Below are 288,358 nucleotides of genomic sequence, written 5' to 3'. Positions count from 1 at the left end.
TCTGGCCCCGTGTAGCTGCTGTCCATTCACACCAAATCTTAGGGCATTACCTGGAGCGGCTGGCTGAGAGTTGGCACTTGGCAGTCCATCCCATCACACTCAGCATTCTGCTTAGTTCAGGAGGCAATGCACCTGTGTGCATGGACGTATCCCCAGCATTCAGCAGCATGGCAGACGTGCCCTGCATTGCTGCACCAGGGTCTGCACCCATGACACGCAGCAAATAAGTGCCTTGCTTTGTGATAATGGCACAGAGGAGCCACAGATGGGAAAAAGAAATCCCCAAGTTTCTGCAGAACATTAGTGTTAGGGGTCCCACAGGGTGGGGAGCATGCATAATTCTCACCCTGCCAAGGCCCAAATGTGTGACACATTATGAGACAAAGACCCAAAAAACGATATATGCAGGAAGCTTAAAATGCTGTGGGATTCCTCCCACCCTTTAGTGTCAGTAGCTCAGGTACCTTGGCTTTGTTGTGCTGTATTTCTGATGAAAATCACTTTCAATAACAACCGTGAGGGGACACCAAATTTGCATGGAATGTAGGGACTTCTGGAGCTAAAATGAGTGACACCCCTTGAAATGAGGAGCATTGGAGAGGCCTCAGCACAGTCACAACCCCTTTCCCTCTTACCTAGTTGTCCCATCTTCCAGACCCCCTCTCTAGAGAAGAGTAGTGGTACACAGGGCTGGATCATGCAGGGGCCTTCTTGGTGCCTATCACTGTGACTGATGAATTCCACCCTAGACAGTTGCCTCCTCCCACCCCTTACCCCCAGCCCCCTCTGACCTCAGACCACTTCTTGCTCTCCGCTTCTCATCCACAGTCCTTACTCTCTGCCTTCACCCTATTTCTCTCTCAGACCCTGCTGTCTTTCCAGCCCCATTCCCACTCCTCATCCCCCTCAGACACTGCCCTCACCCTCAGCCCAGACCCCGTTCCCTGCCCTCGGTTCCCCTCCTCTGTGTTCACTCTGGTGTTTCTCAGGCTCTGGATGGCAGCATGCTGCCCTTTCATGTCACTCCAGACACAGCCCCTCCCACTAGGCCAGCAGCTTGCCTTTTGTTTACACAGTCAGCCCTTCCTTTCTGAGCTCTGCTTCCAGATTTACCATGTTTAGGAAGCGAACATGACCTACTTAGGCTCCCTGACCTAGTTATAGCCGAAACTCTGACTCCAAACACACACAAGAAAAAAGGACAAAGGGAGTGTGGTGAGGAGGGAAATATTATCTTTGTTGTTTTCAAATGAAAACAAAGCCAGCAAGGCTGAGCTGCCTGCTGCTGCCTTCATCCAGCACTGCCCAGGCCCTGAGGGATGCATGAAGTTCAGCTGTTCACATGATTCTGCGACTGAAAAGGGCAGATACCACTCAGGAGAGCAATCTTTCCCAAAGTGTGGGGTATGTCGCAGCAGGTCATGAAGGACTAGCTACAAGGGTATTGATGGACTTTTTAACGGCTTTCATATAAAAAGTAGTAAATCTCTAGCTGTTATGGCTACAAAGCAAACCTTCAAAAGGTGAAGCAAATGCGACCAATACAGACACCTGCCTGAGTTTGCAGAGAACCTGAACACCTGTTCTGAGGGGTAAACTTCTCCACTTGTTTTAATGCACACTAAATAGAGCTGGTAAGGAACTGTTTGACAAAAAAAATTTCATCAAAAAATGCCAACTTTTTGCAGGAAAGGATCGATTTCAACAAATTTCTTGATTTGTAGGGTTTTTTTGCAAAATGTTGGAACTGTTGAAACATGACATTCTGACATTTCCGAAACAAAAAAAAAAAATCTGGTTTTCTAGATCAAAATGAATTTCCTGTTGACATTTTAAGCAAATTAGAGTAACAATTTCCTTAAAAATTTAAACCTGGTCAAAATGTAAATGAAAAAAGGTCTGAAAATTATTGAAAGAAAAATGTGATTGACCCAAATCAATTGTTTTCCACAGACTTTTGATTCATGAAAATGTTCAAGATTTCAACTTTTCATCTCAATTCAGGACAGGGAAAATTTTCATGAGACAGGACAACCATTTCCCACACCGCTCTCGTGCTCCTCCGGTGCCAGTGAAGTTGCTCTAAAGGTCAGCATGGTCAGATATTTCACCGCTTCTCAAAGCACGCAAGCAAGGAGAGGAAAAATGCTGGGAAGAACTACACCCGCATTTCCCACAGCGTGTGCGCGGTGGGGGAAGATGTGAAAGGCTAGACAGTGTGGAGTACAGCAGATAATTCAGTGAGACATATACTAACAACACACGATGGGACTTTGGGAGGGGTGGGCCATGTATTATTGGTTTCATTTCCCCGAAGGGACGGTTCATCCCTCGAACATTTCGTAAAGTCTGAAATAGTGCCACTGGAAATCCAGTGCATGCTTGCGTTGCAGAGCAGTCCTGCACATGCAGATGGTCGGACAGGGATGTAAGAGGGGCACAGAACAGGAAGGATGCCAAAGATCATTGTGAGGAATTTGATTTGATTTAATGGACAGGAGTTCAGTAGCACATCATTAACACCACCAAAAATGCATGCACCATAGAGAGTCCTATTAGCACTGAGGACTAAAGTAAAAGATGCCCTCAGATGATAAAATTGGATTTCATAGAGCAAACTCAGCCATCCCCTGACAGCGGTCAGTTTCCATTTACTCCAGTGGCTGCTGTTACAGCACACACACAGGGCAGGGTGACGTGGGCTGGGTGGTGGGTAACAAAGATAGATTTGAATAGAACTGAAGAGAGTGGGGAAGTTGGGGAGGCCAGAGAGAAGACGGATGCAATTTGCCCTGGGTTTGGGCAATAGGGGAAATAAAAGGAAAACAGAGGCAGTATAGAAGGGTAACCAGAAACTATTTTCTAGGTAGCTTCTAAAGTTGACTGGCCCATGACGGTACTGCCAAGAACTCCCTTTCTGCATCAGCATCCAAGTTGTGCCTTCAAGCTGCGTGTTTATGAATATAGTTTGTTGCAACTTGTGCTCCTGATCTTTCCTTGTTGAACACGTGACCTCCCATACTTACCCCTCACCCTTTGTTTTATTGTCACCCCCCACTATGTTCAGTCTAATTTAGGGCATGGTCCTGCAGGGGCACCCCCCACTCCCACTGACTTTAGGGCACTTCATTATGGACTAGCAGCACTACCTGATATTCCACTCCTGGCTCTCCATGCAGCTTCCCCAAGGCCCCCCAGTCCTGACCTGCATCACCCCCTGCTATTCTAGTCCTGGGTTGCCACATAGCTCTGCTGATACCCTCAATCCTGACCTGCAGCACCCCACATATCAAATACATACTTTTCAGGGGCTCCTGATCAATGGTGCTGTGAATGATTCCTATACCCCACATACAGCTCACTGGCAGAGATGTAGTAAAGGGACATACTTGGAGGCATACTCAGTTACACACCTTGCCTTAACACCAGAACTTAGCTATACCTGTAAAGAACCTCATGGGGTCAAATGATTGGGAAAGGACTCACCAGTGAACAAATGTGCTATGCAAACATGGTGAAGATTCTTCCTGATTCCCAGCAGATATAAAACAAATGAATGAAACAAAACTTCCAGACACACTGATTGCATTTTCTGCTGCAATTTCTGATCGAATTTTCAGATGTCTGAGCATTCCATAGCCCAGTGTATGTCAGCCACACTTCACTGCTGGTTTTATGTTATTAGTATTGACAGCCACTCAATTTAAACGGAGGTTAGGATTGAAATCCTGTCTTGTCGCTTATCTCTGCCTTTTTATCTTGTTTGTTTCCTCTCATTACAGAGAAATCCTCCCTTTCATAAAGCCAGTCTGAAGACCTCAGCAAACATGCAAACAGGATGGTAAATGGATTAGCCAGGGAGGTACTCCAGGCTGAAGCCGCCTGAATAGACACTTATGGATCAATCAGCTTTGCCTTCCAAAGCTAATGGTATGAGTTTCTCTGTCTGATTCTTGCTCAGGTGATCTTGGGGCACTCTCAATAGTGTATCTGATAGAATTATATCCCCTTAGGAAATAGGGATGACAAAAGAGGGCCAGTACGTTGAAGGTGGGGAGAGAGCTAACTATATAGTAATACTATGCTCTTCTGCAGGATTTTAACACTTGGCAAAGGCTAGGGAATGGGTGTGTCATAACTGCTGTTTATTACACCAATTATGATCATGTCACTGTTACCTTGTCCTAACCCCTGTTTGTTGGTTTATCTCACCTGTTGTGTCTCATCATCTGTTTCTGCTGCAAGCTCTTTGGAGCGGGGATTGTCACTTTCTTATGTGTGTACTAGGCTTAGCCATCAGGGACCAGACCAGCCGCTGCTCTGCTCCCTGACTTACTTCTGGGCTAGGTCAACTTGGTGTGCAGGTAACAGAGTCCCCCTCAGTGCACCAGAGGTTGGTCCTAGAAGGAATCACCAGAATCGGACACCTCCTGGACTACGACTGGGAGGGACTGGGTGGATTCCCTTGTGCTTGGTCCGCACCTGGGGCTCTCCATCTCTTATATGCCCCAACGCAAAATCCAGGAGGTGTCAGCAGCTTTACTGCCCTACTCTTGGGCCTTTATTGAGCGGGTTCTGCTTGCCACTACAGAAAGGATGTCAACAAATTGGAGGGAGTCTAGAGGAGGGCAACAAAAATTATTAGGGGGTTGGGGCACATGGCTTATGGGGAGAGCCTGAGGGAACTGGGTTTATTTAGTCTGCAGAAGAGAAGAATGAGGGGGGATTTGACAGCAGCCTTCAACTACCTGAAGGGGGATTCCAAAGAGGATGGAGCTCTAGGCTGTTCTCAGTGGTGGCAGATGACAGAACAAGAAGCAATGGTCTCAAGTTGCAATGGGGAAGGACTAGGTTGGATATTAGGAAAAACTATTTCACTAGGAGGGTGGTAAAGCACTGGAATAGGTTACCTAGGGAGGTGGTGGAATCTCCATCCTTAGAGGTTTTTAAGGCCCGGCTTGACAAAACCCTGGCTGGGATGATTTAGTTGAGGTTGGTCCTGCTTTGAGCAGGGGGTTGGACTAGATGATCTCCTGAGGTCTCTTCCAACCCTAATCTTCTATGATTCTATGAGGGTGCTCCCTGCCTGTCCCTCATCCCTGGCCCTTTGAACTTTCTCATTGGGCCCCTGCCCCGTGAGCCCCCACAGCTGCCCACTCTGCACACCCTGAGCCAGCTACATGACTTGCAGCTGGTTCATTTCTGAACGGCGCCCCAGGCACATCTGTACACGCAAGTGCCATGCAATGACAGCAGCAGAGCCATTTGCTAAAATAAAAGCACTTGAGATGTTAAAGCAACAGAGATGAGAGAGAGATTAGCAGTGGTGGCAAGATTTGTATATTTTAACTCCAAGGGGGTGGTATCTTGACCCACAGCTGGAGTCTCCTACTTCAAGCCTTCACAAGCCATGCAAGTGGGACCCAAGTGAGTGGCTGCTGTGGGAGCCATTAGGAAAGACAAGCAGCCTCTCTCTGTACTAGTGATGGGAATGGAAAGGAGGATTTTAGGGAGGTGAGGAAAGAGCAGCAGAGATCAGTGTCCATGGTTTGCTTAGCACCTGGCTGCTAGAAAACACAGATGCTCTTCCCAACTAACCACATGCTTTCAGCCCAAGCAGGCAGGGGAAGATATCGCAGCTACAAAGGAGTGAACATTTGGCTGAGCTAGTTTCAAAGTCCTGCTATGAAAAGCTGATCACATAGTACCCCCGGAGCCAGATTCTGCTCTGTGATGACAGTGTAAATCTGAAAGAACCAAACTGATGTCCAGCTTTGGATTTATTTCAGGAAAACAACGGAGATCAGAGTCTGGCCCATAGTAATACTAAATATGATGTGAAGTTACCATTAGAGGGAGGGGACTTCGTCCTTCTGTCATCACCACTTTCACTGTCCTCCTCCATCCAAGGAGGGCTGGGTTAAGCCCACAGACCAGGGCCTACGCTCCTGCCAGTGGGAGGCACTGCAGAGTATTGCTAGGTGCTCCCCCTGCACTTAGCAATGTAAGTAACCTCTGCATCATACCCAGGCCTTGCCCACTGAGGGTATTAACTCCAATACACTGCATGGCAAAATAATTAACTAGGGCCAATTGAATTCCGCTTGGAATTATGCCCCATACCTGGTGTCACCATCCTCTACACCTGCACAAAGTGAGCATCAAACACACCAGGATCCAAATGATAGCATTTGACACTCCTTTTGCACTCCTCTTGTGCAGGTGTCAGTGACGACCCAGGGAAAAAGGCAGGTGAGAATCAGGACGGGGGGCAGTGACTGTTGATTTCAATGGCAGCTAGAGGATATCCCTTCCACAACTTCTTTTGGTGTTTTACTTTTAAAATCTCACCCTGACTCCTTCACACCCCCATCCCTTTCTTCATTCTTGAGATTCTCTCTCTTTCTCTCTCATATTGCTAAGGTAAGTTATTGCTGATGAAAGGAGCTGGGCTGGCAGCTCTGGAGAAAGAAGCCCCCTATTTAACCCCCCAAAAAAGGTACAGCAATGGCAGAGGGGGAACAAGCTGCCCCCCACACTGCCTATTTTACTTAGCTTTAGGGGTGAGAGGCTGAGGCTCCATGATCTACCCACTCTTTGGCCTCCGCCGTGTCTCCTGCAAGGTGGCTAGTTACTGCCAATCATAAGAGGAGCACTGGTGACTTAGACTCTTGTCCGCTAGGAACTGCTCGGAGACCAACCACCACTTTTCACGCAGAAGCTACCAAACAACTGTCATGCGGTAGCTGCTTCTAGTCAGTACTGACCTGGCTGAGATCTGAACCACGCACCAAGAGCTGATAGGCTCAATATCACACAACAGCTCCCCAAGGTGGTGTCTCTCCCCACTTGCCACCATTTTTCAAACCAATATCCTCAGCCATGTGCAGCTGTTGTTCATTTGGCCTTGGAAATGGTTCTAAATGGAGATTACCATGTGCCTGAAGCTCCCCCACACTAAAGCATGTGCCGTGCCGAAATGGTGCCAAAGCTTTCCACAAACCCAGAGCTACATCTTGTAGATATCCCAATGGCGGAAGCCTCCCCACACCTAGGACATCACAGGAAAATAGCCTGAGTCCAGAGCACTAAAATACAGCTACACCACGGTTTTGTCTTGAGTCGGCAAAGTGGTTAAGTTTAGCTCAAGCTTAGTCAGCCCATTAGCTAACCCATATCACTCTTCCGAGTCATGCAAGAGCGAGAGCTGAGAATGATGGAATGGGGGAGTCACCAGCTGGATGAAGGAACGTGAGCTCTGACCTACATGTTCACAGCCCACCCTTCCTGCCATCCTACACTACACAGTGACAGCAATGCCACTCCTGTGCCTGGGGCAACAGAAAGGACAAGTTCTTTCTTCTGTGATTACTTAAAAACGTTAGTGAGGGAGGACACATGCAGGAAGCTAAGTGGGACCTGGGTATGAAATTAATAAGTGATATTGCTTCCTTTCCTGGGGCATAGGGTAGATGCCGTGCAGGACTTGTTATCCCGTGTGGAGTGGCATGGCACCATTATCTGTAACCACAGTCTTGCTCCAGCACACAGAGGCTCTGTTTAGCTTTCCTGGCCCAGCTGTGAGCCAGAAGTGGGGTCAGTTGCCACAGGAAGCCTTTATCAGGCTGTCTGTCTTAGGGCTTTACACTGATGCTCATCACCACAGTATCTATGACTTTTCCACAGGCTCATTCGTGTGTGAGACATTTTCTGAGACACTCTTCCATTCCTTCCTCCTCGGGGGCATGGATCAGTGTTCTTGTCGCACACCCCATCAATACCCAGCCTGGGAAGCTAATGATCCAACCAGTGGACCAAATTTGGTGACGAATCCTGGTCACGTGCCCCCTGAGGCACATTGCACATAGGCAAAGAAGAAGATTCCTTCCTCCCTGTAATATTGTTCACAGGTGGGATCCAGGAGCCTCCTTGCTGCCACTACTCTCGACACACTGGCCCCTCAGAAATTCATAGCAACAGCAGTGATGGGGTTTTGGTTTTTGAAGTGGGGCACTTTAACATGTAAACCTAGAGGAGAATCTCCATTAGCCGTTAGTATAGGGTCTATGGCACACATTTGAGCAGTTTGGCTTCTGTCCAACACAGAGCAAACACACTCCCATGCTACAATCTTTAGCACTTAAACAGCACCATCCATCTGAGGGTCTCAGAAGTACACCTGGCCATTCCAGGAGAGAAAGGAATTTGCAGCAGCTCGTTTTACTCCTAATTGAAAAACCAGGAAGCCAGGCAGAATGTGCAAAGCTACAATGGGACTCTGAGGAGACGAAGCATCTCCCAGTCCCAGCGTTTATACCACTGAGAGTCACCACCACCGTGTGTACAAAGAATTTCACCTCCCCCAGCTCCTGGCAAGGTTCTGTCTGGGCCCAGCGGGAGAGAGAAATCACAGAATCCAGAGGTGCTGTTGTTTAAGTTGAAAGCAAAGCTGCTAGTGCTTGGCTGGGACACAGTGGACCAAATTCAGTGATAAATTCTGGTCCTGTGCCACCTCAGGCATGTTGCATATATGCTAAGAAGAAGCTGGAACATTTTCAATAACTAAATGTTGTGGTAAGAATGAATCTCCATTTTGTTAGTTGGGGTGGGAGCTAGTCTCCCTTTGCTGTCCCTGCCACACTCCTCAGCTGCCCACTAACTCTCAGAGACAAATATTGTAGCATTATCCTTCCAGCTGAATAGAACTACTACCATCCATACACCAGCCTTGATCCCCCCCAGCGCAGTGCTGAGCATGTTGCTTCTGAAGCCCCACTGTCCCCTGAAGCTGTCTGTAATAATAACTCTCAGTGGTTTTTAGAAGCAGCCCTTTGGGTAAGCGGCCACTCCTGTTTTGACTGATCCATACACTTTCTATCTATTACATGTGTATATTGGTTTGCAGTAGGGAAAGCAATTATTGCTTTTAGCACACTTATGAGTTTAAATAAAAACAAATATATCTATATTGACTGTAGTTATTATGCTTGGTTTCATACAGCATAAGTGCTTCAAATAAAAATAGATTGGTTAGAGGGAATGTGCATCAGTTCCAATAATAACACAGACAGCTTCAAGAAGCCTATGAGTTTCATTTAACGTGCACTGGATTTACAAAGAAGGGGGAAGACACACTGGTTTAGAGGAGCTTTTAGTCTAAATGTTTCTGCCAGGTGAGGTTTACTGGATTTGTCAAACAGCCCTGAATGAGAGTCTCTGTGAAGAGGAGGAGAGAGGGGGAATCCATTAGGGAGGTCTATGGTGATATCACTGGAGGGAAAGTAATAAAAGGAAAATGTAAGAGGTCATAAAATACCTCCTAATTATTATGCATATTAGAGCATAGAATTATCTCCCTTAGGGAAGAGCTGGGAGCCCCAGTCTAGACACTTCATACTAGACTGGGTGAAGTCCAGCAGAACAGAGCAGGTTCTGGTGTCTCTGCTGGTGTAGCTCTAGGTGGCGATGTGAGCCCAGTGGTCTCTCTGTAGATAAACTGATGGGGTAAGGGAAAGGTACCCCCACCTCGAGATGTTGTGTTTGAGTTTCTATGGAGGGTGGCTAGGAAATGGTCTCATAGGAGTGTATGCTTCCATTCCAGGACTGGCTGCTGCTGAGGGTGGCAGCAGTACCATCCTGTGGCCCTGTCCCCAGGATCACAGATTGGAGGAAGGTGGCAGCAAAGCCGGGACTATGCCTAAGGAAGAAATGTGTAGATTTAAAGGGGCCTAGTTTAGCTTCACAAAGACTAATAACGAATCCTTAGGATGCATCTACAAAGCAAAAATAGCTGCGCAATCATGACTCTCAGAACCCAGGTCCATTGATTTGGACTCATGCAATGGGGCTAAAAATAGCAGTGTAGACATACAGATTCTGGCTGAAGCCTGGCTTCAAGATCCTCCCCACAAGTCTCAGAGCCTGGGCTTCAGACCAGGCCCCACCATCTACACTGCTATTTTTAGCCCTGTAATGCGAGCCTAAGTCAGTTGACCAGGGCTCTGAGATTCACTGCCATGGTGCATTGGGGTTGTGTTTTTTTGTTGTTGTTTTTTGCAGCATAGGTGTACCCTTAGATCCCTTAGTTGCTGGCCTTGCATAGCTAGGAACACCTCTGGCCATGAATCACCAGACCCATGGTGTGGATTTGCTGTAACTTTATATTGGATAGATGTGGGGGGAAGATTTGGGTGCAGGGTACCCCTTTTAGGGAACAGGAAGAAAAAGCCCCTATTTCAAGGTCTTCAGATTGCTCCACTCTCCCTTATGTTGCATTTCTGCTGCCATAAAAACCCAGGCAGCTGAAAGGAAGATTGTACTTGTCCATCTGAGCACATTGCTTTGACACTGAAATCCAGGAATACATGCTCACACCTTGTGGCCCTGAAGAGGGGTGTTTCCTGTGGCTAGAAGAGAGTTGTAAAGGGTACCCCTCTTCTGTCTCCACCATGGGATCCTGATGTTCAGGCTGGGGTCTGATCCCCCACCAAAGCCCTTGGAAGCTCCCTACGCATGGGTCATCAGGAGACCAGCTGTTCCCAGCAAGCAGCATTTACAGGAGACGTTTACGGGGACTTGTAGATTGAAGCACAGCAGGAGCGGCGAGAAAGCAATGGGAGGCCGTTCAATGGGGCATTTCTATTTGCAGTGTGTGAAGCATGGACATGGGGTTTTCCCTCACCTATCCATTCCCCACTGGGAAAATTATTTAAATAGAGGACCCCAAACAGAAAAGCTGCATGACTTGCAGCCATACTGCCTTGAGCTATACTCTTCCTGGAAATCTCAAGCTAAGAGCAGTGGATTCGATCCAGGCATAGACTGAAACAGTAGGATATGCTGCTAGTGTCTCAGTAAGGAGTGTTATTCCCTCCGAGTCAGTATGGACTCCATCATGCTGCTGGCCATTTTGTGTCTCAGATAAGAAATTGTCTTGCACTCTACTGTTCAAACCTTCGGTTCTGATTAGAGCTGTCAATCACAGTTAACTCAAGCGATTAACTCAAAACTAAATAATCTGATTAAAAGTGTGACTAATCACAATTTTAATGGCACTGTTAAATAATAGAATACCAATTTATAAATATTTTTCTACATTTTCAAATATATTGATTTCCATTACAACTCAGAATAAAGTGCTCACTTTATTATTTTTTATTACAAATACTTGCACTGTAAAAAAGATAAGACATAGTATTTTTTAGTTCACCTCATACAAGTACCTTAGCGCAATCTCTTTGTGAAAATGCCACTTACAAATGTAGCTTTGTTTTTGTTACATAACTGCACTCAAAAACAAAGCAATGTAAAACTTTAGTCTACTCAGTCCTACTTCTTGTTCAGCCAATCGCTAAGACAAACAAGTTTGTTTACATTTACCGGAGATAATGCTGCCTGCTTCTTGTTTACAATATCACCTGAAAGTGAAAACAGGTGTTTGCATGACACTTTTGTAGCTGGTGTTGCAAGGTATTTATGTGCCAGATGTGCTAAACATCCGTATGCCCCTTCATGCTTCAGCCACTGTTCCAGAGGACATGCTTCCATGCTGATGATGCTTTTTTTTTTTTTTTTAAAAACCGAGTGTTTAATTAATTTGTGACTGAACTCCATAGGGGAAAATTGTACGACTCCTGCTCCATGGTGTCACCCACATTCTGCCATATATTGTGTTATGACAGTCTTGAATGACAACCAAGCACATGTCCAATTTAAGAACACTTTCACAGCAGATTTGACAAAATGCAAAGAAGGTACCAATGTGAGATTTCTAAAGATAGCTACAGCACTCCACCCAAGGTTTAAGAAGCTCTTCCAAAATCTGAGAGGGATGAGGTGTGGAGTATGCTTTCAGAAGTCTTAAGAGCAACACTGTGCTGCAAGAACTACAGAACCCAAACCACCAAAAAAGAAAAATCAGCCTTCTGTTGGTGGCATCTGACACAGATGATGAAAATAAATGTGCATCAGTCCGCACTACTTTGGATAATTATCAAGCAGAACTCATCATCAGCATGGAAGCATGTCCTCTGGAATGGTGGCTACCTGTTTGGCTATGTGAGTGATGCAGTGGTCAAAGCATTGAGGGGGTGCTGATAGTCTCCTCACCGGCCAGACTTCCCATCTATTGGGATATTCCATTTGATGGCAGATGCTACTATCAATGCAAAGCTTTCTGAAGATTGTAAAGAAGTTTTAAAACAAGTTTATGAGCTCTCCTATTGCATATGTAGGACAAAGAAGAAATGGAAATAAAGTGGAATACTCAAACAACCACTCTACATCCCTTGAGGCGTGCTCATTGGGACAAGGCAAGGGACAGAGGTAAAGTTATTTGGGGCAATCTTAACTCTGAATTTCTAGACTTTCCATTGTTGTTTTGTTTTTAACATAATTAATCTTCACTTAGAATTTCCTGGCTTTCCAGCATTTGGGTATTTTTATCTATCGCCTATCTATAATGTGTAGGGGGAAAAGCTGTGTAATCCGGAGGGAGTTCAATTTGAGTGACATATGCTGGAGGCTTCTGCTACTGGTACTCAAACATCCTTGGAATTTCTTAGCATTATAGCTGACAATTTCCTAACAAAGAGTTTTGCATCCAACACCAGGAAATTGTATATTAGCCCTCATCTTGACAGACAGAGGAATTGGTCACAGACATAAAAATTAGTAGTAGTTTAGGTATAAAGAGATCATCACCTGATCACATTTGTAATGTGCAAACTGAATAATGTACTTGGTGCTTTAAAGGGGACCAATTTTACAAAGTTGTGAACAGCTGAAAACATTTATGAACCAAATCAGCTGGGAGGAAAAATGTAAACAGAAAAATGTGAATGATAATAGGGAATTGTTAAAAAACCCTTTACTTGGTGCTCAAAGAGCCACAATCCCAAAAATCCAGGGGAAAGGCTGTATTGTCTTAAACTGATCTGGCTTAGAGGGAAATTGAGGGCAGCTACAGAAAACAAAACAAAACAGAAAAAGGGAAATTGATAATGAATCTAAATCAGAAGCTAGGGATTGTAGTATGTTAATAAAAGAAGCAAAGGGACGCCAGGAGAAATCTATGGCCAGCAGAGTTAAGGACAGTAGGAGGGTTGTGTTTTGTTTCGGTTTGTTTTTTTTTATAAAAACAAAAAGAATCCTAACAATGGTATTGTTCCATTTCTAGGTGGAAATGGTAGATTCAATATAATGCAGAGAAGGCGAAAGAGTTCAATAAATATTCCTGTTGCTATTTTGGAAGACGTCAGCGGATATAGTCATATAGTATGATGACGACGACAACAACATTTAAATTAGCAGGTCCAGAGAACTTGCATCCAAGAGTGATAGAGCTGGGCAAGGAGCTCACTGACTGTGAATGCTGAATTTCAGTAAGACTTGGAACACTGGGAATGTTCCAGAAAACTGGAAGAAAACTAATGTTGTGCCAATATTTAAAAAGGGTAAATGGGATGTCCCAGCTAATTATAGGCCTTTCAATCTGACATCAATCCCAAGCCAGACCCCATTAATAAAGAATTAAGGTAGGGTAATATAGTTATGTCAACCAACAGGGGCTTGTAGAAAAAAAAAATAGATCCTATCAAACTAACTCCATTTTTATGAGATTACAATAGCGTTGATGTAATATATTTAGGGCTTGTCTAAACGAACGCTTAATTCACAGCGAGCTGAGGTATAAATCTACCCCACACAAGCCTGCTGCACACTGAGCAGTCACATGGACCCTGCTGCCATGCACTAGAAGTTTACTCCTGTTTCAAAGCAAGGTAGATCAAAGTGCACTATGGAACTTTTAGAGCACTGCAGTAGAGTCTACATGGACACTTAGTATGCAGTACACTAATGTAGGGCAGATTTACACTCCAGCTTGCCACAAACTAATTGTTAATTCAGACAAGACTTTAGACTTCTGTATGGCATTTAACTTGGTATCAGATGACATTTTGGGTAAACAAAACACCCCTCGAACAATACAAAATTAACATGTCAGAAATTAAGTGGATTAAAAACTGGCTAACTGATAATTCTCAAAATGGAATTGTAAATAGGGAATCGTCATGGAGTGGATGTGTTTCTAGTGGGATCCAACAGGAATCAGTTCTTAGCTCTACACTATTTAACATTTTTATCAATGACCTGGTAGAAAACAAAATAGTCACTGATAAAGCGTGAAGATCATGCAAATGTTGGGGGGAATGGTAAATGTGGAATGAAGAGGACTGGTCACTGATACAGAGGGATATGGATCGCTCGGTAAACTGGGCGCAAATAGGGTGGGTTTTATCACACTAAATGCATACATCCAGGACCAAAGAATGTAGGCCAAGCTTACAGGATGGGAGACTATCCTTGGAAGCTGTGACTCTAAAAGAGATGGGTGGGGGGACACGCGGGTCATGATAATCAACTGAACATGAGCTCCCAATGCAGTGCTATGGCCAAAAGTGCTAATGTGATCCTGGGATGCATAAACTAAGGAATCTCAAGCAGGATTAGAGACGTTATTTTGTACCTTTGGATTTGGCATTGATGCGACCACTGCTGGAATACTGGGTCCAGTTCTGGTGACCACAATTCAAGAAGTATGTTGATAAACTGGAGACTGTTCAGAGAAAAGCCACCCACATGATTAAAACATTAGAAAACATGTGTTCTCATGATTGGGCTCCTTGAGTCTATTTAGACTAACAAAGAGAAGGTTAAGGAGTGACTGGATTACAGTCTGCAAGTAGCTACATGGGGAACAAATATTTAACAATGGGCTCTTCAATCTAGCAGAGAAAAAGTACAATGGCTGGATGTTGAAGCTAGACAAATTCAGATGGGGAAGAAGGTGTAAATTTTTTAACATTGGAACAATTGAATCAAGGGTCATTCTCCACTACTAACAATTTTTAAATCAAGACTGGATGTTTAAGATAATTCTCATTTGACGTAGATCTTATTTGGGGGAAGTTCCATGGCCGGTGTTATACAGGAGGTCAGACTAGATGACCACAGTGGTCCCTTCTGGCCTTGGAATCTATTAGAGTATTGTAGTAATAAAGTTTTCAGCAGACTATATTAATATGTCTTTGCCCTAGACTTTACAAGGCTGTGTGCCTTGGAATATCCATAAAATGTGAATACACTTCAGCAGTTAACTAGTATTTACAGAAGAGCCAGATTTTATAAGTGGCAAATGTTCATTGTCTCTTAGCCAGGTGTTTGATCATGGGATTTCAGGGCAGAAATTGCCTCTGATAAGGAGACAGTGTTCTGTGTCATGATTAGAGCTCGATGAAGATTTTGTCAAAACATTTTTCTGTCATAAAATGGTTTATCTGACAAAGCCAACATTTGTGAAAACAGTGTCCATTTTTGTCCAAATAAAAATAAATAAATCAATCAATCAGGTTTGGGGTTTTTCAAATTGCCAAAACAATTTTTTTTGAAGGAAAAAAAATCCACAACACCACCTTTCGTAGGGGAAAAAGGTCCTTTCCGGACTAGTGCCCCCCATGATATTTGCATTGCAGACTGCGCACACTACGTGTGCTCTATATTTGTATCATACAATATAGATCCATTGTATGTTACAAATATAAAATGCAGGCATAGTGTATGTACGCTCATGTCTCCCTCTACTGGCTAGCCCTGTGACTAAAACAGCCTGCAACTTACAGCTAAGGAAGTTTACAGTTCAAGCAGCAGAGGCTTGTCCCAATTTGGATCCCTGATGAGGATCATGGTGTCTGTATGCATGCAGCCCTCCTCTATTACACAAACTTTCATCTCCCTTGACTTGATTAGGCAGAGCACTTCTATGCCTTTTCAGTAGGAGGCAGAGCTGCATTCTGGTCTGCTTTTCATCAAAGGGGGTTTGCTGTAAGTTGGTGATGGGCCCCAAGCGGTCACCACCAGATTTGGATCAGCATCTAAGCTACCCACAAACTGTTTGCGTCTGGGGTTGGGGCCAGACCCATTTCTACCGTGATGAAAGGCTATAGTGAAGGAGTCCTCAAAGGCCTAGTTAAATGTGTCTCTTGAGAAGTGAGCTACCCTACTGAAATAGGGTTGCCTTGTTCAGGGTCTCAAAGCAAAAGGTATTAGCCCTTTGGAGTCAAGCCCAGTGTCTGCCACCTGGCTTTCCACCACTACCCAACTCCACCCGACCCCAGGGGGATGGGTTCCAGGCCAGAAAGGCTGGAGCAAAATTGGCCTAGAGGAACCCACAGGCACGGCTGGAGGTCAGCTCCTTTGTCGCTGTAGTCACATCATTTGCATAGCGACCCACACTGCTTTGCTTCCACAGTATGATGTGTCAACACTGGTGCGTGTGCAAACATCCCATTTTTATTTGCCACGCCAAGCCTTGGCTGGATTCCTGGTAGCTGACTGCCACAGCGTGGCCCAAAGAACGGCCTGAGCAGCCGTCACAGGCACTCTACAGTGACACCGTGTGGTGAATTAGTGAACGCAGAATGGAAGTGCAGGCGCTGTGTATCTCTTGGAGCAGATATTCTGCTCACGCATCGGAGGGTTTTCTTCTCAGCAGTGACGAAGCATCATGGACCAGTGGAGATGGGCAGCTGTACAGTGCAGAGAGGGGGAGTGGCCATTCTCTCTTTCTTTCCCCATGGCCAGCCAAAACATTGCTCCCTTCATTTGCCACCTTGCACTGCTCGCTGCTTCCCAGCCCAGCTCACAGGATCTGCTTCCCATTTGCACACAGAAAATGAGCAACTCCATAGCTGGCTCTCCATAGCACTCAGCACCACCATCTCAGTGTGCTCTTTAGGCCTGATACATGGAGTGACTAAGTCATAAATTTGGCTGATAGCATGTCATGGAGCCAGGCACAGTGGGCAAGTGCTGAGCAAACTACAGATCCACACACCTCAATCAATGCCCCTCAGTCCTGAGCTGCAAACCTTCCCCCCCCCACACACACACACACACGCACAGCAGCTGAGACTTCTGGGAACCCTTCTTTCAGGTGGTCTCACCCATTAGCCTGATTGAAGATGCAAAGCACACTTCTAAGGTCTTTACCCCAGCAAGGGCTGTTAGTATCATTATCCCCATTTTACAGAGGGAGAAACTGAGACCAAAGTCAGAAGTGGATGCTAATTTCAGGGTGCCCGCTTTGAGACAGGTTGGGCTTGATTGACAGAGGTGCTGAATCGCAATCAAGCCAGCCAACTTCAGAGAGAGGGTAACAGGGGCACAACCTGAGTTTTCCTGAGGATGGGACCAGAACTCTCCCTTCCCTATATCCCACCCCATACTCTCTCCCACATACTCTCCCTCTGCCTCCAGAGCTACACAATCCCCCTGAACCCAGCTCTATGTGCATTCCCCTCCTCCTGCCCCACACCCAGTTCTGAACTCTCCCCTCTGTACCCAGCCCCACGGTCTCCCCACCCCACACCCAGCCCTGAACTCTCACCAGAGAGGCAGTCAGGTGGAAGAGCACCACTCCCACCAGGAGTCAGGCAGTTCTGGGAGCCCCAGGTCCCACTCTCCTGCAACATCTCCACTTCCTGAGAAAGCACCACAAGCCTGGATCCAAATTCTCCCACCCTCCTGGGCACCAGAAGACTTGCCCAGTGCCCATGAGCATCCAAATGACTGCAAAGATGGAGACCCAAGCAGGCACATGCTCCATGCAAATTTGGCTCAGCCACATTTCCATCATGACAGAGAGGTGTCCAGGCCAAATTTCCAACCCCAGTCAGGGGCTGTCAAGGTTCCTCCCCCACTCTGAACTCTAGGGTACAGATGTGGGGACCTGCATGAAAACCTCCTAAGCTTATCTTTACCAGCTTAGGTCAAAACTTCCCCAAGGTACAAAATATTCCACCCGTTGTCCTTGGACTGGCCGCTACCACCACCAAACTAATACTGGTTACTGGGGAAGAGCTGTTTGGACGCGTCCTTCCCCCCAAAATACTTCCCAAAACCTTGCACCCCACTTCCTGGACAAGGTTTGGTAAAAAGCCTCACCAATTTGCCTAGGTGACTACAGACCCAGACCCTTGGATCTTAAGAACAATGAACAATCCTCCCAACACTTGCACCCCCCCTTTCCTGGGAAATGTTGGATAAAAAGCCTCACCAATTTGTATAGGTGACCACAGACCCAAACCCTTGGATCTGAGAACAATGAAAAAGCATTCAGTGTTTTACAAGAAGACTTTTAATAAAAAATAGAAGTAAATAGAAATAAAGAAATCCCCCCTGTAAAATCAGGATGGTAGATATCTTACAGGGTAATTGGATTCAAAACATAGAGAACCCCTCTAGGCAAAACCTTAAGTTACAAAAAAGATACACAGACAGAAATAGTTATTCTATTCAGCACAATTCTTTTCTCAGCCATTTAAAGAAATCATAATCTAACACATACCTAGCTAGATTAGCTTACTAAAAGTTCTAAGACTCCATTCCTGGTCTATCCCCGGTAAAGACCGGCATATAGACAGACACAGACCCTTTGTTTCTCTCCCTCCTCCCAGCTTTTGAAAGTATCTTGTCTCCTCATTGGTCATTTTGGTCAGGTGCCAGCGAGGTTACCTTTAGCTTCTTAACCCTTTACAGGTGAGAGGAGCTTTCCCCTGGCCAGGAGGGATTTCAAAGGGGTTTACCCTTCCCTTTATATTTATGACAGGGGCCAAGGGAGGGCCTGGGCCTGCTCACTCCCTCACATACCCCTGGTGTGTAAACAATTGCACTCACCGTCAGAGCATTCCAGATCATCAGGGCATGGCATAACAGGGGACTGCAGCTCTAATGCTGTCCATTGATCACGTCTTCAGCCCTATGTTGGCCTGTCTCTGTCTGGACTTCCATGGCCCAGCCCTCCAGCCAGGTCACCTCTTAAGTTCAATCCCTTTCCAGGGTAAGAAAAGTCCAACTGTAAATCCAAGTAAATGTCCAAACCAAAAATTCTTCTACCCCTCTTGAGCTACATCAGAGGGCTCTGCTCTTTGCCCTTACTCCTGGACCCTACAGAGTTCTTCTGTACTGCTTCATCCTGGCAGGTTACCTCACTGCATCCCTTCCCCAGGGACTCCACCAGCTTCTCTCAGGAATATCCCTCCTTCTTTCAGGGTCCTGCACAGGAGCCTGACCTGCTCCCTGTGGTTCTCTCCAGCCTGACTTCACCCAGCCTTCCCCAAGGTGGGGTCTCCCATTATTTCTGTCTCCTAGGTCTGCTCTATGACTGAGTTCTTGTCCTTCTCTATGTAGTTCTCCCTGACCCTTCCACAGCTGAGATCACTAATTGTAATTGAGTCCTCATGGGGGGATGGAAGGGATCAGTGCTAGATCATAGGCAAGAATGAGCCTCACTCTCTTAAAGGGCCAGCCAATCTATGACATGATGCGCCGCACCTGAGAGCTCACTAGTGCAGCATCCAAAGTTAGTGGACAATTTTGAAAACTTTAGTCTAAGGGCATGTATACATGCAGGGTAATGCGCCCGACAGGGCAGTGATTTCTAAAGCACACTGATGTGTTGCACTTTAATTGGTCCATGTAGATGCTGTTGGTGCAGGTTAAGTGTTCCCTAGGGCACTTTAACACAGGACTGTTTCAAGCAGCTCTACCTTAAAGCACAGGAGAGACCATTAGACATACATCCACAGGATCCACTTGGACCAATTAACATGCAACATGTTAGCGAGCTTTAGAAATCACACCCCCGTAGCGTGCATCCGTGGCACCTGCAGCCTTATGTACATTATGCTCAGATCAGACCATGGCTGCCCAGAGGAGGTGTGAGGGTCAGTTTGCCCCAGGCCCTGTTTGATCAGACCCCTAACTGCATGGCGCTGCAAACTGGAGCACCAGATTGCAACAGCATTCCCTGAAATTTGACCTGGCGGCCCCCCTGTTACAACCTGAGTGGTGCCACAAAAAAGTAAAGTGAGCGATGCAGCTGTGTGTATTGTACCATGTCAAACATTTCTGGGGGCACCCCAGTGCGCATTATCCCACCCTGTAAATAAGCCCTACATGACATTCCTGAGGACACAATGTGAGTCCCTGGCACAGCTGGGACTAGAACCCAGGAGTCCAGTGTCTGGTCCCCTACTCTAATCACTAGGCACACTCTCTCCCTCTCTCTGACTGGAGACCCAGGGATGTTTTTATTCCCCTTTGGTTCTCTGTCAGTGTAGTTCTGAGCAGATGGGTTTAAAGGACACTTGTCCATACTGCTTTGTATTTTTTAAATTATTCTTTCCTACGTTCCTCCTGTTACATTTTATCTCCAGCACGATCTAAAGCAACAGCTATTGAGCCTGCCTCTAAATCTGATCAAACTCGTGCTCTCCCTGTGGCGATAGGGGAAAATCTTTACTGCCAGTCTCTCTGCTGCCTTACCTCCTGACACAATATTATTTCATCGTAACCTGTCCAGTGAGCAGTTTGCCTCCTTGGCCACAGCACAGTCTCTGTACGAAGCCTGCTCTATTGATTCTGACACTGCGCTGGTGCGCACAGGGCGATTCCAGGAGATGAGGGATCGATGAGAGCATAATTGCTCCCTTGCGGCCAGAACCAGGGAAGGGATGGGGAAAGGGCATGGGCATACGAGCGCGGCTGAGGGAAGCGGATGCTGTTACTGGAGCTTCTCTCCGGCACACAGGGTGCCCTGCTGCAGGACAGGGTGAACACAAGAACTCCTAGGCTCAGCTGCCTTAGGCAGCGATCGTGGGTCATTCCAGCAGCATTGAGTCTGCACGGACTTTGGGACTAGCAAAAAACAGCCAAAAGGGAATGGGAACAGATAGGGGTTTGGTTCCAGGAAAGGAGTACTGAGGGCAGGGATGACTGGGGAGAACTAGACTGCAGAGCAAATATTCCTCCAAAGAGCTGGTGCAAACTAGTGCCTAAATCAGCACCGCTCAAATATTCTTCAGACAGACAACGGGCTGCAGGGACTACTTGCCAGTACTTGCCCTCAGGCTGCACCTAATGCCATACAATGGAGCCAGCTACAGGTGTTCACATCTTTAATATGGAGCCTGCAGTGACTACAGTTCCCAGAATACAATGCTTCAGGGCATGCTAGGACCAGCAGTCTCTGTAGTCTACACCTCTGTATTAATGATAAACATAGGTCTCTTCAGTCCCAATCAGGCCATCCAGCCCAACATCTCATCTCTGAAGACTGCCAATATTCTATGTTTTAGAGGAAGCTGTAAATCCCACATTGTGAACCATTATGTAACAAGCCACCCATGGAAAAATATCCCAAGCATGATTAGCTAATGTTCTATGCTTGTTAAAACTTCTCTATGGTAACTGCCAATATTATTCCTGACCATATAAATGGATAATCCTGTCTGGAATCCTATTAATCTCTACAACAAATCACAGATTGGTAACATATTCTTTCTATTCTCTTTAAACTTGTTTCACTCAATGCTGCCATTGTTCTCGTATTATGACTTTTGGTAAATAAGCAACCCTGATTTCCCTTCTTTCTCCCATCATTATTTTATATAATTCGATCGTGTCCCTCCCCACAAATCTAACAGTCCTTATCTTTTCCATCTCTCTTGATATGCAAGCCTTTCTGGGCTTCTTATCATTTCTATTGCCCTGAAAGACTGCAGGCTACATTGGCCACACTTGGACCTAAACAATTTTTTTCTGTAATGTTTTCATTCTCAGTGCTGCCTGTCGGATTAGAAATCAACTGTATCGTTTAACTTCAAATCTCAGTCACTAAACTTCTCAATTCATCCACACACAGGAATCGATTCCACATGTTCAGATCATATATGGCCTGTCTCTTGTAAGCATCTAACAACGATATAATGGACCCAGCAGCATCAGGCCTTGATGTTATTGGGTTACCCAAGTATTTTTCCCTTTTGTGAGTCCTCTGTGTTGGTTTTATCATATTACTGAGTTTTCTTTCAGAAGAGGGATTCAGCCCCTGCATGGGATTGAAAATGTTAAAGGGGCATTGTCCAGTGGTGTGAGACAAATTCTTGCTCTGACACTGACTCGCTGTGTGGTCTTGGGTAACTCAGTTCCCTGCTCTGTGCCTCAGTTTCTCCACCAGTAAAACAAATCTCATGATATACATATTACCATAGTTAATCATGTTGGGTAAAAAGGAAAGGTCCCTATTCCTTGCAATCTCAATTAAACTGAACGCAGTAGATTTGTCAGGAGGGTTCGGGGAGCAAGACGTCAATACGTACAAGGGAACAACTTCATCCCTGGTGTAACTGAAAGTACACAAGGAAGAACTCTGACTCAGGGACGAGAGAATAGCTGTTGGAGGAGGGTAGCTATTCCTTACACAGCAGATCTTTTGAGCTGATCAGTTCCACATGTTGGCTGGGTTTTATTTGTTCTCATTTAACTTCATATTTATTATTTGAATTTTCTCTCTTGGATTATCGCCCAAGTGATCATACCCACAAGAGATGCTTTATTATGTAAATCTCATTATCCCCATTTGACAGATGGGAAAACATGTGTAAAGAGCGAGAGAGGGAGAGTAACTTGCACAAGATCAGACAGTCAGTCTGTGGCAGAGCCAGGAGCAGAACCCAAGTCTCTAGGGTCCCAAGCATGCCCAGTTCACTGGACTGCACTGCTTCTCTACTTCTTCCAGGGAGGATTATTTGGATGAAGTTTGTACAGTGCTTTGAAGATGAAAAGCACAAAGTATTATTATCTCTTAGTAGCAGTATGGCGCCTAGCTCATAGTCTAGAATATCAGAAGCTCCAGGTAAGGCAGGATCTCAAAAATGCATAAACATGGCATTGCTTGGGCCATTAAAACATCTATTGATCCTTCCAAGAGTGGATGCATCCAAACACCTTGAACTACAGAAAAGTTCAGATCCAGGATAGGCTGGAGTTTCAGTGCAGAAGGAGCTCCTTCCCCAAGGCAGAGAAGAAGAGGCTCAACAGGCAGGTACAGGAATAAACAGAGAGAGTCTATAGCTTTCCATGCTAAGACTCCAGAACATTTTTACTACAGCAATGACTAAAGGAGAATTAATGCCTGACATGGTGCTCTTGTTGTGTCTGTGTTCGTGGGTGATGCTCCATCACTGACACAGCCTGTTTACACTTCCAGCTTTAGAGAGTCATATGGGGAGTAAATCCAAGTGATTTATTGTCTAAACACCTGGTGACAGCTGGGTGCTTTCCTGTGCTCACACAGGTAGGGCTGGAGCATTTAATCTCACCTCCAATCAATCACCAAGAGCCACAAATGCATACTCATGCCAGCAATGCCCTGGCAGGGGAGGTGGTGATAGTCCAGTGGGGTGCAGAGGGCGAGGGGCTGGGATAAATTGGAAAGTGATCGTTTCAGCGTGTTCACTTTGCAGCAGGGAATAATCTGAGCTACAAAGTTTGGATCCAAATACAAACTTCTCCAGAGCTAGTCGCAAAACAGAAACAGATCGAGATTCAGACTTTCCCTGACTGTGTGGGATTTGGAATTGAAGTTCTCACCTAAGACCACCTCTGCTTAGCAGCTTAACTCAATGGACTTTTGCCCCCAACTACCGGGACATTTCCAAGAGCGAGGATGCCTAGCTCAACATCTGCATGGAGTGCTGCTATCGTGGGCTAATTTTCAACCCTTGCTCCAGAGGTGGATGCTGCCTGCAGACCACCTGTGGGCTCAGGTGGAATCTTCCCTGGGACAATGTGGGAACCTGCTTGCTGGAGAAGTATGGACACCTTTGTACGTTAGGCCTACTGGACAAATACATTGTACATCGTCATCTTGTTGCATCACAATGTCAGAAATGACCCTTTGTCCCACTGATGATGCAGAGTCCTGACATCGCCACTAAATGTTTTGATGTGATGACATCCCAGCAGTCCTCACATATTTTCAAGCACTTCCATGTCCTGAAAGCTCAGCTTGCAGGATGCTGGCTGGCCTCCCTTCAAAACCAAGTGCTGACCGACGCCCCAATTGGTGGGCACCCAACCAGCTGTGTACCTGTGGTCACTGGCCTTTTCACTTCCTAGATACCTAGAAGCTAGGCAGCAGTGTACCAAAGTAAGAATTGTGAATGGCCTGTCAGTGCTGCCACTCACTCCACAGATCTCAGGGTCTCTCTGCCAATATCACTATGTAGGGGATGACTGGCTCAGAAAAGTCCCATGAACCTGCCAGACCTTCATCCATCGCTAGAGCCAATCCTCCTTGTAAGTGCTGCTTCTCACTTCCTGGTTCTGACAGTGACAGGAAATGGAGGAACCAAAATTCCATCACCATCTTTCAGAGTAGCAGCCGTGTTAGTCTGTATTCGCAAAAAGAAAAGGAGGACTTGTGGCACCTTAGAGACTAACCAATTTATCTGAGCATAAGCTTTCGTGAGCTACAGCTCACTTCATCGGATGCAGTCAGTGGAAAATACAGTGGGGAGATTTATATACACAGAGAACATGAAACAATGGTGTTATCATACACACTGTAAGGAGAGTGATCAGGTAAGGCGAGCTAATACCAGCAGGAGAGCGAGGGGGTGGGCAGAGAAAACTTTTTGTAGTGATAATCAGTGGGCCATTTCCAGCAGTTGACAAGAACGTCTGAGGAACAATGGGGGGGGGGGAAATAAACATGGGGAAATAGTTTTATTTTGTGTAATGACCCATCCACTCCCAGTCTCTATTCAAGCCTAAGTTAATTGTATCCAGTTTGCAAATTAATTCCAGTTCAGCAGTCTCTCCTGGGAGTCTGTTTTTGAAGTCTTTTTGTTGTAATAATGCGACTTTTAGGTCTGTAATTGAGTGACCAAAGAGATTGAAGTGTTCTCCGACTGGTTTATGAATGTTATAATTCTTGATGTCTGATTTGTGTCCATTTATTCTTTTACGTAGAGATTGTCCAGTTTGACCAATGTACATGGCAGAGGGGCACTGCTGGCACATGATGGCATATATCACATTGGTAGATGTGCAGGTGAACGAGCCTCTGATAGTGTGGCTGATGTGAGTAGGCCCTGTGATGGTGTCCCCTGAATAGATATGTGGGCACAGTTGGCAATGGGCTTTGTTGCAAGGATAGGTTCCTGGGTTAGTGGTTCTGTTGTGTGGTGTGTGGTTGCTGGTGAGTATTAGCCCCTCTACCTGAAGCAATCTGTAAGCAAGGACTGGCCTGTTTCCCAAGATCTGTGAGAGTGATGGGTCGTCCTTCTGGATAAGTTGTAGATCCTTGATGATGCGTTGGAGAAGTTTTAGTTGGGGGCTGAAGGTGATGGCTAGTGGCGTTCTGTTATTTTCTTTGTTGGGCCTGTCCTGTAGTAGGGGACTTCTGGGTACTCCTCTGGCTCTGTCAATCTGTTTCTTCACTTCAGCAGGTGGGTATTATAGTTGTAACAATGCTTGATAGAGATCTTGTAGGTGTTTGTCTCTGAGACAAAGGAGGTGCTGTCGTCATCACGAATAGGTTGGAATATGAACAAGAGGCTGCTCGGCAGCTCTCCAACACCACTTTCTACAAGCCATTACCCTCTGATCCCACTGAGGGTTACCAAAAGAAACTACAGCATTTGCTCAAGAAACTCCCTGAAAAAGCACAAGAACAAATCCGCACAGACACACCCCTGGAACCCCGACGTGGGGTATTCTATCTGCTACCCAAGATCCACAAACCTGGAAATCCTGGGCGCCCCATCATCTCAGACATTGGCACCCTGACAGCAGGATTGTCTGGCTATGTAGACTTCCTCCTCAGGCCCTATGCTCTCCTGCTGGTATTAGCTCATCTTAAGTGATCACTCTCCTTACAGCGTGTATGGTAACACCCATTGTTTCATGTTCTCTGTGTATATAAATCTCCGCACTGTATTTTCCACTGAATGTATCCGATGAAGTGAGCTGTAGCTCACGAAAGCTTATGCTCAAATAAATGTGTTAGTCTCTAAGGTGCCACAAGTCCTCCTTTACTTATCACTATCTTTATGGTCCAAGCTGGAAGCACCACGAATCCTGCCAAAGAGAATCTGGTTTGGGGAAATTCCCAGTTTGAGGGAATATAGCAGCTTCCAGCCATTGCTTACAGTGTAGGCTGGGGCCTAGAGATGGATTGCATGTTGGTGGATACTCCCAGAGGCACTTGACCAAAGGCAAGCACACGACCTCCTGTGGCCCTTGCTATCCCATTACATGGGATGCAGCATGCTCTGCCACCTAGCTCCACTGGTGGGTGGAGAGAGGGATATGTCCCCGCCCTTGCTTTGCCCTTCCTACTTTGGGGAACCTGTCACTCTGTCTGCACTAGATCCCCACCCCCCACATATTGGGGGCAGAAGGACATGAATTGTGCCCAGCCCCTACACAAGAGGGCAAATGGCTTCTTCTCCCTATTCACCTCCCCCACTACACTGTGGGTTAGGCTGGCACAATCCAGCCCATGTGTGGAGATAGTTTGGATAAGCAGAGACACCTGACAAAGCAAAATGTTTTACAATTACATTTCCAACTTTTCCAAGCTTCAGGCAAGTCGGGAGAGGACAGGAATTGGGAGACAGTGTCACTTCATGTTCTGGGCGAAGGTCAGGTTTGTTATTATTTTATCCAAGCTCATTCACCCGTCCTGAATTCTTCCCAGAGTCACAGACAGTCTCGCTACACTGCAGTCACGAGGTGTGATTGCAGCGCGTGCAGATGTACCCGAGCTGGCTTTAATGTAGCATGCTCGGGTAGCAGAGCAGTGAAGTCACAGAAGGACAGGCTGCATCACAAGTTACACAAGCTGCCCCCCACTGCCCCATAATGACTAGAATGGCTACCCCATGCTGAAGCCTGAGCTGCCATGTCGTCACTGCTCCGATAACTAAATCAAAGCTAGCTCAGGTATGTCTACGTGAGTTGCAATCAAACCCCGCGATTGCAGTGTGGATGTGCCCCGAGTCACTCTTTCTGATGCTTAAAACATCAAGCCAAAGAATTCCCTCATCAAACCTCTGGGTTGTGAAAAAGCACAGGCAATGGAGTGCTCTGTGAAACTCACAGCATTTTCCATCATACGCTCACCTCCTGCCTCCAGGCTGAGCTCACAGCAAAGAGAAACTGCCATCATCTGTAACTGAGATGCACTTTTGCGGACATCATGGAGGGGGAACAAAGGCAAAACGCAATGGTCGTCCACAGAGTCCCTTTTCTGAAGCTCCTGACAATACATAGCACTTATACGGTGCTTTCCATCCTTAGATCTCAAAGCAACTAACTTCGCTGCCAAGCTGAGCTTGGAAAGGACGTTTCCATGTACCTCAGTCCCAGAAAGATATTGACACATCAGAGGGACTTCAGAGAAAAGCAACATAAATGATGAAGAAAGTCTGGATCTGATTTACAAGATAAAATTAAAAGAGTTCAAGTTATATATACAGCATGGCTGGAGTGGGCACCTTAGAAACATACCTGATAGTAACTAATAGTGATTGATAGCAATTATTTAAATCATAATAAAAAGACAAGTGAGTGAGAGACATGGCAGTTGTCTAGAAGCCCTGGAAGGGAGTACACACCAAAGAGAGGGTTGTATAAAGGGGCATAACTGGGAGTAATGGGATGAACATAAAACAGTGAAAATCTAGGCTGGATATCAGAGTGCATATTACATGACTCACCATCCTAAAACAACCCCTCACAGAAAGACCCAGCATTGCACCCGCTCTGCCTCAGTTTCCCCACAACAATCTCCACCCTACTCCCACTGTAAAGGTGATTTGTCAGTGACTTGACCCTTCAGCAAAGTCATGAACAAAAGGGCAGCCTTCCCAGGGAACCCAAGTCTGAAAACAACACCCAAAGACAAGCAACTCTGGCCCCACTAGGCTCAGCTGGCAGTCCCCTTTCTTATAGCAATGGCCTGGCTCAAGTCCCAAAACATCAAAGCACAAAATCTTTGTCCCAGTCCCAAACTGTGCCCCTTCTCTCCTTCCCATGGAGTCTGTCTTCTCTCCTCTAATTCAGGCATTCCTCTGCCCACCCTCTGGGCTCAGCTTCCACCCTGCCTGGGCTCCTTACCATCTCCTCTCAGCCATTCCTGTGCTCTTTCACATCATTCCCTGCTCTTTCCCAAACAGCCAGTCCCAGGCATTCCTGCTTAAGAGTCTTTTACAGACCTCTGCCTGCCTTTTGCACTTATCTAGCTCCTCACAACCTTCCACTCTCCAGCCAGCTCACTACTGCGGGGCTTCCTTCCTCTTAAGTCCAAGTCCAGCACAGGTGCAGCAGGACAGGGCTAACGGAACAGAGCCAATTGTCCCGACGCCTTCTGGCCCTTAAAGGGGCAGGCCTCCCTGGTACAACTTCGTAACAGCAATCTATTAGGAATAGTAGAATTATCTCTTATGGCAGGGATTTGAACTGTAGGAGTAACTTCATTCACTAGCTGTAAGCAGCAAGCTGTTACAGTTCCTCGGGCCAGCTGATAGAGGGAGACAATCACCCACTAACCCAATGTATTACATGGGTATAAACGGGAGCACATGCGGCCCCTGTTAAAAGAGTGAGAGAGCTGCCACTGTATTCCAGACAAACTAGCTATACAGCCTTGTAGGGACTCAGCACTGAGTTCACACTCTTCATTACAGCATGTTAGAGAAATCCAAAAATAGATCTAGATTAATAGATTAGATGGGCAAACAGACTCCAGCTGCAGTGTCACCCTCCTGCTCCAAAGCCTCTTCCAGAATTAGCGGTAGCTTTGTTGCAATTCAGTCCTTCAAGCTTTTCTGAGACCTGGGGTGAGACTGCTGTGGTGGCTGTGAGAATGATTGCGTCCGTGGAGCAGGGAAGTGAGAATCCCTTCTCATGGCTTCCATCACTGTGAGGGGCACATTGTCAGATTGGGTCATGATTTGTTTCTGTGAAGCTGGGTGACCAGAACCACTTGCGTGTGCAATTTGTACACAGTGCACACTCAGGACTCACCCTACCACACCAACTTTAATTCAAGTACTATCAGCCTCAGTGCACACCTAAGGAACTGGAAATCAGACTACAATGCACAACCTTAAACTACCCTTCCCATGCTACATGATTTAATCATTTAATAACAATTATGGTCTGAAAATTACAGTTATACCGTATGGGAGCCAGGAAAAGAATGCAAAGCTGATTATGTACTCCAAATACCTTGGCTAGAGAGAAACACAGACAAGGGGGGAGGGATAGCTCAGTGGTTTGAGCATTGGCCTGCTAAACCCAGGGTTGTGAGTTCAATCCTTGAGGGGACCATTTAGGGGTCTGGGGCAAAAACTGGGGATTGGTGCTGCTTTGAGCAGGGGGTTGGACTAGATGACCTCCTGAGGTCCCTTCCAACCCTAACCTTCTATGTTAAGCATCTATTATAGATTGATATTAAGGGCTAGATCTTTAGCTGGTGTATATGGGCAAAGTGCCATTGAAGTCAATGGAGCCACATTGATTTACGCCAGCTAATGATGGGGCCTTGTGACTTTAAAATAATCTGCTCAACGACAGTATCCATATTCCTTAACAAAACCATATACCAGTGCATGGAGGATGTACATTCAAAGAAGGTTGCATAACAATCTAACAAATTAACAGATTGGAGTTAAGGTTGTGTATTGCACTGTGATGGTCAGTTCTTTGATATGTGCAGTGAGGATGATAGTATTGTTGATGTGAAAGTAAATGTGTTAGAGAGGGTACTGGTGTGTGGGTATGCTCGCAGATCGATACTGGATGTGAATGCTGCCTTAATTTATTATATCTTTGTTTTTGAGGGGTTGTGTTGTGGGGAAGTATACTCGAGCAGCCTTAATATAAGCTATCAGCATTTGTTGTGGGGGAATATACATGTCTGTATAAAATGGATCATGGCTCTGATTCTTAGGCAGGCTTCAACTCACTCTCCAATACTGCAAGTGCTGCCTTGCACCCATAATTAAATGCAGACACAGCATGCGTACAGCTATTTGTGCCCACAGCTACAGCCATTTACACACCCGTCTGCTTTGAGCATGCAATCAGGTAGCTATGTGCAATTGTGAGTACTGATAATTGTGGGTGCAGTTTTGCATTCACATCTAATTAGAAATGCAAAATTGTGCCCACATCGGAGGCTGTGTTTGAAAATTTAGGCCTAATGAGAAAAAATGTGACCTATTTCATAACACTCTCAATAGCATGCAATACTTTCCCTTTTTGCCCAGTGCATCTCTGGGAGTGCAGGAGACTAGGTCTCCAGCCTCTGTAGATAATGGGGATGTAAGAGCCCTCCAACCTTGACCCCCTTCCTCTCCCCCCCGTTCCAAGCAGTGCTTTTGTCACACTCAGCTCGTGCATTGTGGTTTCCAGGCAAATTTCCACTTGGTGCTCAGAGAGCTGAAACCTTTAGATTAATCCCAGATCTGTCAGCCGCCATCATTTTCAAGCAGGGCTCCGAGCTCTAGGAGACTCAGTTACTTTCTCCAGCACTGAGCAGCCATAAGCCTCTCGCTATCTCAGTGAGTGGACACCTCTATTCCTTTCCCACCCTTTCCCAAGATGACCCTGGATTTTTGGCTGTTCTGACTCCACCAGGATTCTCCTGGAACCGAGCTAGCATTCCTCTCCTCTCGCTCCATACATTTCAGCTTGGTCTTTGTGGCTAAGTAAGTCCAGCTATTAGCCAAATGCCTCCATCACCACCTTTTCACTCCCCCACATGCTGCCACCATCCCCATACAACCCTCATACCTCATTCCTGCAACTGCAGCCCACCTATCTGATGTAGGTGCGAAAATCAGCCCTGGGCCCAATTACCCCAGCTGGGAACTGCTCAGATGTTTCCCTGGTATATGAACACGCCTGGCAGGCTGAACTTGAGGCCTTGTGTAAGGGACTGTTGCCCCCTTATTAACATACAGTGCGGGTGTTTTGGTTGGCTCGCTCCCAGTATTAAAAGGGGGGGTCTACGGGAAATCAGGACCCGGAGACCGATAGTCCCCAGGAACAATGGCGAGAGGCCAATGCTCCAGGTCAGCCTGAATGAGAGGGCAGGCAGGCTAATCAGGGAATCAGGAGGCCAGGGAGGTCCTGTCCTGAATTGGAATTGAGCTGGAATTGCCTGAGTCAGACAGAGTGGGGCCGAGCTAAAGAGAAAGCAGGGGTGCAAGCTGAGCTGGGGAGCAGAGCCGTGCCAGATCCAGAGAGAGCAGACCCTGTCCTGGAAGCAGAGCTGCAGACCCAAAGCCAGAGGCCAGCCCAGAGAGAGCAGACTTGCCCTGGGAGGAGAGCTGCAGCAACCAGAGGCAGAGGGGCCAGAAAAGCCCCCCAGGAAGCAGGTCAGTGCTGGGAGCAGAGTCACAGAAGCAGTCTGCAGAGCGGACCTGTCCTGGGAGCAGAGCTGCAGCAACCAGAGGCAGAGGGGCCAAAGAAGCAGCCCAGGGAGCCGGAGGCAGAGCAGCAGCAGCACAGAGACAGGGTGGTGGAGCTGGGGCTGGAGCAGTCTGGAGCTGGGTGCGGTGAGCAGCTGAAGAGAGCGAGGGGGACCCTGGGCAGCAGGCCCAGCACAGGGACACACCTCAGCCAAGGGGCTCTGCAGGCCAGGCTTGGATCGTAACCCCGACAGGGCGGGGGCGACACTGGGAAGAAGGGTCCTACCACTTAGAGCCTGAGAGCATGTGGCCACCACCAGAGCAAGTGTCCAGCCCACAGCATCCCTGCAGCACAGCCAGGGCCTGAGAAGGCGGCCTGGGACTTACAAGGAACAGACTGTGAACTGCCCGGACATTCCAGAGACACTGTTTGTGATGTTCCCTGCCACAGAGCAGGTTGATGTATTTCCTTTAACCTTTCCCATTTTTCCTTATTCTTTTTAAAATTAATTGTTGATTAAATAACTGGCATTTGCTTTAACTTGTATGTAATGGTCAGTGTGTCAGAGAAGTGCCCAGTGCAGAGAGAGTACCCCCGAGTGGGGACACCCTAGCCCCTGTCCTAGGTGACCACAGCAAGGCTGGGAGTCGAGCCCCCCAGGAATCCTGGGCCCAGCCTTATTGGGGTTATGAGGACTCTGTCAGACAGGATAGTGGAAGGGGAGTCCTCAAGGGCAGGGAGGCCACTGGGTAAAGGAAGTGGGAGTGAGGACTCAGATCCTTTCGCTAGCCCACATCACCGGGGTAGTGCAGAAGCCAGGAAAGTTCCCCACAATAGCGGGACTATTCCCCCGCTTACACTTGCTCAAATGTGGCTTTGGTTAAACTGCACCTCAGTGACTATTTGTAGGGGACAGCAGCCCAAGAGACCCCACCACACACCAGTTATCTATCCCCTGGCACCAGAATGAGGCTGAATATGTCTCAGCCAGGGAATTCCCATCCCTCCCTACCGCTTTTCTCAGTATTTTTCAGGGGCTGGAGTCTAATCTGTTCTACGCACTGAAGGTTGCTATTTATGTGGGGCCACAGCTTTCTGCAGCTCCCCCATACATGCATGTTCCATGGGGATTTTGAGCACAGCTCTCTGCCAAGCCATATCTGCTGAGGACTCTGTGGAGCTATCCCAATGCCAGTCGGACCATTGTAGGCTGCAGATCTGACCCTCTGGCACAAGCAGAAAGGAAACAGGGCTTGGTTTACTTATCACTCATTAATCACCAGCTCCATGCTGTACAAAGCACAGGGCAAGACACAGTGGCTACTTAAATCACACTCATGACTTGGCACATGGGCCACTCCCTTGACCACAACTTGGTCTGAGTAACTGGTCTACTCCACATGATCCACAGTGGGGATGGTGCGGGAGGAGGATAAATTATCCTCCTTCATGCCAGGCCGCAGAATGGGAGTGGAACTACCCAGCAGGAAGCTGAAGCCCGCAGTACCCGCGGTGACTGGTTCTCTCCCCCTACACAGAGGGAATGGCTGGTGGAGCTACACACTCATAGCTCCACCAGGCCCACACTCACTCCCACAAAGAAACAAGCCTACGTGCTGGGTGCAGGTACAAGGACCTGGCATGCAGCACACTGAGTGTGGCACCCCGGCAGGGATCCCCTCTCCACCAGGGAACTTTTGCTGGGTCAGGGCCCTCCACGTCTGTGGCAGGCCTGGGTATAGATCCCATCTGTGTCAGTGGGATATTGCGTAGAGGGAAAATAATGCTGCTGAGAGCGCGTGGGATGGATAAGCAGAAATAAAGTAGAGCCACCTGCGGGAAGGTCTGTTGATCAGCAGAGAATCTTTAGGAGCGGAAAGCAAGCAGGGTAACATGCCCAAAGAGTCCCACACAGCCACTGCCTTGGAGCCCAGGCACTCTTCCAGAGCCCTTCCCTGTGCACATTTGTTCAGAGGACAGGAAAGGAAACCTGGATTAACCCCTTGTGCACAGGGGACAAGGTTGTGCCCCTGTGAACAGCTACAGATGAAATAGTGACTCCAGGGCGAGGGCACTGAGCGTCTGCGTTCAGTATCGACCAGCCCTTTGCATTCTCTCCAAGGAGTCTCCAGTATCCTCTCTCTTTCCCCGCATTTTCTGCCGCGTGCTTTTCACAGGCCAGTGTGTCAGATGTTCTCAGCAGGGCTAGAATAGGCGGGAGTGCGGCAGGTCAGGACGAAAGAAGCATTGGCTGATCTGGGCGAAGGGGGAGGAGAATGCAATAGCTGGGGGAAAGGGAGGGCAGGGCTGAGGTGCATTGGCACAAACCAGCTCATATTCTGCCCTGCTCTCAAAGATTCAGCCTCGTACTTTTGTGATCACCAGATATAAGTGCAGGACTTGAAAACAAAGAAAACCCACTGAAATAGAGTGTAGTTCTCTCAGTGGAGCCCCAGGTAAATGGCGTTGGGGTGTGTGTACGTACTGCAGCTGGGAGTGTCTGTCATTCTTAAGCCGTGTGTATTCACTGGGTGGGTGCTGGCGCTGTTTTCCTGCCCCACACACCCTGCTGTCATGAGGCTGCCCCTCATCTCAGAGCCACATCACAGCTGAATCGGCAGCACCCAGCTAGAACCTGCAGCCTGCCTTGATGTGAGAAGAGCTGCTCCTAAACTAGTGATCAGTAGAGGAAGAGATGAGGCATAGCCATTAATTAGGGAGCGCCACACAGGTCTGCAGGGGGAATGAGGCTGCAGGGAGGGATCTGACACACACATTTTCATCAAGAAACTAAAAAGAAGGGCCTGAGAACAGGAGCCAGAAACTCCCAGAATCCTTAGCCGTAGCTGTGATACTCCCTTCCTCTGTCACCTCAGGCAAATCCCTGCCCCTCTCTATTCTAGTCTCGTGGGATAACCATGCCTCAGTTTCCCCATCTATAGCATAGGGCTAATGACACTACATTACTGCTGTTGTTGGGGAGGGGAAGGACAAGGAGCAAAGAGGAAGAATTAATTTTCTGTACGGTTGCAAAGTGCTAAGTGTATTGCGTTTTATGAAGCACCCGTGAAGGTGAATCACCACACAGCCTGCAGGGCACAGCGTGACAATGGGCCTCGTGCTCTGAGGCACAGCTGTGGCTGCAGCTCAGCGTCCAAGAACATCCACGCTCCACCAGCCCCAGCCCTTCCGTTCTGTACTCTACATGTTCCCCAGCCCCTCGGAGCTCCTGTTCCTCCCCCCGGAGCGGCTCTGCTGCCAACGTGTGTATACGTGGTACACCCCTGCCTAGGAGCTGCCGGAGTCCCATTTTTCATGTCCCCCCTGCACAGCAACAGGAGAGCTCCTTGAGGTGCCACTTTTCTTGCTCAAACAATTATCCTTTCTATAAATACCTCCTCATCCTGCGTGTGGAAGGAGCACCCAACGCTGCAAAAAGAATTTAACCCTTCAGTGTGCAACCAATAAACCCCATTATCCCAGCTCCCTGACTGGCACTCCCTCCCGCTCACGCACCCTCCATCCCTTCCTAGAGGCAGCTGAATCAATGTTTGAGTTGTACAAACAGCCGCCTGACTGCAATTTGGAAGGGATTCAGGTGGGGATTACAGCGAGGCAGTGGATAAAAATCTATTACATGGCGGTATTTATTCTAGATCCCTGTGGCACTCAGCGTGAACTCCAGCCACATGCTCCAGCCTCATTCACAGGCAATGGGGGCATGGGACCAATTTGGGAGGGGGAGCTGGAGGGCGTGGCAGCAGGGTTTGAATCTAGTTCACATTTCCAAGGCAGAGACGTTAGTGAATTTGGAAGTGGTGAAGGTGCTGTTTTGACAGCTCTGAGACTGAGATCCAGTTTGTGGTCCTGATTATACTGGTGTCAATCCAGAGTAACTCCACTAACTTTGGTGGAGTTACTAACTTCCGTGGAGTCACTTTGGATTGATGCAGGTGTATTTGATATTGGAACCTAGACTTGGCTTTTTGGTTTACCACCGAACAGGTACAACCCAGGAAGCAGCAGTGGAAGCTCCCTTTCCCCACTATGGCTCCACTGTGGCCTGGAGGCCCCCTCCTCTGACAATGCAAGGGGAGGCTCAGTCACCAACACCCAGACGCTTGCTCTCTGTTCTGAGACTTCCTACCAGGGGACCAGTTTGCGCCAGCTGTGGTGATGGTGGCTTCTGAAGTGAGGTCACCTGTCTACTGGAATTGGACTGAGAACCACCAGCTCATTTCACACAGGAAGCACCAAGCAGCCATCAGGTAGGTTGTCATTACAGGCCCAGCCAGGCTGAAGGGGGTGGGAGCATTTTCCATCCTTCCTTGGGGATCTGGCTCAACTCCTGCCCCAGCCGCCTTTTACATTTATACACTGATGGTGAGAGCCATCCCATTTCCCTGGCACTAAGAAATCAGTTATGACTACACCAAACATTTGATTTGGAAGCAGAATCAGTAACCCAGAGCAAACAAACAGCCAACTTGGGGCTACTGAGAGCTAAATCGATCCTGGGACTTACTCCTTAACACCAGTGGTGGATTAATGCACATGCCCATGGGGCCCATGCCCAGGGGGCCTGGCCAATTTGGGAGACCCCGCTGGAGCGCTGGAACCTGTGTAGAAGTGGAGGAGCCACCGGTGCCAGAACTGTTGGTGTTGAGGCTGGGGGGTTCAAAAGCAGTCCCTGACACACGTCCCTGCCCCCTGCGGTGCGCCACGCAGGGCAGGTGGATAGTTCCAGGCTCCCCACAGCAGCCTGGGCTCCCTGGGCAGCTCTTACCACAGCCTGGCTTCAGCTTCTGGCCTGGCCAGGGGATGAGGCCTCAGGGAGGAGAGGAGCAGGGGGTGGGGCCCCATAGCAAATGGGGGCTAAGTCCACCTCAGCCCCACACCAGGAAGACACTAACATCGCTAGCTGGGGCTGCGCATCATGGCAGGGGAGCTGAGCACCTTATCAGCTTCCCCTCAGTGAAGCACAGCCCATGCCACCGCCGCTCCATGCCTGCCCGAGGTTACTACACTAGCGTCGTCAGGCATCCAGGCCTGGTCGAAAAGGGACCATGGCGGCAGCGGTGCTGACCAGAGACTGGACCATTAAAAGTCCGGTTGGTCCCAGGCATGCTGGGGCATGGGAGGGGGTTCAGGTTGTGGTCTCCAGGCGGCCAAGCTAAGACAGGGGGTTGGGGCATGGGAGGGGGTTCAGACTGTGGACGACGTTGATCTCGGGTGACTCCCAGGAAGCAGCAACGTGTGCCTCCACCTCCTAGGCAGAGGCGCAGCCAGGGAGGTTCCGTGCACTGCCACCATCCCGAGCACTGGCTCCACAGCTCCTATTGGCCAGGAACGTGGCCAGTGGCAGTTGTGGGAGCAGCACTTGTGGGCGAGGACAGTGCGCAGAGGCTCTCTGACCCCTTCTGCCTGTGAGCTGGAGGGACATGTCACCGCTTCCTGGAAGCTGCCTGAGGTCAGCGCTGCTTTGAGCCCACACCCCAAACCTCCTCCTGTGCCCCAACCCCCGCCTCAGCTCAGAACCCCCTCCTGCACCCAAACTCCCTCCTGGAGCCCACCCCCCATCCCACACCCCAACCTCCTGCCCCAGCCTGGAGCCCCCTCCTACACACCAAACCCCTCATCCCTGGCCCCACCCCAGAGCCTACACCCCCAGCCCGAGCCCTCACCCCCTCTTGCATCCAAACCCCCTGCCCCAGCCCGGAGCTCCCTCCCACACCCCAACCCCCTAGCCAGCCGGAAGAAAACGCATGAATGAGTGAGGATGGGGGAGAGTGAGCGACAGAGGAAGGAAGGATGGAGTGAGTGGGGGCAGGGCCTCAGAGAAGGGGCAGGGCCGGGGTGGGGGCCTCAGAGCTGGGGGTGGGGCAAGGGTGTTCGGTTTTCTACAAAAAGGAAGTTGGCAACCCTATACTACACCCATGTTAAAAAGTGGTCAGGCAGGGTCCTCTCACTTTTAAAAGTGGGGGAGCCATGGCCCCCCTGATTCCCCTAGTTCCAGTGCCGCTGGGCCACTGGGGTGTGGGAGGCCGAAATGGTCTTTGTGCCAAAGCCCCCAATAAATCTTAATCCACCTCTGCTTAACATTGAACATACTAGAATGATTGGCTGGTGTGTGCATCGCTGTCCTCTACTGGAGGGAATCAGAGCTGCTCTACTAATGTTGCCAACCCTCCAGGATTGGCCTGGAGTCTCCTGGAATCAGCATTGCTCTCCTGGTGACTGTTGAAAGCAATCCGAGAGATTTTAATAGGAAATTTTAAGAAAATGATATTATGTCATTTTAGGGGACAAAATCTCCCAGAATTGCTTCAGTCAGAGTTGGCAACCATATACTCTACTATGAGGCATAGACCCTGCAAAGTTAACAGAGATTTTCCTCTAGCTCCAATGGTAGAGGCTTGTGTTTTTTGGAACAGGAAGACCTGAGTTCTATCCTAGCTGCTACCATGAATTCTAAATGGCCATGGTGTGTAGCTTAGTGACAGCTGTGTTGCAGTCGTTATTCAAGGAACCCCAGTCTGTACCTTTCAGTCAGTGCAGAGGGGGAGGGATTTGTGTCACATGAGGACACAAATAAACAAACCGTTTCTCTGGCTGTGAAAGCCACTGCTCCTTCTCTGGCCTGGCGGAGGGTGAGGCAGGAGAGAGCCCCACTTTGTAGCAAACTGTGTTTCCCTGGCTCACCTCACAGACAGAGGGGGCGTGGGGAGTGGCAGGGACATGCTGCGAGACATGGCTGACTTAACATGGTGTGACAGCCCTATCCACCAGTGAAAAGAGTCAGAGAAGCCTCTGCTTTGAGGAAAGGAGTGAGGGTGGGAGAAAATTTACCATCCATGGCCTCACCTTTTTCCTCCTCACAGGACCAGATTTTCATCTACCAAGAGTATGTCAGATGTTAAATGTCATGACATCACTGCTCTGAGTTCCCCTTCTGAGGGGTGATAGCTCGGGGAGGGAAATCAGACCACAGCCGCAATGCCTTTCCATTGCCAGCAGGGCAGGTTTTGATGGCCAAGTGCTCTCAGGAAGTATGTGTTGAGGTAAATGATGCAGAGATGGCAGACAAACAAAAGGAGTAAAGAAGGGCTGGAAGGTTCTGACCAGGCCCAAACTTCACCAAAAATCTGGGATGATTGGCCTAAGTCCAGTGCCAAAACCTAGAGTAACCAAGTCCCCAAATGCTTAATGCCCTCACGGTATGACTTAGCTAGATGAACCTGTGACTCAGCAGGACAGGAGGCGCAATCCCGAGAATGAAAATGGCCCCAAATGCACCTGGATTGGTAAAAGATGGTAGTGTTCCCTAGCCATGGGGTCCAGACGCCTGGGTTCTAGTCTTGGCTCTGCCTCTGTCTTTGAGCAATCACTTCCCCTCTCTAATAGAGGTAACTACTTGGAAGGACAGTATTGTAGTTAATGCACGGGCCTGGGAGACTGGACTTCTGGGTCCTTTGCTTGGCTCTGCTGTGGGATCTTTGTGTCTTAGTTTCCACATCTATAAAACAAGAATAAGACCGATCTACATAGGGGGTTGAGAAGCTTAGTTAATGAAAAGTTTGTAAAGCACTTTGAGATCATCAGACAGAAGCACCCGGAGAAAGGCAAAGTATTGTTATTTTTCTATTACTATTACATTTCTTACCAAGACCCACAGAGCAATGATGAGCACTATTCTGAGAGAAAACGGGCACCACATCCTGCAAATGTACAGCACCTATTCTCTTCCCTTTCACCTTGGTGTCTGGTCCCAACTCTCCCCCTTTTCACCACAGTCCCTCATGCCCTGACTTTCACCCCATCCCCTGCCCCTGTGAGATTATGTTTTTTTAATGCAGAAGCAGGCAGAGGTCAGGTTGTTGCTGGACCCTTAACTGAAAATTCCCTGACTTTGTAAGTTTTGCAGTTCTCTGCTGCAATGGTGCACTAAATTTAGTCCTAAACTGGGCTAGGGGATAAAGTCTCAGACTCCACTCTGCCTTGTGTGATGAGCTTGTGGCCACACAGATTTCAGGGTCCTTGGAGGAATGGAGATCAGGAATCTCCAATCAAACAGCCCCCCCCCCCACCCCTTTGGGCTACAGGAAAATCTTCATTAGCTGTAATTGTATTTGGTTTTATCTCTCTCCCCTCTAGAGGTCCCCACACTTATCTAAGCAAGTCAGATTCTATCTTGCAGAGGCAGGAGCTCTATGCATGCACACACGCAGATTATATTACAACTAATGAAGTTGCTTTGTTTGTTCTATTGCTTAAAGGAATAAGTTAATGGCTCAGTATGGCCTTTAGCAATATTTGGTTTTATCAAATATTTATTTTGCAAGATAAATCCAAACAACAGGTGTCCACCAACGTTAAGGTTCTGAGGGGAGGGGTGATGCCCCACGGCACTAAATGGGCACAGATCGAGGCCAGGTTCTTCTCCTCCGGGCAGCACCCAGTGTTCATTCAATCCAGGTCGATGGTTTCCACCTCTTTATTCCAAAACAGTTTACCACAATGTTCTGGTGGGACATTCGTCATACCTTTCAAATGCCTAAGGCCGGACTGTCCCCTGCCCTGAACCTTGTGTTGTCATCTACACCTGGGCACAGTGGCTGTAAAATGCCACCAGCTCAGAATTCTCCCCTCACTTGGCACAAGTGTAAACAATGACACAAGATGCAAGGCAGGGGAGACCCAGGCCTTGTGCAATGCACATGGATGGGAGAGAACAGGAATCCTGGGGTGCAGGGTGACATGTGACCCAAATGGCTGTGTCTTGCTCTGACCTCCTATTCTGACAAAGGACCTGCCCTTTAGCAGGTGACAGTCCCTTCACTCTGCTCTTCAGTTTCATGACATAGGGTTTGGTCCAGTGCATATGGTGCATTGCCTTTGTGAAAGAGATCAAGGTTTCTCGCAGGGCTATCCTCTGACACTGCTCCATGTGGCCCATTTGAGCTCTCCCCAGACTCCTCACCATTAGCACCCAGACACCATAGTCAGCAAGAGATTCCTGGGCTATGTTTTCCTCCCAGGAAGCAGCTCTGCCTATCTGAGCCCCCTTTAGTTTGATAGGTTGAAGAGGCTATTTTGGGGAGCTCATAGGATCCTCTCTTCTTCCCCTACCCTTCACTTCCACACCAGCCTCCCTACCTCCGGCCCTGGCTGAGAACAGCTGAACTTCCCCTCAGCTGCCTACCCATGAGGCCTGGGTTTTGTACCCTAGGGATGTGCCATGCCCTGAGGAGCTCAATACTGAGACTGGGGTCATAGTCCCCTGTGACAGGGTCGTGCCAGATGGCTATAGGAGAGTAATAGAAGGCAGATATATTAGCCCCAGGCTAAGTAGGTCCCTTTTCCCTGAAAAGGTAACAGGGGCAGCTCCAGAACAATCAGGAACCTTCTGGAGACAATTAAGACAGGCTGATTAGAACACCTGCAGCCAATCAAGAAGCTGCTAGAATCAATTAAGGAAGGCTAATCTGGGCACCTGAGTTTTGAAAAGGAGCTCGCTTCAGCTTGTGGTGTGCGTGTGAGGAGCTGGGAGCAAGAGGCATTCGGAGCTGAGAGTGAGAACGCGGACTGTTGGAGGACTGAGGTGTACAAGCATTATCAGACACCAGGAGGAAGGTCCTATGGTGAGGATAAAGAAGGTGTTGGGAGGAGGCCACGGGGAAGTAGCCCAGGGAATTGTAGCTGTCGCACAGCTGTTCCAGGAGGCGCTCTAGACAGCTGCATTCCACAGGGCCCTAGGCTGGAACCTGGAGTGGAGGGCGGGCCCGGGTTCCCCCCAAATCCTCCCAACTCTTGGTCAGACACAGGAGGAGTCGACCCGGACTGTGGGTTCAGAAAAACGGCCAAGCTGAGAGCTGCCGTGAAGCTCCAAGGCGAGCTAATCCGCCAATAAACGCAAGACCCACCGAGGTAGAGCAGGAACTTTGTCACACCTCATATACAGCAACCTTGAAAAGTCTGTCCTTTCCTGCACAGTATCAGAGTGGATGCCACCCATGAAACAGAGGAGGGCCCACACCAGAGCCCTGGATTGCTGACACCACCAGCTGTGGAAAGTCCAGATCCAGGAAGAGCAGCAAGGCGAGGGAGCAATTGGATGGGAGGGGTGCAGGAGGCAGAAAAGATGATGGAGGTGCAATAAGCAGGCAGTAGGGGCCAAGAAGAGCAGATAGGCAATAAGGTCTTTGAGGCTGGGGCCATCTCTCTGTTATGTACACCTCTACCCCGATATAACGTGACCCGATATAACACGAATTCGGATAGAACGTGGTAAAGCAGTGCTCTGCGGGGCGGGGCTGTGCACTCCGGCAGATCAGCGCATCAGCGTGTCTGGCTCCGATACACTGCTCTGAGCGGTGTGTTAAGGGTGCTGGGCTGGGGCCGAGGGATTGGATAAGGGGCAGAGGGTCTCAGGGAGTGGTCAGGGGACAGGGAGCGGGGGGGGTTGGATGGTTCAGAGGTTCTGGGGGGGCAGGCGCTCAGGGGATGGGGAACAGGGGTCATTGGATAGGGTGTGGGAGTCCTGGGGAGCCTGTCAGGGGGCAGGGGTGTGGATAGGGGTCAGGGCAGTCAGGGGACAGGGAGCAGGGGGGTTGGGTAGGGGGTGGGGTCCTGGGGGTGCTTAGGGACGGGGGGGTCTCTGGAGGGGGTTGTCAGGGGACAAGGAGCAGGGGGGCTTAGATAGGGGGTGGGGTCTTGGGAGGCAGTCAGGGGGCCGGAAGTGACTATTAATAATGGAAATGCTCAAGGCCAAAGCAAGTTTGATATAACGCGGTTTCACCTATAACACAGTAAGATTTTTTTGGCTCCTGAGGACCACGTTATATCAGGGTAGAGGTGTATTTGTGTGCTGCCCAGAGGGGCCACTGTTCCATTACTGGGGACCCTAGGCACTTCCATAATACAAATGTAATCCTTCTGCAGAGTAGCGTTGACAGCGACAAGGACCAGATTCAATATCTAGGGTTTCCCTTTAACAATACAAAACAGACCCAGCTCAAACCCCCACCCCGTAATCTGGAAACATTAAACACCACCCCTGGGTGCTTCTAAGAGGCAATACTCGCAAGTACTCAGTCTGTGTATAGCAAAAAAAAATCTTTTAATAAAAAGGGAAAAGGTACCAAGCATTAATTTGGGAAAACACCACAGCCACGATTCGAAAGCATATGATCATGAGCAACCACCCACCCCAGAGTACATTGGGCAGTGTCCTTTACCTCAGGTTTTCAGCTTGCAGTGTGAAAGTCCAACAAACAAATGTTCCTTTAACACACCACCACCCCTCTCCCTCCACTGCACCCCACTCACAGTTATTGTCCTCCGTCAGTGAAGACTCAGAGTGCAGAGGTGTATTCACGTGAGTTCACCTCCCACCTTACGTGGGTGGGAAGGCATCAAGCAATGCCTCAGCTATGGCAGCCACCTCTGTGAGAGGCTCTCAGTTGCTGCTCTTCACTCTGCCGTTGCTGCCCACTGGTCCTGCTGTTGGCCACTACCACTCTCTGCTGCTGCTAGATGCCATCCCGCTGCCACCACCCCCTCCTCTGATGTCACATCTGAAGTTCCACCACTTAATCTAGCTCTCAGCAGGTAGTGGGGGACCTCACTGCTTATGCCAGTTCTTTCAATGTGATTACAGCTCTAGTGGTCACTGAACAAACCAAGGACATTCAACTGAGTCTATTCAGTCCTATCCTTAAACGGCAGAGAAGGATCAGTTAGTGCTTAGGACTCCTTAGGCTACTCCTGGGGGAATTCTGCACCACTGCGCATGGATAGAATTTATGTCCCCAGCAAATGTATTTGCTTCCCCACAGAAAAATGACTTTCTGACAGGGAAGCAAAGGGAAGCCACAAGAGGGGTCATGCGACCCTCCCCAGCAGTATGTTTCGGGTGCCCAGGGCAGCCAGCAGAGAGGTAAATCACTATGGGGCAAGGGGTGGGACTGGGGAAGACCCGGCTGGTGGCTCCTACTCCCTGCGCTGGGCTCAGCTGCTAGTCCTGGCAGGGCTTGGGAGGATGCAAGACTTCCTCTTCCCCTGCCCAGCATCCAGGGCTGGGTCACACCCACCCATAGATTTCTCCCCTGGCTGAGGGAAGCTCTACAAATTCCCCCCCTCCCCCGCCGCTTCCTGCACTCATCAATCACTCTTCAGTTGCAAAGGGAGGGATCCCTGTACAGGGAGCTGCTCCCCCATCCATCCAACCCCTGTGCATCCAGACCCCCTCATACCCAGACCCACCACCGAGCCTCGCCGCACTCAGAACCCACCCCCAATGAGCCCCACTCCCATTGCACCTGGACCACCCCGATGAGCCACCTGCATCCGGATCCCCACCCAACCAAGCCCCAACCAGCTGCACGTGGATCCCCATCCCACTGAGCCCCACTCCCCCAGCATCTGGACACCTCACTTAGCCCCCCACACCCAGACCCCTCGTCCCAGCTCTATCTGCCCCCACCCGACCCCCCCGCCGAGCCCCAACCACCTTCACCCGGAGCCCCGCACAGAGTCCCATTACTGTTGCACGCAGAACCCCCCCAACAAACCTCTATGCATCCAGATTCCAACACACCTGGATCCCCCACTGAGCCACACACACCCAGATTTCCCCACACAGAATCTTCTCAACCCACACCTGGATCCCCCCCGCACTAAGCCCCTCTACTGCCTTGCTGAGCCTTCCTGCCCACACCTAGTATACCTGGCATGGAGGGGAAGGGCCCTGGGGCATTTGTGAGGCAGGCCCAGTCCTTGCACTGAGTCAGGGTTGGGTGCAGCCTCACCACTGAGTCCATGTCATGCTGGGAGGTGGGGGAGGGGCTGCACAGTGATCTCCCCCCTCTGTGCAGAGCAGTGGCCTGTGCTCCCCAGTGCTATACTGCACCCTCCACATTTATTTGACAAATAAAATTTGCAGAATTTTAAAATGCTATGCACAGAATTTTTAGGCACAGAATGCCTGCAAGAATAATAGGCCAACACCCCCCAAAGATTCCCCACCCTTTCTCTCCTTCGCTGGGTGTTGGCATCCATACTCCCTGATTAATGAGTTAGGTTCTGTTTTGGGTGACCCCCCTCAATCAGGACAGGCTAAGCACAGTTCTGCTGCTCTTTACTCACGCAATAAGGATAACAACATTTCCTTACCCCTGCACTTGTAACCCAACACCTGCCAAAACAGATCACTTTGGCAAAACAGGTCCCTCTGCTAAATACCTAGGCAGAGTAGGTGTGTATATGCAAATACTGTCTGGTCCTGAAGCTGCTTCCTCCCAGCTCATCACTAGATGTCAGGGGAAAGCTCATTCAGACCTGGTTTACACAAATAATAATAATAATTAATAATAGGATGGGGGAGGTGCAAGAGTGGCAGGGTAGAGCAGGCAGGAAGAGCAGTGGGGAGATAAAACTCCCCTGGTTCTGTGGCCACCCCTGCTGTGCCTTTCTCTGGGCTGCTCATTAACTGAGGTGTAAGCAGCCATACAGAGAAGATCCTGATGAATGGAGCAGGCTGAGCAGTTTCAATTTGCGCTCAAGGCTGAGCATCTCTGTCAAGGTTCCTCCCCCACTCTGAACTCTAGGGTACAGATGTGGGGACCTGCATGAAAAACCTCCTAAGCTTATCTTTACCAGCTTAGGTCAAAACTTCCCCAAGGTACAAAATATTACACCCATTGTCCTTGGACTGGCCGCTACCACCACCAAACTAATACTGGTTACTGGGGAAGAGCTGTTTGGACGCATCCTTCCCCCCAAAATACTTCCCAAAACCTTGCACCCCACTTCCTGGACAAGGTTTGGTAAAAAGCCTCACCAATTTGCCTAGGTGACTACAGACCCAGACCCTTGGATCTTAAGAACAATGAACAATCCTCCCAACACTTGCACCCCCCCTTTCCTGGGAAATGTTGGATAAAAAGCCTCACCAATTTGCATAGGTGACCACATACCCAAACCCTTGGATCTGAGAACAATGAAAAAGCATTCAGTTTTTTACAAGAAGACTTTTAATAAAAAATAGAAGTAAATAGAAATAAAGAAATCCCCCCTGTAAAATCAGGATGGTAGATATCTTACAGGGTAATTAGATTCAAAACATAGAGAACCCCTCTAGGCAAAACCTTAAGTTACAAAAAAGATACACAGACAGAAATAGTTATTCTATTCAGCACAATTCTTTTCTCAGCCATTTAAAGAAATCATAATCTAACACATACCTAGCTAGATTACTTACTAAAAGTTCTAAGACTCCATTCCTGTTCTGTCCCTGGCAAAAGCAGCATACAGACAGACAGACCCTTTGTTTCTCTCCCTCCTCCCAGCTTTTGAAAGTATCTTGTCTCCTCATTGGTCATTTTGGTCAGGTGCCAGCGAGGTTACCTTTAGCTTCTTAACCCTTTACAGGTGAGAGGAGCTTTCCCCTGGCCAGGAGGGATTTCAAATGGGTTTACCCTTCCCTTTATATTTATGACAATCTCTATCAGTACCAGCACTTTACAGGAGAGTAAAAACCTTCAGATTCCTCCCCACCCTTGGGCCTGGCTTTGCCCAGCATCTGACTGGTTCCTCCCAGCACCAGTCAGTGTAGGACTCAGGAGATTTAAAAGAGACTGAGGTGGCTTGTCCCATGGCAACTGATCCATCCCCAGCTGTCCTGATCACCAAGGAGAGGAATAGTCGCTGGGTGCAGCTAGCTTACCTGGTGTACAAGTTACCCAGCTCCAGCAGGAGAGGGCACGCTCTCATCTCTACCTGCATTCTGTGGTCAGGACCTGGAGCTGGGCTCTTTGCCAGGGGACCCCTTCTGCTCCCACAGAAGGATTGTCCCCCAAAAGCCTGCCTGAGAAATGACTGCTCTGGCAGCCAGGAGCCTTAGCTGTTTTGTCAGCCAGGGTGGAAAACGTTTTCACACAATCTCCCACCCCAGCAGCAAGGGGAGACGGACGGACAGGGGACTTAAATAAATAAATTTAGAATGGAAAGGAGTCCAGGAGAGCTGGCTGTATTTCAAGGAATCCCTGTTGAGGTTACAGGGACAAAACATCCCGATGAGTCGAAAGAATAGTAAATATGGCAGGCGACCAGCTTGGCTTAATGGTGAAATCCTAGCGGATCTTAAACATAAAAAAGAAGCTTACAAGAAGTGGAAGGTTGGACATATGACCAGGGAAGAGTATAAAAATATTGCTCGGGCATGTAGGAATGAAATCAGGAGGGCCAAATCGCACCTGGAGCTACAGCTAGCGAGAGATGTCAAAAGTAACAAGAAGGGTTTCTTCAGGTATGTTGGCAACAAGAAGAAAGCCAAGGAAAGTGTGGGCCCCTTAATGAATGAGGGAGGCAACCTAGTGACAGAGGATGTGGAAAAAGCTAATGTACTCAATGCTTTTTTTGCCTCTGTCTTCACTAACAAGGTCAGCTCCCAGACTGCTGCGCTGGGCATCACAACATGGGGCAGCCCTCTGTGGAGAAAGAGGTGGTTAGGGACTATTTAGAAAAGCTGGACGTGCACAAGTCCATGGGGCCGGAGGAGTTGCATCCGAGGGTGCTAAAGGAATTGGCGGCTGTGATTGCAGAGCCATTGGCCATTATCTTTGAAAACTCGTGGCGAACGGGGTAAGTCCCGGATGACTGGAAAAAGGCTAATGTAATGCCAATCTTTAAAAAAGGGAAGAAGGAGGATCCTGGGAACTACAGGCCAGTCAGCCTCACCTCAGTCCCCGGAAAAATCATGGAGCAGGTCCTCAAAGAATCAATCCTGAAGCACTTACATGAGAGGAAAGTGATCAGGAACAGTCAGCATGGATTCACCAAGGGAAGGTCATGCCTGACTAATCTAATCACCTTCTATGATGAGATCACTGGTTCTGTGGATGAAGGGAAAGCAGTGGATGTATAGTTTCTTGACTTTAGCAAAGATTTGACACGGTCTCCCACAGTATTCTTGTCAGCAAGTTAAAGAAGTATGGGCTGGATGAATGCACTATAAGGTGGGTAGAAAGTTGGCTAGATTGTCGGGCTCAACGGGTAGTGATCAATGCCTCCATGTCTAGTTGGCAGCCGGTGTCAAGTGGAGTGCCCCAGGGGTCGGTCCTGGGGCCGGTTTTGTTCAATATCTTCATAAATGATCTGGAGGATGGTGTGGATTGCACTCTCAACAAATTTGCGGATGATACTAAACTGGGAGCAGTGGTAGATACGCTGGAGGACAGGGATAGGATACAGAGGGATCTAGACAAATTGGAGGATTGGGCCAAAAGAAATCTGATGAGGTTCAATAAGGATAAGTGCAGGGTCCTGCACTTAGGACAGAAGAATCCAATGCACAGCTATAGACTAGGGACCGAATGGCTAGGCAGCAGTTCTGCGGAAAAGGACCTAGGGGTGACAGTGGACGAGAAGCTGGATATGAGTCAGCAGTGTGCCCTTGTTGCCAAGAAGGCCAATGGCATTTTGGGATGTATAAGTAGGGGCATAGCGAGCAGATCGAGGGACGTGATCGTCCCCCTCTATTCGACATTGGTGAGGCCTCATCTGGAGTACTGTGTCCAGTTTTGGGCCCCACACTACAAGAAGGATGTGGATAAATTGGAGAGAGTCCAGCGAAGGGCAACAAAAATGATTAGGGGTCTGGAACACATGACTTATGAGGAGAGGCTGAGGGAACTGGGATTGTATAGTCTGCAGAAGAGAAGAATGAGGGGGGATTTGATAGCTGCTTTCAACTACCTGAGAGGTGGTTCCAGAGAGGATGGTTCTAGACTATTCTCAGTGGTAGAAGAGGACAGGACAAGGAGTAATGGTCTCAAGTTGCAGTGGGGGAGGTTTAGGTTGGATATTAGGAAAAACTTTTTCACTAGGAGGGTGGTGAAACACTGGAATGCATTACCTAGGGAGGTGGTAGAATCTCCTTCCTTAGAAGTTTTTAAGGTCAGGCTTGACAAAGCCCTGGCTGGGATGATTTAATTGGGGATTGGTGCTGCTTTGAGCAGGGGGTTGGACTAGATGACCTCCTGAGGTCTCTTCCAACCCTGATATTCTATGATTCTATGATTCTATGAAATAAAAACCCCAGTCAACCAATTGGAAAGGGAGCCAAAAAAAAAGGGTTGGGGGGGGGGAAGGGAGCAGTGCAGTGGGACAGTGCCCCCTGAAACTGGTGCCCAAGGCGACCAGCCTGCTCGCCCACCCCTAGAACCAGCCCTGCTGCTGGCAGCCCAGGGCTGGAGGCAGCTGTATGGGAGGGATATTCATTTCTTTCTGGCATGCCCAGCAGGAGAGCTGAGAGGGAGTGGTGTGGAACTAGCCTCCAACCACCTGCTGGATGAGAATAGGTAGAACATTAGCCAGAGAGCTTTGTAATTTTACTTTGAAAATTCTCCCCTATTGGCACCAGGTTTGAGAGCAGAGGGAGGAGGGAGAGGCTGGCTGCCCATGGGCTCTGACATGAAAGCATAGGACTCTCTGCTTCTCTCTGCAAAGGCTTCTCAGGAGAGGGAAGGAGTGACAGGAGAATGGAGAGAAGGAAAGAGGAACATGTGACTGTGGGAGGGAAGGAGAGAATTGTTATTAGTGCTGCTGCGTGTGTCTGTGTGTTGCACCTACGCTGTTCATGGAGGTCCGGTGTTAGTTGCACCAGCAGAGCATGCTGATTCAGCAGACCTCGATGTTAATCATAAGGACCACAGGCTCAGTTCAGTGGTGAAGGTTTATTGTCAACAAGGCACAGTATCAGTACCCCAGCTCAACCATTACACGTACACTAACCATGGGCAGCGGGTCGCATAGGCTGGGGAAGGCTTTGACACCCCAGGCTTTGACACCCCTCCCCCCGAAACAGCCAGGCGTGATCCAGTGTTTCTGGGAACAATTGTCTCAGTTGTGTCAGGACAATTCCACACCCCACAAACACTGTGGCTTATAGAATATTTATGGGGCCTGCAATCACTTTCCAAGAGAACCTACAAAACCCTTGCTTGCATTGCAAGCAGACATTTTTGAATGCAATTTGATGCATCACCCCATTGTGTTGCAAACTTACGACATCCCTTATTATGTATGGCCCTACTCCAGAAGTGTTCTAGGCCTTTTACAGGCATCTAGTTAGTCAGATTCCACCCCTGAAAACCTTGCAGCCTGAGGTCCCAGTTCTGTAATCAAGTTTGCCTGGGCTGAAGAATCCATCTCTGGGGATTTGAATGCGCGATTGAGGCTTAAGGAGAAAAAGAACAGCCAAGGGACAGGAGCAGGGTTGCAGAAACAGAATGAAATGACTGAGGTGAAGGTCATCATGTGGTTTGTTGGGGCCACACTTATTGTATGTTTTTCTTTTTGTCCATCCCCTGTTTTCCACCCAACCCTCACCTACTCATAAATGTCATGATATTTATTTATGACAGTCCTATTGGGGGGACACAAAGAAATGGTAAAAACCCTCGATTTAAATAAAAGAGCCTTTTCGGACATCACTTCAGCACCGCCCAGTGTGATGCTGGAATATAGCTGTGAATTAATGAAATCGAACCACTTTTTCTACCAAAAACGTATATATTGCTGTTGAGTTGCTCCATTTCCTTCCCAAATGCGTGGGGCAGAGTTCTTGCAGATGGAATTTAATGTGAAATAAAAAGCCAAACCTGCTATATTTAGCAGCTTCTGCATTTTGTCGAATTTACTTACTAAAAATACCTAAATGCACTTATTGTAGTACAGAAGAGGGGAAAAATCAGCATTTCTGCCTTTTATCATCCTGGTGATGAAAGAGAAAATTGCAATTTGAGATTCCTTGACAGTTGCCTGCAATGTGTAAAGCTCTTAAACTTCTGTCTGCAGAAGAAAGCAGGGAACCCAGTCAACCAGGCTGGATTATATTAATGGGAGGAAGTCTGGTCTAGCATCTAACCCAGGAGATATGAACTCGGACTTCCTGGGTTCTATTCATGGCTCTACTGCTGACTAATAGTAGACAAGCCATTATGCCTGTCTCTGATTTTGTTTGTCCATTGTAAAATGAGAATAGTAGCACTTCCCTACTTCACAGAGAGAAGTTTAATTCACTGATGTGAAGTGCCATGAGACCAGGGTTTAAAATGCTGAGCTGTACCCATCCAGCTGCTCCCTCAGACACAGCCTGAGTCTGAAGTTTGAGCCAGTCCCTTGTGATCAGTGGCGATAAGTCTAAAGAAAAGCTGTGCATATAAGTCTTAGCTCCACACACCCCTCCACATGCCTCCTTCATGCTCTTTCCGCAAACAGTGAGAATTTTGCCACTTTCAAATGTGACAAACGTAAGTGACAGTTCCATTCCTCTATAACACTTCAATTCCTAGATAAAACACACACAGATTCATGGATTCCTAGACTAAAAGGGACCATTGTGAGCATCTAGTCTGACCACCCTATAACACAGGCCACAGAACTTCCCCCCATATAATTCCAAGAGCATAACTTTTAGAAAAACATCCAATCTTGATTGCTGTCACCTGGGGAACACGAACTAGAGCTGTTGCCTTTCAGCTCCGAAAACAAAGGCCATTACCACTTAAGCTAAACAAGAAACTGCTTGCAGCACTTCTCTTACTCCTGTGGGCAGAGCCACTAGTGCTCAACAGTACATTACACAAGTGCTGTCCTGCAATCCCATCCCCACCCTTCCATTCTCACCCCAATCGCACCTGCTAGGAAAAATACGTGAATGCCAAACCTCGTTGGCCTGTGTAGGCTCAAGAGGGAAGAGAATAATAATTTCAAAAACAAAAATCTTGTCTCTGTGGGAGCCTCGTGAACACTCTTGTACTTTAAATCTAAAGCCTCTGTCTAATAAACTGTAAGCTCAAGCCTTAAAAGATAATAAAAAAACCAGGAGCCAATACCATTCTCAATGATTCAAAGCATTGGATCAATGGCAATTAACGTCCGTAACAGTTTTATTTTAAATCAATCCCCCTCTGGCTCTGTTTAGCAAGCAGAGGACGAGGGAACTCCCTGCACAAATAACTGGGATTGCCAAGCATTGGGTTGAGTGGGTGTGTGCAGGCAGAGAGCATGCTGGGAAAGTCTTACTCCACAGTGTTCTCAGCTGGGGGTTGCTGTGCTTCCAAAGTGCAAGACAGATTAGGTTGCGGGGGAGGCATGAATTTGAGACGTGTAAACTCCAAAGAGGGAGATGTACCCAAGGGGCGTAACTAGGAGAAATGGGAATGATATGTTGAATATGTAGAAACCCTTCCTATTGTTGAGATTAACATGGGGGCAGGGACACGCACTCACCCCAATGTGCTGCTGCCCAGACCTAGAGTGAGCCCCTTTAGGGTGCAAGGACAGTTTATGCTCCGTGGCCCATTCAGTCCACCAATAAGTGGGACAATTAGTGCCTATTCTGCAATTAGCCTGGCCCAGCTGCCAGCAGACAGGCTGTTAACTAGTTTGACAGTAAAAAGGCCTTCACGAGGAGCTGCCTGCTGGGCCCAATTTTCCCAGCTCTGTCCCGCGAGGGTGCTGATGCTCCAGAATTGTCTTCATATTCCTGAACAAAATCCCCACTGTCAGCACATGGCTGTCAACCCCTAGGACCATGATGTGGCTTCCCAGCCCCACCCCCAGGACAAGGGAGGAAAGGCAGTGCGGCTGCTCACTTCTCATGGGGCATTACAGCTGGGGTGGGATTGGGGAAGGGATTGTTTTAGGGTTGATTTAGCTTGGCTTTCCTCTGTCTTGCAGGAATCCAATCCTGCAAAGTGCTCAGCGCCCTCATCTCTTATTGGAGTCATTGGGAGTTGAAGGTGCTCACCACCTCACGGGTTCAGCTCCCCCATGAGGTGGGTGTGGAGAGTTATTTCTAGCTGGAGTTAGACACAAACAAAGCCCTCACAGCCAGGCTGCTGCCTAGCTCCTACTGCGTTTTGCTGCATGCTGTTTGGGAAGAGGTCATTCCTGATAGACCAGGCGATCCCTCCTTCGGAGCCCCCAGCCCAAGACCCATAGTCCTGGGAGCTGTTTCTCAGACTAGGCTCTTTCCTGAGAGAGGCTGCAACGTTGAGGGAGGCTCGTGGTGGCTAGACAAAGTCTACCTTTGTCTGTCGTGGCGTCCTGCGCCATCCCTTGCCCACGGCATCGTGCAGTGATGCACCCAACACTGGCTGTGCCCCTGCTGCTCAAGTTAATTACAGTAATTATACCTGAGCTTCTCCTCTCCAGCTCCTTTTTGTTGCCGTTTGCCTGCCCGCTCATTTGCAAATCTAATCATTCAGTGGAGTGTTTTAAAAGAGAGGGGGGAGGGGAAGGCAGGGAAAATGGGAAGAACATGTCGTTTTTGCAGCAGCAACTCAGCAGAAATCCAGGAGCATTTGAATGGCACCAGGTATTTTATCGATCACTCCTGAGAGAGAATCATAGAATATCAGGGTTGGAAGGGACCTCATGAGGTCATCTAGTCCAACCCCCTGCTCAAAGCAGGACCAATCCCCAATTTTTGCCCCAGATAGATCCCTAAATGCCCCCCTCAAGGATTGAACTCACAACCCTGAGTTTAGCAGGCTAATGCTCAAACCACTGAGCTATCCCGAGCAGGTTTGACTCCCCACTCAGAGGGAAGGACCCCTGATCCACCCCAGCCAGCCAGGTCAGGCAGGAAGGGAAGAAAATGTATGATCTGGTCAACTTGGGCATTTGCCAAAGGACTCTGGTGCTGAATCCACACTAGAGCCCGCAAGATGGCCAGTTCTTCAGTGTGCAGGCCAAAGAGCTCGTGCATGAAATGCCCATAGTGCATGAGTCAGGGCAGTGCATGCCCACAGATACATACAGTGAGAAACCACATGCACTTCTCAGTATTTGGGCCTTTATGTTTTTTGTGTGGATTTTCTATTGCATTGACAACCCTGGAGACTGACAGGGTATGTCTACACTGCAATCAGGAAGTGTGACTGCAGCACGTGTGGACATACCCAAGCTAGCTTTGATGTACAGTAAAACCAGAGAGTTACAAAAAACAGAGTTACGAACTGACCAGTCAACCACACCTCACTTGGAATTAGGGTGACCAGATGTCCCAATTTTAAAGGGACAGTCCCAATTTTGAGGGCTTTTTCTTATATAGACACCTATTATACCCCACCCGCTGTCCCGATTTTTTACACTTGCTATCTGGTCACCCTATTTAGAATCAGACGTACACAATCAGGCAGCAGCAGAGACAAAAAAATAGAAAAGAAAGTAAACACAGTACAGTGGTGTGTTAAATGTAAACTACTAAACAATAATGGGAAAGCAGTATTTTTCTTCTGCATAGTAAAGTTTCAAAGCTGTATTAAGTCAATGTCCAGCTGTAAACTTTTGAAAGAACAGCCATAACATTTTGTTCAGAGTTACGAACAACCTCCCTTCCTGAGGTGTTCAGAACTCTGAGGTTCTACTGTAGCTAGATCAAAGCTAGCATGAACTGAAGCTTTGGCTTCATTTCTATTGTTACTCAAGCTAGCTTTGATCTAGCTAAATCAACGCTAGCTCACATATGTCTGTGTTTGCTTCAGTCTCCCAGCTGTGAGGGGCCCTCATCTAGAGGTGAGAGAGCAGGTCAGTTTTTCTGTCTCACAAGGATGGATTTGAGTCAATCCTTTGGAGGGGGAGGGAGAGCCTAGAATAAAAAGGGGTAGATGAAATTTCATTAACTCTCTTCAGCCTTAGCCTTTCTGATGCCCCGACCTGAACAAGCCTTGCAAAGGTCCCAGGCCTTTGGAGTGATCTTCAGCTGTAGGAGAAGAGGGCACTGGCTCATCCTGAAATCTCTGGGGTCTTCCCCATGGTCATGGGTTCATCCTGCATCCCACAAGCCCGAATGAAGGACAGATGAAGAGCCCTCAGTTTATTTTGACCTGAAATGTTCCAGGGCAGCAAGTTGAAGCAGTGGGCTTTTGTTGTTACCTCAAGGTACATTTCAGGGCACAGAGAGCTGCAAATGGCAGAAATAAAGTGGTAACAGAATCCTGAGACCTAGAGAGAAGGAGACAGTGTGGCAAGAGATGGTGTCTGTGTGTGGGAAACAGCAGCACCTCCAGATCTGCAGTTATAGAAAATCGGAACCTATCTATGATCCCCCGTTTCTGAAACCAGCTCATTTAAGTCACTCATTTTTGCTGACCCATATAAAACCCATCCACTTGTGCCATGTGCAAGACAAGGGCATCAGCTAAGGGCTAAGCAGAATAATTTCACTCCTACGCTATCAGCCTCCCTGTGACAGATGTGAGTCCTGGGAAGTGTCAGGCGTTTAAAAAACTCTATTGAGATGTGCCAGACAGGCATGGACTTTGGGGACAATAAGTGTTAAGTGGGGGGGATCCCTAGGCAGTAGTTAATGCAAAATCCACAACTCAGCTTATGCACAAACCCAGCCTTTTGAAGCTACGTCCTGAGGAGAGGGTCACTGACTGGTGATTACCTGTTCCCAGAGACGGGAGACCACAGGCCAAGCTGTGTTAATAAACAGCTGAGCTGTCCAATCGGGGTTCTGGTTTCTGATCTAAAAACTGGAATGGACTTGTAACCCAGGGGGGCAAACCTGCTTATGGGCTTTGATAGACAGACACTTATAGAGCCCAGTGTTGGAGTTGGAGGCAGTGTCTGGTAAGCTTTTAGCAGTCGCATAGGTTCTGTTCTGTTTTCTCTGTAATGCTGTTACCCTAAGAATAAATGCCGTTTGCTTTGTGAAGGCTGGCTGGTAACTGCTGTACACTGTTATAGCCCCTGGAGAGAGGTTAACCCCAGGTGCTGGACCCCAGTCAGACATGCTGGGGAAACCACAGTGAGGTGCAGAGGGACGGTAAGCCTAAAGGGAGGGAGGGAGTGTGGCGGGAGAGAGGCAGGTCCCTGCCCAATAGAGGTAACAGCTGGAAGCCAGAAACCTTAAGAGTGTCCCCTCAAGGAAGACTGGGAATGGGGTCAAAAGTGCAGTTAACCCTGAAACTGTGACACTCCCAAACCACTGGCTTTTTTCAAGGGAACTTGTACTGGAGAATGGTGCTGCATTACCCCTGAAGGTTGATACCCTCTTTCTGGCCTCAGAACTGGTGTCGTCCAAGCAAGCTCCCCACCAGGATGCCCCGGGTTATGAGGGTACAAGGTTTATTTTAGGCAAAGAATGAGTTATTGGTGCAAACCGAAGTGCAGGAATCAATACACTGACCACAAGGGGCCCTTCAGGGTAGGAGTAATTCCAAACTTCAATGGGTAATACTCAGCCCATCACAAGATACTCTCTACCAGCACTGCAAGCGGGCAACCCTAAAATAAGCCAGTGCAGACAGGATGGAATTGTAAGGGAGAGAGTGTTAGTTACACATTAGCAAGTGGGTATGGGCCTAGCTCTCCCCTGCCTTGTGCCTGCTGGAGGCATTCACACCCGTGCGGACTGGGTGTAAAGTTGGAGTAAGCGAGGGTACAAGTCTGTAAAGATAAGGAGATGTTAGTACCGTTATACAAGGCACTGGTGAGACCTCATCTGGAATATTGTGTGCAGTTCTGGTCTCCCATCTTTAAGAAAGATGAATTCGAACTGGAACAGGTACAGAGAAGGACTACTAGGATGATCCGAGGAATGGAAAACCTGTCTTATGAAAGGAGACTCAAAGAGCTTGGCTTGTTTAGCCTAACCAAAAGAAGGCTGAGGCGAGATATGATTGCTCTCTATAAATATATCAGAGGGATAAATACCACAGAGGGAGAAGAATTATTTAAGCTCAGTACCAATGTGGACACAAGAACAAATGGATATAACCTGGCCATCAGGAAGTGTAGACTTTAAATTAGACGAAGGTTTCTAACCACCAGAGGAGTGAAGTTCTGGAACAGCCTTCCAAGGGAATCAGTGAGGGCAAAAGACGTATCTGGCTTCAAGACTAAGCTTGATAAGTTTATGTAAGGGATGATATGATGGGATAGCCTAATTTTGGCAATTAATTGATCTTTGACTATTAGCAGTAGATATACCCAATGGCCTGTGATGGGATGTTAGATGGGGTGGGATCTGATTTACTACAGAGAATTCTTTCCTGGGTGTCTGGCTGGTGAGTCTTGCCCACCTGCTCAGAGTTTAGCTGATCCCCATATTTGGGGTCGGGAAGGAATTTTCCTCCAGGGCAGATTGGCAGAGGCCCTGGGGGTTTTTCACCTTCCTCTGCAGCATGGGGCACAGGTCACTTGCTGGAGGATTCTCTGCACCTCAAAGTCTTTAAACCATGATTTGAGGACTTCAGTAGCTCAGACATAGATTTGTAATTTGTTACAGGAGTGGGTGGGTGAGAGTCTGTGGCCTGCATTGTGCAGGAGGTCAGACTAGACGATCATAATGGTCCCTTCTGACCTTAAAGTCTATGATTCTATGATTCTAAGTCTGATCTGGTAGCATTTTACACACAGCACAGGTTTGAATGACAACAAAAGGCGGGGAAGGATCAGGCCCTGTGAGCTTATGTGTGACATCCTTTGTGATTCCGGGTGCTACAGAGGGACACAGAAGATATTATCTGTAACTAATACTATTTGTATTGGGGTAGCACCGAGGCACCCCAGTCACAGACCAGGACCTCCTTGTGATAGGTGCTATAGAAACAGAATGAAAAGATGCTTTCAGGAGCAACGTTAGCAGCTCTGTTCATGAGGACAAAGAGTGAGTCTTCAGTGCCTAGTGACTGACATCTCCAGCGGTGTTGGGAGTAGTAGCCGTTGGGTACTGCAGACATGTATATCTAGCTGTCCTCCTAAGCATTGATTAGGCTAGTAGTCTGGCATATGGCATGCCAATATCTTAAAGAAAGCACGAATGGGTTCTCAAACCCAACCCCCCTTCCCTAGGCTTCAGAGCTGGAGCTCCAGCCCAAGCCACAACTTCAAAGCACTGTCTATACAGTTATTGCGAGAGAGCCCGCTCAAGCCCTGCTAACCCAAATCTGTCACCCCAGGCTGGGAGGCATGTTGCTGTGGGCTGTGTAGACACACCCATGGACCTACTGAGAATTCACGCAGGAGTGGGAAGCAGGAAAACAATGCCATGGGAAGTAGGCATTCCCCCAGCTACACCACAATCCCTCCTTTCTACAGACACAGCTACCAAGCCTCCTGTATAAGCTTCTTTCGGGGAGGGGAGAGAACTAGTTTACAATGGCCAGAGACAAAGCACTCTCCACTCTAGTGGCCTCCAGCAGAAATCCCCTGGGTTTTCTTCCTCATCCCTGGAGGCAGATGACAAGAGCCCAAGGGGGATCTTGAATTTAATTCTAATTGTCACTTTCTGGTTGTTTACAAACCCTTCTCGAATATCAGACATCTCCACACCCTGTTTATGCCTTTCCAATCTGGAAATCGTCATGTTAGGTTTTTGGTTGTTCCTTGCGGTTCTATAGGGCTTTGAAATTAACATCAAAAAATGCCATATTCACTTCTTTCTCAGTGAAGCAGCATCTCCAGCCCCAGCAGCACAGCTTGGGAACAGACATAGGTTAGTTAACAGAGGAACAAAAGCACAGCTGAGGGACAAAGATGATGTTTTTGGGTAGACCCTATATAAAGGTCTGGCTATTTTGCAGGTCCTATATGAATCAAAAGAATATTCTGCAAGAGACAGAGGGACAACAGGACACTGTGCTGCCTCCCCAGAATCAAGACACAAGGTGTCACTCTAAGATTGGTTAGGCTTCTGAAGTCGACAGGCAAGGATCCATTGGTGATGGCTCCTATAGGAACTAATGACATTGCAATGTGGGCTAGCTCACAGACCGTAGATAATTTCAGGGAACTTGAAAACATGCTGAAAGAAAGAATGTCCAAGCGATCTTCTCTGGGATACTTCCTGCCCACAAGTGAAAGAAGACAGAAGGCAGAAGATTCTGGAAGTGAACCGCTGGCTAGGTAAGTGGTGTCGGGTGGAAGGTTTTGATTTTATGGAACATTGGTCCACCTTCTGTGGGGAGAGGGGGCAGTATGGTTTGGATGGCTTCCATCTCAGTAGAAGGGGGACCACTCTCCTTGGGGCAGGCTGGCTAAGGTAGTCAGGAGAGGGTTAAACTAAAAGCAAAAGGGGAGGGTAAAAAGAAGGAAGACATGAGCACTGAGCATAAAATCATGGTGTTGGAAATAAAATTAATCAAGAAACCAAAGCACATGAAGAGAATAAATTCTAGAACTGCCTATAAAACAATGCTAGGAGTCTTGGTAACAAACAAGAGGAATTAGAATTGCTCATTTCTGAGCATAAATATGCTCTAGTTGGTATTACTGAAACCTGGTGGGATAATTTGCATGACTGGAATGTTAAAATCAATGGTTATAACCTATTTAGCAAGGATTGAGTGGGCAAAAAGGGGAGGGGGGTGGCATTTTATGTCAAAAATGGCATTACCTGTTTCCAAGTCACTGATAACTTGGAAGAAAATTATCTTGAATGTTTATGGATCAATGTCCTTCCAGATAAAGCACAAAATGAGGTATTAGTTAGCATGTGCCACAGACCACCAAAGCACACTAGGGAACAGGATGACCACCTCCTTAAGTACCTATCTATAATGTGTAGGGAAAAAATTGTGTGATCATAGGGATTTCAATTTGAGTGACATATGCTCCACGTCTCATGCTGCCAGTACTAAAACATCCTTGGAATTTCTAAACATTAGAGATGACAATTTCCTAACTCAAAAAGTCTTACAACCAACATGGTGAAATTCTTTATTTGTAAGAGGAATTGATCACAGAATTAAAAATAATGGTAACTTATGTGCAAACGACCATGACTTGATCACATTTGTAATGTGCAAGCACAATAAAGTCCAGACCAGTCTCAAAATGTAATCGTAAATGGGCAATCATCATCAAGTAAGTGTGTTCCCAGAAGGAGCTCGCAGGGCAAAGTTCTTGACCTTACGCTATTTAACTTTTTTATCAATCATCTGCAAGAAAGTGTAAAATCATCATCAATAAAGTTTGCAGATGACACAAAATTGGCAGAGTGGTAAATAATGAAGAGGACAGGTCACTGATTCACAGTGATCTGGATCATTTGGTAAATGGGCATAAGCAAACAATATTTTGCATTTTAATTTAGCTAAAAGTAAATGTATCTATTTAGGAACAAAGAATGCAGGCCATACTTACAGGATGGGGGACTCTGTCCTGGGAAGCAGCGACTCTGAAAATGATTTGGGGGTCATGGTGGACAATCAGCTGCATGTGAGTGCCCAATATGAGACTATGGCTAGAAGAGCGAATGCGATCCTGGGATGCATAAACAAGCGAATCTTGGGTAGGAGTAGAGAGATTATTTTACCTCGGTATTTGTGACTGTTGTGACTGCTGCTGGAATGTGTGTCCAGTTCCAGTGCCCACAATTCAGGAAGGATGTTGATAAACTGGAGACAGTTCAGAGAAGAGCCACAAGAATGATGAAAGGATTAGAAAACCTGCCTTACAGGGATAGACTCAAAGAACTCAATCTATTTAGATTAACCAAGAGAAGGTTAAGGGGGTGACTTGATTACAGGCTATAAGTACCTACATGGGAAACAAATATTTAGTAATGGGCTCTTCAGTCTAGCAGAGAAAGGAATAACAAGATCCAATGGCTGAAAGCTGAAGCTAGACAAATTCAGACTGGAAATAAGATGTACATTTTTGACAGTGAGGATAATTAACCATTGGAGCAATTTACTGAGGATCATGGTGGATTCTCCATCACTGGCAATTTTTAAATCAAGATTGAATGCTTTCTAAAATGCTATGACCTGGGGGAGTTATTTGTGGGGAATTCTATGGCCTGGGTTATATAGGAGGTCAGACTAGATGATCACAGTGATCCCTTCTGGGCTTGGAATCTATGAATCATAGAAGGGTTATTTAATTTCTTGATGACAAAGTGGGTGGTAAGTTTGGAAAAACGAGTTTATCCAGAGGCTGTTTTGCCACCAAGTGTCGGTCACTTCAGGGTCTGTCTCATCAAAGGCCTTTGCTTCCATCTTGATGGTGACCTTTGCAGCTGACATTGAAGGGAAGACGGCAATTGCCTCTGCAAGCAGATGCTTGTGCAGATCCACAGGAATCTCTGAGAGGTTACTGAGTGGATGACACAGAAGGATTAGCGAGGCCACAGGCTACCTCAGTGACAAATATAGCCTGCCATGGATCTCTTTGTTGAGCATTGCTTCTCTTGGTCAATATCAGCAGCTTATGGCAGGTCAGTACGGCCTGGTACTAATATCAGCACACATGTCCATTCTTGCTTATTGCAACATAGTTTGTGCTAAATAGTGGATTTGGATAATATTTTAAATCTGGCTGGGCCTTTTCTAGTGAGTGTTGTGCCTCATTCTGCCAAGACTCTAGGGAGAGGAAAAGGCTTTTGCGAGGAGAGAGGCAGTGGGGCTGGCGAGTCAGTAGGTGGCACTGTTCTGAGTCAGACTTAGGGTACGTCTACATGTCAAGCTGGGGGTGTAATTCCCAGCTCAAAGAGACATACCCACGCTAGCTCTTATCAAGTTAGTGCACTAAGAACTGAGTGTAGCAACAGCAGCCTGAAGGGCTAGTCACCCCAAGTATGTGCCTAGTGTCTTGGCGGGGGACGGGTATGTACTCAGGGAGACTACTCCCTCCTGCTGCTCACCCCACTATGCTACCCTCTATTTTTAGTGCATTGGCTCAGTCACAGCTAGTGTGGGTATGTCTCCTCCAGCTAGGAATTACACTCCCACTTGAAGTGTAGACGTACCCAGTCCTGGGCTAAAGGGAACTGTGCTGCAGGGAGTGGAGATGGCTCAGCAATTTCTCTCCAAGTCAATATGGCCCCCAAGAGAGAGCTGTGCTTCAGGGATTGTCATGGGTGACTCAGTAGTGGGGGGGTGCATTGGGTACAGTGCTACTAAAGGTGCTGAACAAGATTTAAGGGTGACTAGTGATTTTCATGTCTTAATGTTTGGATGTCCACCCTGAGACACCTTAAAGGGCACTAACTTTCAGGTAGTATTGGGCACCCGCTCTCTGAGAGTCAAAGCCTTTTAGGTGTCCTGAGCAGGGCACCCAAAATCAGAAGTCACTGTTACACTCTTGGCTGTTCTCTTGTGGGTAGATGTATGGTTGCAGCAGCTGCATCCAGCTCCATGGAGCTCACTGGCAACCTCCCTACCGTGCAGGAGAATCAGTTCCCACTGCTCAACTCCTGCCCCTTGGCAGGGCCCCTTCGCTGCTGCAGTCGCCTACTCACTGGTCCTCTGAGAGGTGCTGAAAGTCCTTTGCCTCCCAGCTCCTCCTGAATGGGACCTTTTCTCTAGTCCCCCTCCCATTCTGGGAAAAGACCAAGAACTCCAACTGCTGCTCCCTGTGTCTCCGTCCTAGGGTGACCAGATGTCCCAATTTTATAGGGACAGTCCCTATATTTAGGTCTTTTTCTTATATAGGCTCCTATTGCTCCCCCACCCCCGTCCTGATTTCTCACATTTGTTGTCTGGTCACCCTACTCCTTCCCCTTCTCTTAAAGGAGCAGTGTTCTGCTCCTCACTTTGGCTGCCACTCCCTCAACCCCACCCCCATCGGTCTGTTGCCTGTCCCTGCCCCTTCCCTCCTGAAAGCAACTATCCGTTCCTAAGCCTATGGATTCCTCACTCCGCCTCAACTCCTGCTGCAACTTCTAGGCCGTGCTGCTCCCTGCTGCCCCCTACTCTCACCTTCCCTGGGTGCTTGACTATTCTCTAGTCCAGCCTCCCTTCTGCTCTGTGGTTTTTCCAACTCAGCTGGAGCAAATCAGAAGAAGAAACCTACAGCCAGAGAGCACTGTAGAACACAGACCACTTGAAAGGGTCCATGCCAAATTGGGTTATTATATTCTGCCATCTTCAGTTCCTGCCCAAAACTGATGTGGGGCTGTTTGACAGCTGCCACGCTCCACCCCAGCATTGTCTACTGCATCCCATTGCCAAGGCTGGATGAAGTGATCCATGCGTAGCCATGTGTCAAGTCTGTGAAAAGCTATGGAGTGAGAGGTGCAGCTCAATGTATCATTATTCCCATTGCTGGCTGGGGCAATGTGTTCCCCCCAATTAGCCCTTTAACTGGCTTTTTTTGAGAGGGGCTGCCTCAATATCCCACTGTGTAAACATTGCAGGGGCCTTAGCTGGGGAAGCTGAGAAATGCCAGTGATGCTGCAGAAGGCACCAAAGGACGCACTCTCCCTGACTTCAAATTGCCTGTTAGCAACACTCACTCCTTCTGGTAGTCTGCCTGCTCCGACCCACCCCTTGATTGTCCCCCTTCCCACCCCCCCCCTTGCCTATTGCTCACATATCGTAACAAACGAGCTACCAAAGGCTCCAGCAAATGCATTTGTTATCTCTAGCAGGAGGAAAAGCAGCCATGACCCAGAGCTGTGACCTCCTTACAGTCTGTAATGAGCTGACGGGAAAATATTTCTGCCTGATTAGAATCCTTAACAAGTTGCTGATTATTATGTGTGTGTGCTAGCCAGCCTCCCATTTTGTCCCATCTGTAATGGCAGGGCAGCTTTTAACATCCCTTGCATCTCCCTCTGCCCAGCTCAAGGGGCACAGGCTCCCTCCCCGCACGTCTATCTCACCCCTGACAGCACCACAGAAGGGAAATGCCAAAGGCTAATCATCCCTTGCATTTCTTTGTTCAACTCTCCATTCTTTGCAAGAGGATTTGACTCCTCAGTGAGGTCACTACAGATCAACCAATGGGTTTATCTCTGGGTGTAGGTAGAAGTATCCTGGCGCATCCTACGCTACCAACCACATCCTGGGTAGCAGATGTGGGAACCTCATACATGGTACAGGCTGCTCTGAATATATTGAATAAGGAGATGTAAGAGTCTGTCTTAATTAGTCAGCTTGAAGGAGTTCTTGGCCTTTCAGAATTGCCTCGTTTGTCAGAAGGCATGAGGGCATCTAATAATCTAGCAAGTGAGAGCTGTGTTTTTGTGTAGGTCCTACCCAGGCAGTGGTTCTTATTTTTCTTTTTGATTTAATGGTGGATTTGTAATTAAACTCTGTAAACCAGGCATTAAGAACCTAGAGGATGTTCCCCACTGCATTCTATTCTAGTCAGTTTTTTGAAATCACTCTCAAGCAGTGGGTGCAGTGGTAAAGTTCTCAGTGTGGTAAGAGACAGCATATTTAGAAATAAAGCTCATAATCAGAAATGACGTGTGAAATGGGCTCATGAGTTTTAGTCCAGTTTCTAGTGGGCAGGAGTCCATATCACACACACCATCACTACAGCTGGAACAAATTATCCCTCATGCTGTCAGCCTCGGCAGACTGGACACAGACTGAATGGGACGCAGGAACAGAACGCTCCTTTCATCCCTAGAGGGAAATCCCTCCAGCCTAGGGTTGGGGCACAGAGTAGCCTGCGGAGACCTCGCCCTGCCATTGCCTGGGCTGTCCCTGTTCTGGGAGTAGTCAGAAATGGTCAGTGTCCAGTGCTGCTATGAGAGTATCTTTCACCAGCACAAAATTCATTGTAACAAGGAAGTGAGGGGGTAAGGGTCTGACTTTGGGGGGGGGGTATCAGAATGGATGTTGGAACCTCAGAAGTTCCATCACTAGTTAGACAATCAACAACGCTGCATTGTGGTTGAAGGCAGCAAGGGAAGGTGGGGTACAGGTGGAGGAAGAGCATTCACTCAAAGAAAGGGGAGTTGACTTAGTGGACTCGGCATGGGACAAGAAGCTCAGAACTCCTGGTTATATTCCTCCATTTGCCATTAGCTTGCTGTGTGAACTTGTCACAGGTCAAGTAAACACTCTGTGCCTCAGTGTCCCTATCTGTGACCTAGGGATAATCACATTACTCCAAGTCACTGGAGGAAATCTGGAGATAATTGTTGGACTTACTTTGTCAGCTGTGAGTTACAAACCCACAGGAGTTACAAACCCACCAGTAGGTAGCATTGTAGGGAAGCCCAGGGTCTCCCTCCGCTCCAGGCCTGGACCCTGGAACTCTGTACAATGGATCAGTTGCCCACCTTAAGCGCCAAACCACCTCACTTCACGATTCCCAGGACAACTTCCCATCTATCTGCATGTGGGCCTCTCTCTTGGCCTTCTCTAGCCAACCCCCTCACAGCCTCCTTCCCAGATCTCTCTCCATAGCGATCCCTGCCAGCCCTGGCCACAACCCCGTCTCTGGAGAATTACCTCAGCCAGCTGCTGCACTCACCAGGATGTATTTCCCTCGTTGATGGTAGGAAGTGCTTTCTATCCAACTTCCCAACAGGCCTTCCTATATCCAGGAGGAAAACCAGCCACAAATGGGATCTAGAGCTTGAGAACCTCGAAAAGGGCCTGCTCACCCTGTAACAATAATTCAGTATTTGTAAAGCACTATATAAATATGAATAAGAGACTTTCGGTTACATTAGACAGGATTTTTTTTAAAAAAATCAGAAGAGATAAACACCTGTTTCAGGGCTTATGCCAAGCACTGATTAGATAGAGGGGTAGGAATAAATTTCCCTTAAATGCAAGTCCACTATTGAGTTTCTTGTGCCTTCTTCTGAAGCACTGGTGCTGGCCCCTGTTAGAGTGGGGATACTAACCTAGATGGGCTGCTGGTCTGATCCCCTCTGGAAGTTCCTACTTTCAAAAGAGTGTTTTGAAAATTATACTAAGGTTAACTTTGCTCCTTCCAACACCAGTGTCCTTCTCTGGCTCTGGTGTTGCCCCTTGCCTCTGTCTTAGCAGATCTTCAGGGCCCTACAGGCCAGCTTCCCAGTGGAGGAGAAATAGTGATGTGGCATCTGGATTTATTCGGCGTGTAACTTGTTTTATTTACACATATAAACCAGTCCCAGAACAGAGGTGGTCAAATAGCCTGCAGGGTAAACCCTTCTTTCAGGGATCTTCTCAGCCCAATGGCCAGCAATTCCTCCTCAAGAATTAACTCAGATACCAAGGCAAAGAACAAACTCTCCAGCTGCTCACAAAACTCCCTGTCCCACACTGACCACCTCTACACGGAGACTTGCATAACCCAGACTAACACCACACAGCATGTCTTCCCAAAACTGAGCATTTGCTCACATGCTGATGTAAGCAGAGTCAGGATGAGCTCTACCCTGACATCTGGTGGTGAATTGTGACAAGTTGTGGAAAAGAACTTCAGGGGCTGATCTTGTTTGCATAGGCACACCCACCCCGCCTAGCATGAGCCCACAGCAGCCCAAATGGCCGCTGTGGGATCACCAGTTTCTCTATTACTGGGACAGGAAGAATAAAGTGTTATTACCCTGATTATGTGAATCAAGGACAGTGGAATTGTTTTATGATGGAGGGACTCGCCATCAACTAAGTAGCACTTGCTAGACAAAGGACATGGGTTCCAAAACCCAGTAAATTGAGAGAGGTGGCTTGGGTCTGCTTTGGTGGCCTGAAACACCAATTGCATCTTCTTCACTGGAATATTAGAGATAATTTTGATTCTATTAGGAGTCTAGTTACGGACTACTGAGCTGAATTCACTTTAGACCAATGGTGTACTAGCACTGAGGTTCCCCTACTATAAGCTGAAATCACAAAAGAGTTAAAATCACTAAGAGCTATGAAATCACTGAGTGCTGTGTTAAGTAGTGGGGGGCCTGAAGATATATTGCAGAGTGGCTGGTGGAGGAGAGCAGAGCAGTTCATGGGACGGCTAGTGGGGTAGAGTGGCTCACGGGATGGCTGGTGGAGCGGAGCAGCTGGCGGAGTGGCTTGTAGGACGGCTGGTGGAGCGGAGCGACTTGCGGTGAAGGCTGCAGCTGAACCCCATGGAGAGGCGAGGCAGTTGGCCTTAGGCCACATAAGATGCCCCTTAACACCCCCCCCCAATTTGGTGATTTTTGGGTTGCAGGACTCAAGAACCAAAGGGAAAGGACATGGCCCAATTTGCTGGGGTGGGTCTTTGCTCATGGTTTGGTTTATGAACCCTAGTTGTGGTCTTTTCTCAATTTGATGCTGATGTCGTTTACCTCTCGTTATTAAAGATCTTCTGCTACACCGAGACTCTGTGCTTGCAAGAGGGGAAGTATTGCCTCTCTGAGGTGCCCAGGGGTGTGTGTAAGATTGGGTGGGGGCTCAAGCTGGTTTTGCATTGCGTGGTTGAGAGGGAACTTCTATGTAGTGAACCCAGCCCTTGCTGCTATCAACTCGGCCTGGCAGAAGGGTTACACTAGGAAAAATAACTTGGGAGATTATTTGTCAGAGTGCTGCCTGCTGATGCCTGCCATGACAAGATAAAACAGACATTTTAACTGCCATTGTTGCTTCCCCAGTGGTTATTTATTTTGTATCTCAGGCACTGACACTTAGAAATTTCAATGCTTTTCATCCATAGATCTCAAAGCACTTGTATTACAAGGAGCTATGTGGAAGTGTCCCTCGGGTTAGTGGAAGCCTTAAATTAACATGTTAAGATTCAGTATAAGGTAGAGAACTAACAAGTTTCACTGGATATGGCTGACCAAGCTGAAGATGCATGCAGAATGATAAAACCCTCTGCCCCAGCGCGCAATGGGTCTGATGTAAAACCCAGGTTGAATTTTTTGGAGTAATGAAATGTGTCTACCCAAGAGTTGCTAGCCATCTCTATATATCATACTGTAGTCACTCAGCACGGCCTTTATAAGGCAGGCGAGAGCTCAAATTCTTTTTCAAAAGCAGAGTCCCCTCTACCACTTGAGCTAAAGGAAAATCTCTCTTAGCCAAACGGGGCATGTGACACATGATCAAATAGTTCTGATTCCATCCAGCAGAGGGCAGTAGTGATATATAGACACTAACTGCTACACTGAGCTCTGCACTTGTCCTGGTTCTGAACACAGTGCCCTCTATCTCCTGGCAGAGAGCTTGAAGTGGTCCCTTGGGATGGTGAGTTATGAGTTCCTTGCTGCTGGGATGGAGGGATCCCCTCCTGTCACTCACAGTGGGTCAAGGGTCCTTAACTTTTCTCTGTGTCTGTTTATTTTTGTTCCATTCCCCATCCCCTGTGCCTTCCCCTCCATATGGAGTGTTGTTTCTTAGACTCTTGCCTACTGTCTCCCGCCACAATGGCCGCCCTTGAACAGTGAGATTAACTCTGCCACCTCCTCCTAGTCTGTTCCTCTGAAGATTGTCTCCTCATTTTCTGAATGGATAATCTCATCAAGCAAAAGGCCCATCAACATGCAGGGGACTGACACAATCCTCTGGCACCCGTGCACTGGGAAGTCTCCCTGGCTCCTGCAGTTTGATTGGCCGAAGACACAGTGAGTGAGGGTGGATTTACTTATTTCCACTGTTAAATAGGGTTTTAAAACAACAATCAGACAAAAAAGCAAAAAAAAATCCCATCAGCAGATGGCTGGAAAAAAAGCCCTGCACGTGAACTGCATCATGCATGCTCATACTGTCGGCGGTATGTGAGCAGCAGTAATAGTTACCCCCTAGTGGCTGGGGCAGACAGCATTACTCTTGCTACTGGCTTGATAGTTTAACCGTGGCTAATAGAGCTTCTGCACTTGGACCCCAGGGAACATTCTCATCAAGTATGGGGCTGCTGCAGACTTGACCTGTCCCACAGTGTGTGATAGTTCTCGGCTGTGCCGGCGCTGGAAACCCAGTAATCTTATTTTCAGGAGTGACCTAAAACAGATGATGATCCCCTTCTATACCACAGACACAGCAGCACGTTAACCTTGAATCCCCAGCTGAGGCTAAGAACTAGTACATACCAGACAGGCCCTTATCCTGCCCAGCCACTCTGCTGCCCAATTCAAATGCCACTTTGTCCAGACTGCTGGTGGAAGGAACAGACTCCTCATCCCAACCTACCGTGGTAGGGGATTCATCCAGATCAGCTTCATAAAGTTAGGACAAGAAAGGAGAAAATATTGTCTAGTGGTGAAAGCACAGAACTAAGGAAGAGGGAGACTGAACTTAATTCCCAGCCTTGCTGTAAACACCGTCCTTGGGCAAGTCATTTGTCTGATCCGTGCCTCAGTTTCCCTATATGTACAATGGGGAGAATAATCTTTCCCAACTGCCAGGAATTGGTGAGGCTAAACTAATTTCCTGTTTGCTAAAGGCTTTCGGATCCTTGCACGGAAGGTGCTCGGGAATGGCAGAGCATCATGGAATTATGACATCACTACCCACTGAGCCTGAAGCAGAGTTGGATTGGCTGGCCACATGCAAAGCGGGAGAGGGGAGTCAGCCTGGGAGGGCTGTCCCCATGTGGGAAGAAGAGGGGATCTGGGCTGGGGGAGCAGCTAGAGGCAAGAAGGAGCGGGGCTGAGAAGGTCTATTGCAGATGGGATGAGAGGGAGAGAAACTGGGCTTTGTAAGCTGCCTGTGCATGGGGAGAGCAGACAGGCTGGATGAGGGCAGCCATGGGCTTGGGCTGGGCAGACCAGGCCAGTTGCACTCTGAGCAGGCAGCTGGGCCTTGCTCATTTAAACCATGGATGCTGCACAGGACATAGCCCTTGGAACGTCCAATCCTGTTTTTCTGCTACTTCTTTTTCCCTTGTAGCAGACTGCAGTTTGACACTGTGCACAGCATCAACAGGGAGAGCCACACAGGTGTGACCTTACCATAGCTAGTGACTTGCAGCTGATACTGCACTCACAGCCTTTGTGCAATCAATCTAAGTCCCTGTGCAAGTGGGGCCAAACCCCAACACAGGTAGGCGTACAAAGCCACATCAGCTATGTAAATAGAGCCACAGCTTCAAGCCCAAAGAGACCGCACCCTGTATGCTGCTTATGTCATTCCATATACAGCAACGAGGCCATGCCACTATACCACTCACGGCCCAATCAGCACACAGCTGCGGCCCATGTGACATCCTAAGGGCCATACAGACCGTATATATAGTGTGTGGATGCAGCCCACATAACACAGAGAGCTGCATAAGCAGCCCACCGTGGTAAATAGGTAGAGAACCTTCTAGGCACTGATAGACGAATGGGCCTGTACTCCAAGCAGATTATATTATACCTTCTATGCAAATGAGACCACGCATGCTAACATCCTGGCTCCTCCCTCTGGTTTGGCTGGCACTTGAGTCCCAGTCATCTCCTTTTAGAAGCTGTTAGCTCCTTCCACAATACAGAGTGGGGCTGAATCTTATTTGCATCCTACAGACTTTCTCTCCTCAGTGGGGGAAATCCTGCGTCCCTCCCTGGGAAAAACAAGGGCCGAAAGGAAGAACATTTCCCCTTCCATCAGCTACACAGCAATGACAGACAGCATGCAGGAAACAGAAGGAGTGTTATGCCTTTGCCTTTATATTTTTAAACATGGCAGAGAGCGTTTTCCAGGACCCAGAGGCAAAGTTAAGGCCACGTCTGGCAATTCAGAGACTGTTGCCAATTAACTTAATGAAATAAAAGTCTCCTCTTCAGTTGTGCCCTATGCATGCAGAAGAGGAGCCTGATTGTTTTCCAGCCCCAGTTCTGGATGGTAATTTTTGCTGCATTCACTCAGAGACATCTGTCTGTTTTCATGCCTGTAGTGTAGGCTGGTGTTGAAGTTGCATCTGTTAAGGAGCCTCTGTGTTTTCTTTCCTGGGGGCTATTTCAGGGCGAAAATATCCATTAACTGCATACGCTGAAGCACCCACTTGACAAAAGCGTGAGCAAAGAACATAATGATGCATAAAGCTCAGCATATAACTCATGTGGAGAGGCTGTGCCCAGGGAGAGGGAGCAAGAACCCATCCAGAACAGGCTAGCTGCTGCTGCTGCTACTAATGCATGGCACATGCCTCCTCTGGCTCTGCTCCTGAGAAGGGAGTATTCTAGCGATCCATGACCACGTACCACGCAGTCACATATGCTGGGGTGCTGTCTGCCAGAGCATGGAGCTCATGATCGGGGGGGATAGCTCAGTGGTTTGAACATTGGCCTGCTAAACCCAGGGTTGTACGTTCAATACTTGAGGGGGCCATTTAGGGATCTGGGGCAAAAATTGGGGATTGGTCCTTTGAGCAGGTGGTTGGACTAGATGACCTCCTGAGGTCCCTTCCAACCCTGATAGTCTATGATCTTTGCTTCTGAGAACAAAGGACTCACTCAGCAGGGCTGACAGAGAAGCTCTTTCAGGAAAGGGAACGTATTAGCCATTTGATTGTGTCTCTGGCAAATGTGCATGGGTTTCTTTCCATGGACTTATGGAACACATGCCCTGAACTAGACTTCAAGGCCACTAACCTACTACTGTGATGCCTATGAAAAATTAGCCAGTTAACAAGAGGCCAACAGAGGGCAAACTGGGAGAGTTGATCATAATTAATAAGTATTTCTGAAGTCCAGTAGGAGGCAGTGGTGTCTATGCATGCAAGCCAGAGAAGGAACAGCTACATTCCCAGACCTGCTCAGGTGTGTGTCTTCAAAGGACAGCAACAGTGGCCATGACTATTCACATGCACATAAGTCAGCATGTCGCAGCCTGTACCTCACACAAAGAACTGTGTTACACTATAGACCGCAGCTATTTCAGCACAAAGCTCCATGTGGCTCCAGGATAGCACGTTGCGATCCTGGAGACTGAGCACCCCATGTGCTGATTAGGCCATGAAAGGGTGGGGAGGGGGAACACTAGAGTTTTCAGACAACAATCTGAGGTGGAGAGAAGTAGAGGTACGTTGGTCCAAGGAAGTCTGCTATGAAGCTGAAACAAGCCTTGAATCTGAGAAATTGAGGGCCGTTTCCAGGACACCATACATGGTGACAGCTCCTGGACCTGACATTTGGCATGCAGTGGGGCACATTCTCTGCAGTTAGCAGCATCAGAAACTGAAGGCACCTCTGAGAAGGACCTCGATATTCCCCATGCAAGCTGCATTCTTGATATGGCCATAGATAACACTTGTAGCCAGGAGAGGTTCTACCATTCCACACCTGAAGTTTCTCAGTTTCTTGTGCTTGGCCAGCCTTGGACGTGGCCAAGATTCTTTCTCTGCTGACAGACTGTGAGACTTGTTCCTGCTCTGGGTTTTGGCAAAGATCAGCCGAGTTGCCCAGCAGGGACTCTGGGTGAGACACCAGTGCAGGAAGAGGCTCTGATTGGATTTTACTTGGCCCTGGAGGGAGAGTGAAACTCACCCAAATGCACAGGTTGGTCAGATGCATTGGAGGGTCAGAAGGGAAGTCAGTTCTTCCAGAAACCTGCCATCTCCTTGTGACAGGAGAGACCTTACAGGCTATGAATGTTTTTGGGGCACATGAAGTTGAGGGCCCAATAGTGCTGCCTACCATCAATTGTAGAGCAGACAGTAAAGTGAAAGCTCCCTGCACAGCTCTACTGATGCTCCTCATCTCTGACTTGAAACTCCCCCTGCTATTCCAGGTCTGAGCCCCCACACAGCTCTGCCAATACTCCTCAGCCGGGATCTGCAGCACTGCCAGCTTTTCCCATCCTGCGCCTGACAAAGCACAGCCTGCTATTCAGTTGAATTACATGATAATTTGGCAATATGGACAAATGTTCCCTGGGGGCTAGGCTGAGGGAACTAAATTCATTGCACATGTGATCTCAGTGGATTTGACTCCCACTCTCCAGAACTGAGCAGTGACTCTATTAACCCACTAGCCCCCCTGGGCCCTTGCAGCAGTTCTGCTCCTGCTTTATAACAGAACAGGAATATCACTAAATACTCTACGGTGTATTTAGATATTTACCAAATGGCACGGGGTGGGGTGGGGGGGGGAAGAGAACATGCCTACTGTGAAATATCACAGGCCTGGCTGTTCTCTCTTCGTCTCGAAAGAATGTACTGCACTCTTCCAGTATTGAGATTTGAATGGACCTCCTCTGCTATCACGGGCAGCCATTTCCCAGGTGCTCAGCATCTGTGAGGAGCTGGTCTCAATTTATAGATGCTAAATAAATATTAGCAAATTCCTAAATTCACTCTAAAGGGAAAGGGAGGGAGAGAGGTGCGGGGGAGGGGAGCAGGGCAGCGAATGACCGCTGGAAACAAAAATAAAATCCCTGAAAATTCAGAGCCAACAAGAATAAAAGGTGGGAGAAGCCCAGAAAAACAAGTGTGAAGTGGTGGAGAGAAGGGTCTGTATATTGATATTTGGAATAGGCTCTTTGAAATAGAAGATAATGACACCGAAAAATTTATTCTAAGCTTTACATAGGCATAAATGACCAAACTGCCTCCTGACTCCTGAATTACATTATCCAGAAAGAACTTAATAGCATGTTATTATCGCTTCTCCTCGCTGACAGGATTTCGGCACTGAAAAGACAAACAAGAAGTGCATTCATAATCACAATCGTATTCACCTCTGCAAAGTGCCGACCGCTGCTAATTTCAGGTAAGTGCTTCAGTGTGTGAGAGAGAGCCCAACAGTGCTAATTTAACTTGGCGGCTGGGTAATTGTCTTTGCAGTTCGCTGTCACTGTCTGAAGGGGACAGCTGGGATGGGGGCCAAATGATTGGTGGCACTGGGGGAAGTTTTGTGGAATAAGTTGGAAGTTCTCAGCTGCTGGCTGACCATTCACCTTGTCCAAATGGGGCCAGATCAGTGGGAGTGGATGGTGCTCATTAGTTGTCACCACAGGGCCTTTATACAGTTGTCCATATTTGCTCAACTGATGAGTGGCTAGCAGTCGACATTCTCTGCTGTCCCTCATGGGAGACCGCCACTCAAATCCTGGGCAGGTTGATTTACCATCTTTTCTTGATAAAATGCCCCAGAACCCTTAAATTACCAATTGTTCTCAGAACTTCTTGCCAAAGCTCCAGTCAGGTCTAGAGATGAAGCATTTGCCTCTGCTTTCCTATGACAGTTTATGGCAGTGGAAAGAGGGGAATGTGAGGATTGTCGGGAAATATCCTGGCCCACTTTTTCTGGGCTATTCCCCAAACTTCATCATGCTTTTCATTTTTTGTGAATGTTTCCAGCTGGCGAAGGGTGCCAGATACACAGTCCTGGGGGTGAGCAGACATTGGTCCTCTTTACACACACAGCAAGGACAGGCTGAGTAGCAGCAGTGCAAAATTCAAACACATGCTTGCACTATCCTGCACTAGTGCATGAATTTGGAAGTCAGAAGGCAGCTTGGTTATCTATGCCTTTGAATGACCAATGCTCCTTAGTCCTCCCTGGAAGAACCTTCCTCTAGATATGAGAGGGGAGTTGAGACTCCATAACCTACTCAATACTTGACCTTCCTGCTGAGACAGTCAGAGGGGGACCATTTCACACCAGTGCCACTGATGATTTTTCTGACATGGATGCTCATCCCTCTGGGACTTGGACTAAGATGAGGGTGGTCCTAATTTTGAGGGGACTGTAATGGGTTTCCACTCACCACAAGAGTGCCCCCTCCTGACTGGGTATGGCATAGCTTGTTTCTTCCCATATGGCACCCCCTGCCAATGGTCACTCCTTCGCTGTAGCAGTCACTCTTCTTGTAGTTCACAGTGCCCCCTCTTTGCGACTCATCCCTCCAGCTAGGTCAACATATGGTCTCCCCTTCTGGGGTATCAAAGTCTCACCAGACCAGCTGGCTGCATGGTGCCTCCAACAGTCCTGCACCACTTTCCAGTGATTAGTAGGGAAACCCAGGCCCTTCCTCTACACTGGGTTCCAGACCAGGGACCCTATAACCAGCAGCCACGGTCTGCACAGTCTCCCTCCTTGCTGCTGTTCCCCTGGGCTTCCTCAGACTTTCTTTATTCACATTTCACCTGGGATTGACGCTAGGGCTAGGGCTAGTTCTTCTTCTCTCCCCTCCGCTACTAGCAAGTGACTGCAGATCCTCCCCTTACAGCCCTCTGCTGCTATAAACTTCCTCTGTTTATATTCCTTACCCAGCTTCCCTCCCAGCTGGACATCAGCAGCAGTTAGTAATTTATACAGCCCTGTGCCTACCTCCAGGTGCAACTATGAAGGTTAATTGGCCTCTTCTGGGCCACCTTAACCCCTTCAGGGGTGGGGTGGCCTGAACACTCCATCACAGGGACCAATAAAGCATTCCTCAAACTTATTTTGGCTTGACACAATGCCATTGCTATAGCACTGAGCAGTGAGTGATGAGACAACATGATGCAGGAGTTTGACCTGGGCTGTCGCTTCAGCAATTCATATGTCACTAAAAAAATATTTATTTTACCAATGTGACAGACCCATGCCAGTCTTCTTCACCTCCCAGGAAGCACCCCTACTTCTCCTTAGACTGCCCCCTAATGGCGGGATATCTGGGCAGCTGTATAAACCAGGGGTGGGAAAACTACGGCCCAAGGGCCAGATCCGGACTGCCAGCCAGTTTAATCTGACCCTCAAGCTCCCATTCGGGAGCAGGGTCTGGGGCTTGCCCAGCTCCAACACTCCAGATGGGGAGCAGGGTCGTGGGCTGTGCCACACAGCTCCCAGAAGCAGCAGCATAGCCCCCACTCCAGCTCCTACGCCATAGGGGCAGCCAGGGGCCTCCACTCTGTCCCCTGCCCCCACCCCAAGCACTGCCCCTGCAGCTCCCATCGGCCAGGAACCAAAGCCAATGGGAACTGCAGGGGTGGTGCCCACAGACGGGGCAGCATGCAGAGCCGCCGGGCCATGCCTCACATAGAAGCCGGAGAAGGGACATGCCACTGCTTCCAGCAGCCACTTGAGATAAGTGCCACTTGGAGCTTGCACCCCTGAGCCTCTCTCCATGCCCCAACCCCCAGCCGTGATCCCCTTCCTGCCCTCTGAACCCCTCAATCCCAGCCCAGAGCCCCCTCCTGCACCCCAATCCCATAATTCCCAGCCCCACCCGAGCCCGCACCCCGAGTCGGAGCCCTCAGCCCCCCAACACACACACACCCCACTCCCCCGCCCGGAGCCCCCTCCCACACCCTAAACTCCTCATTTCTGGTCCCACCCCAGAGCCCACACCCCCAACCAGAGCCCTCCCCCCTCCCGCACCGCAACCCCAATTTTTGTGAGCATTCATGGTCCACCATACAATTTCTATTCCCAGATGTGGCCCTCGGGCCAAAAAGTTTGCCCACCCCTGGTATAGACCATGGAGATTTCGACCATGGAGGCTGTTCTGTTAGAGAGGCAGAGAACCACGTTGGGGTCTCTATGTTCAGAGGCCTCTGCAGCTGCTATACAATTTATTTGTAAGGAACCATCTGGGACATATAACATGACTTAGTGTTGTGAGGTCCTTGGGTAGAAGACCAGCCTTGCTACAGTGCCTACATAATGAGGCTGAGTTAAAACCCGAGTGGCAGCCTTCACTCAGCATGCCAATGCTTGAGTGGGATTTATGTTTCCTGTTTAACAATATTTCATTTGGATGCTTGAGTTTCAGGGTCCGGAGCCTCTTTAACGTTTGAAGAGGGTAAATGCCAACAATAGTATTCAGCAACTGTGATCTTCCATCAGCTTTGCACACATATAATAATGAACTCTCACATCACCCAGGATATGTCACTATGGTAAAAAAATGATTATCCCCTTTTTACAGACAGTGAAGCTGAGGAAGAGAGGTTGAGGGACTCACCCAAGGCCACACTAATTGTTGGGGTAGGTCCAGGATTAGAATTTAGGAATTCCTGGCTCCGTGTCTGATGCCTAGTCGACTTCAACAGAAAAAGAGGAGCTGTGTGGGAGTGGGGGTGGATTTGCCAGGGGCAGGAATGAGAAGACACTGAACAAAACTGACTGTAAGCTGAATACCAGGAATATTATTCCTAACAGCGAGGCAGTGGAATAGTCTCCTCACGAAAGTGATGGAAATCTCTTTGCATGAATCATGTAAACTGGACTGGCCATAGGCCTGGAGAATGCACTGTGGGGAACAAAGCTACAAGGCAGAGGCTTGGAGTAGCTGACCTAAGAACATCTTGCCAGTCTTTATTTCGTATTATTCTATACTTATTAATGCTCATCAACTGAGAACATAATTGAAAAATAGTAAGTTAAGCAACATACCATTTCTTCAGAGTAAAATTCTACGACTGTAATACTGTCAACATCTTGTGCAAAGCTACCAGTGGCAAGATGCTTTCAATGGACTTTCCTCCACTCAAGGCTCAACTGAGACAGGCTACCACCCTATATGGCTGACTGCAGTGTATTTTAGATATGTGGAGACATCAAAATAAATCCCCAGCCCATGTTGCCTTCTTGCTGTCCTACTCAGGGTTCCATTCATTCTGATGAAGGATGATTATTTCCCTGTGGGTGGCTGCACTGGTGGGATCTTTCTGCTTCAGTACTGTTGATTTATCCAACACCCATAGGAGGCAGCAAAGTGAAAAAGTTTCCGGCACAGAATGGATGCGGAAAAGGCAGCTGCATATATGCTGTGACCGACTGCGTTGTAAAATATGCATCTTGTATTGCTAAACGCTGGTTATTTCTTTCAGCCTTATCAGTGTGATGGATAGTTTAGGCACATTGAAGGACAAGATAGTAATAACAATGGCCATGATTACTATTTTTCATATTTCCTTTAAGAGCAATATTATATTACTAGGCTCCCTGCGCGTCACTTTATTTATTAGCCGCCATTTAGCAATCTCTTCCATCTTCGTTTTATTAAAGTTAGAGGCGCTATTAAGGAGTCAGCTGACAGGAGGCTCGCGACTTCCTGGAGCCGAGTGCCTCGCAGCAGTTAGCTCTGCTGGGCAGCCACCCTCCAAATAAACCCATTTCTTTCTTTCTTTAGATTGATGTTGAGCTCAAAACTCCAGACACATAAGTAAGCAACATTTAAAATGTGTTTCCTAAATAAATCTGCCCTGCCACACTGGGCCTGATTCTCTTTTGCCACTTTACCTTCAGTGCCTGTCATGGTGGCAACCCTAGGACCCGCTAGTGGACACCAGTGGTGAGGGGAACTGTCAAGGCGAAGAAGGAGGCCTTCCAAGAAATGCTCGTGAAATGGACTCCTGATACAGCTGAGAGGTACCAGCTGGCAAAGAAGGCTGTGGCTGTCACTGAAGTGAAAACCTGGGCTTAGGAGGAGTTTGGAAAGACCATGGAGAATGACTACCGGACAGCCTCAAACCATTTGTCGCCTTAGGAGGGATCGGCGGGACATTGCCCAAGCTGTTCTCAGCAAGGGTGGTGAAACACTGACCTCGACTGAGGGGATTGTTGAGAGGTAGAAGAAGCACTTTGAAGAACTCCTCAACCCGATGGATACGCCCTCCCTTCAGGAGGCAGTACTGGAAACCTCCGGTGAGATCGGCTCTATTTCTGTTGTTGAGGTCCTTACGGTGGTAAAGTGCCTTTGCAGTGGTAACGCAGCAGGGGTGGATGTGATTCGTCCAGAGACGTTGAAATCACTGGACAATGTTGGGGTGTCGTGGTTAACGTGCCTCTTCAAAGTTGTGTAGAAGGTGGGTGCAGTACCTCTGGCCTGGCAAACCGCGGTGGGGGGGTTGTTCCAATCTTAATGTCTAACTACCTTTGAGGAGCTGGACCACCGCCTCTCTGTGCTTCAGTTTCCCCATTGGCAAATGGTGACAGTGACATTTTGCAGTGGGAAAGTAGTGAGATTTAATTAAATAATATTTGTGCTTGCTTTGAAAGGGCCAAGTATTGTTATTTTCACAGGAAGTTCATGAGATCCCTTTCCCCATGTATCTTCCTGGGTGTTTGCATTAAGGAGAGAGCGGGCTGAATGGTGCCCTGTAGGGGGCGCTGTTAAGAGTTGTCTATTTAAACGGAATGCCTTGTGTGGGATTCTACCTTGGAACTGCACCGCTTGCCTTGGTGAAGTGGAATCCGATGAGATAGGAGCACAGCTCGGAGGAGCCCAACACAAGTTGTGACAAACAGCCATGCAGAGTATGTTGCACGCCTACTTGTACATCTGCATATGACCCATTTAGTCACCTCCCATTAAAGAGAACAGCTCAAGAGAGGAGCCCAGCACCAACAGCAGACACACTGCACACAAGTGGGTTATCATTATCCTATGCACACCTTAGCCTTCCGCACCCCAGACATATACACGTGCTAAAGAGGAGTGAGTTGGAAAACGGCAGTCTCCTTGACCTTGATTATACATGGCCTGGCAGATGAGCAGTGCATCCCAGCAGCACCAGGATTACCTCAGCCCTGGAAGATTTTCCTCTTTCAGAGGAGCTGGGAAGCCGAGTCAGACATGGTTATTCCTCTCCACTTCTCTAGCTTGTGTAACCAGGTGTCAAGGTTCCTCCCCCACTCTGAACTCTAGGGTACAGATGTGGGGACCTGCATGAAAAACCTCCTAAGCTTATCTTTACCAGCTTAGGTCAAAACTTCCCCAAGGTACAAAATATTACACCTTGGACAGGCCGCTACCACCACCAAACTAATACTGGTTACTGGGGAAGAGCTGTTTGGACGCGTCCTTCCCCCCAAAATACTTCCCAAAACCTTGCACCCCACTTCCTGGACAAGGTTTGGTAAAAAGCCTCACCAATTTGTCTAGGTGACTACAGACCCAGACCCTTGGATCTTAAGAACAATGAACAATCCTCCCAACACTTGCACCCCCCCTTTCCTGGGAAATGTTGGATAAAAAGCCTCACCAATTTGCATAGGTGACCACAAACCCAAACCCTTGGATCTGAGAACAATGAAAAAGCATTCAGTGTTTTACAAGAAGACTTTTCATAAAAAATAGAAGTAAATAGAAATAAAGAAATCCCCCCTGTAAAATCAGGATGGTATATATCTTACAGGGTAATTAGATTCAAAAACATAGAGAACCCCTCTAGGCAAAACCTTAAGTTACAAAAAAGATACACAGACAGAAATAGTTATTCTATTCAGCACAATTCTTTTCTCAGCCATTTAAAGAAATCATAATCTAACACATACCTAGCTAGATTACTTACTAAAAGTTCTAAGACTCCATTCCTGTTCTGTCCCCGGCCAAGACGACTACAGACAGACACAGACCCTTTGTTTCTCTCCCTCCTCCCAGCTTTTGAAAGTATCTTGTCTCCTCATTGGTCATTTTGGTCAGGTGCCAGCGAGGTTACCTTTAGCTTCTTAACCCTTTACAGGTGAGAGGAGCTTTCCCCTGGCCAGGAGGGATTTCAAAGGGGTTTACCCTTCCCTTTATATTTATGACACCAGGTCACTCTGTAGTTGACAGCTCATCATTCTGGGTAGAGTGGCAGCTGCTGCTGACTGGTTAAAAAAATTGAAAGACCTACGACTACTCACACAGAAGGGGGGATGGGAGAGCAGCCACATGAAAGCTCCAGAAAAAAAAACAGCAAAGAGGCTTTGAAATTCCTGAGCAGCGAAGAGCCTCAGAAAATAACACGCAAAGGCACAACTATGTTCATAAGGCACATTAGCTACAAGGGCAACCCTTTTCATGGTCCCCCCAGCTGTCGTCTTGTCTGATACAAGATCTAGGTTTGCCTCTTTCACAGCCAGACAAAGAGCAGTCAGATAAATCCAGAAGCGGAAACGTTTTAACATGTGTAAATCAATTTAGTGGCATGCTGTTTGGTATTTACTCCTTGGAAGGGCTGTTCTTTTCCAGCGCTGCCCTCCCTCCCTGCCCCCGTGGCCCCTTGTTGGAAAATTAATATCAGCCAAAGCGTAGAGCCTGCAAGTCCTCGTGCTGCTTTTCAAATAGATTTCGCTTCATGTTTGGAATGTCAACAAAGTTATTATTGGTTCGGACAGTATAACACTGCAGCAAATCAGCCAAGGCTAATTCCCCTTGCCACGGACAGGGGCAGAATGGTAATTACCACCTTGAACAGCTAATGCAAAAGGATTAGGGATTAGATGGAGCAAAAAGCATTTGGCCCTTTCAGGTTTACTTCATCTAGCACAATGCAAGACAATTCATGTGGACTGGCTGCAGGACCCTGCATACAAAGGAGTGCAGAAGGCAAGCTGGCTTGTAAAGCATCATCATTGAATTGTTTCCCAGCGGTCACTGGGGAAGCTCAGGGTGTGGCAGCGAGATGACAGAGTCTTTCATCTCTAGGTTGTTGCTTTGAATCCAGACGAGGTCACTGCAGACTGATTTTATCATCTGCTCAATTACTTGTTTGAGGTAAGCGGTAGGTTCTTATAAGAATGGCCATACTGGGTCAGAGCAATGGCCCTCTAGCCCAGTAGCTTGTCTCTGACAGTAACCAGTGCCAGATGCTTCAGAGTGAATCAGCAAAACAAGATAATTTAAAGTGATCCATCCGCTGCCATCCAGTCCCAGCTTCTGGCATTTGGAGGCTTGGGGACATCCAGATCATGGGGTTGCATCCCTGGCCATCTTGGCCAATAGCCATTGATAGACCTAGCCTCCATGGACTTATCTAACTCTTTTTTTAACCAAGTTGTACTTTTGGCCTTCACAACATCCCATGGCAATGAGGTCCACAAGTTGACTGTGCATTGTATGAAGAAATACTTCCTTTTGTTTGTTTTAAACCTGCTGGTTATTAATTTTATTGGGTGACGCCCTGGTTCTTGTGTTATGTGAAGGGGTAAATAACACTTCCCTATTCACTTTTTCCACATCATTCACGATTATATAGACCTCTATCATATGCCCCCTTCGTCATCTCTTTTTCAAGCTGAACAATCCATCTTTTTAATCTTTCCTCATATGGAAGCGGTTCCATATCCCTAATCATTTTCATTGTCCTTCTCTGCACCTTTTCCTATTCTAGTATGTCTTTTATGAGCTTGGGTGACCAAAAGTGCATGCAATACTCAAAATGCAGGCGTACCATGAATTTATATAATGGCTTTATGATATTTTCTGTTTTATCTATCCCTTTCCTAATAGTTCCTAACATTCTGCTAGCTTTCTTGACTGTTGCTGTGCATTGTATGGATGTTTTCAAAGAACATGACTACAAGATCGCTTTCTTGAGTGGTAACAGCTAATTTAGACCCCCATCATTTTGTATGTACAATTGGAATTATGTTCTTCAATGTACATTACTTTGCATTTATCAACATTGAATTTCATCTGTCATTTTGTCACCCACTCATCCACTATTGTGATATTCCTTTGTATCTTTTCGCAGTCTGCTTTGGACTTCACTATCTTGAGTAATTTTGTATCCCCTGCAAATTTTGCCACCTCACTGTTTACCCCCCTTTTGCAGATCATTTATAAATATGTTGCACAGCATGGGTCCCAGTACACATCCTTGGGGGACCCTGCTATTTACCTCTCTCCATTATGAAAACTGACCATTTATTTCTATCCTTTGTTTTCTATCTTTTAATCAGTTACTGATCCACTAGACCTTCCCTCTTATCCCATGGCCGCTTACCTTGCTTAAGAGCCTTTGGTGTGGGAACTTGTCAAAGGCTTTTTGAAAGCCCAAGTATGCTATAGCCACTGAATCAACCTTGTCCACATGCTTGTCAACAGCCTCAAAGAATCCTAATAGATTGGCTAGGCAAAATTTCCCTTTACAAAAGATGTGTTGACTTTTCCCCAATGTAACATGTTCATCTGTGTGTCTGATAATTCTGTTCTTTTACTATATTTTCAACCAATTTGCCTGACACTGAAGTTAGGCCTACCAGCATGTAATTGCCACGATCGCCGCTGAAGCCTTTAAAAAAAATAAATAAATAAGTGTTACATTAGCCGTCTGGTTCAGAGGCAGATTTAAGCAGTAGTTTACACACCACAGTCAGTAGCTCTGCAACTTCATATCCGAGTTCCTTCAGAACTCTTGGGTGAATACCATCGGGCATTGGTGACTTATTACTGTTTAAATGATCACTTTGTTCCAAAACCCCCTCTATTGACACCTCAGTCTGGGACAGTTCCTCCAATTTGTCACCTAAAAGCAATATGCGAGGATCTCTCCCCTGTCCTCTGCAGAGAAGACAGATGCAAAGAATTCATTCAGCTTCTCTGCAACGGCCTTGTCTTTCTGGTGTGCTCCTTTAACACCTCGATCATTCAGTGGCCCCATTGCCTGGCAGGTTTCCTGCTTCTGATGTACTTTTAAAAAGTTCTGCTGTCAGTTTTTGTCTCCTAAGCTAGTTACTCTTCAAATTCTGTTTTTGGCCAGCCTAGTTATATTTTTACACTTGACTTGACAGAGGTTATGCTCCTTTCTGTTTTCCGCAGTAGGCTTTGACTTCCAATTTTGAAAGGATGCCTTTTTGTCACTAACCATCTCTTTTATTCTGTTGTTTAGTCATATTGGCATTTTTTTGGTCCTTGTTACTTTTTTTTTTTTATTATTTTGAGGGTATACATTTAGTTTGAGCCTCTATTATGGCTTTTTAAAATAGTCTCCATGCAGTTTCCAGGCATTTCACCCTTGTGACTGTTCCTTTTAATTTCTTAGGCCACGTGACAAGAGGCACCAATTAGCTCTTCTGTTAAACGTGTTAACAGAGAGACTAAAGGCATAGTGGAGGGAAAATGTGGAAGGAGCTTTCCCCATTGCTGCCTGAACTGTTCCTGTCCACCGCAGCACACTTCACCAGAGCCACTTCCATCACCCCACCCATGTTCACTCACACAGAGTATGACAGGGTAGTATGTCCCATAAGGATAGTGACACCTAGGGTTCAGCCCATGCTGGTCATGGGGTGCAGCCCTTTAAGATTTTGAAAGGTCTGATGTTTTCATACAAGGACCTTGGTGATACTGACAGAGAGGAAGTGGTCCTGGGATGGTTAGGGAAGAAATCCCATCACTGATTCTTTAAGGGCTCTGGGCCAGGAGACTTGGGCAGGGCAAGGCTCTTCTCTCACCCAGCCACGTAGAATGAGCTGTAAAGAGGGGGACCTCGTAGCAGGGGAGACACCAGTAGGCGAAGGCTGCCCGCTGAACTCACTGAGCTGGAGAATGAATTGGGGAAAAGGGGCCAGCTGAGGGAGAAGCTGGCTAAGGCCCTACAGCAGGCTAAATTACAACCCAGCTCCATGGAGGGGAGTAATAACTGCCTGAATTACACAGCTCCAGAAGGAGGGCTGGGCACCTACCTTAAGGAGAGAGCAGGTGACTGTTTCGCTGAAGTATTATCTGTTCCAGGATAGCTGAGGACTCCTGTTTTGAGAGGGTGACCATTTGAAGTACAGTCCCAGCTCCAGGAAGGGGACCAGGACAAGAAAGCTGCCTAGGACTCTTATGCGGCCCAAGATGGGGGTGAATGAGATGACTAACAAAGCGAGTTACGTATTACAGACAAGACACACATCAGACACCATGACGAGAGTACCTGTTTTGAACCGGATAAGTTGGAGTAAGGGACTGGAAGAACTGGGGGAGGGAGCGGGGGGTTTCTGGGTGCAATGCACCCACAGGGCTACAAGACGGTGTGCTGGAAGGCAGCACCCCATGACAAGGACCAAATCCCCTTCTGAACTGTGCTGAAGCACTAATATCCAGCTCTGACAGAGACGTTGCAGTTTCTTTAAGACACTGGGCTGTCTGATGACGATCTGCAGGATAACGCCGGGCTTGGGATACAATTGCAAGCATTGCCTAGAGGATGCTGAAAGTACATTGCAGAGCTTTCAGAAAGGCAGCATGAGGGATTTTGCAGGACTCCTGGAGAAGCGCCTCTGTGCTCCTAAAGCAATAGTGCCCTGAGGCTAGGCCTGCGGGAGTCAGGGGAGGACCTGGCTCTTTGGGGTGGATCTGAGACCATCAGCACTGCTTTCCTGTTTAGAGATCTAAAGCCAGCCTGTTGCCCATACTCAAGAGTCCTGTACTGGCTGCTGGGGGTGTAGCCAGCTCTGCCTGCTCAGATTACGGCCCCTCTGCCTGCTCTTACTTCCCATCACCACTTGATTAGGTCAGGATGCTGCAGGCTCTGGAGTCCCCATTAGACACAGATTTGCCCAGGAGAGTGACTCAGACTTGGTGCCCACATTGTGGCTCAGAGGGCTGGGTACAGCTTGCAGTTGAGGCAGAACAGTGCTGCCACCGGCGTGGTATGTCCAGCAGGACAAAGTAATCCCCTCAGTACAGCGCATCCTCACCCCCACCCCCACTATACTCACACATTCATGTGCATCGCTGCTGTGCCATTTGCGTGTGTTGTGTCTTTGCCTTTGGACACGGAGACAATTAGCTGGGCTTCCCTCCATCGCCCCATGCAAACATTTACCAGGCCCAGAACTGGTCCTAGGGCTGGGCAGGTGTGATTGCACTTGGTGTCCCTAGTCAGTCCCCGGCTGGTGGGCTGACCCAGGGAAGGCCCCCTTTCATGTTTGCAGCAGCCCTACACAGTCCCTGCTAGCTGGCGGCAGCAAGGAGCTGGAGCAGAGTTGGGGGTGCCCTCCATCCAGGGAGCAAAGGGAGGAGGAGGTGGCTGCCCTGGTGGGAGCTCTGGTCTGAGCCCACCTGGCTCTCACTCTCCCTGGTGCAGCCTCACCATGGAGAATGAGGGGAGCCCAGTCAGTGTGGCTGAGCCTCTCTGCTTTGGCCCAGGTCTGAACCCCTCTCCCATTTACCTCCTGGAGCCCTGCAGCCCTGCCCACTGCCCCTTCCAGGGCTGGCAAAGGCACAGGTGCTGCAGCAGAAGAGCCCTCCCAAGAGACGGGAAGGGAGATGGCAATCATTGATTTGGGGGGGTGATGATGGGGGTGCACTGATATTGCGGGTTCAGCTTGATGTTGGGGGGTTGGTGCTACTCCGGGAGATGGATGGGACTGGGTGGTTCCATTGCTGGGGGTGGCCTGAGGTGGTGATGGTGCTGAGGAAGTTGTGCTACAGGGAGCAGTTGGTTAAAAACCTGGCTAAATTCTCTCTCCGTAAATGTTTTTCTTCCTTCCTGGATTCTCTGTGCTATTTCAGCTGGATATGGGATTCTGTTTCACTTCATGTCCTCTACTCTCAGGCTGTGTGGTGGAGTTGTTAAACAGCTGCCTCGCTCCATCCCAGAGGTGGCTGGATTTGGATGAAATGATTCCTGTCGCTACAGCATGCAGTTTGTAAAGGGCTTTGATAATCACTAGGATGGGAGGTCCTTTAAAATATAGGATGGCATTTAATATTATAAGAGGTGGGACAGACCCATCACAGTTGCGCTGCTCCAGTTTGGCTCCGGATCAAACTTCAGTGCCCCAGTAAGCACGCCCATAAAGTAGCATCAGACTCTGGAGTCCACTTCCAGGCGTAGGTTAGTCCCTGTGGCACACAGGACCCTGGCTGGGTGCATACATTGCCTCTGGCCTTGGTTTGTGTTGTGCTGCCATAGAGCCAGCAGAGGGAGCTAGGGCAGAAATAAGGAACTAAGGATCAAAAAGAAATTTCGGTTCCCTTGAAATATAACCCAGGGAGGGAAACTGCATGGAGGCCTGTGAGCGGGCGAGGTGTTTGGTTTTTTTTTTTTTTGGGGGGGGGGGGGGGGGAGAATGAGAGATCATTCCAGACCACAGAAAGGGGAGGCAGAGCTGCCACCATCCAACAGCCACAAACCAAGACAACAAGGACGCCCCTTTGAAAGCCATTGTTTTTAGGTGTGAGAGCTTTAAGCAGAGACATAGACAGCAGAGGAACACCACAGGGCTGGCCCCTGAGCACTCAGTTCACACCCTCCTCTGGCAAAGCTCGCCTTCACTTTGAGGAGAAGGGCTGGATGAAAACCACACTGCTCAAGCCCTGCCCTACAACCCTTGCTAAAAATCAGCTACTCTCCCTGTTCAGTAGGGATGGGTGGCAATAGGCAAAGCTCTGTGAAACAGAACCTGCTCTTTACTCACCACAACCTGTCAGTAACAACACCTGAAAGGGCTGCTGGTTCTCTTTGGCCTGTACAGCAGGGGCTGCTTGGGATTGCCATTAGCAGCTGAGAGGATGGATGCTGGTGTGGTGAAGGCACAGGGTTGGGTATAAGTAGAGCATGGGGTGTGGTCCCATCTTCTGCTACAAACATCAGCTATGCCTTTGGGGAAGTTGCACCATCTCACAGAATCTGCTCACTGTCTGGAAAATGGGGGAATGAAGAGGACCTGCCCCTCACAGGTGGAGCCCAGACACTACTGTGATGGGTGTGTTTAGAATGGTTAGTGTGAAGGAGCTGCAGGAGCTGCGAGAACATGCCCTGTTCAATAGGTGACCATGAGCACAGGATTCACTGGACTTCACTGTGTGATTTTCAGTTCCTTACAAGGGAGTAAGACAGCTATTTCTTCATAACCCAGTTCCTCTAGCCAACAAACTGCAATCACATAAGTAATTGCATGGACCTCAGTGAGACTATTTGCGTGAGCAAGACTCTCTCATGTAAGGGCTGCAGGATCGATCGCCAGGGGCTTCCATAGCTCCTTGCTAACTCAGGCTCCCATCACTAAAATTATCACAGGTCAGTTTGCAGGAGAATTCAAGCAACAGTGAAACTCAGACCTTTCAGAGGTTTGGCCTGGATGCATCTCTGAACTGGGCTAGAATGCTGGGGAAAGGTTTGACAGGGCTTCTTGCTCTAACTGGTTCTCCTTACACACGTAGGGAGACCTCAGCTCCTTGTTCCTGCTCCTCCTGTCAGCTAAGACCCTAGGCAACCTGGTTACCAGCTGACAGGCTAATGAGAACAGGCAGGGGGGTTGGCCTGGATGTGAGGGACGGGTTGAGGTTTAGACTGCAGTTGGTAGGAAACACACACACTTCAGACACTGTGGCTAACACACTTCTTTGTAGTAACCAGCCAGATGCACATGCACACACCTGCTTCAACATATTCAGAGATACTTTCGCATCACGGACACATTCACGTGCACTCACAGGGTATGCTTCCGACCTGCACACGTTCTCTCCCCCACTCAGTGACAGATTTCCACACGTCCTGTGTCACAGGTCGACACTCCCCAGCAGTCATACACGCATTCCCTCTCACGTGAACAAACATGCTCCGTGGTTTGGCTTTCAGAATCATGCCAACAAGGAAGCCAGTCTCTTTCACAAGCAGCCCCTCCCCAGGCCTCATTCTCCCGTGCTGACAAGCACCTCACTCAGTCAAACCTGTTGACAGGGCAAGCTGCTCAAACAGCCACTTTGTGCCCAACAGGGGAGGCGCCCCTTGCAGAGATGGTCCATGCGGCAGCCTGAAAAGCCCCTCCCTTCCCCTGACCCCATGTGCAGTTTGTTTCCCAGCATCCCCTTCTCAGCCGTCCCTGGCAGTGTGGGGAGGACCCCACAAGTCTGACCACACTGAGCCTGTGTCCATCACTTCTGTTTGCAGGACGTTCCAGAGAGAGCGGGCATGTGGGAGGAGAACCTGGTGACACGTGGCAGAAGTGAGGCCTCTGCGCAAGGCATTCTGGGACTTGTGTCCTGGTTGTGGGCTCAGAGCGATGAGGCCCGTACTCCGAGAAGTGGCAGGTTTCCGTCTGAGCCAGGAGCTGCACAACGTCGCAAGCAGTTCTGAGCAGAGCCGCTCCATGCGTAACACTACGGCAGTGCTGGCTCTGGCAGCACGTTCCTGTGGCCGGGGGAGGGTGGTGAGGTAAGGGTGGTGAGTTACCCGGGCAGGCTCCATCACCCCCACAGGAACGCATGCCTGACTCAGCAGCAGCTGACCTTGAGCTGGACCACGTCCATCAGACGGGGGGAGGTGGTGGAGCGAACAGAGCAGCGGTTGATTGGGCTTGTAAGGGACTAACAGCACCGAGTGACAGGTTACGCTCAGGGAAGGGGAAACCTAAAAATGGGGCTGGGGTGAAAGGGGTGGGTAGCCACACACTTCTCCCCTTGCAGGACTCTAACATGACACCCTATTTATTTTCCTGTGCGACAGTACAGTACAATGCACATACATCACCAGGCACAAGATGTGAGTTCTCAGATGAGATTCCATGGCACCTGCTCCCTGAGGAGTTCAGAGGAGAGTTTGTAGCATTACCTCCATGTTACATGTGGGGAAACTGAGGCAAGGAAAGCACTTGCCCAAAATGACACAGTGACTCCATAGCAGAGCTGGGAATAGAATCCAGAAAAATCCTGGCTTCCAGACCCTTGCTCTCACCATTAGTTCCCATTCCCTCTCAGAGTTGGGAATAGTACCTAGGAGTCCTGGCTCACAGTCCCCTGCTCTAACCACTAGATCATTCTCCCCTTAGAGAAAATTCCTGTAGATGTCACAGGCATTAAACCAATAGGATTCGGTACAAACTACTGAAAACGCTATTGGATTCCATAAGGAATTATTTCCTCTCTAGGGGGTTTGAACTATCTTGGAGAATTCTAGGGCAGGGATGCATTTCTCTTAAATGCTATAGGATGGTTTAAAAGGGGAAGGGGCTAGAAAAAGTTCTCCTTTCCTATTCAAGTCTACAGGATGTTTCCATAATGGTACTTCCCAGAGCTGGGAACAGAGAGACTCCCAGGCCCCCTGCCCTGCCCACTATATCATACTCCCACCTCTCTCATTGCTAGAATAGAACCGAGGAGTCCTGACTCCCAGAGCCCCTGCTCTCCCATCCCTCTCTGCTATAGAGAAGCTTATGCTCTGACAGCCACGGCCAGCACCATGCGTTACAAGAAAAGAGTCTCAATAGCCTTTGTGGAGTACGGACAGGAATGGTCAGGAAGGCAAGTGTGCTGCGGAGAATGGAGGCGAGCAATAATTGCCCAGGCTTCTCCCACCAGTTCCTGTCAGTACGGAGAATGGTGCATCCGGCTCAGGAAAGCAATGACCCAGTTACCCAGCCGGGACCCCTTCAGCCGCAGGAAGAGTTCATATAAGTTGATCTGCCACAGGCTCAGAGCTTCTAAGAGAGAGATCTTGGCCTTTCTGTACAGGGAGTGAGACTTGCTCCTCTGATACCTGGGCAAGGGAGAGAAACAGCTGCATTAATCTCCCAGGACACAGCCCAGCAGCAGGATAGATCTTGGATCTTGAACACCAGGAGCACCTTCCCCTACCCCCTTCCCCCGCCCCTGGGTGCCAGTTGTCTGCGAGGATCCCAGCCTTTGAGTAGCCCTACCTCTGTGGGATCCCAATTGGCTGGTAGGTCAGGGTTTCCCGGGTTAAATGTTCCCCAGGAGAGGAACGGTGCCTCCCAGCAAAAATGGGAGAGAGGAGAAAGGCTGCACAAGTGCAAGGAGCTTGAGATCAGGAGTTACGAACTCCTGGGTTCTGTTTCCACAGCTGGTGCTGACTTGTCTTTGCCTTCCCTGTTCTATGCCTCCATCTACCCATCTTTAGTGGGGTGGTGGGGTGATAGCACCTTCCTTCCCCCATCCCAGGGACATTATTCCATTAGTCAAAGTGTTTGACATTGCAGGGGGCTATCCAAGTGCTAACTATCATTATCAATAATAATAGTTAATGATAAGCACTCACCACATGGTTTGTGTTTATGTAATCAGATCCCTGAACAACACAACATTCGACTGGTCCTTATAGAGAACCATCACTGCTAACACTGCTCCAGGACCTCTCGCCTAAGGCTCTCAACAGTGCTGGGAAACATGCACTCTCCTGACTCTTGTAAACACAGTACTGGGCCCCTCTCCAGTAACTCAAGTTAACAGAGCATCACGACACCCTTGTGAGGCAGACACGTAATTGTTATCCCTACTGTGCAGATGAGGAAACTGTGGCACAGAGAAATTAGATCATGTTATCTGGCTGGTGAATCTTGCCCATATGCTCAGGGTTCAGCTGATCGCCATATTTGGGGTCGGGAAGGAATTTCCAATCTGCCCTGGAGGAAAGAGGTCCTGGAGGTTTTTTGCCTTCCTCTGTAGCATGGGGCACGGGTCACTTGCTGGAGGATTCTCTGCTCCTTGAAGTCTTTAAACCATGATTTGAGGACTTCAATAGCTCAGACATAGGTGAGAGGTTTATCGCAGGAGTGGGTGGATGAGATTTTGTGGTCTGCATTGTGCAGGAGGTCAGACTAGATGATCATAATGGTCCCTTCTGACCTTAATATCTAATATCTAGATGACTGACTTACTCTTTGATTGGCAGCCAATGTCAGAATCAGGGATAGAACCCAGGAGCCGCACCCCCTAACCACAAGGCCATGCTGTGAGACAGGCAGCTGTGAAGTTTGGGTTCTTTTTCCATCAGCCATTTCCGGTGGGGACATTAATCAGATCTGGGAGGAATTATGATTCCACAATAAAAAATTTAGTAAGAAATCCCCAATATTTCCAGCTTCCCCTGCTTTCCCCCCATTTCTATCTGGCTCCAAGTTCCTGCTGAGAGGTCCTTCCCTATGGAGACCCGGGTGAGGGGTAGGACAGGGGAGAAAGAAGATGAGATTGAGAAAGAAAAAAGGGGGTGGGGCCTTGACAGACATGCTAATGAGGGGAAGGTTCAGGTAAGACAGGGCTGTTTTAGAAGTTCCAGAGCCGCCATCTCTGCAGAATCTAACTAGGGGACAAGAGGCAGGAAGGGCCCAGTGGAAGCCAGAGCTCCTGTCTCAGAGACTCACGTGGAGACGGCTCTAATGCAGCAGCGAGACATATTGAGGAAGGAGCTGGCACTGGCCCGTGTGTGTAGGGCTGACTCAATCCCCCTTAGCAAATCATTGGTCTTTAGCAGCAGCAGCATCTGGCGGGGCACATTGTTGAGGAGCTGGTTGATCTGAGGTAGGTAAGCGGCAGCATTGGTCCGGATCTCCACATCCTGAGCACCGTCACAGCAGAGGGGAATGGGGAAGAAAGAGAGGAGAGAGATGTTAACAAAGCCATCGGAGTCTACTGCTGCTTCTGCAGGGCAGACTGGAAGAAGCATCTGCTGAGGAGATTGCATCTGTATTCCAGCAGCTAACGGGCTCCAGCCTCCACCTGCTGCCTCTCTGCAGAGGCCTGTCTGCACAGGAGACTGGGGCAGAGCAAACAGAGCAGGTGGAGAGAGCCAACCTCACCCATGAGAGCCTGATTGAGTCTGTCTTGACCGACTTCGCAATTCGCTCCCATTTGCTGCCTTCAAGTGGCTTCCTGGCCTGCAGCTGGCTGCAGCTCCCGGGTCAGCCACAGCGGGTTGCTCAGTGACTCTGTGCCCCAGCAGCTGGGCAAGTTACCTCTGCAGGGTTCTCAATGCTTTATTCCCCACCCTCACTCTCACCTGCATAGCAAGTCACATCGTGATACGGAGACTTCCCCATACGGGGTTAAGAGCCTTTCAGAGTCAAAGGGACTTGCTACCATCAGAAGTGTCTCTCCTCTCGGACCCTAGGTCAGAAGCACCCAGGCCTGTATATAGCTCGTCATGGCCCCTGCTGCCTTCAACCCAAGCTTCACCACACCCGCCCCCAGCCGGAAACACTGCCTGCAGTGGGAGAGTGCTGCAGGCACCAAGCAGGACTTAACTGGGCGTTTAGGGAGGATTCCCCACACCAGCAAAACATATCAGATGGCCGCCCAGCCCAGGCACTTTACCTTTCTGCTCTAGCTAGTAGTTTGTGGTAGCTAAGCAATAGCTAAGCAATAACAGGGTACTGAATTGCGCTGGTCAGGAATTTTTCAGTGGACCTTTTTCTTTTTTTTCCCACAGGAAAGGGCCAATTTCCACTAACTTGAGTCCAGAAGGGTTCTCATGTGTGGGAGGGACTCTCTGGGCAGAGAGAGAGACAACCCCACCCCAGGACAGCCACATGCCTAGGGCTTAGAGCACTCACCTTGGGGGCAGGAGAGCTGGGTTCCAGTCAGAAAGAGCAGGAACTGGAAGTTGGGTTTCCCACATCCCCAGTGAGGGCCCTAACCACTGGGCAATTGGCTGCTGTTCTCTGCGAGTGCCTTTTTCATGTAAGGGCTCTGTCTCAGTGCGGAACAGGAAGAAGTTTTGAATTCTTTTTGCAGTACAGGAAAACTGAGTCCTGTCCAGCTCTAGTACTGAACAGATTGTGCCCAACGCCTGGCATGTGAGAAGGGCTCCCAGTGTCCCTGACTCCAGCCCCAAACACCCTGCCCAAGAGGCAACTGTCCCTCATGTCGGTCTCCCTGACAACCATACGAGGAACATCCTGGGAAAGAGAAGCCTTGCGATGAATCCTGGTGTTGGCCTACAGCCAAACTCTTTGGGGGGACTCTGAGCTACCAGAGATGGGCTCTCCCTCCAAAACCAAACCAACCCCGTAACAGGGATCAACCCCATCTCAATATTCCCTCCTTGGCAAAGCGGGGCCTGGACCGAGATAGCAGGGTGAGCCTAGAGGTGCACTAGCAGAGCTGCATGTGTGGGAGCCTAGGACTGGAGTTGCAGGAGGTGCTGCAGATCAGGAATGAGATGCATGGCTGAGCCGTTGTGGGGAAGCTTGTCCATTTCCTGCTTACACACTCCTGGCTCTTGCTAGAGCTGTCAGTCCTACTCAACAAGAATCCCAATGAACCTAGGGCAGTGTAATGGATCTTCACACACATGGGCTTTCCCTGCATCCTCCAGCAGCTGTGGCATGAACCAGAAAATCCAGAAAAAGGTCACTGGAGCATTTGAAGGGTTCAGAACCCAGCACGTCACACGCAGAATGCAGCAGAAATAGATTCTTACATAGAATCAGGGTTATCAGGGCCGTCCCTAGCTATTCTGGAGCCCTATGCAGCGCCCCCGCAAGGTGGGATGTGAGGCCCAAGGTCTCCACGGGGTGCTGGCTTGGGGGGCAGGGAGGAACCGAGCCCCAGCACTCACCAGTGGCACGGCAGGAGCTGGGTTGCTGCACTTCCCGCCACAGGTGAGTGCAGGCCCTGCCCTGCTGCAGTCCTCAGGGGAGTGGGGGCGGGGCTGGGGCAGGGGCCATGGGGAAGAGATGAGGCAGGGGCTGAAGCAGCACGCAGCTGCGCAGGGCACCCTACACAGCTGCATACTTTGCGTATGGGTAGGGACGGCCCTGAGGGTTATGGTTGGAGGGGGAAGGGACAGTTATAAAATAATTTCTCTTCCACAGTGGGTTTGACTGGGGCTGTACTTTTCCCCCATACTGGTTTTGAGACCCTTCTATCATGTACACAAGACTTGCAGAACCATAACAAGTCTCATAAGTCTGGTGCGTACCTCCACCAGGTCAGACCAGTTGTTCACTTCGTCCAGTACCCTATCTGCTGCTGCTTTCTTCAGACAATGATCCATCTCATCTAGTGTCCTGTCTCTGACAGTGACCAATGCCAATTACTTCAGAAGGCAGCTTAATAACTCTCAGTATACCTAAATGTTTAACATTATCCCTTATGGTGAAATTCCTTCCTGACTCCAGCTTATGCCCTGAAACATGAGGATCCTCATCAATTTATCCTAGTGGTTCTCAAACTTTTGTACTGGAGACCCCTTTCACACAGCAAGCCTCTGAGTGCGACCCCCCGCCCCTTATAAATTAAAAACACTTTTTATATATTTAACACCATTATAAATGTCATAGGCAATGCAGGGTTTGGGGTGGAGGCTGACAGCTCACGACCCCCCATGTAATAACCTCGCGCCCCCTGAGGAGTCCCAACCCCCAGTTTGAAAATCCCTGATTTATCCCAACTACCATCACTGCAGAGGATATTCCCTTTTATACAAAATATCTAATCCTTTTTTTGTTGTTGTTATCCGTAACATCTTTATCTCATTAATATCATGTGGCAAGTAGTTCCACAGGTTAACTATACTAAAAAAAAACCCCTTCCTTTTAGGCTAAATGTTACTGGGTAATCTGAAACATATTCAATAAGGGCATGTGCTTATGCCAGTTGACAATCTATAGGACTCAACAACTCATGAGACGGCAGTTCCAGAGAGAGCAGAAATTTAAAGATCAAAAAATTGTGTGTTTGAGATTATCACAGTTGTATTTTTACCCTTTGCTTCCACGAAAATCTGGGAATTTGAGCAAGGGCCTGGATATTCATTGAGTTTCCTAGCAACAAGTTAAAACGGCAAGTGGAATCTTGAACCTCGTAATGGGGTAATGTCAGCCCTTCAGAGCCTGGATAGAAACATGGGTGTTTTGGGGGATGGTGATGAGCAATTCCCATACTTGATTTGGGCACAGGTGCTGTCTTCATGGGTGCTCCAGGGCTGGAGCACCCATGGAAAAAAATTAGTGGGTGCTTAGCACTCACCAGCAGCCAGCTCCCCACTTTTCCCCCAGCGCCTCCCACCTGCCAGTGGCCCCGCCGATCAACTCCTCCCTCTCCCTGCCAGCACCTCCCACGCGCCACGATCAGATGTTCCGTGGTGTGCAAGAGGAGCTGGGGGAGAGGGGGACGGGGCATGCTTGGGGGAGGGGGTGGAACTGGACCAGAAGATGAGGGGTGGGAGCAGAGCAGGGTGGGAAGAGGCGGGACAGGGGTGGGGCCTTCGGGGAAGGGGTGGAGTGTGGTGGGGCCTGGGGCTGAACAGGGGTTGATCACCCCTGGGGAAAGGAAGAAGCTGGCGCTATGGGCACGGGCACACATTTCACGGGATAAGTACTATTCATTCCCCCTTCCCCCAGCATGCTTACTACATTACCATTCCCCCTGGATGTGGATCCCACACAGATCACAATTAAATAAGTCTGGTACATCTCAGTCTAGTGCTAAATAAGGGTATTTGTCCCCATCACAAAACAACCACATTATGTCATCATAGCTGGTGTTTTCTGAAAAGGACAAAGTCTGGAATAGCAGATGGTACACAAGATAAGGCCTCCGGTGTGCCAGCAGATCTGGAGAAGCAGAGGGTGCTGCAAGACAGCATTTAAGAGCATCATCAGAGCTGTGTGTTACATGGTACCTACCTCCATAATGTCTGGTTCTCGCTGCTGCTATTAACCTCTCTGTTTCACCCCAAAACCGAAAGAAAGGAGCTGCCTTCCCTTTAAACGTAAACTCACCTCCTGGTGTCATAGGGGAGCAGTATGGTATTTGTGACCCACCAGAGCAAACCTTAACTCTGACCACAAAAATCAAGCACGAACCCACAAAGAGCGAGGAATTTCCACCACATAATTTCACAACAGCCAATTTTAACCCTTCTTTATGAATTCTTACCTGCATATTACATCTTCACAGACACCGCTTACCAAGCAATTCAAAGCCAGCTCATTCTGTCCTCTACCCCTGCCCTCCTGCCGAACTTTGCCACTACAATAACGAAAGCTTCTTACACCCAAATTAAAATAAGCCATGGGACACAACATGCTTCCCCCCACAAACACTGGCCCACCTATTACTGCCATACGCCTGCCTGATTTCTTCTACAAACAACATGGTTGCCAATTTGTTCATTAGTGTGATGAAGGTGGGTGCTGTGAGTTGTAGACAGATGTACATAAGTATAGAAGGACTCGTGACACGTGGACAGAAGGAAGAGGAAGAACTTAACTGGTGATTTTCCAGATTTTTCATGATTGGGTTGATGGGATTTGCACTTAAGCAACCTTGACTTACCTTCCGTACCAAACAACCTCTGTCATTTCCAAAGATTTTTGATAAGCATGCATCAGCGCTGACAGTCATTCACATGACTAGCAATTAACACTAATATATATTATGCTCCCGCGCCGAGCCCCGATGTCTCCTCTGCCCCATACCCAGCTTGGTGTGCTCCCTGCACAGCTGCACTCAGGAAAATTTTCAGAGAAGGGCTAATTTACAAAGGTTTCCTCTACCAGAGCTGGTAATTTATTTAATCAAGAAAATCTTATGGGAAATTTAACTGACCTGTGACGAGTGTGTGTGAGAGACTAGGGGACTAAATTCAGCCATTCAAGTGCATAGCAAAGGGATTCCAGGCCACCTTTAGTCCAGCTCTCCATGCAGCCTCTCAATAGGCCTGCTAGGGCAGCCATTAATATTAATGTCAATTAACTAGGTGGTTATAATGGAGAAAGACACCACAGGAACACAGAACGCAACCAGGACTTACCTCATTGGCTGTGACTGGAGACCGGTCAATGCCCCTGTTGACAGAGTCCCAGGACCTGGCGGTGAGCATGCATGCGAAGAGTGGATACAGGTCACCTGCCCCTAGCCGTCGGCTGTACTTCTGCACCCTCTTCATATCAGTCTTGATCAGGGACTGCCAGAGCCGGCAATAGTCCAAGCGGAACTTCTCTGTCAGGACCTGGGGCGGGAGGGCCATGTTCCCCAGTGGAAATCAATCAACAGCACCAGGGCACAGAGGGGAAAACCTATCCCAACTAGTGGGCGCCTTTAATCACCTCCATGTCTGATATTTCAAGCTTCCAGGCATAAAATCCCATTAAAGGGTGGTAGGAGCTATAGGAAAAATCCACAAGGAGGATCGGCACACCTGGGGTGCCTCTTTAATTCACCAGGGCAATGACTGGCTGGGTGACATAGGAGGCTCTCAGCTCTATTCTGGCCTGAAGCACACAGGCATGAGTGACAGCTCCCCAAAGACAGTGCATAGCATCAGCCTGCTGGCTCCCAACACTCTCCACGCTCACATACCTGGTAGAGCCCATGGTCCAGCAGTATAATGTGGGCCTTGCCGGTTGCTGGGCACTTCCTCACAAGCACATTGCCCGGGTGCGGGTCACAGTGTATGAATCCGTTCACAAAGATCATTTCACTGTACAGCTTCCCCAGATTGCGAGAGATCTGAAAAGAGACAGTAGGCAGTCACGGCACGGGATGGGGCTGCCAGCTACTCTACGGTCTAACAACTACGGGGAGGGGAGAGTCTGCCTGCAGCATGTATGCCAGGGACTGATGACTACAGGGAGCGGTGAGGAGCCAGCTCCTGGCACATACCCTGGGGTCTGATGGCTTGGGGCATTCAGAAATATGGGGGTATCCATCCATGGGACAAACATGGAGGGGTTTGTGGGGACAAGTGTAAAGTGATTGTCTATGGCATAACTGGAAGGAATTGGCACAAAGGCTGGCTCCATCTGGGTAGAAACAGGGGCACCCATTAGTGGAGAGGAAAGACACAGGGGCAGATGAGGAGGTATATGTTGGAGCAGCCATGGTGGAAGGTGTCTGACTGGGGCATCTGTCAAGGCAGAACTGGGCATCAAGGGACAGACACAGGGGAGGAGCATCTGTCTGGGGATGGATGGGGCAGTCTTGTCCCAGGGTGCACATCTGAGACAGACAGGGAGGCATCTTTCTCTCTGGGTGGGGTCTGCCTGGGAGAGACTATGGCTGGTTTCTATAAAGGGAGTGTCTCCCTCCCTACATTGCTCAGTCCTCCTCCCACCCCCTCCTCAGTCCAGTGCTAATCTGATTTATGATGTCTGGGAAGATGAAGCGACAGAAAGAGGCTGTTTAAATCATCCTGTCACGGCCATGTCCCCCCCATACTCTGGCCACCTTATCAGCGGGTGATTTTATCACAGTTAAAAGCCTCCTGGGAGTAAGTAAATAGCCCCTAAGCCCAGTGTCTCGCTGGGGCAGGAGCAGCGCCAGGCCCCCCAGTGCACTCGCGCAACCCCTCAGTAACACATACCCGAGCCCCAACCTCACAGCTGTCCCCCACCCCGAAAGTTCCAAAGAGCCCCCCGCAGGACACCAAACGGGCAATTAAAAGGCAATCACTATAAACGATTCCTACCGCTCCCCATGCTGAATACAGTGTAACCAGCATGCTAAACCCTTCACCGCAGGCAGCCCCCCTGGAAGGAGAAAGGGATCCCAAAAAAAAAAAAGGGGCAACAGGGATTCAAATGCCAAACACCTGTGCACAAATAAACATCACATAGTGCTTTTCAGGGATCACTTTGCCAGCCACTGAAATGCATCCGCCTCTGGGGTGGGATGAGGCAGCTGTTTGCCAGCCACAGAGCTACAGTGCGCAGTGTCGCATTAGGACAAGAAACGAAGATCCTCATATTTTGTTGACTCTGCAGGATGACTATGGAGGATCAGAATGCCACCCAAACTGGAATTTGGAATTAAGACCCCAATTTCTATGGAAAGTTCCTGAATGACTCCCACTGGTGAGGAATCAACAACATCTTCAGCAGCACAGCTCCCCTATCACCATGCTAACGAAGTGGGGCCAGTACTGACCCCTAACATCACATGGGGGCATTATTACCAGTATTGATTGAAGGGAGAGAGCACCACCTGAATCACCAACACAACCCACTGCAACAACTAGGTGATACTTAGAGTGATCCAAGCACTGACCCCGATCAAACCTGTTTAGTTTATGAAAGCTGGTGGGATCAAAGTACAACATGCTGTGGTATGTTAAAAGAGCCAGCTAATAACTGCACAAAAATCAGGGAAAGGCAGCACAAAAGGTCCTTCTTAATCTGTTAATTCATTTAGATGATGGGACAGAACCTACGCTGGGTTCACAGACCAGTTGGAATGGATCCGGCTTCACCTCAGATTACAGCATCAGCTTTTCAATTCAGGACAGCTGGGTTCAAATTCTGTCTTGGGTCCAAAGTGAACTAAATTTCGCTGTCTCAGATTAAACTTTGTAGATTTTGGAGGCTTGGAATAGCCAGGGTTACTGCAAGTCAGGATTGATGGGCATCGGCAAAGCTGTGTGTGAGGGCCCAGAGCTGGAATAGTTGGGTAGCCCTTTAAGTCAGGGCCCAGATTCCCACCTAAGTGCTAGTACAATGCAGGGAGTGAGACAGAAAAAGGGTGTAAGTGAGAAGGACAGGAGCCCCAACCCAGTGACTGCTACCCACAAGTGAATTCCTATCCCAAACACCCATGTCCTATACCCTGCCTTCCTCTTCAAGTGCTGTGAGGACCTACAATGTGAGCAGACTAGGATTCCATCAGGAGATCCCCTGCCCGTCCTCCTGTCCCTCTACCTTCTCCCCTCAGTGCAGCCCTGAGCAGCCAATGTGGCACATCGGAGCCTTTCCCTGAGCCTGCTCTAGAGAAGCCTTTGCCCTGACAGAATGTCCAGCTGAAGTGTGAGACCAGCTGAGCTGGCAGCTGCATAGCACATCACCCCTCTTCCTGCCCTACACACTCAGGGAAGCAGGCACCTGGGACTCAGGCCACCCAGCTAGCTGCATGGAGGCCTTGCTGCAGCTAGACCCTAGAACTGGAATCTCCATGGGCTTTAGAGCAAGTGATAGGAGGGTGTATGTAATGTGTCTGTGTGGGTGCACATGTGTGTCACGGGGAGCATGCGCTGCATGTCCGTGTGTGTGTTGTTCAGTAAGCATACGCACGTGACTGTGAGTCTGTGCCTATTAATACAAACTCCTTCCAGTGAATGTGGCTGGAATTTCAAAGGGAATTCGCTGGTTTGGCCACAGTTGCCTCTTTTGTGCTCACTTTCCACCAACATCCCCATGACCAAGCTTTAGTGGCATGATCAATGGTTCACAGAAAGGGAGTCCCAGAGCGTCACAGTCTGTGCCGGGAGTGCTTGAATGCTCATCCACTTAGGGAACACAAATAACAGCATAGGATTTTACCTGACCAATCACCACAATGCAACCCATTTTGATTCTGGAATATTCACGATCAATTCACTGCATATAATTCTTTAAAAATAAAACAAAAAAACACCACTTGGAAAATCAATTGGAGGAAACTGCAATCTACCCCCTCAAGACACTCCAGTGCTGCCGGTCCTGGATAAGGTGTCCCACCCTTATCACTGCTGACCTTATCCCTCCCACACTGACCCAGCAGCAAGGTAAAAAACAGGGAATAAAATGAGATTCAACTTGGAAGAAGGCAGCTAACAGATATAGGAAAATAGCCCCTGAGAACCAGCTACTCACTGGGAGGGAGAAATCTGGCAAATTGCGAGGCTGAGAGAGCCCAACCATAGGGGTGATGGTCGACAACGAATTAGATAGCAGTTTGCAGTGATCTATGGAAGCACAGCCCAGGCATGGCATCATGGCACAGAGAGGTCACAGCATCCAGCACAGTGAGGCCCCAGTCAGCACCAGGGTCTTTAGATGTTGCTGTGATACAATAATACAATAATAAATAATAATAACGTGGGCATGCCTGGAATCCTGCCTTCACTTCTGGGCACCTTATTAACAGAAAGATGTAGACAAACTGGAAGGAGCTCAGAGAACAACACGGTAAATGATTAGGGGGGAGGAGGAATACACTTAGGAGGAAAGATTAACAGAGCTAACGATGTCTAGATTGGCTAAGGAATGAAAGGGAAGGGACACAAGAACAGTCTACAAACATCTGATGGGTGTGAACACTGAGGAGGGAAAAGAGCTACTGAGGCCAGGTCTACCATAGTGAGCTTACAGTGGCACAGCTGTACCGATGCAGCTGCGCTGCTGTAAGATCTCTCGTGTAGCCGCTCTATGCCGACGGGAGAGAGCTCTCCCATTGACATACTTAAACCACCCCCAACGAGTGGCAGTAGCTATTGTAGTAAGATGAGGCCCTGAAACATAAACCCTTATATCAGAGACCTGGTATGAGGCCTAAGGCCTGAACTAAAGTAATGGTCAAGACTTTGCTAACATAAAGCACAGTTAAGCTGTGAGCCAGAGGCAAGGCAAGGCAGCTGGCAAGGAAAGGACTGATGCAGCAAATATCTGTATATATATATAAGTAAATAAATAAATAAGGTACTGGACGCTAGAGATACCAGAACACTCTGATACTTGCACATTCCACACACTTAACAAGGAACAAGCTGACCTACCCCAAAGACAGGGGCAAAAGGGTAAGATGAAGGATAGAGTTGTTTTGTTCAAACCAACATGTACAAGGTGAGAGGCGGCACCTTACTGTGTAGAGCGGTTGTACCTTGCTACGTAGCGGGGTTGCACCTCAGTACGTCAGGAGTGATGTGTAACTTGTTTGTACCTGTGTATAAGAATACATCCCTGGGGCGGTGTCTTTGTCCGGCCTAGGGAGCAGTGGAGTGTCCCGCCGCTGACTGAGCTGTGTCCATTGTCAGGTAGCACATATGTACTAGCAGAACTGTAGACATCTGATCCGGGGAGCTAGAGACTGTGTTTCATTTGACATTAAACCTGGCCGGGTGCCTTTGTACCTTATCAGAGTCTGTGGTCATTGGGGGTTCTCTCGGGGTCTGCTGTGTCAGCTATCTGCGCAGAGCCGGGGCAGCACACAGAGGAAACACACGCACGCAGCTGACTGTTATCAACACTGGATAGAGCAGAGCATCACACTGGTGGCGTCTGACAACACTGGTGACCCCGACCGCTGATCTGGTGAGTAAGCAAGCTGTAGGAATCACAATCTAACATGACAAAAAACCATGAGCTAGGGAACCCCCTTAACTCCTCCCTGCAAATCCCCACAGAGTTTAAAAAATAGAATGGAGAAGAAACATGTAATTTGTAAGGCTAGGGCAGAGACTGTAGCCTTAAAATGTAAAATATTGCAAACTATAACCATTGCTGTTAAATGGTTAAGACAACATGCCACAAAATTGGCGGGGCAAGTAACAGTAACAAAGAAAGAGTTAAAAGAATCAAAGGACGCTACAAAGCCCTGAACTCATTGCCTGTCACAGAAGAATCCCGGGGGTGCTGGCTGATAGGACAGTGTCCTTTCCTGTCTCTCCTGCATTTGTTCCTGTCTCTTTAGATCAGGAGCAGATACTAGCTGTTTGCCCTAATTCATCTGTAATATTTGCTAATTATTTTAAGAGATGGCGACACTAACTTCTATTGATCTCATTAAAAGTAAAGGTCGTTGTGCAGCTCATTTCTCAGGGCTCAATATTACCTCCTCAGGCCAAAAGAATAGCATCGATTCTGGAACCTTAATCGAAGGTTAATTGGATTTGTGAGTGTGTTGCTTTTTTTGGTCATTTAAAAAAAAAAAATCCTGCCATTGCAGAGACCCAGTTAAACTGGTGTGAAATTAGGAAAGGGCATTGGAGACGTAAAGCCCTGATCTGGAGCTGCTCAGCATCATGGCTCTGAAATGGTCCTCAGTGAGGGTTTGGGATGAGAGACCATAGGTCTTGAGCTTTCCTCTCCAACACTGAGTAGTTAAAATCAAGATACAGCATCTTTGTGTAGTACAACCTTATCATTGCACACTGACACAGTGTCACGTTGAGATAACATTTGAGGAAGAAGGATGAAGTTAAGATGTAGATGTATTCAAGACTCCTGGGTTCTATTCCCAGCTCTGCCTCACTCTGTGCTTGTGAGAAAATCATTTCCCCTCTCGGTGCCTCAGTTTCCCCATCAGAATAATGGGGAGAATGATACTAATCACCTCCCTGAGCAGTTGCAAGATTAAACTCATTAGAATTTGCAAAGTGCTATGGAGCGGGGTAGGGAAGGGCATAGAGGTGTTATTTATTTATTGTATACATTTGTGCTTTAACTTTGTGACATCTGAAATGGAGTCAGGGCTCACTTTCCCCTAGCTTTATATGGAGTATAGTTCTTTGAATTTAATGTAAAGTGCATCTCCAAGACTCCTTGGGAACTGATTGATGTTGATGCTTGAGATTGACTTACAGTCTGAACAGCCCTCGTCTCTGTTTTAACCATTTGCTGGGTGTCTTTGTACTGCTCAGGAGCCTGTATTGCCAGTAGCAGCTCTCGCGCTCGCTCTCTCCCCTTTCTAGTGGCTGGCACTTTTTGCACTAAGATTTAGCAGGGGCAAATTAAAATGATTTTTAAGGAAACTGCTCCCCAAACTGAAGGGTGAGGTATAAGCAGCAAAAGCAGCTGACCGCTTCAGCATTCTTTTCTGTGCTCCCTTTCTGCAAACACTCCAGCATTATGAACACACATGCTCAAGAAATGAGAGGGTCCAGCTTTGGTATACACAACGGAGGACTCCACCTCTGTGCAGGGGGCTAGCCAAGTGCACCACGGAAATCCCACTTGCGTATAAGTGACACATAGGTCTTACATTGGTACTGGGTACAGTGAGGAATCCCACCTTAAGAGAACATTTCACATTGTGTATTTTTCAGCACTCAGAAGAGTGCCAGACACTTTACAAAACAAAGAGGAAGAACCGGTCCCACCCCTGAAGAGCTTACTATTTCAGATTATTCAATGTGTGGAGACAGCAAACAGCAAGAAAGAGATGCGGTGTCGAAGAACAAAGATTATAGCAACAGGTGCATGCAGTTACTCAGCTTAGGTTTCTTAGTGGTTTGCTTTTACTTTTGATGAATATAAAATATATCATTGACTGAATGTTATTTGTAACATTCACAATCTACAGGCAGGTGGCTAGCGACAGGAGGCACACGGTACCATATGTGTTCCCCGACTGGATGGCTTGTGTAACTAATCGTCACAGCACAAACTACAAGTTGTGAATCTCTCAGTGGAATCTACAATTGGACAGTTGAGCTGTGCTAGTTAGTTACACCAGCTACAGCTCAACCCGTGAGCTGTATGTTCATTTACAACACCTGCAACTTGCACAATCTGCTGACCAAGAGCTCTCTGGGTAAGACAGGTAACAGAACCTCCATTGGGATAAACAGGAGAAGCCCAAACAGAAAGGTTCGGATAAGAAGGACTGCAAGTTTTATGGGGACAAGTCTCTTTAAGTGAGTCGATTAACATTTGAGTGCGTGCAGCGTGGGGGCACCTGCTCCATCAGGGAGGGGGTTCTTTAGAAGGACGTATTCTAAACAGCCTCATTCTTCTTTACTTTCCTGCAGCAAACATGCCATAAGTTCCTGGATCCCTGTTTGCTCTCCCCTGTCCTGGCCCACAAATGCTCTGATCTCCTGAAACAGAGACAGTCCATTTCCAAATAGATCCCGGTCTTATCCCCACACACCCTTCCTTGCCTCTTGATTACAGCAAGCTAATTTCTCTGAGACCCATGCTCCCCTCCCACCGTCAATATCCCAGCTGTGTTCTCCTCCTCAGCTGTGCTTGCACATGAATAGGTAACTGTTCCACAGGCAGATATTTCAGTGTTTGCACTTGTCTTTAGAAATCAAAGCCTTCTCTGATTAAATGCCATTACAGTCCAGCGCTTGGACAGCTCCAGAGAGATTAATGTGCTTTTGGGCAGCTTTAATGATAATCCCGCTACAGACAGCATTAAGTAAATGTCAGTAACCTGGTTTGAAGGGAGCTTTCACCTCAGGGATCCTTTCCATTTAGAGGAGAGAGGCTCAGCTTGCTCTTCAAGGCTGCGTTACTGCATGAGAGAAATCCTGCTTGCTAAGGTCTCCTCTCCTCCCCACCCAGTTAAAAACGCTATGGAAGAAGAGTGCCCGAGAGAAAGATTTTACCCGCAGCTCCATACTATTGTTTTGTTGATAATAAAAGAGTTAATTGTTTATTTAAAACTGCACGTGTGTAAGTGAGCAGCTAAGTGGTGTCTACAGGAATCGAGATGGCCTGCGTAAATACTCCGTCCAAGCACAGAGCTGCAGTAACTGCACCGACTGACCAGGCCAACAATAGCCCATGGGTTTTTGCACCCCACAGAGGCAGACCTTTTTTAAAACCAACCACGGGAAACATCACGACAATATCTTTGAGGCTGACACAAAGCCAGCATACTGGGAGGTTTCATCTCAACATGGCACCAACATGCTGAGATGTGGTAATGTGGCCTTCCCAACAGTGTAAATACGGATAGTTGGAATAAGAGCCAGCTCAAATTTCCAACAAGGCTCCAAATAAACCCCTCCCATCCTCCACGCCACCAAAAGCTTTTGTGAATTGGAAAATGTGCAGTTAGCTTAGTCTTTATATTATTCTGTTACATCCGGGCACCAAATTGCCCCAGGGAAAGGCAATGCTTGTGGAGATTCCAGTCTGATCGGGAGCAGGAAACCCTGAAAAGCTGACAAGAATGCCTGCCCCACTCCCCCACCCGGGCTTTCCCAGACAAATTTGCAACCCCAAGCTGTTAGGATAGGAGTCAGATAAGCAGCTGGATTTTAGGAGGCTCAACTTGCACTGACTCTCCAGGTTTACAGAGCTGAGGTGGACCCACCACCCTAGAACTTGGAGAAGCTCACTTCCAAATGTGGATCCAAATGTTGCTCTGGGACCTATTTCTAATGGGCCAAAACCAAACCCCAGATCCAAACTCCTCAAGACTTGGGGAATGTTACAATCTGGATCAGAATGTTGTGGATCAGACTCATCTCTGCTTCTGACATTCTCCTATCATCAGGCTTTGTGCAAGGACTTTATCTCAGGGTGAAGAGAGCTGCATAAGACACATCTCCCCAAAGGAAGGGAGAAGGCACATCTGAATGGCTGACTAGGCCTTTTCTGGGAGCAGGCCAAAATCAAGCTAGTAGGTGGTCACATCTTTCTAAAGGCTATCCCTACTTATAGCATGACAATCTCCATCTCCAAAATATCAATGGAGCTCCTTGTTGATTTGCTCTTTTGCAGCAGGAGCTCTTCTATGCTGGCCGGACCCTGACAATACAAGATATGGGGGCTCCAGCAGCAAGCAGGGAGGGAGAGGGTTGACCCCAGTCTTTAAGAAAAGTCACCAAGTGGCTGGCTCAGGGGGTTGGGCATGAAATATAGACCCTTGTTCTTCTAGGTTACCAATTCCAGTGCAGCCTCAGGGCAGAAGCAAGGAGCAGGGTGGATCAGAGGGCTCAAGAGATAATGGGATATGGAGCTGTCCGCTCTCTCTCTCTCTCTCGGTCTATGGTGTTTTTAAAGTACCTTTCACTATGGATTTTAAGTGCCAGACCTCTAGATTGCCAGTTCAAGTCAGGCATTGGCACTCTACGTTACCAGCCCCAGCAGTGAGGCCAAACACTGAACAGGTCATGGAACGTGAACTCCCCGCTCCTCCCTAGAAGGAGTTGCTTCAGAGCAGTGGAAGGCAGAGAGGCCTTCAGTCTTCAGGCTGTCAATTTGGCACCACTCACCAGCATCGAGTTCACTCTGAAAGGAGTTTCTCTCACAGAGCAGCTTGAGTGCTGAGGAACAGGCACCCACCACAGAGATCAGTCCAACAGGAAAGGCTGGATCTCAGGGCTAACCATGCTGAGATGTTTCCTAATTATGTTTCCATGACTAGAGCTGGCTGCTCCTGTCTGGAACAAATTGGTGGCCAAGCCTGATTATGTGATTGATCAAAGCAAGGCTGCGAAGTCCCCACTGGGTTAAGGTGAACGGAGGAGGGTGAAGGATCTGCTGGGGACCAGGCTCTTTTAGTCTCCCTGGCTTGCAAAGTCAATGAACCATCAGCGCCTTGTGAGTCACACTGGGACAGCTCTTCACAGACCAGACATTTCACAGCGCTAGTCACAGATGCATTTATCTTGGTAAACACAAGGCAACTTCCCTATAGCAAAGCCTACACAAGGAAGGCAATGTGTGTGCTGTGCACACTGCTGATGAGACACATCCCCAATGCTGTGGGGTTCGGATGCAGACCTCAACCAACCTGTGATGGGGCACGTACCCCACACAGGCCCAGAAGGGGTTACCGTGGGCATGAGAGGCCAATTAACATACCCGGCAGCACCTGCAAGAGAGAGGGACAGAGAAAGCTAGGCTGAACTGATCATGAAGACCAGCTGGGGAGGGGCTGGGTGGTGATTATAAAGCTGGGAAGTTTGTAATAGAAAGGGGCTGCCAGGAGAGAGTCTGCACTCACTCTTGGGGAAACAGAAGAAGTAAGAAGCCATCCAGGGAGGCAGCAAGGAGTAAACCTTGCTGTCAAACTACCGAGTTTCTGGGCAGGAACCAAGAGTAGACGGAATCCCCAAGACAGTAAGGACCACAGAGCCCAGAGACAGAGGGAAGACATGCTGTAAGGTCTTTGGACTATAGCTTGGCTGGACTCTGTTATCCTGGAAGGGGTGGACTAAAGCACTACCTGACTGGAGGGCCAAGCTGCAGGAAGAGAGACCACCACAGCGACGGCACAACCGTTGGCAGTGGGTGCCACTGGGGAGACAGCCGCTACACCATGCCTGGCCACAAGGAGGTGCACCTGCAGTGAGTGAACCCCGTGACACAGCCTAGGGATGCAAACGTGCATGGCAAGGCTAAGGGCCTGAACTGCAGCTCCCAGACGGGAGCCCTGCACTTGGGTGCAAGTGCTATTAGAGAGGTTCCACTGTCTCAGCCAGCTGCATGTGCCATGCAAAGAACGTGTGTGCAAGTGAGTGAGGGACTACGCTGTCAGCTGCCAGGGGGAGCTGGGTGAGGAAGCTCTCTGAATAAAAATGGGGGCCTGACCAGCCATTTTGCAAGGAAAATACAAAGTATTCTGCACTTGCCCTTGTCTTGTCCGACATGACAAGAAGCCTATGGCTGGGAAGGGCGTGCCTCCTCTCAAATTCAGCATCAATGTTTGCCTTGCTTTGTTCCTCACACTTTCCCAACTGAACTCCCCAGCAGACATATTTCAGAAAGCAGCTGCCTCCCTTTATTGGGAAAGGGACAGTTGCCTCTCATTGGCTCACCTCACTACAACATAAAGGAACAGGTGAAATGCAGATCAGCTGGGAAGGGTAGGAAGACACTAGTCCTGGTCCCCACCTGCCCAATGCTGCCCTGACAACTCTGTGTGCCTCGGTAGTCAGGGAGGTGTCTGATGCCTTCTGGGAACAGTTGAGGGGATACAGACAACTTCCTAGCCTAGAAGGGGCTAACACACACATAGTTCCCTTCCCCCAGCTGTTCTGTGGAACATCCTTAATTGACGGTGAGTGAACTCTGCCACGGATAAAAAGGGAGGGGAGGGACGAGGCGTCCAGACTTCAGAGACGAGCGGAGGGACAGATTAAGTACAATTGATTTTATGCTGTAGCTCTTTGATAGCTAGTCAACCAAGTGGTGCTTTGAGGCTCATCAATAGTGCACAGGGGAAAAGGCTGGCAGCACAGACTCAATCAACACTCACAGATTGGGAAGGGAGGGTTGACACATCATTCAATGGCTCAAAAACCTTCCCCCCGGCCTGTTCTCAGCCCTTTCAGGTGGTAATATCTTGCTTTCCTCCAGTCCCTTTCATGTCAAGGAACCCAAAATGCTTTATCAACTTCCATACATAGAAAACACTTCACCCTTCACTGAAATGCTGCCACCTCTGGGATGAAACATGGCAGCTGTTTAATAGTGTGTAGCAACATTATACAACTGTTTAGGACAGGAAGTGATGAGGAAAACTGTTCTCAGTTTCAACGACAGAGGGGACTAGATTTAGGGAAGGAGATTTAGGGAAGCAGAATATAATGACGCAATTGGAATCTGAGAAGCACACCAAGGTTAACACTGTGACTCTTGCAAACTCTTTAATAACCATGATCTGCTATGACCTCTGTTCTATGGCTCTTTCAAAAGATGCTATCCAAAGCCATGCAGAGACCCCTAAAACTTGTTAGGGACTGTCAAGGTTCCTTCCCCACTCTGAACTCTACGGTACAGATGTGGGGACCTTCATGAAAATCTCCTAAGCTTACTTTTACCGGCTTAGGTTTAAACTTCCCCAAGGTACAAACTATTTTACCTTTTGCCCTTGGACTTTCGCTGCCACCACCGAATGTCTAACACCGGTTACTGGGAACAAGTCCGTTTGGAAACATCTTTCCTGCCAAAATCCTCCCAAATCTTACACCCCCTTTCCTGGGGAAGATTTGATAAAAATCCTCACCAATTTGCATAGGTGAACACAGACCCAAACCCTTGGATCTTAAGAACAATGAAAAAAACATTCAGTTTCTTAAAAGAAGAATTTTAATAGGAGTAAAAAGAATCACCTTTGTAAAATCAGGATGGTAAATACATCTATCTCAAAACATAGAGAATCCCTCTAGGCAAAACCTTAAGTTACAAAAAGACACAAAAACAGGAATATCCATTCCATTCAGCACAGCTTATTTTCTCAGCCATTTAAAAAAAACAGAATCTAACGCACATCTAGCTAGATTACTTACTAAGTTCTAACACGCCATTCCTGTTCTGTCCCCAGCGAAAGCATCACACACAGAGAGAGAGAGGCTTTGTTTCTCCCTCCCCCCAGCTTTTGAAAGTATCTTGTCTCCTCATTGGTCATTTTGGTCAGGTGCCAGCGAGGTTATCCTAGCTTCTTAACCCTTTACAGGTGAAAGGGTTTTTCCTCTGGCCAGGAGGGATTTTAAAGATGTTTACCCTTCCCTTTATATTTATGACAGGGACGTAAGCTAAATTCCAACAATGTTTCAACTTAAAGGCAAAAGTCCCACCAGCACCCCCACTTTAGAGAAGGTTAAAGTCCTGCCAAAATGCAGAAGAGAGAAGAGGAAGGATGCTGTGTTAGAAGGTGACTCTGTTTCCTAGGATAACATGAATTGCCATCATGGAACAAACCAACAGTCCGCCTATTATTTGAGCAAGATACTCACCCAGTGTCCTGTCTCCTACAACGAACCACAGCACAGACTGCAGAGAAAGATGTGAACTCCCTTTAGTCAATCCATACTACTCTGCAATCCTACAGGGTAGATGGGTTGGGGGGAACCTTTCTGATCCCAGCAAGTGGTCATCTCTTATGCCCTGAAGCACAAGAATTGAGAGTTCTCTCTCAGATGTGCCACCGCAGATGCTGTTCTATTTATGTGCGTGTCATCCCTTTTTGGTTCTTCATGGACGATCAGCCTCAGCGATACCACGTCTAATAACATCACCATTTCCATCTCTATGCAACACCCTCAGCATCTGACCTCAGAGATGGGTGACAATTTACCTCATTGACGTCGATGCTGTTCCTCTCCATATAGGCCCTGTCATTCACCTGCCCACCTTCCACAAACTCCATGAGAAGGACGCGCCTGGTAGACAGCTCCCAGTAGATCCTAGGGACCTGGAATGGGACAATGGAACGTTCGGCCAAATCATGGGACAGCAACAGCAAGGGAATCAAAAGAGGAAGGAAGAAAGGAACTTTATAGTGGAGGTGAAAAGGGACCCATGTTCTCTCCCTACATGCAACAAGGGATGCCAACACATCCACCCACATGGGTGCTTTTCCTTGGTTACTTTAACTGCATTTAATGCTGATGAAAAGCACTGGAGACCACAGGCCTCTCCCCTCAGCACAGTGAGTGTGGGCAGAGACAACGCACCTAGACATAATACCAGGCACTTTAAAACCACAACGGTCTCAGCAACTCCATCTCCTGTCCACATATAAGGCCTGACTCTCCAAGGCACTGAGCACTTGCGACATCCACTGTTGTTCGTCGGTGTTGTTCGACGATCAGCCCTTCTAAGGGTCAGACATTTAACTATTACCTGTTGCATGCGTCTGAATCACACTGTCAGTTCCTCCAGGCAAGAACCCCAGTTCTTATTTGTTGTGCACAGTGCATACTTACACAGCTCTATAAATGATAAGTAATCATCATTAGTATCTCGACGGTGCCCTTTGGAACATCAATGGGCCCAGGCAGACAAGCGCCATACACTTCAGGCTGTCAGCAATTGAAACGGGAGAAAAATTAAGCCTCACAAATAAGGGGTTTGTCACGGAAACCCTGGGAGACCCGTAGGCATCTCATTGCACATGTGACATTGTCACACAACCGCAAAAAACGCCACAGTGCTTTCTGCTCAAGCTGCAGTAAATTGGGCTGAGTGAAGTAACTGGCCCCAGTGTTACACGGAGACTCGGCATAACTGGAGTCCTAAACCAGCTTGGCTCCTTTTCCATAAGCACCAGCTTGCATCTCCTACCACGTTTTGTGCAGGCTGAGATTCCTGCTGTCGCCGAGCGAGCCAGATTGCCAATGCTCCCACTGGAAAGAGCTTCACCTCATGGCACCCTCCAGTAGCAGGGCTAAGTGGGAGCCACCTTAGCTGAATGGATACTCTACACTACGGAGTGGGCCCACTACCGTCCACAGCAAGGGTCCATGACCCTGAGGCAAGCCTGGGAGAGGGAAGCAGTGCTGCCCACCTAGTATGACTGAGGCCAGGGGAACCAGCCATGCCATTGTAGCTCATCACAACCCCTAAGCTGACTGCATTTGTTTTATAACTTCAGTTCTGAGGGGCAGTGGTAAGTGAAAGTGCCTCCAACCTCATCTGCTGCCCTCTAGAACTCCAGTTCTTGTTCTCCTCACAGGTCCATGAATACTCGTCACTCCTGACCTGCAGCCTTCCCTGCTATTCCAGTCCTATGCCCACCACACCTCAATCCTGTCCCCTAGCAGCCCCTGCTATTCTGTCCCGGGTCCCTTTCAGCCAGCTCTTCCAGGGCCCCTCAGTCCTGCTGTGCAATGCTCCCTACAGCCATCATGTGTTGGCTGCCTGGGATTTGAAGCCATATGTCCAACATGAAAGACAAGGGCACTTACACTCAGTCTCCCCTAGATCCATCCCATCTGGACTTTGATTATTTTGAAACTTGTCAGGAAGTTAAAAGCCCCACAGCCACTGGACACGGACTCCAAAATTAACAGGTTCCCAAGCTCCTGCAGTTACCTGCAGCACTAGCTCCTAAACACACTGATCCCAATGGCCTTAGAGGATTTCAATTCCAAGCTGACACTCATCCCCATCTTGAGATTTACAGTGGAGGGTTATAAGGGTTACTAAGCCCCATACAAGCATTTGGAGATGTGAGACAAACATTTTGGTGATTCTTGAATTACTCACAGATGTTTGGCTATAATGCCAGTGCATGGAAACAATTTATCTCTGGCTTTAAAAGCTCAACTGGGTTCACAGCAAAAATCCACTCCCTAGCTTAGTTGTGTGTTAAGGAAAATTAATGATACAGGAGCCCAAATCTCCTGTTGCCTACGTGTTGATGAACACATCTCAGAAACAGCAGGTCAGATGGGAGAATCCATTATTTAGCCATCTTGCCATCTGTTATTGTTACCTGTATAAATATCCTGACAGTTCTTTAAACCATGAGGACCTGATTGGCCATGTCCATGGGGATTTACTCCATAATATCCTACTTACACAGCGATGGACACAGCTCTCCAAGATGCATCACTTTTGATAAGCATCTCCTCAGCAGAATTGTTGGTCCTTGGTCTCCTGCCACCCCAATGTCCTACTGGGTTGTAACTGTGTCTAGGGAAAAGCAGTCACATGATGCCACTGAGCTCCAAAAGGATCGTCTCATGTCCACAGCCAGGATATGAGGAATGGCAGGACAGGCAGGAGGGACGAGGGAAGCAACACCCTGCAAAATCTGATGAAAACTCACATGGTCTTGGGCATCTGTCACTTCCACCAGGAAGTGAAAGGCAAAGGGAGAGAATTGTGCTGATGCATGCGTGCATATGTGCTTGTGTCATGTGAGTGCATTTGTTCGTACGTGTGTGTGTGTGCGCAAATGCATTTGCATGCCAGTGTCTGAGTGTGCATATGAAAAGGTGTGTTTGTATGCACATGTGGAAGCATGAGGATGGGCGTTGTGCATGCGCATTTCAGTGTGCGTATGTGGGGTGAATTTGTGCACACCCTGAACATTTCAGTGGGGAACCTGTGGGCGTACGCACATACACACATGGCTGTCTATATGGTGATGAGCATGAGAGGACTACGTAAGTGTGCATGTGGGCAGATAAGTGTGGTGGTTTTTGAGGAGACAGATGTGTGTGTTGCTGTAGCTGTGCATCAGTACATAGGGTGGACACAGTGTGTGCATAAGGGACTTGTGTGTTTGGCTATGGATGTGCACACCTGGAGAGGGGTTCTGTACGTACACTGGGTGATGAGGGTGTCTGTGTGCAGCGGGGGTGGACTCAAGGGGAAGTGTCCTTCCTCCCACTGCAATATGCATGGGCTCTCTCGCTCAGCATACCTGTCCCAACCTGACTTCATTAGTTACAGCCCAGCTCTTCTGTTTGAACTCCATTTCTAGCCCTTGCTTCAGAGGAAACCCAGGAAAGATGCCATCAGATGGCCCAGCAGCTAATGGCAAATTCACAGCACTCATGACGAGGCGAAGAATTGATGGAACTAATCTCCCTGGCCCAGGAGGTGACAATCTAACCCAGATGTGAGCAGGGCTGGCTGGCTCAGAGACGATGAGTCACAGGGTACAGGGACTTTCATCCCTAAATCCAAAGTTTGAACCAGCCCAGCGTGGTAGTGACAGAAAGCTGTTACCATCTGCCAGGTCTTCAGTGGCCTGCAGTATGAAAACGAGTTGGCGAGTCTCAACTCAGTTCCTAGCTGGTCTCAGCAGAGAAGCCCAGCACCGACTGGGCCATGGGAACTGAACTCCCCTCTCACTCCACCTCATTCCTCCAGGTCACGGATGAGGCACATTGATGGGCCTGATCGGGCCGTCAGTCTCCAGCACTGGTGATCCAGCACTATCACCAGCATTACATTCACTTCAAAACAGAAGATTGTTGCTATACATCATTGTCCTCCCGCAGTGAGCTGATGTGCCATCCCTGACTCCTGCCTGCGCATGCACATAAATTAGCACATACACGTGTGACATGCACGCGCTCTCCTACCTTCAGGAAATCAAAGTCCTTGAGCATGTGGGCCACCTTTTCAGCATTCCTCCCCTCATTGAGGAAATCCAACTCCAGGGGCAAATTCTTCTTAGCTTCATCCACCAGCCACATGAACTCAAAGTCTGGGAAGATCTGCTTCACGGTCAGCAGGAGAATCTGAAATCAAGAAAGTGACGGACCAGCTGCACCACTGCTCCCGAGCTGCTCAGCAGGCAGCATTACAGGACCCGGCAGCAATACACAGCTCCCAGCACCCAGAGCTGCACCTGGCTGCTTTCCTCTCCAGTCAGGAGCCCCTTGCTCTTAACTGAGGCTGAGTACAGCTCCCACCTTCAGTGCTCCGAACCTGGCAAGGGAGAGAACGAGTCACAGGAAGTGCTTGTCCCCTACCTACCCCTGTTGTCACAGGGCAAACCTGCTTTGTCCCACATTGCCTGAGGACCAAAAAACCAAACCGCTCCAAATACCTCTGGGGCTAATGCACTGTCATGGTGCAACAGGGCAATGCAATGGCCTTCTCCTGGAAGACAAGGTCTGGACTGCTGCACCCGCACTAGCTGTGACCAACATGCCTGCTGAGCTGTTAAAAGTCACCCAAGGGAAGCAGTAGGAGCCCCACTGCATGGTGCGTTTAAAACTAGACAAGGCAAAGCCCTGGAGGATAGGCTGTATGGTGTGATCACTCTGGTCCCTGAAGGGGTCAGACTAAGTGACCCATAAGGTCTTTTTTGAATGTCTGATTCCTGTGATTTGATGAATCACTGTTCAGTTTCATTTAATGGCCTTCAGCTAATGTGAAATAGGAACATCTAAAATAAGGCCTGTCACCTTTACGTTACTCCTTACGCTGCTAAGCAAGAACTTCGCGGACACAGGAAAATGCCACTGGGCAGTTCAGAAATGAAGGCCAATTTTCTTTACAGATAGAAGGCTGCAGCCCTTGCAAAAACACTCCCTTCGAGGGTCAGAGCCCACCCTCAGCTGTCCTGGGGTTTTGACTTATTAACCTGTCAGACTGAAATTGGCAATGCTGCCTAAGGGATCTGGATACCCAGTTCCCATTAAAATGAATAGTTACTGGGCAGTCAGACTCCTTAGGCGACTTTGCAAATCTTAACTTAAATGTTTAATGGACATTTCTGTTTACACAAATACTTAATAAAGTACAAGACCAGAAAGAGGAAATCTAGGGGGGCAAGTGATGGACAGTCCTTCCTAGAGGAAATAGAGGATGGCCCAGCAAGATGGTTCTTCAAATACAAGAGACTGCATTTGGTGGCATAATCCTAGTTATAAAATGTTCTAGCAAAAAATTCCTGTGTTCAGTTAAGGGACACAGTCAGCATAAAACTCAAGTAAAGCTGTGTAAATTGCTGCAGCTCTACTGATTTCAGTAGCCAACTGACAGCAGCTGAGGATCTGGACCCATATCTTTAAAAAAAAAAAATTCAGTTTGTTATTAAAGCCACCTGAGAGTCCTAAAATGAAAAGACTTTATAAAAAGTAATTCACTTTGCATGGTTTATACCATCTGTTTTGTTCTTCACTAAGCCAGGAAAATGAAAATAGACCCGTCTGTGTGTGAATCTAGACTGTTTCACTTCCTGGCTCAACACTGTGAGTTAGGGTTTCCTGCACTGCAGTGGGAATGTTTGCAACACACAGAAAAGCAGATACCATTGAAATGTAAAACAAAAATAAATTAATGAACCATTTCTGCTCCTGTTCAGCTGTGTGAAACCATTTATTCACACCCCCCTCCAACTTCTCTTATCTAAATGTCAGTCCTAAACTCAGTCTACGGTGTCCTTTTAAAAATGTAATCACTGGGTTTCAGATCTTATTGAATGATTTTCTCCCATTATGTCTGGGGGCATAAATTCTCTCAAAGTTATGTCACCCAAATGAAATGTAACCAGTGATCTCCGTGTACATCTGCACAAAAACTTTCCAGGGCTGCAGGATTACTGCACTAATGCTTGTGAGCCGAACATTTATACGCTGTTTTCTGCTTTTTAAAATAATGATTCAAGTCGATTTAATGACTTTAAAATTAACAAGGACATACTTAATAACAATTTGTCTGGCCCTTTTCAAGAGCTGTCTAGAATACAGTCCTGGAATAAGGTGGATGTAGGGACAGTTGAGTGGGATCTCCCTCTGGATTTATCAGGTGCTGTCCTGATTTTTAAAGAGTCAGCAATAATGCTATGGAACCCGCAAATAAAGGCAGTGAAATTGTAAATTTTCCATCCAGCTTTTCTGATTCTCTCTCATCACTCTCTGTAGGAGACTGTATCAATCAGTATTTAAATGGTCCTAAATGCGACCTCCTATCTAGTTGCAAAGTATGTGTAATTCTTAAAGGGCCAGATCCTCAGATGATGTAAATCAGCATGAATCTAAACAGAGTCTGAAAAAACCCATGGCAAAGGCCAGGCACAGGCACACAACCCTACAATAACAGCAAGCCAACGTGTGCAGCTCAGCACTTACAAGAAACCTTTCAAAAACAAGACAATATATGCCGGGAGCATTCATGAGCAACTGTACAGTAACAAGCACTAGCATTCACAACAACCTAGCACTCACAAGTGACCCTACAGTAATGTGAGTGCATACGTAACAGACGCTTGCTGGCATCCCTACTGGGACAAACCAGAGTATGTGAACAGGAAGGAGAATAATACATTTCAGGAAGGAAATAGATTTTTTTAGTTTCAAGCTTTCCAAAACAGAGAAGAAAGAGTCGTAAATGTATTTATTTAAATACATAATAGTCCAACCGGCAAAAAGAAATCCAATCCAGCACGTCACAGCTACACACTGGGGAATGTGCTGGTAACTGCCTATGTTAATGGAGAGAATGTGCCGCTGGGTATATCTACACAGCCCGCTGGCCCAGACTTCACAGCCCGAGCCGCAACTTCAAAGCACTGTCTACACAGCTATTTTTAGGGCCCTAGCGTGAGTCCCACTAATCCAAGTCTGTCCACCCAAGCTGGGAGGCTCACTCCCATGGGCTGTGTAGACCTACTTGAGGGTCTGGACCCTAGATCCTTCACACACAATTTCCTCTTGTCCCGATCTCACACTTTGTCATCTTTCTTGTTCTTCCTCCTGCCCTGACTCTACTCAGCCTCTTCCATGTGGTCCTGGACTTAAGCGAAGCATGCCATGGTCATCCTGGTAGCCTCTATGTAACTCACACGCAAAGTGCAGAAGAGATCTCGTCAGAGTGACTGATGCAATCAGAAATATCAGTCAAAGGGAATAATTTTTTCATTGTAACTCTTACAGCCCCGACTGCAAGGAAACCTGCAGGCTGAGCAGGTCTGACCATGCCAGGGGCACATTCCTCCTCCTCTTCGCTATTGCAACTCTCTGCTCCTCAGCCTGCCCAGGTCCTGCTCTCTGGACTCCTGAATGTGCAGGATGCCACTGCCCACTTTCTCACAAGCACAGGAGAACACAACCTCTTCATCCCCATGATCAGACAACTCTAGTTACTCCCCATGCATTTCAGAATCCAGTCAGAAAATGCCCTCTTTGGGCCAGATCCCAAAGTTAACTGGAGTTGGGCCAGTGTAAGGATTTCAGGACTTGGCCTCTTGTTTCTGAAACCTCCATGGACTTACTCAGGTCTTTCTCACAGACCTTTTCACTCTCTTCTTTTCCCCCTCCCCCCAGCTCCCTTTCTCCCCATCTGCTCATCCAGCACTAGACTCCAATCCCTCCATCCACACAATCTCATCCCTGACAGTGCAGCCCTCACTGATTTTGTGTTTTATTTTTGTAAGGCTCTAACCATATAATTTATCTTTGTAGAGCGTTTTGGGATACAGGGCGCAGGTCATTATGCTCATACCCCCATAGAGATCAGTGGTATCTACCATCTGGGTGAATCTGGCCCATCAAGGGCCACCTAGAGTGAATTTGGCCCAGCATGTTTGCACGGAAGGTGCTCTGGCTTACCTCCATCAACAAAATGTCCTTGGCACTTTGAGCCTGAACTTTCGGGTGCTGGACTTTCACTGCCACTGTCCTCCCATCCTGCAGCACCGCCTTGTGGACCTGGGCCAGGGATGCTGCTCCCAGGGGAGTGTCCTCAAAACTCACAAAGAGCTCTTTGATCTGCCAGGAGAAGAGGAAGAGAAGTGAGCACACTTGCAAGGATTAACAGAGCCAGTCCCACAGGGAAACCTCCTAGAGACTGAAACCCTACATCCACAGACCAGGTACAGCATGGGTCGTGGCTCTGCCGCTTATCCCTTCCATTCCACCCCTGTTCCTCATCCCTGACCTGATGGGGCCCCTCTAGAGCCTAGTCAGTACTTGACACCATTGTGGTGACTGCCAACAAGAAAGTGGGGGCTCCGACTGTGATGCTGCCAATTGTGAGCAGAACACCTGTGTCACTAGGCACTGGACAGAGACCCAGCAGTTCCTTCACACAAGATATTTAACAGCCAGCAGGTGGCAACGACTTTCAGTCACTGCTGATGCTAGCCCCAAGCTGTTTGTGTGCAGAATGGGGTGATTACAGTGGGCACCGGGCAGGAGTTGCCTATGCTGGGTGAGGGGCCAAACTGTCTGTCCCTTTACACAGAATTCCATATTTTTATTTAACATTACACTACATGGCACATCATAAGATCCTGAATACCTTGGTGGCACTTACATTGTAGAAGGGATATCAGAAGACTATCATGTGCTTTGTTAACGCCAGCTATGTCACCATGCATTATTAATTTGTGGCTGGCGGCTAGCTTGGCTGTTGGGTTACTGAACTATTGTTTGCCCTTCCATAGATCTGGGTTTCAAATATTTTTAGGCCACAGGTAGCTCTCCAAGGGGCATTTTCTCAGTCCCAAAATTCAGATGATTGACAGTCTCAGGAAAGGCCCAGGACAGGATAGCAGGGCATGTGGTGGGGCAGACGAGATGTGTCTCAGCAGCACTATGCGTGAGAGGCCCAGCATTGGAATAGCCAGGTGGGTTGTGGGTCAGGAGTAAGCCTGATCAAGTCTGTGGGTATAGGGAACCCAGGTTTGGAGCAGCTCTGGGATGGTGTCTCAGTTCAGGACAGAGATGCATCAGCAGAGCTGGGTGGGGGGTGCTTGCCCAACCTCTTTTTCCACTGTGCTTGGCTCGCACTAATGTGAACAGTGGAGAAGCACATAATTTATGGGGAGTGAGGGGGGAAACTGAGTGCCCCTGCATTTTTATCCCCTGCTGTCATAAATATAAAGGGAAAGGTAAACCCCTTTAAAATCCCTCCTGGCCAGAGGAAAAATCCTCTCACCTGTAAAGGGTTAAGAAGCTAAAGGTAACCTCGCTGGCACCTGACCAAAATGACCAATGAGGAGACAAGATACTTTCAAAAGTTGGGAGGAGGGAGAAAAACAAAGGGTCTGTGTCCATCGGTATGCTGCTTTTGCCGGGGACAGAACAGGAATGGAGTCTTAGAACTTTTAGTAAGTAATCTAGTTAGGTATGTGTTAGATTACGGTTTCTTTAAATGGCTGAGAAAAGAGTTGTGCTGAATAGAATGACTATTCCTGTCTATGTGTCTTTTTTGTAACTTAAGGTTTTGCCTAGAGGGATTCTCTATGTTTTGAATCTAATTACCCTGTAAGGTATCTACCATCCTGATTTTACAGAGGTGATTCCTTTACTTCTATTAAAAGTCTTCTTGTAAGAAAACTGAATGTTTTTTCATTGTTCTAAGATCCAAGGGTTTGGGTCTGTGGTCACCTATGCAAATTGGTGAGGATTTTTACTAAACCTTCCCCAGGAAGTGGGGTGCAAGGGTTGGGAGGATTTTGGGGGGAAAGATGTGTCCAAACTACGTTTCCCAATAAACCCAGATAAAAGTTTGGTGGTGGCAGTAGAAATCCCAGGGCAAAGGGTAAAATTCATTTGTACCTTGGGGAAGTTTTAACCTAAGCTGGTAAAAGTTAGGAGGTTTTCATGCAGGTCCCCACATCTGTACCCTAGAGTTCAGAGTGGCGAAGGAACCTTGACATGGTGGCAGAGTGGTGGGATTAACCTGAAATCCTTTTGAGATCAATTTGAGATTTTTTGAACCAGAAAAACAGATTTTAAAAAGGACATATTTTTTTTTCCTTTGGAGCTGCTGGAAAGGAGGTCCAACTGAAAGCAGCTAGTTTTTTCTCTGCTTTGGGGCCAGAGCAGAGAGAAAAGGGGATTATCTTCGTGAATTGCAGGTTTTCTTTGCCTGGAGGCAGAGTAGTTAACCTCCTGCAGGGAAATTCACAGTCTTCGCAAACCAGAGGTTTTTTTTGTTTTTCCCTAAAAGTAAATAGGGGGGTGTTCTACCCATTTGCCTGGAGACAAAAGTGGCAGGGTTTTGGGTTTTTTTTACGATTTTGGGTTTTTTTTTACAAGGAGCACAGGTTTGAAAAGGATTTTTTTTTCCTTTGGGCTGCTGGTAAGCAGGTTTCCAAGTAGTTGGAGGTTTTTTGCTTTGATTTGGGGCCAGAGCAGAGACAAAGGGAATTGTCTTTTTCTGTAGGCTGAGAATCACTATCAGAGAATAGGTATCCTATTCCAGCACAGCAAAATTTTACAGCCAAGTTTTGTTTGTTTATTTCTAAACCTCGGGTGTAAAGTTAGTTAAAAACAGAGAGGTTAGGATGACAGAATCCACGGCTCAACAAAAGCTGGAATTAGCCAGATTTCAGGCTGAAGAAAAACAAATGGAACATGAAAGACAGATAGAACTCATGCGGCTGGAGAAGGAGGTACAGGAGGCTGCCCACAGGAGGGAAATGGAGGCAAGGAAGCATGTGTAGGAGAAGAAGGAAAAAGAGAGGAAGCATGTGAAGGAGGAGAAGGAAAAAGAGAGGAAGCATGAACTGGAGATGGAGAAGGTAAAGGCTCAGCAGAATATATCAACAAACCCTAGCAATCCTTCTCCAGGTACCACTTCCCATCCCGGAAAGTTCCCCACCTACAAGGCAGGCGATGATACGATGAGGCAGGCGATGATACTTAGAAAACTTCGAAAGGGCCTGCCTTGGGTACAGCATCTCTACCGACCAACACATGGTAGAGCAGTGGACCCTTAGCTGAGGTGGCGGCTGAAATGCCTAAAGAACACATGAACAAGTATGAACTGTTTAAATACAAGGCAAGAGTCAGAATGGGAATAACACCCGAGCATTCTCGTTGGAAGTTCAGAGCCCTAAGGTGGAAACCAGACGTGTCATTTACCCGACATGCCTACCACATTATGAAACATTGGGATGCCTGGATATCAGGAGCAAGTGTTGAATTTCCAGTAAATTTGCCCTTCCTAATGCAAATAAAACAATTCTTAGAGGGTGTTCCTGAGGAAATAGAAAGATACATCCTAGATGGGAAGCCCAAAACTGTAATCGAAGCAGGAGAGATTGGAGCCAGATGGGTGGAGGTGGCCGAGAAGAAGAAAACTGGTCGCAGTTGGAGCGGAGACCAGAAGGGACAACCCCAGACCACACCCTATTACCAGGGGCCGCCCAAGGCCCCACCTACCTCCCAAAGAACCCTCCAGACACCTTATCATCCCACCACCCCGTTCTCCAGCAAACCACCTCGCCCCAGTGACCCGTCAGCTGGACGATGTTTTAAATGTAACGAGCCGGGGCATGTAAAGGCCAATTGCCCCAAGAACCCCAACAGATTACAGTTCATTGCACCGGAATCACACGAAAGATCCGCAGGCCCAGATACCTCCCAGATACCCTTGGAGTGGAGGGAAACTGTGAGTGTGGGCAGGAAGAAGGTCACCGCGTGGAGGGACACCAGAGCACAAGTGTCAGCTATCCATGCTTCCTTAGTGGACCCCAATTTAATCAACCCAGAGATCCAAGTGACGATTCGACCCTTCAAGTTCAACTCTTTCAATTTGCCTACAGCCAAGTTGCCTGTCCAGTACCAGGGCTGGTCAGGAACGTGGACTTTTGCAGTCTATGATGATTATCCCATCCCCATGCTGTTGGAGGAAGACTTGGCCAATCATGTGAAGCTAGTCAAGAGGGTGGGAATGGTCAGCCGCAGCAAGGCTAAACAAGCCGTGAGGCCTAGCTCTGTTCCGGAAACTTCTATCAGGACCCGGTCAGAGGTGATGGACCCGGACGCCAGGCCAATGTCTGCAATAGCAGTAGTAGATCCAGTCCCAGAGACCCAGACGAAACCAGTCCCAGAACCAGAACCAGCGGAACAACCAGCACCAGACCCATTGCCAGCACTGAATCCAGTATTTGCAACCTCAACACCAGAGGGCCACACCGAACCTGAACCGGCAGCAGCCCATAACCCTACACAAGAGGCTCAGCCAGAGCCTGAACCCCAACATAGTGTCCCAGTGGAGAGCGTTTCACAGTCAACGAAAACAGCCCCATCCCCTACATCGCTTCCAGAGGGACCAAGCATAGGTCCACAATCCAATGAGGAACTGATGTCTCCAGCATCAAGGGAACAGTTCCAGACCGAACAGGAAGCAGATGAAAGCCTCCAGGGAGCTTGGACGGCGGCACGGAGCAACCCACCGCCTCTCAGCTCTTCTAATCGATCCAGGTTTGTTGTAGAAAGAGGACTTTTATACAAGGAAACTCTTTCTGGTGGACACCAGGAAGACTGGCATCCTCAGAGACAGTTGGTAGTTCCAACTAAACACCGGGCCAAGCTCTTGAGCTTAGCTCACGATCACCCTAGTGGCCATGCTGGGGTGAACAGGACCAAAGATCGTTTGGGGGGGGTCATTCCACTGGGAGGGAATGGGCAAGGATGTTTCTACCTATGTACGGTCTTGTGAAGTATGCCAAAGAGTGGGGAAAACCCCAAGACCAGGTCAAAGCCCCTCTCCAGCCACTCCCCATCATTGAAGTTCCATTTCAGTGAGTAGCTGTGGATATTCTGGGTCCTTTTCCGAAAAAGACACCCAGAGGGAAGCAGTATATACTGACTTTTGTGGATTTTGCCACCCGATGGCCGGAAGCAGTAGCTCTAAGCAACACCAGGGCTAAAAGTGTGTGCCAGGCACGAGCAGACATTTTTGCCAGGGTAGGTTGGCCCTCCGACATCCTCACAGATGCAGGGACTAATTTCCTGGCAGGAACTATGGAAAACCTCTGGGAAGCTCATGGGGTAAATCACTTAGTTGCCACTCCTTACCACCATCAAACAAATGGCATGGTGGAGTAGTTTAATGGAACTCTGGGGGCCATGATACGTAAATTCGTAAATGAGCACTCCAATGATTGGGACCTAGTGTTGCAGCAGTTGCTCTTTGCCTACAGAGTGGTACCACATCCCAGTTTAGGGTTTTCCCCATTTGAACTTGTATATGGCCGTGAGGTTAAGGGGCCATTATAGTTGGTGAAGCAGCAATGGGAGGAATTTACACCTTCTGCAGGAACTAACATTCTGGACTTTGTAACCAACCTACAAAACACCCTCCGAACCTCTTTAGCCCTTGCTAGAGAAAACTTACAGGATGCTCAAAAAGAGCAAAAAGCCTGGTATGATAAACATGCCAGAGAGCGTTCCTTCAAAGTAGGGGACCAGGTCATGGTCTTAAAGGCACTCCAGGCCAATAAAATGGAAGCATCATGGGAAGGGCCATTCACGGTCCAGGAGCGCCTGGGAGCTGTTAATTATCTCATAGCATTCCCCACCTCCAACCGAAAGCCTAAGGGGTACCATATTAATTCTCTAAAGCCCTTTTATTCCAGAGAATTAAAGTTTTGTCAGTTTACAGCACAGGGAGGAGACGACGCTGAGTGGCCTGAAGGTGTCTACTACGAAGGGAAAAGTGCTGGTGGTGTGGAAGAGGTGAACCTCTCCATGACCCTTGGGCGTATGCAGCAACAGCAGATCAAGGAGCTGTGCACTAGCTACGCGCCAACGTTCTCAGCCACCCCAGGACTGACTGAACGGGCATACCACTCCATTGACACAGGTAATGCTCAGCCAATTAAAGTCCAACCTTACCGGTTGTCTCCTCAAGCTAAAACTGCTATAGACCGGAAGATCCAGGATATGTTACAGATGGGTGTAATCCGCCCCTCTGGAAGTGCATGGGCATCTCCAGTGGTTCTAGTTCCCAAACCAGATGGGGAGATACGTTTTTGCGTGGACTACCGTAAGCTAAATGCTGTAACTCGCCCAGACAACTGTCCAATGCCACGCATAGATGAACTATTGGAGAAACTGGGACGGGCCCAGTTCATCTCTACCTTGGATTTAACCAAGGGGTACTGGCAGGTACCGCTAGATGAATCCGCCAAGGAAAGGTCAGCCTTCATCACACATCTCGGGCTGTATAAATTTAATATCCTCCCTTTCGGGCTGCGAAATGCACCCGCCACCTTCCAAAGATTTGTAGATGGTCTCCTAGCGGGATTAGGAGAATATGCAGTCGCCTACCTTGACGATGTGGCCATATTTTCGGATCCTGGGCAGAACACCTAGAACATCTACAAAAAGTCCTTGAGTGCATAAGGGAGGCAGGACTAACTGTTAAGGCTCAGAAGTGTCAAATAGGCCTAAACAGAGTGATTTACCTTGGACACCAGGTGGGTCAAGGAACTATCAGCCCCCTACAGGCCAAAGTGGATGCTATCCAAAAGTGGCCTGTCCCAAGGTCAAAGAAACAGGTTCAATCCTTCTTAGGCTTGGCCGGTTATTACAGATGATTTGTACCGCACTACAGCCAAATTGCCGCCCCACTGATAGACCTAACCAAAAAGAAACAGCCAAATGCTGTTCAGTGGACCGAAGAGTGTCAGAAGGCCTTTAACCACCTTAAAGCGACACTCATGTCTGACCCTGTACTAAGGGCCCCAGACTTTGACAAACCGTTCCTAGTAACCACAGATGTGTCCGAGCGTGGTGTGGGAGCAGTTTTAATGCAGAAAGGACCTGATCAAGAATTCCACCCTGTAGTGTTTCTCAGCAAAAAACTGTCTGAGAGGGAAAACAACTGGTCAGTCAGTGAAAAAGAATGTTACGCCATTGTCTATGCCCTGGAAAAGCTACGCCCATATGTTTGGGGACGGCGTTTCCACCTGCAAACCGACCATGATGTGCTACAGTGGCTTCATACTGACATGGGAAATAACAAAAAACTTATTCGGTGGAGTTTAGCTCTCCAAGATTTTGATTTCGACATCCAACACATCTCAGGAGCTTCTAACAAAGTGGCTGATGCACTCTCCCGTGAAAGTTTCCCAGAATCAACTGGTTAAAATCGTCCTTGAGATGTGGAAAATACTGTTAGTCTTTATAGTACTTTATAGTATAGTATAGGACTTGGTACTATATTTAGAGATGCATGTGTCTTATTAACTCTGTTTTTCCTAGAGCTCCAGGAAGAAATCCCAGCCAGCGTTTCACCCTAGCTGAGATTTGGGGGGCGTATCATAAATATAAAGGGAAGGGTAAACCCCTTTAAAATCCCTCCTGGCCAGAGGAAAAATCCTCTCACCTGTAAAGGGTTAAGAAGCTAAAGGTAACCTCGCTGGCACCTGACCAAAATGACCAATGAGGAGACAAGATACTTTCAAAAGCTGGGAGGAGGGAGAGAAACAAAGGGTCTGTGTCTGTCGGTATGCTGCTTTTGCCGGGGACAGAACAGGAATGGAGTCTTAGAACTTTTAGTAAGTAATCTAGTTAGGTATGTGTTAGATTACGATTTCTTTAAATGGCTGAGAAAAGAGCTGTGCTGAATAGAATGACTATTCCTGTCTGTGTGTCTTTTTTGTAACTTAAGGTTTTGCCTAGAGGGATTCTCTATGTTTTGAATCTAATTACCCTGTAAGGTATCTACCACCCTGATTTTACACAGGTGATTCCTTTACTTCTATTAAAAGTCTTCTTGTAAGAAAACTGAATGCTTTTCATTGTTCTAAGATCCAAGGGTTTGGGTCTGTGGTCACCTATGCAAATTGGTGAGGATTTTTACTAAACCTTCCCCAGGAAGTGGGGTGCAAGGGTTGGGAGGTGGCAGTGGAAATCCAAGGGGAAAGGTAAAATTCATTTGTACCTTGGGGAAGTTTTAACCTAAGCTGGTAAAAGTAAGCTTAGGAGGTTTTCATGCAGGTCCCCACATCTGTACCCTAGAGTTCAGAGTGGGGAAGGAACCTTGACACCTGCTTTTTAAAAGGTAATGAAAAATGGGAACTGCCACAAGATGGCAATTAAATATGAATAAAGCCCTTCTAAACGGGCCTTCATGCAATGCGTTAAACAGAAATTCTTTATGCTGATGGAGAATGGGGGAAACCACTGTCCCAGGAGCAGCTTGTTCCCTGATGCAGCTGCTGAGAACAGCAACCTCCCTCCCACTCCCTGCGGCATCTTCCACTAAAACTACGGGTTTCAATTGTATTCAAAGGGAGCTTCAGCCGCCTCACTGGGAAGGCACCTTTTTTTAATTTATTTTATTCCTTTTGGTCCTGGCGGCAAAACCAATTAAGTAAAACAACTGCATTTAAAAATAAGTAGTTATGTATTTAATTCCAGTGGGTCCACAATTCAAACTTATCAAAATTCCTCTCTCCAGATGAAAAAAATCAGGGTTCTTTCTTTCTTTTCCTTTCTTCCTTCCCAATAATTCACTGGATTTGGAGTTTCTGACTTCAGATTATTTTAGAAAACTAAGCCCTTGTGAGGGGGACTGGATGGTTCTGGGGAGCTCGGTGGTCCAGTATCATACTTCCAGCCACACCGGACAATATCACTGGTCCATCTATTATTGAAACAACATCGTCTAGTGATTAAAACACAGGAGTGCGGGTCAAGTGGCCTGAATGTGGTGTTGAGACACATTTGGGGGGACAGTATGTGGTATAAATTTGTATTGACCCTGCCCAGATGGTGCCTGCCCTGTGGTTTTAGAGGCCTTTAGTCCCCTGGGCTCTCAGCCCAGCCACTTTTGCCAGCATCGAATACACTCTGAAAATAAAAATACCAACATAGGCTCCTCCCAGCACTAATGGCTGGTGTGAGGCATATATCCCCTGCTGAGCCGGTGGTTTCCCACTAAATACGGTGCACAGACAGCTGCTCCCATGGAATCTCTCAGACAGAAGGGTCTCTTTTTATAAATAGCCTGAATTGCTATGACCACCCAGCACAGGGAGATCCAGGCTAGCCACAGTGGCCAGCTGAGCTTGTTCAGGCAGAAAACCACAGACATACACACACACATGCATGCGTGCACTCTCCATGCTAGGGCAGCACAGGGAAGAGCTCAGACGTAGCAAGAGAATTGATGGCCTCTCCAGGAGCTGCGGAGAGGGGAGATGTATTGGCAGCAGGGGCTTCACGTGAGCAGGTGTTAGGATGAGATAAAGTGGCAGCACAATTAGCTCTGGGCCACAGGCCCCCTGCTCAACAAACTTCCCTCATTCATCATGAAAACGTCCTTTCCCATTCCAGTCCTTTCACAGAGGGCAGCCGCTCTTGTCTCTGCTGCAGGCCACTCAGCTGCTGTATGCCCCAGAAGGTCCCAGGCAAGTGGGAGAGTGTGTGACCAGGTGCTGGCATTCCCTCTGACATCTCCCTCCCACTGCAGCCAATGAGAGTCCATAGCGTTTGGCTGGCTCAGAGACAAAGCGAGTCATGCTCCCAGCACTGGCAGGTGGGGAAGAGGAGGCCAGTCCCTACTTCCTCTCTCCCTCCGGCACAGGGTCTCAGCCACTCCACAAAGGCAAAAGGCTGTGGCTGTAGCTGTGGAGGCAGCATGCTCAGTAATATCCTCAGGGGATGGCAGGAGGGAGCACCTATGTCATGCACCCAGTCTCTCTGTCCTGCCCAGGCCAGCAGAATAGTGAGGGAAGGTCCTGGGGCACTCTTGCCTACCTCAGAGGCTATACCGTAGGATACCTAAAGGGTTCCCAGGTCTACCTCAGACTACACCAGGTCTCATGAAGACAAGACAAACTGGCTGATGCCATTTGTGACCCTGGCAGCAGGTGTGGAAACTGTGTAGAACGAGGTGGGAAAACAGTTTCCAAGCAGGTTTAACCTGAGAAGGGGAACTTCAGGGCCACATCTTCAAACAAGTCAGGTGCCCAACTGCATGCATAGTTACTTGCAGCCAGACAGGTGACCAGGATACCTGCATGTGCCGGGGTCTCTAATTAGCCAGCTGAATGTGCAGCTCCCCATTCAGCACATGCTCTCCTGGCAACTGCACGTGCCATTGCACTTAACTAGCTTGAAAATGTGGCACGGAATGTTTAATCCTTAAAAACTAGGCTTGTTTAATTTTAAACATGCAAGATCTTTTCATGATTAGTATTCAAGCTGCAGGGAGTTGCTTTAAAGGCTCTTCCACTATTATCTAGGTACTGATTAATTACAATTAGTATAGCTATTTATTATTATTATTTGTATTGTGGTAATGTCTAGAGGTCCCAAATAAGACTGGAGCCCCATTGTACTAGGTGCTGTACAAACACGTAGAAAAAAACAGTCCTGGTCCCAAAGAACTTATAATCAAAATAGACAGACAAGAAGTATCATTATCCCCATTTTACAGATGTGGAATAGAGGCAGAGAGAGATTAAAGGGAATGTTTTCAAAAGTGTATCAGTGATTTACGAGCCTAAGTCCCCTTTCCAAAAGTGACCAAAACACTTAGGCATCTAACTCTCATTGAAATGAAAACAATTTCAAAGCCTCAATTTCCCAGTGCAGAGGGCCTTTGAACCTCCTGCCCCCAAGGATTTCTATGCACTCTTCTCCCTCGCAGTTCATTAACTCAGCCTCACAACCCCTTTAGAAGTGGGGATTGGATATAAAGGATCACTTCACCAAACACTGGCCTAGGTCACAGCAGCTGCTTGGTAGGACCCGAAATAACGAATCCTGTCTTCACCTGAGAATGCAGAGGACACTGCATGAAACCACAGAGCTGGGACTTGGCCAGAGCACAAGCATGAGTAACTGAGTCATGCAACCAGGGCGACTGGAGCTTTATTGATCACTCATGGCTGGGATCAAAGGGTCGCTTTTGTTTTAAAAAAATGTGTAAATGCTTGAAAATAGGGGTTTGGAATGAAGGGGGAACTAGTGGGAGGCTCTGAGTGCCTAACATGGGACCTGGGGAACATTTCACTCCCTTGCCAGGCTTCAGGGAGCAGCAACGACTGAGAAGCAACAGCACATAGGGGCATGAGAGCTGTGCCATTTACTAACACTCTGCATGTTCCAGAGTCTCATGCCCTCACAGGAGCTCAAAACTTTAATAAAGGGGAAGCGAGGGTTCAGTGTTATTCCCATTTTACAGATCGCAAACCGACACGCACAGAGAAGTGACTCATGCAGAGCCCTACAGCGAGACAGCGGCAGGGCCAGGAATAAAACCCTGGAGTCTCTCAGACTTTAAAGGCCAGAAGGCACCATCATGATCATCTAGTCTGACCTCCTGCACATCGCAGGCCATGGAACCTCAACCACCCGCTCCTGTAATAGACCCATAACCTCTGGCTGAGTTACTGAAGTCCTCAAATCATGATTTAAAGACTTCAAGCTACAGAAATTCCACCATTTACACTACTTAGTTTAAAGCTGCAAGTAACCCATGCCCCATGCTGCAGAGGAAGGTGAAAACCCCCCACCGTCTCTGCCAATCTGACCCAGGGGAAAATTCCTCCCCAACCCCAAATATGGTGACCAGTTGGACCCTGAGCATTTCGGCAAGACCCAAACAGCCAGACACCTTGGAAAGAATTCTCTATAGTAACTTAGAGCTCTTCCCATCTAGTTTCCCATCACCAGCAATTGGAGACATTTGCTACTGGCAGTCGCAGATCAGCTATGTGCCATTATAGGCAGTCGCATCATTATAGGCAGTCGCATCCACTTCTGTCATCTGGTACCACTGAGAACAGTCTAGATCTATCCTCTTTGGAACCCCCTTTCAGGTAGTTAAAAGCAGCTACCAAATCCCCCCTCATTCTTCTCTTCTGCAGACTAAATAATCCCAGTCCCCTCAGCCTCTCCTCATAAATCATGTGCTCCAGCCCCATAATCATTTTTTAAAAAAGAAAAGGAGTACTTGTGGCACCTCAGAGACTAACAAATTTAATCGTTTTGTTGCCCTCCGCTGGACTCTTTCCAATTTTTCCACATCCTTCTTGTAATGTGGGGCCCAAAACTGGACACAGTATTCCAGAGGAGGCCTCACCAATGCTGAATAGAAGGAAATGATCATGTCCCTCGATCTGCTGGCAATGCTCCTACTTACACAGCCCAAAATGCTGTTAGCCTTCTTGGCAACAAGGGCACACTGTTGACTCATACCCAGCTTCTCATCCACTGTAACCCCTAGGTCCTTTTCTGCAGAACTACTGCCTAGCTGCTCGGTCCCTAGTCTGTAGCAATGCATGGGATTCTTCCGTCCTAAGTGCAGGCCTCTGCACTTGTGTCCTTGTTGAACCTCATCAGATTTCTTTTGGCCCAATCTTCTAATTTGTCTAGGTCCCTCTGAATCCTATCCCTACCTTCCAGCATATCTACCACTCCTCCCAGTTTAGTGTCATCTGCAAACTTGCTGAAAGTGCAATCCACACCATCCTCCAGATCATTAATGAAGATATTGAACAAAACTGCCCCAGGACTGACCCTTGGGGTACTCCGCTTGATACCAGCTGCCAATTTAGGTTACTAGACATGGAGCCATTGATCACTACACATTGAGCCCGATGATCTCGCCAGCTTTCTATCCACCTTATAGTCCAAGATATGTCCCCAACTTATAGCAAAAATTCCTGTTGTCAGTCCCTAAGTGCATAACCTTACACTTTGCACTATTAAATGTCATCCCATTTCTATTACTCCAGTTTTCAAGGTCATCCAGATTTTCTTGTATGATATTCTGATTCTCCTCCACATTGGAAGTACCTCCCAACTTTGTGACATCCACAAATTTTATTAGCGCACACCCACTTTTTGTGCCAAGGTCATTAATGAAAATGTTAAATAAAATTGGTCCCAAGACCGATCCCTGAGGAACTCCATTCGTAACTTCCCTCCAGCCTGACAGCTCACATTTCAGTATGACCCATTGTAGTCTCTCCTTTAACCAGTTCTTTACCCACCTTTCAGTTCTCATATCAATCCCCATCTTCTCCAATTTAATTAATAATTTCCCATGTGGAACTATATCAAATGCCTTATTGGAATCCAGGTAGATTAGATCTACAGCATTTCCTTTGATTAAAAAAATCAGTTATCTGCTCAAAGAAGGAGATCAGGTTGGTCTAGCACGATCTACCTTTTGTACAACCATGTTGTAGTTTATCCCAATTACTATTTACCTCTATGTCCTTAACTACTTTCTCTTTCAAAATTTGTTCTAAGACCCTGCATACAATTGAGGTCAAACTAACAGGCCCGTAGTTTCCCAGATCACTTCCTTTTCTTAAAAATAGGTACTATATTACCAATTCTCCAGTCATAGTGTTAACGCCTGAGTTTACAGATTCATTAAAAATTCTTGCTCCTGACTCCTGGATATTGCAGCTCTTGATTCATGCATTTCTGAAAATTGTAACCTGTGAAATGGCCTGGAATTCAAGATGAGGCTGGCTGGGGAGCCTAGCATTCACTGGGAGCCTCGTGTCTCGGCACAGTCATCACAGATGATGATGCATGGGATGACCAGTGGCTGCTAGCTGTCTCATTTTGGTCCCAGACAATAGCATAGCCAAATGAGTCTGGGAAAGCTTGGGCAAAGTCATTCAAGAAGTGGGGGATCATGCAGTGAGGGGGATGAGACAACTAGCGATCATGCATTGAGAATGATGAGACCATGGAGGATCATACAGTGAGAAAGTGATGGGGATTTAACCTTGTGTTTGTATGAAAGCTATCTCCTGTGGCTTGTTCCCCAGCACCAGCAGTTACCTTGACACCGTGGTTGTGCTGACACAGTGGCTGTGCTAATATTTCACTCCTGAAACAGAGAGCACTAACATTCCCACCTCAATCACAGCTCTGGGTGTGGCTATCTGGAAAGAGCAGGTGCCAAACACCACTGTGCATCCATAATTGGGGACAGGATCTAAGGCAGTTTACTAGCTGGTTGTACACCCAGCCCGGCCTTCATCCTCACTATAGCTGGGACCCTCACCCCTCTGGCCCCAGTCAGAATTCTGTTTTCACCAAAATCCACTGGAAAATCCTGATTTCCACTAAAATCAGGCATTTCTGGTTTTCCGATTTTCACCATAATCAATAGGGTTCTCATCAGGAGGTAAGGAAGGGGCCAGGGTGAGGGGGAGCTGGCCAGAGCTGGGTTCAGGGCCCACTAACTCTAACCCAACCCAAACCCTATACCCAAACCCTGAGATTACTGCCTCACTCCTGTATCCAGACTCTGCTCTCCTCCCACTGGCCTCTATGCAGTCACCACGTCAGCCCTGTATACTGAGGGACGAACTGGGGATTTTAGTGGAAATCAGGCTTTGCCAGTTTTCCAATTTCCACAAAAATCAACAGCATTCTGTCAATCGCTGTCAAGAACATTCCCTGAAATTTGGGGAAGGATTGGATGCAATTTTCACAAGTTATCGTGCTACATCCAGCCAGACAGAAATCAAACTGAATGTAGGGCTTCCCTTTGCTCAGCAGATCTAAGGTGGATTAAAAGCAGGACATAGTTCTTGTGCCTGCAGAGGAACATGGATTCTATAAGTGCTTTAGACACATGCTATTCATCTAAATACTAAGAGAGGTGAAGGTAAACACCAGGTATTAAATAAGGATATTGATATAATAGGCATCACAGAAACTTGGTGGAACAATGATAATCAATGGGACACAGTAATACCAGGGTACAAATATATAAGAATGATAGAGTTTTTTGTGCTGGTGGGGGAGAGACACTGGTATGTGAAAGAAAGCATAGCCAACTATAGTAAAAATCTTAAATGACTCAAACTATACCACAGAATTTCTATGGCTAGAAATTCCATGCTTGAATAATAAGGGTATAGCAGTAGGAATACACTGCTGACCACCTGACCAAGATGGTGAAATGCTCAGGGACAGTAGAGAGTTTACAAAAACAGAAAACGCAATGATCGGAGATTACACCTATCCCTATATTGACTAGGAACGTGTCACCTCAGGACAGGATGAAGAGATAAAATTTCTAGACACCATTAATGACTGCTTCTTGGAGCAGGTACTCCTAGAATTCAAGGGGAGAGGAACCTAGCAGGACTGGGCACTCAACAGACCCAGAAACACTGTGGGGGATGAAAATGACATTCTACAGTTTTTTAGACCCAAAATATGGGAGTTTCTTTTTAAACAGAGATTTACAAACTGTAGAGAGCCAGATCCTGCTCATGCTAAGGCAAATTCCCACTGAAGTCAACAAGAGTTTTGCCTGAACAAAGATTGAGTAAGGTTTATTAATATTAATAGCCCTCCACAATTTTTAACATTTTTATTTGACAATAGGATTGTTGGTTGTTCCCATTTAAACTTTCCCTTTGAAATATCACAAGCCCAGACTCAATAGCACCAACCAGTGACTAAGAAACACAATGTGCAAATGATCAGGTAGTTCCCTATTTCAAGCAGAGCAAAATGCAAAAAAGAACATAGCTTCAAGAGTACACAAGTAAAATGGTTTTTAAAGGGCAGTTGAGGTCAGTGAGCTCATGTTGCAGGACCCCTCCAGGAGTAAAGGGAGTTCATAGCTTGGTCAGTTCTTGGTCTCTCAGATGAGACAGCCACTGAGGGACCCAATCAGTAACAAAAGTGAGAGACGATTTTGTGAAGTGGATGCCTGCTCACTTGGAAACAGACTGAGAGTGTTAGGGAGAAAGGGTCTCCCTCCCGTCTAGGGTTGGGAGGGTAGCCTTCCCTGGACTTCTGTATTAGCCAAACAAACACAGAGTCAGGACTCTTAGATAAAATGAGGCACTTTAATGCTAGCAAGTACAACAGCTGAAGGGCTCACCAATTCCTAGAAGAGCCACCAACTCATCTCATTCTGCGGACTGCGAGGGTCTGCTACCGTATTTCTAAAGCCTCTTGGAGACAGGCACTTTTGGAGTTTTCACTTCTGAGGCTAGCATCTTCTCTGAACTCAAAACCTGATGTTCCCTTGCTGGAGTAGGTCCAGGATATGTCAACACTCATTCTGTTCCTGTCAGCTTTTCACCAATACTTGGCCATCTGTGGCATGGCACTATGGACTACTTGCTCCCCGCAAGTCTACAGGACCAAGGCTGATGGGGCAAGAACATGTCATGCCAGGGCAGAGACCCCCACTTCCCAGACTCCAAACCATTACCTTTATCTGTCATGTCTGCTCTCTTTCATCCCAGCTACTTGTGTTCCCCACCCAGAAACAAAATGTCTCAGTGTTACTTGAGGAGTTATTAAGACACCAAAAATTGAAAGATTAGATTTATCACAGCAGACAGTGGATTATGAAGAATAATTCATCAAATGTCAGAGCAAACAGACCACAATTTACAGAAGGCCTGGTTGAGTCAGTGAAATCTGACTATACTTCTCCCCCACTAATGAATACCAAGCCTAATTGATGGGACCCAAACTCAGCTGTCGACAGTGTGTATTTATTAACTCAATTTTTTTATAATATCTTATATATCTACTGTAGAGTGGCTTTCATCCCAACTGATCCTGAAGCACTTATATACACTTAATTCCCCTTGGATGTATTCATTATGACAGTCTTTAATGACATAATCACACAGAGTTTGTTCTCCAGGACTTCTGTCTCAGTAACTGCACTCAGTAACTCAGGATGACCAGTGAATGAGGCAGATTTCAAGAGGAGAAAGAATGATCTCTTGTGTTTAAGGCACTAGACTGGGATTCAAGAAAGAAGAATTCTAATCTTGATTCTACTGTAGACTTCCCATGTGACATTAGGCAAGTCTGTATCATAATTGCATACCCACAAGGAAGCGGAATTAAGATTGCCCAGGCAGCCATAAATATAACATTTCCTAAATGTTGAGTGGTTGACTTTGTATATACATAACATACAAAATACTATGCTAAAAGAGTATTAAGACTGCAAACATTCATACACATGCATGTAATTTCACCCAGTACTGAAATGCATCTACCTCTTGGGTGTAACATGGCAACTGTTTAATAACGCGCAGCAACATTACATAAAGGAAGTCAAGAAGGATAGTGTATCAGTTCAAATTACAGGGAGGCAGAATCTGTCCACTATGCTGGGACCAACACCCCAACTCTTGCACAAGATGCAAAGAGAGCTTTAATTATATAAAGAGTCACAGCCTCCATTTTACAGTCTCGTCTGAAATATGGCACCTCCAGTACCACAGCATCCCTTAGCAACGTGCTGGAGGGTTGGGTAGTGACTCAAATAGAATAGCATTGAATCAGTAGCAGCATTTCCTGTAACACCTTAGTGCTCCAGAGAGTTCTCCTGGGCAAGGGACATGGACAACTTCATAGAATCATAGGACTGGAAGGGACCTCGAGAGGTCATCTAGTCCAGTCCCCTGCACTCATGGCAGGACTAAGTATTATTCATGGCAGGACTAAGTATTATTTGCACTTCAATTTGCACTAGTGAGAATCTGCTACTAAATACTTACCAGAACCAACCCTGCTTAGTGTACGTGATTTGAGGCAATCACAGCACAAGATGAAATGGCTGCTGGTGCATGGCTAACCCAGGATGGCTTCTTAGCTTCCTTATCACCACACTTGTTCACCACTCTAAAGATGTTCCTCCGCTACCTATGCTACAGCCATGTTCTGGATTTACCACCTTCTACTGTACATACATGTCCCAGTCCTATCTGCTTCTGAACACCCACAGGTGTAATTTCCACATCCTGTAAATCACTCCCAGATCCTTCTCCTTAGCTAAGATGGGGAACATCCTGTTTTCTCTCACCATCTCAGGAAATACAGGTGAACGCCTTTTCCTTTTCCCAGCTCTTTCCACTGGACACAAACTGTTGCTCATCTAGATGGCTAGAAGTCTCATCTGTGTCCTCAGGCTCACATCTGTGCTACAGTGCCAATTCCCCATCCCTGACATATTACAAAAGGCATCACCACCTTCAACAGGTGGCATGACTTGTTCTTCACCTCTTCCTCAGTGTCACCTATTGAAGCCAAGGTTACCATGAAGATACAAGGTTTGATTCACCCAGAGAAGCTAGTGCAGACCCTGTCACAGGCTCCCAGGCAGCATGATGTCCTCCCACTTGAGGATCACCATGGTGCTAGATGCTCATAACATTCCCATTCCATCGTGGGACCCATAACCAGCTGATGCATTCCCAGAAGTGGGTGGTGATAACCAGAAGAGGGTGTGACCAGGGCACCTAGGAAATGTCAATTCAGCATATCGGGGTAGCAGATCCAGCCACAAGATAAGGCCACCTCACAATGGAAACCCTGGGGAGTGCAACAGTGTAAATGCCATGCATCCTACTCTGGGGGGAATCCTTACCTGCCTGCCCAGGGTTTGAGCAATGTGGACCCCTCGCACCAATCAGTATGAATCAAGCCAATGGCTTCTTCTTTTCTCTCCTGTGACCCTGCTGTAGCTCTGCACCCCATTCCCTTGTACTTCTCTACACACTTGGTGCTCTGCACAGCTGAAGAAGACCGTCTCGAATTCCATCAACGATGCTTCCTGATCAGAAAGTCATTGTCACGAGAGAAGAAACAAACTGTACAAGGAGATGCCCTCTATTCCACCTCCTGGAGACCAACACAGGACTGTTCCCCTGGAGTCCATTGTCCAGGATTCTGTCTAGTCTCTGTTCAACTGCCCTTTCCTCTCCTGCACCCTTTTCTTCTGGTCTCACTCTGCCAGAGAGAGCCTGGTGGGAAAGCCTGTGTGCAGCAAGTCCCCCTGCCCCTTCTCAGTCTGCAGTTTGCTGAGCCATACGGCAATCAGCATCAGTTATTATCCTGAGTCAGTATTTTCTAATTTCTACAGACCAATGCTTTGGGGGAAAGTACCTTTTATTCCATTCCCGTTTACTGCTGCTTAACATCTGTGCTCAGGCAAACACATGGCACCTTCATTTATTTCCCTGATTAAAGTCAGATTTTTAAGACAAGACAACACTACCTGAGAAAATTACTAATCCTGGATTAAAAACCAACATCCACATGTGACATTTGCAAGGGCAAGAGGTGGGACAGCAATGAGAAGACAGCACCAGTGCATATTGCATATAGACCACCCCCTCACTCCCCAAGAGGCTGACCTGAGCCCCCGGCTGGGATGCCATTCAAACCAGACAATCCCACCCTACCCTGCATGCCTAGCTAGAATCTATCTAGGTTCTTATGCTGGTGCCCATTCCCTTGATATCAATGAAACTCAAGATTAAGAAAAATTATGTAGCACTGAGGTTAAAAAAATTTAGATACGTTTGTGGAGGATAGGCCCAAGGATGTTAGCCAAGATGGGCACGGCCACAACTCCATGCTCCAGATGTCCCTAAACCTCTGACTGCCAGAAGCTGGGAGTGGACAACAGGGGATGGATCACTTGTTAATTGTCCTGATCTGTTCATTCCCTTTGAAGCATCTGTCAGTGGCCACTGTTGGAAGACAGGACACTGGGCTAGATGGACCATTGTTTTGACCCAGTATGGCCATTCTTATGACCTCTCTCTTTTTCTTCCCTGATGGGAAATGGCAGGTTGAGGGTTGTACTGTCCCTTTATATTACTGTTGTTAAAGAATAATAGAGCATGAGAGTGCTGGGGAGAGTAAATGCACTATGGCCATAAAGCCTGGGCAGAGAGGTGGGCTTTGCACGTAGCTCTAAGAGGTTAGTGATCATTCATCAGCAATGAGTTCCATGATCTAGGCCGAGTTCCAATGAAGGTTCCGTCTCTCACAGTCATGAGCACTTCTCCCTGTGTTGGTCGACAGTTCCTCCGCTCCTATGGAAGGGAGCAGTCTTGGGAAGTCCCTAGGGTAGCAAGGACTAATTCCATGCTGGGGATGGAAATTAGGACAGCAATCTTAAACTGAACTGTGCTCAATGGGAAACCAATGCAGAGTGGCAAATTGGGCTGGTGAGATCCCAGCAACATGTGTTGCTGAGCAGGTGGGCTGCTGCATTCTGAATTAGCTGGCGCTTTCACAGAGCATGGAGTTTTATTCCTAGATTATATGAGAGTGTGGATTGCCATAGCCAGATCTAAGTCTGAGAGGACCAGGCGTCTTCTGGACACTGCAGATGGAAGTGGGTGTCCTTTGCCACTGTGGCTATTTGGGTGTCCAAGTGCAGTACAGAGTTGAAGACCTCTAAGTCTACAGACCAGTTTAGCTATCTTAAGGGCAGGTGCTTTCAATGGATGGGATCAGTTATGGAGGAGACTTCATTAAAACACATCCCTCTTCCCGCTAGCATCACCTTGATCTGGTCCAGCTTCAGCCAGCTGCTCTTCAACCAGGTGCTGATCTCCACAAGGCATCACAAAAGCTGGGCAGCAGTACAGTGAACCTTTGACATAAAGCAGATGTGCAGCTGGGCAGTGGGACATGAAAGGGTCCAGAAATTACTTTAAGTCCAGCACAACACATCCTGTAGCACAAAAATTTAAAGTAGGCGAGGGACAGGGAACAGTTGATCTGTGATGTTTCAGAACCAACCTCTGAACTAGACCCACAATTTTGTGCATGCAAAATCTCCACACTTGTGCTCACGAAGTCAGCTATATCAGTGCCCACTCTGCACATACAAATGGGGAGGCCTAGAGAGGAAATATGGTCATCAGTCCAGATCAAACCAGTACCACTTAAAACATTATAGATGGTTTTCTTCAATGCAAGCACCCCAAGTTCAGGATCAGATTCAGAACTCCAGCTGGGCTCTTTCTGCCTCATATGGAGGCACCAGTAAGAAAGATTGTGTTGCTGAAACTTAGCTGATTGTTTTGCTGATGATACATAAGCAGGAAAAGAATCCAAGTGACTCTTCCATAGCTGTGCTGGCTCTGCAGAGCTGGCAGAAGGGAAAACTTTGGGTCAATGGAGTCAGTGGATATATCCTACCTAATGCTGCAGCATAACAGACCAATGGTTCATCTGACCCGGTATCCCACAATCTACCACACTAGATCAGGCCAATGGTTTCATTACGGTAGTTCTCCTACTTCCTGCCATACCATATCACATCAACGATCCACCTAGTTCAGGATCTCACTTCTTGCCACAGCAGAACAGATTTTTGGTCCCACCTGCTTCTGCATTGGATCAAGCCAATGATCCATCCTGTAACCCATCTCCGACAACGGTCATTATTATATGCTCCTGAACAGTGCTAGTCCCCATTATAATCCTACAATAATTAAGAAATGGCTTGTGGGGGAGAAAAAAATTCCTTTCTGACCACAGCTGGTAGTCAGCATATGCCTTGAAGCCTGAAGATCAATACCCCTTATAAGGCATATTCAGTGCTATTTTGAGTTCTATAAGCTTTTTGCCCTGTACAACATTCACGCAGGTCTAAAAACAAAATAAAAAAGGAGCATCTTTATGCAACACCAGCAGGGGTGACCATATCCCCATCACACCCCTACCAAAGGGCCAGTAATTTGTGAAGTGCCCTGTTCCTTCTAACACTGCCCTCCCCAGCAGGCACAGACTCTCTCTCACGCTCCCCAAACACACTTACCTTTTTTCTAATTTGCTCTTTTATCTTGAGCTGTCTCTCACTTGAATTGAACGATGCTCATTAAATCTGCTGCCTTCTCTTTCTTTTTGAAGAAATATTACCTTGCCTGCTTCTCCCTATCTCCACCTGTCAGGACAGAGCTGTGTCTGTCAATCTCAGAGATGGATCGGAATTGTGGCCCTTTGAGAGAGCACAACTTCCCCAACTTCAGCCAATTCTTTTAATTTTTAATTTGAAGGACTCTCCCTGCTTCTAAATGCAGATCCCCATCCTCGTGTCTCCGGGGGCAAGCTGGACAAGGATCACACTCTCCCTCTGCTTCCTTCTGCCAACAGCCTCTTCCACCTCTAGCACAACCTGCATCTGCCCAGCTCTGCACTGGGATTGCCCTGTTCCAGAGCCCATGGGAGGGAGAAGACCGCACAGTCCACATTGAGATTCTACTGGTCTGGAGCTCCAGAAGGCTCCTTGCATCACCACAGCTCCCATGCCCCATGGCTGAAGGCACAAGCATACCAGGAATGTCCCTGCAGTCTATCAGAAAGAGAGGACCTCCTACGAACTAGCTTATAATCCCTCAGGGTCACGCAGGGGCAACTGAGGGGAGGCACCACCCTAAGCAGCAGCAGAAGCCCTAGCTAGAAGCAGAAGGAGAGGAAGCCAGAAAGCCCAGCTGGCTCCTCCAGTGGCTCCCTCCAGGTGTGAGGATCAGAGCACTAGGAAGAGTCCTAGGCACCACTCAGACACTTCCCAGCTACAGAGTAATCTGACAAGCGCCCAGCCCAGCAATGTTCTAGACAAAGGCCAGGCTGATCAGGTCCCCAGGACCCACACAGGGAGTGAAAGACACACACACACACACACACACGGAGTGCGTGAGCAGTGGGGGAACAAGAGACGGAGACAGTCAAAGGGTCCCTGGTGGAAAATTAGGAGAGCTTGAGATTCTGCCTTGCTGATGTGGAATAAGGAGAAACCTTACGTTCCAGCAATGTAGGGGCCATGTCTGAGGAGCCTGAATAGCACTGGGCCTGTCACTGCCACCTTTTAGCAGGCCAGACTCAAATCTCTCCACAGTTGTGATGTAAAAAGCTGACAAAATGCAATATGAACTTGCCCCTCCCCTCAGTTCACCTCCGCTCTCCTCCCCTCCTTCACCCCTGTCACAGATACAGAGGTTTCTCCTCTGCTCTCCTCCTCTAACCCCTCCACTTGTCCCAGCAACCTCATCCCATCTCCTGACTTCCCTTGCACCCACTCTCATCCCCTTCTTTACTCTTCTCCTTACCCTCTCACACTTCTCTGGCTCTTTCCCCTCATGATTTCAACATGCTTTCGTCTCTTCCATCATAAAAACCTCCACCCTTTACCCCACTTGCCTCTCCGACTACTCCCCCATCTCTCTTTCATCTTCCAACTCACTGAGCCCACAGTTTACAATCACTATCTGGAGTTAATCTCCTCCAATTCCATTCTAGGCCCTCTCCAACCTGGCTTCTGCTCTTCGCACTCAACTGAAACTGCTCTTGCCATAGTCTCTAACGGCCTCTTCTTAGCCAAATCTCAGAACCAGTCCTCCATCCTCATCCTCCTGACCTGTCAGCCACCTTTGGCAATGTTAACCATGCTCCTCTTCTTAAAATGTTGTCCTCCCTTGACTTCCATGACTCTGTCCTTTCCTAGGGGTCCTCCTACCTCTCTAACTACTCCTTCAGTGCATCCTCTAGAGGATGCTCCTCATCCCCATTCCAAATTTCTATGATGGTTCCATTGGATTCTGTCCTTGGTCCCCTTCTCTTGTCCCTCTACACCTTACCTCTGGGTAATCTCATCCACACAAATACAAATTCAACTAACTTCTCTATGCTGTTGATTCATAGATCTACCTCTCTACTCCAAACTAGTCTCCTTCTGTCCAAAATCTCAGCCTGTCTCTCTGATATCTCCACATGGATGTCTAGCTGTCCACTCAAACTCAACATGACTCTCCTACTCTTCCCCACCAAGCCATCCCTCCTACCTCTTTTCTCGAACACTGTGGACAACACCTCTATCTTGACTCACTCAGGCCCGTAACCTGGATGTCATCACTGACTCAGACTGCTCTCTCAGTTCTCAAACCCAGGCTCGCCCTAAGTCTTGTAGATTCTTTCTGCATAACCTCTCTACGATAAGGCCTTTCCTACCCATCCACATAGCTAAAAGTCATCCATATCTCACATCTTGATTACTGCACCTCCTATTCTCTGGCCTTGACAAATGCAATCTTGCCTTGCTCATAGCCATTCAGAATGCTGCTGCTGCAAAGATAATTTCCTAGCCTGTCTCTTTTAAGTCATCCCTGCACGAGCTCCCTCTTCTCTATCACATCAATCATCAGTTACTTGTCTTCACTTTCAAAGCTATTGTAGCAAGGGGGTGGGGCCTCCCTCCCTGATGGGCAGGGAGACATCTGCGAGCATCTGCTGGCAGGCAGAGCCGTGACACCTGCGACCGCCCCACCGGAAGCAGAGGGGCAGAGCAGGACCCAGAAGTATAAAAGGCGGGCCCTCCAGCTCAGTTGGAGGAGTGCTGCCAGGGGAGCAGGACGTCTCCCATCTGCTGCTGGAGCTCGGACCCGACTGAGGCTGCTACAGTGCCAGAGACCCGGAGAGACTGTCAGAGCTGCCAGACATTGGAGATGCTGAGGAGCTGTTGGGGCTGCTACTAGCCGTTTACCCCAGCGAGACGAACATTGACCCCATGTAGGAAGGCGCCCGTGCCGAATAGGTGTTGGCTGCATTACGGACTTCCAGCCAGTCAGCGTGTTGCGGCCAGATTCCTTGCTGATTCAGTGGCAGAACATTCCACCACTGTTATGGCCCTGGGCTGGGGTGCACTGAAGTCGGGTGGGCCTGTGTCCTGCTGCCACCCTGGCCCTGGGGGTCTGGCAGCCTCCCCACCATTAAGTCAAGAGGCCTGTGTTGATCTGTCATCCACCCAAGCTAGGATGCCAGATGGTTTTGCTGTCTGCCCCGCAAGAGAACTCACCCCTCTAGACGAGGGGTTCTAGCCACAACAACTGATTTTCTGCATATAAAATCCAGAATCACCTTTAGTGGGTAGTAAGCAGTGCAATTGCTCAGGGCCCCATGACACAGGGGGCATCACAAAGCTAAGTTGCTCAGGCTTCGACTTTAGCCCGGGGTGGTGGGACTTGGGGCGCCGGGTTGCAATCCTGCGCAGCGGGGCTTTGGCTTTCTGCCCTGGGTCCTACCAAGTCTAATACTGGTCATGCATGGCGGGCCCCCTGAAACCTGTTTGCAGCCCCTGAAAGGACCCCAGGTCTCTGGCTGAGAACCACTGCCCTAGGCTGCTATGTTGCTCTGCCCTGACCAAAGGCCAGAGCCCCTTAGCTGTTGGTGTCCCACCCTCCTTGAGGGCCTGGGCACCCTAGACTCACTACTGCTCTGCCGACAGCAAGCAGGGCCATTAACTGTTTGCCGCCGCACCCAGAGTGAGGGCCCCAGGCCTATAGACTCACTTGGGCTCTGCCAGACTGCAGGCCAACAGAGCCCTTAATTGTTTGCCGCCCCGCCCTGACTGAGGACCCTGGGCGTATAGATATGCTGCTGCTCCTCTGCTGGACGGCAGGGCAGAGCCCTTAACTGCTTGCTGCCCCCCCACCCTCACTTGGTGGAGGGCCAGGACCTCCAGACTCAATTATTGCTCTGCCTGACTGCAGGCCACCGCCCTTGGCTGTTGGCTGCTCTGCCCTGTATGGGGGCTGGGGCTTACAGACTCAATTGCTGCCTGGCCTGGACTTCAGATTTAGGCCTAACAACAATTCCCCTCTGAACTGAGTCGGTCCAGAGGCATGGTAGCAAACGGGTGTGGCCACCCTCCCTGATGGATAGGGAGACATGGGGGACAGGTGCAACCCCCTTACAGCCATGCATGATGACCTTTCCCCACTCTACCCATCATCTCTCCTTCGCTAGAGATGTTGACTCAACTCCCGTGATACTAGCCTCCATCATCCACTTGTTAAATTTTCAAACAAGCACCTTTGTGCTTTCTCCCGTGCTGTCCCTCATGCTTGGGAGGAGCTCCCTGTAAACATCCACAAGGGTACCTCATTATCCATCTTCAAGTCCCTCCTTAAAACTCTCCTTTGCTGTGATGCCTACAAAACACTTGACAATGGTTAAGTCTCTGGTGTGCTAAGACTACTGCATATCATACTGACCAATATTGTCCCATTCTTTCCTTGTACTCCCTCATCTGTGTGTCTGCATCCATCTCTGTGTGTCTGCATCCATCCCTAGTCTCTTGTTTTATACTTAGAGTGTAAGCTCCTTGGGGTGGAGGCCATTTTGTGTTCTGCCTGTACAGTGCCCAGCACAATGGGATCCTGGTCCATGAATAGGGCTCCTAGGTGCTACAATAATAATCACCCCCCCACCACAAACAGGGGGGCCCATTTCTGTTCAGCCACATGCAGTGGGCACCTGAGGATCTCACAGGTACCCACAATCCTTTGAGCCAATTACTATGGAACACCTTTTGATGTATCGCCACAAAAGATTCTGCTTGTGCACTGCAAAGAGATTGAAGAACCTTTGTGAGAAGGAAGTGACACAGACAGGGGGCTAGATGGGGCATTGAACAGGTAGGTGAGGACTAGAGGAAAAAGGGAGCCAGGAGCAATTGGGTACCTAACCCCATCTCCCCGTGGGCACTATGCCCCATCTTGCAGGTGATTCCACAAACTCTGGAAGCCAGGAAAGGCTGACAGACAGAGGGGTATGGGTTGACACAGAGTTAGTCTCAGGTAGGGAGACAAAGGCTCTGTATCTGTCTGTAGAGCTGCCCAAGAGTCCCGTCAGCAGTATGCTTCACCAGCATCAACAGATGCTGCCCTGTGAGAAAGAACCAGCTGCCAGTGCCTGAGGATATAGATACCATAGGGAACAGAAATCACCTGAAATCCTCTGAAATTCTGCTTCAACTTCTAAAGATCGGGGGCTTTGGGAAGTATAAGAGGGGGTGGGGTAGTGTCTTGGAGTAGGTTTATGTGGCATGGGGCAGTAGTCATGGGTATCTGCGGGTTGGAATGGATGTACCCATTTGGTGGGTAAGAAGGGGTGGGTGAAATGGTACTGTATGCATTTGGGTTGCACAGGAGAATTAGGGGAGTGTAATGGGCGTGTACAGATCAGGGGGTGCATCCGTGTGTGGAACACATAGATGAATGCTGAGTGAGGTTTATTGTGGTTGGGTGGGATGTACTGTCTAGCGGGACAGCACTAGATGAGTTTGGAAGCACACGGAGAGGAGCGGTGTGTGGGGTGGGATGTATTCGTGGCTGGCGGGATGGCGCTGTAGGTGTTTGGGAGTGCGGGGGGAGGAGCGATGTGTGGGGTGGGATGTATTAATGGTTGATGGGATGGCAACATACGCATTTGGGAACACACAGGAAGGAGCAGTGTGAGCAGTGAGATTTATATATGTCTAGTAGGATGGTGCAGTAGATGTTTGATAGTTCACAGAGACTGAGACATAGAGACACCTTTTAGTGTCCAATATACAAGGGATTGTGTGAGAAAGATATTTCTTCAAGTGATCAGGAATGTTTACAGGCCTCTCATCAGAAAGCAATGAGTCAAAAACATGCCTGACCCCGGGTTAAAAAGTAGAGGAACAGTAGAGATGGCATCACACTATGCAGCAGCCTGCCACTGGATCGGGAATAGACATTTCTGACAGACAGAAACCCAAAACAGAGTGTGAAGCCCTATCCCAAACAGACTGCACCCACCTCTGTTCCTTCCTTACACTTTCACAATAATTATATAGATTGTCAGTGTAATAAAGTCTTCCTGAATTGAATTGCTTGGATTGTAGGAGTATGGGTGTGGAGGTTCGTGGTGTATATGGAGATGTACTGGGTTGTGTGGGTCATCTATGGCTGTGGAGTGCATGCGTGGGGATGTGGGTGTGATAGGGCTATTACCAAAGACCTGTGACTTCATAGCTAATTCAGATTTTCTAAGCTAGTTACCAAAGTTGAGTAGTTTTCAGAGTAGCAGCCGTATTAGTCTGTATTAGTAATGTAAAGTTGAGTAGGCATCGATAGGATCTTGAAACCTCTGTTTATGGATGTGCCAGAGCAAGCAATAGATGCACAGCTGCACAGTACGCGACACAACAGTTCAGAACAGAAGTGAAGAAGAATCAAATGGAATTGAGGGAGGAAAAATGGAATGTCTCACAATGGAATCTGGCCAAGACAGTTGGGTTAATAATCCTTGTGACCACTGTTCCCTTTAAGCTGTGCATGTGACAGATCCTAAACCCCGGGCACACGGCAAAACACTGTGCACACAAAAAATGAAATACTACATCAGAGCCAGGCTGAAATATCATTTATAGGCGACTTTTGACATTGTTCGCCCACCGTCTATCAACACAGCTAGATTCTACTAGCTGGCAAGGGGGGGAAGGGAAAGGACGGCAATGAATCGTACCCCTCCCCACCAGCATTTCAAACATGGAACGTTGATCACGTCGGGATGGTAAGGACCCACACATCTCCTTGTAGTCTGTTCATTTGGCTGTGTACAAACTCAAGTACGTGCGAATAAATCAAAATGCCTGGCCATAGTTGCTAAGGAACTGCAAAGATTTCCCAGAAATGAACAAAGGTAAGTGTTGTTTTCGTGATTGAAATCTTTCAAAGGCATTGGACTTCATACATTTACTCGTGATGTTTTACCATTTTCCCGAGTTTTTTTGCCACAGATGCATGGACATGATTGGAGCTATGCACAAACTTCCGGTATCCTGATCTGAATGATCTCCTGATTGCCCTTTTGTCGAGTCACGCTGTTAAGTGCATTGAAATAGCAGCCATATAATAAAAGTATTAATTTTAAATAAACCAATCTGGTAAAAAATCAATCCCAAAATGTCTCTGTCTAGACATCTAAAGCATAAAAGAACAGCGACTTCATTTAAATCTGGATGGCTGGATGAGATTATAGAGACGATTACACCGAAGTCACATAGTGTAATGCTTGTTAAACTTCGTTAAATATTCACATACGATGAGGACAACGGAGTGGTTTGTGTATATTGTCGAGATGCCAGAGCTTCGGGAGAATTTTCAACAGGAAAAATGTGGAACAACGTATGGAAGTTGGATTTGTTAAAGTGTCATCTGTCAAGTAAGTCTCATACAGATGGTGTAACAAGACTTGGAAACAAAAACCTTTCCTTACGGAGAAGATTACTTACCATGATTCTTGAAAGTCCAGCTGAAAAGCAGAGGAGGAAAATTAATCTTGAATGCAAGCGCTCAAACCCAGAAGAAATCAAGGTACTTATTGACAGTGTGTTGTTGGCTATTAAAATGAACAGCTAAATGCTTTCTGTTCAGGATATTAATGACCATATGGAAAAGTATGTGTGCATACCAGCGAGCTGGAGAAGTAAAAATTATGCTTTCGAATTTCCTGAAATTATCAACTGCATTGTCCAAAATGACCTCATGCATGAAATAGCATCGGCAATGTTTCATACTCTAGCTGTTGATGAAAGCACTGATATATCCATTAACAGATACTTCATACTCTACTTTAAATATAGATCCATAAATTCTGCAGACTATAAAATTTCGTTTGGTGGACTATTATGATTGCAAGAATGTGATGCTGTTTCAATAGTGTCTGCAATGAAAGAGTTTTATAAAAAACACCAACTTGATCTAATGAAAATGGTGATGTTCACATCTGATGGTGCCTCTGTGATGTTGGGCAAACTCAATGGCGTGGCGGCTCAGCTGAAATGTGATATTCCACACTTAGTCCAGCAACATTGTATTGCACATTGGGAAGACTTGGGGATTTCCGATGCATGGAAAGAGGTCAAGCTGATAAGAGACATCGCAACCTTAATGAGAACTGTCTACACGGTGTTCTGTCGGTCATCCACAAAAATGCAAATTGCAGGAAATAATGGATGCTTCTGAATGTGAGTCAGTGGCTTTCAGGCCACTCAATGAAGTGCGCTGGTTATCTAGGCACTTTGAGCAATTATTCGCAACTATAATCCTCTTCTGGAATATTTTGAGCAAGACAAAGATACTGATCAAGTTTCTAAATACTGGCACAAAAAGCTGAATACCATGGAATACCGAATAACATTAGAAATTTTGAATGATGTTTTGTTGGAGCTGGCTTCACTATTCACGCTGCTCCAAAAATGGGGCCTTACACCTCTTGAAGCATTTTACCTTGCCCAAGGTAAACTGAACAAGATCAGTAGACAGTACCTTGTAGATTCAGTCTTATGGAGTGACAAAGTTAAGGCTCTCTTAGATATGAGCTCTCAAGAAAATAATGAAATTTATACCAGTTCCATAATAACTTTCATAAACATCTTGTGTGCAAATTTGGAAGACAGATTTCCAGAGGATGAAGTCCAGGAGTGGTCTGCTTTTGATTGTGCAGCAATAGTTAAGTGTGACTTCAATTTTGGAATTCATCAGGTCAAATCCCTATGTTCAAAATACAAAGACTTTCTTGCTGAAGAGATTGTTATAGTCAGTCAATGCAATGACTTCAAGTTTGCAGTAGCCGAAAGAATCAAAAGCCAATTGGTTTTAAGTTTCCTGGATATGGTGACATTTGCTCACCAGAACGAACAGTTTCTGGATCTTGCAAAGTTGATGGATATTGGAGGAACATTCCTAGCATCAAGTGCAGACTGTGAGCGTGGCGTTAGCTTAACAAACACTCTAAAAAACAAACTACGGAATCATTTACAAGTTGATCATTTGGACATGCTGATGTGTATTAAGAGTTACCAGCTGGACGGAGGACTGATAGATCGGGACAGAGTTTATATTGAATGGGCAAATTAAAAAGATCACAGGGAAAAACAGTAGGTTAGTTTAGCAGTCTTGGACATTTCAACCAATAAGGAAGTTACAATGCATCTGTAATTACATATCTTATTCTTGGCTGATAATCATTTATTGATATTTTTTAGGAAAATTTTAAGTTTAACACACGCACTCTTGTTTTTCTTTTTTTACTTATGATGTCTCTATCTGAAAACCCATATAAATTGACATAATGGCATACTTATTAAATTGTCTTTATTATATGTTTATCAAAATCTTTTCGGACATGTGTATAGAATGAAAGGTGAAAGTGGACGCCAATGAGTAGAAGCCTATGGACTGATAATGATCATGATTAATATGTGCTTGATATATGCTCGTGATTGCCTATAAAAAAGATCATAAAGCATAATGCTTAAAACTAACTTCTGCTTCATGAAGAATGGTTAAATTTCCTTTTTCTAAGTATTTAAAAATGACATTTATAAAATAACATGGTGTAAAACTATTATCACAAATTGCAAATTAAAACTTTTTAAATGTATAAGCATTTTACTCACTTGGGCGCATTTGCCGCATAGCACACAAATTTGAACTCTGCTTCAAAGATTTGCACAGAACAAATTTTTTGGGCACACAGCCTGTCAAAAATTAGAAGGAAAATTGCTTGTGACCTACTCATATGAAAAATGCTCTGAGATCTATAAAAATTACAGAAGGGAAAGCTCCCTCTACTGAATCACTCACCCCACTCCCTATAACATAGCCTCCCTTAGCACCACTCTGGGGAATGGGGTCAGTACTGTACTGGCTCCCTACTAAGCCAACAACACTACTCCCAGAAGCACAGTACCCTCTAGCAGCATGCTGTGGCTAATACTGACTCAGAAGAGAAAGTCCTCCGTTGAGTCAGCCACTCCACTCCCTGCAGCACCCTTTCAAGAACTGAGCTAACCTTCCCTTTGCTCCCCCTCTCCCATATCTTCCTCCTTTTTCTGTCTCTATTCCCTTCTCTCCCTCCACTGCTCTCTCGATTTCTCCTCCTTCCTTCCATTCTTTCCCTTCCCCCCTTCCTCCCTGTCTCCTGGTTGAGCTACCAGGGGTCTGGTTCAGTGGCGAAACTCAGCTGATTTACTTGCCTTAAAGCAGTGTCTGCTTGCATGTAAATCACCCTCTGAGCCCGGCCTGTAAAATGGGCTTGTTCACTAAACTCTATGAATAGGAAAGTAGGCACAGCTGGCCTATTCATAATCAACATAAAAAATAGATTAGCACTTTACAGATTAAACATTATCGTTTCAACAGTTAACATAAATCAACTGCACTTATGGGCCCAGCACTGCTGCCACGGTGGCAGGGCGACATACTCTGCAAGGGAAGGGCTCCCGGCCTGGGGGTCCAGTAGGGAATAGTGCATTTCTCTTACCCCTCAGACATGGGTTTCCCCTTGCAAGGTGTGCTGCTGGAATCCATTTCAAGGAGGAAAGCTGAGCTAAGAAGAAGGAGGTGGGAGATTAATCTCTAGCTGTCTACCTACATTTCTATTGCACCCGGCACCATCGTATCTAAAGACCAATATCCAATCCTCCTATTCCCACCTGGCTGATACAGCTGAAAAATATTTGCTGGGGGGAGAAACCTGCAGGCCACTGGCTGCAATCCAACCTAGGTCAGTACTGACCAGTCATTACCATCTCGGGATGACATGAACAGAGATGGTTGTGTCTCTGTCCAGTTCTTAGCAGGACAGGTATCTGCATCTCAAAAACTGCTTCACAACTGAACAATGCACCCTTGCAAGGTGTCTCAGCAGAGCGGCCAAGCACTGTAAGCGACCCAGAGACTGAGCTCCCCTTGGAGCTCCCTCCTTGTCAAAGGCACTAGGGGCCAGATAGAGTGAAGGAAGCTTGTGCTGCTGCTCATGCTACCACTGTTCTTTAGTCAGGTAAGGGACATCAAGTCACCCAGGCTGTGAACCCAGCATCTTTCACCAGCACTACGCTCACACAGGAGATGTAAAGGAGAACCTTTGCTGACAGAATCAGCCCAAGCCAAATGTGCTCCCTCCCTCCTCGGCTGAGCTATTTGGAATCACGCATTAGTTAGCCTGTTCCCCTGAGGCAGTCACCTCATCCGAACGAGAGTCACCCCCCAGATTACAGACAATGGCAAAGGGCCTTTGATCCAGGATCCATCTACAGCAGGCCAGGCCTCTTTCAAACTCAGAAACCAAAAGATGGACAGCAGGAAACCAGGCCATGCCTCCCGCACACAGTGACAGGCTGGGCTTCCAGAGGCCGCTTGGAAGACACCAGCCATTCGGAGGCTTGGATATGGAGCTTCACGCTCTAGCAGGGACAAAGTCAAAGACACTTGGCAGCTCACAAGGGAAGGGGACTGAGGGAAGCACAACAGTTATCTACAGTGGGATTTACCCTTGTCAGTTCATCTCCATAAAAGGGCCCCAGGAATTTTAATCACTCTAGCCCTCTTATAATGGGAAGAGCATTTAATAGACATCGGCCAGTAAGTCGCATCCATTACTGTCTCTGAAAAGTGCAGCTTCTTTTCCTGCTCATGGCTGATATTTCCTCAAAAATTATTCACTACCTGAAATTGTCCAGTTCATTATTTGGAAAATTTTTTGCTAATTATTTTAACCTTAGAGGGGAGGATGGTGAACAGCCCTTGGCAAGAATTCACTATTCGAGCACAGCTGGCTGGTTGCGATTGGTAAAATAAATCATGTGGTATTGTGTCGGTTCCCTGATTGGAGGCACATGCACACGCTCCCTCTGTGAACAGCAGCATGTGTGAATTTATAATTCCACTTGCTCCAAATCCTCAGGTGTGACTCTGAAAAGTGTGTCTGGTGAACCTTCCTGCCGGAAAAACCAGATGACTCCAATGTTCACAAGACATGAATACAAAATCCACATAATTAGCTTAAAAACAGTACCGAATATTGATGGACAATGTTGAGCACTCTTCCTCCCTCTCTAATTCTGACCTACATCCAGGGGGTTGGAAGGCTTCAATCACTGTCTGGAAAGTGCTTTGAGATCTTTGGGTAGCTCCTTACAATTCTCAACCACAAAAGTTCATGTTCTCAGCTTTAGCTTTCATCTGAACATTGCACCCGGCCAACGGCTTCTATCATTCCTACCCAGAGCAGCTTGTGAGCAGTGAGGAGCAGCTGCTGGCAAGCTTGACGTACTTTATATGGTTCAGCATTCTCCCTTGGAACTAGGATCTGCCTCTCAGGATGGGCCATTCAGCAGCACTAATTAGACTACTGATTCACTTTATAAACTAACAAAAAAAACCTTGCTTTATCATTTGGCTTCATAAGGAGACCCGGACATGCCAGGGTTGGAGCCCACGATTCCCTTATTTCATCTTAATGACACAAGCATCCTTCTGTGGTAAGTCCTATCAGAAGATGCACACACTCTGCAGATGGGTCAATGAATCCAACCGGGAGAGCTAGGTACACAGGTGGAGACTGCCATCTTGAAGGGAAGAATCCATGGGGGGCAAATGGGAGATCTTAGTATACAGGCAGGAGGAAATCAAGAGAACTGGGTCTAGCCAATCTCCAAGTTGGAGGACCACATGAGAATCCTTTCAGAGTGTGTCTGCCGCATGCCTGGAAACAGTACCCAGATCTCAGCATGGCAGTCTAGAGTGCTGTTGTCCCTGTCCTGATCACAAACTCAGTCCCTTTGTGTATTAAACAGATATCCAGGTTCCTGGACAGGTGAAATATACCCTTGTGAGCCTGATCGGATGAGAGTATCATGGTGCCACCACATGAGGAATGTTAGCCCCAGCTGAACACAGCTACTTCCTGTTAACATTGGGGACAGAAAGGATTATCCATGTGCTGAGGCAGGTTTTACAATCGCCCTGTTAAAGATCCAGGCTTAGCCATTCATCTACAGAACACGCCCTCTAATCAAAGCCTGATCTGTCATTCCAGAACCCCAAGGGACATGGATACCATGAGAAGAGATTTAGCATGACTGTAATGCACATCAGCAGACAAGATGTGGCACAATGATGACACGTCATCAAGATCTTGAGCAATCACAAGTTAAGGAGACCTCTTTGGAAAACCCATCCCCCACACCTGACACCTCATGAGGGGACGTAGCTGTCAAAATCCAACAAGATTATTATATGCTACAATGTGGACACCTAATAAAATTGTAAATTAGAGAAGGAAAGGCCGAGTGCATCCCCCAAGAAGCAAGGGCAGGATTATTCCCTATAGTATGTTCCCCAGGACTTTTTCTCATCTGATTCCAAATGTGCCAAGAGATGGGGCTTTCACCCTTGCCCTTGGGAGATAAGAAGGCCAAACTCAGAAAAGCAACTGACCGCTTAATCCATTACATCCCAAGCATTAAGCCATAGACAGGCAGGTGGAAGAAAACCAAAGAAGATTATCCCCCAGACAGTTCACCAAAGCCATCCTTAACTTGGGTGATGGGAATGGAGTCTCCAGCAAGTGACTGATGTTAGCTGCACGCAGTAAGATCCTCTTACAGTAGCCAAGAACCAAAAGAATGAGTCTCTCCAGGCCATGCAGCCAGAGCTTGTAATTAGGGTGCTCTTGTTCCAAGGGTAACAATGACAACTGGGGTTGCATGGCATGAGCAGTGATTGTGGGGGTGTCAAGTACCATGTTGGAGGGAATGTCAGTAACAGTGGCTGCTACAAAGTGACAGAGAGGACATAAAGGGAAAAATGTGTGGGTCTAACAAGAGCCAAAGTCCTGGCAGGCAGCATGGCCGTCCTCATATGCTCAGTGCCCTGTGGCAAAACACATTCCATACCTCTGTGCCACCAGAGAGGTTACTCATCTCCGTGAGGGCCCAGCCATGGCTGCAGGTGGCTTCTTTGAGGATTGCCAGCAACAGGCATCACTTTCCTGACAGGCGAGCAAACAGGCCGGTGAGAGCAGAGGTAGCAGCAACACCAGCACAACCAGTCTCCACTGCCTTTCAGTTGACTAATGCAAGCCCATTTGTTCTGGGTGACATTAATGCTTCTTGCCATCTATCTCAGACTCTTTAAATTACTGTTTTATGGCCAAAATTTTTTTCATAATTGATAAAAATCTTTTTATATGCCGGGTTATTGAAAAAAGTGAGCTTTTTTATTCCTCATTATAGTTTTCATATAAATGTGGTTTTTATCGATAGCTGCTTGGAAGGCGGGGGGGGTCGCTGGAATGGGCACAACCTCCCCTCTCGTTTCGCCATCATCCTCATCTTCATCACCTCCAGCCATCAGGGCAATAGCCCTGAGATCCCATCTTCAAGGCAGATGAGTGATGGAGTCAGACTGTCATCCACAATGAGGAGGAAGAGAAGACAAAATGCAAAGAGAACTCAGACTCATCAACCTTATTACAACTCCCAGTGCCAGTGAATAACGTGCATGGGGGGAACAGCAGCAGCTTTCTGGGTTCAACTCCAGCCCAGCATTTCCCTGCTGCGAGGGTCACCCAGTATTAAGATGATGTTGATAGAGGGCCAGCAGAGCACTCAAGTTCTGAAACAGAACTGAAAAGAAGCTGAGCTTTTCGCCTGGAGGTATTATGGTAGTTGTAGCACAGAACACACAGCACAATCCCCAGGATCACACAGCGATGCAGGGCATGCAACGATGCACCTCCTAGAATCGTGAGAGTGACCAGGTATTCCCTCAGGCCAAATGACAGTACTGCAGGGTATGAGACCCACTGCCACAGGACTGTGCAATAGCTGTGGCAAATCCCCTGGGATCACAGATGGGCCCCACTGCAGAATCAGCCATACTCCCCCAGGGCTGTGCAACACTGCCAGACATGCAATGCACTCCTGGGGCCCACCACAGAATTTGCAGCAGCCTACTCTAGGGACCATGTGACCCAGCAGGGCATGTGGCTCCCTCTCTAAGGGTAGCATTACAGGGCCAGCTGCAGAATGTGGAGCATATACCCTCGGGGACAACATGACATTATATAGGACATGCACTGTAGTCCCATCAGGCCATCTGAAGGCTCAATTGCTCTCCCAGGGAGATGTACAGTGCTTCAGCAGCTCTGTAGCTCAGGAGAAAGAAAAACCCTTCCAAAGCTCGAGACTCTGCTGATGGGTTTCAGAGGGAAGAGAGCCCTTCCTCCTGTTTTTCTCAGCCACAGCAAAGGCTGCCATGATGTGCAGCACAGAATGTGGTTTGTGGGAAAGGAAGGAAAGAAGAGAAGAGCTGAATAGGAGTCCAGAAAATCTATGTAATTTCTTCTCTGCTCCAGACTGCATCAATTTGTGAGACGCACTCACCCATGAGGCTGTCTGACCCTTTCTGTAAACTGATTCTGCAAGAGTCATGCAAAGCCAGAGGAGACACAAAAACAAGGCCCTGATCATGTAGGGTTATTAGAGATCTCATGTCATCCCAGATCATGGGTACATGTGGACATTAAAGGTCACATGGCAAATGTCAGGGTGTTAGTCCCATTGTCCTGGCCCCATTCCAACTCTCCCTAGCCTCTGCCCCATCTCCCGGCAGCTTCAAATAGCTGTGTGATTCTTTGCCACTTCCTATCAAATGGCTCTGTGCAGTGTTCAACAGCAACTATGTTCCATCAGAGATATGGATGCATTTCAGTGCTGAGTGAATGATCCTGGTACATATGATCTGGAAAGCACCTTGGGGTCCTTAGGAGCAAAAGAAGCTATACGAATGTAGTTCCCTGTCCTCCCAGGTCACATCTCCGCCAGTAGGGAAGACAATCTATCTGGTGAAGAGTATTTCACTTCACATCACAGCCTCGGGGCCATGACAGGTACAAAAGCAAGGCATATGACAAGAGCAGGGCCCTTGCCCAGAGCATGGGGACCCCTGAACTAAAGCTGTCTCTACAAAGCAAGCCCACCTGAGCTACAGCACAAGATGTGCTTCTGTCATACCCACCCATTGGCAAAGAGGGGGGCCTGGCACCCTTCCCCATGACCTGCTCTGCTCAGCACATGAGCTGGCTCATTTCACAGCAAAGCAGGCCATAGGCAGCAAGGAGAAACTGCAAGTAATTGTAGGTGAAAATGATGGGCTCCCTGACAGCACTCACACATCAGGTAGCGAGACAGCTGTGTTCCACCACCTAGTCCCACAAGGTGGGACTGGGTGGAGGCCCCTTACAAAGCTGGGCCCTTAAGCTATCAAGCCGCCTATGGTTTGGGTCTGGCTTCACGAGAGAAAAGCCTTACTCCTCATGCACTTCCCCATCAGCTGAGATCGGACACAGCACCTGAGGTAATAGTCCCCAGGTTTGAGCATCAGAGGCGGGAGTGTTCTCAGGGAAGGGGGGGGGACGGACACACATACACCAGAGTTGTGTAAATCAACCCAGATGTGCGTGTGCACATGGAGCGGTGCAGAGGCTGAGGCGTGTCATTTTCACTGGGGTCCCATGTTCAGTGAAGACAGAGTGACCAGACATCTCAATATTGTCAGGAATCATCCCAATATTAGGGGCTTTGTCTTACATATGCAACTATATCATTCCCCCTTCCCCTCAAAAAAGTGTCCTGATTTTTCACATTTGCTCTCTGGTCACCCTAAGCAAAGAGCACTGATCAGAAATCACCTCAGCCCTGGCTGTCACATTCAACCCTGGCACCAATAAGAGTGTAAAATTCAATAGGAGCTTTACCTATTATTAGTATGGGGCTGGGGCTAGAGAAATGTATGATGAGACTTCAGTGGAGGAGGAAGTGCCAGAATCCCTCTTCACACACCCCAGTGCCTGACAAGGAGTTCCGCCCAAGTCCCTGCAAGGCCTTCAGCTGTCTCTTCTATAACAAGGCACTCTCCAGCAGGCCAGGGCTGGTCTGCCATCTACTGGGCATTAGGAGCAGAACTCTTTGAACAGCTGGGCAGGAGCAGGCCCGGTACCTCAGAGAGGCAGCCCCCTCAGTCTGCACTTGGGTGGATGGCAGGGCTTGGAAAGTCTCCAGCTTTGATTTCTAATAGGCCTGTTTGGTGGTTCTGTTTGGAGGATAAGTTAAACTCCATCCTGGCTCAGAAGCCATCTTTATTAGAGGTCCCCGGACAGGCTCCAGGAGCAGGGAATCAGAGGTCTGGGCTCACTGGAACCTACCAAAGGAGATTGAGAGGAGCTGACAGAAACTTCTGCAGGGATCAGGAAAGTCCAGAAAGACCTGGTTTGAAAACCAGGGGACATGATCTACATGAGGAAGCTGGGAGTAGAGAGGGCATTTGGGCACAATGACTCTCCACAAAGGGGAAAAAAATCTGGAATAAGTAAAGTGATCAGGGGAGGGGTCAGAGCTGTGAATATAAGTGAGCTGGACAAACGCCTAGATTTATGTCAGTCAGAGGAGGGGACTGAGGGGTCTGCGGGAAAGGCTGAAAGGTGAGACTCAAACAGATTAAAAAGGGCCTGTATGTGAGGATGGGCTGGAGAGTTGACCAGAACTGAGCTGTGTGAGCATTTCAATCTGGGCAGGATGGGGACCATTGTGGGGCTGGATGGGAGGGGACAAGCTCAGGCCTGTTGGGGTGTGCAGGAGGGCCAGATATGTGGTTGCACTGAGAGGTGCATTGGAACCAGAGGTAAGACAATGAGTCGGGACATGCAGTGTGGCTGGAAGGGAGAGATGTCAAGGAGTCTAAGCCACTTGGCAGTGCACTGGAAACCAGAGGACCAGTCCTGAAGTGTAGCCTATAGGTATACGTATTTGCTAGGAAAGGCATAGGTATAAGTTGAGGCAGTAATGCAACAAGCCTACAAGCCTCAAGGCCTGTAAAACTATAGATTAGCTAAACTAATCCAGGCATAAGGCCCCAAAAGCCTTAGCATAAGCAGCTAACCAGGAGTAACCGTCGATCATACAGGATAAAACGCTGTAATAAACAAGTATGACTAAACTGTTGACAGGTAACCCAAGATGTTAATTTATACCAGCTCTAGATATTTTAAGTTAGGAATATTAGCAGCTGTCCAACCACAAGAATGCCATGGTAACTAATTGACGTGTTTGTTAATGAGCTTGAGGTAAAAGGCCTAGTAAGCTATGGGGGTAGGGCACCCCAACATTAAAAGGGTGAGGAAATACAGATAAGGAAAAGGGTCAGAAATCGCTCCCGTACCGAATATGCATGAGGCACAGCGGGCGTCAGCATAACACAATATAAAAATTCTATCGCAGCCTGCGCGCCTCAGGAAATGCCAGGGTGACGACACAGTTGCTGCTGCTGAGGATGATGACTAACACTTCCGGTTTTTGTAAAAGAGTGTGAATATACTGATGCTCAGACACGGGGCGTTTTGGCCATCTTGTATTATCTATTTTGCTGGGTTAGAATGTTTGTGATTTTGCTAACCATGCTAATAAAAATAATTACTGACTTGTCTTGTTGGTGCATACCGGGGTTCTTGTAATAACTATGATATTTCTGGGTCTGGTCATGAGAACCCTGCCAAACCACAGAATGCTAACTGGGAATTACTATATAATCAACACATCAGGCAATAGAGAGTCATATTTGGGGGTGGGATGGACAGCATTGGAGCCAGACACATGGAGGAAAGGAGTTGTTGCACAGGCTGCTGAATTGGTCCCCATCCAGGAGGGAGACCAGGATACTATGGTGAAAGATGCTCTGGAAATACATAGATTAGAAAAACTAATGGACCCCCTCTGAGGATGACTGGGGAGAGCAATCTCAATGGTCCAGTCACTCTTTGGCCCATTAGTGCCAATGCCGAGGGAGGGTTATATGACAGAGGCACCTGCCCATTAAGATCTGCATGCAGACCCACCAACTCCTTTCTCCCACACCACTGAACAGCTATCAAAGGGAATGACCTGAGCTGAACCTAAACAGGTGCTCTATGCTCCAGGATCCCACACCCCCAACCAGACTGAACAAGTGTTCTAGAGAGGAAAGGCCTGTATCCCACTCCCCAGTTCCCGAGCCAGCCAGTTCCTCCTCCCTCCCCCCATTTCTGAAGTACATTGTTAATTTTTTTTTTTTTACGATCTAGTTTTAAAGTTTACTGATTTGGTACTACCGGAAAAGATTCACTTTTTAGAGCTCCTCATAAATCCTTCAACCTTTTGTCTGGTCTCAGGTTCCACTGAAAGTAGTTTGGCTACATTCCGAAAGTATATGTAAAGAGGGGTGGAGGAGAAGAAAACTTTGGGGATGAGGCACATGCCTTGTCAAGTTACATTAAAAGAACGGATAAAAATCAGAGTTGAATAAACTTTCCCTCCCTCTGACGCTGTCTAACAGTTCCCACCTGTGTTCCCTATAAGCTGCATGGTTGGGTGGCCACCCAGGAGAGATTCAAGTGCCGCGCAGTTGATTAGCAGAGCCACGCACATCCAGCAGGCAGTGTGTGTTCAGGTGCCCCTCCCCCAGGCTGCTTTGCAGCCACGTGGCTTCTGCAGCTGTTCCCAGGACCCTCCTTCTGGCTGTGCAGGGAAGGAGGGGAGGAAGGTCCCTCCCCCAGCCCCTGTACCCCATCTCCGCAGAGCAAGGTAGAGGGGAGGGGACAGGGCTCAGGACTCACAGCAGCTCTGAGGTCTGAACAAGCCTTCGGGTGAGTGAGTGCCTTAAAGAGACACTGCATGGTCTCTCAGAGACTTCCCCAACAGCCAGCACACACAATCTCTGTCTGTCTGTCTCTCCCCCTCCTCCCTGCCCATGTACCCCAACTCCACAGAGTGGGGATGCATAGTTCAAGAGGAAGAGAGCTTTCAGCAAGTGCCTTGAAGAAACAGCAGACAGGCATCTCTAAGAAATTTCCCCAGCAGCCAGAACGCACACAGTCTGTGTGTGTGTGTCTCTCTCTCTCTCTCTGACACTGACACACACACACACACTCTCACACACATGGTCTCTGTGTCTCACTCTCACACACACACACACACACACACACACACACACAGTCTGTGTCACACACCTCCCAACACTGTTGTTGTTCTTGGCACTTCCTGCAATGCACATATATTCTCTATAATTTTATTCTTTCAAAGTGTTGTTATTTCAGTCTTTTGACTGGTCTATGCATTTCATAATTTTAATTTCTCTCTTACATTTAAATTTAATTCTTTGGGTAGTGAGTTCTCAAATGTCTAACTTGTCCTGGCTGGAGTAATTAACCCTACTGGTCACTTTTTAAGAAACTATTCTAGGTGGGGTCACGTTAAGGCCACCTAGAGAAGGTGCTGCTGCATATTCAAGTCAGTATTATTGGTTTTTTTCCCCCTCCCTACCACATCCCATTGCAAACTCCTGCTAATTTAGCTGCAGGTTTCCAGGCATCATGCTGTTGACTCTGGGTTCCTGACCCACCAAGGGAATATTTCAATATTCCATCTCTCACTCCCACCCTCTTACCCAAATCCCAATTTTCAATTCAACATTTTGTTTTTAAATTGTGGTGAGCATATTTCTACGCACGGACTAACTTCATCCGCGGTGTTATCCCACGACTTTCTACAGGCTCCAGCAAGGAGGCCTTCAGCAGATTAGGCTTCTCAAAGCCCTTTTTGTTTTTAACTACCTTGACTCAGTTGCCTATAACTAATGGACTCAAGCAACTACCTCTGACCTCCCTTACCAGTGCCTTTCTTTTTCTCCATTTTTCTTCCCTTATGTCTGTCTGATTCTTTCTTCTCTGTCTCTTTTAATACCCTTTTCTCTCTTTCTTTAGCATTCCTATTTGCTTCCTCTGTCTCTTTAAAATTAAAGATCACCCCAACACTGCCCATGTGAGTGAAATGAATGCTAAGAGGAAAGGCTGCTGCTGAGAGGGGGATTCGAGCTGCCTCGCTGGGAATCAATGAGGCATGGAAAGCTCATCTAACTCCTGAAACGCTGAAAGAAACCAGGGCGGATCAGTGGCAGCTGAAAATGCATTTGAGAGAGAAGAAAAGGCCCTGTCACTGAGCGCCCCATTCAGCTACAGAGAGAAGCAGCACAGAGGCGGCTGCTTTTGTGTTTTAATACTGTCTAATCCCAGCCCAGCTTCCCTCTCCACCCACCACAGGGGAAGGCTGGCTGAACCTCTACTCTACAGAGCAGCTAGAGGATGGGTACTGCAGGAAGTGGTTACCCTGGCCTGTTTCTCTCCCTCCATCTATTTGCTGTGCTACAAATCCAGCTGGTACTAACCATGTGATGAAGCTGGGTGGGGGCTGGTCTCACACAGGCAATATGAAGGCCGATCAGAAGCTGACATTAACTCTTTGCAGTTGAACTATGGGGAAATGCTCACTGTCATTCATGAATATCCAACCCCCTTATCCAATCCCTCATGTCATTGACGAATAGCCACCCCTACAACTTACACAGAGCCAGACCCACCCCAACCCCCTACATATCCGCCAGGAACACCTCCCTACAGACTCCCAGGTACACACACCTAGCCATACTACCCACACAGCCAGGCACACTCTCCCCAACACGTTCCCACACACGTAGCCATAACAAAGTACCTGACACGCACTCCTTGCTCCCACACTACCCAACTCTCCCCCAGCACTCTGACCCATTTACCCCCACATACATTCTCTACCATTACCAAGGCATAAAGCTGCCCCTTCTCCCCACATACACTCCCATCCCCACTGCTCTGCTCCACACCCACATTCCCTATGGCCTACTCCCTACATCCAAGGCACTCCTCAGCCTGGGGGTAGAGCTGTCACCATGAGGGAGGAGTTGAAAAGCCGCAGGATATCACAGTTACTTCACTCCCAGGCCCCAAGAGTTAATGGCACAGCTTCCTTTGCTACTCTGTTGCCTTAGTGTCAGCAGCAAAAGTGATTTATGCTGTTATTAAAGGAAATTATTTATTTTTTTCATCTGGGGTTAATTAGGGGCTTGTGAAAGTAAAGGGCTGTCAGTGCCAGCTAGACATGGTAGAGAACAGCCAGAGGCAGTGCTATCTGCCCACACACAGATCTGCCAATGCATCTTGCTTCTCAACTGCAACACCCCCGGTTCCAATCCTGGGGAACCCCATAGCTCTACTCATGGCCCTCAATCCTGACCTCCAACACCCCTGCTATTCTTGTCCTGGACCCTTGCACGTACAGTTCTGCTGATGTCCCTCATTCCTGCCTGGCAACCCTCTCCCCACTTCCCTGTAATTCTCACTAGACTTTGCCAGCCATACCCAGCAATGTGTGGGAAATACCAGACTTGCCCCAGAGCTAGGATAAGATGACTCCCACAGCAGTCTCTCTTCATCTAAGTCTTCCAAAGCACAAGGCCGGTGTCCTGAACTCCCTTGTCATGTTTCCATCTATGAAGGAAAATCACCAAGCAGCTCATTGCTCCTGTTTCCCTCTGGCCAGTGGCCCAGCGTTGCCATGCTGCAGCTGGCTGGCCTGGCAGGCCAGTGAGGGCTTCAGTGCCTCATACCTCTTTGCCCAGGTCCTCACGGATCACTTGTTCAATTTCCTGCATGCTGCTCTGTGGGGCCTGGCTGTGTAGTATCTTGAGGGTGCGAGTGTATTCCTCAGGCAGAAGGTAGTCGAGTGCCCCCAGATGCTGTCCCACTTTGATGAAGGTGCCTCTGTTGGCACAGCACAGGTCCCGGAGGCGTTCCGCAGAGCGCAGATGTACCTGCATAGAGATCAAAACATCAGCCAGCCCCTTTCTCCAACTCTTTGCTCCTTATTCCTCCCTCCATCTTTGCTCCCTCCCTCCCCCCTGCACACACTTACACACACACTTTTACTCCCCTAGGTTTCAAATGCAGCTGCCTTTTGTTTGTTTGTTTCCTTGGTGATGCACCTGCATCACCTATTGTCAGCTAAATTCTGGGAACAGGGTTTGCTGATGAAGAGGAACTGACACAGAGCCAATGGGAGGCGTGCCACAGCGTAAGGCAAAAGTCAGGACCATTTCTCCCATTTAAAGCACACACGTGTGGCTCTGTTCTCAGTGTGAGTGCAGTGGAGTAAAGCGGGGGGAAGACAGATGCCATCCTGAGGGTGTCAGCACAGAAACTTCCTCAGAGGAAGACATTCTATTTAAAGACACAGCAAAACAAAAACACAAAGTATTTTCTGTCAATTTAGCGGGGTAAATGGTGCTGATGGGCAGCTCCTTGGCAACCGGATCTTATTTAGCTATTATCTTAATAGCTACAACCTGTTCAGTGGCAAAGCCAGCTTAGCGCTCGTGCTGTTCCACCAACCCACTGTGACCTTCCCCATGCACTGGGGTAGGGTGCTCTCCAGGGCCTGTTCGGTCCTTGCCTCTCTGCTCAGACAGGCACCAGGGGCCTATTCATGCCAATTACAGTGTGGTTTCAGTGAAGTGGACACTAGGAATTAGGAGACCTTTCAAATTCAAACTAGATGGCTACAACAACACCGCAAACAAGTGTAAAAGTCCACTGGCCAGGTCTTGATTTCAACCAATGACCTTGACTCTGTATCACAGAAGTGTACCAGTCACCTGACCCTTTAATAGCCATGATTTATTCTGCCTTACACTATTACTATGAAAGCTCCGTGTCTGGGGCACAGGCACACTCAACATTCAGGAAGGTAATAAACTGTGACTGACTTTATCCTGCTACATTATTAGAATTCCAGCAAATTTACAAGTAAAAAGACCAATGCAAATCTATGCTTTTCTGCTATCTGCATGAAAGTGGCTAATACCTCACAGCATCAGTCAGTCAAAATCCCAAACAGAAAAGCAATTCTGGAGTGAGCTCCCTTTTTCAGTGACATTGCCACAAACGTCAGCTCCTAGCAGTTCACACCCAGTTACTCAGATATTCACAATACCCGGAGAAATGACCAGCAAAAAAATAGCATTAGCGTAACTTTCAAAAGTTTAAAACAAAAAACAAAAACAAGCACTAAAAAGGTAGGAAATACAGAGCTCAGACTGCAAGCTCAGCCTTTACTCTGCTCACTAACCCACTGCTTATGTTTTAACATATAGGCTATGTCTGCATTTCAGCTGGGAAGTATAATTCCCAGCTTGTGTAGACTTACACATGCTAGCTGTGATCGAGCTCATGTGCTAAAAATAGCAGTGTGGCCACAGTGGCAAAGGCAGTAGTTCAGACTTGTACCTAGGATCTCAGACAGGATTGCACTCGGGCAGCTACCCCAAGCCACCGCCCTTACCACCAGAGCCACTCTGCTATTGTTAGCCCGCTAGCTAGATCAGAGCTAATATGTGTATATCTACCCGAGCTGGGAATTACACCTCCCAGCTGCAGTGCAGACATACCCTATATATTAAAACATAAGCAATGGAGTAATGGGCAGAGTTAAGGCTGAGCTTTCAACCTAAACTCTGCATTTCCTAACTTTTAAGTGCTTGGCTTGAATACTCTTCTTATAGCATTATGAATTATTGATCAATGAATACAACAATGTGGGATTTTACATCCAGTCTCACATCCAGTAAGCTGCAATACAGGACATTCAGTCCTCAGACTTGGCTCTCAGTCTTCAACAGTTTTCAAGTACATAAAAGCTTTTTACAAGGAAGAGGGAGAAAAATTGTTCTCTTTAATCTCTGAGGATAGGACAAGAAGCAATGGCCTTAAATTGCAGCAAGGGCAGTTTAGGTTGGACATTAGGAAAAACTTTCTAATTATCAGGATGGTTAAGTACTGGAAAAAATTGCCTAGGGAGGTTGCGGAGTCTCTGTCATTGGAGATTTTTAAGAGCAAGTTAGACAAACACCTATTAGGGATGGTCTAGATCAGCCATGGCCAATAGAAATTCGATGCTAGCCACACTTGTAGTTTTGAATTTTTCTTATTAGCTACATTATAAAAAAGCCACATGCATTAGCCACAATTCAATAGCCTATTAGCCACATGTGGCTAGTGGTGAACGTATTGGACACCACTGGTCTAGATAATCCTTAGACCTGCCATGAGTGCAAGGGACTGGACTAGAAGACCTCTCGAGGTCCCTTTCAGTCATACGATTCTATGATTCAAGGTGCTCCATGGCCCAGGCTCAGCATATGTAAAAGATCACATAAAGCTCCAGAATGAAGACCATTGCTCAACAACTCTGCTTCTCTGGCACAGTGAAATTCTTGACCATAAAGCTTGTCTGTGCTGGAGATGGAGTTTTCTCAGGGGCTGCTCAGAGGTTGTGGAACTACAGACCGTCACAAGCCTCACCATCTTCCGCTTCAAGTGCAAGACATATTTCTTTGACCAGCCTTCTCCTGTATAAACATAGAGCAGTGACTACTTTAAAAAAAACAACCCCCAAACCCTATATTGCACACACAATTCTCCTCTTGTGAGGCTGAGAGAGAATGAACCATACATGACAGAGATTAACCGGGTTGCTTAGCGCTACTGGAAAGCGCTCCGATGCTATAGTAATTATCATGGTATAAGAACCTGCGTAGAACAGAATAGTGGAACAGGGAGACCTCCCTGTGATACCAAGAGCCCCTCAATGCCAACTCCAGACAAGTCAAGCTTGAAAACTGAATCCAGTATCTCACTCGGGGAGTACAAATTTGGACCCTAAACTCCTTGGTATCCTGGCAGAGCACTAGGGTCCCTTTAGACAGAGCAGGGCACATCCTCCAGCCCCTTGCCAGCAGGTGAGGGGACTCTGAAACAAGAATGCCTGGAGGGGGCTCAAGAAGTTAAACATCCTTGGGGGAGGTTGAGGTAGAGGACATCAACCATTTAACACCCCAGGACAGATCAGTGCAGGCAGCATTTTGCAAAATGAGTTTCCACTCTCTGAAAATAACTAGCATGTGCTCACACAGAGACACTCTCAATGGGATGGACTGCTGTAAATGCTTTGTCCCTGAGCTCCAATCCCTCCACTGGCGTCCAGTCCACTTCCATACCAGTTCAACACCTGGTCCTGATCTTCCCAGCCCTCACGCAGCTACGTCAGTAATAGCATCTCTCCTTTGGGACAATGCACCTCACCAAGGCCAGAGGAAGCATGCAGGAGTCAGAGACAAATCTCTCTCAATCAAGGGGATTCAGCTGTGAAACGAGCTGCTAGAGAAGGTCAAACCAATCCAGAGTCTGACTCCTTTCAGGGCACCCTGCAAAACCCTCTTCTACGACAAAGCATTTCTCACTATAAACAACAATAACTTAACAGAAGGGGAATGGAGCAGAGCAGAAGACTCAGGAGGTACATGAGGGGTACTGTATGTAGACCTCATAGACCTATGAATCACATAGATACTATGGTGTTGGGCACTCCAGAAAACCCGAAATAGATCAGACGGGTAGACAGATGTGTCAACACACACACATAAGCTTACATGTGCGTGCACGCACACACACACACACCTTTGCGAGTGTAACCCAACTACAAAAGTGCACACACCTGCCACAGCAAAAAAGTGCCCTGAGACTTACATACACAAAACGCTCAGGTTGCCGGGGCTGCAGTCACAGGTAAGAGTGTGCTACATTTTATTGGACTCCTTTGATTCTTTTGTTGTGGCAACTAGGTTCTTGACCTGGCTGTTCCCCTGCCTCTGCCTTGTGTGTATGTGTATGGGGAGAGACGAGGGAGACAGGCAGAGAAAGGGAGTGAGGAACAGAAGGAATGAAAGAGAAAGAAACAGCAAAAGAGGCAGAGACGGAGTAATAAGGATGAGAGAGACCAGGAGGGAGCCAGAGCAGCTGGACAGTTTGTCACAGTACAAGGAGTTCAGCCCATTATAGGAAAACAGCTTTTATGCAGCTTGGATAATTGTCCTCGACACACGGTCTCCAGCAGAGGAGAAAAAATCCAGCAGCCAGTGAAGGCAGTGGGAGGCAATTGCTGTCTACAGCTCCCCAGAGTTCGCCTGTATTCTAGGGGAGAGGAAGGGCAGGCTGGGGGCAGCCGGTTTGAATTAAACCCGTCCAGCCCCACTTGTGTTCTAGGATCTCCAATGTGGGAAGAAGGTCAGGTCAGAGCCCTGTGAGCTCACAGAGACAAAATGGGAACCAGGAATATGCTGCCCCCACACGACTTGTAGCCCCTGCCAGGCGAGAGAGCCAAACCAAAGCTTCCTGCATGGCTTTCTGCAGAGCACTAAGCATCGGGAGGATGCAGGGACTGACACAAGACACTGGGCATCAAACCCAGTCTCCTGCATGGCACTGCAGAGCCTCATGTATCAGGCTGGCCTAGAAAGGGAGAGACTGGAGCTAGGGACTGAACCCCAGTCTCTTGTATAGCAGGGCAGGGCTCTAGTCTCTTCACCATCACTAAGCACTAGGCAGGCCAGGGGGGTGAGGGATTGGTGCTGGGAATAGAATCCAAGTCTTCTGTGTAGCAGGACAGGACACTAGCACCAGGCTGGCACAGGAAGCACGGGACTGAGGCTGGGAGTCATTTACTCACAGAAATGTCCACCCATCCTAGAGGCAAAAGAACAGGAGAATCAGTGAGGCACACCTGTTCCCATCTGATATTTTAGCCTCGAAGCCCCCTCTCTTGCCCCATTGCCCACACAGATCACCAAGGTTATTGGGCAACCCGAGACAAAAAACAGTAGGAAGAAAAAACTTGAGAGAAAATGCAGCCCAACCCAGATCCAAGGAATGTCTGCACATGTGTGCCCCTGCTGTGGAGGAGGTAAAGATAGCCCCCCTCTTCTCTGCCCCAGAGACAGCAAAGGCATGCCCTGCAGAATTTTGCCACCCCTTAGGAAACTCCAACTAACTCCAGCACACACCACCTTGCACTGTGAGAAGTTATCATCCTACTGCTCAGAGAAAGGCACCCACATCTGAGAGGGGCTCTCAAGACACCAGGAGCAGCAGCAGAAAATCAAAACAATACTCTCCTCCTTCCACAGATTTAGCCCTGTTATGCTGGAAGTACTGATGGAAGCACTATTGGCTCCCAGGGCCACCGTCTGGTTCTCTGGCCCTGCCTTTCCTGGGTGGTGAAAGAAAGTACAGTATATCTGGGACCCCCACTAACAGACAGACTGATGATGAGGGGAATCTACCATTAGCCATAAAACATATGGCAATAGTCCAATCAGTGCTAACGGGACCAGTTTGATGTAGAGACCTCACGAACCCACCATCCACTATCTAAACTTCCCTTTTCTTAGCGACCGAATGAAAAAGCTGGCAAAAAATGGTCTCCAGTATCCACTGTTAGCTGCCAGGATCCTGGATAGCTGCCAGTCAGGCTTCAAACCAGAGTATGGGACATAGAAGGCACTTGTTCCTCTGGTGGATGATCTCCTCCTGACTATAGACAAGGGAAGAGCACCACACACATCCTGCTAGACCCCTCTGCAGCATTCGATACCACTGATCACCAGACACTTCTGCTCCACCTCTAAGAAACTGCAAGATTTAAATAGAAATGCCCTGAAATGGCACAGGTAGTTCCTCCAAGACCCAACTTAGAGGGTTGTCATGGGCAACTGCCCCTCCAAAGCCCTCACCTGCAGAGTCCCCGTGGCTCAGTTCTCTCTCTTTCTAATATTAGTGAATATCTAACTGTAGCCTTTAGGACAGCTGGTGAGACATGGGCTGAAATGCCAGCAGAACAAAGACAACACTCAGCTCCACCCCTCCTTTACATCAAACACAAGCAGCAGCATCCACCAGCTCTCAGTGCCTGCCCAAACCAGCACCCAATTGAAGCCGACGAAAGCTGATCCTTGGTAAGAATGAGATGTTGTTGGCAGGAATAGGGAAACACTGCTAAGAATCTGCTTCCTCTACAACATCCCCACTAGCAAGGGCATTTTTGGACTCCTCAATGCTATTGTATGTTCAAATAACCAAAGTGGCATAAAATGCCCATGTATATCTGCCAGCAGCCAGAAGTTTATTTCTGATCCTATCAGACACAGACCTGGTCAACTTGACCCATGTGTTCAACACCTCAGGCCCACTCAGAAACACAGGTTGCCACAAACATTAAAATAACCTGGGGTTTCTGCACTGGCACCCAATTACACCCCTGCTCCTGCAACACAAAAGTTGGTGGGAGCTTTTCCATTGACTTCAGGCCCTAAATGCAGAGTCCAGTTCAAAGTCTCTGTCCAATACTCAGAGACATCCATGGGACTGGCCCTCACTACCTGAGAATTCTTCCGTCCCTCTGCAACCATCATCTCCTACAACAGCAACGTTGCACTAGAACAGTGATGCTTTCAACCAGTGGGGTAGGCTCGTGACTGCAGGAGACAGAACTTTCCCAGGAGCTGGGCCCAGACTATGGGACTCACTACCATAAGACATAAAAAGGAGTACCATCCTCACCATGTTCAGAACTGAATGCAGAGCTCCTCACCTTGGCCTGGCTTCCCATCAGTAAGCCAACGCACAACTTAGCTTGTGAGAGAAGGTGATTTGAGAGATAACCCTTTTAGAGCAACAGGTGGCTAAAGTCCTCCAGAGGGGTCACCAAACCCATCAGAAACAGGACATTGGTGCCAGTCCTGCCTCTGAACCTATGCTCAGTGCTCTGGGTGGGTTTGACAAAGCAGAAAGCATTCTGCTGGCTGTAAGGGAGGAGGTGGTTGTGATGTGCTCTGCAGAGGATAGAGCTGGCCTAATACAGAAGGGCTTCCCAGTTGGCTTGGCAGGAGGGAGAAGATTTGGGAAAGGGGCAGGTGGCTAGACAGGGGCGTGTGAAGTCATACAAAACATACTGTAGGCGGTTAGCAGGGAAATTATGCATTTCAAATGCTGAGAATCACCAAGATTAAACCGCATTTGGACAGTGCTTCAGCACAAATGTCTCCCCGCGTGTGTGTGTGTTCTTCTCTCTCTGCACTCTCATCTCCGAGTCTCTCTTTTTCTCTCCCTCCCTCAGATTCAGCAGGATGAGTTTTCCGTGTGCCCCATAGTGCCCGCATCAGACACACATGGATTGGCCCCAATGCAGGGTAAAATGAACTGACTTGGATTTTCAAAGTGATTTTGATATGGCCCTTCATAAAAGGCGGAAAGAAAAGAAATAACACCCAAGTGTTGAGTGGAAGCTCCTCATGGCTTAAGCACTAGACTCAGCAAGCAGAGAGAGAAGGTAACATTTTCAGAAGTATTTACATGACCCACTGAGTTTCAGGGAGACTTATGCTCTTAAATCACTTAAGCTCTTTTGAAAAAATTTACCCAGAGAGTCGTAGTGAACAGCAGCTCCTCAGATCACACAAAATCTAACAGTGAGATGTCTGAAATGGGATCAGTGCTAGTTAACTTTTAAAGGCAAGAAATTGAGTTAGAAAGAACCTAAAAGGTCACGTCAGAAAATTAAAATACTTCAACACAAACTTGATTTCATGGTGTTTCTGGCCAGGAGGGACCATTAGATTATCTAGGCAGAATCCCAGGTCTGCATCCCTCCAAACACAAAAGAAAGCAAGGGAAGACAAGAAAAAGCAGCAGGGTTAAATGGCAAGTTTCAGGGACATTCCTCATATAAAACAAGGATCCTTTTAAAAGGGTAATCCAGCCCAAATAAAAACCATAGGAAGATGCATAAACCATAGCAGGTGCCTAAGCTATAGCTGGCAAAATGAGTGATGGAATTAGGAGAGCTAGGAGGGAATCTGAAGGAGCCAAATAGCCAAAGATAAATACAAGTCACCACAAATTCCTGATCCTGACTGGCACCTCTAGGCACTGGTATAGATATTAATGTTTAAATAACAGTATCAGAAACTGGAAGCCTGTGAGCAAATTGGTGGGTCCACTGGGCAACCAAAAGTGGAGGGAGGATGTTGGGGAGAGAACTACCCCAGAACGATTCTTTTCGGGTAATACAGATAAGGCACTTGCACACAGTGAGGTGCCAAAAGAGGAAGTTGATGGAACAACTGCAGCATTTCCATTGTGTAAGGCACCAAGAATTGTGACGGAATTTTAAAAGTGGATGAGCTGCTAACAATATACACCAGCTCTCATTAAAATCAGCTCTTTTACTCGACAACTGGAGGGTAACCTGTCTTTAAAAAAGGATCCAAGAGTGATCCTGGAACTTATAGCCCAGTTAACCTTACTTCTATACCAGGTAAATTAGTTAAAACAATAGTTATAGAGTGAGCTATATAAATCACCTAGCTGAATGTGATATGACTGAGACAAACAGGCATGGATTTGGGGAAGGAAAAAAATCATTCCTCTCTAATCTCCACATACTAGAATTCCCTGAGCCTGTTAACACAGGAATAAATAAAGAAGAAAGGGAAGATATCTATTTGAACTTTCAAATAGCCTTCAATGAAGTCCCTCACAAACAGCTATTATGAAAAGTAAGTTGTTACTAGTAAGAAACAAACAAACAAACAAAAAAGGTAATGGATCAGAAACTGGCTATTGCCTTGTCTGCGTTAATCTATTCCCCATCCCCCCAAAAATTCTCAGCTTTGCTATACCCCAATTCAACTCTACCAATGGTTACAAAGGTGGGATCTCTAGTTGCAACAAGGTTCCCGCAGCCATTGGTGTTTTTACCACTACCTCATTTTAAACCTGCTCTGAGCAGAGTCAGACAACGTGGCAATGTAAATGCTAGTGACCACAGGAGCCCTGTCTACACTAGCACTTCCACTGTTGCTGCCCCACTGAAGCTGAATCAGTGGTAGCAACACTGGAAGATTTGGAGAGGAGAAACTAGCGTAGACACAGCTAACTGTACGTCTATATTGCAAAAAAAGCGTTAGCACTAGCTAACCAGGGTTAAAATGGCAGTGAAGACACAGCAACTTGGCTCGTAACTCAGATTAACAACACGAGTTCAACACCAGACTGGCCTAAAGGCTTATACACAACCTGCTAACCCAAGTTGCTGTATATTCACTGCTATTTTAATCCAAAGTAGCGAATGCTAACACCTCTCCTTTTTCCAGTGTAGACATACCTAAGAGACAGAAAACAAAGCGTAGAAATAAATGGTAAATGTACAGCATTGCCAAAGGTTAACAGTGGAGTACCTACCCCACTAAGTACACACTAATGCTGGTGTTCATTCTATTTGCCAATGAACTGGCAAAGGGATGAACAGTGTGGTGGCAACATTTCCGGCTGATACGACATTACTGGGGTTATTCAAGAACAGAAAAAACTGTCAGGAATTCCAGAAGTACCTAACAAAGCCAGGTGAATAAGCAACATGGTGACAGATGAAATTCAGTGTAGACAAGCCCAAGGTTATGCACATTGGAAGGAACAATTTGTACTACTCATACGCATTGATGGGTTCTAAATTAAAGTAACCACTAAAGACCTGTGTGCATCATTGTGGAGAGCTCAATGAAAATACCTGCTCAATGAGCAATGGCATTCAAAAAAGCAAACGAGCTGTTAGGTTGTATTAAAAAAGGGATAGAGAACAATACTAAAAATATCATAATGCCATTAGATAGATCCTCACCTTGACTAATGTTTTCCCTGCTGGTCATCCCATCTCAAAAAGGATAGAGCAGAAACAGAAAAAGGTCCAGAGAAGGGCAGCAAAAATTATTAAAGGCCTAAGAAAAACTTCTATACAAAAACAGTTTAGTTTAGAGAGGAGACGCAAAAGAGTGGACAGGAAGGAGTTATATAAAATAATGATTGGTATAGAGAAGGTACATCCATCGCTTCTATTTATCCTCTCATGATACAACAAACAAAGGGGCATTCAATCAAATAAAAAGGCAAAAAATTTAAAGCTTTTTTAAGAAAAAAAAACCAACCACAATACATACTTAAACTATAGAACTCCCTGCCACAGGCTACCAAGGCCAAGAGTTTAGCAAGATTAAGAAGACTTTATATATTTATTCAATCTGAAAATAATAATAATACCTAGGTCTTATATAGTGTTTTTCATCTGCAGATCTCAAAGCACTTTACAAAGGCAGTCCATATCATTAGCCCCATAGTCACAAGAACATCTGCACTTATGTTAGACAGAATAAAAATGAATAAATTTGCTTTAATCTTTATTTATCAGGGGATAAGCCAACTTCTAACTGAATGGGATCAAGAAAACTTCCCCCCTATTGGCACATTATTGCATAATTATCCACGAGGGGGCTTTACAGCTTTCTCTGAAACATCTGGTACTGGCCATGGTTGTTGACAGGACAGCAGACTAGGTTGTGGCCTTATCCACTCTGGCAGCTCCTGTGTTCCATTTCATGTGTTTCTAAATTATTTGGAAGAGGAGAATTAGGAGGAGGAGGAGGGAAAGTTTTATGGCTAAGACACTGAAGTGGGATTCAAGAGATCTCAGTTCTGTTCCTGCCTCTGCTACGGACTTACTGCGCGACCTTGGGTAAATGACTTATTGATCTCTCTAGGCCTCAGTTTGTGTGTGTATAAAATGGGGATAATGCTGCTTACCTACTTCACAGGGAGGTTGTGAAGCTTATTATTTTTTGTGAATGCTCTATAGTAATGGAGGCCACGAATTAGATACAGAACTTTGGCACCCAGTTGGTGAAGTCTGATGATAATGCCAAGAACCAGATCCCAGCAGCTAATATGCAGGGATGGACAGGAGGAGATAGCCTAGAAACCCCTCCCACCTTTGCGGGGGGCAGACAGACTCCCAGGGTCATGAGCTCTAGGTGTGGGTGAGTCAGTGACACTAGCAGCACTAGCCATTCCAGAGGTGGTGTGGAAGTGGTCTGGCCCTGGTCCCTTTCTCTTCCTCACCTCTTAGAGTCAGGAAGCTGGTGACGGGGCTACACAATGCATATGGGTGGTAAAGCCACAGAACAGTCCTGTGTAGTTTGGGTGAATACAAATTACAGAAGGTTGTGAGGAAGTTCAGGTGGATTCAAACACACTGGGAGATCAGGCAGTGCAGTGGCAGGTGGAATTCAGATCAGTAAAGTTGTTTGCTTAGGATACAGCTGCAGTTAGAGCAAATAAGGTGTTTGGGTGCATTAAAAACAAGGGATAGAAAACACAGAACGTATTACAATGACACAACACTGAGAACATTTGGTGCTCTGTGTCCAGTTAGGGCTGTATTAACTTAAAGAAGCCCTTAAAAAACAATGAGGAGTCCGGTGGCACCTTAAAGACTAACAGATTTATTTGGGCATAAGCTTTTGTGGGTAAAAAACCCACTTCTTGTGGATACAGACTAACGTGGCTACCCCTCTAATACTTAAAGAAGCCCTAGCAGAGATTAAAAAGATTCAGAGAATGGATGCTCACAAATCTGTTCAATTTATATACATGACAGGAGTCAATTAAACCAGACTGACCTGTGAATTTAGGGCAAATTAAAGGATCTATTTGCTTCAGACAGCACATAATCACCCTGTGGAATTTACTGCCAAACAGTTAAAAACTGGTGCCGGGGCTGGATCATTTTATCACCAATACAATACATAGCCCACATGCAGCTGAAACAAAGGCAAGCAATAATCTACTTTGAAAAGATTTTTCCCATGTAGGCCCAAAGTCAAGGGTGCACACAGACGCCCAAACTCACACACGTACAAATGCACGTCGACACTCAAGCTCACACGCACACAAACCGAGCCCTGAACTCACATGAACATGCAGACACTGGAACTGACACCTCTGGTACAGGCACTCAGCCTCACACCACGCTGACACCCAGATTCACACCACCCCTGAAACTCGCAAACCTGTAACAACCAACCGCACTGACTAGAGAGGGGCCTGACCTAACCCCCCCGTTCTGAATGACATTGGATTCCGGAGACATTTGTACTGGTCCTGGGAATCCTAACTTTGCGGCTCAGGCCCACCTCTCCAGTTAATCAAATCCTCTGCAGAACCAGGAGAGGTGGGGGGAAGTGGCACTTGATGGTAACTGCAGCAAAGCTCTCACATAACCACCAGCCACCTTGCTGGACTCCATCCCTTCCTTGCAGTTCGGTGCATGTACAGCTGGTACTGATTCCCTGGCTCATGCTCCATCTTCATTTTGCTCCAAGCTTGCTCATTTGCGCTCTGATAATCTCTCATTACCAATGACCTTGCTGTAATGAGTTTTCATCTGCCTCATATTAATTAGAAACATTTTCATTAGCCAGCTCAATTTTGGGTAAATAGCTAATACAAGCGGCTGCATTGCTATTAGTTATCAATTGGGCTGTTAAGAGGGAGGATCAAAGTGAGGGGAGAAGCTGTTTCCCCTTTAACCACCTATAAAATGCAACGGACTCTTCTGTTCAGGCCTCCTCGGAAAGGCTGGATACCAAAGCACAGTGAGGCAGTGGATTCCATATTTATTTTCTCCTGATAACGATTCCAGATCAAACTGGCTCTGTTTCCAAATCAAAGAAGAGCTTTTCAAATTCAAGCACCACAAATTGAATCTGGGATCTGAGAGTCAAGCTGGGTCCTTTCTGCATCACATCATCATCCCCAATAATGAGGATTCTGCAACAGAAACTCATGGCCCAAATGAAACGAGTTTGATGCTACAAACAGACACAACTACTAGATAATTCACACATCCCCTGCGGGATCTGAGACTAGAACCAAGTTTGGTCATTTCCAGAAACTTAGGCCTCTACCACAAGAAGTAAAAGAAGAAGAACTTCTTTAAGCCAGCACTAGCAGAGGGTCCCTTATACGCTGCACGGCCCAGCTACTAGCAGGCTACATTAATCACTCACTCCTACACACATACCCAGTATATTACACAGCCCTGTGAGACATGAGCTTATGTTCAGTAGGTAGCTGAGGGCACTCAGCAGGATTGGCACATTAGCTGCCTAAGTAGCTGACAACACATACGGCAGAACAGTAACCAGCTCACTAGCCCACAGCCACATTGGTTCCTACTAGGCTGACAGGAGTAAAAATTCTGATCAATAGAGTCAGCAGATCTGACTCAGACACATACAGGGAAGCAATATGGGGAGGAAGAAGAATAGAAGATGCTAAACCTTCTGCCCACACAGACTCAAGCTTAAGGAAATCTTTAAATGAATGTTCATTCAACGTATAGGAAGCCACAAGGTGAATCACAGAATATCAGGGTTGGAAGGGACCTCAGGAGTTCAACTAGTCCAACCCCCTGCTCAAAGCAGGACCAATCCCCAACTAAATCATCCCAGACAGGGCTTTGTCAAGCCTGACCTTAAAAACCTCTAAGGAAAGAGGTTCCACCATGTCCCTAGGTAACCCATTCCAGTGCTTCACCACCCTCTAGTGAAAAAGTTTTTCCTAATATCCAACCTAAATCTCCCCCACTGCAACTTGAGACCATTACTCCTTGTTCGGTCATCTGCTACCACTGAGAACAGTCTAGATCCAGTCTAGTCTGGAACCCCCTTTCAGGTAGATGAAAGCAGCTATCAAATCCCTCCTCATTCTTCTCTTCTGCTGACTAATTAATCCCAGTCCCCTCAGCCTCTCCTCATAAGTCATGTGCTCCAGCCCCCTAATCATTTTTGTTGCCCTCCACTGGACTCTTTCCAATTTTTTCACATCCTTCTTGTAGTGTGGGGCCCAAAACTGGACACAGTACTCCAGAGGAGGCCTCACCAATGTCCAATAGAGGGGAATGATCACAACCCTCGATCTGCTGGCAATGCTCCTACTTATACAGCCCAAAATGCCGTTAGCCTTCTTGGCAACAAGGGCACACTGTTGACTCATATCCAGCTTCTCGTCCACTGTAACCCCTAGGTCCTTTTCTGCAGAACTGCTGCCTCGCTGCTCGGTCCCTAGTCTGTAGCAGTGCATCTCTTATCAACTGAAACTGCAGCACAGCAAACAATCAAAGGCTGATGACCTCTCCTCCAAGTGTGGAGAGACCCCCTGGCTGCTATAGTCTATCAGTCTGTGGAGGAGACTTCCAAGGGAAGCAGTGCAAGCCCCATCATTTGGGATACTTAGCAATAAAAATACTTAGCACTTCTATAGCACGTTTCATCTGTAGATCTCAAAGCACTGTACAAAGGGGGGTCCTTTCTCCTATTTTACTGAGAGGGAAACTAGAGTACAGAGGAGGGAAGGGACTTGCACAAGGTCACACATGGTGAGTTAATGGCAGAACTGGGACTAGAACTCAAATCCTCTATTCCCTAGTCTGGTGCTTTATCTTCTAAATCCCCACCGTCTCACTCTCACCTCACTCGGCTCAACAAAAGACCAGGAATTGTACAATAAAGGACCATCCTGCACCAGCCAGAATCATCTCATAGGAGATTTCTGTTTCTAACTTTTATGATTCTATGGTTAAAATGACCCTTGTTTTATATTCCACCACACGATTTATTGTCAATAATATAGCTTGACCCACCACAGCCTACATTAATTGAAGAAACTATAGATTTGGTTAAAGAGAGAAAAATTTACAAAACAGCATTGTGTTATTAAAATGTAAAGCTTCTCTTGCAGCCTGGGGAACCCACACCCAACAGCCATGAGTCTAGGAACCTAGAAGGGAACTTGAGGAGGAAAACAAAGTGAAACTGACCACGACAGCTTCCATGCCCCAAGCGGAGACAGATGCAAAAAGTAAAAGCAAATGAGATTTTTTTACAACTCAAGGGCTTATTTTAACACCGGGAAATAAACTGCCAAATTCTGCTCTCCTGTCAGTGTAACTCATCAAAGTCGTTGGGAACAGAGTGATAGGAGAGCCCAGTTCTGCAAGCTGTTGGGTGCCTTCATCTCCCAGGAAATGGAACACCTTGCCCAACAGGCCTCAAGTGAGGGCAGAATTTGGCTCATCATCATCATCACTTCTTCCAGCTTCTTTTTCAGTTAGAAGGAAGAGGACAGTACAGGCACACAGGTGAAAGGACCAATCTGTTCCAATAACTGTCTTTTAAAGGCACAGACACCAAGTTACTGCCTTTGCTCCCTAAAGCTGATTTCAGCCTCAAGGGGAGTCCTCTCAGAAAGAATGAGGGAGCAGGACATTTGACCACTTCAGTTCCTATGATTGTGCGCTGGGGTCCTGTGCATAAATGATTCAATTCTGCAAGCCAAGATATGAATATTGGCTAATGATCCAATCCTGCAAGGTGCTGAGCGCCCCCACCTACCACTGAAGATACATCAGAATCTCACAGGATTCTACAAGGGCCATATCCATGTGCATGGATAGCAATGGGATTTCCACATTAGGATGAGCTCAAACTAGACCAGCAGATGACAGTGCCAGGCCTATTGGTACAAGCATATGCACGTCTAGAGGCCTGGTGTAGCACAGCCATTTGCGACACCGGTGTGCTTCCAATTGTGCCTCTAGTGCCCTTTAGTCATAGTGGGACTGGGGTGCCTGGAGATCTGTTTCATGATTCACTGTGGAGTATCCCTATAAGAAGTAACACAACAGCATGACTGCAGAGGACACAGGGGCATTCACGGAAGCTGCAATGAAATCAGACACGTGTTTCGATCCATTGATCTCAGCGCCTGCGGCTCCTGTTCCAAGGCAGGTGAAATGAAAATGAATTTGACACAGCATCTCTCAAAATCTTCCGAGCAAAATTAATTCAACTTGGCTTGGATAAGAGCAGGAGGATGGGAATGGAAACAGGCAGAAAGACTGTAAACAAAGGGGCACAGGAAACAGCCTTGTATTGAGCAGAGGTCAGATATCTGGAGGGGTGCCCCAGAGATCAGTGTTATCATTATCATTTGCCATCTTTAATGATAATATGGGAGAAAGGGGCTAATCAAAAAGTTAATTAAATTCACAGATGCTCCTAAATTGGGAGGTGCTGCCAGTGCCTGCAGAAATAACAGTGGGACCTGGAAAGGTCAGAAAACAACAAGAGAACGTGGAACTAAAAAACTGGACACATGTAGCAAATGGATCTGAGGGGAAATTGCCCCAAACATAGATATTTAAGGGTGGGGAGACATGGGGAAAGCAGAGCTAGTGTTCGGTCATTACTGGGGGGAGCAGATTAGACATGAGGTACAGTGGAAGACAGCTGCCAAACCAGCCTTTAGTTTGTGGCTGCATACATGGAGGCATCACGTCATAGGGTAGAAAGGCATTAGGGACACACTTTCTACTGGAAAGAGCCCCTCAGGACCAGGGAGATGTACACAAGCTGGAGAGAACTGAGACAACAAAAAGAATGAAGGAGCTGGAGTGACAGACAGGACAAAGAGTAAAAGCACGAGCAGGCAGATCAGAAGCCGGGGGTGTACTGTCTGAGCCAGGATGGATTAAAAACTGAGGAAGGGCTTCTGGATTTACACTAAATATATGACACCTGACCCATCTGAAGATTAGAGGGGGACTTAACAGCCTCTAGATGCCTGAAAAGTCTAGACACCAAGGAGTGAGAGGGATTGTATAGGCTGGTACAGAGATCTAGGAAGGAGGGGAGGGGTGAAATTAAAGTACAGGAAACTTTAGGTTAAATATTAAGAAAATCTTCTCAATACTGAAGATTCCTGTCCCTGGGAGCAACGTGAAGGAGGGTGAGAGTGGAATCCAAGATGTGGGGTATGGAGTTTCTTCACCAAGAAGGAAGGTTTCACTCTGAGAAGAAGCCTACAACAGCTGGAGGTCCTCATGTAACCGAGAGCTAGAAGATTCCAGATAGGCAGATGGGTCAGAGTTCAGAGGGCTCACAGAACAAGTGGAAGAAGATGCAAATCCAGGCATCGCATGCACAGAAGGGAAGACCCAGGCTGAAGCTAGTAATGAGACAGCAACAGAATATAAAATAAGACTTTCCATAGGGAAGAGAGCCAACAGCTCACAAGCCACCAATGATCTGGAGACAGATATTTCTTTACTCAATACTTTCATAGAATCGAAGAACTTAAGAGATGGAAAAATTCCTATCAAATCCCATCTAGTCCAGCTCCCAAAGACCAAGGTAGGATTGCTCCCTCCAATCTATTCTTCAAGGCTTTGGATGAATAACATCACGCAAGTGATGAGGTTTCCACCACTTGCCTTAGGAGACAATTCCACAGCCTGATCAATCCACACTGAGATATTCCGCTTGCATTTCCCCTTTCTCACTTTCATCCCATTGTTCCTAGCTACCATCCTACATAATTCTTCTTTCCTTGGTGTATACATCCTTTAAAGTTGTATCAAAGTGACCTCACCCGGAGGTCTGTTATCTTCACACATTAAGTTAGGTTATGAGTTAATTTAGGCTCAATCTCCAAAATCCTCACTCTGACAATATTCCCACTGAAGTCAATGGGAGAAAGGACTGAGTAAAAGCTGAATAAAGAGCTCAAGATTAAGCCCTTTGACTGTAAGCTCTTCAGGGTAGAATCATTGTATTCATGCTAAGCACCATGCACATTTATGGCGATGTGTAAATAAATCATCATGTTCCCCACTTAATCACTGCTCAGCTGAGTTACACACAGTTTTTTTAATCCTCCTTGTAAATCAGTCCCTCCAGCATTCTGATCAATTGGTTGCTCTTCTCTGAAATCCCTCCAATTTGTCAGTATTTTTAAGTATCTTTTGATGGCATTGAATATGCTAATAAAGAAAGTGGTTGGAATGGGATGGATTACAGTTGACAACTGGCTTCTTCTGGGCCTCTGTAGGACTGCAATGCTGCCACCTTGGAAGTTAAAGGACTCAGAACATTTCTTTGCTGATATGCAACTTTGTTCCTGATCAACATGAGCTCAGCTGATATGATGAAAGTATGAGCACCTCTTTACAGATGCTCAAAACTGTATCCATAGTCACACCCAGATGCCCAGACTGGCAACTCTATGAAAACTATGCTCAAATGGACTGAGCTAAACCTGCTGTAAGCAGGTGGACAGATATTTAGTAGCAACCACTGTGTCTATTTAGCATTTACCACACTTAATTTGATTTCATGGTATTTTCTATTCTCAAAATCAAGGCAACCTCACTAGTGCAGCAAATGTTGAGCACTTGCAATGATGTCTGACGCTGCCCTCCGACAGCACCTGTAACTGACTGTAGGTAACATCTTCAAGAGTCTCTAATGACTTAGAACCTTATGTCCCATTTTCAGAAGTGACTTGGACACTTAGGAGCCCAGGTCCCATTGACTTTCCCCCTGATCCAGCTAGCCAGTAATCTAGATTGAGTCCTTCCTTTGTCTACATCGAACATGCATGCTGCTGAGGTGGGAGAGAACACAGTGGAGCTTTATACAATGCTTTTCATACTCCAGATGTCCCAAATCGCTTATCCTCTACACTCTTTTCTTTTTGAGAGAGAGAGAGAGAGGTATTATTGTGGGGGATTCTTAATTTCCACTTGGACAACCATACCCCAGAGATTCAGAGAAAAGACTAGTAAGTTTAACATCTCCTCTGCAGGATGGCACCTTCCCTAGCATTGCAAAGCAGTCAGCATCTGGGTTGGGTACAGGCTCTGGCGTGGGAGACAAACCCATGACTTTCTAGTGTGTAGGAAAAAATCTTACTACACAGGCAGCCATACTAACATGGGGCAGTAAGAATACACCAACTGTGAGCATTACAGTCTTGCTCCTGTTATCAATGAAGTCAATGGAAGTTTTGCCTTTAACTGGGAGGATCCCCAACCCACCACTGCACTAGGATTAGGTGAAAACCTTTCACCAAACACTTCTCCAGTGTCCTATTTCTCTGCAGCCTTAAAAACACCAAGGAAAAGGGTGGCAGGCACTGCTGAAATATACATGCTCAAGGACGCTACAGCTTGATGCACCAGTGTGAAGTCAGGACCTTTTTCCCAACATCCTCTAGAGGAGGGGACAACAATGCATATTTGCTTGTGAGAAGGGGAGGATCTAAAGGTTCTTGTGATGTGATGGGAGCAAGATCTGGACCAAAGGTGGCCAGTGCTCTGTACCCATTAGCATGTAAGCATGGTGATCAGGAAAACTGCCTACTCAGGTGCTGCTGCTGGAGGGAAGGAACTGTCACATCAATTTCACCTGCACAGAAGAATCCAGGCTGACATCATCACCTTTCTTACCTTCCCATCAGTCTAATCCCACCCTACCAGCTGTCTGTCATAAGAACGGCCATACTAGGTCAGACCAATGGTCCATCTAGCCCAGTATTCTGTCTTCCGACAGTGGCCAGTGCCAGGTGCTTCAGAGGGAGTGAACAGAAAAGGGCAATTTATCAAGTGATCCATTCCCTGTCATCCAGTTCCAACTTCTAGCACTCAGAGGTTTAGGGACACCCAGAGCACAGGGTTGCGTCCCTGATTGTCTCAGCTAGCAGCCACTAATAGACCTAGCCTCTAGGAATTTCTCTCATTCTGTCTTGAATCTAGTTGTACTTCTGGCCTCCACAACAACGCCAGCAACAAGGTCCACAGGTTAACTGTGCCTTGTGTGAAGTATTTCCTTATGTTTGTTTTAAACCTGCTGCCTGTTTATTTCATTGGGCAATTCCTGTTACGTGAAGGGGTAAATAACATTTCTTTATTAACTTTCTCCACACCCGTCATGATTTTATAGGCCTCAACCATATCCCCCCTCAGTCATCTCTTTTCCAAACTGAACAGTCCCAATCTTTTTAATCTCTGCTCACACGGAAGATGTTCCATAGCCTTAATCATTTTTGTTGCCCTTCTCTGCACCTTTTCCAATTCCAGTGGATCTTTTTTTGAGTTGGGGAGACCAGAACATCACAAGTATTCACACAGTATTCATGGGCGTACCATGGATTTATATAGTGCCATTAAGATATTTTCTGTTTTAGTATCTATCCCTTTCCTAATGGTTCCTAACATTCTGTTCGCTTTTTGAATTGCTGCTGCACATCAAGCAGATGTTTTCAGAGAACTATTCATGATGACTCCAACATCTCTTTCTTGAGTGGTAATGGCTAATTTAGACCCCATCATTTTGTATGTATAGTTGGGATTATGTATTCCAATGTACATTACTTTGCATTTATCAACACTGAATTTCATCTGTCATTTTCTTACCCAGTTTTGTAAGATTTCTTTGTAACTCTTCACAGTCTGCTTTGGACTTAGCTATCCTGAGTCAATTTCGTATCATCTGTAACCTTTGTCACCGCACTGTTTATCCCCCTTTTCCAGATCATTTATGAATAAGCTGAAGAGCATAAGTCCCAGTACAGATCCTTGGGGATCCCACTATTTACCTCTCCCCACTGTGAAAACAACAATTCATTCGTACCGTTTGTTTCCGATCTTTTATCCAGTTACTAAGTTATAGGAGAACCTTCCCTCATGACTGACCTCAAATAAATCAGTCAATGTCAGACAATTAGGCCTTCAAAGGCAGCGCTCTCTTTTTTGTAACATCCCCTCTCCCAGCAAGTAACTCCATCAGTGAGGCTAATGCAGCAAACAGGCTCCAACAGCTCCAGCCGCCCAGTCATGCCGATGGCATTCAGCACACCTGCCACTGCCTCAGCAGCTGAAAGCCAGAAGGCCAACCTAAGGCTTCCAGAGTGGTCATGCTGGAGCTCTCAATGTCCCAATGAAATGCTCATTTACCAAACTGGAGGGGGGAACAAATTCCTTTCCCCTATTATTGTCTCCTCCTTAGGGGAAGCTCTGAGCTTTCGGAAATGTTTCAGAAATAGCATCCTGTTCCCCATCTTCTGCTTTCAATACATTCGTTACCAGGGTGCCCAGATACTACAGACATGAGTATGTTAGAAATGCCACAGTCAGATTACATTAGATTAAGTAGGGGGCCAGGAGAGACAACAATGGGATCAGACTGCCATTTTACAAAATTGTAGCTATAGTTATAGCATTGTGTCTTAGTGGTAAGTGGCACTGGTGCCAGTGGCAGTAAGAAAGTTGTGACCACTAAGGTACAATCCTACTTTTAAAAGCAACTATGTTTAAAAAAAAAAAAAAAAAAAAAAAAGGCTCCTTCTTCCGCAGCAGAGCTGTTCCTTGCCCAGCATCAGAGTTGCTGACATCAATGACAAAAGTAAGTAAGTTTCCCCAGCTTCTTGCTTCTGCTAGCTCTGCAGAGCCAGCCCAGCAAAGGGAAAGGAAGCTGGAGTCTATTAGCCCTGCAGAAGCCGCACAGCTATGGGAGATGGAGCGATCTCTATTCTTAGACCCATAGAGATGAGACAGTTCCTGGAGAGTTAGCTGATATCTATTCTGACTCACACATCATCTGCAGAATCATTACATTGCAATTACAAGATCAGATTCCGCCCTCAGTTGCACCCTTGCATTCCCACTGAAGACATGAAGGTTGCACAGGTGTAAATGAAAGCAGAATCTGGAGACAGCAGAGTTACCCAGTGTCACTAAGGGCAGCATTTGCCACACACAATCTTTATCAGTGATGGTGATGCAGAAGCCAGAGAGAACCCAGCATGATTTCATATCTCAAGTTGAGTCCATGAGATAGCAGCTACCTATAAATCATTTTACTTCTAAGAACATTTGACCTGGATGATTGAAGTAGCATCCTGGGCAGAGGTAGGGGGAGTGCTCCATGTTTAACAGTCACTGTGCACAGTAGACCACGTTGCTTCCACTGTGGTGCTGATGTGTTTTCACCTCCCCCACCCAGCACCACATAGAAACGATCCCCACAGCTATACTGTGATCCCACTGTCCTATCACTGCTGTGACCACAATGAAACAGATCAAGCCTACTTTCGCAGCGCTTTGACTTGGATCAGCTGAACCATGAAGGGGATAGAATTTATATTCTCCCTGTATATCTTTATGGATTAACCATTTTCCCCTTTCAATTGCCAAGTGTTGACTTTTCTCACCCACACCATGTTCGAGGTGAGTGAACCTCCAAGATCTAGGCCTGCTGCATTTGTAAATGCCAAACACACTACAGGAGCCTCAAATTCACTAGCCATTAAAGCTATCATATGTCTTGTCCAATTCTGACCTCAAGAAGATTTGGTGTCTCTATACATGGCAGACCCATCGTCATTACTTGTTCTGTTTCTGAGGCAGGGGGCTGTCTCCTGAAAAAACACCAATGTTTGGGGAACTGTGCAAGCTCACACGATTAGTAAGGGGATATAAAGCCTTCACCTTTAGATCGCCAATCAAGCCCTGGACAAAATGGGCCAAAAGTTGTTGCTATCTAATGGCTGCTCAGTAGCCTAGGAAATGATCTGGTGGGTTTCGACCTAATCTATAGTGGCGAGATGCCTCCATCGCAAAAACACCACCATAATTGACCTTCTGGGGCATCTCAGAGCAAAGGCCAGGACTGAAGACCACAGAGATGGAACTTTCTTCTCACTACCAGAGATGACTATCACTAGAGAGGGAAGAGCGGAGGCATCTTGATGGGGCAAGTTAGGAGATGCTTGCCCTACTTCTTCCCATGTTGTAATTGTTTATCCACTGAACAGAGGTTTTCAAAGCTGCAATCCAGCAACATTCACCACAGTTTACTACAACATCCATTAATCCAGAGATTTTCATCAGAGTCTCACGTGGAGCAAAGGTCAAGACTCATCATACCATCATCAAGAGTGACAGAGAAAGGCCTGGCAGGTCTCTTGGACAAGAACCGGTACTTCGAAACATCAGAGAAGAGAGAATATCACCAATAGATTCTGGAGTATAGAGATCAGCCATGAGACAATCAACAAACTGGACCAGAGACAACCAAACTCTACACTGGTCAAGACATTAAAAAAAGCCTGAGTTTTGCAGAGCCTTGAGAGTATAAGCACATGGTGATACTGTTCAAGATGTAACCAACCATCATAAACACACACAGGCCAGGAGGCAACCATCTCCAACTGCTGGAAAGATAATCCTAACAACTATCACAAAGACACTCCAAAGAGACAGCTCAACACAATAAGCCCTCGTTGGCAAAACGTAACCACTGTGAACTTCCACAAAGAAGAAATCTTCATTCCACAAAGAATCTCAGAGAATTTGCACTAAACAAGAGAAGTACCATGAAGCAGAATAGATGAAGAGAAGTCTGTCAGGAGTTAGTAGTCTCGAGGTAACGCTATACTGTACCACATAGGAGACACTAGTTGAAGTCTCAGATTCATCCTCTTGTCCTATACATTGACTGGTACAACATGCATGAATTCCATAGAGAAACCACTAAGATGGATGAAGTCACAGTGACAACATTGTCCACTATAGTGAGGGAGAATGGAAAAGGAGTAAACATTGGACTCTCCTTGGGTTTTATCATTGGCAAACATTGCAGCCTCCCTGCTCTGGTCAAAGTGCACTGCATGAAAGGCTGCACCATAATTAGCACAGAGGGCTTGATTCTGCCCATGGCAGGTGCACAGTGTTGCATGTATAAGCACAAGGAGATGCAGATCTTGCATCAAGGAGAGCTCTGCTACTGCCAAGTTACTCCTACCTGGTAGCTGGAGTGAGGCTAGAGACAAGGGTGCAGAGCTAAGAACCTCATCAGTTTGATGAGGATCGTACTTAAGATTACATCTTCTCCTTAAATACCTACAGTATGCCCATTCTCCGCTTTGTTACACTATGCTCAAGTATATGTATGCATATGCAGATGACTTGACATTTATTAGCACTAGGCAGGAAGGACCACATGCACACACACTAATGAGGTGCACGTCTAACTAACTGGTCCTTTGAAAGCACAATGACTCAATTCTTGTGCACAATCACGGTAACAGTGTGCACAAGTTAGGTGAGCAGTTAAACGCAAGCACATTCATGAGTAGAGCAGATATCTCAAAGACACATTCTTTCAAACTTTTATTAAACACAACAGCGACATGGAGACAGAATCACATATTATTATGTGTGTGTGTGTATATATTACATACACTCAGAGAGAAATCACTTCCACAAGAGGAATGCAGTCACCTCTGGGGTAGTATGCAACAGCTGCTTAGCAGAACACACTAACAATAGTTTGGCCCAGCAAGTGAAAAATTGTATCCAGTTTTGAAACTTCAGGAGGAATGTAAGGAGACAGCATATAATTAGCCCAAATTAAAAATCTGACCAAGACACAAGATCCAACACACCTAATTAATCTTACATGGAACCTGTACGGTCATAAAGTAGTCAGGACTGCACTTTACATCTCATGCAAAGAAACAGCAACTCCAGAAGCACAGCACTCCCTTACACCACTCTGGGGCCTACGGTCAGTAATGACTCAGAAAACACTGAACCATCTCTATGGCTTACTGCAGACCCTGGGATTTCTTTGGGCACTGACCACCCATATGACATGACCAGACCTGAGCCTGCTTAGCATACAAGATCTGAGAAGAACACAGCACAAAAAAGAAAAAGAAAAAAAATCCAAACAAAGAACTAATCAGTAAAAACAACCCTGGAAACCCATTACATTTGCTGTCCTTATTTTTGTAAATCCCCATCTGCAACAACATTTTGTTGGCTCATACAGACAACACATGCTATTAACAGCTATCTGGGAGCTGTTAGATTTTAGTATCCAGTTGCCCAAAAGAAGAAGGAAAGGAAAGAAATCTCCTCCACAGACCTATTAATCTGCCATAACGAGAGTCTTCATAATTAATTTGTCCCTAACAGGTGCTTTGTAATGGTAGAGAGAGAATATATCAGGAATAGCAATTACCTCTGGTGTCAAAATGATGAGGAAAATAAATGTTCAATCATCAACAAAATACCAGCGCCTTCCCCACCCCTCCCGATGGTGGGTGACAGCACTGCACATTGGAATTACAGTGCAGTTAATTACTCGGCATGTTGTGACTGAGAATTCATTTTCTAACTTCAGATGAAATTTGTTGAGCAATGCGGGTGAGGAAAGGGTGGTGGTGGGCACCTGTCATAAGGGTGGCGGTTGTGCGGGGAGTGGCCAAGTCTGTGCACTGGTTCTTCTTTAATTATCTGCACATATGTCCCACAATTATAAGCAGTCAACAGTGTATTTATATATTTAAGGAACTTTCTTTCATTAACTGCACATATGTCTGTCCCACAATTATATTTTTTTAAAGTAAATGAAAAAGTCTCACCACAAAAGGAGCGTGTGCTGTGGTTTTTTTAAATAATTTTCTGCAAAAAAGCACTTGCTTGCATTAGACTTAAATAATAATAATAGGAAATATAATGGGCTTCCAGGGTGGTTTAAAAAAAAATCAGTTTTTTGAGCCATGGCTTCATCAGATTTCACCATGCTAAGCAAGCTGAAGTCTGACATTTCTCAGATGAGAGACCCTCAGGAGAACCCAGGATGCTGCAGAGAGTGGTGCTGGTGATCCAGTAGGTGGCACTCTTCCCTTAGGGTTAGTACGGATACAGGCAATGCTCGGAATTCTGCTCAAGAAAAGGAGCTTTGATCTGTCAGCTTGGACACGTGTGCTGTGAGCGTAATAACCTGTAGCCTGGGAGACTCACACTCGGTGAGGGAGAGGAGGAGGGCAGCTTCAGATGAACAGGTGCCGAATTTTCCTTTCACCTCAGGAAACACGGGCTCTGATCCCAAGTGAAAATAAAGAATTTGGTGGGTCGTAGCCTAGTTCCTAATGACCGCATTAGGAAAAACCACTATACAATTGGCCATCTGCGCTGGGAATACTGTACCTGCAAGGTGTGCTGCAGGTCCAGACTCAGGTGCAGAGTTGAGGGACAAGGCTGGAATAGGATGGGGGTCCACAGGGCATGTCAGGATTGAGGGACATTAGCAGAGCTTGGGTCAGGGCTAAAATGGAAGGGGTGCAGGTCAGAATTCAGAGGCAGCAGCACTGAAATAGGATGGGGAGATGTATCAGCACGGCTGGGAAGCAGGCTGGGCTGGAATTGGAGGAGTGCAGGTCAATTGAGGGGCACCAACAGAGCTGCGTGCAGGAAGCTTGCACAGTGTTTGGCTCTAGCCAGCATTGGCAGCTTCTTACTTTCCTACACACCAAACTAAAAAACAAAAAAAACAAAAAACCACCTCCCCGCTCCTCCTGGTCCAGACTAGTCCCCACCCAGAGACGTCACTAAAGAACAAAGAAAGCCATGGATGAATCTGATTGACACTGACCTCAGACAGTACATCTACACAGCAATTCATCAATTACAGCTGACTCAGGCTGTAAAACGGCTGCGTAGACATTCGAACTCGGGCTGGAGCCCGAGCTATGGGAACCTGTGAGGCAGGAGGGTCCCAGAGCCCAGGCTTCCACCCAAGCCCGGACATCTATACAGCAATTTTACAGCCCTGAAGCCCGAGCCCAAGTCAGCTGACCCAGACCAGCTGCGGCCGTGCCATGGGTCTTTTATTTTGGTGTAGACATACCAAGAGGCAGGCTGCTGGTTTTGCTCTGGGGAACAGGAGGAGTGTTCAGCCAGGAAGCCCCTGGAATTTGTCAGGCTGCAGAAACCTCTCCTCTCTGAGCACGTAGGCTGTTATAGCACTGCAAAGAGGGGCACGGGGCTCACTGTGATGAGGGGTCCTCTATGGAGGAGACAGTTATAGCTGACACCAGCCCTGCAGTGTGTGAGGGGACAGCTCAGACCCCTTTCTCAGTTCCCCCAGTTCCAAAGCCAGGTTTCATTAGTGTTGTCCCTTGGTCAGGGATCACTGCTTCCTGCACTGACAGCAAATAACTCTCGAAGCAGACTTTGCCAAGCCGAAGCCAACGCCAATGCAAGAACCAGGAGTGAGGAGGCTGCACTGAACATGGGGAGGAGAAGGGAGACAGAGGAATAAGGAGGGTGATGGGCAGTGGGCATGCAAGTCACCTCTTGTTGGGCTGTGGAAATCCCTATTACCTTGCAGCGGGCACAGTGGACATATCCCAGCAGTGAAAGCACAGCTTCCAAAAATCTCCTCTCAGAGCAACCCACAATCACAAACCAGTTTGCAAAGCCCAGTGCAACCCTACAATAAACATCCAGCCTGCAGAGCACAGAGCTCAATGATAATAACAGTGGGTACATGCAGGCAAACCTACAATAGAAGCTGTGTGTGGAGCCCAGCACCCGACAATAAACAAACCAGCCTGTGGGGCTTGATGCCCTTGAGCATACAACAAACCAGCACGTACAGCTATTCCTGTGCAACCCCACAACAATAAATCAATTTTCAAATTCAAGCCCCGGGGCCAGTAATTATAAAGAAAAGTTACTTTACCATTATTTTTTAAGATATCTTTGTCAGTGACCCCTTTCAATGCACTTTGAAATTCAGCAAAGCTGGCAAGACAGTAAATAGATCTGAGGTAAGGGGGATAACTCAGGAAGCTCTCTGGGTGTGCAAGTCGATCATTAAAACGCGGCTATGACCAGCGCAGAGCCTCTGTAGAGATGACCCTTGTTGCTGTGTTTCTCTGCTCCCCGGGGGTCACTTCCAAGTCACATCAGCTCAGCGTACTGACAAAAACAAGTTGTTTCTGGTGTCAGCCCTGTCTGGGCGATACAGCTGTGGAGGAGGGAGCCGGTGCAGCAGGCAGAGCAGCTTCCATCAGCAGAATTTGCAGCCACAGAGACAGGGCTGTCAAAGGGCTGCAGCAACATGGGCCCAAAGACAGGTTTTCCCAGGGTTCCAAGGAAGCTGGCTGCCATCTTGGATTCACTCCTACTGGGAAAGGGTCGCCCCATGGCTGGTTTGGCAGCTGGGATTCTGATTGTAAATGGCTATTTCAACAGGAACATACAGACCCACATATTAACACACACTAGAGCCCACAGACACATGTACAAAGGCACACAAACATTTGTCCGGATGCTCACATGCACACATTTACTTACACCAAAACCCTTCTAGACTGGTCACCCAAACAATTCCCTTATTCATTAAAAGGGGCCACCACAGCTGGTCGTGAACTCTCCATTTTGTTTTGTCCCTGAACTAAGTCAGCAGCTGCTGTAGCTCAGAGCAGCACAGACTCCTTCATCCCAGCCCCTGGACTCTCACTCTGCCTGGTGCAGACAAAATCCCTCCCCACCCGTGGTGCTCAATGGATGGAAACGAAGGAGACTTCCCTCAGGACAGGCCTTTCACTCCAGTGTGCAAACAACGTGGCTCCCACATTAGCCCCCAGCGCCTGCCTAGGACCCACTAAGACACCTTCAACATACATGCCAACCTAGAGAAGTGTCTGTAAGTCACTGCCCATTACAGCTATTCCCTGGGCACTGACATAACAGGCTAAATGAAGACACTGGTTTGACAGGTAAGATAATTGTGTGTTACCCTCCAGCACATTCCTTTATCATACGCACTTTGGGGAGAATCTGATAAGGTCACTGGTTTAGCATAGCAAGTCTACAGCATTTATCCCTGATATCCGATGCTAGCCTGGCCCCTGGTACTCAGAATATCCCAACATCCAATGCCAGCCTTGTCTCCAGCATTTATACATCCCCATTATCCAGGGGACATCATCTCAGTGCCAAATCCTGAGCACAGAGCGGTTTGACTTCTTGTGCAACGTCAGTCCCACAGAGGTCTGGCCTTCCTTCAATCACGCATTATATTCAAAGGTAGCACTGCATGTTTGTAAGCCTCGTCCCCAGGATAGACAAAACCACCTCAGCACACCATGCTCTCAAACTCTCCATGGACACACAAAGGGGTACACACCCTGACCTTTCCTTGCACCACCCAAGGGCTGTCCTAGAGATTCCTGGATTTGCAGGATTGAGCCAGATCTGGAAACTTCACTGCATGGTGCCTGCCACGTCACCATCAACCACAGTCATGCTGGCTGACACCACAGCCCTCAGTAGATTATGTGCATTTGATGATAATCATTATCAAAAGCCTCTGACATCCAGCATAACGTACATCTCCTCCTTGTTTTTCTGGCCACTCCCACCTTCTTAGTGGCACTTGGGTAGTCAGTGCTTTTTCCTGGGAGCCCAATGTGCGCACAAACAACTTAACTGAACCTTTCCAATGTGCACAACCTGTCTCTTATCTACAGTGATTTTAATCTGGCATCAGGTTGATCAATTCCTTCATTGTCTTTAAGTCTTCACAGGCCTCCCTAGTCTTGACTAAGGTAAATCATTTTGTCACTTTGCCTCCTTTTCCAGATGGTTAATAAATATATTGAACAGTGGCACAAATTGAAAAGGAAAATCGGAAGGAATTAGGGTTGTTGGTTCCCCTTTAACTCTTTCAAAGATGCTCACCTCTGGAGGAGATGCTGGGGGTAGGTAGAAGGGATATCTCACCTCGTGGCTGAGAAGGCTCACCCACCCTTGTGAATAAGTCACACAACCATAGGAGATTTTTTGCATCCTCCGCTGATTCAGGACATCCAGTGACCAGCAGGGCTTTCCTTCATCCCCAGCTGACAAGAAGACTGACTTTTGCTTTGCAGCTCAAGGTGCTGGAAGTAGCCTACGGAGTCTTTTACGGTTTGGGTCCTGCACAGCCAAGAGACCCGTCTCTCTCTTTGTGCTTCAGGTCAGCTGGAACATTCAAGGCGACAGTCTCTCAGTTTCAATGTCAGGAGCACGTGGGTGCTCTCAATTCAGGACCCTTGAATCTGTAAGTTGTTTCCCCTATCACTCTGACAAATCTCAACCTTGCTGACCATCAGGTCACGTTCCAAGGCCTATCTGTTTTCCCAAGCTTTTCCTTGGGTGGTGGAGTGTTGGAAGTGGGGTCTGTAGATATTAGTGGGGAGTTATTATTGCAAGCTGACATTGGTAGCTTTTGGAGCATACACTGAGTTCAGGGCAGGTACATTTTTATGAACTCAAGATAAAACAAAAAACAAATAAATACAGCCTTGAGAAGCATGACTTACCCTTACCAGCACTGATTTGCCCCAGCTATCTTTATGATTCTCTTAGCTATTGTTCCCAGCCTGAAATCATGGAATCATAGAATATCAAGGTTGGAAGGGACCTCAGGAGGTCATCTAGTCCAACCCCCTGCTCAAAGCAGGACCAATCCCCAGTTTTTGCCCCAGATCCCTAAAACTCTTGGGTTTACAATTCTCAAGCCAACTTTGGTTTCTAGTTTTAAGATGGTGTAAATGGGCCCTCACCTCCTGAGCACCTCTGAGCAACGGCATGCAGTACCAGAGTCCTTTTCTCCCCCCTAGTGCTCCTGCAGGTTGCCAACTGTCTTTGGTGGGTCTTCAGTGGCTTGGCCCTCAGGCCAAGCCACAGAGGTCAAGTGAACCCCTTCCAGGGTTCTAAAGAGTCCAATAGACAAACAGTCCCTTTGCCCTTGGTAGGGTCTTCAGCCTCAGCTCTGGGCCCTTTAAATTCAGCCCTTTGTTTGGGCTCCGAAATAAGCTCTGCCCCCTTTTCCAGTTTATGCCACTTTTCCTGTGGTGGTAGGGGAACCCAAACCCACTCACGACTCCAGGTTCCAATCCAGGGACCCAATCAACAGCAGCCACGTGCTACTCACCTCAATCCTTTACTGACAACTCACTGGGCCTCTTCCTGCTGGGCCCATTTGTCTCCATCCCCTCCACTGGCCAACATCCTCAGGCCCTTCTCCCTTTGCAATATCAGTGTAAGTTCAGCTAGCCATAAACTCTGGCTACCTGCCAGGCTCCTTTGGCCCGAGAGCACCACCCTCTGCTCCGAGCCAGGAACTGACTTGCTAAGGCCAGGCAACTCTTGTTGATTGACTGTTGCTAATGCCTTTAGCCCTTGGAGGACCAGGTCTCTGTTTTCCAAAATGGCTGCTCTGGAAAGTCCACTCTAGGTTTGCTTGGAGGACCCATATTTGCTGCTCTTTTCCTCAGAGCAGGATGTCATAGGACAGTGAGGGCCCCACCAGGGACTGCAAAGGCCGAATACACCCACAGATGGATACACCACTGGCCACCCTCTGGGTCTTTTGTTTTAATAGCTGATTTTAAATAAGCCACACGCTGCCAGGAGTTCAGCCATTTGGGCCCTCAGTTCCTTCAGACAGATGCCATCTGTTCCTGGGGCCTGATCCAAAGCCCACTGATGTCAGTGGAACAGGCCCATAGTCACGGACTGTAATTTAATTTCTCAGGTAGTTGCATCATCTGTCTTGTTTTTGATGCCCCTATCTTGGACAGTCACTCCTTGAATAAACCAGAAAATATATTTGCACCCTCCTACTCTGGGGTGAAAACCAAGGTAAAGAAATGAAGCTCAACAGCGGTCTTTTTCAGGGCAGGAACAATCTCCCAAAGTATGTACATCACTTAGTACAATGGGATCCTTATCTCAGATGGGGTCTCTAGGTGCTGTCAAAATACAAAAACAACAATAGTAATAAACACCTTTTTCTTCACTCTGATTGCTCCCTTTACATGCAGGAGTTACAAAAGGATCCATGGATTCACGCACAGGCTTTCTGCAGCTTGTCCTTCAAGAATGTCTTAGTGCTTCCATTCCTACATTTGGCTAGATGTTCCTCAAATTTCCTCTGGCTATTATTTACCTTTAAGAAGCTGTAAGGAAACAAAGCTACCAACAGTCTGTGATCCAACAGTGAAGGAACAGCCCCACCTGGAGGCGAGAAGCAAGAACGCGTGTGAGACACAGCCCCATGAGGGTATGGGGAAAAAGAAAGAGAAAATCACAAACGAGCCTGCAGATAATCAACAAATCAGACAGTTTCAGATGGCTGAATGATCCAGTGTGTGAGTGACATGTTCACAACCTGCTCCTAGATTCCTACTGCTGGAATGATGTCCAATGACCAGTTCAGACATGAGGGTGCAGGACTAGGAAGCCAGGTGCAGACTAAATGAGGTGCTATTTACTGCCTCTCACCTTCCTCCTCTCCTCCCAGGAAGTGTCAATGGAACAGACCTTTTCTCTGAACAAAACACCTTGAAGTGCATAAGAATGTTCAGCTAAGCCCACAACCTGACTGGATTGATATCTCTAGCACTTAAGAGTTCAAGACCAAAGTAACAATCACATAATGGGTAAGTCCATTGATGAGACTGAAAGGGGGGAGGAGTATCTTATTATAGGATTTATTTTAGCATCTGTTACATTTTCAGTGTAAAGTTCTAATATTTCCCACGTTGGCAGGTGGTTCACTAGACTGTAGCACTCACACCCACACAGAGTCCTCAAACCACCAGCTGGCCATTCTACATTGGAGCTGGCCATGCGACAGCACTCACTGATGATGAAGAGAAGACATAATGGGGATGGGATATAATGCTTTTTGCCCTCTCTGTCACTGCTTCCAAGCCAGTTCACCATCCAAAGGCAGTTTGGTCTCACGGAAAATTAATTTGAGGTTCGCAGATCAGTTCACCACAAACAGGTTTTTTCTGTAATGTTCTCACATGACCACACCAACTCCCTCCTCAGCAGCTGACATGGGCCACGGAGACTCAACTCAACTCACCTCACACCGTAGAGAGGGTACCTTCAGCTAATAGAGGAGATACACTGGCAGGGGATATCTGTGGAAGGATCATATGCTCATGAAGCTGCAAGGGGATGGTGCATCATGGATTCCTTAACAGAGCTGTTCTGGAGCAGCACCATGGAGAGCTCCTTGGAACGTCCCTTAGCAGGTGCAGGTAAAGCTTCAGTCTTTAAACTTCCAACTGTTACAGAATCACGAAAACTTATCATAGACATGGGCTCCTTCTCCAGCCTGAACCATCTGCAAGTCTTAAGCCATCTTTACACACATTTCCCTCTTCCTTCCAGAGACAGGAGGCTCCGGAAATCTGGCCACTACACCAAATTGCCAATGTCCTCTTTATAAATGCCTCCCTCATTCAAGAGGCAAACACTACAGATTCCAGAAATAGCCTCCCAGGAGCAAGAGCTCTGTATTTCATATAGTGACAGCAGAAGGTGGAAGCTTCCAACTAATTGCCCAGGTCCAATAACCAGCAGCTTGACTGAGGACAACATCCCAATTCTGCTCTCAAAGGTAATTAACCTCCCCAAATGATTTTTCCCTGACAAAGCAATTCTGAAGCCAACACAGTTAATTCATGGACAGATTCTAAATATGTCCAGAGACTTCCTAAGTGCAGATCCCGTCCCTCCTCATCTTCCACTGCCCCCCCCATTAACATATGACGACATCCATGTCCTCAGCACCCACATTTTACTAAACTCATGGATCATGGGATATTTGTCCTATTCAAGCCTGTCGACTGTGATGGGTTCCCGCTGGGGTGCCACCTGGAACTGGAGTACCACTGAGCTCTCTGACCCACCAGCCCGGGCTTCCTCTCACACTAAGAACATAAGAATGGCCATGCTGGGTCAGACCAAAGGTCCATCCAGCCCAGCATCCTGTCCACCGACAGTGGCCAATGCCAGGTGCCCCAGAGGGAGTGAACCTAACAGGTAATGATCTAGTGATCTCTCTCCTGCCATCCATCTCCACCTCTGACAAACAGAGGCTAGACACACCATTCCTTACCCATCCTGGCTAATAGCCATTAATGGACTTAACCTCCATGAATGTATCCAGTTCTCTTTTAAACCCTGTTATAGTCCTAGCCTTCACAACCTCCTCAGGCAAGGAGTTCCACAGGTTGACTGTGCCCTGAGTGAAGAAGAACTTCCTTTTATTTGTTTTAAACCTGCTGCCCATTAATTTCATTTGGTGGCCCCTAGTTCTTATATTATGGGAACAAGTAAATAACTTTTCCTTATTCACTTTCTCCACACTACTCATGATTTTATATACCTCTATCATATCCCCCCTTAGTCTCCTCTTTTCCAAGCTGAAAAGTCCTAGCTTCTTTAATCTCTCCTCATACGGGACCCGTTCCAAACCCCTCATTTTAGTTGCCCTTTTCTGAACCTTTTCTAATGCCAGTATATCTTTTTTGAGACAAGGGGACCACATCTGTATGCAGTATTCAAGATATGGGCATACCATGGATTTATATAAGGGCAATAAGATATTCTCCATCTTATTCTCTCTCCCTTTTTTAATGATTCCTAACATCCCGTTTGCTTTTTTGACTGCCACTGCACACTGCGTGGATGTCTTCAGAGAACTATCCACAACGATCCAAGATCTTTCCCGATTAGTTGTAGCTAAATTAGCTCCCATCATATTGTATGTATGGTTGGGGTTATTTTTTCCAATGTGCATTACTTTACATTTATCCACACTAAATTTCATTTGTCATTTTGTTGCCCAATCACTTAGTTTTGTGAGATCTTTTTGAATTTCTTCACAGCCTGCTTTGGTCTTAACTATCTTGAGCAGTTTAGTATCATCTGCAAACTTTGCCACCTCACTGTTTACCCCTTTCTCCAGATCATTTATGAATAAGTTGAATAGGATTTGTCCTAGGACTGACCTTTGGGAAACACCACTAGTTATCCCTCTCCATTCTGAAAATTTACCATTTATTCCTACCCTTTGTTCCCCATCTTTTAACCAGTTCTCAATCCATGAAAGGATCTTCCCTCTTATCCCATGACAACTTAATTTACGTAAGAGCCTTTGGTGAGGGACCTTGTCAAAGGCTTTCTAGAAATCTAAGTACACTATGTCCACTGGATCCCCCTTGTCCACATGTTTGTTGACCCCCCTCAAAGAACTCTAATAGATTAGTAACACCTGATCTCCCTTTACAGAAACTATGTTGACTTTTGCGCAACAATTTATGTTCGTCTATGTGTCTGACAATTTTATTCTTTACTATTGTTTCAACTAATTTGCCCGGTACTGACGTTAGACTTACCAGTCTGTAATTGCCAGGATCTCCTCTAGAGCCTTTCTTAAATATTGGCGTTACATTAACTATCTTCCAGTCATTGGGTTCAGTAGCTGATTTAAAGGACAGGTTACAAACCATAGTTAATTGTTCCACAATTTCACATTTGAGTTCTTTCAGAACTCTTGGGTGAATGCCATCTGATCCTGGTGACATGTTACTGTTCAGTTTCTCAGTTAATTCCAAAACCTCCTCTAGTGACACTTCAATCTGTGACAGTTCCTCAGATTTGTCACCTACAAAAGATGACTCAGGTTTGGGAATCTCCCTAACATCCTCAGCCGTGAAGACCGAAGCAAAGAATTCATTTAGTTTCTCTGCGATGACTTTATAGTCTTTAAATGCTCCTTTTGTATCTCGATCGCCCAGGGGCCCCATTGGTTGTTTAGCAGGCTTCCTGCTTCTGATGTACTTAAACATTTTGTTATTACCTTTTGAGTTTTTGGCTAGCTGTTCTTCAAACTCCTTTTTGGCTTTTCTTATTACACTTTTACATTTAATTTGGCAGTGTTTATGCTCCTTTCTATTTACCTCATTAGGATTTGACTTCCACTTTTTAAAAGATGCCTTTTTATCTCTCACTGCTTCTTTTACATGGTTGTTAAGCCACGGTGGCTCTTTTTTAGTTCTTTTACTGTGGTTTTTAATTTGGGGTATACATTTAAGTTGAGCCTCTATTATGGTGTCTGTCAAGGTTCCTTCCCCACTCTGAACTCTAGGGTACAGATATGGGGACCTGCATGAAAACCTCCTAATCTTACTTCTACCAGCTTAGGTTGAAACTTCCCCAAGGTACAAACTATTTTACCTTTTGCCCTTGGACTTTCGCTGCCACCACCAAACGTTTAACCAGTTACTGGGAAAGAGTTGTTTGGGAAAGTCTTTTCCCCCAAAATCCTCACCAAAACCTTGCAGCCCCCTTCCTGGGGAAGGCTAGATAAAAATCCTCACCAATTTGCATAGGTGACCACAGACCCAAACCCTTGGATCTTAAGAACAATGAAAAAAGCATTCCATTTCTTACAAGAAGAATTTTAATATAAGAAAAGGTAAAAAGAATCACCTCTGTAAAATCAGGATGGTAAATACCTTACAGGGTAATTAGGTTCAAAACATAGAGAATCCCTCTAGGCAAAACCTTAAGTTACAAAAAGACACAAAGACAGGAATATCCATTCCATTCAGCACAGCTTATTTTCTCAGCCATTTAAAGAAATCATAATCTAACACATATCTAGCTAGATTACTTACTAAGTTCTAACACGCCATTCCTGTTCTGTCCCTGGCAAAAGCATCACACAGACAGAGAGAGAGGCTTTGTTTCTCCCTCCCCCCAGCTTTTGAAAGTATCTTATCTCCTCATTGGTCATTTTGGTCAGGTGCCAGCGAGGTTATCCTAGCTTCTTAACCCTTTACAGGTGAAAGGATTTTTCCTCTGGCCAGGAGGGATTTTAAAGGTGTTTACCTTCCCTTTATATTTATGACAGTGTCTTTGAAAAGTGTCCATGCAGCTTGCAGGGATTTCACTCTACTCACTGTACCTTTTAATTTCTGTTTAACTAACCTCCTCATTTTTGCATAGTTCCCCTCTCTGAAATTAAATGCCACAGTGTTGGGCTGTTGAGGTGTTCTTCCCACCACAGGAATGTTAAATGTTATTATATTATGGTCACTATTTTCAAGCAGTCCTGTTATGGTTACCTCTTGGACCAGATCCTATGCTCCACTCAGGACTAGATCGAGAGTTGCCCCTCCCCTTGTGGGTTCCTGTACCAGCTGCTCCAAGAAGCAGTCATTTAAAATATCGAGAAATTTTGTCTCTGCATTTTGTCCTGAAGTGACATGTACCCAGTCAATATGGGGATAATTGAAATCCCCCACTATTATTGAGTTCTTTATTTTGATAGCCTCTCTAATCTCCCTTAGCATTTCATCGTCACTATCACTGTCCTGGTCAAGTGGTTGATAAATAGATCCCTACTGTTATATTCTTATTAGAGCATGGAATTACTATCCATGGAGATTCTATGGAACATGTGGATTCATTTAAGATTTTTATTTCATTTGATTCTACATTTTCTTTCACATATAGTGCCACTCCCTCCGCCTCCCCCCCCCCCACCCGGCATGACCTGTTCTCTCCTTCCGATGTATTTTCCAACATAATCACACCCCAGAATGACTGTGTCCCATTGATTGTCCTCACTCCAGCAGGTTTCTGTGATGCCTATTATATCAACATCCTCCTTTAACACAAGGCACTCTTGTGAACAAGCACTTTAAAAACTTGTCGCTATTTGTCTGCCTTTTTCTGTTGTGTCAGCACTGTGCTGCTGTGACAAGCTGCAAAGCCCTCCAAGCTTGCACTTTCACCAGCATTCACACAGGTAGGGACACACCCAGCTGCAATTACATGCAGGTTCTCCAACCACTAGCCTCCCAGCCTGGGACCCAGAGCACTACTGTCCTGCCTGGTCAAATCTGGCCTGTATATGGGTTTAATACCCAGTCCACCTCTCCCTCAATGTGAAGAGGACATGCACACTTGTGATAACCAAGCTGAGATATTCCCCAGACACCTTAGTCAAACGCACATGTTTAATAAAACATAAAATAAGTTTATTAACTGCAAAAAGATAGATTTTAAGTGATTATAGGTGATAGCAAACAGATCTAAAGCAAATTACCTAGAAAATAAACTAACAACACAAACTGATCTTAACATACTAGATAGGTAAGATATGAATTAGCAAATTCTCACCCTGAGTGATAAGCAGGCTGGCAGATTCTTAAGGCACAAGCTGCCTTTGCTTTGCAGCTGGGGTTTCCCAGGTTTTCATACATAGGCTAGAAATCCCTTTAGCCTGGGATCATTACTTCCCCCTGTTCAGTCTTTGTTCCTCAGGTGTTTCCAGGTGTGTTGTTGTAGGGAGAGTGAGGTACCATCATGATGTCATTTCCCCCTTTTATATCTTCTTCCCACTTGCTGGAAAGCTCTTTTGCTGTGACCTGGGTCAAATAGTTCCCATTGTGTAGTGCTATCTCTGAGAGGTTTCTACTGTACACAGTTCCTAGGGTAATCCTTGTGCTTGTGTGCATTTCCTCAATAAGCCATTAACATTGTTTTGCCTTTTTACTGTTGTACCTGAAAGGCTTCTTGTGGGTGTTTTCAACCTCACAATATGTTTCAGTAACACATACACAGCCAAACTTCATAACTTCACATACGACAATAGTACATACATGCCAATGAGATATTAATATCTAGCAGCTCAAGACTTTTAGAATGATATCTCACAAGGCACACTTTGTACAAAACATATCCTAATTACATGACAGTGGTGAATAAGGAGGTGCCAGGGTGTCACATCGGCCATGCAGCATTTCTGTACCAATGGGCAAGATGGCACACATCTAATTGCTACTACCACCACGCTTTGATGCCAGCCCTGAAACAAACTTTGTGTTTTGTGACACCTTCAGATCTGAAGGGGGGGATCTGCAGAAAGACAACAACATCCATTTATGAAGTATCAACAGTGGCACCCAGATACTATTGTGATGAGCTTGTTCGAAATGCCCCAAGGTAGGTAAAAGAGAGATTAGAGAGACAGCGACATTACGGAGAGGCTGTGTTTTCCCAGAAGGAGAGGGAACGTGAAGAAATATCACAATCCAGAGAAGGAAGAAAGACATCAGGTAAGAATTCACCAACCTGACAAAGGTGGCTGAACCAACATCCCTCATCTCCCTTGTGATCTGAATTACACGAGAGGATGAGCAGAAGACAATGCCCACTTTAGCATGTGTCCCACCAACAACAAGTTAAGCGAACCAGCAGGAATGATCAGGACCATATCATAAACGTGTGAAAGTACTGATCTCCCGGGGTGCTCCTGACACTAGACACACACATATACATTTTACTGAGCACCCAGTGTCTCCAGAGCTAAACATGGCCACAGATGACCGCAACATCACTGGATCAGTACTTACTGGCATTAGCAGCAACTGAAGGGAAGTGCCAGGAGTGCCATGAGATTCCTCCCTGCAGACTGAAGATTAGGGTTACCCTGCTTGCCAAGCCACCAAGGTTGATTGGAAGGGTTGCTCTGGCAGGTGTGAAACTTACATGGCTCATGCCAGTTTCACTCCTGATACTGACAGCTATAAGTATTGGCAGAAGGAGTGGCAAGGACAGGGCTCTCATCTCACTTGGTTGCTGGGAAAGGGCATGGGGTACTAGCAGAGAAGTAGCTCCCCACACCTCTTGGCTGGAGCAAGGGAGAGGCAAAGAGAAGTGAGAGCATCAAGATGAGGTTAACAGATCTCAGAGAGACATGGCTACATCCCAGTTCACACTGTTGTCTCACAGAAAGTAGTAAATACTCCCCCAATTTGCAGATCATCAAGAGGTGCTGAGAACTGCCTAGCTGAGAACATTAGCATCAAAAGTGGCCCATGAGGGACAGAAAAAGAGAGTGAGATTGAAGAGGTTTCCTTGGAGCTAAGTGGGAACCTGGCTATGAGTCCCCAGGGAACCTGTTTCTTTCTTAATCTGCTTTGTATTTAATTGTTTCCTAATTACTATGTACCTGTTTGGCCCCAACAGGCTCAGGAACTAGTGCTGCCACTGAGGTTTCCTATCTCTCGACTGAAACAGTGGGTTATTCAGAGTCTCCTGTTTAGCTGCTGAACAGAAATTATTATTACAGAACGAGCATCGTGTTCTTTATATTCCAGCAGCACCCACAATGTTCTGCGTACTGTCTACACTCACAGGCAGACACAGTCCCTGCCCCATGGAGTTGGCAGGCTAAGTGAGTGAGCAGCATACAAAGGGCAGAAGACATGGGAGGAAACAGCCAGTCAGAATATATATACAATATTTTAAAATAAATACCAGCTATCCCCAAGTCATTCTCTATTGGGCCATTGTCAGTCGGCTAGTTTCTTGTAGCTTTGTTAACTGATGTGGGCCTTGACGAGGGATGTGAGAGAGAAGGTGGTAACGGCCGTTTGGATCGGTCCAGGCCTGGACAATGAAACAAAAAATAGTCGTGGGAGCAGCACATAAACAGGGGGTTGAGGCTGGCATCACTGCCGGAGTAAAGGGTGGGGGTGGGGAGGCTGACAAGATAGGAGATGTCAGTGCCAGATTGAGAGCCCTGAAGACTGATGGCCTCTGTTTATCTACAGAACAGATGCAGCATGGGCAACCCCCGGGGCTGGTGTCCCTCACAAACACTTACTGCCACCTGCCAGTGCACCATGCCCCTGGAGGGACTCACCCTCAGGCTGAGAAGGCAATGCAGTCTCTCTTGGCCACTACTGATGGCCAACAAGAGGCCAATTAGTGCCAGGTCTGATGGTGGATTTTCTGATGACTCATCCATGAGGCACCAGACTGAGACCCAACAAACACAGTCCACAGAGACCACTGAATAGCTGTCAGGTAGTAAAGGCTTTCAGTTACTACTCATCTGGGGCTGGATTGGGACCAGTGCACTATAAACAAAGGACTCTGTATGCCGTTCCCCAGTCGCACTGCAGGGTCATTGTCTTCTGCATATCTGACACTTTGCTAGCTCAGCCATCCCAAGTCTGGTGCTAGAAGGCCACGTTCCTAGTTATTGTCAGCTAAAATGCTCCTCCCCATTATACTCCCCCAACAGCAAGACAAGCCAGGATACTACGCTCACTGAAGGAGTTTCAGCTGCTCATGCTATGCCTGAATTTGCTTCACAGCCTCCATATCCCTGGCTTTCCCCTCTCAGCAGCCCAAGACTTGAAGAAAATGCAGGCCATGGCACTAAGCCCTCTTGCATTGCATTGACTCATCCTGCCAAGGCACAAGTGCTGACACAGCGAGTCTTGGCTGCCAAGTGGGGAGAGTACAGCACAGCTCCAATGAACAGGACCCTTTTCTGCTGCCCAGAGCACATATCGGCAAACCATCAGATGCAGCATGACAGAGGTTAATGAGGCCATGGAGACACATGGCAAAAGGTTGGAGTTTTGCAAGGGCTGCTGGGAACAGCTGTCAAACTACAAGCAGTCTGTAGCACCGGCAACTCCACCACCTCAGCTTCTCTCCGAGCAGCTACAATGCAGCCCTTCTGCAGACCCAAGTTTCAAAGGTACAGTCTTTTTAAAACACTTCTAGTGCTGGGGAAGGTGCCAGATTGACAAGCCTGGGATCTGGAGGCTTCTGAGCCAACAGCTACAACTTAGGCAGCGGCAGAGCAAGCTTTCTCCCATCACACTGCTCACAGGCCTGATCAACTCTAGGAGAGTTCAGTCTCCCACTCAGTCCTTGGCCACTACGCTAAAGTTGCCAACACAGGTGTCAGTTGATTATGAGGGCAGGTCGTGTGCTGTGCACGCCTGTCCACTAGGAACTGAACTGAGAACCCACCACCTCTATTTGCATAGACTAATGGACAGCTGCCAGAAAGTCGTGATTTTCACTCACTACCAACCAGTGCTGGATTGGACCCAGCATCCAAGAGTGCAAGCCATAGTCCTCAGGGCTACTGGAGAGTTATGGAGATGGCAGAGACATGGGCAAACACAGAGAGAAAGCTCCAGACTCCCAAATTTGTCAATCTGGCATCTACTACCAGTTCCTTAAAGTGCATCAGTGACACTCATCTGTGATCAGAAGAGCTACAATAAACATTATTTCTTTAGTTGAAGGAGAAGGTGAGAGCAACCACAGGTTGCTCTGCAAGACACTCTTAAGCACTTTGCATTAGTTAAACCAAAATATATGTTACTAAATACTAAGAGGAGTTGTGTGGGGCACTGGTGGTGGTAGTAAGGGGATGGATGGCCCAATCCACTAGCTCTTCACCTCAGGACACAGTAGTCTAACTCCTACATGTGTTAGGTGAAAAATTAAATAGGCTTGGTAGTCCTACTGCAAAATTACTGCCTAATTTGGCATAGATCAGCACAATCCATATTCTCTACTCTGAAGAGTCCCCAGCTCTAGTTCGGCAGAGGGGCTGCAGGGCAGGGACAGGACTGAAACACAAGGATCTGTGGGTCAGGATTGAAGGGCACTGGCAGTGCAGATGGGGAGGGCCCAGAACTGAGAAACAAGAGATCTGCTGGACAAGTTTGAGAGGCCTTTGCGGAGAGGTTGTATTTTATATCTTCATTCCTGTCACTACAGATGCTATTTTTATTCATATTAATTAGTTACATCAGAACACAGTGACAGAAAGCCTGGCAGCGAAGAGTCCCTTAGATTGCCCAATTACTTCTCAGTTTCTTCAGGGATGCTCTGCAGCCCTGACTGATCCCAGAGGATTCACCACTCGTCCACCATATCTGCCCCATGTTAATTCACTCAAACCTTGTGTTACAGCCCGCACCTACTAACTGGCCAAGCAGGACAGAGACAAGACTCTCTTGCTGTTGCTAAGCAACACAAGGCCACCTGTCTTTCCACTCCCCCAGCAGCTCAGTGCACTACATCAGTAGCGCTCCACTTCAGTCTAAGCAGCAAGGAGCCTGAAGTGGGAATCATCCCAGTGGCTGACTGACTAAGCCAGTAGCTCGGTGGATTGCATTGCCTTTGGTAGAACTCTCTTTGCTTGCCAAGCCTCTGGGGACAGAGCCCTGTGCTGTGGTCACCTTACCTGTGATTTGAGGTAGGCATACTCCTGTGATCCATATGGGACACTCCGAAGAGAAGTGAGGTAGTCATAGGTGATAACAGCTGTCTGAAAACCAAGCCAGAAACAGTATGAAGACTCTGCAATAATCTCTGATCAAGCAACAAACTTTTATTAAAGGGACTCTTTCTATTTAGCTTTAGGCCCTAAATTTAAGTTTAGTTTAAAATAAAAGGGTCACAAGGAACAAAAAGTAATACAAATAAAAACATTCATGTCAATGAAAATCAGTGGTTTACACTTATGGAAAAATTCCCTGCAGGGCAGGAAACTCAGTAACATGGAACTATTAAAAACAAGTAATACTCTGTACTTCTAGAGCACCTTCTATTCCAGGCCATCAAAGCACTTTCCAGGCATTAATGAATTAAACATCCCAGCCCCCCTGGGAGATAGGTCAGGAAAATGTCCAAGTGGGGAAAATCGAAGGACAGAGCAGGGAAGTGACTTGGCCAGTGTCACTCAGTGAGTCAATTGCAGAGCCGGGAACAGAACTGAAAGAAGCCTGGATACCCAATCATGTGTCTTAGCCACAAGCCAGGCCCCACAATGTACATGACAAGCAGGATGTGAAACTAACCAGAAACAGCCTGAGGCTTGCATGTGAACGGGAGTCTTTCTCTTTTCCTCCTACCCAATCCCTGAAGGCAAATCCAAGATAGGTAATGTCAGAACAGCTGCCATGGTGTCAATTGTGATGTCTAAGCCATTACTGAAGGGATGGGTACAGGAGAGGTCAGACTACCACCCATCCGTACCACAGCTACTCCTGTGGTTTGGTAACTGATTAGCATTACAGTCACCTTCATTGGTTACAAATAGCACAATTCAGTTTGTATCCACGTAGCAGCTTTTCAGCTGTTGTACTCACACCTACTACACTACCTGGCTGTATTCATACCAGTGAGTGCTGGGAAAACCTGGGCAGCTAGCCCTTCCTCCTGGCCTCAGCCGGGGAGAGAGTGGCCAAAAGATATGCAAGCAGAGCAGCGGAAGGGGCAATGCTTTCTGGGATGTCCAATGCACAGAGAGAACCAGTCAACCTGGTTACAAAGATATAATATGGGGATCCAACTACATGCAAAAGAACAATGCTATGACCTGGTTAAGGAAGACAACCATGTAGCGAAGCTACCAGCAAGGGTGAAACACTCTTAGCTACCCTAGTTATTAACCCTGTTAACAATGTGACTGGGTGGACACAAACCATGTTTGGAGTTGACCAGGCAACTGGTCATAAACTAGGTTAAAAGTTGTAATGTAGACAAGGTAACCCTTTTCAAGTGCCTAAGTGACCGATGGGCCTAAATCCTATTTCCACAAGAGACTCAGGCACTGAGGAGTGTAAGTTTCATTAAAATTAATGAGGAGTTAGGCTCTGAAGATCCTAGATCACGTTTGGAAATGGGACGTAGATGCTTTTGAAAATTTTATCCTAGGCCTAAAGTTCCTCTCTCTCTCCACAGTCAGGAAGGGCAGGAATGGAGATGGAAATATTCAGAGCATTTTCTCTAAGTTCTAGCAGCATTGGGCATGGAACACTTGTTGTTATGAACCACTTAATAGCAGATTCTCTGTAATGGAAGTCTTTTAATCAGGATTTGAGGATTTCAGTTACTCAGCCAGAGGTTGTGGGTCTATTACAGGAGTCGGTGCATGAGGTTCTGTGGCCTGCGATGTGCAGATCAGACTAGATGATCACAACAGTCCCTTCTGTTCTTAAAGTCTACGAGTCTAATTGTAGCACGTGCAATAAGAATTCCCATCTGGATTTCAATCTCCACTACCACCTCGGGGCTCAGTCCCTTTGTAATGACAAGGGCCATCTGCAACAAACAGATCTGGGGGGAGGGATAGCTCAGTGCGGGGGAGAGATAGCTCAGTGGTTTGAGCATTGGCCTGCTAAACCCAGGGTTGTGAGTTCAATCCTTGAGGGGGCCATCTGGGACAAAAATTGGGGATTGGTCCTGCTTTGAGCAGGGGGTTGGACTAGATGACCTTCTGAGGTCCCTTCCAACCCTGATATTCTATGATTTCCAAAATCTCAAAACTTACGGGCATTTGATTCTGTGGTGGGATGAATGCCCAGCACCACTATAAACCTTGATGGGCCCCCTTACACAAAGTACAGCCAATATGTTCACAAGCCCAGCTCTCTGGAGACAAAGGAGACAATGTCATTTCTGCATTAAAAAGAGAATCACTAGACATGAGCAATGGACAAACTGTGGAAGTCTCAGACAAGCCTCAACCCAAAGCTCTGTGCTCTGGGGTGAGGTTGGGAATCAGATACAAACAGGGTTTTGCGCCTCCCTTTTTGAATGGAGGTTTCTGATATTTCCTGGTTTTGAAGTTGGAAACCTGTTAGGAGAAGCCTTTTCTTGTGATTTTTCAGCCCTTCCTGTCTCTGCTGAAGCCAGGAGCTGCAGAGGTACGTGAAGAAGTATTTGGAGAAAGACTTTACCAAGCATTTTCCAACATCAAAAAATAGCTTTGGAACAGGGGGACCTTTGGATCAGCTTTGGGTGAAGGTTTGGGCTGGTTCTTATGTTGTCTCTTGTCCATGAAGGTAATTATCACTTCCAACTTGAAAAGAACCAGCTACAGTATGCCCTGCATTACAGAGGAAGAGGGAATTTAATTAAGCAGTTACTAATTACATCGTAATCTTGAACAACAAATTAGTATTATGATGATTCTGATAGGCAACTCTGACATTGCTAAATCCCCAAAAGTGTCTCAGATGCACTTCAGCTAAGGCATAGGATGTTAACTTGATGCTTTCTGAAAAGGCAGATTCAGTGTTAGACCCTGGAAGAAGCAGAGGGCAAACAAAGCAGCTTTGTCAGATTTCTAATGCTATCCAGAATGCAGAGGTTTTCTTTGACTTGCTGCTATCCAGGCCTCGAAGAGCACCTCACTTTCATCAAAGATTAGTTCTTTGCACTCTGTGCTCCAGAGGAACTGATCTTCATAAGATATAAGAACACCTATGAGATCATCCAGTCCCTCTTGATGGCAATGCAGGATTAGTGCCCAATAGTGCATTTTCCAGCCTTTAGTCGAGTCTAGTTTTAAAATTCTCAGAGGATGGAGCTTCCACTTTGAGTTATCCAGTTGCTGGCTTCCCACTCCCCTCAAGTTATCAGCTGATCTCCCCATCTCCTGGGAGGAGGTCCCCACTCAATGTCCCTGCCTTTCAGTGTTTTCTCTCTGCTGGTCCCTCAAAGACTGACCAGACATGAGCAAAACCCGATTCCCCAAACCTGAGCTCAGGCAAGAGTTTTCCCCCAAGCCACATAAGCAAGGAAGTTTAACAAGGACAGATGAATAAGCATGGATAAATTGAGAACTGATGCAAACCTTCTAGCAAAACTCAAACTCGCCAGAGGTCTGAGGATATAGTGGCAGGTCAGATTTGTTGTCTTCCCTCTCCACGTTTTTTTTTCATGTTTACAACTGTTGCTGCTGAATTTGGCCTGCACACGTCCCTGGAGACAGTGCCCCTAGCTGCAGCCTGGCTTTGCCCCAAGAGGTTGAGTTAAGCATCCACACTTTTGGGTACTTCTCTGAATATAAGTTTTGAACATTTTGAAGTTCACCTACCATGATTGAAGCCCTCCCTCCCCCCCAGAAAATCACAAACAATTATGGGAGCTTACCGACTAAGTAGGGGTCTGCCCAGGCTGGATTAAAGGACAGGCATTATAGGCCCACATCAAGGTCCCGAGCTCCCAGAGTCACATGTTTGCAATAGAATCTAAGCCCTCATTTTAAAGAAGTCTCCATCCCTTATAGTTAGGGAGAAACACTTGAAAATTAAGGAGTTAACACCCTCTGACCCTCATAAAGAGCAGATCCCTAGGGCTGGGAAGGCAGAGTCATTAGTGCAGCAGCATAGCAGAAATTCACACTGGAGCAACCTGACCATACAGGGCCTTGTGTATGTTAGAAGAAATAAACCATTTTAAAAAGAATTCTACACATTTTTTAAAAAAAATAGAGTATTCCAGTACTTACAGGGGCTAGAGACCACCAGCAGATTTTATTGTGGGATATTCTGTTTGCGGCTGCTGCTGTAAAACCCTGTAATATGTGGAGGCAACATGGTCTAGTAGTGGATTGAGCCTGGGAGCAATGAACTGCTGACTTCTAACAGCTCTGCCACCGACACCCTCTGCGGCCATGGGCAAGTCACTGCACCTCTCTATACCTCAGTTTCCCCTGGGGTGTATGGGTGATCAGTGGTTTTTGTACAGTGAACATAAGAACGGCCATATGGGGTCAGACCAATGGTCCATCTAGCCCAGTATCTGGTTGTGACGTTGCACTCCATATGTTTTTATGAAAATATGCTAATAAGTGTGACTATCATGCAACTGGAATATGCTTCATGCAAAAGGTCTCTTGTAAGGTATCATTACAAAGCTTAGAATCTACTGAGTGTGGTCATCCTATTTGTATGAATGTATCATTCTTGTATCTGAAACTAGGAATATAAAATATAACTCTGAGGTCTTACTGTAGTTATGCAAAGTGCGAGCCATTAATGATGGTTTAAAATCTTGATGGCTCCCATCAACAAAGACAATTGACTGTAGAAGGCTCGGTTTACTTGCAAGCCTTCCTGTGAGTCAGGCCTGGAAGAACGAAGGCTTCGGGTCTCAGAGACCACGTGACCATGTCACCTGGTACTGGAATCGATCTTAAACCTGGTGCTTTTCTATTTAGAAGGAGAGGTGGGGACCCAAAGAGACAAAAGATTCCCGCCTTGTGCCAAAGATGTATAAGGGGGTGGAACAGAACAAAGGGGGCTGCAATCATGAGAAATCCCCTAGCTACCACCTGAGCTGGAACAAGGACTGTACCAGGGAAGGGATTGGGCCCAGACTAGAAAGGAGTCTAGTCTGTGAAAGAAGCTTATTGGAACATCTCTGAGCGTGAGATTTACTTGCATTTAGTTTCTTACTGTAGTAGGCTTAGACTTGCGTGCTTTTGTTTTAATTTGCTTGGTAATTTACTTAGTTCTATCTGTTATTACTCGGAACCACTTAAATCCTACTTTTTATACTTAATAAAATTAATTCCTGGGGGAGCAAACAGCTGTGCATATCCCTTTATCAGTGTTATAGAGGGCGAACAATTTATGAGTTTACCCTGCATAAGCTTTATACAGAGTAAAACGGATTTATTTGTGGTTTGGACCCCATTGAGAACTGGGTATCTGGGTGCTAGAGATAGGAGGACTTCTTAAGCTGTATTCAGTTAAGTCTGCAGCTTCTGGGGGACATGGTTCAGACCTGAGTCTGTATTTGCAGCAGGGTAGCGTGTCTGGCTCAACAAGGCAGGGTACTGGAGTCCCAAGCTGGCAGGGAAAATGGGCTCAGAGGTAGTCTCAGACCATCAGGTGACAGTCCCAAGGGGGTCTCTGTGACCGAACCCGTCACACCGGTATTTCCACAGTGGTCAATGACAGGTGCTTTGAAGTGAATGAACAAAACAGGCAATCATTGAGTGATCCACTCCCAGCTTCCGGCAATCAGAGGCTACAGACACCAAGCACATGGGGTTGCATCCCTGAGCATCTTAGCTAATAGCCATTGATATACCTAGCCTTCATTAACTAATTCTTTTTTTTAACCCAGTTATACTTTTGACCTTCACAACATCCCCTGGCAACAAGTTCCATAAGTTAACTGTGCGTTGTGTGAAGAAGTACTTCCTTTTGTTTGTTTTAAATCTGCTGCCTATTAATTTCCATTGAGTGACCCCTAGTTCTTGTGTTATGTGAAGGAGTAACAACACTTCCACATTCACTTTCTCCGCACCATTCATGATTTTATGGACCTCTGTCATATCCCCCCTTAGCCATCTCTTTTCCAAGCTGAATAGTCCCAGTCTTTTTAATCTCTCTTTACAAAGAAGCTGTTCCGTACCCTTAATCATTTTTGTTAACCTTCTCTGTACCTTTTCCATTTCTAATATACCTTTTTTGAGATGAGGTGTCCGGAACTGCACACACTATTCAAGGTGTGGGCATACCATAGATTTATATAGTGTCATTATGATATTTTCTGTCTTATTATCTATCCTTTTCCTAATGGTTCCTAACATCCTGTTATTTTTTTGACTACCGCTGCACACTGAGCAGATGTTTTCAGAGAATGACTCCAAGATCACTTTCTTGAATGGTAACAGCTAATTTAGACTCCACCATTTTGTATGTGTAACTGGGATTATATTTTCTAATGCACATTACTCTGCATTTATCAACATTGAATTTCATCTGCCATTTTCTTGCCCAGTCATCTAATTTTGTGAGATCCCAGCTCTTCACAGTCTGCTTTGGACTTAACTATCATGAGTCATTTTGTATCATCTGCAAATTTGGCCACCTCACTTTTTTCCAGGTCATTTATGAATAAGTTGAACAGCACTGGTGCCAGTACATATCCCTGGGAGACACCACATTTACCTCTCTACAATCTGAAAACTGACCATTATATTCCTACCCTTGGTTTCCTGTCTTTTAACCAATTACTGATCCATGAGAGGACCTCCCCTCTTATCCCATGACTGCTTACTTTGCTTAAGAGCCTTTGGTGACGGACCTTGTCAAAGGCTTTCTAAAGTCCAAGTGCACTGTATCCACAGGATCACCCTTGTCCATATACAGTATTGTTGACCCCCTCAAATAATTCTAATAGATTGGTGAGGCATGATTTATCTTTATAAAAGCCATGTTGACTCTTCCCTAACAAATCATGTTCATCTATATGTCTGCTAACTATAGTAAAGAACAGAATTTCAACCAATTTGCCTGATACTGAAGTTAGGCTTATCGGCCTGTAATTTTCAGATCACCTCTGGAGTCTTTTTTAAAAATCAGCATCACATTAGCTATTCTCCAGTCATCTGGTACAGAAGCTGATTTAAGTGATAGGTTACATACCACCTTTAGTAGTTCTGCAATTTCATACTGGAGTTCCTTTAGAACTCTTGGGTGAATACCATCTGGGCCTGGTTACTTATCACTATTTAACTTATCAGTTTGTTCCAAAACCTCCTCTACTGACTCCTTAGTCTGGGACACTGAAATGATAAAGTGCTAAGTACCATACTTTGCATTATTTTTAATAAGGTGGTGGGAGTTGATGTTTCTGCCATACACTTCCAAAACAAACATCTTCTTAGGTCCCAGACATTCCTCACATCACTTTCTGCTCTGGCCTACACATCTTTCCAGCCTGCATGTATACACGGTAATGGATTCTGAGATCAGCTACAGAACCTACTTCTTGCAGTCCTGCTCTCAGGAGGCACTCCTTGTAATTCTCACTAATGAAGCATTTTTAAAAAGTGCAGACGATGCAGGCTGACAGCTGCTTAGCACCAGGGGCTTGTAAGTGATGGAATTCCTGGCCTGAAGCGACAAACGTATGGCACAACAGAGGTGCAGGGCAGACTGATCTCCTACACAGTTACTGATCTTCCTTGTTTCTGGCTGCTAATGGATTCTCCAGAGAGGGCTCTCATGGAGAGGGTCACAACCTGTCTGGCTGTCAGCTGCCATGCTCATGTTTTTGGATGCTGCGATCAACATCTGTGGTGAAATGAAGGTAACACGCATCCAGGACTAGTGGGGCTCTTCGGCATTTATTTTAGAAACAGTGTGTGTGCTGCCCTCACATGCGTCTCCTGCCTTACCTCTCCCATTTTACCCTTTCCCTGACAATAATCCCCCACAAAACACATTCAGACACCTTCCCCTCCCCAAATTCCTCCCACTAAGGACCCCTAGAGACAAAGATTACAGGCAGGGTCCCAACACAGTATTCATTCAGCAACATGGTCCTTTCAATGAGCTGTTATTGCAGGGGAAAGAGGAGCCACCATCAAGGATGTGGTAAGCAGCTTCAAAGCAAAATGACTGGAAAAAGCAGTGGGGTGATGCAAAGGACTGAGTTCTGGATAAGAAGTGGATGAAGGGGATGTGGGGTAAAGAGCCATAGCAAAGTGGGTGTAGGCCCCACAGGGCTGTCCAGATTGAGTCCTCAATAAGGTATGTGTTCACTCATTGTCACAGCATCTCTCTTCCTCTTCACTGTAAATTACCGGCTAGCCCTTCTACGTGTTTAACCTCTTTTCCCCACACAAATAATAAAACAGAGAAAAACCCAAATTCCTGGAGCTCAGAGCCAACTATGCTCTTGAAATATATCAATACAGTAAACTAAGCACCAGGACTGAGCTCCTGTGAACTACATTTCCCTCTTGAGGATCCTTCTAACCCAGCCAGTAAATCTCTCACCCTACCCTCACACAACCTGCCAGGGTGCAACTTACTGTGGCAATGGCTCTGCCCACCCGAACAGCTCCAAAATCATTGGGATCCAGGTACTTGCTGCTGTACAGGTAGAAACCAGAGCTGGCTGCTGCCAGAGAGACAAGTTTCAAGGTCCTTCTGGCCATCCTGGCGACCACTGCAGAGACACAAAACAGGAACCTTCACCACTTGAGCGGAAGAAGGGAGTACATGAGGAACAATTCAGGCCAACCTTGGCCAAAAATTCAAAGTCATCCAAATGCTTCCTTCCAGAACTCATTTTTCAGGTTGATCAGCTGTCAAGTGAGCATATGAAGGCCTGTTAGGGCAGAGGACCCTATTAGTGCAGGCCTCATGGTTTCTATCTCTGGCTATGAGAGGAGAGTGTGGTCTAGTGCTTAAAGCAGGGGCCCTGGGAAACAAGTCTTCCAAGTTTTCGTAATCCCTGCTCTGCCACTGACTGGAGAGCTGCCTGGCCATGCCTCTGTGTGGGAGCTGGGGAGGGGACATGCTGCTACTTCTGGGAGCTGCTTGAGGTAAGCACCATCCAGAGCCTGCACTCCTGAGCCTCTCCCTGCGCCCCAACCCCCTGTCCCAGCCCTGATCCCCCTCCCACCCTCCGAACCCCTTGGTCCCACCCTGGAGCACCCTCCTACACCCCAAACTCCTCATCCCCAGCCACACACCCCAGTCACACCCCCAGTCGGAGCCCTCACCCCCCCCGCCACCCCAGCCCGGAGCCCCCTCTTGCACCCTGAACTCCTCATTTCTGGCCCCAACCAGAACCCTCACCCCTTCCAGTACCCAACCCAATTTTGTGAGCATTCATGGCCCGCCACACAATTTCTATTCCCAGATGTGGCCCTCGGGCAAAAAAGTTTGCCCATGCCTGGTATAGATCATAATAAGACCACAAGCCCAGGGAGAGAAGGATATTTTCAGGAGTTTAGGGAAGGAAGGAGAGTCCTAATCAAGGGGGATGAGTGTGAAAGGGGCTTGCTTGGTCCTGGGAAGGAAACCAGGTGATTTGGGGAGATCCAAAATGGGGAGTGAATAAAATGAAGGTGGATGATTGGACTTAGGTGAAATAAGATGGAGAGTGGGGATACCTGATGCTGGTGAGGGTAACCCTGAGAGTTGTAGGTTGATGAGGGTCTGAGAAGAAAGTTTGTGGGGTAGGGAGGTGATGAGAAGGAGCTGAGCGGTTCAAAAGATGGTTTGCAGACTTGATGTATGAAGAGAGGGAAATTGTGACATGTTGGAGGTGCTTGGAGGAGTAGGACTGACTTGGAGGGGGCCTAGCAAATACAGGGGTGCTGGAATCATGGTTCTGCACCCAAAATGAATAGCACTTGTAGTCTTATACCTATACCAACCCCCCGCCTCAGTGCTACAATACTTACAAAGTGGGATCTGAGTTACTACAGAGAATTCTTTCCTGGGTATCTGACTGGTGAATCTTTCCCTATGCTCAGGGTTCAGCTGATCGCCATATTTGGGGTCAGGAAGGAATTTTCCTCCAGGGCAGATTGGAAGAGGCCCTGGAGGTTTTTCTCCTTCCTCTATAGCATGAAGCACAGATCACTCGCTGGAGGATTCTCTTCTCCTTGAAGTCTTTAAACCATGATTTGAGGACTTCAGTAGCTCAGACATAGGTGAGAGGTTTATTGCAGGAGTGGGTGGGCAAGATTCTGTGGCCTGCATTGTGCAGGAGGTCAGACTAGATGATCATAATGGTCCCTTCTGACCTTAATGTCTATGAATCTATACTTCTCTGTGCCTTAGTTTCATAGCGATCAGTAGGCAGGTGCACAAGGAGCTCCGTTCTAAGCTTGTTATTATACTGCAATAGTTGTCTACTACCTAGAGGCCACAAATAAAAGATCAGGACTCCACTGTGCTAGATACTGTACATACATAAAACGAAAAGATGGTCCCTAGCCCTAAAGGGTTTACAATCTAAGTATAAAACAAGAGACAACAGGAGCATAAAACAAACAGCAGGAGCACAAGGCAACAGTGAGTCAGTTATGATTAGTGTAATAAGCAGTAGTCACAGCACACCAGCTGCCTAACCATTATCATGAGTTTTGTAGGTTTTAGTAGGTTTTAAAAGGGGATTTAAAAGAGGACAGTTACAGATTTTTACAGGGAGCTCCTCCCATCGTGGGAAACACAAAGGTGCCTGTTGAAAAATGTTCCAAATGGACAGGCAAGGCTGTCATTATTGATTGAGTGGAGGGGTGAGGGGCAATGTCTCAATAGATGATAGGGTAGAGATATTCCATGAAGTGCCTTAAAAGTAAAAACAAGTAGTTTCTGCTTGACGCAGTGGAAAAGGGGAGCCAGTAGAAGGAGGCAAAGAAGGGGGTGACCTGGCCAAAGTGACAAGCCAAGAAGATACCTGCCTTCTCATCATCATAGGGGAAGAGGCAAAAAATGAATAATCATTTATGATCCTGCCTGAGGCAGTATGGTCCAATAGTTAGAATATGAGACTGGTAATCATGAGACCAGCGTTCTAGTCCGGGTTTTGCCTTTAGCTCAACGTATGATCTTGAGCAAACCTCTTAACTTCTCACTCTCGGTTTCCCTATCAAGTGGGGAAAACAATAATATACCTGTTTCCCTTCTTCAAAGGGCTGTATTAACTACTTATGTTTGTAAAGTGCTTTGAACATGAATTTTATAAGTTCTATTATTATTAATTGAGGCATTTTAGGGTTGGGCAGTTTTGTTTTAATGTTAGGCTCTAACTAGATTTCCCCCCTCCCCAAAGGATTTCATGATGTGTCAAAAGCTCTTTAACATTCTCTCTTACCTCTAACATTGTCCTTCCCTGCTTTATTAAATGACACTTTTGATTATTCAAACCTGGAAAGTGTTTACAAGTCCACTGTACTTTTTTCCCTTCATTCCATTGATGCAGTTTTTCCTTTTATATTTCATTTATCTTTGGCAATGGAATTAGGAGGGTCAGTTTCATTTTCCGTTTCTAATCAATTTCACTCCAGTTAAGAAAGCCTAAGGCTTCTGGTTTAGATACCCAGCAATTAAAGGAAAAAAATTATCCACATTTCTTTTTTACTTCTATCACAGATCACTACAATCACTTGTGAGTACGCTCTCCCTAATGGCAGGCCTTGGGGCTCTACTTCACTCCAAGGGGAGTCCTATGACTCTACCACTCTTAGACTAGATCCCAGACTTCAGCATCCCTGTTCCACAGAGGGGCTCCTTCAGAACAGTCAGTTTGGTCTGGTTCCCACAGGAATCGGGAACTTGGAAACTTTGGCCTGGATCCAAAAAGCAATCTAGGAGTCGCAATGTTGAACATCACAGAGCCTAACTTTCAGGTACCTAGAAAAAAGTCACAGAACAACACTGCAACCCACAAAGCCCGAGTTAGGCACGCAGGCTTCCTATATAATGAATGGGGAGAGTTAGGTGCCTTAGAATGAAGTTCATAAAAGCAAGCATGCTAGGCGGGGAGCCATCTAAACTAGCCAATGGGAGATGCTGACAACAGGGGTGTGTGCTAAGCCCTGTCCCTCTCACACCATTAGGAACCTATCTCTGTGATCCATGATCCTGGAGACAGGTGGCTTAGGCACCTAAATTGTTTCTTGAGGGAGGAGTTAGGCACCTTCCTTGCTCCACACAAAACAGCCAGAGGAGGTGGCAGGGGAAGAGAGAGAGAGACAGAGGGGGAAAATCAATCTTGGGTCTCCCACATCCCAGCTGAGTGCTTGGTAAATTGTTCCATCGGTTAATTACTCTCACTGTTAAAGATTTATGCCAAACTGTTAAAGATTTATCTCCAAACTGAAATTTTCCTAGCTTCAACTTCCAGCCATTGGATCATGGGACACTTTTCTCCGCTCATTATTAAATATTTCTTCCCCACGCAGGAACTTACAGACTGTAATCAAGTTATCCCCTTAACCTTCTCTTTGTTCCACTAAACAGACTGAGCTCTTTGAGTCAATCACTCTAAGGCATGTTTTCTAATCCCTTCATCATTCTGGTGGTTCATCCCTGAACCATCTCCAATTTACAACATCCTTCATAAATTGTGCACACCAGAACTGGACACAGTATTCCAGCAGCGGCCACACCAACACTACATACAGGGGTAAAACAATCTCTCCACTTGTACTCCAGCTTCCCCTGTCTATGCATCCAAGGATTGCATCAGCCCTTTTGGCCACAGCATAGCGCTAGGACCTCATGTTCAGCTGATTATCCACCACCACTCCTAAATCTTTTTCAGAGTCACTGCTTCTCAGGATAGAGTCCCCTATCCTGTAAGTATGGCCTACATTCTTTCTTCCTACGAGTGTGTGTGTATATATATACACACACACACACACACTTAGCTATATTAAAATGCATATTGTTTGTTTGCATTCAGCTTACCAAGCAATCCAAATCACTCTGTATTAGTGACTTGTCCTCACCAAACACCTGTATACAACTGTGGTCTCCAGGCACAAACAATGGAGCACACCATATCTAAAAAGAAAAGGAGTACTTGTGGCACCTTAGAGACTAACCAATTTATTTGAGCATAAGCTTTCGTGAGCTACAGCTCACTGATGAAGTGAGCTGTAGCTCACGAAAGCTTATGCTCAAATAAATTGGTTAGTCTCTAAGGTGCCACAAGTACTCCTTTTCTTTTTGCGAATACAGACTAACACGGCTGTTACTCTGAAACCCACCATATCTAAGTGTCCCCTTCGTCCTTTCACAGGGGCCTGAAGGACATTCACCAGGACAATGTGATGGCTATCAAATCTAGATATAAATTTGTAGTTGTTGCTACCTACCCAAGCCATACAAAAAAAGACGACCACCTGTCCTCTTCATTATTTACCATTCTCTCAATTTTTGCGTCATCTGCAACCTTTACCAGTGATGATTTTATGCTTTCTTCCAGGTAAAAATGTTAAATAGCACAACGCCAAGACCAAATCTCTGCAGGACCACCCACTCAATGATGGTTCCCCATTTACAATTACATTTTGAGACATATCAGCTAGCCAGTTTTTAATCCATTTAATGTGTGTCATGTCAATTTTACATTGTTCTAGTTTTTTAATCAAAATGCTGCATGGTACCATATCAAACACCTTTCGGAAGTCTTAGTGTTGATGTAATATACTATTATCTTTATCAATCAAATTTATAACACCCTCATAAAAAAAAATCAAGTTAGTTTAACAGGATCTATATTCCATAAATGCATGTTGCTTGACATTCACTATACTATCCTCCTTTAATTCTTTATTAATCGAGTTCCATAGCAGCCAATCCATTATCTTGCCCAGGACCTTCATCAAGGGCCAGATTTTGCATGGGACCAGATCATGCCTCCTAGATCAAGCCCCGCACAGGAGTTAGGCATTCATCCGCCTATCTTCCCCCAGTTTGTGGATCATTCTGGGGCTTACGCAGGAGATACGCATCAGGCTGCCTAGAGGGAGGCAGCAATGTACATGCTCAGAGGCAGAAACTTAGGTGCCTAGGAAACTTTCACCCTGAAAACTTAGGTACCAACACCTACAGCATTTCACAGGAGTTTCATGGATTGCAGTGGAGCCTAAACTGGGATTTAAACACCTAAATGTGGGGTTTAGGTGCCTAAATCCCTTTGTATATTGGGGGTCTTTGTAACTAGCAAGGAACAGTTCATCCTTTCAATACAAGGCATTATCGGTGAACAGAAATGCGTTAAAACAATAAAGGTCTACACGGCATGAATCTTACTTAACCTTTATTCCTTCTTTGCAAGTTTTAGGTAACTGCCACCCAACCTAATACCCTAGCAGACAGCCCCTCACATTCTCTTAGCATCTCCTTGTCAAAGCCTATCCCCCCTTCCTCTATACAAAGGTGTCTTTAAGGGTTTAGCGTCCCTTTGATCCTAGGTTCAGGCCAGGGAAAAATAAACTTGCAAGCCTGGTTGGAGCCAAGCAGGTGGGCATTTCCCAATTAATGACTCCCCCAGGGTTCCCTTAAGGACCGTTGGTATTCTCTCTAGAAGCATCTCATCTCTGACATTATTTCATCACTTGTTTGCTTCTCCCCAACAATCTCCTTTGATTTAACTCATTGCAATCAAGCAGAATAATATCAAACAGGTAAACTGAGCCACATATACTTTTCATAGAAATATTACAGACATGCCCCAGGCTCTCCACAATCTCCAAAATATTTTATGGAATAGTTTGAATTAATAACATTTCTAGTCCTATTTTTTGATAAATTTGAGGCCTAAACTACTTGGTAGTGTCTCCTTTTAACAAAGAAAAAAACATGTGTGTCTCTTTTGTTTGTTTTCTTCCCTTCTTTATTATTAAGAACATTTGTCTGAAAACAGGATATAGGTCCATCCGTTCCCACATCTTATTCCCACCTGAAGCCACATTCTGCAGTTTGTGACATCACAGCTATTTCCACTAATTGGAACATCACAAGCAGAGGCTGACAACTTTAGGTGGGAAATAATCAGCAGGAGCAGCTGAGCTCTTAAGCAAGAAAGATCCTGTTTTCATGCTAATATCTCTTAGTAATAAAAAGGGGGGGGCAAAAATAACTCCAATATAAGAGATAGAAATAGACTTGGCAGAACCAATTGTATCTCAAGGTTTTCCGTAAGGTGTCAGTGAGTCTTTACCATGTAAATGAGCTATTGCGAAATCCCTAGGGGTATCTTAAAGACACTGTCAGCTGTGAAATATGCCTCTCAACCTAACTGCCTTTCATTATTAAGATCTTTGCTAATGAATCACCTGCTGCTCTTCCTCTATAGACAAACTGGCTTGTTTGACTTTCACTTGCCTTAGTCCATGATGCAGCTTAAGTACCATGTGTGTCACTTACAACCAAACTGACCTGAGCTCCCACATTCAATCATTTGACTTGTGTAACTATAGATCCTGCATTGTATGTGTGGAACAACTATGAGCCTGCTTGCAATAATTAATTAAATAAATAAATGATAATAAAATATTTAGCATCTTCACATTTTGTTTTGTGTTTGTTTTCTTTTCATTGACTTTCATACTAGTGAAAGTTGCTGGATTGACTTGGAGTCTCCAATTAGTCAGCACACAGATACTGCACAGGCAGCAAAGGCATGTTTATTCACCAAAGTGTCTGAGCCTTGCCCCGGAGAGACATCCCTTCTACACATGAAGGAGGAATTAAGTCTCTGACCTCTGCAATCCTTGGTCTCTCATCTGAGATAGACAGCAAAGAAAACCAATGATGCCTGTATAACTTTTCATATAGGCCATTAAACAACCACCAGATAACGACGATCGTCAGTCACTACGGACCTCAACAAGATGCAGACTGGGGACCCTAGCGCTATTCACACCATTTCAATGTTTGCAATAATATGAGCGAAAGGACTAAATGTTAAACTTATATATGATTTAAGCTATTTATTTGTGACTGGACTTTCAAGAGGTCCTGAGCACCTGCAGCTGCCTAAAGCCAATGGGCCTTGAGGTGCCGAACACTTCTGAAAATCAGGCCATTGATTTTTCTCAACTCAATTAAACTTTGTGGGAGGGTGCAGCTTTCAGATAAGGCAACATGCAGAGGATAGAAATTAAAACCAGAGGATGGCACTTCATGAGGAACCCTAGATCTTCAGCCACAATCACAGATGCAGCAGTTACCCTCATGGCAGTGAAAAGAAAGCGTCCAGAGTATTCTAAACTTCTCCGGTGCCCTACATTACCGGCGAAGGAGAACTCAGGCAACGCGGCAGTAATTACAATGGTAAGCACTGTGCTGTGAGGTAACCCCCACCACCAGTCTGCTTCAGGGGTCAGAGTCTCTGTGCCAACTGCGCTCCTCGTCTTACTTTTAGCAGGAGGGCCGAAGACGAGATTTTACCAGCGAGTAACACTGTGGGTGTCCCAGTGAACACGAGACAGAAACACTGAATGCATCCGCTGAAGTGAGCTGTAGCTCACGAAAGCTCATGCTCAAATAAATTGGTTAGTCCCTAAGTTGCCACTAGTCCTCCTTTTCTTTTTGCGAATACAGACGAACACGGCCGCTACTCAGAAACAATGAGGAGTCCTTGTGGCACCTTAGAGACTAACACATTTATTTGGGCATAAGCTTTCGTGGGCTAGAACCCGCTTCATCAGATGCAGGGAGTGAAAAATACAATAAGCAGTACATGGAGTACAGCAGAGGAAGACAGAGGCTCTGAGACCGACCCCACGCTGAGGGCGCCCCCTTCCAAACGAGCGCCAGGGAGGAGGCGCTACCGGAGCCGACCAGGCGGGGCCTGGGGGAGAGCAGGGGCTGGTAGCTGCGGGGACGCAGTGTGCTTGGGCTGCGGGCGGCGAGAAGAGGAGGGCGGCACAGGGGGCGCTGCTGAGGGAAGCTGGCCGCGCCGAGAAGGACACGCGGCGCGGGGCGGCTGCGAGTGGAGGCCAGAAGCGGAGACGACCGGGAGAACGAGGCTGGGGTAGGGGTGGAGGCTGTCCGGCGGCAGGGCCAGGGGCACGGAGAAGCGGGGATTGGCGGCAGGGCCGGACCCGCGCCGCCCGGCGAGCGCGCGGTCGCGGGGGGGTGTTCGCCCCAGCCCGCCACCTCCGAACCGGCCGGCTCCCGATTAGTTACACAACGTTCTAAATTCCACGCGGCGCAGCCCCTCCCCCCGTGACAGTGGGGGCCTCCCTCCTCTCTCTCCAGGGACCACCCTCCCCGCAGCAGGTCGAGGGGGCCGCTCCATGTACTTACCGGCTTCCCGGCACCTCGATGCTTTTACCTGGAGAAAACGGAGACCTCCTCCCTGCATATGGTACGGCCTCGCCCCCGCACGGCATGCTGGACCTTGTAGTCCTATGCTCGTCCCAACCCCGTAGGCCCCAGGATGGGGAGGGCCCTCGAGAACTACAGGCGTTTGGCCCTAGGCGAGTTCACTGAAGAGATTAGGAGGGGGGTGTTTTGTCACGTGGGCGCTGCTGGTGAGTGAGGCCGGCTCCACCACCACCTGCTCGTCAGCCTGGATTCTGTATGGACCAGATCCTGAATGTGTTCTGGAGCAATAAACTATGAGCAGTAAAGGTTCTTTGGCAGGAGCAAGATAATCCATCTTCTGCAATTGCTGCCAGTTTATCTCAAACAAAGCAATAAAACTGCTGTCCAATCAGTCTTTCCCAATCAAGAGTAGCAGCCGTGTTAGTCTGTCTTTGCAAAAAGAAAAGGAGGACTTGTGGCACCTTAGAGACTAACCAATTTATTTGAGCGTAAGCTTTCGTGAGCTACAGCTCACTGATGAAGTGAGCTGTAGCTCACGAAAGCTCATGCTCAAATAAATTGGTTAGTCTCTAAGGTGCCACAAGTACTCCTTTTCTTTTTCCCAATCAAGTGTCCAATGAAATACAGGTACCTGGAGTTGGAGTTTTGTTGCCTTAAACAAGATCATGAACTTTCTGATGATTTGTTAGATTTATCAAATCATTAAAAGCCCTGAAACAAGTAAACAGCATGAAAATATAATGGAAGCTACTGGAGTAACCAGGGGACAGGGATCTTGGAAATACCACAGATGGATGGGAATGATCCTCAGTCTCAGTGCTAGTATCTATCTGAAATGTATATGTGCATCATTTACTCCTTGGGGAATTCTGCGCCAAAAAAATTAAAATTCTGTGCACAATATTTTAAAATTCTGCATATTTTATCTGTCAAAATAGCACAATATAATCATGTCAATTGCAATTATTTTGGTAATTTATTTTAAAATGCCAGTCAGCAAGTAATGTCTGTAACAATACACACACACAAAGGATTCAGGAAATGTTTGTGGTGGGACTGTTTTTGTTTTGTTTAAATGGATTCCTTACTAGGCATATTAATACAGAACTATGAGTAATTCATTTAAACTACAATACAGAAACATATTTCCCCATCCCCTCAGAAGCAGTCCAAAGCCTTAGGGGAGTCAAGGGTAACGGAGGAGCTGAGGGAGAGGGAAGGAGCCTGTGAGTGAACCTAGAGGGTTGTTAAGTGTGGGTGGGAGAAGTATGGAACAAGGTTGTGGCGGGGATTGTTAGGGAGTTGGGGAGCCTGCCTCATGCAGACCCTGGCTGACACCTAGCTTCTCCCATTTAGTCAGGCACATCTACCCCTGTCCCCACGCGGCCCTGCAGCTCCACTCCCATTCAGCCCCAGCTCAATGGTGTCACCCCACTAGCACCTGAGACCGTGCCCAAGTCTGTGCTACCCACTAGCCCTTCTGAACCCTACTCTATGACCCCCCCCAGCAGCCCTGTGTGCCCCGCTCTCTCCATCCCATGCCTCCTCACCTGGCCCCACTGTGAGGAGCGCAGTCTCTTCCCCCTCCCTCTCTGCCAGCTGGCTGCCTTCTCTTCTGATGCCACAGCAACCCCTCGTGGACGAAAGGTGTAATTGCAGTGCCTCTCCACCAGAGCCTATATTCTGCAGACAGAAAAAATATGTTGGGGACATGAATTCTGCCAAGAGAAAACTGTGCGCATCAGTAACAATAAAACTGTTAACAACAAGGGAAAGATTTTCAGGAGTGATGGGAAAAGCTTTCTCTGCAGCTGGCCTTCAGCTAGCAATTTCCTTATTGTGAGAAATAAGAATGATGACAAATCTTACCATATTGAAGAGTAAATGTAAAACTAAGCTCTTCACCAAAGCCTTCCCAGAATGATGATGATGATGATGATGATAAACAGAAAAACAAAAAAGCCTAAATACATGCTTGGGAACAGAGGACCAAAGAAGAGAATGTTAAAATCTTGATGAGTTAGCATAATTACTGTGAGGCATTCAGATTCTATGGTATAAATACCTTGTTAGATAACCACCCACTGAAACATTTAATAGATATCATTCTCCGATAAAATATTTTTTCATTGGAAAACAGTGACAATCAATTCCATTTTCCAACCAGCATCCCTGTAATGAAGATAAGATGGACTTCAATAGCAGCTGTGTAATCCGTAGTGGGAAATAAAAGAATTCAAGATAAAATTGAGGAGACAGAATTTAGAACTGATCCTACCAAAAACAAAGGGGGTGGGGGTGACAAATCAATGATAGCTAAGCAAGGATGTAAAAAAGCAGAATGAGACAAAAGAGAATAATACAGTCCACATCTCTCAGAGATATTGTTTCAGGCTATGTGCAGATTCAGGCAAACATCACTACATTGGCTGCACTCTGTTCATATTTTCAAGGTTTCTTTTGCAGCTAAAAGAAGTAGAAACTTTTTCTTACGTGAAATCTTGGATTCTGAAGTACAAAGTCTCAGCCTCCCAAAAAACCACACTGAAGCAAACTAGCCCAATTCAACTCCTGTACCAAAGTAAGATTCCTGCTGGCCATCTTCTTTCCTAGATATATTATTCTCAAGATGAATGTCATTTTCTCTAAGCTTCTGTGAGCAACTGTCAAGCAGGTGACCCAGAAAACCTTCCTCTTGGGATCCCTGGTGGACAACAGACAATATATTGTTAATTTTCCTTAATGTTCAAAATATGATCAAAACTATATCTTGGACTTCTGCTACACTCAGTCCCAATCTCTTTCTCACTGTCCATGTCTGACTCGCCTACCCTCCACACACACATACATACACTCTCAAATAAAGACAAGAGTGCAGTGAGGATTAATGGTGGAACATTGCCCGCTGAGAAATTAAACATCACAGTCGGGAATGGCAAAGTTAAGGTTGATTGGTTGGTGTAAGTACAGAGGGCAGTTTCTGAGCTGAAAGGGGAGTGAGTGAAGCATCCCAGCATATTGTGAGCCTCTCCATTATACTTATAACAATGTTGACAAAGGTGAGCCCCACAAGTGGTGTTAATATGGGACACAGAGCAAACAATGAGAAGAGAGATTTGGATCATGTAGGTAACTGTGAAAATAGGAGGGAAATTAGTGCAGACCAAATGTAAAATAATTAGTCAGGGTCACAGTAGGAGACAATCTAGCCAATACGAGCTAAAGGTCTGCTCCTGCTGCTTTTAGAGTCATTGAGAGTTTTGCAAGAGTCACATTGGTTTTAGTGCAAGCAAGATCATGACCTCAACTGAGCTCATTCCGGATCATTGATCAGGAACAGATTTTGGGAGTGACAACTGGAAAATCATTGATGCTATCAGCCTAGTGCTCAGCTAGAAGGCAACTCCCTACCCTCAGTCACCCTCCAGTCACAACTCCCTGCTGCTAAACAAGATGCTAAACAGTAGCAGCCCTGACTACCAATCTTTAGCTCTAATCATTAGATCAGTAGCCTTGGCACTGTTCCCATCAAAAGGGGTTGCGCATGTCAGCATCTGATTTCTATTGGTCTTCCCTGCAGAAACTAGGTGATATTGCTTCAAAATAATCCTATTCTTACAGCACTCAGTTAAACAGCCTGAAGCTGGGGCTGTGGGGGAGAAAGAACAAGACTTTTGTAGCATAATGTCATGTGCCCAAGTGCGCTAGGCAATTATGTAACCAAAGCTAAACCATTCTATATTTAGAATAAGCACCTAGTTAGAGTGGTCAGAGCTCTTTTGTGTGAGCCTACGCTGGGGTACACAAGAAAGAGCTTGGCACAGAATAAAGATGCTATCTTTGATTCCATTTTCCTTTCAACTAGTGAATAAAATAAATCTCAGAGTATCCCAAATGGCCAAGAAATAGGAAAAAACATTTCCTTTGATTTTTGGTAAATATGCATCCCTTATGTGAATAAAGCAACAAGTCTGAGACATTGAAACACACCCACAGTGCTCACAGCCTTGCTGCCCCAGAGCCACCGTGGGAAGAGTTCAGTCAGATTGTTTGAAGAGAAGATGGTAGGGCATTTTGGCCTTCCCTGCAATGAATCAGCCTCATCCACTTTTCTCTCTCTCTCATAAATTCCTTTTGATTAAAGAGATATCTAAAGAAATCTGAAAAGTCTCTCTGGTACCAGCCCTCTCTGGAGTACAGGGAGAGGAGAGATCAAAAGGAACTCACAGAACACGTGATCCTGTGACCTTGGGGTCCTAGTGGAATAGTCTGAGCCCTAACCAGAGAGCATTCTGGGGTAGATGATGGCTTTGCAAATAGCGCAGTGGGAAGGATTGGATGATCCAGTCGGCCCTTCCTAATGTCTGTGATCTGTCATGATCTGCTGTGGGTGGCTAGTGAGGTAAATATTGAGCCAGATCCTCTGCTGGTATAAATGTTTGTAGCTCTGTTGAAGTCAGTGGAGCTATGCCAATTGACACCAGCTAACAATCTGGCCCCTCGAACCCAGGGTTACTAGAAACCTGTTTCAGAAATATTTTCAGGCTCTATTAATTCAGGTCACCAGATGAAATTATATTACAACATCTATAATATTATAGCATTGCATGGCTGTAGGACTGATGAATGGGCACACCAAGATGGGTAACACGGAACAACACCATCTGGATATTGTTCTGTAGTACAGGTTAACATGCCTTCAGAGGGCTTTCGCTGGGTCAAACTCATGCAAATTGTGGGGCAAAGACACAAAAGGAGACATTAGGTTCATCAGGTCCAACTTTAAATAAAGGACTCAAATATGTCATCTTTACACAGCTAATGGAAAGCACATAGCTGTCTGTGTAATGGCAGCCATCCCATCTCCACTGGGATCTTGTCACTACTAGGGCTAGACTACATCAGTACTGGAGGAGGTACCTCCAAAGAAAACCTACCTGCTGCATTTGGTAATTCAGTCGGAGCTGATCTTCCCTTTGAGTTAGTAGTGACCCAATACCTGAGTGTGGCCTTAGAGCTGCTGTGTTCCTTGAGTTGCTATGTTTTCAATGAGATGTAAAACCAACCTTGTGGTCTTTGAATAGCCTCTGGCACTTTTCATAACAGTCAAAGAGTTTGACCCTGTGTCCTGGATAAATTCCAGCTTGGGTAATTATGTTCCACCTCCATAAATTCCTGACAGTTTCAATTGGTTACGGGATTCTCCTTCACTTCCTGTTCGAGGCTGTTCCATGCTGTTGCTAAGCCATCGTGTTTCACTTTTGAGGAGGCTTCATATCAGCAGTGGACGAAATACTACCAGCATCTACTTTGCAAACCACTCTGGAGTCCTGGAAGGCACTATAGAAATGCATGAGATTATTATTGTTTTCCTGAATTATTTCACTTTCCTCCAAAGTGTAACAAATTACAGAAATTAAACCAGCATCCCTTTCAATGATCCCAGATAATACACATGCAGCTCAAAGAATTAGAGACTTTGACAAAAGCACTAATGGGCCCTGTGACCCTATTTTTCCCCAGATGTAATTATTTCTTTTGAATGCTGCCTGTAACCTTTGGAAAAATGTAAAGCACAAGGGTTGCCAATGTGGCTGAACCTTTCTGCCTGAGATAAGACTTTTCTTTTTAATTTTTCTGTTTGGCAGTTTATCCATGAAATAATTTATCCGCTGACCTGAGAATTGTAATTTATTTTGATCATTTTTATGCTACTTAGCAGAGCGACTGCTAAGAATACAGATATCTGATATCAGCAATAACTTATTACATTGCATTATGTGGTAATCTTCATTTGTTACAAGATATTTAATGAGACACTCACATTCTGCATTTGCCAGATGTGAAGAGTACTGAAGTACAGACCAAGGGTATCTGTAATTTAACAGCTCTGATCTACCCCAAAGGACTCCATACAACTATTTTGTGAGTCAGAAAGTTGTCTACCAAGGAATAGGTGTATAGCAATCCTGTTCTGGTGTCTGTACCACAGAAACCACCAGAATAATTGGTACTGATTGTCCTTTTTTGGCAGCCATGACAAAGCAGCCAGGGACAGTCTACAGAAATCGAACAGCCTAGAGAGGGTCACTTTGGGGTATAGGTGAAGCTTGTGGTGCTGCTATTCCATTATGTAAAAAAAATCAGGTCATGGGCAAGGTGACACTGTGGATTCCACCTTTTATCTAGATGGAGGTAGGTTTACATATGTTTCAATTTGCAAGGGAAAACTTATAACTCATGTCTGACTAAAGCATACCTTCCAGCACAGCATCCAGTCTGATTTGAAAACATCACGAGATGCGGAAACTACTACTTCTGTTTGTGGTCTGTTCCAATGATTAGCCACCCTCACAGTTAAAATCGTGTGCCTAATTTCTAATTTGAATTTGTCTGTCTTCAGCTTCCAGCTGTTAGTTAATATTATGCATTTAACTGGTAGATTAAAGAGCCCTTTAGAACCTGCTATTTTCTCCCGTTGAAGGTTACTTATATACTGTAGTAAAGTCACCTCTCAATCTTCCTTCTGGTAAACTGAACAGATTGAGCTCTTTAAGTCCCTCACTGTGAGGTGTTTTTTCCAGCCCTCAAATGATTTTTTGGCTCTTTTTTGCACCCTCTTCAATTTTTTAATATCCTTTTTAAAATGTGGTCACCAGAACAATACACAGTATTTCAGGATCGGTCTCACCAATGCCATATACAGAGGTAAGATCACCCCCTTCCTACTCACTGTTCCCGCTTATACATCCAAGAACCACATTATTCCTTTTTACCACACCTTTGGACGGGAGCTCATGTTGAGCTGCTTGTCCGCTATGACACCCTACATTATTTTCAGAGTTGCTGCTTTCCCCCATTCTGTAGGTATAGCCTGTATTCCTTGTTCCTAGATATATAACTTTGCATCTGGCTGTAGTAAAGTCTCTTTTGTTTAAATGGGTCCAGTTTACCATGTGAGCTAGATCATTCTGTATCACTGCCCTGTCCTCCTCAGTATTTACCACTCTAACAATCTTTCTGTCATCTAAAAATTTTATCAGCAGTGATTTTACATTTACTTCCAGATCATTGATTAAAATGTTGAATTGCATCAGGCATAGAACTGATCCCTGCGGGACCCCAGTAAAAATACCCACATTTGATGAAGGCTGCTCTTTAACAACTGCTATCTGAAATCTTTCAGTTAGTCAGTTCTTAATCCATCTCATGTTTACTTTATTGATATTGTGCTGATTTTAAAAATCAGAATGTCATGGGGAGCTCAGGACCGAAATAACAGCAAAGGCAGCAGGTCTGGCTTGAACTATGTAGTAGGACTTGGTGTGGGGAGAAGCCCCAATTAAGTGATTAATCACACTGTTAAACAATAGAATACCAATAGAAATGTATTAAATATTTTGGATGTTTTTCTACATTTTCAAATATATTGATTTCTATTACAACACAGAATATAAAGTGTACTGTGCTCACTTTAAATTATTATTTTTATTACAAATATTTGCACTGTAAAATAGTAAAAAGAAATAGTATTTCTCAATTCACCTCAGACAAGTACTGTAGTGCAATCTCTTTATTGTGAAAGTGTAATTTACAAATGTAGATTTTTTTTGTTACATAACTTAACTCAAAAACAAAACAATGTAAAACTTTACAGCCTACAAATCCACTCAGTCCTACTTCTTGTTCAGCCAATCGCTAAGAAAAACAAGTTTGTTTACATTTACGGGCCATACTTCTGCCTGCTTCTTATTTACAATGTCACCTGAAAGTGAGAACAGGTGTTTGCATGGTACTTTTGTAGCCAGCACGGCAAGGTATTTATGTGCCAGATATACTAAACATTCATATGCCCCTTCATGCTTCAGCCACCATTCCAGAGGACATGCTTCCATGCTGATAATCTCAGTGGTAGCAGATGACAGAACAAGGAGCAATGGTCTTAAGTTGCAGTGGGGGAGGTCTAGGTTGGATATTAGGAAAAACTATTTCACTAGGAGAGTGGTGAAGCACTGGAATGGGTTACCTAGGGAGGTGGTGAAATCTCCATCCTTAGATGTTTTTAAGGCCTGGCTTGACAAAGCCCTGGCTAGGATGATTTAGATGGGGATTGGTTCTGCTTTGAGCAGGGGGTTGGACTAGATGATCTCTCTTCCAACCCTAATCTTCTATGATTCTATGATACTCGTTAAAAAAATAATGTGTTAATTAAATTTGTGACTGAACTCCTTGGGGGAGAATTGTATGTCCTCCTGTTCTGTTTTACCTTCATTACACCACATATTTCATGTTATAGCAGTCTCGGATGATGACCCAGCACATGTTTGTTTTAAGAACACTTTCACAGCAGATTTGAAAAAATGCAAAGAAGGTACCAATGTGAGATTTCTAAAAACAGAACAGCGCTCGACCCAGGATTTAAGAAACTGAAGTGCCGTCCAAACTCTGAGAGTGATGAGGTGTGGAGCATGCTTTCAGGAGTCTTACAAGAGCAACACTCTGATGCAGAAACTACAGAACCCGAACCATCAAAAAAGAAAATCAACCTTCTGCTGGTGGCATCTGACTCCAATGATGAAAATGAACATGCGTCAGTCCACTCTGCTTGGATCATTTTCGAACAGAACCCATCATCAGCATGGATGCATGTCCTCTGGAATGGTGGTTGAAGCATGAAGGGATATGTGAATCTTTAGCACATCTGGCACATAAATATCTTGCAACACAGGCTACAACAGTGCCATATAAACGCCTGTTCTCACTTTCAGGTGACATTGTAAACAAGAAATGGGCAGCAGCATCTCCCACAAATTGTAACCAAACTTGTTTGTGTGAGTGATTGGCTGAAGCATGGACTTGTAGGCTCTAAAGTTTACATTGTTTTATTTTTGAATGCAGTTATTTTTTGTACATAATTCTACATTTGTAAGTTCAACTTTCATGATAAAGAGTTTGGACTACAGTACTTGTATTGGGTGAATTGAAAAACACTATTTCTTTTGTTTTTTACAGTGCAAATATTTGTAATAAAATATAAAGTGAGCACTGTACACTTTGTATTCTGTGTTGTAACTGAAATCAATATATTTGAAAATGTAGAAAAACATCCAAAAATATTTAAATAATTGGTATTCTATTATTAACAGCACAATTAATCGTGATTAATTTTTTTAATCACTTGACAGCCTGAATAGAAATATGGTATAAACAAGACTGGGTAATTGGTAAGGGGTGCCTATGATTTAATTACATTCTATGATTGATAAGAGGTACTTATTATTGCAGAAGTTTTCTGTAATGGGTGAAATAAGGATCTATTGAAAGATGTTTTTAACTCAGTAAAAACTGCCAGTTGCCACAGCTGTCAATCATAATGACCGAATTAGAATTCCTTTTAGCTTATCAATCATGTAACCTAAAGATTCCAAGAAATTCCATAAGTAATTAGGAAAAACTAAAATGTCAAATCAGACCACATAGTGAAATTAATCATGGGAAAACAATTTTCCCTCCAAAAAGGAGTTTCCTTTGTCTCACCCCCTATAAAAGGAAAAGGGTTGGAAAGTTAGGCCGGGAATGAACACTCTCAGCATTCCACCAGGTACTAAGGAAGGGACCAAACTGCCTTCTCTTCACTACCTACAAGAGGCGATAAAGTATGCTTTCTTTCTGTATAGTGCTCTGCTAATCTCTGATTGTTAGTCTTTCATTAAATAATTCCATTTGAGCCTGTTATTTGAGAATCTTGTATCGTTATTGACTTCAAGCATGCAACACCAGTGTAAATAACCATTTAGTTTCACAAACACTAAATTAGCCAAACTCACACCTCACAATTAAACTGCAACGAGATGCAAGTTCGGGGAGAAAGCAAAAAAGGATTCAAATGAACTGGGTCGCTGCTTATACCCAGAAAGCTATAATAAACACCTACTAACAAAAGTGGGTTATTGTCTGCAAAGAGGAAAGATTGATCAGGGCTTCTCTAAACTTGAAATGCTACTGCACCTTTGTAGTGTGTCAATGTAGACACTACCTACACTGACAGGAGTGTTTCTCCTGTTGGCAGAGGATGGTAATTCACCTCCCCGAAAGTTGGTAGTTAGGTCAACAGAAAAATTCTTCCATTGACCTAACACTGTCTACACTGAGGGTTAGGTTGGCTTAACTATGTCACTCGGGGTGTTGACCTAATTTTTTAGTGTAGCCCAGGCCTTAGCTGCAAAAGGAATAAGCAGGGAGAGCAAGGAAACCAGTGGAGCATGTATTCAAGTTGAGGCAGATTGCTCAGGTACAATTTTACACAACAATTTTTAGCAACAGCTTTCATAAAAACTGTATCTCAAAGCACTTGACAAAGTTGCATAATCTACCTACCATACATCATTAAATAATATATCAAAGCAGAGGGAGAGAATGAGATCCAGAAGCAAGGGAGAAAAAGTAGTTTTTTCAGCTGAGTTGTGTAAGAGGGTTTGGAGAGGCAGAGAGACACAAGAAGCTGCCTGTTTCAAATGGCGGGAGCTACAGAGGAGAAGGTTCTTGAACCTGCAGTGGCAATATTATATGAACAGACAAAGATATGCTTGTTGCTAGAGGACTAAAGGAAGCAGGGAGGGGAGAAGAGACAGATGAGGACTGAGAAGATGATTTCCTGTTAACTCTTGATAAACTATATGTGTAAAAGTTTTGTGTTTTTGGCTGAAGTGCCCGTGATGGAGAAGGAGAGAAGAATACCTGTCATATACATGGTTTCAGAGTAACAGCCGTGTTAGTCTGTATTCGCAAAAAGAAAAGGAGTACTTGTGGCACCTTAGAGACTAACCAATTTATTTGAGCGTAAGCTTTCGTGAGCTACAGCTCACTTCATCAGATGCATGCAGTAGAAAATACAGTGGGGAGATTTTATATAACACCCATTGTTTCATGTTCTCTGTGTATACAAAATCTCCCCGCTGTATTTTCCGCTGAATGCATCCGACGAAGTGTGCCAGAAAATCCATGGCAAGAAAACACACACCTGAAGGTGAGACCCTCTACCCACTCTCTTTACAATGTGTATGATAATCAAGGTGGGCCATTTCCAGCACAAATCCAGGTTTTCTCCCCCCCCCCTTTTTTTTTTTCCCCAAAAACCATACACACAAACTCACTCTCCTGCTGGTAATAGCTTATCCAAAGTGACCACTCTCCTTACAATGTGTATGAAAATCAAGGTGGGCCATTTCCAGCACAAATCCAGGTTTTCTCACACACACACACACACACCCCGCCCACACACACAAACTCACACTCCTGCTGGTAATAGCTCATCCAAACTGACCACTCTCCTTACAATGTGTAAGGAGAGTGGTCAGTTTGGATGAGCTATTACCAGCAGGAGAGTGAGTTTGTGGCGGAGGGTGAGAAAACCTGGATTTGTGCTGGAAATGGCCCAACTTGATTATCATACACATTGTAAGGAGAGTGGTCACTTTAGATAAGCTATTACCAGCAGGAGAGTGGGGTGGGAAGAGGTGTTGTTTCATGGTCTCTGTGTATATGATGTCTTCTGCAGTTTCCACGGTGTGCATCCGATGGAGTGAGCTGCGGCTCGCGAGGACTTGTGCTCAGATGGATTGGTTGGTCTCTGGGGTGCCGCGGGTACTCCTTTTCTTTTTGCGAGTGCAGACTGGCACGGCTGTTACTCTGAAACCTTTAAATAGAGACTGTTCTGCAGCTGCTCGGCATGTTAGACCTCATCCTGCTGGAGATGGATTAGTGGGCAGGTGTGTGTTTTCTTGCCATGGATTTTCTGGCACACAGATACAGAGTGTTGTATCTGTGACCCTCTCCCCTCTCTTCCCCCAACCCCCTGCTCACGTCTGTGGCTGCCAAGCCCCTCGAGGCCAGAATTGTCTCTGTGTCTGTGCAGCGCTTGGCACCAGGGGGCCCCGTTCCCCACTGGGACCTTCGGCCTCTTCAGCAACAGTAATAATGACAAGTTTCAGAGTGGCAGCCGTGTTGGTCTGTGTCCGCGGAAGGAGGGGGAGGGCTTGTGGCACCTTGGAGACTAGCGAATTTGTTGGAGCGTGGGCTTTCGTGGGCTGCGGCTCACTTCGTCGGATGCATTCAGCGGAAAATACAGCGGGGAGATTTTGTATACACAGAGAACATGAAACAATGGGTGTTGTATAAAATCTCCCCACTGTATTTTCTACTGCATGCATCCGATGAAGTGAGCTGTAGCTCACGAAAGCTTATGCTCAAATAAATTGGTTAGTCTCTAAGGTGCCACAAGTACTCCTTTTCTTTTTGTCATATACATGTATCTGGTGAATTGTAATTCTGCTAAGAGAGCTCGAGCCTGAGGCAAAGGTCCCACTGAAGCCAACAGAATTTTGCCAGAGTAAGGACTTCAGGACTGCCCTTCCTTCCCCTCACCCCACAAATGCACCATCCAGTGAAAGTTTAGAAGCTAAATTTGGGTTGCAGTTCTCTTATCTGTTTTCCTAATCCATTTGTCTATCTATTCAGAAGCTGCAAACCACTTGTCACAGGAGCATTGGGAAGAACCCTATGTTTGTTAATTTCTGATAATTTCTATCCCTTTCCCCTACTCTGTATTTGTTTTGTCTGCTATATTGTAAACTCTTCAGGGCAGGACTGCCTACTACTCTGTGTTTGTACAATTCTCTGTTGATCTCTAAACACTAGCATAATAGCAATTAATATTCAATTTCTTATTTTTATTTTATATAAGGTCAGAGTCTGCTACCCCTACTCACATTACATAATGCCCCAGTCCATGATGAGTTCCATTTAGTCCAGTCCACATTTCACAGGCTAGCAGAACTCACTGGAGAATTTTTTTCCCAATATCATTTTCTTTGGCTTCTTTTTTTCTTTAATTTAAAAAACCTACTTTGGTGGTATTTGAACACATGCCCACCACACAAATTCAGCCCAGTAGCTCACACTTAATGTAATATATGAGTTACTTTCTTTAAATCTAGTTAAGGACATTTTACCTGTGAGAGTTTCATAATAATGCTTATAATATTTACCACTTTATAGCACTTTTCATCATCATCTTAATCAAGCTACCTACCTATTTCTAATGCAACCTATGGTTCCTAGGTACTATATACCAGAATTAGTAGAAGTTTGATTGCAGTCACACTTGTATTATATTTTTCTGTCTCTCCCTAGAACAATTTATCCCGCTGATAGATAATTAGAGGGTTAACTTGCTGGGCTCAGCAGCCATCTTTGTGGAAGGCATGTCTGAGAAAAGATGCAAATATTTTATTGAGCTCCCTTCCTTCAGAATTGCCACCTTAAGCAATTTTCCTGGGATTATCCAGATTTTATTGGATTTGTGACATTCTCCTGGCAGCAGCGGTTTGGAAATGCCAGAAATATCCAAGGGTGGGTCCGGGAACTGTTGTTTTTCTTCATCATACTGACTCTTTTTGATGTTGTAATGGTTAGCTGCAATTTAACAATATTGCATCATGACACCAGTGGTGTGTCATCAGAGTACAACACAATGCACCACATCCTGACTCAAGATCACCATGTGGTGACTGAGTATGGACATGCAGCTTCACCCCCAGGCATGGAAGAAAAGTCTGGTGTTTGTCCAGTAGGGTCAGACATCCCAAGTTAAAACCCCACAACTGTGCTAGGTAAGTGTGTTTGCACAGGGTCTGGAAGCATGAAAAGGCAGCAATTCCCATCGCAGCTTCAGCAGCTATGAGCATCAGCATAAAAGGGGAGAGGTCAGTTCCCTAATCACTGACCAGACTCCTTTCGAACAGACACCTCCCCGCCCCGCAAGGCAAGATGGCCTGGAGAAGAGGGAGACTACAACTCCCACCGTCGTTCAACATGCGCGTGTGCATTAGAAACATGTATTGCGTCATCTAGTCTAGAGGCAGGCTTGTGAGGAAGACTATAACTCCCATGAGACATTTCGGTCATACGCCTGCGTAGTGTAGCATGTGACCTTCCCGCTGAGAAAAGATGAGAGAGAGACTACAACTCCCAGATACTTTTGATGTCCGCGCTTGCGCACTTGCGATCTCCCTTCGTGCGGCTGCTGGCCAGGGCCCCTGAAGCCCGATCCGAGCGAGAAGAGGAAGATGGCGCTCACCAGGTTGGTGGGGCTGGTCTCCGCTTGGGGTCGGATTCCTTCCGCCCTGCTCACGGTCCAGTGCCCTTACACGCCCGCAGGGTCCGGGTCCTGGAGGGCCCTCTCCCGGGTGCGAGGTGGCTCCCGTCCCCGCCGAGGGACAAACTGCGCTGGCGGCGCGTAGGCCGCACCGAGCCGGGGCCTTTCCCGAACGCCGAGCCGCGGGCCCTGCCGCCACGGGGACAGGGCCGGAGAGACGGGTCGGGGCGTGGGGACCGGACACCACCCACCGGCCTGCCTCCCGGTTCGGCCCTCGGCTGAGCGCTGGGGCTGGGCCAGGGTCGGAGGCGCTGCGGGAGGCAGCGTGCACCCCGGGGGGGGGGGGAGGTCGCCGGCCACCCTTCGGGGCTGTACAACTGGGGGCCCGTACAGGGAGTCGGGCACGGGAACGTTTCTCCAGGGTGTGCAGCGAGCTCTCTGGAGCTGAAAGGGTTAATTTCCCCTCCTCACCCCCCCACCCCCCCGTGTGGGAACAGCGGATCCCTCGAGTGCGATGCCTTCTTCAGGGGGGTACACAGCCACTCTTGCGTGGAGACCGGGGCACAGGGAGTCTGGGGTCTGATGCAGCGGCGTCCGGGACATCCCTGTGCACTGGGGTTGCATATAACGCTCGGGATATGAGCTGGGATGATAGATCCCATCGTGTGCACAGCTCCATCTAGGTCCTAAGGCAGTCTACTCAGAGAAGTTGAAAGATCAGTGTCATTTCTCTGTCTCGCTTAAGGCATATCTCTTTTTGTGTTTACTCTGACATATAAACCTTTTGGCAGCCAGACGTTTCCTTAAGGACATGTAAAGACGGGCAGCGTGGTACTTAGATGGGGGTGCAGGATGAGCTGAAATGTGGGAAGATAAAAGTTCGGAGTTTTAGCTGAGTCCTTTGTTCTTAGCCAATGGGAACAAGAGGTGCTCTGGAGAAAGTGTCCACATCCCTGGAGAAAGGAAACGTCTTGTATAGCTTGGGTACTTTGTCCAGATCTTAGTGAGAATGAGGTATATCGTGTCTATTTGTGGCCATTTACATAAGGGAGTCATTAAGAATTGGAGGATCTTTTCTTATTCACTTCGACAGAATGGTCGAAAACATACTTACATGGAAAGATCTGTGTTATGTTCTGTAAGATTTTTACTACCCTGTTGCTAAAGAAAAGGCAGACATGGCTGCTGCCCTGCTTTGGTTCAAACAGGGGTTGGAAATATGTATTAATTAATTATGTCAAGTCTAGAGAGGTGGAGAAAGAGTGCCACCTTCAATATTTCAACTCTGTAGTAGCTGTGGCCAGTTGAAAAGTCCTGCACTCAACTGTTAAATGTTATAAATTATTTCAGATCCAACACAGATCAGTGGCAAAGATTAACAGTCCCTTGGAATACTCTCACAACAGAGTCAAATATTGCATTTGATCTCAGTTGTGTTGAGTGGGTGAGGCTGTCAAAGTTAACATCGTTCTCTTTTTGTTTGTGCAGTTTTTTACCAGCCCCAACTCAGCTGTCTCAGGACCAGCTAGAATTAGAAGAAAGGGCAAGATCTCAGAGGTCAAGACAGACTGCACTGGTGTCATCACGCAGGGAACCTCCCCCGTACGGTTATCGGAAAGGATGGATACCACGAATGCTAGAAGTAAATATTTGAATTCATGTTCTGGTGATAGCTCTCATTTTCTTTTATATATATTTTTTATTTTAAAAAGGGTAGATTAAATCTGAGCACTTGAATATAGCACAGAAAATTGTGTAGCACCCCACCATATGAGAAATTGACTGGTTATGTCCACCAATCCCAGTGGAAATATTCTGGGTTTGTTTTTGTTTTACAGTATTACTACTTACCACAGAAACTTTCTAGCTATATTGTACATTACTTTCCCTGTGGATAATATTGTAAAGTGAAAGCAAGCAGCCCTTGAGATCATGGCCTTCTGAACACATGCCTATTTTCATTTTCCTGATTTGTTAAACACACAGTTCAGATTAAAGTTCTCCATGCATGATTACAGTTAGACAGCTAAAAAGAGTTGCATTGGAGAACAAACTCATGGTTACAATGTTTTCATAAGTAACAGATTATCTTACTCTCCTGTAAAGCATTGGCATTTGTCAAACATTCAGTGTTAAATATATAACTGCCAAAAACAACCTGAGATAATGATGCATGTTCTTTGTCTTGACCCTGAACTTGGTTAATCTCATTTCAACTGCAAATGCTGACAAGTTGGGAGTGTGAACAGGGGTTTTTGAGAAATTGCACCAAGACACTTTGTATTTTGACCCAGAAATTCCTTTCAGTGATTTAAAATGACATTTGGCATGAGGTCTGAGACTTGGTGTGGTTAGTCCTAAGCCAGTGTTAACAACAACAACACTTCTGGGACAAGGGACCAGTGACTCTACTGAAGTGTTAATACCTTGCAAAACATCAGGACTAGAAAAGGATATCTTATACAGCAATTGCCGCTTTCCACAAATATACAACATTCTTTTTTAGTTTTAATGTCTGATGAGATATCAGATCTTAAAATTTCCACATTTTCATTCATTCTTCTGCATTTTAATTAGCAAAATTAATATTTTAGTAGTCACTGCCTCAAACTGCTAAAGCTAGAAATCAGTACGTAATGTTTTTTTAAAATTGGGGGTCATGGCTTTCAAATAGCATCCAGCCTCACTTCCAAACACCAGCTGTACATGAATTGATAAGTATGTGGGAAGGACTGTTACAAGTATCTGTCCAGTTGATAGATCAGTACAAATGTCTTTAACAGCAGTAAACTGTTCCAAGCATGATCTTGGTCCAGAGAATAAAAACGAAGTTTAAAAATCAGTCTCTAACATACCAAGAGTACTATGAAAAGGAATCTCATTTGGGTTTACTGACCAGTGACTATCTTTTGGTCTGGTTAGGGTATGAAGATTATTTAATTCTGTAACTGGGGTCTTGGAATGTGACACTTGAAAGAACCTTGGTAAATCATCTCAGATTGTTCTTAGAATGCATGGAGCACTAATCCTAGATGTAGCTCAACTGTTATAGATTCAGAATGGCCTGGTTTGAGAGGCCTATCTCCTTCAGCTCATTAAATACTGAGTGAAAGGGCAGGTAAGCACTCTTGAAGCACAGGGGCCTGGAATTCCTACCAAAGTGCCAGTGTGTTGGAGTCTAGCATACCTACCATTTTGAATGTGTGAGCTACAGGTTTTGTGAAAAGAATGTTTCATCATTAAAGCAACAAAATTAGCTGCTAGTCCACTGCTAATTGTGCTGTGGAAAGTGACAAATACCAAATATAGCTTAGCAGCATAAAACTGTCACTCTTGTAACATTAGTAGTTTGCAGTTGCTTTATTGTAATAGTAAAATACTTAAAGTTCAACCGCCTTGATTCATGTATGAATCTAATTCTGTGATTATTATCGGCATTGCAGTAGTGCCTGACATATTCCAGTCTGGGATAGGAGCCCTTGTTTGGTGCAGCAAATAATTCTGGACATTGCCCGAAGGAAAATGAATGCATCTCTCTTCTATTTTAAGAATTCTGAATTCTGCTGCCCACTGAAAGAATATACTGTGGTACAGTCTGTGGGAACAAGGCCATTGTGCTGGAACCAAAGCACTCCCTGCTCCCATTCCTTGCTGAAAAATACTGGCAAATCTCGTGCTTTGTTTCATGCCACATGTTTCATTTATTGCTCACTTCTCTTTCCTTTCTGTGCAGGATTTTGGAGATGGAGGTGCTTTCCCAGAAATCCATGTGGCCCAGTACCCTTTGGATATGGGCCGAAAGAAGAAAATGTCCAATGCTTTGGCCGTTCAAGTGGATGCAGAAGGAAAAATAAAATACGACGCTATCGCTCGACAGGGACAGTCAAAGGACAAGGTAATACATTCTTACAATAGGAGTGCATGTGTTTGGCAGCCTTAAACAAATTGGGTTAAACATGTTTGTTCTAACCAACTGTCACCATTTTGACATTAGAAATCTAGATGGTCGCTTTTAAGCATTGACATGTGTCAAGGTTCCTCCCCCACTCTGAACTCTAGGGTACAGATGTGGGGATCTGCATGAAAAACCTCCTAAGCTTATCTTTACCAGCTTAGGTCAAAACTTCCCCAAGGTACAAAATATTCCACCCGTTGTCCTTGGACTGGCCGCTACCACCACCAAACTAATACTGGTTACTGGGGAAGAGCTGTTTGGACGCGTCCTTCCCCCCAAAATACTTCCCAAAACCTTGCACCCCACTTCCTGGACAAGGTTTGGTTAAAAAGCCTCACCAATTTGCCTAGGTGACTACAGACCCAGACCCTTGGATCTTAAGAACAATGAACAATCCTTCCAACACTTGCACTCCCCCTTTGCTGGGAAATGTTGGATAAAAAGCCTCACCAATTTGCATAGGTGACCACCGACCCAAACCCTTGGATCTGAGAACAATGAAAAAGCATTCAGTTTTCTTACAAGAAGACTTTTAATAAAAATAGAAGTAAATAGAAATAAAGAAATCCCCCCTGTAAAATCAGGATGGTAGATATCTTACAGGGTAATTAGATTCAAAACATAGAGAACCCCTCTAGGCAAAACCTTAAGTTACAAAAAAGATACACAGACAGAAATAGTTATACTATTCAGCACAATTCTTTTCTCAGCCATTTAAAGAAATCATAATCTAACACATACCTAGCTAGATTACTTACTAAAAGTTCTAAGACTCCATTCCTGGTCTATCCCGGGTGAAGACCAGCATATAGACAGACACACAGACCCTTTGTTTCTCTCCCTCCTCCCAGCTTTCGAAAGTATCTTGTCTCCTCATTGGTCATTTTGGTCAGGTGCCAGCGAGGTTACCTTTAGCTTCTTAACCCTTTACAGGTGAGAGGAACTTTCCCCTGGCCAGGAGGGATTTCAAAGGGGTTTACCCTTCCCTTTATATTTATGACAACATGTTTTGTTAAAAGTTTAGGAGGTGAGGTAATATCAGTCAGCTGTGAGTGGCACGATTGGGAGGATATGGTGGCCCAGAGCTACTTGAGTCTTTCTATTTTGTAACTGTGATAATAACTTTGTGATCTTACAGAGGTTAGATAATGTGGGTGAAAGTGCCTACTCAAATGTTGTCTATTGATGGCTAGTATTCTACTGGAGTTTGGTGGCCATCATGGGGCGTTCTAAAGAACATGCGGGTCGGCTTGTCAGAGGCAGCCTTCAGTCAGACTTCTGTAATTCAGGATCAAATTAGGGGTTTTCTTTCTGGCTATGAAAGGCAGGCAGTAAAATAGCACAAACACAACTTCCAGAAAAATGGACCCTTGTGCTTTTATTGTAACTGTCATGCTATCTGGAATGACTTGTGACCATGAGTACCTACCTCAGGCCAGATTGTCAAAAATAGGACAGACACCCCAAACTGGTGGAATGTTCTGTAATTAGATTTCACCAGCCCAGTAACAAATGTGAACTCCTGCAACACTATATAGTCTTTCTGTGAGTCACAGACAGTCTCCTCAGGCTCTCCAGTCTATTTTGCTACCCAGGCAAGCTGGAGTTAGTGATAAATGGTCACTTACATCAAAATCACAAAATATTCAGGTTGAGACCAGTCACTTACCCCAGATCAGTTTGTATTCTATATCTCTCACCAACGACAATGCCTGTAGCCAATTCTGTAATAAACTAACTAAAGGTTTATTAACTTGGAAAAAGAAGTAAGAGTTATTTACAGGTTAAAGCAAGCAAGCATATAACACAAATGAGTTGCAATCTAAATCCTAAGAGTGACAGAGTTGTAGTGATCTTTCAATTCAAAATATCTTTCAAGGAAAACCCAGGGATAACCCTAGTGGATCTCTTGCTTCATTTTGGAGTCTCTGGCCCTGTGAGAGTTCAAACCGCAAAGAGATGATCATTTTTCCTTGTGAGGCATTTTTATATATTCTTCCCTTAGAAATCAAGCTGATAGCCAGAGTTCCCACAGAAGTCCCTTCGTCATGAGGGGAGGGGGGAAGAGGAGGAGGAATGCACTTAACAGAGTCTTTGATCCTTGATATTATACAATAGCTCATTTGCCTTTAATGAACAGGATTTAACATCTTGTTAGAGACCATCAACACGTACAACAAATGTATTGCACAAGTCTTTTTCCTGGTTTGTTGAGTTACATAGAGGTTTACAATGCAAATGCTTGGTATCACTTTATAACATGGGGTATAGCTGCTTGAGAACAATACATGCAGCATGCTTCAAGCATTTTATAAAATACTAAACACAACTTAACATCTAATATTTATTTTGCTAATGCACAAGTAACCAAGAGTGGTTTCCAGCTATGCATTTGTAAATGTTCAGTGAGGCTTGGGGCCTTGGCATGAATTGGCATCTGGTAATCCAGTGTCACAGTAACATTGACTTTTTTTTTTACTAGTCTTCATGTTTTAACCCTTTTGCATTGGAGTTTTATTTTGTTATTGCAACTTCCATTGCATTGCAATATGGGGTTGGCAGTGTTGCTGACTTAAAATTGCCCTACTGTAAGACTCTCTGGGCCCAGACCTGCTCCCACTGAAGTCAGTGACAAAACTACCATTGACTTCAATGGGGACAGATTTGGCTCCTGTATCTGTAGTAGTGATTCCTAAAAGGAAATGGCTAAATTGGGTATTGTGGTATCCCAATTGACATTTAGAAGACCATTTATGCAAACTCCCAAGCTCATTGTCAGGAGCCCATATTTCAGAGAGGGTGGATTGGATCATAGACTACATCAAAACTTTTATTTTCCTTAAACAGGTGTGGGAATAGGAGAATTAGTGAGGTTTGACTAGACCAGATGTTTGACCATTTCCTTGCCATGGTAACTATTACTCATTCCTCTCTAGAGTAACCTAAAGGAAATCTGAAAAGAAAGAACTGAACACAGGGGGCTTTTTAATTTAGAATCCTTGAGATGTTGATCTGGATAATTGTTCAGGAACTCAAGATTCTTCCTGGATTGATGGAGCTTTTTATGAAAATTTGAGCACTAGGAGGAGCACTTACTTTTTACAGGGATGAGTGCTGTTCAAAACCCCAAGGTAGATGGGAAAGAGGTGTAGCTTTCTAAAAGTATCAAGTGCCCAATAAATGTGACAGTGACTCAGTCTTTCAGGGGTGAAAATTTCCTTAATCAGAACACTAGGAAGGTTAAAAATCATTAACTTTTTAAAAACTCAAATTAGATTTTTTTGATTTTTTTTTTACTCTTACACTTATCTGAAGTTTATTATGCAACTCAAAGTATGATGCCTCAGACAAACTGTTACAATCATTTAAATTGAAAACCCAATCAATTATGTATGTTGAATAAATGCCATGTATTGTGTATCTTCATGACATCACCCTACTACAGCATATTTGAAACATGGGCTAAAATCAGTTTTGCTCTGAACTCTCATGTGGACTGAAAGTAATTCGAAGGAATAAAAGTACATCATGGCAATGGCAGTATGCTGAGTTGTGAACAAGACTTCCACTGGGATGCCACAAGAATTGGAATGTAGCTACTAATAGGGCTAGAGATTTATAATACAACAGTGTGTAGCATGGCTAAGCAGTGACTAGTGGGGGCAAGGGGAAAATACTAAACACTTTAAATCTTCAAAGATTTGTGCCAGCTTTAACTTTATCCACATAGCCTCCAACGAGGAAGGTAAGTGTTCTTCCTAGCTAAAAAGTGAGTATATGGAGCTAGAGATTGGGTAAGTAACTTGCCTGAGGCTAGGCAGTGTGTTAGTGGCCGAGCCAGGATTAGAATGCAGAAATTCCTGGATCCCAGTCCTGTGCTCTGAATCCTGGACCATGCTGACTCCACCTACAGATATTTGAATGTAAACACTTAGGGAAGAGAGGAATTATTTATGGTGGTATAGTGGAACATAACTAGGACTAAGAGGTGAAATAAAGAAAAGGAAAACTTAGATTCTGTCTCAGGAAAATGAACATCATGGAATAGTCTACTATGGAAGTGACAAGCCTCATTGCTAGATGTTTTAAAGGAGATGAGAGAGCATTAGCAAGTATGGTATGTGGAATGATTCTTCATTGGCCTGCTGTGAATTGGGTGACCTCAAGTGGATTTTACAGATCTAACTTTTGTGATTATACACTGTGAATGAGATTGATTATAGAATCTTTAATAGCCTGGACTATACATATAATTCAGATATTCTTCAGATCTCAGTACCTATGGCTGAAGAAGAACAGATATTTATAAATTGGCCCACCAGGTGTTCTGGATCTAACTGGGATCGCTTCATGAGCTCCTTATTGTCTGGGCTAGGAACATAGGTTATTTTGCTTTCTCTACAGCCTATGAATTGTCTCAAATTTGAATTAAATAGTTGGCCTTTCTGTAAAGAAGACTGCTGCCGCCAAACAGGTTTATCACTACAACCCTTGTATCTAGGTGGCTTACCAGCAACTTCCATCACTTCCGCTATTTGCCTCTTATGTTTCCTTTCCATATAAAAAATACCGAGTATAAGGAACTTTCATGGAAAAAAACTGGGCTTGTGGGTACTTGAAGATCTGATACATCACCTCTGCTTCTTGAGGATGGCAGAAGCAGCCTGATAAATCGATATTAGCCAGGCATCTACAGATAAATCCAGACCTGACTTTGTGGATCCTAAACCAGATATCCATAATAGCACACCTGGCTCCTGTATTGCCAGAGCTTATTCCAATACCAACTCTGCCCATGTGGTTTGTGATGGAATTCAGATGGCACACAGCATAAATTAATGCTTCTTGGAACATCACTGATTTACGTGTCTTGTTGAGGCTAATGTTATGCTTCCATATTAGGAGAACTTGCATTATAGGGCAGCTGTCCCCAAAGTCCACCCTTACAATGGCAGAATTAGCCTCTTTCTAGTAGAGTGGCTCTGCGTGGAGGAGCTGGTGATAGTATGTGGAGTTGGAGGTGATACTACTTAGCTGCCTTTCACTGACATTGCTTCTCAAAGGCTATTTTTATAGAACTTGCATGCTTCTCTTCTGCGTGCCTTGTAGCAAGGGAGCAAATGAGATGGCTCTGTCTATCCGTCACAACATATAACCACACCGCTATTGCTAAGGACGGGGGGAGGGATAGCTCAGTGGTTTGAGCATTAGCCTGCTAAACCCAGGGTTGTGAGTTCAATCCTTGAGGGGGCCATTTAGGGATCTGGGGTAAAAACTGCGGATTGGTCCTGCTTTGAGCAGGGGGTTGGACTACATGACCTCCTGAGGTCTCTTCCAACCCTGATATTCTATGATTCTAAGTTAGCCCAGTGCTTGACAAAAATCAGCTCATAGATGAAGAACAGTTAGTTGAAGTTCTACCTCAAAAAAGAAGGTCATGCTGATATAGAGAAGAAAGCATTTTGAGAAGTTTGCAACCATGCTGCAGTCTCCCTTAGCGGACCTGAACTGGTCAAATTCTGAAGCTCGAGAGTGTTCCTGCATACCTCTCTGATGCTAAATTCCCACACCGCAGCATCTGTGAGTAACTCCTCTGCTTTCTTCAGCTGGCTAGGAGACTGTCTTGGCAGATGATGACATAGCCTGGATTTTATTTCCTGATTAATGCCCAAGTAGATTGCACTATTGTAGCTCAAACTGTCAGACCTCAAGAAACTACCACTAGTATAAAATGCAGTGATGCGTCTCCTCAACATTGGCGACTATGAGCATAGCAAGCCCATCTTCTACTTACTAAACTGGCTCCCTAGAATATTGCATCACATTCAAGGTCTTGGTCTTTTTCTTTACGACACTTAACGATCAGGGCCTAGGATACTTAAAACTCCAAGACAAGGACCGCATTTGGCAACTGCACTCCTCGGACCCAGGGGAACTGTCTACTGCAAGGATAAAGTTAGTCTGCAGGAGATGGAGCTTTCTTGAGGGCTGGGCCAACACTGGAACAAACTCCCATATGATGTAAGAACAACTGCAAACCTCACCATCTTCCATTTGAAGTAGAAGACGCTCTTCTTAATTCTTGCTTTCACTAATGGAAACACATAACACAACATACATTTAAAATAAAGCCACGTATAGTTGTCTCCTGAGGGAGTGGGGGTGGGGGTGGAGGAGAGAGAGAACCACTTGTCAGCAATGCTAGTCATGTTGATAAAAGAACTCAGATATCGCAGTGATGGCTATGGTGTGAAAACATTAATAGAATAGAATAGACCTAATAATTTGTGAAATAGTTCATTACTCATATCAGAGTAGTATCCACCTCTTTTGATAGAGCTTTTCTTGAGAAGTAGGGTGAATCCTGGGTCTTTGTGGAGTGACCTGAATACCAATTTGGATAAATAGATGGTGCCTTCTCCAGTTGAGGTACAGGGAAGATTTTTGAAGTTAGTCACTTATGTCACAGAACAAAATGGAAAAATCTGTTTTGTAGTGTTGGGGTTACCACATTCCATCCTGTAGATGGCTGCATTTCAGTGGCAGGCAAGTGATCCTTACTTTACATATGTAGTTGGTAAAGCTCTGTATAGAGCCACTTTGAATATACAGAATCAAACATATTGTTGAAAAAATATTTAAACAGTTGCAATGTGACAAGTTTCAGGCAAGAAAGTTCTCCATATAAGCCTGGTCTTATGGGATTCTAAGGGCATGGCTACACTCGAAACTTCAAAGCGCTGTCGTGGGAACGCTCCCGCGACAGGGCTTTGAAGTGCGAGTGTGGTTGGGCATGAGTGCTGGGAGAGAGCTCTCCCAGTGCTCCTGGTAATCCACCTCTATGAGGGGATTAGCTCAGAGCCTGTCTACACTAGCGCTTTAAAGCGCTCAGACTTGCTCCGTTCCGGGGGGGTGATTTTTCACACCCTGAGCCAGCAAGTTAGAGTGCTATAAAATGTAAGTGTAGACAAGCCCTAAGCATGTGTGATCAGATTCTACTGCTAGGTGAAGTGTTTTCAGATATAGGAAGAGCAGAGAGCAGTCTCTTCCAATAGCACCATAGCACATAAACATTTAGTCTCTGCCTGTTAAGACTGCCCCAACCTGCAGAAGGAATCTTTCAGTGGGACCAATAAGTTGATTTCTGACTGATCACTCCACATTGGAGTAATTTCAAAATGGAAATGCTAAAACCCAATAGCAATGAATCTCTTACTTGACTTTCCTTCATCCTCATAATCAAAAAAGTGGTCCAATTAAAATTTATAAGATACTTGTACTTTTTTTTGTTTTTGAAGGAGGTGGGAATATTGTTTATCGCCACTAATGTCAGACTGATCTCCCCGTTGCATCCACTTTGCTGTCACTTTGCACACAAGTACAATGTCTGTTTAGTGAGTAATGAGTTGTGGATTTAGTTCACAAAGCTCATTTGTGCTCCAATCACCTGACAGAGGTATATTGTAATTTTGAGATAACTCCTGTAGCCTTCTCTTGTCTCTGAGAATATTCTGAGCTCCTTCGATGTGCTTGGTTCTTCATGCAGTGAGGCTCTTGGGTTTTATGGTTAATTACCAAAGAGGAATACTGTTCTTCAGATGTCCTTCACTTGGCTTTGTGAGATGCTGGAATAGTATTGTTCATTTAAGGGATTATTAATTTTGGAGATGTGGATAAGTAGCACACACGAGCCATTTACTGCTTATTTAGCACTGAGGCTACAGGTCAGTTTTATAGTTAGGCATACGCTATTAGGAGCAGTTTATTCCATCTTTCTACTTGCAAGAATAGCTATTGAGAGATTTTAACCCTTTGAGCCAGGATTTTCTGATATTTCTTATTGAGGCAGATGTAAAATCCTAATTCCAGGTGCAATGTTTTTTTGTTTGTTTTTTTTTCCCTGTATGAACCTTTCAGTAACACTCCTTCCCTATATTATTCTTACTGGGGCTTAAGATTTAATAATTGTGTGTGGGAGGACTGAATTATTCATGCTGGGAAAAACATGAAATCTGTCAAATATTTAACAATTTCAAGGAGGTAGGGAAGATGATGGTGTAAGGTATAAAAGCAGGATAGCCGTTTGAGTTAAGTTTCCCTTCTTCGTGAAAATTTATATATAAATCAGGGTTTTCTAGCTTTGCTGAGGGATCCGAAAAAAAAGGAAACTGATGGTCAGAGCATGGGACTGGGAGCCATGAATTCATTAATTCTAATCCCAGCTCTAATGGCAGTTTGCTATGTGACTTAGGGCAAGTCACTTCTTTGCCTCAAGTTTTTCCATCTGTAAAATGGGGGTGATACTACTTCCCTATTTTATTTGTTTTTTGAGAAATCCTGATTACTATGGTGCACCTGGAAGCTGAATGATTGCTATATAAATGCTAAATACTATCAAAGGATAATCTATCTTCTGAAATATCTCCTTGAGGAATGGTGCATTTCTATCTATTCCTGTTTCACAGCACTGATCAATTATAATGTGTTTCAGGTAATTTACAGCAAATATACAGATCTGGTACCTAAAGAGGTTATGAATGTGGATGACCCCGACCTGCAAAGACCTGATGAGGAAGCAGTGAAAGAGGTACTGTATGCATTGATGCATATAGCTATTAGAGCTGCATTCTATTTTTTGCATCTTTGTTATGGCACTCAACATTATTTTCCTGATTACAGCTAACTGAAAAAACGAGAGCAGCCCTGGAGAAATCGGTCTCCCAGAAAGTTGCAGCAGCCATGCCAGTCCGAGCAGCCGACAAACTAGCTCCAGCTCAGTACATCCGGTATGGACTGAGTTAGAGTATATAACCCTTTTGTGTAGAATTGATTAGTGAGAGCATGCCTTGATTTTTAGGAGGAGGCTCCTCTTTTTTTTAAGCTTACTCCTTTGCAGGAGGCTGCAGTATGAAACTAATTCAAGAAATGTAGACTTCGTTATTAATGACGAGTTATTTTGAACCATGTTAATTGTCTTCACACCAGAAGTTAAAACATTTTAAGAGGTTATTGCTTTTTAATGGAATGTAATATTAGTCGCATTACAGAGGGCACAGTGTGCTAGGGAAACTGACCATGATGTGTGTGTTTCCATTCAAAATAAGGTCTTTATAACCAGGCTCTCTCTTTACATAGTGTGACCAACTCTAAAGCAATTCTGAACTAGAAGAATAGTCTTTATTTAGAAGGAATCTCAGCTGCAGCCACAAGAAACTTCCAAACCAGGGTTTGGGTCACTTCAGAGCATACTTCTGCAAGTATATTAAGGACTTTTTTGGGTCATAGCCAGTGAGTAGTCCAACAATGTCTATGAGCATGTACTATGGCATCTGACTAGATAAGACTCTTCTCATCCTTCTAGTTTGTAACTTAAATGTTACACTCTGTCCTGTTGCAGAAACAGGACACTATACCACTATAGCCTGAAAAGGGGCAGTTCAAATGCTAAATGAATATCTAGTTACATCTGTGCATTCTGGTGTTGAAGAGCATTTTAAAAAATTGGTGTGAACAAAACTGAAATGCAGAGCAGTTAAATGAGGAAGGATGAGGCTGGCAGTGTATAGAGAACTGAATGTATCTCAACTGCTTTCTTCAGATACACACCATCTCAGCAGGGTGTGGCCTTCAACTCTGGAGCAAAACAGAGGGTTATTCGAATGGTGGAGATGCAGAAGGACCCCATGGAACCTCCAAGATTCAAGTGAGTACCTGGAATTTTTCATAGCAAGTAGAGGATTTTGATAAGCACATTTCCTGACTGCCTACTGATCACATTATCCTTTATCCTTCAGGATTAACAAGAAAATTCCTCGTGGGCCACCTTCTCCTCCTGCTCCTGTAATGCACTCCCCCAGCAGAAAGGTATTGAATGTAGCTGCTATTTTCTGGTCTGGCTTCTAGCATGTGTTCTCAAACCCCACTCTGTTGATATCTAACTGCTACCTTTGGTGCTTTTTCTCCTTTCCTCTGCCTTAAGGTGTGTTGCTAGGTGAGTAATTTAGTGTGAAATGTAAAATTCTGTGTCTGGGCAGTGTTGAAGGTGTATTTTCCTATATACCTTCACAGAGGTTGATTTAAATTCCCCACTTGTTTTACAAAGGCTCACATTGCTGTGACTCTCTGCAGCTTGGAGGGTTGGGTGAGGCTCTAGATTTAGCATATCCATACTCCTCTTTGACCAGCCTGTGTTTGTTTCTTGCAGTGTGTAGGAATAACAGGGCATTATTTTAAGTAATTAAAATAAATATGGGCTCAGGAATGATTAATGATATTACCTTTTTCATATGCAGGTTACTTAATCTACGCTGAAGTTTTGAGAAATAAACCAGTTCAATTCATCTCTTATAAATTTATTAAAAGATTAAGCAAGCAGTAACAAATAAGTTCAAATGAAATGTCACCAGCTAACTTATAGTTTATATAAAGGTATAATACAATGGTCAAATTGAGGGTACAAGTTAATGGTTCAATTTATCTGGCTAGTCAATTACTACATTTAGTAATTTAATTATGAGCAAGTTATGGAAAACAGTCGTCTTAAATTTTTACAGGAAGGTTAAGGGGAGACATTCCTTATCATAGAATATCACGGTTGGAAGGGACCTCAGGAGGTTATATAGTCCAACCCCCTGCTCAAAGCAGGACCAATCCCCAGTTTTTGCCCCAGATCCCTAAATGGCCCCCTCAAGGATTGAACTCACAACCCTGGCTTTAGCAGGCCAATGCACAAACCACTAAGCTATTCTCCCCCCCCCCAAAAAAATAAATAAAAAATCTTGACTCAGCCCTCCAGCCAGGTCACCCGGAGTTCCCCCTTTGCAAGGTATCATGCATTTTGACTTGAACAGTTTAATTCAGTGTCTGCTAAGAGGCAAAGGCTATTGCCTGTCTCGGTTTTAGGGAAATATAGCTCTTAAAATAATTTCCCATAGCATCCTTTTTGGCTTTTTCTCCCATTAACCATCACTGTTTGAAAATTTTTCTGAAGCTTGGTTTGTTTAATATATTCCCCTCCCCACTTTAACACAATGCCTGCATCTTTCTGGCAGTCTGGCACAGGCACAGAATGATTTATAAAATCCCAGACTTATAAGAGCTTTAGAACAATACTGGTTTAACCCAGATATCTTTTACTGTTTCAGTAACTCACTTAGAGGTTTAGCGTCCACTTTGCAGAACAGTTTGTAATTCATAAAGAGAGACACGCATACATCCACACGCAAACTAGTGAGCATTGGAACGATTTGAGCATCCTCAAATTGCTTTAGAGAAGGATTTTCACACCTTCCAAAAACCTTTAGCTCACATGATTTGGTCTTAGTTTGGATCTAAACTGATATTAACTGGTGTCTTTGACGATGATGACATGTAATTTGAGCACATTCGCATGTGAGGAAGAGGGTTGGTCTCTTCTCTCTTAGTTGTAGCATGGTTGGCTCAACTGGTGTAGTCTTTTACCACCCTTCCTTTAGATGGCCAGTCCAGAGAGGAAGAGAGCAGGATACAACTTTGGGTGTTGTGTTGATGGTTGCCATCTTTTGTAGGGCTCAGTGACTTCTCTGTTCCTTCCCAAGGGACACTCTTGTCCAATCATGGATTCCAGGATGTTGGCTATAGCTCATCATGGAACAGTGACTTGGCATCTTGCTATTTCTTTACAAAGAACCTTTGCTTTCTGAATTGTCCCAATACTTCCCTAGCTGTCTTTTTGAGAGAGAAGTGGAGAATTTTCCTTACTGGTATAAATCTAAAAAAAGTCTTTTCTCTTATCCCCCCAACCCCCATCCCTTGTCCATTCTCTCAATTCAGATGACCGTGAAAGAGCAACAAGAGTGGAAAATTCCTCCATGCATTTCAAACTGGAAAAATGCAAAGGTAATTAAGTTGTCATAAACTCAGCCTTTAATATTGCATCCTGCTGGGAGACTTCTGTGAATGATCTGGAGCCTGAATAATACTGACTTTAAACCTCTAGAGCTCTGTAAACTGGCTGCTTTCAGAATGGAGAACAGTTGTAGAGTTCGGTTTTTCTCTTTCCTATTTATTAGGAGTGTCAAGATGACAGGAGCACAGAGTTGATGGGGAATGTATTACTTCATAGAAGAGATTATATGTGTTGAGAGAAGAAATGGTATTTAATAAAATCCCCATAATATTGCAGTATGGAATTTGAAACCAAACCTCTGGGTTCTCTGTGAAAGTCAATTAAACTGATAAAAGGGGAAACTGGCATCAGAGGACAGAGTGTATTTCTTTACACTCACTCAGACTCTCCAGATAGTTCTCAATTATGCCTTCCAAAACTAGTGAATTTTCCATCTCCAATTTGACTAAATTATTCCCCGGCAGGGGATGTATGTGTTGTACCACTCAGCAGGAACTATAGAGGGTCCCACTACTTCTGTCAGGAGATCAGTGTTTGCAGGAGATACTAATAAAATTTCAGTGACAATTCTGACCATTCTCTCAAAGTTGCTGCTGTGCAGAAATTCCAAATGAAGGAGGCAGGAAAAGCAACATGCCGTGATACTTTTTCCTACCCAAATGCAACTGTTTAACTGTGCTTGACAGTGATTTAGAGGCTCCAGTTTTAGGTTAAAACTGCTTAAACCCCAGTTAAGCAAAAATTTCATAGAAGCCTGTCTTAAATATCTCCCAAAATACCTGCAATATTCATAGACTTGCATTTTTGAGGTGGAGGCAGACCCTATCTATCTCCCAGCCTCACTGGGAGCCTTGTCTCCTGGGGACACAGAGTCCTGGTGACTAATGTTTTATATGTATTAAAAACAATTCAGAGAAATCAGCTTTTAAACACAGATTTTAAAACTGGCTACCACCAGAAACAGTGTGTCCCAAGTTTTTAACACAAAGTCAAGAGCTGAAATGTATCAATTGCGGATGATCACTCTCATCCCAGTAAAGATGCTAGTTGAAAAAATAGATGATCCTTGTGGAAAAAAGGAGACTGGAGATGAGGCTTGTATTCTCCAGCATAATTGTGCAAATGCATGAAATGCAAGTCCACTGAAGCATATTAACAACGGGTAAAGATTTTGATTTCCTTGTTCAGTATTCCACGTTTCTTTCTGGTGATGAAGTGTCTGTCTGTTTTCACTCGAGGGTTACACCATTCCATTAGACAAGCGTCTGGCTGCAGATGGCAGAGGACTGCAGACTGTTCATATTAATGAAAACTTTGCCAAGCTGGCTGAGGCTCTCTACATTGCTGACAGAAAGGTCAGGCTGTTGTTTAATCTCAGTGTTGTTATGGTTGGTTTAATTATTTTCTTCTGTGTATTTTTATTTCCTTGGGAAAAATCAACTGAGTGAAGTTGTAGCTTTCTACTCCATCTTCCTCTTGGGCTGACATGAGACATATAAGTTGTATCATCAAGATATTTGAATCAACAGGTCAGCATGGACTGGTCTCCAGGGAGCTTGTGGCTCTTTTGTTAGTCTTAGATGCTAGGCTATATGGCTACCTGGTTTTGTTTCATGTTTACAATCTGATTCGTATTGGAAAAAAAGGCTGTTTAGTGGGCAGCTTCGTAGCTGTTGCTCTCATTGCATCCCGTGTCCCACCAGTGTATTAACAAGTGTTTTTAATCTCATGCAGGCTCGTGAGGCTGTGGAGATGCGTGCCCAGGTGGAGAGAAAGATGGCACAGAAAGAAAAGGAAAAGCATGAGGAAAAGCTCAGAGAAATGGCCCAGAAAGCCCGAGAGAGGCGAGCTGGGATCAAAACCCATGCTGAGAAAGGTACATCCCTCCTCTCCTTCCCCGCAAGAAATCTTGTCAGAATATTAAAGTTGCTTTCATGTTAGTTCGAACCCTTTAAACTAGTTGAAAGAATGAGAGCCTATGTTAACTAAACCCAAACTGTAATTGCTAAGCACACTAAATGTTTCTCGTGTCTTGAGTGACCTTGAGTCAACTCAGCTAGTTAGTGGGAGTGCAGTTTGATTTTGAGCCCCAAGCTCCCATGTCAGTGAATGTTGCAGAGAAGGTTCTTCAGAAAGGTAGAGATGCACTCTGACCACAACAAGGAGCAGCTTTTATGGGTTTGTAGAGGGAACCCTTGACTTAAAGGAGGGGATGGGGCAGTGAGAGATTGGGGCGGTGGAAAAAACAAACTAATTCACTTCTATTGTCAAGAGTGTGCCAAGATTTCCATTCTGAGTCTTTTCACAGGACTATAACTGAGTTACATATTTATGCCAACCCAGGACAAGACAGTAAATCATAAATGAGCTTTTTTAAGTCTTAGAGGATGTCAGACAGGTTTTTGGGTTTTTTTGCAGTCCTGTAACTGGGCTTATTTTAAACAAAACTCTGCAGGCTTTAGTTCACACTGCACACTAGACCTTTTAGTTACTAAACTGAATCCCAAGTACTGGAACAGCTGTATGCTCTAGATTGAAATGTTATGTCAAAGATCCAGGTACCAGCTACAAAGAGCAGACATACTGTCTGGTGATAAATCCACTCAGTTGTTGGATACTCTTCCCTACAGCTGGAAGTGCATGCATAACAGGATTTGTTCTTTGATTCTAAAACCTAATTTTAGTAACACTTCAAAGCATAACTCTTCTGTAGCACATTGGGGACCCTTTAACTTCCATGGGATTTGCCAAGTGTTAATCCCCAGGCATTGCAGAGAGAAAAGAATCCCTGAAAGCCAAGAAAACGTGGTTCAGACAGACTGCATCCTCTATCTTATCAAGCCCAGGTGTTAGAGAAATGTTTTCAGTGTCATTAGAAAGGGATCTTTTTAAATCTGCTTTTTCACTTTCTGTTAAACATCTGATTTAAAAAGTTGTAGAGCCCTTCATTTTCTGTAACTGAACACTGACTTCAGTTACTTCAGTGATCACTGGTTTAACTCTATCAAATAACAAGTAGCTGTCTTGTTATCAACAATCTTAAATGTGTCTGTACAGAGGATGGAGAAGCTAGAGAGAGGGACGAAATCAGACATGACCGGCGCAAAGAGAGACAGCATGACAGGAATCTTTCCAGAGCAGCCCCTGACAAAAGGTGAGTCACGAAGAGCAGCTTATCTAATTGCTGTATTCATGCAACTCTATTCCCAGTGGAAATAACAGTAAAGAAGTTTCTACCCATGAGACAAGTTTGGGTGACCTGTATTTGTGTGAGGTCTTCACTGGGATTCTTCCCTCACTTTGTTACAGGATTTTAAAAGCTTTATCAGTATTGCCAGTAGTGTGTGTAAGTTCCTGGAGTAGATGTTTAGATAACACAAGTTAAGTCCCACAAAATGTCTGCAAAGCTTGTAATTTCATAGAAACTCAGTTCCTTAAGATCAACGTGCACGTCCTGGAAACTAACACTAAAAACCCGCATTTGGCCCGTACCAGCTGATTTGGGCTCAGGGGCTATTTAATTGCAGTGTTGACATCTAGTCTTGAGCTGGTGCCCGGGCTCTAGGACCCTGAGATGTGGGAGGATCCAAGTGCTCAGGCTGCAGCCCTGGGAGCCTGAGTCAGCTGGGATGGACCAGCTGTGGGCTTTCAGTTGTAGTGTAGACATACTTGTGAGTAGTGAAAGATTTGTAGTAGTTAGTATGGCACTTAACCTCTGGAATCTAGTTTTCTTGATCAGAAGCTATTTAACTCAGAGAGCTCTCAAACTTATGTATATACCCTGACCCAGAACCATTTTTCTGAAGGCATTTATAAATTCTGCATGCATGCTGAGGAATTTAGTTGTGAAGCAAAGTTTTAGTGATATAGAGCCTGGGAATCATGTAAAGTGTCAGTTGGGATGAAATTCTGACCCAAGGTCAATTGGAAACTTGCTGTTGACTTCAGTAGGGCCAGAATTTCACTCCTGGTATGTGGTTCCAGTTAACTGAACCATTTTGCTTGAATTTAATAAGTTTAAACTCTCTTCAGGCTAAGCCTGTGTGTTTGCCCAGACCAACTTTTAAACTCTCAAAGACTTCACAGAGCTTGCACTTTGAAATTTTTGTAGTGATTAGCTCTGAAATTAACCACCCAAGATTGTCTTCTATATCTGTTTTCAATCAGAACCAGTACAGAGGTTTCTAAACCCCAACCAGTTTGATGTGATGTTAAACAGTGGAAAAGCAAACTCAAAGGCCTTCCCCCAACTAAAACATGACTTCCCCAAAATGTCTCCTGTGCCAAGAGACCACAAGTTAATCTTCAGCCTAAAAAGGGAAGTTTTGGGGTTAAAATCCAGCTTCTGATGGACACTGTCTTAGTCATTGCTCCAGCAGCAGGTCATGGTTTGTAATCTTAACTTTAATAATTTTGATTATCTTCCAAATGAACAGTGTTAAATTTGTTACATTTTTAACTCAGGTCAAAGCTGCAGAGAAATGAGAACAGAGATATCAGCGAAGTTATTGCCCTGGGTGTTCCCAACCCTCGTACATCCAATGAGGTCCAGTATGACCAGAGGCTTTTCAACCAGAGCAAGGTAAAGAAATGAGACCCCTTCACACGCGTGTTTGATTTCTAAAAGGTGAATGCTGGGCCAACTCATCCCTTTGTAGGGACAGTCCAGTGTAGATAATTAGTGACCCCTTTCTGCTGGATGTACAGAGGAAAGCTCTGAAGGCAGACAGAGACATGTTGCAAGACAGAGCAGGAGCCACTTCAGCCAGCTGTTCTGATTCCCTTTCATTTAGTGCTGAGATATTAAAGTGATTGGATACTCTCTAAATACTTAAATGGATGATGGCCCTCTGTCAGGGGAATGAAGGAACTTCATTTTCACTGAATGCATAAAGAAATAAGGGAAATGTGCTACTGAGACAAGGAGGCATATGGTAAAGACAGATTCAGAACAGGAAGTTGATAGTAACTTGAAATTGGCAGACTGCAACTCCATGTTTTACTGCTCATATTGAAAATACTTCTCAAATGATTGTTACTTGCAGTGAGTTTTATTTAACCGCATCCCAACTGGACTTTGAAATCAACACTATCAGTGAAGTCTAGTTAATTGAAAGAATTCCATGTGCCCCTTTGTCCTCCTGCCAAGTGACTTTACAATCATTTTTTCTATTCTCACTTCTTGTGAAAGACCCATAGGAAGAAGAAAAATTGACTCTGTAGGAAAAGGAACATGCAAAAAGCTGAAAAAGCAGGCTTTTCCTCTTTACTTCAGTTCTAGGACTCCCTGGGTATTTTATTTTTTTAAGCTTGCTATTACTTTTATTACAACATTAAAAGCATTTTCACTTGCTTTAGTCCCAGTTTAAAACTGGTGTGGTATGTTAAACAGCTTCTCTGCAGGGCAGGTTGAAATAATCCCTGTATATTAAAATGCAGGTGCTCTTTCCTGTTTCTTGAGGATAGAAATGTCCTTTGCACAACAGATGTTCGTAGCACTGAGAGTTCATGATCACTAGACATTATATATTGTACCTCCCTGTAATTCATCAGCTTAATGTTTCCTCACTGAGCTTTTGACAACTCACGTGTCCTACTTGGATTAGTACCTCATGCATTATCCATTCTCTTCTCCTTTTCAGGGTATGGATAGTGGCTTTGCTGGAGGAGAGGATGAAATTTACAATGTCTACGACCAGCCTTGGAGAAGCGGTAAAGACATGGCCCAGAACATCTACAGACCTAGTAAAAATGTGGACAAAGACATGTATGGTGATGACTTAGAGGCTCGAATAAAGACTAACAGGTAAGAAAACAGGAGAAACTCAATCTCTTCCTATGCCATTTAGAACAATCTGGACTGAACATCATCTTTCTTCTGCTGCAGGTTTGTTCCTGATAAGGAATTTTCTGGCTCAGACCGAAGACAGAGGGGCAGAGAGGGACCCGTTCAGTTTGAGGAAGATCCCTTTGGTCTGGACAAGTTCTTGGAGGAAGCCAAACAGCACGGTGGTTCTAAGAGGCCCTCGGATAGTAGCCGCCCTAAAGAACATGAGCATGAGGGCAAGAAAAGGAGGAAGGAGTGAATGGACAGGCCTAATTGAGTACCAAGAATGGACTATAAACTGGGACTCCATGCTCATAACATTTTTAATCTATCAGCAGGAGTGTACAGTGGATGGTCATATATGAAGCAATTTAGCAGTTCTGTGCAGTGTAAACAGATGTGCATAATGGTTCTTCTAAGTTCTAGCCAGGACAACCACCCATGGAGAACAGGGGAGGGGGAAGATTGTTTTGGACCATTCGGGGCATATTATCTTTATGCAGGGCTTTAGCTATGCTATTCCCCTGTGCCCTATCAGCACTCACAAGAACTCTGTCCCAACATCTCAGGGTAAGATACCCTTGCCTGGAGCTTTAGTTTTTTGTTTTTAAACTAGCAAGGCTTTTACTTAATATGATAGTTCTCCTTGTGTATATAGCTAACCCCCTGCTTATGCTGTAATAAATGGAATTTGGGGGAGCTTGTAGGATAGAGTTCTTACGATTTACTGATCCCCTCTCAGCTCAAATATAAACAATACAGCCGCAGCAGAGGGAAACAGCTGGATTCTGTTTTAAAGTCAAAGACACTCACACTGCCCTCAGTAATGTTTATTTTAGACTTTCTTTACATGTTAGTGAAATAAAGTCTCCTGCTGCTGCTAACTCATGTCAGCTACTCCTTCATTTGCATATTGACTTCGAATACTTCTGGGTTTCTGCCGTCGAACCTGGAGCTGAAATAATGAAAGCAGCTATTTAAACCAAAATTGAAACTTCTGTTCAACTTCAACAGGAGACAACTGACTTCATATCCTCCATCCACACTGATCTCACTCTGGGACAGATGCTCTCAAAAGGTATTTTTTTATTCCACCACACTTGTACTTTCAGGAGCCATAAGTATAGATACTAGACTCCCAACAAGAAAGTTAAAAATAGCTGCTGCCCTGCAGGAGAAAAATCTTAATAGCTTCCCCAGAACTACACATAAAACTAGTGGAAAGTAACTGTCTAGGATTAAATGGGATAAATTGCTTCTACAGGGAGGAAAAAGCTTGACATCTCTTCATAACTAGCTTTTACATGAGACAACTCAGCATTTCCGACAGATTAACCTTTTGAACTACTTAGCAATATCAGTGAAGGGAAAAGCAAACTCCCTTTTACCAAGTTTATTATCCTGTTGTCTAGAGTCGTCTTGTTCTGCAAAGATTTGAACCCAGTAAATCCCTGACGTCCTCTCCCCACAACTACGTGTAATTACTCCTCCAAGTCTACATTCTTCTGCCACTTCCCTTTATCCTTAATTTTTTGCAATATTCTAAAAATCATGTTTGTCAACTAAAATTGTCACTAAAGGGAAACCAACTTGAAATTCAGTGAGTTAAAACGAGGTAGTACAGGTTAATGTTTTTAACTCTGTTACTGAAACCAACTGTGGGAAACAATGAAAATACTGTCAAATGCATATTTAATTTATAAGAACTCCTATCTTTTAATCAGTTGTAAAAACAGGTAAAAAGTTCAGACTAAAATAATTTGCATTGACTGGTTCCTTAGATCTAGGCTGCTTATTGTTCTAGCCTCTAGATATTTTATTAGTTCTATTATTTTAGTAAGGGTAGTTATTACAGGTGAAAGCAGTCAGGATCAGCTGAAGCTTGGTGGGGGGTTTTAGACTTTCCAAGCTATGCATTTAAGATCTCATCTTTAAACACAACACCTCTCATTGGGATTTTTTTAAAAATAAATTACCCAACCATCCATGGTCATATTAGGGAAAGAGTCCAGACAATACTGACAGAAGGTCCATTTCTGTAATGAAATGAGTCCCCATGAAAGGATGGAGTAGTTTGGGGCAATTACTGACTGAAGGGGCCAGTGTCTTGTTAGTCCTGTGACTGAGGCCACTAGAGGAGACAGCAAGTGGTTGGGCTCTACTGCCATCACTTTTCTGACACTTCGCTCTCAAGTTGTTGCATCAAACCTGGACAACTCAGTTGTCTGACTCTAGCATTTATCCACACAAGTTTTGGGGCACTGAGCCAATACATTCAATGTGGACATAAGAGGTGATATACTGAATTGCACAAGAAATGAACAATTCAGGTAAGGGAGTATGTCTACCCTTTGATACAAAACCTAAGGTTTCTTCTGAATCCTCATGTGGTGCTGGATTTCCAGCTAGCCTTAGTGGCCCAAACCACCACCTTCTAGCCCTTCTGTACTTGGCCAGAAAATCCTTGATTGATGTGGAGTGTCATCTAGATCTTTGACCTTCAGTATGAATGCATGCAATATACTTTACATGAGACTACTTCAGTTATGTCTACACTGCAATTAAACACCTGCAGCTGGCCTATGCCAACTGACCTGGGGTCTGGCTACACAGCTGTTTAACTGCAAACGCTTGTACCGGAGCTTGGGTTCTAGGACCCTGCCAGGGAAAACTATCCCAGAGCCTGAACTCCAATCCAAACATCTACACAGCTGTTAAACAGTTATGTAGCCCAACCCCTGCATGCCCAAAGTCAGCTGGCATAGGGCAGCTGCAGGTGTTTAATTACAGTGTGTAATAGCTTGGAAATGCAGAATGCAGCTGCCTTTTTAGTTGTGGTTATATGAATGACACCTGTGCTCTACAGCCTACACTGACTCCCATGTTATCTCCACTGCAATTTAAGGTGTTGGTTGTAAGTTTAAATTCCTTTACAGTTCAGCTCTTGCATATATTCATTTCTGTTCCTATTTACCTCATTACTTGACTCCAAGTGATATGTTCATACAGACCAAAGGTCCCCAAACTGAGGAACATTAGACAGAGACAGGGCTCCCAGCCGAATGCCTGACCCCAGCCCAGCCCTGTTCCCAGCCCAGGCCTGAGGCTGGAGTGAAGCCAGGAGCAGAGCCACGCCTGGCCACAGGCCCAGCTGCCAGCTCCCACTGCAGCCTGGCTGTAGCTCAACTCCTCCCAGATCCACCCCCACCTATGGCCCCAGTCTCCGCCCCTCTTCCCCCACCTCCACTGAGGTGCAGCCCGGTTCCCAACCAGGCACAGACAGAGTAAGGGGGCCGCAACCCTCAAAAGTCTGGGGCCACTGATATAGACTGTTCTTAAGTTTATATAGCTGTGGGTTGAATTCAAGGCTGTCTTGGACAGCCCTCTACTCTTGTATTTGTTTTCTTCCTTTTAGTCCAATATGAGGGAAATTTGACTTTCAAGAGACACTGCAGAGTCTACTTAGTCACATTATCTGGAAAAGAGGTTTGGGATAACTTCAGAGAAAGTTCTCAATTATAGGTTGGGGAGTGTTACAGCTGTCAATTTTACATTACTTCTATTGTAGTGTTCAGATGGTTCATCCAACTTGTGTTGGGAGAGGCACACAGAATGCTCCTCAGCACCCCTGGCCTACTCAAAAGGAGGTAAAAGAGTTCAGTTTCTTTTATAAAATAAAGCGTTCATTTAAAACAAGCTGTTACCTTGACTCCTTCTAGGATGTGGGATTCCTTCTGTAATGCATTGTGAAGGCCTTCTTCTGAAGAGAATCCAACCCAGCAAAAGCCTTTATGAAATCCTGTTTCTTTATCCTAGCCACCAAATACAAAATAAAATGTAGCTCAATAGACTGACAAAGTACTACACTGACATTGTTACAGCACCCTCTTACAAAGTTTTTCATGATAAAGATCCTTAGTTCACTAGAGAAAATTAAATACTTTCTTTCAGGAGCCCATCATACCCTTTCCAGAACACTTGAGCCCAACTGCCTTGTGAACTTGAATTTAACTGGACGCTGCTCCCCTCCCCTCCCACAGCTTGAGTCCGCAGCCAACATTGTCTTTTTAACATCAGTTTGAAAGGCTGGATAGCACAGTATGGTTATTTGTTCAAGACTGAAGGCATTACCTATTGTCTACCACAAGTGGCAGCATTTAAATGGGGGTTGATCTAAATCACAAGCCTGAGCCTTGGAAAATGAGGAAACAAGATTATAGCAGTAGTCTAAGATACTAGAAAAGCTGATTGCAATAGTAAGACAAGCAAGATGCATAGGAAAAAAAATCCATGACTTCCTAAATTCCTTTTAATGGGCTTTCCACTTTTAAGAATGCATTGCTATCCACGAAGAGGAAAGCTAGCTACAATAGCCAAATCTGCTAAAGTACCTCAGGCCTGAGCTACAGCTAGTTCTGCCACTGATTTCAATCATGACCAGCAGCACTACTTCCAACTTATGCTGAATCAGCCTTGTCACAGTGTGACATTTGTAGTGTCCCGTAAAGAGTGGTGATAAAGACATCAATTTTATTTTCAGAAATAAGATGATTCCCTGCATTCCCAAATAATTTCACCCACATCCCAAGTGGTCTCCACTTCTTATTGAATCTAGTCTTAGGTAAAATGATCAGTTCACAACTAGAAATTTAGGGGGATTGCTTGTTTTGTTTTCCAGCTGTAGCTTACTAACATTGGGGTTATCAGTGAGGGGAAAAGATACTTTTATCATGTCAAAATATTCATTTTTGAACAACTGGACTGGAAATCAGTGTCCTACCAGTTAAGACAGCTTTAGAGAAATATTTTAAACTCCTGGAGAATTAGAGGAATTTCAAAGATGCATCTGCTATATCTTCAGAATGGAATTTATTCACCACCATTTGGTCAGAATATTTTGACATAAGACAATTGACAGAAGTGAGGAAGCAGAAGCATTGTTTATATGAACTACCATGCACCATGAACTACCAAGTTGCAGTGGGGGAGGTTTAGATTGGATATTAGGAAAAACTTTTTCACTAAGAGGGTGGTGAAACACTGGAATGCATTACCTAGGGAGGTGGTAGAATCTCCTTCCTTAGAGGTTTTTAAGGTCAGGTTTGACAAAGCCCTGGCTGGGATGATTTAACTGGGAATTGGTCCTGCTTCGAGCAGGGGGTTGGACTAGATGACCTTCTGGGATCCCTTCCAACCCTGATATTCTATGATTCTATGATCAGCCAGCTGCCATTTTTCCTAAAAATGGTTGTCTTCCCATATTTCTGAAGCATCCACAACCATCTTCCCAGCTAAAGTGGAATAAAGGACTTTCTTTTTTTTTTTTTTTTTTACAGCCACCCCATTTGGCTCCTTCATTGCCTACCAAGGGGCTATTGTGAAGCAGCAAAAAATCACTTTTCAGCTTATTTAACACAAAAAGTCAAATACCGTATGTCCAGTTAAGCAACACCAACTAAGGCACCTAATAACTTTGCATTTGTATAACATCTTGCAACATAGGAGTTCAATGAATATAGGACATTATAATGCCCACTTTGCAGATGGGTAGTAAGGCTCCAAAAGGTTATGTGGCCAAGCTCACTAAGTACTTCAGTAGGCACACATAATAGTAACCAAAAGTCCAGACTCCCACTTCTAACATTCTGAAGTGTTGTCCAAATATTAGCTATAACTGTTTATAACAATCTGAAAGCAGGAACCACCAAAAGGTATATGAGTTATTTAGGGTGGCCCAAGGAAATATAATGAGATGGAATTAAGGAAAATTTGATCAGAATACAAGAAAAGGCTTCTTAACAGTGATATCAACAAAGCCATGGAAAAAAATCTCAAGAGGAGTAGTGGAAGTTTCACTGGGGACTAAACTAACTAAGCATTTGTTCATAGGGAACAACCCCAAGTTAGTGGGGAAAGTTGGACAATATGAACTAATAGGTACTTTCCAGCTCCTGTTGATTATATGATAAATAACATGAATAGCAGTGTTAATTTGCTTTGGATAAAGGGGCAATTAGCTAAAGAAAGGCAGATACTCACAAATGGCAACATGCATTTTCTTACAGTCCCAAACTGAGCAAAATAGTTTCTGAGTTCCCCTGTGGGAGAAAAACGTACAGTCACAACGAAGTCCACGACATCCAACAACCCCGATAAGATTTTTTTGTAAACAATGGGCCTGTGCCTAAGGCCCTACCGTGAGACGTGCCCATCCCTCCTTCACACACACACCCCTCAAGGGCAGCGCAAGCTGCCCCGCGATACACGTCCCGCTCTACCCACGAGCTTGGCCTCTCTGCTGGAGCAGACAATGGCGGGGCGGGGGAGCTCTGCAATGAAGCCGTCCGCCCCGCTGGAGTCCCGGACAGGAGCCAGCTGCTGCCGGGCGGGGACTGGCTCCTGCTCCCCTCTGCGGGGCGGACAGGGGGCTCCGCGGCCCGATCGGGCCCGCTCCTCACACCGCCCGGTGACTGGAGACCTGGACCCGTCCGGGGAGCTCGGCACGGGGGAGGGGGGGCGCCCCGCTACCCGGACTCACTCGTGGCCAGAGTCCAGGGGACTTGGGATACGAAGAGCTCGAACACTCGCCGGGGATAAGCGCGCGTCGCCGCCATCTTGGAAGGAGAAGAGCGAATTCTGACCTCTGACCTCTTCCCGCTCAGCCAATCAGATGCGAGCCGTCCGTCGGCTTGTGCTCCCGCGGGCGTGGGGTGTGAGAGGTTGTCAGTGCCAAGATGGCGGCGGCCGCGGCTGCGGCCCTGGCGCGGGAGGGTAGGGAAGACGCCTTCCGCCGGCTCTTCCGTTTCTACCGGCGGCGGGATCTGCGGGGCGGGCCCGACTTGCGGGCTGTAATTGATTTCTCCGCCCCGGGGGACCAGGTAACTGCGGGGAGTTGGGGGGGATCCCGGCGTCCGCTCCCGGGCACCGGCCGCCGCTCTCGCCCTCAAGTCCCCCGTTCATCAGACCGACTGGCGCCGCAAGCCTCCTACGCGGGCACTAAGTGCCCTGGGAGGAACAGGAGTGTCAACTCGGCCCTGGGCTATTCACTGCGCTGCCCACCCCCAGCTTTAAGGAAATCGGCAGTTTGGTTCCCCTCAAATCATGAGATGGGCTCAAAACCGTGAGGTGCTAAAAACGCTGGGGCTTTGTCTTGGTTTCCTGGTTTGTGAGCCTTCATCGCTTTGTCAGGCTTTTCCCTGCTGCAAGCACGCGAGCTAGAAACGTGTGCGCTCGAGGAAGGTGGAAATTCTCGTGTGAGGGCCTGACTCCAGGAGCTGGGGAAAGCGTAGGGTGCCATGTGACTTGCACTACATTCTGAGAATTGGCATCTCTAGAGGTTGCATGAAAACCTTTTAGAAGAGCCCATCAGATTTGTTTACAGCGTACTCCGAAGGGCTAAACTTTCCTCCTTTCCTTTTTATGTGTATGTTAATATTTCTATTCGCCTTGCTGGAAATACTTGTCTTGACTGTTTACAGTACAAACAATGGTACTGTTAAAGCGGCTGCCCCAATGCAAACAAGCCAACACTGGCTCCTCAGGTTCATACAATCTTTTACCAACAGTAGTTGATCACAGTATCTGTGACTAGCATTTTTCCCATCTGCAACAGCAGATTTATGGATGTGTGTTCTTCACATGGGAGTTGTTTTCAGTGTGGTGGGCTGGAACCTCATGGAAAACTTTGAAATGCACCCAGCTAGAAATCCTTTTCCATTACCTATTAATCTCTCTGCATTTCTAAAGCACCATACTAGGTATACATAATCTCTTAATATGATCATATTCCTCTTGGGTTTTTTTTAATTGTGTATTATTAAGACTATTTGAGAAAGGAAGCTGTTTCCTTAAGAGCCAATCTATCTGCTGCTTATTTCCTCCCTAAATCCAGCATCTTCTATCTGTGGTAGCACAATTAGCTGATGTAGAGAAACACGTTAAGAATAGAGGATGACAACTTCAGGGGAGTAATAAACAGAAGAGGCAAATAAGCACTCTCTCTAAAATAACATAGTCCTTTTCAACTATGTAAGAGAAACATGCTGCATATGACCCAGGATCAACAATTTTTGTCTACAAACCTGGACAAGTTTAGTGGTCCTCCCATAACATTGTGAAGAGCACATCCTGATCGTAGGAAGAGCTAGTAATGACCTCCAGATTTAGGTTGCCTAACGCTTTCTACTATAAAAGATTTTTGCAACCCTTTTTTTAGAAGCTCTAACACCTCTATCTCTAACACCTGCTTTGGAGGATAGAGTTAAAATTCAAAATGATCTGCACAAACTGGAGAAGTGATCTGAAGTAAATAGGATGGAATTCAAGAAGGACAAATGCAAAGTACACTGCTTAGGAAGGAACAATCAGTTTCACACATACAAAATGGGAAATGACTGCCTAAGAAGGAGTACTGTGGAAAGGGATCTGGGGGTCATAGTGGATCACAAGCTAAATATGAGTCGACAGTGTAACATTGTTGCAAAAAAGGCAAACATTCTGGGATGTATTAGCAGGAGTATTGTAAGCAAGACACAAGAAGTAATTCTTCCGCTCTACTCCATGCTGATTAGGCCACAACTGGGGTACTGCGTCCAGTTATGGGCGCCACATTTCAGGAAAGATGTGGACAAATTGGAGAGAGTCCAGAGAAGAGCAACAAAAATGATTAAAGGTCTAGAAAACAAGAGCTATGAGGGAAGATTGAAAAAATTGGGTTTGTTCAGTCTGGAGAAGAGAAGACTGAGAGGGGACATGGTAACAGTTTTCAAGTATATAGAAGGTAGTTATACAGAGGAGGGAGAAAAATTGTTCTTAACTTCTGAGACTAGGACAAACAGCAATGGGCTTAAATTGCAGAAAGGGTAGTTTAGGTTGGACATTAGGAAAAACTTCCAAATGGTCAGAGTGGTTAAGACTGGAATAAATTGCCTAGGGAGTTTGTGGAATCTCCATCATTGAGGATTTTTAACAGCAGGTTGGACAAACGCCTGTCAGGGGTGGTTTAGATTAGTGGTTCTCAAACTTTTGTACTGGTGACCCCAACTGGTGACCCCTTTCAGATAGCAAGCCTCTGAGCGCAACCCCACCCTCACTTGTAAATTAAAAACACTTTTAAATATATTTAACCCCATTATAAATGCAGGAGGGAAAGCAGGGTTTGAGGTGGACGCTGACAGCTCGTGACCCCCCCCCCATGTAATAACCTTGCGATCCCCTGAGGGGTCCTGACCCCCAGTTTGAGAACCCCTGGTCTAGATAATACTTAGTCCTGCCTTGAGTGCGGGGGACTGAACTAAATGACCTCTCAAGGTCTCTTCCAGTTCTATGATTGTTGTCATCCAGGAATAGTTAATAGGCGGACCATGGGCCAAATCCAGACTGCCAGCCACTTTTGAACGGACCCTGAAAGCTATTTTTTTATTATCATCATTTGTTTTTTTTATTACTTTCTCTGGAGTCTGGACCTTGACTATACCTTGACCAAGAAATTTGGACCTTGACAAAAAATAATTAACTACCCCTGCTGTAGTCCTTTGAAATTCAGCAGGAATGAAACCCTCAGGCTACAGAAGTGACTTTTCTTTTCTCCATGGAATACTGTTGAAGTTTCAGATATAAACTGTTAAAAAAACACTATTTAATCACTGTGACTTTCACTGCACAGGAGAATGTTGGCAGAATGCCAAAACAGCTGAACATGAATATTTTTAAGGCCAGGCTCACACATTGGCTAAAGCAACAGCATACATTTTTCTGGGAACAGGAGCTGCTGGAGTAGCTTTCAGGGGTCAAAAAGCCCAGCCTCACGCTCTACCTCCCACAATGCCCCTCCTGAGAGGAGACACATTACCCCAGCAACTTATCCCCTTTCTGGTGGCGGTTCTGCTTCCCCCAACTTCCTGGGTGGGAAGGAGAAGGAAGTCCCACAATGACACCCCCTGACTGTTCTTCAGACCTACCACAAAGCCCCAGCTATCCCTGCCTTGCTTTGTGGACATAACATGGGGAACAAAATCTATCTGTCTCTGCGGGGACCAAGAGAGAAAGCCAGATTGGGCTGTCAGACCCAGCATGTGGCACCAGCAGCCCATCTACCCTTCTTGGATAGCAGTCTTCTGCTGCCAACTAATGTAATTAGTTCTGTTTAAGTCAGGGGTTCTCAAACGGTGTCAGCACCCCTCAGGGGGTCACGAGGTTATTACATCGGGGTCGTGAGCTATCAGCCTCCACCCCACACCCTGTTTTGCCTCCAGCATTTATAATGGTGTTAAATATACAAAAAAAGTGTTTTTTTAGTTTATAAGGGGAATCGCACTCAGAGGCTTGCTATGTGAAAGGGGTCACCAGTACAAAAGTTTGAGAACCACTGGTTTAAGTGTTAGAAGTATGTGTTGAAGCTTCAAGGTTCAAGCTCTACTAATGAGTCGTGATGTGGGGATTGTTGCAGTTTTACTTATTTTATATTTTATCTTTTTCCTAAAACAAACAAACAAAAAAAAACCTAGAAAATTACACTTTAAAAAGACTACATAAAAAATGTTATTTAGGTTGCATAGTCAAGCAATTTAAGTTAGAAAATGCCAGATTTAAAATTGTCTGGGCCATCCATCATACCAGGAGAAGGAAGCTCGATGCGGAGGGGGAGGTTACTCCACAACTGCAGGGCCTATTTCTGTTCCTCATCCAGTCATGTCTCTAGGCACAGTTCCTCTGGACAGTGTCCACTGACTTCGTAGACGCCTTTGTGAAGCAGTGGGCTCTGTTGGAAGTTCCCCTCAGGATCCCTGCTTCTTTACCTCTGACCTGACCCTTGCTCCTGTTTTTTCATTTGTTATGCCCTATAATCAAGTGATGCTCAAATCCAGTGGTTCCTCCCTATTCATTGAGGGGGAGGGCCTTTAGTTTTGGGCAGGCCTACAGCCACCAATCCCCAGTACTTCAGATATTGCACTCCTTCCAATTCCTGCAATAAATGAGGTTGGGGCACTGCAGACAACAGCCTCTTCTACTTGCACTACCCTGATTCACCCCTAGAAGAGGTCTGTACTGTGCACTGAATGAGGCGGGGTCCTGTGGAAAAAATAGTGTGAGATTAGGTAATTAAAGACAGTTTTGTAATGCATTTACACCAAAGGACCAAATTAAGGTTGCACAGGCAACCTTCATTCTGGCATCTCCTAACTTTTGAGAGCTTGCTTATGCAACCTTAATAATACTCTTAATATGGTTTGTGTTTGTGTGTAATGTCTATATAGAAGTCCTTTCAAAGTGTTTCTATACCTAGTAGGCTGTAAGACAAATGGTCATAAAATCACATAATTTTTATTGCTCTCTTCCCCCAACATAATTTCCAATATGAAGTTCTAAGATTGCATGACCTGCTAGTTAGAGATTAATAAGAACATAAGGATGGCCATACTGGGTCAGACCAAAGGTCCATCAAGCCCAGTATCCTGTCATCTGACAGTGGCCAATGGCAGGTGCCCCAAAGGGAATGAACGGACAGGTTATCATCAAGTGATCCATGCCGTGTCACCCAGTCCCATCTTCTGGCAAACAGAGGCTAGGGACACCATTCCTGCCCATCCTGGCTAATAGCCATTGATGAACCTATCTAGCTCCCTTTTGAACCCTAATACTTCATACCATTTGAAAACTCTGATTCCAGTCTGTCACGTACTATAAAACATTGTGGTTTCTAGCTCTAGTAGTTCTTGTAGCGTGGCCATTACATCTTAATTACTGTATTGTTGTATGGACAAAACCAAGCTATTAGTTAGAATGATGTGATTTTTTTTTAAGGTCCATTATCTTACAAGCTGCCGTCTGTAGAAACAAATGTGTCCAAAAGCACTGCTAGACCAAGGCAGCCCTGGTGGTTTTAATGTGTGATATCTCAAAATCCATCAGGGCTAGAAACAAATGCACTATGCCTTTAAAAGAAACTGAGATTCCACATACATCATATGCTCATAAGCCTGGGATTTTTCAAAATAGCAGACTTTAAAAACATAAGTGGTTTTCAGCCTAGCAGTTCTTTTTAGGCAATGGTCCAGTGCTTTCTCCTGAGGGCATTCTGCACCAAAAAATTAAAAATTCTGCGCACAATATTTTAAAATTCTGCAAATTTTATTTGTCAAATAAATGTGGAGGCTCCAGCATGGCATTGGGGAGCACAGCTACTGGCTGCACGGTGGTGGGAGATCACTGTGCAGCTCCCCACCCCGGGGCATGGACTCAGTAGTGAGGCTGCACCCAACCCTGACACAGCGCAAGGACCGAGCCTGCCCCAGAAACACCCCAGTGCCTTGTTCCTCCATGTCAGGTGCACCAGGTGTAGGCAGGCAGGATCCAAGTGTGGAGGGATTTAGTGTGTGGGGGATCTAGGTGTGGGTTGAGAGAGTTCTCTGTGGGGCAGTCTGGGTGCAGGTGGCTCGGGGGGCATCTGGATGCATAGGAGCTTTTGGGGGGGTTCTGGGTGCATCGGTAACGAGACCCTGCAGGGGGACCAGGTGAAGGGGCTCAGGTGTAGGGAGGAGATGGTTGGGGCTCAGTGTCGGGGGGGGATAGAGCTTGGCAAGGGAGTCTGGGTGTCGGGGGCTTGGTGGGGTTCCAAATGCTGGGGGAGTGGAGCCCAGTGGCGTGGGGATCTGGGTTCAGGTGACTCGTCGGGGTATTCCAGATGTGTGAGGGGTGAGGCTCGGCAGGAGGGTCTGGGTATGAGGGGTTCTGGATGCATGGGTTTTGGGTGGATGGGGGAGCAGCTCCCTGTATAGGGATCCCTCCCACTGCAGCTGAGGACTGATGGGTGCAGGAAGTGAGGTGGAGGGGAGAGTTTGCAGAGCTTCCTGCAGCCTTGGGAGAAATCTGGGGGTGGGTCTGACCCAGCCCCAGATGCCGTGCAGGGGAGGAGGAAGTCCTGTCTTCCCCAGCCCAGCCAGGACTAGCAGCTGAGCCCAGCACAGGGAGGAGACACCAGCCGGGTGCTCCCCAGTCTTGCTTCCTGCCCCAGAGTGATTTACCTCTCTGCTGGCTGCCCTGGGCACCCAAAACATACTGCTGGGGAGGGTTCCATGACTGCTCTTGTGGCTTCCCTTTGCTTTCCTGTCAGAAAGTCATTTTTCTGTGGGGAAGCAAAGAAATCTGCGGGGGACATGAATTCTGCACATGCGCAGTGGCTCAGAATTCCCTCAAGAGTAAAAGAGATTTGGGTTCTTGCTCTAATCCCTTTTCTCAGGTTTCATTTCCGCCCCCATACTCCATCCCTACCGTATTCTCTTTCCTATTTCTCTCTTTGCCTGCTATCTAACAGCGAATCTTGCTTAGCTGCCAAGACAACTCTATGCCTTGCAGCAGCGCCGTGAGCCTATGACCAGAACAGCATCTAAAAGCAATGCCTTCAACAACCCACTCCTGATACAAGTTTGACAGATCTTGATTGGGTGATAAGATCATGTGCTGAGCCTGTGTTTTTCCTGCAGTGAGGCTGTAAGTCACACCACCGACAGAATCTGCATTTTCTGTTTGTGGTATTCTTTTCCCTTTCCTCCCCTCAAAAATGACAGATAATACATCTAAAACAGTGGTTTTCAAACTGCAGGTTGCGACCCAGTACTGGGTCACAGAATGTAAGGCACTGGATCACAGTGGCTCTGGTCAGCACCGCTGACCGGGCCATTAAAAGTCCCGTTGGCGATGCTGCCTGGGTAAGGCAGGCTAATCCCTACCTGTTCTGACACCGTGCTGCATCCTGGAAGCAGCCAGCAGCAGGTCCGGCTCCTAGGCAGGGGGCCACAGGGCTGCCCAAAGTGGGAACCAGCCACTGGGAGATGGGGGATGGGGGAGCAGTGTCTGCAGGTGAGAGCCACATGGAGCTGCTTGCGTGCCTCCGCCTAGGAGCCAGGCCTGCTGCTGGCTGCTTCCAGGGTGCAGCGCGGTCCACAGTGCCAGGACAGGAAGGAAGCATGTCTTAGCACCCCCGCTGACCGGGAGCTGCCCAAGATAAGCCCACGCCCCAATCCCCTATCCCAGCACTGAGCACCCCCCAAATCTGGAGCCCTGTCCTGTACCCCAAACCCTCATCCCCAGCCCCACCCCTAGCCCTCACCCCTGCACTCCAACCCTCTACCCCAGCCCTGAGCCCGTCCCACACCCCAAACCCTTCATCCCCAGCTCCGTTGGGTCATGGGCATCAACAATTTTCTTAAACTGGGTCGCCAGAAAAAAAAGTTTGAAAACCACTGATCTAAAAGACTATTGTTAAAAGGGGGTTTTCCCTATAGAAAATGATACAACTAAAAGAACTAAGGGATATTATTAACGTGAAAACCTTACATTTCTTCTGCTTTGGCTGGTTTTCATTTTTCTGTGTCATTAATTTTAAAAGATTTGTAATGATGGTTGTTGCAACAGGAGTAAGCTACTGATAACTTGACACAGAACCCTGGAACACACTTAACTGTTTAATGTTGAACAATGAACAAGGGTTTCATTAACATCTTTTCCTTTTGTGGGGCGGCACGCGCTGAGACTCCCACTTATCAACACAATATGTGTTCTCCAGGACTTCAGTGTTCCCTCTAATTTTTTACCTCCATATGCGGAATGAATTTGTTATGTGCACCAATATGGAGGTTTGGAGTGTGGGAGCGGGCTCAGGGCTGAGGCAGAGGGTTGGGGTGTGGGCTCTGGGGTGAGGCTGGGGATGAGGGATCGGGGGTGAATGAGGGAGCTCAGGGCTGGGGCAGAGAGTTGGGGCACAGGGATGAGGGGTTTGGGGTGCAGGCTGCCCCGGGGCTGCGGCAGGGAGAGAGAACTCCCCCCAGCCCTCTCTTGCAGCAGCAGTTCGGGGCTGGGGGAGAGGCACCTCTCTCCGGAAGCTCTCGGGGGGGATGGTGTGGGGGGTTGTGCACCTCTCCCCGCTGCGGCAGGTCCACGCTGGGGCTGGTGAGGAGGGGCGCCTCTTCCTGCCGCAGCCCTGAGCCCCTCTGCGAGGCTTAATAGGCAGAAGCACAGCTTAGAGGGAACTTTGCTGCTGTCCCTTTGGGAAATTTTAAGCACTTCTAAGTACTGAAAGCATCAGCGGTGTCTGATCCATTTCTGTGTCTCTGTTCTGTCCCTACCACCATCGCAGGTTATTTGATATTTGGCAATGGATGTATTTTTTTTTTCCCCCATGGGCTAAAAATGTGTTGGATCTTCTCTTCAGTGAGGAGTGAGTGTAAGGCCAGACAGACTGGGCCAGATATTATACCTTTTGTTCTCCAATAAACTTCTTCAAGCAGCTGAGTTCTCTGATGATGTGAAATGTCTCCAAGCTGTCTTGCTCTGAGGTTTATTTATCTAATTCAATGCATGTAGATCTTTGGACACAGGAGCAATTTCTATTATTCTGAAGAAAGGGCTGCAGCTGGTGTATTAGCAGCTTTTAGAGGCAGGAGCTGGGAAGTTTGTGGTGACATCCCTGGCTGAGGAAAGAACCTTCTCAGGCACATTCCATGGACAGGAGTCTCTGAGCTAATGACTGTTCATGGTTTGCAGTAATAAAGTTCCTTTTTATTGAGAGATGAGCAAACCAGTAAAAATGGTTAGGTTCAGGAAACTCCTAAATACCAAGGATTTAGTGTCCCCTGACACATTTCACTCAGATCTAGCTGTTTTCTATAGAATTTAAGATGTCACTAAAACAAAATATTTACCTATCTGTAGGTATTTGTCTTTTGATTCAGAAGACTGTAAACTGAGGCCCTGTCAGCTTTGAGTGTGCAGTGAGACTGAAGCTCTGCCTAGGCATTTATACCGCATTCCTTGTGGAGTCTGAGTTGTTGAACTAAGGCTATGTCTACGCTACCGCTGTAAGTCGACCTAAGCTACACAACTCCAGCTCCATGAATAACGTAGTTGGAGTCGATGTAGCTTAGGTCGACTTACTGCAGGGTCCACACTACACTGGGTCAATGGGAGACATTCTCCTGTCGACTTACCTTGCTCTTCTCATTCAGGGTAGAGTACGTGGGTTGACTGGAGAGCGATCTGCAGTCGATTTGGCATGTCTTCACTAGACCCACTAAATCAACCCCAGTGCATCGATCCGCAGAACGTTGATGGGGTGCTGGGGTAGTGTAGACCTAGGCTGAGAGAGAACATGATCAGTGAAACAATCCAAATTAGGTGCAAAGAATAACACTTAACCCTGTAGCTGCTGATTCTGATACAAGAAAAAGAGAAATGTGTGGTCTGAGCACAGGATAGGGAACAATTCTACTACCGGTTCTAGCTCTGACTCACTGTGTAGCTTTGGCCAAGACATTTCATATATCTTAGTTTCCCTTTCTGATAATACTTGCCTACCTCCAAAGGGATTGTGATGAGTGACAAATGTTTGGAAAGTGCTCCGAAGGTGGAAAGTGCTCTGAAGGTGGGAAGTGTTATATAAGTGCTACGCATTACTATCGAGTGCATCTTGATGAATGTGTCACCACCAGCATGAGGTTGCAACCTGTGAATAGGTGAATACAGTAGCATTCTTTCTGGCCACATGTAATTTTTCCCTGCTGCCCCTACTTCTTTAAGAATGAGGGGTTTCCTTTCTGACCTATGATGTATGATAGAGGCTCTAGCTTCTGTTTGATTTGTCATATACTCATGCTAGTTTAACAATTTGATTGTGCTCCTGCAAGTTCACTAAGGGAATAGTTCTCTGGGAGCATTCCTATCACTAGAGTCCCTGAGACACTAATACACTACAGCATAGCCCCACATAGTGCAGTAGAACTCCTTCCTGACTTACATACATAGCAGGAAAGACTCCCATGCTCCTATTTTAACTTAGTTGAATATAAATCAGATAAACTCCATCTGTCTATATTTGAAGGGGTGTCAAATCTTTGCCCTGTTTACTTGCCTGACTTTTGCTTCTCTCCTGCCAGGTGGTCAGCTCTGACCTAAGCATTTCTTCAGTCAGGGATCAAGATGCTTACAGAGCAGGATTGCGGCCAGTTAGCCAGTGGAAAGCCTATGGCCTGGATGGCTACCCAGGTAAGTGCATCTGACTTCAAGACAAAACATGGCCTTGCCACCTCTGATTTAGTTGTCTCCCTCTCTTGTTCTCCCCACACTGTACTCTGTGGCCTTACTGCCCTGGCTGAAGAATTGATATAGGTCTGTCTGTGTAAGATAGAAGTTGTAGCCCAAGTGCAGGAGGAAGAGGAACTGATTTAGTGCTTTGAAGTTTGGTATGCATGAAGAGGGAAACAGAAGAATAAACTGAGTTTTTTGAGCTGTACCAACTCCACCTTCCATCTTGAGACTGGAAATCCGTTGACGTACCCTGTGACGATAATCTTGCATTTCCATAGTACCTTCCATCTCAAATTTCAAATGCTACAGGAATAATTTCACCCATCACTGAAATGCAGTCACCTCTGGGATGAAATGTCACTAATGTTCAACCATGCACAGCAACAGTGCAGAACAGCTGAGCAGAGTAAGAGAAAGGGAATCCCATCTCCAGTTGAAGCTGTCAGTGGAATTTCAGGAGACAGACTTTTCCAGGAGTTAAATGGAGACTAAGAGACTGCAGATCCCAGTAACTAAAGGCTTCTTCTCGTACTTCTGTTGGGTGTATGTCACCTGTGACATATGCTCTATAAGCCACTTTGAATGTAACTACAGTTACTGTTCTTGAAAACTAGAATTCCAGGCTTACTGATTTCTCTGCTCTGGAGCTAGCCCACCATTTTTGAAACTGAGATTGCCCCAGGAACCAAATGACAAATGAACTAAATGAACAGGAGGGTCAAAGCTGTAAAATCAGGGAACCAAAAGGGGACACTGAACAGGGACCTTCCCCCCCCCCGCCCTTCTCCCCAACAGCGACTGCTGTTCTTCAAAGGTGTCTAAGGGGTTAGTGTACACTTCCCATAGGAATTCTGCTCAGGGCTGCGATTTAACAAGGGACTGGAAATAGGCCTCACAGTTGCAGAGCATGCTCCTCCACCCTTCCTCCCCCATATGTAGCTTCCTTCTCCTAGTTTGATGGTGGCCATCTTAGCCAGCACCATACGGATGTTGATGAGGAGGTCTTGTGACTTTGTAGAGCTATGGATGGGGTGTGAGGAGATGTGGGAAAAAGTGCAGCCAGAACCTCAGTAAGAGGTTTTGGAGGAGCCAGAAGAGGGGCTGCAACTTGACACAGTCTATGTAGATGTGCACCAGGCTCTCACTTCAGAAGGGACAGGCGTTGGCAGATTCCTTGAACTGCACCAAATACATGCGTAGGTTCATGGCTCCATGGAGATACCACCAACTAATGCCGTCAGCAGGCCATGAAACTAGAGTGAAATACAGACTGGCCCTTCAGGTTCCTTGCCCTCTGCAGGTGGCAACTGGTCCTGCTCATTCTCTAGCCATGCCTGTCACAGGTAGACTAGTCTCTGACTCCCCTGAAAGGACCAGCCCCCATGACATGTGGATTCTATTCCAAGTTTTGCTGTGTGACCTAGGATAATCCCCATCTAATGAAGTGTAATTCATGTATGTTGTAGAGCGCTTTGAGAACACCTGGTATAAATCTATCAAAGGGCAAAGCAGTATTATTATTATTCTGTTCCATACAGACGCCAGCAGAATAAAATTAATACTTCTGGTGAGGGAATGTCTTGTAACCAAAGCTGTCAGAAGGCAGCCCCATGATCTGGAGGGTGTGGGGGATTGAGTGGAATGAGAAATAGTATACTAATAACTTGAGAGCACTTTTTCTAAGATAGTTAATTTACTGTTGAAAGGCCTATAAGATGTGCTGGTAGGAGGTTTTTTCTGTGCCTTTACTACCTCTTTCATAAAGCTTCAATGTAAGTTTGTATCCCACTGAGACTTTCAGCCTTGCTGCTTGTCTTCATCTGTTTCTGATTTTGTCTCTGTTTAACCTTATATGTCGTTAGAGTTCAAAAGAACCCAGCTGAACAAATCCTGTAAACTTCTTTTGCTTTCTTTACCATATTGATAGTCCTGGAGAGATTCTAGATCCACATGACAGATATAACGTGGACTGGTGGCAGGGAAAGCGTCCCCTGTGCACCTTGCACCCACCAGTTTGCCTCAACCCTGACATGGCAAGGACCCCTTCTCTGGTTTCAGGGCTGAATTATTAGGGAACATTCCAAGAACTAAATCTTATTCAGCCCAGAGAAAAGGAGGCTGTGAGGAATATTTACCTGCCCACTCCAGCCACCTGTAATTAGTGGTTAGACTGGAACACTGTTTCTTCTCCTGTCATTGCTTTTTCCTCACACCAAAGCTCCACTGTCTCCACTGCCAGCAGCCTTAGTGCCTACAGTCCTTTACTTTGAGCAGAATAAACCCACTGGCTATGGGATTAGTTTGTCTCTTTGGTACTTCGGTAACAGACTTCATCCACCCATGCATAGAGTCAGTGCTGGAGCACATAAGAGAGTTTCTCAGTGTCCCTCCAACGCTAAGGGTTTAGAAAAATGGATGGACACCTAACTGTATTCTTTTTTTTCTTTTCTACTGTATGGACAGGGTTTATTTTCATCTCAAACCCCTTTCTTCCGGGCTGCCAGCGGCACTGGGTGAAGCAGTGTCTCAAGTTGTACCCCCAAAAACCCAATGTGCGCAATCTGGACATGCACATGGCTGCTGAGGAGACCGTTGATCTGTGGGGGCAGAGCCAGGAGCACCTGAGGTGAGTCCTGACTGTCCGAATAATCTCAGATTACCAAATAAAACCAGAAGGATTTGGCACCTAGCTAGTGGAATTTTCCCCCACGTCAGATTGGCAGAGACCCTGGGGTTTTTTCGCCTTCCTCTGCAGCATGGGGCCTGGGTCATTTGCAGGTTTAAACTAGAGTAAATAGTGGATTCTCTGTAACGTGAAGTCTTAATTGTGATTTGAGGACTTCAGTAACTCAGCCAGAGGTTAGAAGTCCATTACAGGAGTGGGTGGGCAAGGTTCTGTGGCCTGCAATGTGCAGGAGGTCAGATTAGATGATCATGATTGTTCCTTCTGGCCTTGAAGTCTGAGTCTGGTATATTTGCAGGGGATGGAACTGGCAGAATATTGCACAAGAAGAAGGGTTTCACATGGTGGTATGGACTTGAACATCTTAAATTCAAGTTAGGTCTTTGCACTGCTTGGTGTGCACCTCTGCTAAGCCTCCTTCTTCCTGCCCAGGGAACAGGACCCTCCAGTTGCTATGAATCCATTAGACGGTGACAAGCGTGTAAGTAGGATAACCGTTGCCTCTCTCCATTCTCATCCTAGAGATCAGGGGCTGTACCACAGTGAGCCCAGGCAGCAGGGATTGTGAGGTCCCTCTAAGCCTTAGATTGGAGCCAGTGCTCTAGAGGCGAAAAGCCTCTTTCCAAACTCTCTGAGCCTGCCAGGCAACCCGCCTCACACTTCCAACCTGGCAGTGAGTGTCCTGTAGGTGAAAGGCTCCACAGCCCATTCCTAGAACCGCTTGAGCCAGCCAGTCTTGTGTCTCACCTTCTAATCTTGTTTTGATTCCAAAGGTTCCATAACCAGGAGACAGTTCCTGTAACCAGTTTCCTTTTGTGTTCCTCCTTGCCTGCAAACCTGTCCATTCCCTCTCCCTTCCAGAAGATGCGCTTAACATTTTATCAAGAGAGCAAAAATGCCCTGCTGTATTGAAGAGGTGGAGAGCCACTGTAGCCCCATTATGAAAGCAAAATGCTTTCCCCCTCATTCCTTCAAAACTGCCTTGAGAAATTGCTTCTCTTTTCTCCTGGGGTTCAGTAGGAGGAAGGTACTGCAGTCTAGAAATGTTGTATTGTAATGCAGTTCCCCTTTTACCCTGAGAGGTGAGCCCTCTTAAGGCACATTTGCAGAGTGCTGTAATGGAAACTTGTCTTGCTGCTACCCGTGCTGTGCTGATCCAAGGGTAAGTGAAGTATTCCTGGCTTTTTGTTTCTGAAGTCTTGGCTTTTACATTTCTGCTTTCAATATAGTATGAAAGTTGCTTGTCAAAATCTGGTCAATAGTGCCCCCAACCCACCAGGTGAGAGAACTGGGGTGCCACTGTGACGTGGCAGGACTTTACTAGGAGCATCCTCTGCATGCACAGAGAGCAATCAGGACCGGAGGTTAATTTTCAGCTGATGCTGATTCAGCTGAAAGCAGTGCTGCAAGAGTGTGATGCCTGAGAGAAATGTTAGCACTTTTAGTAAGCACTCACTTGAGAGAACGAGCAAGCAAACTGATGCGTGGGCACTTTCACTAGGGGAGAGCGAGTGACCCAGCCAGCTCATCTGTCTTCTTGAGGCAAGGGCTTTTGGGGGTGCAGAGAGAGTTGCTGGATTAAGGAAGGACCCACCTTTAAGGTTGGGCACACTTTTAAGATAGCTGTGGATGCAGGAACTCCATGCTCTAGAGAAATCTTGGCGTTCCCACTCCCTGAAGGCCCCTGTCAAGCACTCATCACTGGCAAAGGGGAAGTTGGGTGTCCTCCTAAATATTGGGAACTGCTCGCAGTTCCAGAGGGCTTAGTGCATTCCTCCGCCATCTTTCTGAGGGAGTTCAAGTTATAGTGGCAGTTACCACCAGGGGATTGAGGAGGAAGCTGATGCCAGCAGGAAGACTTGGGCTTTGGAGCATAATACATTATATAAGAGTACATAAACCAAAAACCTTGAAACTCCATTGCCTCCCCAGAAGAACCATCAGAAGCCTTTTAGCACATGCAACAGTCAGGCTTTTAAAATATGAGTGAATTTAGTGCTATTGAAAGAGAAGAATTAGAGCCCTACTTATTCCAAGCAGGTTCTGTTCATGCATCCTTGCATATCTTTGCCAGTGCATCTCATTCCTGACCCACAGCCCTCTCCTTTTCCAGTTCTGAGCTCCTCCCTCTCCCAGAGCTGTGCTTTGATGCATCTCATGCATGCTCTGTAGTTCTCCCTGCTATTAATTAACTGGGCACCCCGCATAGTTCTGCTAATGCATTTCAGTTTTAACCTGTCGGCTCCCTGCTATTTCAGTTTTGTTCCCCTTCCACACACGCAGCTCTGCTCTACTGATACCTCTCAGTACCTGCAGCACCCCTGGCTATTCCAGTCCTAGTAATTTATCATTTCCAAGAGTATGAAATATCACCTTCCTCTCCACAGCAACCACTTGTGAAATTACACATAAAGTATTAAGGCCTCAGGGCAAATAAGCTGTTGAACATGTAAGAAGTGAAGATCGTGGTGTCACAGAAACACCCCTCGCGTTGTAAGAAAAAACAGGTGAAGGAAAACATTGAAAACGGAGGTTCTAGTAGAATTGTTTTTTAATTGCACATGTTAAGTTCTCCTTGAAGTGCACGGGAGTCGTAGCTTCTCCCTTGAAGTGCAGTGCCATGTGCCTCTAGGCTCCACTGGTTACTCAGTCCAGCAGATATTTGAAAGTTACTGTATTGCTGCATTACAGTAACTGCAGTTCCCAGTATTGTACCTTGAAGAAGGAAACTGGAATGGGAGCTGTGGAAGTTGGCCTTTAAAGACCTGTCCAAGGTTCAGGCTAGAAGCTGTGCTCCTATCTGCAGATCGGTCGTTTAGAGGGCAGAAAAAGTGGAAAGGCAACAGCCAAACATTGAAGTTTGGGTCAGACTTGGCAAAGGCAGCAGAAACAGCATGCTTCTTGTTTGCTAAGAGAGAAGGTGTATAATTGGGTTAACAAGCTTATAACTGAAAGCCAACCTTCCTGGCGCTATTATTTATCAAAATGCTTGGATACAGATCCTCTTTCACAGCAGAGCAAACAGTAATAAAATAAAGAAAGAGGAGCTGCAGATGCTGGGATAAATGACTGGGAGGTGTTTCATCTGCATGCAGCCCCCTCCATATTTGCCACTGACATGCTGTTATGTGACTTCTTACAGCTCTGCCCTCTTGTGAATCCCTACAGGCATCCCACCATCTCCTAGCGCAAGAGAACATTCCAAGAGGCTATTCCCCTCCCTATCCCTCCATCCTTTCTCAGCCGTGGAAGAATACTACTCTGCTAGCTCAGGCCAGTGGCTCTATCTGCATTAGGGCTGTCACTTCAGCAGACAGTTGTGTCACAAGATGGTGACATTTCCATTCGCAGACTGTCTTCCTTAGAAATACTTGGGGAACTCCCTTTTTGTCCTGCATGCCAGTCTGGATGATTGTCAGCAGTATTCTAGAATCATAGATATTACAAGATGGAGCAGACTTGTTAGTTCATCCAGCATATATCTCACAGCCAATGCAGCATTACTCCTTCCATGACGTCTTCTGGTCACAGTCTGTCATCAACTCTTCTTGTAAATGCACCAAGCAACAGAGAATCTATCCCTTCTCTTTGGTGACTGTTACACAGCTGACCCATCTAACTCACTGTCCTCTAGTTCAGCCTAAATATTCTCTTTCTGAATTTCATCCCTTTTTTCAAGTTATACCCCATGTGTTGCCCTACATAATTCTTCCTCCTCTTTTTTTGTTTACACCCTTCAGATGTCCATAGGCTGAGATGTTCCCTCCCCACATTAGCTGTAGTTTAGGCTGTAGTTTAGGCCAAGCTGTACTTATTTAGTTTTTCCATACCTTTTTAAAGCTACTCCTTCAGTCCATTGATCACCTCTGTTGATCCCATGATAACTCCAGTAGCTCCTATATCGAAAGTGAAGTGATGGCAGTTTGTTCCAGGCCCCTACATTTTGTACAAATGTCATAAACTGAACTTTCACAGCAACTGCGCCAAGGAAAAGATTTGGGCACTGTAAGTGAAAGATCCACTGTGAGGTGTTTAATATGCTGTTTTATGGATGAATGTCTCCCATTTCTACATGCAGCAATGTCAGAGAATGTCAAGGAAGGAAATAAATTTCCTTTCTATTGTCTCTTTAATTTTGTCTTTTAGGAGCAAAGGTTCCAGCAAACGGGAGCCCAGAAGTTTACTGGAGAAGCTACGCTGGGTGACTGTAGGTTACCATTATAACTGGGATACCAAGGTATTTGAGGGGAATCACTCTTTTGTCTCTCCTTTTTCCTGTATGCTCTGAATGGAGGGTGCAGTTCTATCAGAAAGGGAGGGGAGAAGGACATCCCAGAATGCAATGGCAGTGAAATCTGTATGTTCCCACAAGGCTCTTTCTCAAGGAGGGCCTTGAGCCAGAGCTTGACTGCATGGGAGTTTAAATCCTATGCTTGTGTTGGGGATTTAATGGCAGATGTGTGAAGCCATGTGTCATTTCCTTTGGGAGGTAGTGCAGTGGGGCACATCTGGCCTGCAGGCCTGATCCTCTGTTCAGAGTATCTCTTCCTCACTGAAAGGAGGTGGCCTTTGAAACAGTGTAACTTGGTAATTGGACATATCTCCTCATCTTGGGTATGTGAAGGTGGAAACTACTTCTGAGGGCAGGTCTACACTACAGTTTAAGTCGATATAACTTACATCACTTAGGGGTGTGAAAAAGCCACCCCTGAGCGACGCAAGTTAGTGACCTAGGCAGTGTCCACACCAGCGCTATGTCGGTGCGGGAAGACGCTCTCCCACCGACATAGCTTCCGCCTCCTGCAGAGGTGAAGTAATTGTCCCAATGGGAGAGCTCTCTCCTGTTGACATAGAGCATCTTCACATTGTGCCGATATAGCGCTTCTAGTGTAGACTAGCTGTAAAAAGACCTTTCCTCTTGGTAAGGCGTAGAGGTGATTGTTGCTGGGGTGGCTGTGAACTTCAAGCCTGAAGCAATAGCAAAGCCTCGCCAGCCAGCAGGAATCATGCGGTTATTGAAGATCTCGGAGACAAAAATGGCCTTTCTAATCAGACTCTCAATCTGAGGGAGGCTGGGAGAGGAATGCAGAGCAAGGGCACAGTCTATCAGCGCGCTGCAGACACACTTAGCCAAATTACCTGCAGCCTTATCTGTACAGAGTGAGCCTATTACTGAACAGCCTTAATGAAAATGCCTCTGCTCCCTCCTGGTCTCCCCTGTCGGAGATAGTCAGTGAGGAACGGAAAAGTGGAAATGGTGGGGTTGCAGTTCTCTGTTTGATATTTTTTGTTCAAAGAGGAGGCAGAGCTAGTTGGCTCTGGGCTTTGGTGATGGGATACTCAGAGCCTTTCACCTCTAGGTTCCCAACCTGAGGTAATGACTAAGTAGGTCTTCTCTGACCGCTGCTCAGTAGTCATAGAATATCAGGGTTGGAAGGGACCCCAGAAGGTCATCTAGTCCAACCCCCTGCTCAAAGCAGGACCAATTCCCAGTTAAATCATCCCAGCCAGGGCTTTGTCAAGCCTGACCTTAAAAACCTCTAAGGAAGGAGATTCTACCACCTCCCTAGGTAACGCATTCCAGTGTTTCACCACCCTCTTAGTGAAAAAGTTTTTCCTAATATCCAATCTAAACCTCCCCCACTGCAACTTGAGACCATTACTCCTCGTTCTGTCATCTGCTACCATTGAGAACAGTCTAGAGCCATCCTCTTTCAGGTAGTTGAAAGCAGCTATCAAATCCCCCCTCATTCTTCTCTTCTGCAGGCTAAACAATCCCAGCTCCCTCAGCCTCTCCTCATAACTCAAGTCCATGTAAAATGTTGAGTGTCTCAGTGCAGTTCCTAGTGGCCTCAGGTCTACCACCTAAATCACCATATCACATGGCACTAATTAGCATGTATGTCTTGTGGCGGTCTCAGCACAGACCCAGAGTTGAATGGGCTACTGCGCCTGAATTTATTTCATCCCTCCAAGGGTGTTCATCCAGAGCAGGGTGTGAGGGACGTTTGCCTTGCTGCTGCCCGTGTGTGACCATTCTGGAGTAATATAAGATGTCACTCTCCAGCTGTCAACCCGGCGCTAGCATGCAATAAACTGTAAAACAAGCCCCCGAGTTCTCACTAAATGTTTTTTAAAATTGATTTTACTGCTTTTGGGTTCTGTTTTTCCTGAGCATTTCTTTTCTCTATGTCCTCCCTTTTCCAGAAGTACTCAGCAGATCACTACACTCCTTTCCCCTCAGACCTTGCTTTTTTGTCAGAGCAAGTGGCTGCTGCATGTGGCTTCCAGGGCTTCCAAGCTGAGGCAGGGATCCTGAACTACTATCATTTTGATTCTTCGCTGGGAATTCACGTGGATGAGTCTGAGCTGGACCATTCTCAGCCTCTCTTATCATTCAGGTGAGCTGGGGGAAGGGCTTGTGTATTGTGGAGGGGCAGCACATCCATTTATCTTCTGCTGAATGCATGTTTTTGTAAACTGACTTAAGGTTACGGGAGACCCATGAAACTTAGTGCCAAATTGTCTGTTTGTAACCTTTCACCTCCAGAGGCTTGAAGAGCAGGGATGCTGTAGGTCAGGAGTGAGGTGCATAAGCAGAGCAGTGCATGAAAAGGGCACAGGCTTTGAATTACAGTGGATGCTGCTCCTCAGGATTGTGGGGCACATCAGCAGAGTTGGAGACCCAAGACTGGAATAGCTGAATGGCAGGCGAGTGCTGAAGGGCAGGAATGAAATCCATCAGCAGAGCTCCTGCCCAGCTTAAACCAGTGCACAGTTAGTCTGTTTTATGTGCACTAAACTTAAAGTTGTAACAGAGGGTCCATCTGGCATATAAAGAGGAATTTAGCTGATTAAAATCCTCCTGTTTCTGCACATAATTATTATTTCACTAACTGAGCTTTCCCTTCTGTGTGTATTTTCTCTCTCTCCTTTTGCCCCCACCCGCAACCTCTCATGCTTCGCAGTTTTGGACAATCCTCCATATTTTTACTGGGGGGCCTGAAGCGTGATGAAGCCCCGACAGCCATGTTCATGCACAGTGGGGACATCATGGTAATGTCCGGCTTCAGCCGCCTGCTGTACCATGCTGTCCCACGGGTCCTCCCAAACCCTGAGGGGACAGCTTTGCCCTTGTGCCTAGAGCAGGCATTCCCCTCAGACTTTCCTGACCGCTCAGTCATTGAGCACTGCTCTGAAGAGGACTGGCAGATCTGTACCAAGTATTTGCAGACTTCCCGCATTAACATGACCATCAGACAGGTGCTGCCTGTGGGTCAGAGCTTTCCAGATGAGTCCAGGAGAGACAAAGAATGGGATGCAACCTCTGAAAGCTGTTACCACCAGGAGGATAGTGAAGTCAAGCGGCACAAACTCGATACAGACAGCTGAGATCTGGAGACCACTCTTGGGCCTTTGGCTTGGACTGGGCCAGTAACCTCCCAGGTGGGGCAGATGCTTCAGGTGACCATATGGAGTTCCATCCAATTGTGGAGGGAATAGGGGACTCCAGCAGAATAGTTGTGATCTTTAGCGCTAAAATGGTGGTGGTGGGGAAAGGGGAGGGTCTGTGAAGCGGAGGAAGGATGCTCATGTAGCCAAAGTACAGGGGTGGGGACTCGCTTCTGTTTCCAGCTTTGTCATGAAATTGCGATGTGACGTTGGGCAAATAACTTCCTCTCTGTACCTTAGTTTCCCTATCTGTAAAATACCCCCATCACAGGGATTTCGAGGCTCAATACATTAAAGCTTGCTAAAGCTCTTTGAGATTCTTGGATAGAAGGTGCTAGCAAAGGGAAGGGTGTGATTGCTCTTATGTTAAAGTATTTGATTTACAAAGCCCAGTTGAAGTGCACTGCTGATCATGCACAAGTTTGAATGGCAACACGTGTCTGAATGAGCATCTGCTTACTGTGCTTTTAATATGAGGCCACATCTGCAGCTCATACTGACTCAGCTCTCAGAAACCAGAGGCTACCCTAAACATGCTCTGCAGAAGGCTTGCTGTATTAGCTGGAGTCCTGCCCTCTGACTCTCTGTTTACACCCCACAACCTGCAGCAGAGACTCATCTCATGAGTAGAACTGGGCTCTTTTAAATACCTCAGAGTTTAGAGCACAATAATTAGGGCCAGGCTTCCCTGGAATACCTACTGATTTCTGTTCAGGCCTCCTCCCCATGTCCCTGTGACTGAGCCCTAGACCCTATTCTGTCAGAATCGATCCCTCTAGTTGTCTGCAGAATGTGGTCTCTGCAGTCCCTGCTTGGCTCCTTTAAGGAGCAGCATGAGGAGAATGGCTTACAAGCAGGAACAATGAAGTTGTAAATTAAGTACCAAAAAAAGAGATTAATCAGTGACTATCGCTATTGCCAAAAGGTAATTGTATTTAAACAAAATAAGGAAAACACTGGCTTCTGTGCCCATCTTCTTTAGGACTCAGACCTTCCTATCTGCTTTTTAATGCAATTTTAATTGTTTGAGGGCAACGCTCTATCCCAGGGGTATTTTGTCATGCTTTCCCCATGAATACACTTACTCTGTTTTTAAATTAAAGATTTCTATCTCTCTTGGAGAGTTTTTTTTTTTCTTTTCTTCCGTATAGTTACTTTTCTGTATTGTTAATGCTGCTGCATCCCTCTTGCTGTTTCCTTCAGGGTTCTCTTGGATGTGCTAACCGTGCCATCCACCAGCCATGTAAAAGGAACCCTGCATAGGGCTTCAGGGCCACTTGGATTATATGCTTGGTTTTTTGTTGGGCTGCGTGAGAGAGGTGCTACCTTCAATGCCTCTTGGCTAAGTTCAACTCCAGCATGGATTTGGTATCTCTTCCTGTTGTGGAACGACGTCTGATGTATTTATTAATTACAGAACAAACTCTTCAGACCAGGGACTGTCTTTCTTTGTGTGTGGACAGTGCCTTGCACAATACCAATACATAATATTGGTGGGCTCCTGCAAATGGATGGATAAGGGGATTAGATGGAGCTTTTCTATCTCTTACCTTTGTGGTGCTGCACCAAAAATGCTCCCCAAAAGTCTTAGTCCTTATGGACTTAACATTTTCCTCATACGTAAGTCTTGGGGGAGCAGAGGCTGTCATGAATAAATGCCCTAGTGTGGCTGCATGAAAACTAAAGGTCTGGCATTTGAATAAGCCCCAGAAAATATTAGAGAGCACATTTGCAGCATCTAAAGGGCAAAATTCTTGCTCTGTTTTGTAAAGGGCTAAGTTAGAGTTCATTGAGGGCTGAGAATTCATAATGAATTCACTACTTGCTTTGATCTGCATTAATCCAGATCTTTGCTTCAGTCTTGAGCATTCCAGTCATAATATGCCCATTAGCAACTGGAAAAGTGTCTAAAATCAGCTCTGTCCAAGTTTAGAAGGTGAGTGTTACCACTGATCTTTTTACGGACTACGCCCAGGTCGATAGGCTCAAGATGCAGATGATAACCCTTGTCTCCTCTGGGTGGAAGGGGAGACATTCTATTTTTAAACATCCCCAGCATAGGTGTAAATCCAAGAAGTCTGCAAGGAGAGCAGCAAAAGTCCATCTGCTCAGCAAACATTGAAAACTAGATAGGACAAATCCCTAATGCAGGGGACTCAAACACGCGGGCCGCCTGCGGTGTTATTTTCTGCGGCCTGCCAGCTCCCCGCGGCCTCCCCAGCATTTACCTAGAGCGGCTCCGGCCAGGCACGCACTGGGGACAGGACAGGCTCCCTGCCCACCCTGCCCCAGCACCGCTCCGGGAAGCCACTGGGACCTGGGGAAGGGGGCATACAGGGGTCTGTGTGTTGACCTGGCTGCTCCTCCAGGTACCTCCCCTGAAGCTCCCATTGGCCAGGAACGCCCATTGGCTGCAGTTCCCTGTTCCCAGCCATTGGGCACTTCAGGGAAGGTACCTGGAGGAGCTGCCAGGGCAACACACAGACCTCTGTGCCCCTGCTTCGCATCCCCTGCCAGGTCCTGGCCGCTTCCTGAAGCGGCGCGGGGGCAGAGCAGGCAGGAAGGGAGTCTGCCCTGCCCCCGGTGTGCGCTGGGCTGGACCCAGCCCCCCGAACCCATCCTGCACTCCAACCCCCTGCCCTGAGCCCCTTGCTGCACCCCATACCCCTTCTGCACTCCACCCCCTGCCCTGAGCCCCCTGCCGTACCCCATACCTCTCCTGCACTCCAACCCCCTGCCAATCCTGCACACCTGCCGCACCCCATACCTCTCCTGCACTCCAACCCCCTGCCAATCCTGCACACCTCCTGCACCCCAACCACCTGCTGCACCCTGACCCTCTGTCCCACCCTGCACCCCTGCCCTGAACCCCCAATGCACCCTGCACCCCTTCTGCACCCCCTGGGGGTAGGGAGAGGGTGGAGTTGGAGTGGGGATTTCAGGGAAGGGGTTTGAATGTGGGCAGGGAAGGGGTGGGGAAAAGGCAGGGCAGGGATGGGGCATCATGGAAGGGGTGGAGTGGGGGCGGGGCTGGGATAGTGAGGGGAGGGTCAGTGGTGCGGCCCTCGGGCCAATGTACTATGGCCCTCATGGTCATTTGAGTTTGAGAGCCCTGGTTTAGAGAGAAGCAAATCAGAAGGGGACATGATAGGAGTCCTGAAAATAATGAATGGGCCAGAGAAGGTAAACCAGATGTTTGTATTTTTGCTTTCTCATAATACGTAAACAATGAGACATTCAGTAAAAGGCAATAAATTTAAAGCCCATGACAGAAAATGATTTTAACATAATGGCAATTTAATCTGTGAAACTCACTGCCCCATGATATTCTTGATGCTGAATTCAGCAGGATTCAAAATATGATCAGAAACTTATACAGATAATGAGAACAGCAACAGTTACATTAGATAATGTCAAACATTATTAGAAGGGCTACAAACCTTTCTGTTTCAGGGTACAAACCAACCACTAACTAATAGGGATTAAGTGAAATTTTCCTTTGGGCAGGTACCTTCATATATTCATGGTATTTTCTTGCACCTTCCTCTGATAGATCTGGTACTGGCTATTGTCAGAGACAGGACACTTGACTAGAGAGACCATTGGTCTGATCTGGTGTGGTAGGTCCTAGGATTTTCCTAGGCAGAAATTTTTTGAAAGAACCCTTCTGTTCCCCTATATACAGTATACCATAATAAAACCAAACACAGAATCTCCCTTGCACCTTTAATGCAGACTTGGCCTGGGCCTCCCAGCAGCAAGTCTACTCAGAGCTGCATTGCTCCTGGGGTCCCAGTGGGGGAAGAGGAACTTCTGGAGCA

General features: G+C 46.4%; 4 protein-coding genes across 6 annotated transcripts; 2 read left to right on the top strand and 2 right to left on the bottom strand.

Moving 5' to 3' along the window:
* Positions 1 to 88,033: 88,033 nt before the first annotated feature.
* Positions 88,034 to 221,965, bottom strand: ADCK1 (aarF domain containing kinase 1). Of its 3 annotated transcripts, XM_084631478.1 has the most exons (11): positions 221,479 to 221,965; positions 212,727 to 212,863; positions 204,345 to 204,428; positions 161,607 to 161,810; positions 117,535 to 117,693; positions 113,557 to 113,715; positions 109,812 to 109,928; positions 96,663 to 96,812; positions 96,115 to 96,312; positions 90,719 to 90,912; positions 88,034 to 89,097 (listed from the first exon to the last, which is right to left on the bottom strand). In XM_084631478.1, the coding sequence occupies exons 1-11, from the start codon at positions 221,534 to 221,536 to the stop codon at positions 88,926 to 88,928; spliced, it is 1,632 nt and encodes a 543-aa protein (XP_084487604.1). In that variant the 5' UTR covers positions 221,537 to 221,965; the 3' UTR covers positions 88,034 to 88,925. The 3 variants fall into 3 exon arrangements, with proteins under 3 accessions (XP_084487604.1, XP_084487605.1, XP_084487606.1); XM_084631479.1 differs by lacking the exon at positions 212,727 to 212,863 and having other exon boundaries at positions 221,479 to 221,492; XM_084631480.1 differs by lacking the exons at positions 204,345 to 204,428; positions 212,727 to 212,863; positions 221,479 to 221,965 and adding an exon at positions 185,060 to 185,123.
* A 13,516-nt stretch (positions 221,966 to 235,481) lies between these two features.
* SNW1 (SNW domain containing 1) lies at positions 235,482 to 258,207 on the top strand. The gene is made up of 14 exons (XM_084630668.1): positions 235,482 to 235,639; positions 237,143 to 237,296; positions 239,388 to 239,549; positions 248,101 to 248,196; positions 248,289 to 248,395; positions 249,208 to 249,312; positions 249,404 to 249,473; positions 251,421 to 251,486; positions 252,735 to 252,851; positions 253,231 to 253,372; positions 254,554 to 254,650; positions 255,961 to 256,078; positions 257,139 to 257,302; positions 257,384 to 258,207. The coding sequence occupies exons 1-14, from the start codon at positions 235,626 to 235,628 to the stop codon at positions 257,580 to 257,582; spliced, it is 1,611 nt and encodes a 536-aa protein (XP_084486794.1). The 5' UTR covers positions 235,482 to 235,625; the 3' UTR covers positions 257,583 to 258,207.
* Positions 258,139 to 264,011, bottom strand: SLIRP (SRA stem-loop interacting RNA binding protein). Its single transcript, XM_084630670.1, has 4 exons — positions 263,862 to 264,011; positions 263,363 to 263,421; positions 261,028 to 261,135; positions 258,139 to 258,278 (listed from the first exon to the last, which is right to left on the bottom strand). The coding sequence occupies exons 1-4, from the start codon at positions 263,935 to 263,937 to the stop codon at positions 258,204 to 258,206; spliced, it is 318 nt and encodes a 105-aa protein (XP_084486796.1). The 5' UTR covers positions 263,938 to 264,011; the 3' UTR covers positions 258,139 to 258,203.
* ALKBH1 (alkB homolog 1, histone H2A dioxygenase) lies at positions 263,958 to 285,658 on the top strand. Its single transcript, XM_084630669.1, has 6 exons — positions 263,958 to 264,201; positions 274,252 to 274,360; positions 276,866 to 277,028; positions 281,232 to 281,322; positions 283,293 to 283,486; positions 284,054 to 285,658. The coding sequence occupies exons 1-6, from the start codon at positions 264,058 to 264,060 to the stop codon at positions 284,475 to 284,477; spliced, it is 1,125 nt and encodes a 374-aa protein (XP_084486795.1). The 5' UTR covers positions 263,958 to 264,057; the 3' UTR covers positions 284,478 to 285,658.
* Positions 285,659 to 288,358: the final 2,700 nt, after the last annotated feature.

This window comes from Lepidochelys olivacea, assembly GCF_965140295.1.
Source record: "Lepidochelys olivacea isolate rLepOli2 genome assembly, chromosome: 6".
Taxonomy (NCBI): Eukaryota; Metazoa; Chordata; order Testudines; family Cheloniidae; genus Lepidochelys; species Lepidochelys olivacea.
The sequence above is the reverse complement of the archived record's forward strand: the minus strand, read 5'-3'. Positions and strand labels throughout refer to the sequence as shown.

Bases quoted from the DNA above. Each gene is read 5' to 3' on its own strand.
- SLIRP (XM_084630670.1), bottom strand. From the start codon at position 263,937: ATGGCGGCGACGCGCGCTTATCCCCGGCGAGTGTTCGAGCTCTTCGTA. The intron at 263,422-263,861 runs GTGAGTCCGGGT...TTTCTCCCACAG, and splicing joins CCCCTGGACTCTGGCCACGA to GGGAACTCAGAAACTATTTT. The intron at 261,136-263,362 runs GTGAGTATCTGC...TTTGGTGGCTAG, and splicing joins GAAAATGCATGTTGCCATTT to GATAAAGAAACAGGATTTCA.
- SNW1 (XM_084630668.1), top strand. The intron at 237,297-239,387 runs GTAAATATTTGA...CTTTCTGTGCAG, and splicing joins GGATACCACGAATGCTAGAA to GATTTTGGAGATGGAGGTGC. The intron at 249,313-249,403 runs GTGAGTACCTGG...TTTATCCTTCAG, and splicing joins ATGGAACCTCCAAGATTCAA to GATTAACAAGAAAATTCCTC.
- ADCK1 (XM_084631478.1), bottom strand. From the start codon at position 221,536: ATGCAGGGAGGAGGTCTCCGTTTTCTCCAGGTAAAAGCATCGAGGTGC. The intron at 113,716-117,534 runs GTAAGCCAGAGC...TCTTGATTTCAG, and splicing joins AGGACATTTTGTTGATGGAG to ATTCTCCTGCTGACCGTGAA. The intron at 96,813-109,811 runs GTAAATTGTCAC...GTCTCTTTTCAG, and splicing joins ACAGCATCGACGTCAATGAG to ATCTCTCGCAATCTGGGGAA.
- ALKBH1 (XM_084630669.1), top strand. From the start codon at position 264,058: ATGGCGGCGGCCGCGGCTGCGGCCCTGGCGCGGGAGGGTAGGGAAGAC. The intron at 281,323-283,292 runs GTATTTGAGGGG...TCCCTTTTCCAG, and splicing joins ATTATAACTGGGATACCAAG to AAGTACTCAGCAGATCACTA. The intron at 283,487-284,053 runs GTGAGCTGGGGG...CATGCTTCGCAG, and splicing joins CAGCCTCTCTTATCATTCAG to TTTTGGACAATCCTCCATAT.